This window comes from Lepisosteus oculatus, chromosome 2 (assembly GCF_040954835.1).
Source record: "Lepisosteus oculatus isolate fLepOcu1 chromosome 2, fLepOcu1.hap2, whole genome shotgun sequence".
In the NCBI taxonomy this organism is placed as follows: domain Eukaryota; kingdom Metazoa; phylum Chordata; class Actinopteri; order Semionotiformes; family Lepisosteidae; genus Lepisosteus; species Lepisosteus oculatus.
This window is the reverse complement of record NC_090697.1, coordinates 46,135,490-46,423,847: the sequence shown is the minus strand read 5'-3', so window position 1 is coordinate 46,423,847 and position 288,358 is coordinate 46,135,490. Positions and strand designations below refer to the sequence as shown.

General features: G+C 37.7%; 9 protein-coding genes and 2 long non-coding RNA genes across 19 annotated transcripts; 7 read left to right on the top strand and 4 right to left on the bottom strand.

Annotated features, from left to right (window-relative positions):
- The first annotated feature begins 486 nt into the window (after positions 1-486).
- On the top strand, positions 487-8,521 carry LOC102694724 (cysteine-rich venom protein ophanin-like). Its single transcript, XM_069185945.1, has 7 exons — positions 487-502; positions 1,037-1,137; positions 3,420-3,510; positions 5,180-5,322; positions 6,166-6,260; positions 7,675-7,757; positions 8,287-8,521. The coding sequence occupies exons 1-7, from the start codon at positions 487-489 to the stop codon at positions 8,412-8,414; spliced, it is 657 nt and encodes a 218-aa protein (XP_069042046.1). The 3' UTR covers positions 8,415-8,521.
- A 2,840-nt stretch (positions 8,522-11,361) lies between these two features.
- LOC138221101 (uncharacterized) lies at positions 11,362-13,366 on the top strand. The gene is made up of 3 exons (XR_011181609.1): positions 11,362-12,262; positions 12,963-13,035; positions 13,297-13,366. It is a non-coding gene; the product is annotated as an uncharacterized lncRNA (long non-coding RNA).
- A 1,814-nt stretch (positions 13,367-15,180) lies between these two features.
- Positions 15,181-18,880, top strand: LOC138221085 (cysteine-rich venom protein-like). The gene is made up of 6 exons (XM_069178685.1): positions 15,181-15,278; positions 15,767-15,857; positions 16,880-17,016; positions 17,713-17,807; positions 18,078-18,166; positions 18,632-18,880. Exons 1-6 carry the CDS (start codon positions 15,267-15,269, stop codon positions 18,760-18,762), a joined length of 555 nt encoding a protein of 184 aa, XP_069034786.1. The 5' UTR covers positions 15,181-15,266; the 3' UTR covers positions 18,763-18,880.
- Positions 18,881-22,583: 3,703 nt separating this feature from the next.
- Positions 22,584-32,927, top strand: LOC102694919 (serotriflin-like). Its single transcript, XM_069185932.1, has 8 exons — positions 22,584-22,649; positions 23,873-23,933; positions 25,386-25,486; positions 26,330-26,420; positions 26,891-27,042; positions 28,649-28,743; positions 31,259-31,347; positions 31,545-32,927. Exons 1-8 carry the CDS (start codon positions 22,584-22,586, stop codon positions 31,670-31,672), a joined length of 783 nt encoding a protein of 260 aa, XP_069042033.1. The 3' UTR covers positions 31,673-32,927.
- Positions 32,928-64,798: 31,871 nt separating this feature from the next.
- rhag (Rh associated glycoprotein) lies at positions 64,799-88,605 on the top strand. The gene is made up of 10 exons (XM_006625911.3): positions 64,799-65,019; positions 73,936-74,119; positions 74,523-74,673; positions 75,835-75,982; positions 77,455-77,621; positions 79,549-79,686; positions 81,702-81,820; positions 83,513-83,586; positions 84,128-84,201; positions 86,341-88,605. Exons 1-10 carry the CDS (start codon positions 64,839-64,841, stop codon positions 86,413-86,415), a joined length of 1,311 nt encoding a protein of 436 aa, XP_006625974.1. The 5' UTR covers positions 64,799-64,838; the 3' UTR covers positions 86,416-88,605.
- Positions 88,606-93,560: 4,955 nt separating this feature from the next.
- On the top strand, positions 93,561-107,832 carry LOC107077371 (pinin). Its single transcript, XM_069178684.1, has 7 exons — positions 93,561-93,715; positions 94,525-94,596; positions 95,595-95,747; positions 103,013-103,068; positions 103,378-103,470; positions 103,597-103,689; positions 105,267-107,832. Exons 2-7 carry the CDS (start codon positions 94,527-94,529, stop codon positions 105,315-105,317), a joined length of 516 nt encoding a protein of 171 aa, XP_069034785.1. The 5' UTR covers positions 93,561-93,715; positions 94,525-94,526; the 3' UTR covers positions 105,318-107,832.
- Positions 107,833-109,001: 1,169 nt separating this feature from the next.
- Positions 109,002-120,401, bottom strand: rd3 (retinal degeneration 3, GUCY2D regulator). 2 transcript variants are annotated; one of them, XM_006625912.3, is made up of 3 exons: positions 120,152-120,401; positions 115,204-115,516; positions 109,002-111,096 (listed from the first exon to the last, which is right to left on the bottom strand). In XM_006625912.3, exons 2-3 carry the CDS (start codon positions 115,491-115,493, stop codon positions 110,799-110,801), a joined length of 588 nt encoding a protein of 195 aa, XP_006625975.1. In that variant the 5' UTR covers positions 115,494-115,516; positions 120,152-120,401; the 3' UTR covers positions 109,002-110,798. The 2 variants fall into 2 exon arrangements, with proteins under 2 accessions (XP_006625975.1, XP_015204247.1); XM_015348761.2 differs by lacking the exon at positions 120,152-120,401 and adding an exon at positions 117,936-118,084.
- A 32,105-nt stretch (positions 120,402-152,506) lies between these two features.
- On the bottom strand, positions 152,507-167,440 carry slc30a1a (solute carrier family 30 member 1a). Its single transcript, XM_015348076.2, has 2 exons — positions 166,229-167,440; positions 152,507-159,394 (listed from the first exon to the last, which is right to left on the bottom strand). The coding sequence occupies exons 1-2, from the start codon at positions 166,821-166,823 to the stop codon at positions 158,466-158,468; spliced, it is 1,524 nt and encodes a 507-aa protein (XP_015203562.1). The 5' UTR covers positions 166,824-167,440; the 3' UTR covers positions 152,507-158,465.
- A 3,623-nt stretch (positions 167,441-171,063) lies between these two features.
- Positions 171,064-182,418, bottom strand: nek2 (NIMA-related kinase 2). The gene is made up of 9 exons (XM_015348095.2): positions 182,075-182,418; positions 181,578-181,795; positions 179,609-179,849; positions 178,392-178,474; positions 177,375-177,501; positions 176,816-177,035; positions 176,493-176,547; positions 175,733-175,800; positions 171,064-173,787 (listed from the first exon to the last, which is right to left on the bottom strand). Exons 1-9 carry the CDS (start codon positions 182,168-182,170, stop codon positions 173,582-173,584), a joined length of 1,314 nt encoding a protein of 437 aa, XP_015203581.1. The 5' UTR covers positions 182,171-182,418; the 3' UTR covers positions 171,064-173,581.
- Positions 181,704-189,685, top strand: LOC138221014 (uncharacterized). 2 transcript variants are annotated; one of them, XR_011181607.1, is made up of 4 exons: positions 181,704-182,063; positions 184,819-184,913; positions 185,601-185,681; positions 188,586-189,685. It is a non-coding gene; the product is annotated as an uncharacterized lncRNA (long non-coding RNA). The 2 variants fall into 2 exon arrangements; XR_011181608.1 differs by having other exon boundaries at positions 185,569-185,681.
- An 18,356-nt stretch (positions 189,686-208,041) lies between these two features.
- lpgat1 (lysophosphatidylglycerol acyltransferase 1) lies at positions 208,042-287,532 on the bottom strand. 7 transcript variants are annotated; one of them, XM_015347616.2, is made up of 9 exons: positions 287,064-287,531; positions 286,420-286,634; positions 285,666-285,931; positions 260,228-260,346; positions 257,327-257,422; positions 256,037-256,310; positions 242,710-242,833; positions 218,352-218,458; positions 208,042-215,771 (listed from the first exon to the last, which is right to left on the bottom strand). In XM_015347616.2, the coding sequence occupies exons 3-9, from the start codon at positions 285,901-285,903 to the stop codon at positions 215,620-215,622; spliced, it is 1,110 nt and encodes a 369-aa protein (XP_015203102.1). In that variant the 5' UTR covers positions 285,904-285,931; positions 286,420-286,634; positions 287,064-287,531; the 3' UTR covers positions 208,042-215,619. The 7 variants fall into 7 exon arrangements, with proteins under 7 accessions (XP_015203102.1, XP_015203111.1, XP_015203126.1 ...); XM_015347625.2 differs by having other exon boundaries at positions 287,242-287,531; XM_015347640.2 differs by lacking the exon at positions 286,420-286,634 and having other exon boundaries at positions 287,242-287,532.
- Positions 287,533-288,358: the final 826 nt, after the last annotated feature.

Here is a 288,358-nt window from a genome sequence, read left to right as displayed (position 1 = left end):
CTAACCATATCCTTACTCATATCTATCTGTATCTTAGTAACTGAAGATGACTATTTTACCTTTATTTTGGGGGTCTCAACACCCTTAAGACTTATGGTAAACTTGTTGTTTCCTTATCTACATCTTTGTTGGTTAAGGCAATAATTCAACCAATTTTTAAATTACAACTATAGTCTGTCTTAATAAGGTATATCTTATCTTAAGGCATAATAAGGTATAATTAGCTTATAATTATATAATGTCAAGATTCTAGTTTAACAGCTCTTTCGCTCATCTCTCCTCAAAATGCAGGGGTTTCCAACAGCGTCAGCTGTACAATCAGGATATTGTTCTCATCAACTTAATTCAAACTACATCTCTACTCCTTTAATTAGGGTTGAACTGGACCTGAAAGAACAAAAGTTGTGTTTTGTCTATATATATATATTTTATGTACGGTACCTTATACTGTACATTAACAGTATTAACAAAAGGTAAGTGGACAGAATGGATGATAGAATTGGTAGAGAGTAAATAGCAATGACTTTCATAGTAATCAGTCTTTGTTCTTTTGAGAGTGTGGAATAAAAATAAAAATTATTGACAAACTATTAATCTGAGCAAGGCTGATAGTAAAATAGAATTTACAATGTATTGCTTTTGTATGAGGTCTGATCTGTTTGAAGTTTCTCAAACGTACAGTATGGGGGGGGGGGTATTTCATTGAGAGTACTCTGTTATAGCATCAATGTGGAGTAGTTGTTAGACTTCATATTCTTTTTGAGTGAAATGTTGTATTTGATCCCTTTATTCTGCAGTGTCCATTATAATGGTGTAAAGAGATACAATACTGTACATAATAATCTTGTGTACAGATGAAAAACATTTTTTAATTACTGTTCATGTTTTTCTTTTCTCTCTCCCTCTGCTTATCTCTACATTGGAATCAAAGTCACGTAAGTTCCTAGTATTCTTTGAAAAGTAATTCCCCCGTAAATTAATATAATTTGATCATTTTATCTGCCCAAAACAAACAAGAACTGTATTGTTTTTACAGAAATTTCAACGAGCAATGGAATAGTTCAGCAAGAGATTGTTAAAAAGCACAATGACCCGAGGAGAAATGTGTCTCCAACTGCTAGCAACATGCTGAAGATGGTACAGTGTTTTTTAACCTTTGGTTTATCAATCAAAAGTCTTCTTTTTATAAAAATGTTCATCGTGTACAAGGATTTTTTAAACATCTTTATATTTTAACTGTCTTTTTCTAATTGTAATCAGTGTGCTACAGTATGTTCTGTATTCTTACAGTATATTGCTTGGTAATTTAGAAAGAAACTTTCTGTTTATCTAAGTATTGACCTTTTGAATGAATGTGAGTAATTACTGTAAGTAAAACTGCTAATTTGGACCACAGGATTATTATATGGTTTTTAGGTTATAGCAATTACATACACTGTTTGGGAGTGGGCTGGCCAAGGTTACTGCACAACAGCATTCCCTGTAGCTGGGCAAGTTTCTTGTGATTTTGACATTGTCCACAGAAGCTGTTAACAAACGTTGTCCAGGCAATGTTAACCATGCTGAACATACTATAGGCCTCACAGCATGAATAGAGAAGTTCCAATGGCCAGCAGTTGGGAAAGTCAGAATGATCCTCATCCGGCCGTGAGGCCTGTAAACATAAAGCTGAGATTATTAAGAAATGGCACCTCTGTATGATATTCTAAAGTATATTTCCTATGTATTATATTCTATGCTGAGCATGCACCAAATCTTGAAGAGCAAAGACATCAGCCTCACAACCAAATGCAAAACGGTCCTTGCTATTGTGTTCCCCATATCAATGTCTGAGTGTGAAAGCTGGACCCTGAAAAAAGCTGACCGAAAGAGGATGGATGCTTTCGAGCTATGGTGCTATGGTATCCGTAACAGAAGACTGTTACGGATACCATGGACAGCAAGGGTCACCAATAAAGAGGTTCTGGAGCGCATCAAGCCAGAAATTTCGCTTGAGGGAAAGATCACCACACTCTGGCTCACTTATTTTGGTCACGTGATGCGATCGGATTCATTGGAGAAAGCAATGATGCTTGGAATGGTCAGTGGAACAAGAAGACAAGGCCGCCCAAGAACACGGTGGCTCGACGCCATCAAAACGGACACTGGCTTAGGCATAGAACAGCTGAAAGAGAAAGTCCAAGACAGGAAAGCGTGGTGAGAGATGGCCTATAGAATCGCTGAGAGTCGGATCGGACTGACCGGATAACATCATCATCATTATATTCTATATTTAAAATATTTATCAGGTTATTCAAGTGGTTACACTTGTGGAATCGTGGAGGGCTCTGCTGTGTTTTGAAAGAAACATGGAAAAAAGGTAGAGTGTTTCAAGAAAATAAAAACAAGTGCTGTGGGTCCTTTTGAAGCCTTGGATATATTGGGCAATACTGCCCTAAATAGAAAATGTACAGACATTTCCTATCTCTATGTTCAGGTGTTCTTTTGAACATTTTCCTTTGCATTCAGGGAATTTCATAGAAGCAGCCTCTTACTTCTTAGATAGCAACACTGTTGTATTTTCTAGTTTATTTGGGTGAATGCTAGAAGAACAACGCATCGAAATATTTCCTGAAGGCGTGGCATGGCTTGCCACTTTACCGGGTCCTGAATGCCAAAAGGAATGAACTTTTCCAAGAGGTGGAAAACATGCTGGAGCTTGATGTCACTGAAGAAAGTAACAGAACCTGGTTGAACTCTTTTGTCCTTAATCCAGAGCTCTGTAGATCAGTTCAGTAATGACTTCAATGTCAATGAAACTTCAGCACAGTGAAGTTTCCAGTTTTCACACCTGGGCACAAGGTGTTGTGCCCAGGACAGTCAACCTCCTCAAAAGATTTGACTTTTCAGGTTATTTAGGATTGGCCATCCTGAAAACTAGGACCAAGGTATATGCACCCCTGGAACTCATTGGCTGTTACTGTCCCTTTTATCCCCATTTCTCAGAGAGAGACAGATCCCTGTGAAGCATCTACAGATATAGTGATACTGTACATCTATAGCTTTTGTAGAATTCAAACAAGCCCTGTATAAAGACTGGTCTTTCCCAAAATCCACTTTAAGGACTGGTTCCTTCTCAGACGGATGCTTCCGGATAGGACTGTGGACACTGACATTCCTGACCTCAGCCCCCCAAAGACCTCCTTCTTTTCTACAGTCTAGGCTCAGCCATGACTGGTACTTCTTTCCCTGGCTTTTAGAATACTAGAACCAAAATAATGCGTGGAAATTGTTAAGCAGAATTGAAAGGAAGATGGATTTTTTAAACATTGTTTGTAAAGGTGAATGAGAAATAACCCACAGAGGATAATAGGGAGAGAGTATTATAATCTTTAAGAAACTCAATGAACTCAGGTAATAACTTCATTTCTTACTTGAAGGGATGGAACACAGAGGCTGCTGCAAATGCCCAGAGATGGGCCCAGACTTGCTCCATGAACCACAGTCCTGACAGCAGCAGACAGATTAAAAGTAAGATCAGTACTTTCCTGATTTTAGAGTTGGTTTTCAGTTTCTTCAGGGAACTTTTTATTATTCTCTCGTGTCCTTTGCCTCACACTCAGTTACTTTTTTTAAAAAGCTGTCCTTCTTAAAGTTCAGTAGTATGGTCAAATTCTAATAACAGCAGAACTAACAAATATAAAGAGGTGTTGTACCTAATGCTTTGGTGTTAACTGGCCTGGCTGAGGAAATGTTTGATGGCACTGGTCAAATTTCACACATTCCCCTCATTTACTGTATGAGGAATGAGCTTGTGAGCTGCTGCAAGGGTGAGGCTGAGGAGGAGGGAGGTGTTAAGTGTGCTCGAAATGAGGCTCACAGTTTCGGGCAGCTAGTTTGATTGGAAATTGATTTCCTCCCAGATTCCAGTTAAATAACACCATGTGGCACACTGAAAAAAATAAAGTAATGGGTAGAAAAGGCAGGTGCTGCATTATACAGTATTTTAGATGCTGACTGAAAATTTCAATAGAAATCAACAATAATCCCTGGCTCACAAACATTATTCCTCAAATAGCATTTAGTAGTAATTAGAACAGAATTTCTTAAAAAAACAGTAAACATTGATCTTATTTCAAATTACATTATTTGAAATAACAGTTACAGTATATTAATTCATATACAAATTACCACACTGTACGGAAAATGTTGAGGAATTCCAATGGAGGAATTCCAGTAAGTAAGTGTGTATTTATGCTCTGTGTCCCTGATATTTACTGCTAGTCCTGGTGTAGCTATGTTTATAGCTATGTTTTTCATTTCACCCTGGATTGAATTGGTTTTGTTAATTGCTTTATATAATTGCTTACACTTATATAGCGCTAATATATTGTATATATAGGTAATGGTGACTTTAGATAGGGATTATTAGGAGGCCATGATTGGTCAGGGCCAATGGGAAGTTTGGCCAGGACACCAGGGATTTTGGGATTTTTGATGACCACAGAGAGTCAGGACCTTGGTTTTATGTCTCATCCAAAGGAGGGCACCTTTTTTCTTTAAATTATAGTGTCCCCGTCACTATATCAGGACATTAGGACCCACATAGACTGCAGATTGAGTGCCCCCTGCTGGCCCCACTAACACTTATTCCAGCAGCAACCTTAGTTTTTTCCTAGGAGGTCTCCCATCCAAGTACTGGCTAGGCTCACACCTGCTTAGCTTCAGTGGGTTACCAGTTGGGAGTTGCAGGGTGATACTGTATGGCTGCTGGCTCTAATATACAGTATATACTGTATATGTTCAGGTGGGTAGCTGCGTCAGCATGCGTAGGCTGCAAAGGAACAAGTATTAGGTTTATTCCATGCTGAAAAAAAGAAGAAAGAGAACACAACGGTTTCGACCGTGGAGCCTTCTTCAGGTGTCGAGCCTTCTGACACCTGACACCTGAAGAAGGCTCCACGGCCGAAACGTTGTGTTCTCTTTCTTCTTTTTTTCAGCATGTAATAAACCTATTATTTGTTCCTTTGCATATACTGTATATATTATATATTGACTGTTTCAAGGTGTCTACTCATAAATGATTATTATGAATGTCGATATGAAATGCAGCTCTGCAGGATCAGGTGTGGATGTCACAGATCTGTGTATCTAGAATTTAAAAACAACTTTATGAACATGTTATGTTACATGTGAACAGCTAGTGAATGTGGGGAGAATCTGTACATGTCTACCGACCCCAGTACCTGGAACGAAGTAATTCAGTCGTGGTACAATGAAGTCAGCAACTATAAATATGGAGTGGGATCAGTGAACGGTGGTGTTATTGACCATTATACTCAGGTGAGTTCAACAACCACATTTTAAAAATGAGCAGAATATCACTGTATAGTATATCACGGATCAAATGCTTCATATATAGCGTAGAAACTCTACAGCATATGCATATACTGTATGCAAGGAGAATAAAAACATCAGAACACAGAAATCTTGTTTGCTTTTCAAATAATGTTTTTTTTAAAACATAATCAACCAATATATACTGTAACTCTAAATGAGATTTATCATAAAAGGTAAATTGGTATGAAAATAATAAATACTATGCTTTATTTAGATACAATCTGTGTTTTGGGAGAAAATACTGGTATAATTTTACGAATTATAATAATTATGCTAATATGCATGGAAACTAATATTTTTATACTGAATTTCAATTTCAAAATAAATATTCCTATATATTCTGTGGTATCTTTCCATGTGATGATTTTGCTTTATTCAATGTTTTAATAACTTTAATATCTCTTCTGTAATTGAGGTTAATGCCTAGCTGGTTGGCACTGAATCCTAATAAATGTTTTAATACATTTTATTTTATTTTTTTCCCAGATACAGAATTTAGGCATTAAAATAACTGATCAAAATTGACTGATGCTAAAATACTGTACTATCAATAGCATCTCACGCACACTGTAGTTCAGACATTGGTTTGAACTTTCTAACCTGCTGCGTAAACACTGTGGTTCAATACACATTATGGAAGCTGAGAAACATTTGTTCCTGTAATTGGGACTGACTACAAAAATGTCACTTTAATTGAGCATTGAGTGCCGAGGTCCCTCAATACCAGTTGCAAAAACCTGTGAGAGTATAAATTGTAACTTTTTTCTTGTTTTACTTTTGTTTCAGGTTGTGTGGTACAGGTCAAATAACATTGGCTGTGCAGTTGCCTTCTGTCCCAATTCCTCCTACAAATATTTCTACGTCTGTCACTACTGTCCTCTGTAAGTCACTTCTTGTTCAGTTTCCACTGTTTTTTATTTTAAGGAGGTTACTACTTTTTGTTTGGTGGCATGGTGGTGCAGCTGTGCCTTGGGGCCCTGGGTCTAAATCTTGATACAGATGAGATTTTCATGACTTTTGGATGTTTTCCCATGTTCGTGGGAAGAACATACTGTACAACCTCCCATGCACCAGTTTCCTTGCACAATTAACATGCTGCTAGTTTAATTGGTTTCTGGTAAAATAAGCCCTAAGTGTGAGTGTATGCATGTCTATGTTTGTTTCTGTGTGTCTGCCTTGTGATGGACTGGCGGCCTGTTCAATGTGTTCCCTTGCTTGCTGTAATAGGCTCCGGCTTGCCCTGCAACTGCAAATTGGAAGCAAGTTAGAATTCTTTCAATAAGAAAATGGGTGGATAGCTGTTACAGTTTGTTCGTCTCCAGAAACAAATGGACTCATGATGTCAAATATGTTTAGCTGAACTTTTGATTTCATTACATTTTTTTGCAATTCTTTTTTTCCCCTCTTTTTTATTTGAACTCTGAACTCACTTTTAAACTACTTTGTGACTAGCAGCTAGTTCAATCTTTGGTTACTTTGCTTACCCGTGATGTAAGAGCTATACATATACAGATAAATATGAAAATAAAATATTTTTAGAACCACAGCCCCATCTTGGCCCCAGTGATTGTTCAAGTGTTTGTAAGAATCTTTGTGTTTGGAGTAGCGTTTCATTTTTTTATGTCAATATATTATTACAGGTACCTTTTAATTAAACATGCTGTCTGCCTCACTCACTAACAGTATTGTCCCTGCCAATCAACAGACAGAACACAATGCTTATGAGAAACAGAACAAAAGACATTTTGCATGTAGTAAACCTAATGCACAAAGGAGATGAGAATTAAAATGGATTTAGTCCTCTCAGCATGTTCCTTTAAGAATACTGAATTGTAGATCTCAAATATATATTGTTGTAATGTACCTGATATGGAAAGTGTAAAAAGTTATGGATGAATGATATTTAGACATTGGTCCATATCAAATTTGTGTCATATCACTGCTGTCATTAAAAAGTATGGCTATAAATGACACAATAATGCTTAATTGACAAAAAAGATGTAATATAGTCACACAATTTTTAAGTAATTCACCACAGATATAAGAGACAACACTGTTTCAAAATACCCAAAATATAATGGCTCATAATGAATTCTGACTGTCACAGGAATAATGCTTGAATATCTCAGAAACTTCCTCTGAATAGCGTTCATTTAAGAGACAGTGTTGTTCAGAGGATGATCAGTCCCAAATTTTAGTTTGAACATATTTTGTGTTATTCAGAAAGCTTTTTTTTTTCAAATAAAATGCTATTGTATATACACCGTTTGTTTTCTGTTGTGATGTGTATTGCAGTGGAAACTATCAGTATGAGTACCCTTACAAGGCTGGGCCTTCCTGTGGTGACTGCCCGAACGCATGTGATGACAGACTGTGCAGTAAGTGTCTAGTGTTCAATTAGAACTATCTCTCATTGCAATTCCTGTCTGCACTCCAAAAATCTAAAGGTTGAGCATATGATTTTACTCTTGAGTTTACAGAGATGGAAATCAGGTTTTTCAACATCACATAATTATTCAAATACTTTTAATCAGACACACACAGTAGATTGCATTCTCAATGTATGGATCGGATGAGCATGGAAAATATGTGATGGTCATTTTGTATGTATTGTGTTATAGTTTGCAAAACTGAGAAGAAGCAGGTAACAGAAAAACACAATGAGATGACAAAGCCCTTCCTGCTCAATATAAATTAAAAACATGGGCTTAAGAAAAGAAAAAAAAAGGCTTGAAATACTGGATATATGGATGAATAAATTGAGATAACAAAGATAGGACATTTAGAGTAAAACAAATGATGTTTCTGTTCATTAGCTCTCTAAAATCAGTGCTGGGGTCTGTTACTTTTACCTGACTCTCGCCTCTTGACTTCACCAACGTGTTTTCTCACCGGTTTTCTGTCTAGCTAACCCCTGCCCATACATCAACCAGTACACCAACTGCCCTTCACTGAGACAGGAGTATGGATGCAGCAATGCCCAGGTTCAGTCCTGGTGCCTTGCCTCTTGCAACTGCACAAACAAAATAATCTGATCTCCGTCCCGGAATGTTAACGCCAAGCTGCTTTTTTGAGCCATGCTAATTCGTCAAAAGCAGTACAATCGAGTACACTTGTCATTAAAATTAAAATAATAATAAAACATTGTCTTGTCTTATTTAATGCAATGTACAGTACAATCACTTCTTGTCAACAATTTCACATACGGGGGGGGGAGTACATGACTTGTTCTTGTGAAAATGAACTTCATCGTTCATCCATCCATCCATTTTCTAACTATTTCTCCAAATTCCAAAGGGAGCCAGGGCCCAATCCATCAAACAACAGGTACAAGGTAGAATTCACCCTGGATGGGACGCCACTCCATCTCATTGGCACACACAGACAGAAACATGCACATACAGTACTCACTCATATCAAGACCAGTTTTCCCAGAAGCCAATTAACCTACAGTATCAATATGTCTTTGAGTTGTTGGAAGAAACCAGAGCACCGAGAGGAAACCCACACAAACTCCACAAAGATAGCACCCCGGCGTTGTGTAATTTAACCCAGGGCCCCACTACTGCAAGGCAGTGATGGTGACCACTGTGCCACTGTGTCACCATGCCACCCCTCATAAATTCCCTTGAAAGAAATTTGTGAAATACAGAGCAGCCATCTGTTGCTAACTGCAGTGCCATACAGTATATACAGTACCTGTACAATATTTTTTTAATAAACTTCCACAGTGGCCAGGACATTTCTCACATTTTTTTACACTAAGACTTTCCTGTTTAATGTAGAATATCTTAAATGTCATGGTTAGAATGCAGTACAGTTCCTTTGCAGTAATGAAATTACACATTGAAAAGCTTTTTTCTATTACTGCCACATCCCTTAGCAACCTATTCTATATTTTATAACAAATAAAAAGGATAAAAAGATTTCTTATTTACAGTATTTTCTGGATCTTTACCCCCCTTTTTTGGCTGAACACATTTGTGGGTCTCCAAAAACAACCCCATTTCTCTTTTAAGATGTACTGTATTTCACAAAACCAATGAGAACTGACTGTTACATTTTTAGTATATTGGTCTCACATTGTTGTATTTTGTCTAATCCAGTTATCCATTTTCTGCGCTAGACATGAATGATGCCTATTGGAAGGAGCTGGTCAGAGTTACCTAAATTACCTTAGGCGGTGAATCTTCTTTGAAAACTGACCTGATCTCAGAGTGTTAATCCCCACTGAAAAGCTGAAGTCTTATGGGAGTTGCCTGCAATGGTGGGTCTTAGAAAGGATGCACTATGTTACTGTATCTTCCGTAAGCCACACAATGAGATCAACCCTCAAAAAACTATACAGCTGCATTAAATGCAGTTTGTACTATGTTGCAAAGAAAATGAATTGCAGGTAATGGTGAAGTAAATTACTAAAACTTTCAGTCAAACCCTTTGATGCTAAAATTGTGGTTTTGCTTAAATACATCAAAGAAAGAATGAATCAGCAAGAGCATATTTTAAAGTTTTACAACCTCTACAACAGGAAATATAAAACGTCTTACTGTATGTTTGAAGAATTTAACAACAACAACAACAACATCATCTCATATCCTCCCCAGGCAGCAACCAAAAGTACACCGACTGTACTCTCCACATTTTGTCAGAATGTTTCAGGGTGAACACAGTGAGAAATTGTAATAGTTCTGGTTTCTTCCTTCTCAGGTTAATTAGATTTAGTCAGTCTTTGATGTTCAAGGCTCATGGAATATCCTCTATATTGTGTATTACCTACTTGTGTCGGCTGTATGAAACTGTTAGCTGTCTTTGATAAGATATGTAAAAAACACAAGCCTTTTTTCTTCTAAAACCTGGTTAGCCTTCATGTACTGTACGTTGTCTTACTGTGAATGTTGCCTGATATAATGAATCTTTTTATATCTTGTACAAATATGCCTTGAAGTTACACCTTCACAGTGCATCATTCTGACAGCTATAGTTTCTTGTTGGCAATGAACAGTTCAAACACTACCTGAAATAAAGACACATTAAACCAGAATTTGTTTTACCTTTATTTGTATGTTGTAACGCACAACCCCCAAGTGAAAAACAAATTCTCAAACATTCTGGAAAGTCATTACAAATGAAAAAGAAAAAATGAAAAAGGGTAAAAAAATGGCTTGGATAAGGGTAAGTCTCTTTCACATCTGTGCCTTTATTTTCCATTGACTTGTCTGTGTTGTATTGAACGTTTATCAACCGTTATTAATCACAGAAATTGGGTATTCCTTCATGTGAATTTGTTTCCCAAAATATTAAACATACCAGTGCATACAGTACCTCTATGGTTCTCTTTCCTGGTCCTGAATGTCCTCGATCTTTTTAGAGATACATTAATTCATTAGTTTCAATTTTCTATTTTAATAATTTGCTTTCATAAAAAGCTGTGTAATAAAAGAAACTGACTAAAAATCTTTGCTAATTAGTGGGTTTCAGCACTGCCCTCATTCAGGTGTTTTAGATGAAATATACCTAATTGGACTTAAGACCAGAAGGAAAAACTGATTCACTCTGGAGTGTTTGACAAAATATCATTCTCACTTCTGTCTGTCCCTCATATTAGGTTGTGTTTGGTCAGATATAAAAGAACAAATTCTTAATCAGAGAGTTAAAGCAAGAGAGACTACATAAAGTTTTATTAAGGTTGCTGGAAGTAATTGACTTTTTTAAACAAAAATCTAAACCATCAAGCAGATCAGTTACTGGCCCCGATTAACACTGGTGAGAACAGCAGATACAGGGCTACTCCAATACAAGGACTGAGAACCATAAAAATATTGGGGCGTTTTGAGTATGTAACAATGTGATGAACTAAAATGTCATGACAGGAATCCAATGAATAAAAGCAATAAGCATTTCATATACAAACATCTGCTGCAAAATTAATACAGGCTAAGTTATTGCGTTTCACTTCTTAACATGCACTTTCTGCGTAATGTTTATCACAAGTGTTTTATTCCTTATTTATTTGGTTCTTTTAAACTCACTTTAGGCCTAGTCAGCCTTTGTTGAACACATAGTTATCACAGAGTTACAGGATACTGTAAATCATTTTACATGGAACTAAAATGTTATAGTTCATCTAGAGTAGTACTATTTATTCTCCATTCTCTATGTATTTGTAGTATGACGGTTATTCAGAACTGCTGTCATGAATAAATAGGGAAATACAAGTGAAAAGGGGAATTTAGAAGACTGTAAAGTTCAAAATGATTTGTCAATTCTTGTCTAGTCAACTGTAATTTTCCAAGCTGCGCAGGTGTCCTGGGGGTTGAATCCAAGGCAAACTGTCAGACCAGACGCTACAGGTCCCGGACTCGCCTGGTACAGCAACTAATGCAGAGCCCGGAACAGAATGCGAGTCTGGCTTAAGTAGGGAGGCAGGAACAGGGAGCAGGTCCACAAAATCAACATGGAAGTGAAAGAGCCGGAGCGCCCTTAAGGGGGAGGGACTACAATCGTGACAGCTTTGTCTTATTTAAGTCTAAATGGTTTCAATTGTATGACTACAGAATGCATTAGTGTAAAGGCCAGTACACCCCTAAATGCATTACATTTGCTGGATTTACATAGGTCACAATAGTTGACTATTATACCTAAAGTAGCCACAAAGTGGTAAATTTGAAGTATTAAAGCCATTAACTGCCACTCCTATACAAGTTGTGGCCACTGAAGAGGGGAAGACACCCACATGTATTGACTGAAAACAGCTTAGGTATCTATTGTCTCATGAAATTTAATGGGAGTTTTATATTTTGTGGTTTTAGAAAACTACAATAAATACTAGTTCTCTGTGTGACATTCAGCAATCCAGTTGCTGTCTCTTCCTTATTGATTTCAGGTAAGTGGGATCCTTGGCTCTCACAAAGAAATTATTTTGTGATTTTGAATCTGCATATAATTTGAAAACAAAAAGGAAAATTGACACAGATTAAGCTGGCTATATGATAGTGTAGCTTTTGTGGAAGAATGACCTGATTTACAAGAGATCGAATTGAATTACATTAACATTTTATCTTCTTTTTTGTTGCTTAAAGAAGGATCTAGACACCAACATAATTAAGAATCTTTATTTTTATAGTACTTTAAGATTGTGGATACAAATCTGTTCCAATGAATGCTGTGTGATTTAAAAAGCAAATACTCCTTACTGTACCAAAGTTAGTTTGTAAAAACAATGACCTACGGTATATCTTAAAAAAGACAATTAAATCCCCACAGGTAGCAAAAAGAGATTTAAGTCTCTGAGCATTTTTAACATACTGTACAATGGAGATCTCAATATATATCATTCAAGGTAAAATGGGTTGTTCTGCTTTACCAGCGTTTCTTAGTGTATAAGATGTTTTCTGATGTATCAAACTTTCTTTTCTTTTCAACATAAATGTCACATTTTATTACAGCCAATTAATACATTTTGTTCCACCTCTTTGATTACCTGGCTTGGGGCCTTCAAAACAGTAAACTGAATTATGATGTCTATGTTACTTTACGATTCAGGATCACACTGAATGTATACAGTATATGTGTGTTTCTTTCAGTGTCTTCGCAGTGATGTCTGCCCTTAGGCTGATTTTGTGTGTTAGTGCAGTTTTACATCTGTGCACTGCTATGGTAAGTAAAAATCGCAATCAATAAGCCAAATAACTACTGTATACTGGCACTTACTGTACTGTATGTACTCAGTATAATTTTTTTCCTGTGATTAGATAATATGTTGTGAAAAAAGTGTGAAAACCTAAAAAAGTATATTTAAAGCTTTAGCATTACCATTGTATGACACTATTTTTTAAGAATAATAATATTGTATCACAAATTCTTTATTAAGAAAAAATATTGAATGTAATTTATTTCTGTTTTCTCCTTATAACAAAGAAACTATCAGGTAAGCCTTTTCACTTACTTCTTCAATGTCTAACGCAATGTGTATTATTCATTGGATCTAAGCCCTGCCTATTTAAGTCATATTTTCATTATTTCCAGTTTAAAAAAAAATAATTAGAATAATACAATCTGTATCGGAAACTGTATCTGTCATTTATGTATATGTGACACATATGTATAATGGTCTTCTATAATTTCTGGTATTTTTTCCTGTTGAGACATGATATAAATCAACCAAATCTACAGTACTATGAAATCCTGCAGTTAATGTGGCATAGTTACTTTAAGACTCCTTTAATCTTTTATTTCAATATTTCTTTCTTAAACATTAAATACTAAAAATGTGAGGACAAAGATTTCATCATTGATTATATTATTATCTTGCATATTTATACTTTGATATTACTTCATCAATAAAATTAATAAACAACATTTCTTCAGTGCATTGACACTGCAAAATGTGTACCTTTCCATTAACGTTATGCATATAATTTTCCTAATTAATTGGTTGTTATTGAAAGAATCCAAGGCATCAGAGTCTAATAATAATCAATTAAGTCAAATACTTGCATGGTTCTTGAATTCCCACCACCTGGAATTTAAGAATGAATCTTTTATCAAAACATCATGGCTGACATGGTGGTACAGTGGTTAGCATTGCAGCCTCACATTCGTGGGGCCCTGGGTTCAATTCCTGGGGTACCATCTATGTTGAACTTGTACAGTATGTTCTCCCTTGTGCTCACATGGGCTTTCTCCAGGTTAATTAGCTTTCAGGAAAACTGCCCCTGGTGTGAGTGTGTATTGTCTGGATGAAGAACATCATCCAGGAGGCTTTCTGAGCATCTTAACATACAATATTATATAGAACATAGTAAGGTGGTAGTGGGTTCAGGTGGGTCACAGCTGTCATACCCTAGAGCACGTTCATTCACTCAGACAGCTCCAATGAAATGCTGAGCTGTACTGTATAAATATGTACCGATGTAAGTTGCTTTGGCCCAATGAACTAATAATATGCTGTGTTTCTGTCCATTACAACTGTGTTTATACTTCTTCATAAAACTCGTAACACCCATAGTTAATCAAGACCTACCTTTCTTAAGCTACAGTATGCTTATTATCCTCTAGGGACATATTCGTTTTAAAAAAAAACTGGTTTAGTTTTTAATTATTGTTTCTATAACCTTGCATGTAATTGAAATAACATGTGTGTGTTTGTGTGACTATTTGGTTTAGTATCGCAAACCTTTTTTTATTAATTTGCTAACTGTATATTAGACATTTTCCAGTTTTCAGCTAAAGGCCTATAAATAATGCCTATCGTTTCTAAATGCAATTAGTTGAATTCTATCAAGGCCTGGAGATTTTGTTAATTTTGGGTGCTTCCAGTATATCTAACACTTCTGCCTCTTCTGAGTTAACACAATTTAACATAACTTTGTCTTTACACAGACACAGCCTGATACATGTTGTCGATTTTTTCTTTGGGAACTGATTTAAAACATAAGGCATTTGCTTTTTGATAGTGAAAAATTTTCAATTTTTATCTCTAAAATATTTTAATTCAGCATTATAACACTAAAAGAGCATCTTGTCTTATTTATTTTATCCTCCATTGTAATATTATCTCTTGCATGTCTAATGTTCTTAGTTACCTGTGCATGTAGTTCATTATATTCCTTGAACTAGATCATTTCCTTTTTATGAAAGCCACTGCCTTCAACCTTTAGATGTGCTTACTCTTGGACTGAAAATGTTGTGTGTTTCTAGCAGAATGTTTCTAAACTTTTTCCATCCATTCTGATTCCATATCTCTGCTATGTCATTCTGATAATAAGCGTTTCTTAAACCTATTACTATTATTTCCAGAAATATATACTCATAAGAGTGATATCCAGAAAGCTATTGTGGACAAACACAATGCATTGAGGAGATCAGTGAGCCCATCTGCTAGCAACATGCTTGAAATGGTAAGATGCCCTTTTGGTAAGATCTTGCATAATCTGCTCATTATAAAAAAGTTAAAATACTTCAATGCTATAAAACAAATATGCTATCCAATTTATGCGTAAATGCTTAAACATTTGTTAAGGTCCATATCATCTTCTGGTACTGTATGTATTCAATCAGATTCCTCAGACATACAAAGTCCACTTCATTGAAGAATGATATGATGGCAAAATAGCTCTTGATAATTTACTGCCTTTGAATTCTCAAGAATTCTCAATCTTTCAGGTATGCCTCTCTACACAATGCCATTTTTGCTTGATTACCCTCATGAAGTCAATAAAGTGGTAGGGGCTTAGTACAGAGAGTACTAAGGGACATTTTCTAGTGAAAATGCTGATTCAAACTAGTCTAACAGTCCCGTTTAGTGCAGTTTTATTTATTTTTTCTTTAGATCTGTTCTCATATATAATACGTTATCGTCTTCTGTTGTTTGATATGTTGTACCAAGTCTTGGAGCTCTGCCGCTGCTGTCAATGCTAAGGCGTGGGCAAAGGAATGTGCCATGGAGCACAGCCCTCCTGCTCAGAGGACAGTAAATGGTAAGCACCATTTTTTCAATGCGCATCATCCAAAGAAAAACCACGGAAATGGAAAACCTCTACCTTTCTTATTAATGGCATTACAACACGCCTTGTACAAGCATATTCATTAAGCACGTGTTCTGAATATTTGCTAATAAGGTGCAAATGTATACTTTTGCCCTGGTCTCACTCACTCTGCCTTAATTTAGAGAATAAGTGTTCAGTAGATTATTTCACAAATTGTTGTGCCCTCTCACAGACTAATAAAAAGAACAAAATATTTACCCTCAAATATGAACTATCAGGGAAGTGGCGTGAAATAAATACTGTATGATTAGCAGTTTGCAAAATATAAGTTGGATTCAGATTATGACTTTGATATGTTTAATTTTACATGAATTAGACATATTAGGAAACAAACTGTAAACAAATACTGCAGTTTAACAGCTTCAGTTACATGGTATACAACAGGTAAATCATGTTTATTAACAATTCTCTATATATGATGAGACTCCAGACTCCAGTCCCAAAATGTTATCTTGGAGATGCCCAGTGGTCACCTAAAGTCACCTGCTTCCAATGACTGAGAAAACTCTACTACTCTGTGGAATGCTATTAATCAATTACGCTAGTATGCTTAATAAAAGTCCCGAGAGCTAGATTTCCCTTCCAAATTACTTCTATTTATTTCTATATCACCTAATTAACCTACAACTGATCACAATTATATTGCTCCAGGTATTTGGAAAGGCTACCTGCATGTACAGTATGAATCCTACTGCAATGAGGTTCTCTTCAACCAAGGTCGGAGATACAGTACCTAGTCTAGGGGAAATATTTTCTGCATGCACGAGATCTCCCCATTGAAACAGCATTCATTATTCTAGACAAATCTCATGTCAATTTAGTTATTAGAGATGAGTACAGTTAGGTTGGGTTTTGTTGCCAACTTATTTAGTGTGCTGAAGAGGATGGAGAGCACGGTACAGTCTATACTAACAGTGCTTCTGCAGCTTCCAGATGATTTAACTCCCTTTCAGGAACCATTTGTGGTGAGAACCTTTACATGTCTACTGCCGTGAGTGTCTGGGAGAAGGGCATTCAGGACTGGTACAATGAAGTTCAGAACTTTACATACAATGTGGGACAGAGTGGAGTTGTTGGTCACTACACGCAGGTAAAATACAGACATTTCTCTGTTCAGCTTTTTTTTATTTTAAACTCCTAACAAATCCATAGCCTTGACAGTGAAATATCCATTCATCACAAAAACAAAACTGCTTTCAAATGAATGTGAACATTGCAGGATTGCAGTGTGTTCTGGGAAAGTGTAGAGTAGTGATCAATGCTCAGCTCGATCTCAAGTGTAAACTCCCTGCTCTGGACACTGCTGCACCTTTAGGCAAAGACTTCATTCTTATACCTCCTGTTCCAAAAGGCATGTGTATTTGGCTTGAGTTACCGTGTGATGGACTAGTAACCCATCTGTCACACACAGAAGACAGACTGAGCTTTATTTTACTAGGCAAACCCCTTTCAAATCCTCTTTTTTTATTTCTGAATACAAACTGAAACCCGTTTAAACAACGATAGCAACAGCAACCTACCTAGAATTTGAACATGCAATCTCCTGGCCCACAGTCTCAGTGACTACTTAGTGCCCTAGAAAAATTCTACTTCAGATTGATCTAATCTAGCCTTCCTCCTCACTTTATCCACTGTAGTAGATGAATTAAACAAACTTACTGAAACTTACAGTACTTAATTATCTCAGACTACCTTGAACTCTTCACAGGCTTCAATATTTACCATCACTCACAATCCTTATTCTGCATTCATTGTTTCTCTCCTCCTTCTTTCCTTTGGCTGCCAGGTTGTGTGGTACAGATCAAACAAGATCGGCTGTGCAGCTGCTTATTGTCCAAAAAGCCCATATAAATATTTTTACGTTTGTCACTACTGTCCTGCGTAAGTAACTATTATGATATCAATTAATGGGCTATTCATTCTTTAGACAGTAAATACAAAGAATAACCTGAAAAAATAAGTACAGTACATGTACTGTAAGGCAACTGTTAAAATTTTTGCAAGGTGGTTGAAATGTCAATGTTCACCATGTATACTATACATACTGTATACTATACATGTACTATCATTTAAAACTGTATGTACACTGCTTGTCCTATTAGAGTCTAATTTTCTATCATTTTATTTATATTGTGCATATATCTTATACAGAGGAAACTACGTGCAATCCTTACTGACTCCCTATAAAGCTGGACCTCCATGTGGTGATTGTCCAAATGATTGTGAAGATGGGCTGTGCAGTGAGTATAATCTAATAATTTAATACAATTTAACCTGTAGAAATATCATATGCATCATATGCATGAAAATGCATCAAATCAGGAAATTTGACATCCAAATAAAACATTTCTGAACATACTGTAGCACCCAAGGTTTCTTTTTGTTTGCATGCTCTCCCTGTGTCCAAATAGCTTGTGTTGATCCAGTTTCCTGCCACCTTGAGAGAATTGATTGAATAAATGGTGAACAAATTGGCAATGTGTGTGATTTGCCCTCTTTCTGCCCTGTGCTTCCAGGGCAGGCTCCAGGTTACCATGACCCTTGCCAGGAATAAGCAGCTTTCTGATAATGGATAGATGAATAGAACTTTATTCATGTCCTGTATTACTGTATAACTCTGAAATACTTTCCAGATCTTTAAGTTGAATTCTCTGTCAATGCATGTACTTCTCTGAATGTCTTCTCTTCAATTGTTTTTCTTTCAGCAAACCCATGCGAACAATTTGACAAAGCTGGCAATTGCAAAGTATTAATGCAGCTTAAGAATGCATGTGAGAACCCATTGATTTCATCTTGGTGTGCCGCCTCATGTCAATGTGGAAAGAAAATCTACTGAGTCTTACCAAGGACCACTTTTCATCCTTAATAGCAAAAAACGATAACCTTATCTGTACTTACACTGAGAAAACAAAAGTGCTGTGATATGCATTTCAAATAAAAATTTGCATGTTGAATCCTGAATCAAGTATAGTTTGTGCTACAAACTAAAGAAAGATAAAACTGTTGTAGAAGTAGGGAAATTAAATGAACCTATACAGATTTTAAATTGTTCAAAACATACTGTATACAGTAAGAAATTCTTTTCTATTGGATCCTCTCTTTAAAACCATTCGTCTTCAGACATAAGGGGTTTCAATAACTCAGTTTAAGTTATTATTAATTTATTTGGCAGATGCTTCTATTCTGAAGTGATTTGTTCCAATTCACACAACTGGGTATTTTACTGAAGCAATCTGACTGCAGTACCATGCTCAAGGGTATAACACGTATGCCCCATTTAGGATTTGAACTCACATACTGTACTTCCTCTTATCGATTTCCAACTACCAACTGAATCTGCCATGACTGTAACCCATGAATTACAACATCTCATGTTGTATGTATTTCTGTTCTGACCTGTAAAAGTATTGGTTCAGCTTCAAAGGGGAAGGTAGAATATAATGAATATCCACTAATGACATAAAATGTATAAAGTACCTACATTATACAGTATGTAATGTAATTTGATGCTGCAATAAGTACAGTATAAAGCCTTTCAGTATTAGTGACAAGCTAAACTTAAATAACCAAAATATTAACAAGGATATGCAAAGGATGCCAAGGATATGTGTTATCAAGTATCTGGGTAAACTGGCCAGTATATGGCCAGTTGAAGGCATCCTGTATCCTGGAACACATTTGTGTAAGAGAACTGGTGCATAACCTTGAACAAACAAGTTTTAGCTCAACAATCGCATTTGGTGGAAAAGTTTTACTTGACAGGACACAGGAACAGAAAGTACACAGGGAAGAAATTATTACATCATTGTGTATATACTGTAATTGAGCTCTGATTCCAAACATGCAAATAAGGAACGGTTCAGACAAGTCATTAACTATTCTCACACAAAGCACTATACAGTATGTACAACACGCTTACTGTACATGTTGTCAGTACTGTATATGTAAGATTGCATCACCATGGGAGTGTTGATAATCCTCAATGCTCAGTTAATGGCATTTTCTAAGTTTCCTTAATTCGCCTCTACTTCAGCATACATTGTTTAAATTTGCCTGACAAGAAATGTTTCAGTACATGGAAACTTACTGAGAGTTTGCAAATGATCAGGCAAACAATGGTCACATTAATGGTAAAGTGCAGCCAAGAATACATACAGTACCTGTAGTTACATTTCTGTCACATATACTGTATCTTTAACTGTTAAATTTGTCCACTTAAGCCAATAAATGGCTACTTTTGCAGAGCTGAATTGAAGACCAGGACACACTGACCCACTATGACTTAGGTTAGACAGTCCTGTCCTACTGGGTGTAGATTCTAGTTCAAACCTGTTGGCTGTTTCAGAGCTTTAACATGGAAAGTAAAAGTACTGAAGACAGAGAATAGAAAACAATTTATTACACAAAGAGTTGTGGGTTTCTGGAACAGGAAAACCAGTTAGATAGATAAGACCTAGAATGTGGGCTATTTTTAACAAACAGCTGAATGAAATTTTTGATTCACTTAAAGGGTAACTGCAATGCTGTTTTTGTATTTCAAAGAATCACCTTTGATGAGTGTGTTTCAAATGACAATGAAAGTAAGATGTACACAGTAACATGTAAAACCTCCAATTTACATCACAGAATAGGCAAAACTTCCAGATACACTGCCCCTTATTCTGTGATTCAGAACGAGGCAACAAAAGGTGAAGCAACCTTATTACATTCTAAACAAGCAGGCTTGTGAATACAACTCTTAATCCAATAGAAATATTGCTCTCAACTTCGAGATGGTTTTGACAAAAAATACTTCTTGCTTGTTAACGCTACATACAGATCACCTTGGAACATTTCTGCTGAAATGTCTGCTGCAAAACCTATACTTATTTGCCCACACAATGCATTACATTCGACATTACAGTGACTAGTGAGCAGGAAGGACCACATCTTGTTGTGATTCATGCGAATTCTATCTCTGGCCTGTGACAAGACCAGTTGTTTGAAACAACGATGGGGACCACAGTATACAGTAATTTCACTAATTTACTATTTTGTGGTTAATTCAAAATCTTTCTATACCATCAACAAATTGATTTTGTTGATTTAATAACGAGTCCAAGAAACTGGAAATGCAGTTCCCCATTTAACTGCTAAACAACCAATCCAAGCAGGATGTGGCAAATGGCCTCCTTTATTATGTTCTTATACTGTATGTTAAATGTTAATATCTGTTTCTTACTCTAGGTATTATCAACTTGATTAAAGAACTGTAAGATTTGAATTTCCACATGAAGAATGCTTTTTTAAGACTCATGAGTACCGATCGTTAGCAAATAGAAATTGATATAAGTTTTGAAAGCAAGTCACTCACATTGAATTTTCTATTAAAGCAACTGTCTTGCATTAAGAGAACTATTGTATATGGTTGGTTTACAATTGTAAGCAAACAAGCAAAATGTGTTCATGTGCTTAAATAGGGTTTTTAGGTTCATTACTTTTTTAAGTTTTATTCAAAAGTTTCAAAAACTGTGTTACAGCACTTGGTACTGTACTGTAAATACCTGCAAATGTCAACACCCCACAATCTTAACCCATCAAGCTACACACAATTTACATAAACATCCCGTACTCTCCATTGACTGTCTAATGTGTCCATCTACAGGGAAGCTGCTGCATGTGTTCTTTTTTAATGGGTATTTTACTATAAATGGAAGAATCATTTGTCAAGCTGTCAGACTCTACAGTATTTAAAGCTGCTGCTTACATTATAAGTGTTTTATTAGCCATCTGAGGTAAGTAGCTATTACTATCTTATATTGCAGGGATAGATCACAACTTACAGTACGTTATATATATGGTACTGTACATTATTTTGATTGATCACTTTTATACTGTATATGTGGTATATAATTAAACTTCCAATGAGGATAAAGTATCTCTTCCATTTAAAAATATTTTATTTTTAAAATGTGTTCCATGTAAATGTTATAATTATAAAAATATATAAAATCCACACCTGAAGAAGGCTCCACGGCCGAAACGTTGTGTTCTCTTTCTTCTTTTTTTCAGCATGGAATAAACCTATTACTTGTTCCTTTGCAGCCTACGCATGCTGACGCAGCTACCCACATAAAAATATATATATAACTGACAGTAAGAATCTTAACCTTTTGGCACTCATTTAATCTTTTTAGATTGATGTGGAACAGAAGAAAGTTTCTCAGAAAACAAACCAAATTGTTCTCAATGTAGAACAATTAAAAAGTAAATATTAATCTGATCATTTTTTAAATGATACACCTTTTTGCTTTTTTATTTTAATCTCTACTTTGCAAAAAATGCTTGTATTATTAATCGATAAAAAACATGGTAAAATAGTGTATTATTACAGTATGTTTTCAATATACTGTAATTCATTCAATTTTTGTTGCTGTTTTCCAGTAGTCTTCTATATTTTTAACAACTGGATTACAGTAAGTACCACATTCTGTAGTGTATTAACTACAGAAAGCTCACATTTGTGAAAGTGAGAAGAAAACTGCTTTAAACAAAATGCAATGCTAATAAATTTGAATATGAAAATATTTAAGAATACACACACCACACAGATGTAAATTGAAGTTACTCATTTATAATGCTGGTACTGTTTGTTCAATTTTTACTTTTTTGGTGACAATGTCTGTTATCATCGTGGCTGTGTGCTTGAATTCTCTATTGCATACTTCCAACTCAGAGTCTCTGGTAAGTAGGTCTGGAGTAGTTTCCAATAAAAATAAATGGAGTGTATTCTGTACTGTATATCCACTGGACATGTAAATCATACATACTGGAAGCAAACTGAACATGTATTTCTTTCCATTACAACAATTCTGAAAATATATTATTCTTTTCATGTATTGGTTAAAGTTGAAATAATATTTTTGTCTTTTTTCATACTGTACTTCGATCTTCAAATAATGCAATTACAGGCAGGTAAGTGTACCATGATTATTATTGCATACTATTATGATTACATTGATGTACTTACATTTACAAAAATAATAATGCTCCCATTTTAGTTAAACCATTTATATGTATATTTCACAACAGTGAAAGGTGATGATTGCCTATGTTAACTTCCCTGAGTTAATACATAGTAGAAGTACCTTTGAAAACATTTAGAGCTGTGAATCTTTTTGAACGAGTCTCTACTAAATTTGCACACTGACCATAGGGATGGTGTTGACCGTCAGATTCTCTCTGTTGGGTTTGTGCCAGACATTTAGACCTAAAAGCTTTGTCTGGCATAAACCCAACACAGCACATTACACTGCAGTATCACTTAAATGCTTTGCTACTGTTTTAGTTAGTAATGACTTCCTTTCTGTCATCCTGCCATTACAGACAAGCTTTGTGAGATGACCAAGATATTGCTAACTGATTTTTTCTCAAAGTGGCATTTCTAACTACAGTAGATTACTCTTTACCAGGCTGCTCAGTTTTGATGGACAGCCTGATATACTGTAGCTAGTTTCTCTCTTGTTAGATACACATTCCATTTATGAATCATCTGCTCAGAAGGATTTGTGGTGCTATTGAAATTTTCTCTTCTCCTTATCTTTATCCCTAAATTGGATAGCTTTGAAAGCTCCTGGATCTTATTGGTTCAATATTTCTATGAAATATTGACAGAGGGACTTTTCAGAGACAGGTATATTTATTCAGAAACTATATAAAACTCTGATATTGCACACAGACATTTGCTATTCATTTGTGAAAGTATGGGCACTGCACTTGATAATTTACAGTCTGTAGTATACAGTATTACTGAATGTATTGTAATATAAAGCGTATATTATATTCTGAATACATTTTGTAATATATGACCAAGGGGGTTAAATATTTATTAAATAAATGGAGCTCTTGAACAGATGTTCAGGTGGAGGTTAAATTCTAATTTCGTTGCAACTGCATATCTCTTGTAGGAGCCCTACCTCCACCCCAACATCACCACTGCATCAATTTTCCCTGGCTCATACCTCATAAGTGAGGGGGATGTGATCTCTAACAAGCACTGTCATTTCTTCAGTCAGGCGAACATAGTAATGTCAAAGTACTAAGCACAATGTATCTTTATAATTGTCAGTTTGTTTTCTAATTATTAGAATTTGACTGAACAACTGAAACATATTTTTGTTTTGGATTTTCCATTTTTTTTGCTGTCATTAAAACTCTTTTGCCTAGAAAAGTGTGAGCGTTCAAGTTTTGATTAACATGAAACATTAAAATGTAGACTAGAAAAGATATCTTGTAACTGACTGGGCAGCACACAAGCTACTGAACTGCTGTACAGGACTCATATTGATGAATGACTGACCAAATGCAAAATGCTGAAGAGCAACAAATGCATTCCATTCCAGATTCATACAGTACATATGTTCTTAACTGCCTAGAAAATGTTTTTGGTAAAAGTTCCTTATCAGAGTTTGATAGACATAGAGTTAATGACTGTCACTAGAACATTCTATTGGGTCTTTGCTTTTTTGAGAGAAATAGAAATGTGAACTGAGTTTCAATTCCAATAAAAGAGGCAGTTTGTGATGGACAATTTACAAGTTTAAAGGCGTCTTGGTACCACACATCTAAGCATCCAAAAGCAATCAAATTAAGTAGGGCTGAGAATTCACCAGTCTTGGCCATGTCTATTATAGCTTCAGAACTGTAGAGACATACAGTAAATGAAAATTTGGAGAGCTTTATTAACTGGCTTAGGGTTACAGAGCACAATTTTTTGTCCTTGATCACCTCAGTATAAATCTGATGCTCCTTTTTTATAATCTTACTGCAATTAAACTGCTAGGACATTGATATTTTAGTAGTGAACAAAACCTCTATTTTGTCAAAGGCATTCTGCTCTAAAGCCGGTGAAGGTGATAAGTGAATTGTTCCATTCTGAACACTTGAATGTCACCACTCCTCAATGTCATCTCATGGATTGGAACGGAAAATTCCACTGCTTTGAACTGAAAGTCAACCAATAATAATTCTAAATAATTATTGTATGACAATTGTGCTACCACGTGGTTAGTACAAGAGAATGTACTATTTCATACAAAATAATTTCCTATCTCATTATTATGAGATAATGTACCCGTTATTACAAAATATCACTTTTTTTATAGGAGCAACAAACTTCCATATGACACAAATGAATGCAGAGGAAAGTAACAGGAGTGTGCTTGGTGAAGAAGTATCCAGTGCAGGATTAGAAACCAAATTATGGTCTAGTACTTTAACAAGGCCATACATCATGTGTGTCTAAGCTTAACAGCACTTACTTTAGAAGCTGTAGATAAAAAATGCATTGGATATGTAAAGTGATAACAAGGTCAACTTAATACTATAAAGCATCACCATCACTTTATAGAAGTGTGAAAAGATGTGAGCACAAGATCCTTTAAAACATTAAACTCCAAACTGCAAATTATGTGTTTCCAGATATCTCAACTCATAACAAAAATGTTCAGGAGTTTATTGTTAATGAACACAATACACTGAGAAGAAATGTGTCTCCACCTGCCGGCAACATGTTAAAAATGGTAAGCTACATTTTCCCAGACAGAAACATTTGATTTTATTAAATTACATCTGTAATGTACACCTTAGATAAGCAGTACACATTATTTAACTTATGCCTGACTAAAGAAAATATGTGGCAAAGAAATGTGTTAATTTATTTTTAATGTACTGTATTTTAGGCATAATGATCATAGCTTTCAGGTATTGTACTTAATTATTTTATTTTAATGTTAGAACTACCAAATAGCTTTGTTTATTGTTTTATTCCTGATCTGGAATTTCCAGACTTTAAGTGATTCTGTTAAGTCAGGGAGAATGAGGACCTGAGTGTGTCTTTGACTGACACTGACCTGTCAGTGCTCTGCAATGCTTTAAAGGAGGGTTAGCACCCAGTCGGAAGCAGAGATTCAAATTTAAAATCTTGGACAAGCAGGCAAACTTATCGTCTTGGTAATCAGCTCTGTTTATTGTAAAGGGAACTCAGAAGACAGTAGAATACTACACACTAAGTATGTATACAGTATGTACATACTGTACACCTGCAAGGAAGGAGTAAAATATGATGGCATGTCCAGAATGACCAAATACAAAGAATGACTGTTTTACGTGCAATAGATATTGTATGGGTGTCTCTTTATATTTAATTCTGGAAGCTTTTTTAATACAGCAAAGTAAGAAGACTTACTGTTACATTTTCAGCATAGTTTTCATGAGATAAGTTCCCTTCTTAGTGTGACTTCAGTGACTAGTGTGATCCATCTAATAATTTTAATACGTACTGTACATGTAAGTAAGACCCAAAACACAGGGGATTAGTAGACATTTCTAGCTGCATGCATGTTAATGTATTTTTCTTATCTTAGGAGTGGAATCAAGAAGCTGCTGAGAATTCTGAAAGATGGGCTCAGTTATGCACTGAAAACCATTCTTCCATTGGCCAAAGACAAATAAATTGTGCGCATTGCATAGGATTTTCACATGGACTTATATAGTCCAAGGAATGTTATCATCACTTATTGGACGTTTGCTACTGAGAGTGATTTTGCACTCTCACAACACCTGTGTCTATTATTATATTATAAATAATCTGAATTTAGGTTAGTGTAACATTACTGTTTGTCACAGATTCAGTAGAAAATTGTGTTATCTATAACTTTTGCCAGATTATTAATTAGAGCTATCCCTTCCGAAACACACAGTGATCCAAACCTTCTTCAGATTGGAAAAATGCAAGCCAAATAGAATCCAGAAAGTTGCTTGTTAGTTGTTTCCTACACACAGACATGTTTGAAAACAACATCCCATTTTTTTTTTAAATTAATGCATAAAAAAACTTTTGTTTTTTGATAGTCAAATACAAGGTGGTGGTGACATTTCCCTTCTTAATGTTCATTTTATTTCTTTTTACTAATTGATTTATTAAGCAAACACAGAGAGTCCATGTGGTGAGAACACGGTTGTGTCCCTAAATCCTATATCTTGGGAGGAAGTCATTCAGATGTGGAATGATGAAGTCCACAATTTCAAGTATGGAGTCGGGAGCAAAGATGATAGCTTCACTGGACATTACACCCAGGTAGGAATGATAGACTTTTGTTTGCTTTAATGCCAATTAACACAAACTACAATACAAATATGTAAAATAAGAAAGTGCAAATTCCAAGCACACACGTTTCCTCTGTAAAGGGGCAGTTTGGACTTCAGATTCAGTCTATTGTCCAGGCCCCTTTCATCCAATTAATGGGTGCTTTATCTTTCAAACCCAGAATACTTAAACCTTTGTCTTCCACTGATGAAGTACTCTGTCATTGAGATACCTCATAAAATGGTAGTGCACTCAGCAATACTAAGCAGCATCTCAGAAAGATACTCTGCCCAGTGGCACAGTTCCCTGCTAATAATCCCACTCGGTGGTGCAGCCACCCTGTTTGCATCTACCCTGATAGCTGTAATTGCCTCCCACTCCAGTCTGTTCCCGATCTCCATCTTCCTGCTGCAGTCACCTCCTGTCTCCATCATCCTTTGGCATTCTCCACAAGTCTCTGTGCACTCAACTGCTTCGGCTATCTTGGCTTCTGCCTCTGACTCTTTCCAAGCCTTCAGTGGGTTACTGCTCTTGGATTCTCTTGAAAGACACACAAAGCCAGAAACCCAATGACAATTATCTAAAGCATATACAACAAACATCCGCACGCTATTGTACAATACAAAGGGAGAGCAGACTCGGAGCAAAATCCTTCAATTTTAGAAATGACCAGACGCTGAATAACATTCAGTTTCTGACTTGGTACAGCAGCTATGCAGTACTTCTGACAGACCAGCTACATTTTAACATGAATGGAAAAAATATTTGGTGAGTTACAGCTTTGTCTTAAAATCCAAATTAGGAGAGTACTGATGTTAAAGACTTCAATTGCAAAACAGAAGCCTGCTGTTCTACTGTATTCTCTTCTCTGTGATAGATAATGCTAACTGCTTGTCATATTTTGATCAATCCACTGGTCTGTTGGTTGGTTGATTGATTGGTTCATTGGTTGGTGATATTCCAGATTCTGCATGATTCTGTAATCACTCATCCACTTTGAATTTTTTCTTTTTTTCATGGGCATTCAGACTTCGACTATCTATTGACTTTGACTGACTCCTTACCACCATTCCTCTCCTGATTAATTCTATGGTTGCAACAGCCATACTGTATGTTTCAGTTGGTGGTGTCCATACGGCATGCAGTATATAGGAGATAATATGGAAATTACATTTTATCTGCATGGTAAAGGACCATCTAGTAAGTCTGGAAGCACTTTCTTGTACAGGACATAAGCAGGTAAACTGTTTCTGTAAACTTCAGAATTGGTTCTGTTGCCATCATTAATTACATAATGACAAGTAAGCCGCTTCCAGAGATAACCATGTATGTCCAGCCCATGACACTACCTGCACCGTGCTTTAAAATATGTCTCTTTGAGGAGGACAGTTTTGTTACAATACTTTTTTTTACTACAATATTTTATATTCAGATGAGACCAAGATAAACCTTCACTAAAGTGATGGGAAGCTTAAAGATTAAAAGCTTAAAGATATGCCAACATAGGCTTTTCACACTGTTCATATACAGTATACAGTACAGTATATAGAAAATAATATGGAAAACTTACATTTTGCTTTTTCCCTCTTCCTATTAGATTGTGTGGTACAGGTCCAACAAGATCGGCTGTGCAGTTGCTCATTGTTCTGAAGCCAAATATGCATATTTTTATGTTTGCCATTACTGCCCTCCGTAAGTACTCTATTGTTTCAGTCTCATTCCTGGGTAAAACAGAATATCAAGTGTTTATTTATATCACAAATACCAAAATCAACTCCTTTTCTATTAAAAATATTGGATGTATTTCTATTGTATGTCCATTAATCTGAGGAAAGATATGTCATCTTAAAATAACAAAATGTAATTAATGTCAATGCACCATTAGTATTATAATTTACATTGACAAAGTTTAAAATTATACATACTATATAGTTCTTGAGTGTATAATACAGTATACAGTATTGAATGGTGGATCATTAGAAAGACAATTATTGCTAACAAGGACAAAGACGTTCAGGATCCAGATTTTGAATTAAAAATAGATATTGTGTAAACGGCCAAAAAATGACCTATTCATATAGAAAACATTATACAGTATTGATAAGTTATTTATTATGCAAATGTGTATTAGAAGATAAGAAGATCACAAAATCAGAATGAAAATCTGGAGACACTTGGGGGTGGTTTATATGTACAAATAGAATATTCTGTCTACTTGTATGATCCTTTAAACAGCATATACTGTACAATAGTATTGCCTTGGAAAAAACAGGTCTTTTAATTCTTCATTCTTCAAGGATAAGATTTCCCTAAAAATTAGTAAATAGCAACCAAAGCAAGATGGACAAAAATGGCTTCTTCTCCTGTTCTTATGTTCTTTTGTTATGTTGGTAAAGAAATACAGTGGCAAAGAGTGTTGGGTGGTAGAAATGTGCATTGTTAATTTTTCCTTAAGACTGGGTTAAAACAGAAGTGTTACCACCTTCTAGCCAGATCTTACAAGTTAAGCCAACCTGTGCTTGGTCAGTCCTGGGATGAGAGAGAAAGGAAAGGAAATCCAGATTTGTTGGTGTAGGTTCTGTCGGTAGGCCAGTGGGTGGCCCTGCTCCTTCCAGACTTTCCAAACCAATGCCACAGTCCTGTCACAGGGGGGCACTGTCCTTACATTGTCCTGTCTCCGTGGTCATGGAAAATTCCATGACACCTCTCGTAAGCATTGGAGAGTTAATGTCTGTGTCCTGGCCAAACAGCACTATCAGGGTTTCCCTCTATTGAAAGTCACCCAGCGTTATATACCTCAGTACAGTAGGTGTATTACGATAAAAGGCGTAATACATAAATACAATGAATTCTAATATATCTAGTCACATAACATCACTTTTGTTAACCACTTAAACAATACAGGTTTGTGGGGGTGCCAGAGCCTATCCTGGGAAGCACTGGGCACAAGTCAGAATACACCTTGTACAGGATTTCAGTCCATTACAGGGCACACACAACACTCATGCCGGGCACAATGTTACAGCAGCCAACTAACCTACCAGCATGTCTTTGGACTACATGAGGAAACCAGAGCACCTGGAGGAAACCCATGTGAACCGGGGGTGAGCATACACACTCCACACAGATAGCACCCCAGGAATTGAAAGCAGAGCCCCAGCGCTGTAAGGTGCTAAAAATAACCATTGCTAACAATGGTGCCACCCTATCATCCTATCTGGTTGTTATTAATTATAACTATAGTTGATATCTATTGTGTGTGCAGGTTCCTGAAATTGCACTCGTTTGCACTTGTACAGTACATCCTTTCAGTCTACCCGAGGAACACTTTAGCTTCTTGTTAAATTTGCACGGTAAATGTCAGACATTGAAAATTATCTTCTTTTTTTGTTTTATCCATCCGGCTCTTTTAAAAAGGATGGGACGGTTTATGCAAAAGATAAATCTGGGACATCATTTTCCAAGTGTTCCCCTGCACCACACTGCCTAGAGATTCATATTCCATACGTCTGTGAAGTCAGCTGCCAGTTCAAAGCTGCCACCTGTAGTAACCAGTTCGTTATTGAGGTAAGAGGTGTGCTGGCAGCTGGCAAGTTGTACTGTGACACCTAAACGCACAAGACTAGACCCACACAGAGGACTGGTAGACATTCCAGCTACGTACAATAACAGAGAAACACATTAGAAATGGAACTACAATGGTTGGACATCATGTACAGGGTGTGTCCTGCCTTATGCCTTGCTTGCCAGATTAAGTTCTGGCTCCCCAACCCCCCCCACAACCCTGTACTGCAGAAAGGGGTTAGAAAATGAATGGATTGAAATAGAAATGATGTATGTCACATACACATTTCCTTCAAAAACAGCAGAATCTGAATGTACAATTCAGATTACACAGTACGTGTGTATGTTAATGTTGGAGAAAAAAAAAGACGCAGAAGATGCAGCTTAAAGCATTTGTAAATACTTTCATTTATATGACAATTCTATTACATTCATATTAGAATATAGTGCAATGACCCCTATTTGTTTTTCCTGAAAGGCACCTGTGAAAATTTAAAAGCCATATATTGAGAACACAAAAGGGAAAATATGTATAAATACTGTATGTCTGCAGTTTATGCAGACAGGGAACATTAAAACATATTTAAAAAGTGTTACATTTACAAACAGGCATCCATTCATGGAGTTTTGACTTTCCACACAGCGGGAACTATCAAGACTCTTTGTTTGCTCCCTACAAATCTGGTCCACCATGCAAAGACTGTCCCCATTCCTGTGAAGAGAAGTTATGCAGTAAGTTAAAACCATCTTTTTTATTGTTCTTCTTTGATTGTTTTAAGTTACAAAAAAGCTTAATTTATCATAAAATGCAACTGTTATTATACAGAAGATGTTCAGCACAACATTAATAATAGTGACCCTTGAGAAAAGAAAAAAAAGACTTTAAATTCAATACCTTAAACATGTTTTTTTTTTCTGTTGTCTTGAAGCAAATGCTTGTCCTTACGTTGATAAATACAGAAACTGTGCGCCATTGAAAGAAGAAGTGGGCTGTTCCAATGAAGAGATTTTTCAAGGGTGTCCTGCATCATGCAAATGCTCAAATCAAATTATGTAGAACCATCATCTGCAATACCTTAAATATATTGTGTGTATTTAGTCTTTTCATAAATAGTTTACCAGCTATGATTTTGTGATGCATTTCTCTCTACATTGGCTTCATTTGTTCAGATACAAGAATTTTAGTTCTTTCCCAGCTTCAGCAATTTGATGTCTGTCTTGAAACAAAGACTTGAACACACACACAAAACCTTGATGTGTCTATGCATTACTATTAATGGCTTAAAAGATGTATATTTTGACCACAAACCGTTCAAGAGATTGTGAAGATAATTTCTCATGTGTGTTTTCTTTCTGTATGTCTGTGGCTAAACAGAATGTTATTTTTGTTCTGACAAACTAATCACCTGAGGACAAGTGTGATTTACATTAGATGTGCTGGAATATCCCTTTCACTTACATGCATAATATTATTATTTAGTTGCACAACATAAATATCTACTGTACCTGTATTGCGTTTCAGTTTACTTTTCTCCACAAGATGGAGCTCATGTTTACGTACCACGTATGGCAAACAGTTTGTTCACTTTTCGCAAATTGCAAGAAAATACAGTCACTTTAAAAAGCTCATGGTTATGTGTCATTAAAATGCTTTTACATTTTTTCTCATTAACTGACACCCCCTAGTTGATTGAACATCATGTCATGTGTTATTGTTGATTAGGTAAGTATTCACCTCCCTGAGCCACTACTTGGTGAAAGTTGCTGGTTATTTGCCACTACTAAGCCACTGTCACATTAAGGACTCTCAATTTGTAAAACAATTACACCTAAGTCTGAAACAAGCCACCCAGTCATGATGTCAAATGAGCTGCTGGATGAGATCCTCAGAACAATAAGACACTGTCTGGTTAATGAGCTCATTTACATTAGATGTGTCGAAGAAGAGGTGCCTGTCTTGCCTCTCTTGCCTCTCTGGTAACTTCAGTAACATTTTAAAAGGATGTCGCTAGAATACAATGGTCATTTTCTAAATTGCTGTTTAAAGGAATTTAAGGCTGCACTTACAACATTAACATGTGTCAAATATTTCTTCTATGCTTGAAGGAGAATAGCAAGTGGGGTCTTCCTGCATGAGTGGTGTGTAAGATACCTAGGGGCACCAGCACTGTTAACAGAAGATAAAACGTATTATGGAAAATAAACTCTCTTATCAGTTCCAACAATTTACAGTACTGCGCCAGTTATGAAAAACATTTTCAGAGTGAGGTGTAAAACAAGACCACTAATTCTGAGCCCGCCAGGAAAGTCATGCTCGCTCTAAAATAATAAGCTTTTGAAAAAATCAATATAGTGTTAAAAATTACACTTAACCCTGCATTGTAATCCTAATTTTGATTGACAGGCTTAAAGAATGTACAGGATGTAAGCAATAAGAATACCTCCCTGGATGTAATAAATAAAAACTGAGGTTATGTTGGTTTTAAGCCATAAACTATGTTATTTGAAACATGATTGGCAGTTAAAGTATATAAGTTATGGAAATGTAAGTTATAGAATTTTGTACAGAATAACACATTGGGGCCTATTTTAATGTTTCCGGATATGATGCTTATTTAGCTACTTTAGTGTTTTATTAAAATAGTAAATAATATGTACTGTATACAGGCAAGAACAGACGCTTAAAGTTATATCCATTTCAAAGCTAAAATTACAATATGTGTTATTTTAGCTGCTGTAAATAGCTGAAGAGCAAAGGAAGAAACTTTAGCAGTAAATCTTTGTGCAGGACTAGAATTTAGCGTTCAAGAAAGTTTATTCAATTATTATTTTAGTTTCTCTTGCTTTGGAAATAAACCTAGGAACTGGTCAACTCCTCTCAGTCAGCTCCTGAGGAATGTCTGAGATAGGGCTCTGATAACACGGGCAGCCTAGCATTCCACCAACCAAACCAGCCCGTCATAAATTGGGTCCATCCTAACACGGCCAGTGATACAATGCCAGATAGACGCCTCTCAGTCTGCAGTTCCAGGAGGAATGCACATCTGGATGGTCACTAGTCATAAATCCACTGACAGGGCCATTGTTACCAATGAGAACCATGCCACAAAGTTTCACACTACATCTGATGACTTCACCACAAATCACCACCGCCAGTGCCGATGTGACCTAAAATTTGTTGGACAACTTTTGCATCATTCTCTTAGGTCCAGGTAACTTGACAGCAACTTAATCTTGTGCAGGCACTGCTGTCCACCTTAGTCCTCTGTACCACAAAAGAGCTGAGCCTAAAGAAACTGTTGCCAATCAAAATTCTGCTCATAAAGTCCTAACAAAGTAAGCTAAACCACAGATAAGCTCCGAGTCCCAGCTGTCATTTTGCACTCAGCAAAATAATACAAAGGATATTTGTCAGCATGGGGGCTGCATAGGAACACAGTGGTTAATATTGCTGCACTGCAGTGCTTTGGCCCTGATCGTGGACCTTGAGTACTATCTGTATTATATGTTCTCTCTGTGTTCACATGGGTTTCCTCCTGCAGTGTAAAGACATACTGGTAGGTTAATTGTCCCTGTTATGAGCGTGTGATTGTTTGAGTCTGCCTGTCCATTGATGGATTGGCATTCCACCCAAGGTGTATCCTATTTTGTGACTGCAGCTTGCCAGGATAGACTCTGGCTAACCTGTGACCCTGAATTGGATGAAAATGTTAGAAAATGGATGGTGGATAGATTTGTCAACATAAATGATAGTTAATGTAATGCTGTGCCCCCAGAACTCCTACCCCAGTGATGAACTGACAGGACTGTGCCTTACCCTTTCACTTTTACCCCCATGCACACTCATTTTCTCCATCCTCCTATAAAAAGCAAAAGGAACCTTTTTCTCTCTACCATTCTCACTGACAAGCAAGCACCTGCTAATTATTAGGGGCAATAAACTTCTGTGAGCCTGCAACTTTGGTCTCTCCTTCTACATTTGCTGACATGCTTGCAGGATAAGAAGGGAAGTGTGTGTCAAGTGGGATCCTTATCACATTTGACCTGTAAAACACAGCAGGGAAGGTGGGGAAAAGATGGACGAACCCTACTCTGGCAGGTCTGTGGCAGGACAATAGATTATAGAGCAAGACTGCTCACAGGGAAGAATGCCTTCAAGAGACAGGTTCATGCAATGAACCCACAACACAATGTGAACTGGGCTGAGACTTGGGCCCACTCTGCAGCACAGTCAGAAAGGACTGAAACAGCCAATTCCGCTGTTTAAGTCTTTAGACACAGAGAATTCAACTGATTTGCTGATCTTTTCACATCCAAACATTGCTGTGAGTGGGAGGGAGCTAAGCACAGCACAGCTCACACAACAAAGTTCCCACCAGGGCCCATTGAGTCTACCGAGAAGTGGGGCCAAAGCCAAAGACCTCAAGTAATGGGCACAAGAGGATGACGCTGCTCACATCCAGGCATTACACCAGGATGGACGGTGGGAAGACTTTAAAGCCATATTCAAGATGGCCACAAATCTTAATGGATGGTTGGAGAAGGCCATATACTGTAGCTTGCAACAACTGTCAAAAGGGAGGCACGGGTAGTGCTTCCAGATCTCTCCACCTCTCTGTGAAGTACAGTATATTACTCTGCAGTGTTAGCAGCCTTTTATCACAGTTGTGGGTGTGTGGAATGTAGGAGAAGCTTAATCTGTTCTTTAGCATCCAAGGAAGAAACTCTGGGATTAAAGCAGACCTGCACTACCTTGTGAGCACAGCTTTCCCCTAGTTTCTTAAGGATTCCCACAGAGAGCTGACCATCCACCATTTCAATTATAGCATAACCCCTGATCGTCTGAGACATCAGGTTCACTAAGTATATTTAGGCTTGGAAGCAGCACTCCAGAAGGAGGAAGTGGACATGGAACCCCCCCAGCAAACTCATGGAGTGATTATCCTCTCTGGGCACCAGAAAGTAGCTGGGAGTTGAGGGATAACATTGGGATAACAGTGACCTTCCAGATACAGTATTCCCCAGCAAATGACAGACTGACTATACAGTGTATAACATCCAAACAGTTCCTAGTCACTGACCATGGAGCCTGTGGGTTGTGGATGGCTGGGCACACTGTGAGAAACTAGAATCTGCCCCACAGTTGTGAGTTGACAGATCACTTTTCTCAAGTCTACATTCCCATAGAAAGAAAGTCAGGAAGCAGACTTGAAGCTCTAGGGGGCCTGACGGTAGGTGTTGGCTGGGAAGCACCCTATTTGAGTCCCAATTTAAAGTCCAGTCCTCTCTTTATGCACACTGACCCAGGTCTGCTACTCATCCAAGGGTGCTGAAGACACCCTGGATTAATCCTACCTCTGGAGAGGTGCTGTGGCAGGTGGTGTTCTTTGAGCTTTAAAATCTAATAATCTCTTAAATCATCATGGGCCCCCTGGATTGGAACATTTCAGAATTACCAGGACTCTCTGCTGGCTCCTCCAGGCTTTCTACTGGGGGTGTAGTAGATATTTGACGGAATATTGAAGGCTACCACCTCTGAAGTAACACCTGTACAGAAGCAACACATTATAGCATCTGACCTCTTCTCTCATTCTTCCCAACTGATAGCAGATAGGAAGCTTCAGCACAAGTCCATCTGATTCTCTCACTGCTGAAATTAGTTAACATCTCCCAGCCAAGTGTGTTGATTCAGTACTCTTTTGTTAAATGAGAATGAAACTATTACTGAGAAGAAGTATGCATTTGTTAATGTGTTAATTCAGTAATTGACTTTTTACCTGCTCGCTTTCAGTACTTATATTTTGAGAGTGTTCTTAAAAGGGTGGCTAAAACTGGCTATAGAATTATAATTAGTTAACTCTTGTAATCACTGAATGATTCAAAAGTCATTGTGTATTTCATGACATATTATTTGTATTTACTCTTATATTGCCTTAATTGCATTAAAATGTACGAATTGTATTGTTAAATCTGTCATGGATTCTGCAATCTATTTGTATGTTGCTAATTGTTCTGATTAACTAAGTACTCTGTGAATTTATCCCATTTCCTATACAATTTCAAATTGTTTAAGTAAGTTCAAACCATGAAATCATTACTTAAAAAACAATAAAGAAACTTCTAAATAACTACAGGCCTGTCTATGTGCAATAGAAGTGGTTTATTGATTTCAGAGTAAATTCAACTCTCTCTGTAAGGTCGAATAAGAAAGATCCACCAATGAAGAGCAAAAAGCTTTCAAAACAAATCAGGGATGAAATTGTATAGATCAGGAGTGAGGTAAAATAACCTTTAATTTCTCTTTGAGTATTGTCAAGTTAATCAGCAATATGGAGTGCAACCAGACTGCCTAGATCCAAACAGCAGCAAGGCAAGGTGGAAGAAGGTGAGAGATGTCACCACAAGGCCAAAGAGTTCAGTGGCTGAGATGGGAGGAAAGCTCATGGGTCAATGATATCCCATCATTCCACAAAGTGGGCTTATATTGCACTTAACAAAATGCCTGAAATGCCGTATGGGTTTTGCACCAAAGCGCCTACAGCAGGTGATACTGCAAACATGTGGAAAAGGTTTTATTGTCAGACAAGAGGAAACAGGAACATTTTTGTCTAAGTTACATTTGACAAAAACCCAACATAGTACGTCACTCAATCCACACACACACACACGCAAGCACGCACGCACGCGCACACGCACACACACACACCTTACTGTGGATGGTGGAAGCAGCATTATGTTATAGTTGTGCTTCTCATCCACAACGGACACACACAGAGCAAATTACATGGTGTATTTCGATTTTCAGATTACTTTTGATAAAGTTTCTTACAAAAGATTAAATTGAATTATAGTCCATGCATCAGCAAGCTCTCAAACATTTTAACAGTCAATCTGGATTGTAAATTGAGCATCAATGCATACATTGCAGATGTTTATTTGATAGTGCATTTCATTTTCATTTAAGAGTGTGTCTTGAATAAGTAAATAAATAATAATATAAGAATAATTTATATTGTATAATGTACTGTAGCAGTTTAATTTCTTTAACTAGCCTCTTGATATGCAAACCAATATTCCTCTTGTTGAAAGAGGACAGAAACTGAACAAATATGTTCAGTAATTGCACAATGCGTGAACTGATTTGTTATACTATTTATGAAAAAAAGAGAAGACCCTCCAAAAAAAAGAAAAAGTATTGAAAAAGAAATCTCATTTTCATCTGAATGCAATATCTTCAAACCTTGTGGACAAGGAGATTACTTTTTTTAAATTTGATAATGGCACCAAACACAGCCCCAAAAAAACTCATAATAGCAAATATACAGTATATATAATGTCTATACTTGAATCTCCAGGTTCTCAGCCTTAATCCTGAATTTGAAAGCAAAATATAGAAGAGAAAATCCCCTCTCTTCTGGTTTATGTTCAAGCTGAGCTTTTGATCACTGGCTAAACAATCAAGCAGATCAGGTGGCAGCACTGACTAACAGTTTGATTGGTAGAAAAGCACAAGGGTCTCCCAGGACCAAGGTTGAGAACCTTTGTTTTACCACAGTCTGCTGTGGACAGAGCACATCCACTGATTTTCACACAGTTTGTTGGCCAGTGGTTGGGATTCCATTGATGGGCTCCTGGATGACCTGAGGGATTTTAACCACTTTTTTAGGACAGGTATCACAGGCACACATGGCTGCAGTGCCAGTATTGTGCATGTTAAACAGGTTCACCACTTGCTCTTTCCTGGATGTACTAGTGGTATCTGCCTTCTGTTCCATAACCATCCTCCCCCCCCTCTCCTTGTCTTCATTAAGGCCTGTTTTTTTAGTCTAGGCCTTCCTGTGTGATAGACCATCCTGGTGCCATGTCTGTGCTGTTCTTTATTTTGTTAAGCAGCTGGCCTTTTGTTTCCAGAAATTCTTTGCTGTGTCATGCAGGACTGTCAAGGCATTTAAGAAAATAATATGGGCACCTGGAGTCTTCAGGTGTGCTCTGAGAACTTCAGCTGCCATCTTTATTGCTTTTGTTTCTTCTTTGTAGTAAAAAAGGAAAAACTTACTTGGCTTTAGCGAGGCACCGGGGTATTTTCATGTCACTTCCAAGTGGCCATCTACAACATGACACATCACTCCCGGCTTTATCTGCCTGTCCAAAAAAGACTGCACTAGCACTATATATTGTCTGTGAGATGACAGAATCTATACTGAAGGGATCAAAACAGATAACAAAATAACACTAATGCTGTTAAGACAATTTGTTTTCCCTTTTCTTTGATGCAATTTTGAATGCATTTAAACTGATGGTTCTTTCTAGAGAACAAATCCAGTAATTTACTCTGACATCTATGTAGTAGCTAAGGAAGCTTTCTGATCTTATTCTATCTGTGAAATGGTAAAAAAGGAACAGATATACAAAGTATAAAAATGTTTAACTTTGTGAAATAACTAAAACATCCTCAGGCATTTTGCGAAATAATTTCAAGTGTAGTTGTATCTCGACGTACAGGCTTGAAGAACTGAAACGTTAAAGTAATGAGGGAGTAACTTTCTTCTAATCTGAAGGCAGTGGGTATGCAAGCTTCCACATATTGTCTTTTGAAGCATCCTGAGTTGCGACCTGTGGGAGAGGCAATGCAGTCTTTTCACTGCCTCATACACAGGCTTTGCAAAGCAAAACACTCTGCCTTGCTCCCTCATCTAGTAACGTGGTGTGGAGTTCATTCAGGGATGCATGACAAATTGTTTTGGTCTTTAGAAAATTACCATAAATAGAAAGTGGAATAAGTGAAAAACTGAAACATATCTCGCATTTAGTGATTTATTAATAACAGCAACTAAAATTTTGCCACGGGTCCATTACTATCACTATCACCTTCTAGGATGAATCCTCAATATACCTATTGGAGGTGCAGCACAAAGAGTAATGTTATGAGACAAAAGTGCTTTAAACGAAATGTATGTTAATAGTGTAACGAACAGTTCTTTCCGGACCCTATGCGGACGACACAATCCGACGAAGTGGGGGAACACTGGGGAAACGTCATGCAGGAAAACGGGGCTGAAGACAGGGGGGCGTGTCCAAGGTGCGCTGGTGCACGGGGGAGGTGTGGCCGAGGCGAACAATCCCAAAGAGTAATCTATAGAGTATCCAAAACACGAAGGTAAGTCCAAAACCAGGAGATCCATCAGAACTCGGAATTAAAACCACGAAGACCGGGTCGGAACCGGCGGACAGGGACAAGGAACAGGGGTTAAAACCTTAACGGGACCAGGCGCTTCCTGGTCCCGGACTCGCACGATATGGAAATCAGAGCAGAGCCCGGAAGAGCGTCAGCGCCTGGCTTTTAAGGTGGGCAGGGAATAGGGAGCAGGTGCATGGAATAAAGTCTTGAGTGATAGGGCTGGAGCACCCTTAAGGAGGGGGAACTAATATCGTGACAAATAGACTGTTTACATGTGCTTTTGTACCTAAGCGCTAAGCATGGGAAGTATTATTCACCTTGTTTGGAAAAAAGTATGAAAGTTTTTTTTTCATAACTGTACAAAAGCATTTTCACTCATTTTCCAGTTTTGCCAATTATGTGCTGTTGCCTCCAATGGCTCCAACATGTCATCACAGTGTTTGCTCCATGCAGGACATTAGGAATACCAAGATACATACTGTACAGTACCATGTCAAATCTAGCTAAGCAATAATACCTGTAATACACCACAGTATATTTCCATGATCTAAATCAGTAAAGAATGGAGAATGCATATTAAAACCATAACAAACTGTGGTACAAGCATGGCAAAAGTGCTGTGCAAACTTAATGTACAAAAGCTGTGGTAAATTCCCCAAGGTAAACGTGTCATGTGACACCAGCCTTTGGCAGAACCTACAGTCAAGTCATTTTCCCACCACATACAGTAGATCTGCAAGCAATTACTCTGTGTTGTACTGATCAAAAGCAAAAATGCATATGTTTCACTTAAAAAAGAATGTCATGTATACAGTAGGTCAGATTGCCTAGTGATTAGGCATATAAGTTTTTTTGGTTATTGTTTTTCATATCCTAAACCTTGATTCCCATATAAGGGTGCAGTGCTCAGACTACGCTTTTTAACACAGAATTGACTTCTACGTGGTCGCACATTGTTGTATCTCCCCCATTTTAATAAATGTATTTAGCTATGATAAAGTTAAAGATAATTTAATACATTTAGAATATTTCTGTTAAATATGCCAACATGAAATGCTTTATATACCCACAAATACTTTTTAAATATTTGTAGGTAAATAAAGCATTGCATCACACAGATTGGTAACTGTATTTATATGCTTTGTACATTTTTCCTTTCAAATGTCCTTTCTCTCTACTGCAGTAGACATTGACAAGAACGTTCTTTATGTAAGCAAAGTTTGCACATCACAAAATGGAGTTTATAACGAACGTTCGGGAGGGATGACAACAACCAAGCTCAATCGTAAAAGGCTGTCAGTAATTAGCAATCGCTCCTGTCATCCTTCCTCCATCAAACACTATACGGTAAATACCAACGAGATTTCCTACTCTCCTTTGCGTATGACTTTTGCATCCCACTTCCACCCCAACTCCACCTCTGCAGCTGCCCCTTGGTTACCCTGCGTGGAGGTCCTGGCCTCCTTGCCGTATGGCCAGAAGGTCGGCCCTCAGCCAAGCGGGTTAAGCCAATATCCGCTCCATAATAGCTCAGCACGCTTTGATCTTGGGTGTTTTTGTTCCTAGTGAAATCTATTTTTTTGTCAGAATAATTATGAGTGGGCATGCTCTAGGATTTATGTTGTAAAGTGAGAGCCAATAATACTTCAGTAGCCAATATGTTTTGTTGTTCTGTCCATTTTCAATTTTAGATTTTAGTTTTTTTTAGATTGTTTAGACTGGATGGATGAAACTGTGTATTATGCAAAGATGAAGAGAAATGTCAATGCGTTTGTGCTCTGCTGAACTTAATAAAAATAAAATATTATTTCCGAGATTTAGTGGCAGATTGATGCCACTTCTTCTTTTTAAGCTGTTTTTCAGTTCACCATAATGGCCCTTTCTAGCTGCTTCAGTGATGTTTGACTTTTCTACCTTATCTCCTGAGAAGACTGGCAGTCCAAATTCCTTGTTATATGCCATCTCTTCCTTTTGATAAGTGCTCAGAGAGAAAATATCTGTATAACTCAAGATTATTTTTAACAGTAAATTTAGAATTGTGCACACCCATTTTCATTAAATACTTTAAGTCTTTTAGGACCTCCTTTAAATCCTAGATGATGTGACAGCAGCCAAAGTGTGCCAGTATGCTTACCACACAAAAGCTATCTCCACCAGTGGGTAGCAGAATGAAGTCAATTCATAGATAAGGATTATTAGAAGGCCATGATTGATAAAGGCCAAGAGGATATTTTGTTCTGGGGTTAAAACCCCTACTCTTTTTGAAAAACACGGTGGATTTTTTAATGACCACGGAGAGTCAGAACCTCAGTTTTACATCTATACTACATATAAGATACAAACTATAAGAAATAACTATTATACTAATACTAAAGTACTATACTAGAGTATACTATTTGCATACTGTAGGCTACAATATTTATGGTAAGCTGTGAATGTTCAATTTATCAAAAGAATTAGGAGGACAATTAAATTTATAGCATGTACTTAATCCGTGAATATGGCCAGTAATATGCTTAGAACAACTTTCAGAAACGTGGTTCTGCATGCTGTCAGGAAGAACATCAGAGCACAGATACTCCCTTTTCTGTCATCTGGTTACAATTACTAGATTTTCTATACATTCTTCGAATACCTGATCTTAACTTAAGATGCACTGTAAATCAGCTCAAGAAGTATATCATTTAAAGCAAAGAAGGCCAGGCTTGTTTAAGGTCACTTGTTGTTTTCTAGGAATTATAGTTTGTTGAAAGATAATATTTAACTAAAATGAATTCAATGAATACATGTTTCAGGCTATTTCTATTTTGAAAAATAAAGTGAGCAGAACTTATTCATAAGTGTTTTTGGTCCAAAGGTAAGCATAACATCTTCATATCTTGATACCAAAGTTACTTTGATGATATACAGTAGTCTTCTCTTTGTCCGCCTTTTAAGTTTGAGGAGGTTTTGCTCATTTTTGCTTGAAAAAAGTACTCATAACTCTGTTATGCACTTCACAAATTGACTGGTTTACAGGAGTGTGTTCAGATTGGTTACAGAACCTGATGAAGATACATTTTAGACACATTCCAAAAGGCATGGGGGCAGTAGATCATTTCAAAGTACACACAACAAGAAGCATGCATGTTTAAAAGTCCTGGGAACATCACACCACATCAATCATTTTGTTTGTTTCCAATACTACAGTATAATGCTACAGTAAATGGTACCTAACATTAAATTATACACACCAATCTGACAACCCTGAAATTTGCAATGAGAAACCATGGAGTATTTGCAAAACCTTTAAATGAGGAAAATCTTTTAAGCAGAGAAACAAACTTTAAAGGGCATCATTTATTTTTGATTAGGAAACACAACATATTTTATTTAAATGTTGTGATTAAGAATTAAGTATATTGTTATATATTATCTGATAAATAAAAAGGATACAAGAAAAATGACAAAAAAAATAATTAGGGACTTTCTTTTGACTTGGTTGCTTATTAACTGCATGGTCCTAAAGTCTCATCCCATTGCTTCCTGAAGGAGTTTGGATATCATCCACCTGGATGGCAGACTCCTTCTTCCTTTCCAGCTGTGACCCTATGTCCTTGTTTTGCTGCTGAAACCGAAGTAGCTCTGGGTCGACCCTATCATACCCCTTGGGATTTTATAAACTTGGATCAAATCCTCTCTATCTCCTTTGTTCTTGAAAATTTAGTTCTATTAACCTATGGGTATGTGACAATCTCCTCAGATTAAAGCCTTTAAAGCCCATGATATATACTGTATATATGTTTATGGTAAGGTAACCAAAACTGAACATGTATTCTAAATGAGATATTATTAGTGCATTGTAAAGCTTTAGCACAACTTTCCTTTTTATCTCATGAATCTGTTGCTTTTTTATTGTTTCCCCTTGAAACACCTAATGAGGTGCTGAAGTGGTTGCATAAAACCTACCATTGGCAATTTCCAACAGATTAAACAAGGAACACACCCTGCTATTATGTCTATTATGTACTGTAGGTGAACTCTGGGCATGAGCAACTGTGCAATAAATAACCTAAATTTCTCTTTTCTCTTTTGAGTTCCAAAACATTGTTGACATACAAAAATGTGGGATCTTTTATAATGAGAGGAACAGACGGAGAAGGAGACAAAATGCAAAGCAATAAATTTTCATTTCACAAGTGTAGCCTGCCTCACATAGACAAAAATGCCTCTCAGGCACTGGTATGCTATTAACAACTGACAGAAACAAATTTACTGGGACGGATTCCACAAGACCAGAATAATAAACTCACAGTCAGCAAACTGTCAGATGCCTCATAAAACTCACTGCAAAGGCAGAAACATGGAGAGAAAACTTCAGAGGGGATAACAAATCTATCCTTTTTCTAACTGTTTTATCCAATACAGAGTCACAGGGACTCAGAGCCTATCCAACAAGAAATGAATGAAAGGCACGGTACATCCTGGGTGGGATGCCATAAAATCACAAGACTCTCACATACCAGAACCACTCTTCCCAGAGGCCAATAGTCCGATGTCTTTGGACTGTAGAAGGAAACCAGAGAACCCAGCAAACACAGAGAGAACATACAAACTCCACAAACACATTAGGAATTGAACCCAGGGCCCCAGCACTGTGAGGCAGCAATTTTAACCACAATGCCATCATGCTGCCCCATGGAGGAATAATTTTCCATTTAAGTGCAGTTCAGTGGAGCTCAGTTCAACAGATGCTCTTTGCCTTACGTTTCTGGCCTCCAGAAAAGAGACCTACAGTAAATACAGTTCCACTTATTTTTAAGGAGACCATCTCACCTTGAGAGTCTATTTAACCCTTTCAAAAACTAGTGCGGAAAAAACAAACTGTCACCAAAAATATATATATTATTTGGAACATCAGTTTATAAGCAACCCCTACAACAATATATAAATAATCAGGGCAGATGCGGGTGTAGGCTTCTCCTCAATAAATTATACAGACATAAGGTTACGAGCAGTGGTTCACCGGTGGATCTGCACCTGCTTAAAAGTCCTTTTAGAAGGTTGCCCATTTAAATCCCTCACCAGGCAAAGGAATCCTACTCCATTGGGCCCCTGAGCAATGTGTGTTGGGGTATGTGAAAAGGCAAATTCCGAATGCAAGAAATTGTATATGGCCAATAAAATGATCCTATCAAATCTTATCTTATAAGTTCATACAAACATCATTCACCTTGTGAGTTCTTCGACAAGGCAAACAGTGAAAGAGCTGCTATCAAATGATTTGACTCCAACACAACTTTGCTCCATTTATTTCACTCTTGAAGCAGAGCCAATTTTTACACCCAGAACTATGTTTTGATGAAAAACATTTTTACTTCACGCATAAGCATCTTCATATTTTCAGAAAGTTAAGAGCAAAATCTACACTTGAGCAAAGAGCCATAAAAATTCCGCTGTGAGCTGTTTCATTGGACATTTCTTGCATTCACTGCATAATAGAGATGGATGTTGTTTCCATTATGACAGAGCTCTGGCGTTGGTCTTCACAGAAACGCTGTGTTTGATTAAAGACACATGCAGTAAGGTACCAAGACAAGTCAGTTAGATGATGTTAGATGATGTGTGGTCACTTTCAGGTCATGGGATACAGGTTCCTGTTTCAGCGTGACAAAAATATGAAGCACATGGCCAAATCCGGCCAATTTCTAAAGAGGGAGATTGGGTAGCAATTCACCAGAGGTGAATGGAGAGATTCAGGACCTTGCAGTTTTCACATTTTGTTCCATGACACTTTTGAAGTAGCAATGAATAATTGAAACTGTATATACAGTAAACAACCTACTCCACACATTCAAAGCAAAAAACAAAGGGAAATAAACAGTATGAAAGAAAAATGGAAATGTCATGGCTGTATAAGTATCCTTACTCTTTTCTGTGGCAAATCTAATATATTTCCATAACAAGTCATATAATTAGATGGATGGTCTCTGCAGTAATAGTGGTTTACATCTTTCCATTTTACACACACACTTACACCAAGGACAATTTTCCCAGAAGTCAATTAACTGAACAGTATGTCTCTGGACTGTGGGAAAACTGGAGCACTCAGAGGAAACTCACACAAGCACAGAGAGAACACACAAACTCCATACAGATAGCACCCCAGGTCCAAAATTGAACACAGGGCCCCAGTGCTATGAGGAAGGGATGCTTTCAAAAACATTCCCTATATTATAAAATATAAATAATTTGCAATCTAGTCTCTCTCTGCTTGTCTCTGTTTAAAGGTAAATTCTTCTGTCATTCAAATGAATATAGACCATGTAAAAAAATATATTGTAATGCTCACTGTGCATATCTTTCTCCAAAAGAAATGTCTGAAATGAAATTAAATTATATCTTGGTTTGGGATCAGTCAGAGTTAAGAATGTCACAATGGTTTGTCTTGAAGTACTTTAGTTAATGTGATATTCATTTGTCTTTTAATGCATGTTTACTTTTTGAATTTATAAATCTAAAATTTGAAGGGAAAACTAAATCATATTGATTCATTGAGCTAAGCATTGGAGAGATATAAAGAAAAAGAAAGAAGAAGAATTTAAAGATTCAATTTAGTAATATAGTCCTCTTTCATGGACTGCAGCTATTTAACCTAAAAGAGAGAGCAGTACATACTATATATCATGAATCATGCACATTTTGGCAGAAGAGGCAGAACAAAGCTATTTCTTTTAATTGTCATGGTGGTGATTTAAATTGTAAAGAGACAAGATGACAGATCTACTATAGTAATATATTTTTGACTATCTGTAACTACATAGATTTCACTATGGTCTACTGCCAACCTGGAATTGCTGATAGGGTAATGGTCTCAGGTTATGTACATGTCATGTTTGGTGCTATAAAATAAATGTAACATTCCTGTGTTTTGTTTCATTTTGCTTTTATTGCTGTTACCTCTAGATATACAAAATCCAGATGACAGCCTGAACTTTCATAATTTGGAATGCTTAGAGTGGGTCTGATCGCGAATGTTGCAGGCTGCAGAAGAGGAGGCAAGTTTGCAATGTTAATATTATGGGTGCATCTGACAACCAGGGAGCCTTTAAAGTGATCTCTAATTGCTTCATCTAATAAGGGATCCTTTTAAATTACACTTAATTGAAGCTTTCACTCCACCCTTTTCCTCGTGTGGCTCCGTTCCGCATTTAATCTGGACTTTTATCAACACATCTTAATAAAAACTAAAATGATTGGGCTGAAACCCAGAGCTTCCCATGAAAATAAGAGAGGAAGAAAAATAAAAACAACATCCTGTCTTGGAAACAAGCATAGTGATTTTTTTTCTTCAAAAGGAAGTAAAGAGTTCAATCATACGTGTGCAGTGCTGGCCTGAAGAAAACAGCTTGTCACGCAACACAAGTGTCTCCTGGCCCATTTACAATAGGCTTTCTGCAATTAACACAGACTAAAAATCTGGATTTTCTATAGAGTATATTTAACATTCTCCTGAAGACTTGTGTTCCATTAGTGATTGAGACGTCTTTCTGTATTCTTTCTTAATTTTTAATTAAATCACGTTAATCACGTATTACATTTAATTACAGGGCTAGGGAAAAAAGTAAAGTTGTGTAGACACCAAGGATATAAGAAATGTGATTCAACTGGAGGGCACTGAAAAGCATTACAAATTATGACAAAGCATTTTTAAAAACAAATTTATTGTGCTGTTTAAAATGAACCAGTGCTGGAAAATCACAGTTCAGTTCAGTAGGTTAGTGCTGGCAACTGTTCAGACTGTTTTGGGTGAATGTGGAATGTAAAAATAATCTTTAATTCACATTTTGTCAGCTTATAATGCTGAGAAAACATATTTTTACTTTACTGCGAAGATCTTCTAGGGTTAATACACGTAAACCAGTATAATCCTGTTACAAGCATACTCTCTGATAGTGATTTTCTTGAAGTTATTTTGTTACTTCCCTTCTTTAATTTTTGATGTGCATTCATTTACAGAAATGCATTATTAGCGGGTCATGTAAGTCAATTACTATAGTACAAATCTTGAGGAAAACTCAAACAATGTCAGACCACATAACACAGAACAGGGATAATTTAAAAACATAATCATCATGAAGCAACAACTTGCCTTCCAAATAACTTACAGTACTTCCAGTATAATGAAAATAGGTACAATTATAGGTTTGTTCCACATTAAAGAAGTGAATTTAACCAGGAACATATTTGCATAGAATGTACCTTTCTTATTTAAAAATGTTTATTTATAAGTGATAAGGTACAGTAGATTCAAATTAAATAATTGTCTTGCTAGTACTCACTGTGATGATTTAAGTAAAATCTTATTTAATTTTTTTCAGTCTCAAATGACCAGCAAATTGGGTTATGATATTCTGTACAGGACAATGCCATTCCTAGTGTTCTGCATGTGTGATAGATAGTTCTTTAATTTCTTTATTTTTAATAGTCATTGGTACATGAGCTTATGTTTTTATCTGTCTGCTAGCTACTAGAATCATCATGTGCGAAGAAAACAGATGAAAGATTTAATATTATGTGGGGAATCTAATCCTTTGGAGTGAAAAACAGACCTGAAACAGCAGATCTCTGATTAAAAACTGGAATGGACTCACACAATGCCTTTAAAATAGCCTGGAAATAAACCCATCTGTCCCTTATACAGTATCTTAGCTTATTTGAGCTTGGAGAATCTTAAAATGCACTTTAAATTTCAGAAGAAATTTGTTGTAGGGAGTCGGTGAACACAACTTCAGTCTTGTTGGAGTTTAACTTGAGAAAGTTCAGGTGCATTCATATACAGTATTAATATTATATTACTATTGTGCTCTTTATTGTAGAGCACAGACTGAAGCAGTAGTATCTGCTTTGGTTTGTACTTAATCCAAAGTATCATCGGCACAGCAAGAAAACAAAACCATGATGGAAACGTGTACTGATAATATTTATTTATAAATTAGATAGATGTAAATGCAACAATATATTACATACACACTTTTGCAAATTCTATATTCATGTTTGGTCCTTTGTTACAGTGTCTCCAAGTTGTATAAAAGCTGAACTAATTTAATTTATTGAACTGCCATAATTATTTTTTTTTAATTAAATTTCACGGTCTTAAAAAAAGCTAGTATAGAAATACATTTTTGCAGCACAAACTGAGTATCCACATGGTAGTGAGAAGGTATAGTACTGTAAAAAAGTGCATACCCCTGATGCCAGTCCATTGTAGGATGGACAAAAAGACACAAGCACAGTTATGCACAGTACCCGCTTGTCTTTTGACTGTGGGAGGAATCCTGAGCACCCAGAAGAAACTCATTCAAACACAGGGAGAACATATAAACTCCACAAAGATAGTACCATAGGAATTGAACCGAGGGCCCCTGTGTTACTACAAGGCAGCAATGCTAACCATTGCACCATCCTGACCATTCATCATTGTTTCCAATTCCAAACACATGAAGAACCTGATTGCCCTCCTGCTTAGACTTTCCTCTTGGTTTGCTTATCAGGCTTATCCAAGTTCTTCCTTGTGCTTTAGCCACAGGAAATTAGGGGTGTGGTGATAGAGGCTGTAGACACCGTCAGGATGGCGAAACAGGTCTTTTCAACATACCGTGCACTAGGGTGTTCTCTGCATTCTTGCTGCCAGTGAAGAGACATTGAAAACATGGGATGTAATCATCATTATGTCAGCTTTTTTTTAAATTTTGGCTGCTTTTTGAAGACAGCTTACTAGCCTGTTCTGTAATCTAAGTTTTTGATCTGCCTGATTGCAACAGTCATGCAAATGATTTTTATAACTTGAGAATACAGAAAGGGGGACCTTTAGGAAAATACACAATCCATTGTCATTCTGTCTAGCAGTTCCCTGATATTAGTACTCTTCTCATTGCTTTTAGCCTCTTAACAACAACAACTTTAATAATAACAGTAAATTATCACCTTGGAGCCATATATCGTGCAAAAATACTGTACCTTCAGATGTTGGAATAAGTAATGAACATCTCTGGCAAGCTTTAGGAAGCAAGGTGGACTCACAAATCTGGCCCCTATTGAACTTTTGTTTTTTGAGCCACATGTTAAACACATCACCAACATGTGTTTCTTTCATTTTAGGAACATATAGATAAGAGTTCTGCCTAGGTCCTAGTCTGATGAACCCCTGTTTTGAATTTCCTGCATTTTCTTCCAGTTTAATTTTGCATAGTCTTCTAGATATTTTTCTTCTGTTTTAAGGCCATAAAGGGAACCTTTCCCCCTTCCTGACCTTTTAATGAAATATACTCCCACCCAAATACTCCAGTCCTCTGATGCTGGACTTTGTGTTCTCCTTCAACAAAAGCGCCGTGAGGTAGGTATCTTTCCCTACTATTAGCTCTTCCCAATGAGTTCAGGAGTTTGCTTTTCAAATACTACTTTACAACTTTCTCCTTTCTTCTGTAACATTTTTTGGATGTCTGCATTCAGACGCTTCAATCTGTGTTCTCGATTGTGGAGAATGTGTAACATAAGCGTCTGTCTCACCCAAGGGGGCTAGGGAACTGAAAAAGAAAAAGAAAAACAAAGCAATGTGTACCTAATGTAAAAGCACAGATTCAAAGCAGAAAAACTGCCTCCCCCACTATGTGTATGGCAACCTTGATTCACATGGTGTTTCCAGGTTAAGTTGCAGCAGCAGCTGCGAGCTAAGTGTGGTTTGAGTGATGAATGGGTGCGTGAGAGATATTTTTCAGGAGAGGTCAAGAAATATCCCGTTTCAGCAGGGCTATCAAAGGGTCATGGAAAACTGGGAGGGCCCCATTTTTGGGAGTAGACAGTTCAAACATCTTTCCTAGTCTTTCATGCTCCTTAATTACTTTCATCATTATTATCATCCTCACAATACTATTAGTATTGCAGCAGTGTTATTATGAAGATGGCGATCACGAGAATGTATTTGATTATTTTTTACTACATTAAGGAAATTAGGTTAATGTTTTAGCATGCTAAGATGCTCCCAAGATAAAAGTTCTAACTCTAAGTAAAGTACATTCAAATAACTTAAAAAATAAGCAATCAACATTTTTGACATCTATTCCTTAGCCTGCCTGGACTGAAACCTACAGCTGTTACTCAGTTCAGCTCTTCTGCTCACAGTCTCACAGGCAATTGGTGAGTCACATGGATCACTTTTGGTACGACAGGGAAAGTTAAGCTCACCCAATACAAATTGCTCAACCACGCAGGTCCAATTACACACCATTAAATAAATACCATATCCCAGAACTCAGATCACCATTTCTGGATTACAGCATGACAAGTCATTATAAGGGACACACACACATGAGCTAAAGACTGATTAACCTAGTCAGAACTGGAGCAACCAAAAACAAACATACCAGGACCCAACAAGAACATGCAATCTCCACACAGAAGGTACCCCAGCCTGGAAGTGAACACAGGACCCAAGAGCTGTAAAGTAACTCATTAACTGTTACATCACCATAATGTCTGTGTGTGTGTGTGTGTGTGTGTGTGTGTGTGTGTGTGAGAGTGTGTTTCAGGTATAACACAAAGCAAAATGTTTTTGTAGCCAAAATCAGGAAATCATAATTACTACAAATAATATAAATACACATAAACAAAATAAGCCCAGTACAGATACTGCACACAATATAAATCTAATAAAAACAGAACAGATATCACCATATACACAAAATATATTTTGGAGTTTCAGTATTTTCAAACACAGGTATTCATTTTAAAATGGATTGAACACTTAATTTATGACACATGAACATTTTTAGTTGTCAATTAATTGTTCAAAGAAAATAACTAGAGAGACACTTATAATAATATTGTGAAATACTAAAGAGTCAAATAGAAATGTGTAAAAGTCACACAAATACAATGGTAAATGTTAAAGATGAATAACAATGGTAAGTAATGGTAATGATTATTAATTTATTTAAATCAATATAAAATATTAAAGAGATCAATGTGACTTGTGTATTCTGAATGTGTTACTCTACAACATTAAACTTTATGTTGCTGGAATGCATAATGAAAATTAACCTGCATTGTTTTCATTTTTCCTTCATGGAAATCCCAACGAGAAAGGTTTAGTCTCCTGGTATCCCATTTCAGCTGGTCAAGACCAGTACTTTCCAGTTCCACATTTGTCCATTTAAAAAGCCACAAGGGACCAGTTCATTGCTGCATCATTTTTAAAGAGCTTCAGTTAATCATAACACTACCAGAAAAATGTAACTGTTGTTCAGTTTAAACCACTTCTTCCCAATAAAAAAACAGTTCTGATTATGAGAAATTAATTGACCTTTTCTATTAGAACAAACTAGACTTTCTAGTAAGGTTAAATTGTAGTGGGAAGCCATAAGCACATTATTGAGTAATACAAATAATTCAGTGTTTTAAGAATTAAAAGAAAAATTGCATGGAAAATGTGCTGTCTTTCTTCTGGGTATGCAGATAGCAAGTTACTATTCTATTATGTCAATGCCTGGTGCAATAATCTGATAATGCTTACAAATATTAATTTGAAAAATGTATAAACCAGCCCTTTTCTACAAAAAGCAGACATTGTACTTGCATTAGGCAAAGTAATTAAATGTGGATGTTTTAGAGCTTAATTTACAGTACTTACAGTTCACAGACCCTGTTTAGAATGCATTTGTACTCTGTGTTAATGAAAACAATGCTTTTCATACAGTACCATGACTGAAATTGTTTCCCTTAATTTAGCTTTTTTTTTTCAAACACGGAGTTGGGAAGGAAAGTTCAGGAGGAGATTAAACCCTTATCCCGTTCACTTCTGTCACAGGGTGAAAAACTGAGTCCTGGACAACGTGAGCCACATTGATCTCGTTCGGAAAGAATGGCTGGTGTCTTCACAAAGGTGGTGCATTTTTCTTCCTCTGTTCTTAAACTTCCCATCGATCAAAGGTCCTTGTGCAGACGCTCGCTAATTACTTCACAGTTCAGAAGTGACATGTACTGTAGGATTTGAGACAGGAGTAACTGCCCTTGGACTGAGAGGGGGTCTATAGAACAGGGTGCAAGTACACACAGCCAGTTAACCAATGAGCCCAGAGCAGTTAGCTTTGCCCAAACCAAGAAATCACAAGGACCTTTCCACCTCCACAATAATGGATCCTGAGCCCTGGGTAGATTAGAGCTTCATAGCTTCAGTCAGAGGGGGGAATGACACACAAAGACACAAATTGCAGCGTTGGAACCTGGAGAGGATTCAAAGACTAGGGACTCTACAGAGAGCCGAGAAGGAAGGCCCCTGCATCATCTTCCTTCCCCTCTCTACCCAAAACTGGACTCAGTGCTGTGTGAGATGGGTGTCAGTCATAGAGATACAGTAAGTGTGTTGTTGTGGGGATACGTTTGAGCACATTAATAGACTAATTAAAAGGAATATTGTAGGCTAACTATAATAGATAGGAAGATAGGAAATAAGAAACATTAACACATTAGAATTTGTTCTTAACTAGGTCTCACATGGTGTATACACTTATACAAGTACAGTATAAATAAACTCTTTAAGGGAAGTAGAAACCCCTCTGGGAATCTACAGTAACTCAATTACAAGTGGATTACGACTACTAGGCTAACAAAGGACCTCATATGTTGTATGTCATACTGACCGAACTCTGGCTGGGGGTTTTCATTTTCATCCACTTCCTGTCGTCTTTCTTATTGCACATTCCATCCTTCCTTTTCTAACCACTTTACCAAATTCAGAGTTGCAGGGGAGCTGGAGCCTGAACTGGCAAGCTACTGTATAAGAGCAAGGCATGGTACACCCTGGACAGAGTGCCAGCCCATTGCAGGGCAAACAGACACTCATAATAGGGCCGATTTTACCAAAACGTCAGTTAACCTACTGTAGCAGTACATGTTTGGAAAACAAATGCTCTAAATCATTAGGAGAAAAAAGTATTTGTTTACAGAGATGTCTGTATAACCCCATATTCTGTGCTGTTTAAAAATATAGTAATAATAACCATACATTACAGAACAGAAAAGTTTAAAGGAAAATGTAAACATTACAAAAATGTGAATGGTACAGTATATCATGAATCTATCAAAATTTCCTTCGTAGTACTGTATACAGTATAATGAGGAAAAATAGTCTTATTCCTTACGTACAGTAGATTCATATGATACAGATCAGTTTTTTTTTTCTGTAACAAAGGTACTGTATCAATTAAAAGTCAATCATAACACAAATGAGGAAATTAGTGTAAAACACATACAGTATACTGTAGCGCACTTGGTGAACTCAGTGGTTTTGCTACTAAACCTTGTTTGTGTTATATTTAACAAAGTATTGGATGAGTGTATTTAGTTATTGTTCTTGATAAAAAATAAGCACTCAGGATTAACATTAAGCTAATTATAAAACATATCTAAATCAACTAAGTGGCTAAATTAAATAGCAAATGAAAATGAGAATTGCAAGCAACAGAATAATCACACTGTATAGAATGTGGTTCTTAGTAATACCTGTAATACCAGTAATATCTGACTATTTTTCTAGAAGATAAATATTACATACATAAAGCATTCTTGTATTTACTTTTGGAAATATAAAGTTCACTCATTTTTCTGACATACTGTACAAAATGTAGTAAGCTACCACATTAAGTACTGCAGTCAGTTTAAAATCATGTGCTCAGCCTATTTTCTGAGATATTCTGTACATCATATGTAAAGTATGTTCCATACTTTTACTTAAAGAATGTCTATGATAAGAGAACAAAATGCATTATGATTATTTGTTTATTTTTATACCCTTTGTTTACGGTGGGTTGTGACAGAAATGCAGATAATGCAGTTAATGGTTTTCCTGGAATTCTGGGGTCTTTTTGGGGTCAGATGGCTAATGAAGATTAACAGAGATTCAAACGTGCTCCCTTTTAAGGAATAATGTTCATAGAATTATCCTCATTTACCTAATTTTTTCCATCTGCATTTTTTCCATGCAATGATATATCACAGTGCTGATGATTTAAAATTGCATTTTGTGTTACAAAAATTAGAGATGTGTGTTTCTTAGTTACATCAGATAGGAAGTCTTGAATGTTTAGAAAGATAATAGGCAAAAAGGTTAAGGAGAAAAGTACTAATCCATATCCCAGCAAAATATATGTATGCTGTACTTTCCAATTATGTACAGAGTGGTACAGATATTTGAGAGAAGAGCTTGATTTCAGTGTACAGCATCAGTGCCTGTTACTAAAGCTTAACACATGAAAAGGCTTTTTAAAATGACTTTGACTGGATAAAGAATTCTTATACTCTGATACATTGCCAATAGAAAGTCTACAAACCCTTTCAAAAGTGTGTTCTAATTACCTAAAACCAAGATATATCAAACCAGAATTTATTTTACCTCCATTTACACATTATAACACCCAGCCTCCAAGTGAAAAACAAAAAGGTTTGAAAAACAAACCTTATCACAGGTGGAGGTTATTTAGCTTGTTGTTTGGAAGGCAAATGGTTTCACCAGAACTAATTTACAATTGCAAAATTATAGAGGGCTGTGTACATCTATCCAATCCATTACTCTAGATTGTCATTTGTAATTGCTTTGCAAAATGCTTGAGCAATTGTTTTTACTTGGAGGTTATAAATGCATCTACACAAGGATTAAATTAGAGTTGTAATAACCATTATGTATCTGAAAGTTCCAGTTTGGAGTGAGATATTCTGGTGGGGTTAGAGTGAAGAATAGCGATAGATTTAGAGATAAGCTTTGATTTGATTTAAAATATGAGTTAGTGATTGGGATTGATGTACAGTTAAGAATTTGGTTGGGGTTAAAGTTAGTGATAAGGCTTAGGGCTGGAGAGAAAACTAGAATAGGTTCACTGTTAAAATTATTTGTGGCAATACCTGTATGTTGAGGTTGTCAATGTCAATGGAAGTTAAAGCACAAAAATGTTCCTATAAACTATATTCATGGTTGATTCCATTCATCCAATAGGCTAATTGAAAGAATAGATCTGAGGTCCTTTTTTAGGTTCTTTTTTTTTCCATTTAATTGCCTGTTGGGGATTCAAGGGATATCCTTTCTCATTAATCTACAATGGACAGAACTGTAAATTGTAGGAAATGAGATACCTGACCTTTCATAACATACAAATACAAAACCAGGAGGAACAGCTGTATTGAGAACCTGAACAAACCCTCAGTAATGCTCACTTAAAAAAATATACTGTATAAATACGTATTCTGAATAAAAGGACTTCTCTTCAAAATAAAAAGTATGCTTGTGTAAGATTTGTGTTGTTATTATTACAATAATAAGAAAACTACATATGAAACATGTCCAGTAGATGCAACTTACAGTGCCTACTAAAAAGACAAACTTATTAGCATACTGTAACTAAAAGAAACTAAGTCCTGATATTTAATAGTTTTTCTGATCAATTGTACTCTATAATTTGTCACTTCAATGTTTGTTAAACAGTTGTGAATTTAATACAGAGGGTGGTAATACACATCTTTTTTAGATACTTTCAATGCCGAGTGATACAGACAGCATCAGAAATGTGCCCTGATATTTCACACAATCATTCATAGACAATATTTCTGTTAATATATGTTTAACAGTTCAAAGTTCTATAGCCATACTAAGGAAAAAAATGCAATGCAGCCTTATTGCAGTGTAAAGAATCAGGTTTGTGAATACATCTCTTTTAATCCAATATTGCTCTTGATTTTAAGAGGTTTTGCTGATAAATAATACTTATTTGTTAAATCTGCATGCAGATCCCATTGGAACATTTCTGTGGTGAAATGCTAACTACACCACCTGTACTTATTCTCTGTGCATCACATTACATTAGTCATTACAGTGACTAGTGAGCAGGAAGAGCAGCTTCGATTCGTGGGAACTCGAATGTGAGTTTGTGATAACATGGCGATTTAAAGTATTTTCACAAAGTTCATTATTTTGTGCTTAATTCAAAATTTGTAACATTTTTCTATAATGTCAATGAGTTCATTTTATTACTGAGATTTAATAACCAGTCTGAGAAATTGGGACTGCAGTTTCCCTGTAATATCTGTAAGATGCTCCATTAGTATTAGATAATTTTGGTATAACCGGCATGGAAGTTCTGCAGGGACTAGCTGGGGTCTGATGGTCTTTCCTCACTCAGAAAAAATGGGATGTCAATAACAAACCTTTAACTAGATACAGTAGCTTTGGTACCTATGTGCTAGTACATCTCACTTATTGATTTTTGCACAAGCACACTTCTTCTTGAGTCCTGCCACTCTCTAATGACTCACTGCACAAAATAAAATCCATACTAGATTCTCCATTTTAATCATGTTAGATTCAAAACACATTTGATTATAATCCAAAATATTTAACAATGTCCAATGGGTGTGTTTTTCAATCCTGTATATTAATAACTTGATTTGAGAATAAAAAAATTATGAGCTTGTTTCCTGTCCAATTGTTTCGATATTCTCAAGACAACTTTTGAACCCTACTCTGACTGAATACAGGGGTCATTTTCCCCCAGTTCAAAATGATAAATACACAAAGAAGTGAAGCAATTTTCTGTCTTTATAACCCATCTCCAAAGCCTCAGCTTCTGAGTTGAGTTATTTTTATCTTACAGTAGCTTTAAACTAATGAACTGTTTCCATAAAACATTTTACCAATATTTAGTTGGTTTTAGATTAGGGAAAGAGGATACTGGCACATTTTCTTTAACACTTCAAGACATGATTAAATTTGGAAATGATACAAAATCATGTGGCAAAGAATCATTAATAGTCACAAATAAAAAATCATGGACTTGGCAGATAGTTGGTAAATCTCATTTAAATTTGATTACAGCAAAGTGATCCACACCAGTGGAAACATATACCATACAGTACACACAGGTGATTCTGACCTCGAAGAAGCTGTACATGAAAGGAATCAGGCTATTTATATAGATTTCTCTATGTCCTTTTCAAGAAAAAGAAAGCAGAATAGTTATATGCAAACCTTACTCTAATACACCTGTAAGATCTCATTTAGAATATTGTTTTAGTTTTTGTTCACCATACCACAAAAAAGAAATAACGGGTCCAGAAAGGATAATTTTGGTCTCAGACGTTTGTTGAATACAGTCCACAATCTCTCAACTCCAGTACTCCTGCGTCTGCTATTTTTGTTTCACATGGGCCCATAATCACAAGTTGTCAATAACGGATCTGCAGTACTTGCATGTTTCTTTGCACACAGGTATTGGTTTGAAAAACTACTCTAATAATCTGGTTCTCAGTCCTGATCCTGGATAATCCTTTATCATCTGGTTATATTCCAGTCAAGTTCTTAATCGTAGGCTAGTTCAATTTAAATTTTTATTTGAAGCCCTTTTTTAAAAATTCCCCTCAGCCCTGAAAATGCTGAATTAGATTTGTATTTGTTTTGTGTGTAATTCTAATTACTGTAATTGTGCTTCAGTTTCCTCCCACTGTCCAAAAGCATCCTGGCAGGTTAATTGGCTTCTGGGAAAATAGACCCTACCTGTGAGTGTATTGTATGAATCATATCTGTGTTTGTGTCTGTGTGTCCCTAATATACAGTACTGTAGGCTTCAGTCCCTTCAAGGGTGTATCCTGCCTTTTACATGTTGCTTACTGAAATAGGCTCTGGCTCTCCCACAACCCTGAATTGGAAGACACACTTAGAAAATGGATGGATGGATAAATCCTGTGCTATTTTATGACTGCCCCATTCAGGTTCTAGTTGATATACTGTATAACCAAATCAACTCAAATAGAAGAAACAGTGGAAGTGAGTCACTCCCGTCTGTGTCTGTTGATCATATATTAAGATGTGCTTCATCAAAAGTAAGGCAGTTGAGGAGAGACACAGTTCCATGTGCTGAAGTTGCTGGAAATGATGCACTTGAACTTGGGTGTTTTTAAAACTAAGAACGGAGTGCAGAAAAAGAAAATCTAAACCAGTAAATGAATCAGTTACAGACACCAATTAGCAATGGTGATTAAGGGTGATCCTTTTGGAGCAAAAAAATGCTGTGGGTAGCTCGATTAGTCTTCTAAAGCAGGTGATTGAGACCCAACATCTGAAACAGCATTTTAGCCTTCAAAAAACAACATTTTTCACCAGACTCTCATTTTGCCTGACTTTTTACCTTTTAATGGGCAGGTTTTGCCATTACTACAGTTGCAGAGCCCCAGAGATAAAAAGTGCATACTGAGTCCACCTGGCTTCACTGGGAACTTGGTCAAGCCAAATGATTAATCCAACCGTGTTTCTGTTTCTTGCACATGGGAGACCTGAGATCAACCATACCACAATCAAAACCATACCATAATCAATTTCTGGATTAAAACCAGGGGATTCCCAGACGTCACAGCTTACAGACAAGTTGAGGCATCCCCATAGGAGACGAGTACTAGGGTAGCTGAGAAAGCAGAATCTTGCAATCCATTCATCCATTTTCTAACTGCTTTATTTGTTACAGGGTCACAGGGGAGCCAAAGACTATCCTGGAAAACAATGAGTGCAAGACAGGGTACATCCTGGATGGGATGCCAGTCCATCACAGGGACATTCACAGACAGAAATATGCACACACTCACACCAGGGTCAATTTTCCCGATAGCAACCTGTTGCCGATAGGAACCTGTAAATTTAACCCAGGCCCCTGTCAGCACTATGAGAAGCAATGCTGAGTAATACAATTTAATTACAGGTAGTTAGTTACCTTGCAGATCATTGAGAACAAATTCACATTTACAAAGAAGACCTGGATTTTCAACTGCATGAGAACAGTTTCATCCAAAATCTGATCCCACAACTTCCTGGCCCAGAGGCCATTTCTTCACGCAGTTGCCTAATAAAGTTTGAGATATCTGAAATAATAAACATTATAACCCCACCATAAACAACACTATTAGTAATGTGAGTAAGATAATCTATAATTAATCAAAAGATTAGAATAAACCAAGTATTATAGTAATGTTCATTGTGCTTTGTCTTTGACTTTAGTACCTATGTGGCATCATCACATGGCTTTGTTACATCATTGAATGTAATGTCATTTTTTTATGTTGTAGAGAGAAACTCTAAATTACAAGACAATATACTGACTTCAGACTCTTTCCCGACCTATATCATCTGCTTTTTCCATTACCACCATATTTGCTTTGATTCAGCTGGGATCCTTTGCAACCGACATGTGGAAGTTAATCATTTGTCTTCTTTAAAAAAATAAACTTATTAATAGCTGAAGTTCCATTCACATCCCTATGTTTGTTTAAAGAAGCTCTCTGCTCTGTGGTGTTTTAATATGAGATCATCTATGGCAGTAATACAACACCTTTAGAACCCTTCTATTAATTAGAATTTGGTAATATTGGATTCCAGCTCAATTCATACTGTATGTTACAAGAAGCTTTGAAATGACATCAGTGACGTAGAGTCCCCTCCAAAATATCGGGTCAGCAAAGTTTAAGCTTTTTTTGCTTTACAGCCAAATGCTGGTTTGTGTAATCTTTCGAATAACATGATATGTTATTCTAATAATATGTTTTATAATATATGTTTTATTTTTACTTAAGTCCAAGTATACAGTATTTTCGGTAATAATAGAACAAAAGTATACTTTGTATCCACCCCAGTGACTTCAATTGACTGTACAGTAACTATAAGGACATATTCACTTTAAATTTCAAAGTGTAAATGTCAGCATTTGCTCTGGAGCAAATTTTAAACTGGCTTTTCTCTTCTCAGTGCAGATGAGAGGACTGCATCTTGTGGTTTGATTTTCCAGAGGGGTTCAGTGACAGGATCCAGCTTATCATCAATCCACAGGCACAAGACAGGATATACCATGGATGGTATACCAGTCCATCACGGGGCACATAATGACACAAACCCACTCATACTCACACCGGGGCCACATTTCCAAGAAGCCAATCAATCTATCAGTATATGTATATGGACTTTGGTAGAAAAGAGAAGAAACCTACACAAATACAGGGAGAATATACAATCCTCACCAACAGCACCCTGGGAATTGCACCAAGAGCCCCAATGCTGCAATGCTAACCACTGCACCACCATGGCACCCTAAGAAATTGCCTAATTTCATGAATGTTTTATAATGACATACTGTTGGAAATGAGATGCTGGCATAACGAAGTGTCCCCGACCACTACATTTATACATACGCATAGCAAATATAAATATCAGAGACAGTAATTTTGAATGCTGTTTTACATATAAATTGGTTTGAACAGCTACAGTATTCATTCAGGACCCACTCTAAGAAAATGTACACATGATCTTCTATTGTATACTGTATGTACTGTATGTTCAGCTTATATTCCCCACAGAAAGGTGGAAAACAGAACAACACTCCAAATCAGTCTTTTTGAAGGACAGTTTAGTGAGCTATGAAGGTTTGTCATGTTTTTTTTTTAACTTTTTTAGCAGACAGCTCTTCTAGAACCTGATGCAAGAAATCAAAGTGCGATTCAGTGTACTTTTGAAAAAAACTTATTTCAAAAGGCCATTCTGAGATCTGAAATGTTGTTTCATATCCAGCATCAGCTCTGAAGCACAGGTTTCTTGTTTGTAATTTTTCTTATGTGTTTATGTTTCAAACTCCCACAAACCTTTGTACAAAACACTAGTTGTAAATGCACACCCTTTTCCTGCTACTTGCTGTAGCACAAATGCCAAAGCTTAGCTTATTAAGTGAAATCAGTGTTAGATCTTGTACATAACATCTTTACAGCAACATCTGTGGAAAACAAAAGTAATAGAATTATATACAAGTTTTTCTAAAAATGGGTGCAACTGAAATTCACCTGGGATTAAAGTTCACTTTTCTCAGTTTGATTGCCTTACTCTGAAAGTTTGGAACAATGAATATTGTTCTCCTGTATTTAAACAGCTGTCAACTGGGCCTTGAGAAATGTAAACAGGGTGAAAAGTGCTGATGATCGAAAGGAGTCCAAATAATTAACTCAAGTTAAACGAAATCACTGATAGATCATTAAAGCCTATGAATTAAAACATACTGTATGTATGTGTTAGTCAGCAGTCACTGGAGCATTCTTAGTGAGGTAATTAAGATAGCTTCTATAAGGATGGAGAGGGGTTCAAAACAGTTTTATGGACCTAGGTGTGAGCAGAAATACAGAATGAAAGGAGGACGAAAAGACACAGAGCAGGGAGGGATCATTTTCTTTAACCATTATCCGCAGAAGCTGTGCCATGAGTTTCCCCTTTACAATCAGACTTGAAAATAAATTCTGTCCAGGTACTCTAAAATCTGAAACTGTACCAACCTCTGAGTTCTATTATGGAAGAGAGCTTGCTGTCTTATTTATTTGGAAATTTGTTTTTCCTTTATTGTGGAATGAACAGACTAAAAACGTCTCTTTTTAGTGATGCATTGTTAGAAAAGGGAAATTGGTTCCCCTTCATTTGTGAGCATCAATTTAATCTTGGGTAGGATTTGTTTGGTTTGTTAGGATACAGGTTCTCTTTATGGTTTATTAAAGTGTATTGCTGTATTCAGAGTCTTTGTGGAAGGCAGGGCTCTGAAACCTTGTGTTTAATCTTTTGTTAATAGTTCTTTGCGCCTGAATATTACTCTATTTTCAAGCAGTGCAAGACAATAAAAGACACAAGTGCCATGTAACACATGGTTAACCATGCTTCATGGTATTTTACTCAAGAAAAGGTTAATTCTAAATTAGATACTACAGTAGATGCATTATGCTGATGCTGAGTGTTAGATGTTTTATTTGAGTATTTGGCTTTAGTTTACACAGCTACATCTTGTGTTGAGCATCTGTAGATACTTATATATTTTAGGCCTCACCTTCTACAAATATCACATTTTGATTAATTACGAGTAATACAGTATATTACAATTATATACTATAATATATAATATATACGAGTAATATATGTTTTTCAAATGAACTGTTTTTGCTAAAAAGTGTAAAAATCAAACTGAAAACTGTTATGTGTGCAGGAGGTTGGATGTCACCAAAGAAGATACACTATAAGTAGTGAAATTTACAGATTGCATAAGTGTTCAGTCCCTTAAGTGAATAGTTACTGGAAGTACCTTTTCTGGACAGGTGTTTTGCAGTGGAATGATTCAATTTGTGCCCATTCTTACAGTTTGTTGGGGATTATTAATAGACTGCACTGTCTACAAGTCTCACTGTGATTTTTCTGCTGGAATCAAGTCACTGAAGGACTTGGCCACTGAAAGATATTACCTTTCTTCTCATCAAAGCACAATGGCTTTGGCCTTGTGCTTTGGAACACTGAAACATTGGCTTACTAAATTGTAATTTCTCAATTTAGTTTTGCATTTTTGGGGAACGAGTGCAGGTCTTCCTCTGGTGCTGAGAAGCATACCCATACCATGATGCTGCCACCACCACCAGGCTTTACATTTGGAATGGGTCTGCCTGTGTGATGTACTGTTTTGGGATTGTGCTAGATGTACTGTAACTCTTTGCATTTAGAGCAAAACATTTTTGTTTCATCTGACCATTGAATATTCTGCCACGTGTCTGCAGTATATCTGATAAGACAATTAAAATGTGTCTTTTTCAGTATGGTCTTCCTTCTTCCACACCCCCATACTGGTCAGGTTTTTGTAAGGACTGGAATACTTTTTTTCTTCTCTTCTTACTGTTTGACCTCACCATTCTTAAGAGATAAGTAACCTCCTGTTTGGTGCCGCTCTTTCACTTCATCCCTAACTTCTTTGAAAACTACTTTGTCTTTGGGATTAATTTGTCACATCACCATGTGAGCTGTGGCTTGAAATCCAATATCTGAGGGTGCTTGCAGAGACTAATTTACCTAAAAATCCATTTAAATCACTTTAATTACACATAGACAGAGACTTTTACGCTAATTTTGTGACCTTTGAAATTGTTCTTTTACACCTGAACTGATTTACATGTAGGCTTTCTACAGCATAAGGGTTGAATACTAATGCAATTAAGAAACCTTTTATTTAAACATTTAATTTATTTACACAGTTACAACATATTGTTTTTAGTTTTATCACATTAAAGAAGGGTTCTGTATGATAAAGAATTTCTTGATTTTGATCACATTGTTTCTGTTGCTAAAGTTTTAAGGGCTTCAACCTCAGAAAAAGACAAAAAAATAAATGGCAAAAATCAACAGTTTGTATAGACTTGTATAGATGAGAGTCACAGCCACCATTAGGAAAGAATGAAGAACAAAGTCTGGAAGAGTACATAACTATGTTATTGAAATAAAGTATCTTGTTTTTTCTGGATCTGGCACCTGATGTAACTTTCCAGTTATTTCCCCTGGTCATTCCTTCAGTGTTTAACATAACATACAGCAGTCTTCATTGTCATTTTGATTGTAATATTCAAACTTTTTAGAATTCCAGATACTTTAGTCATCATAATTTTCTCCACTGGAAAATGTAGGAAACGTTTGAGATCAGGAATTGTACTGGTCTCTCTTTTTTAATTCTTTCTCTAACAACAATGCCTTTTTGCAATGTTATTAATACAGAATACCATACTTTGAGGAGCTACAGTATGTACTGTATATGAACGAGCTCTATAATCTCCACAGATCAAGGAATTGAAATTACAGGTATATGTTTAATGAAGAAAGAGGAAATGCTTTCATTTGCAGCTATTTAGTATTTTGTAAAAAACAAAACAAAATAATGTATAAATAAATCCTTGAAATGTAAAAGCTTTATTTCAACATGATATTCATATTTCAAGTACAGAGTGTTCATTTGTTTAAGTAAAATAAAATGTAATTTTCAATAAACTCAATAAATGATGTTGTAGTCCCAGCCCCTCAGAGTGGGTGTGCACTGTGAGCCTAATGTTTTCTGCCTTGTCATTGGTTTTCAGTGAATCTGCAGGCAATTTAAAAACAGGCATCAGTCCCTTTCTCTTATCACATTCATACATACCAAGGAGCTCCACCATGCCTTCGTTGTACTCTACCAACATGAGGCTAAAGTTTCCAGTCTTGGCCATATCTTTGGAGATTCTTACAATTATTTTATTTGGAGTATTTGTGACCTATGATAAAATTGATGCTCATCATGGCCCACAAAATAGCAGTCATTCAAATGAAGAACCCGACTTCAGTGCTTTGTACCCTGGTGAGTACTTTTGTGACCTGTTGCTTCAGAAGTTTCTAAGGTTCGCTGCATACTGCACAATATGTAATTATACAGTGTTTTCAGTTATCATTATATACTTATTATTTGAAATGTCACATCAATGTATATACTGTACTGTACCTTTATGATTTGCCATTCAGTTCTAAAAAATGTTTATGTGTCCTTTACTATTTAATTTAATTCCTGATTTGAAAAATATTTGCCATTATTTTATCAATTTCATTATTTTTATCTGCCATTATTTGCCAATGTTTTCCATTTATGATGGAAATTACACCAATAAAATGAATATTTTAATTGTATGTTCTATTTACGTTTTACAGTATATGAGATGTTATTTCTTCAATTACTTTTAAAGAAGACAATTGTTTTCAGCTTTGATTTTATAATAATCTATTTTTTGTGATTGTATTACTTTATACTTTATCTGTTTATGGTGAGACTCAAAATGTGCTGCACATTTTTACAAAATGAGACATTGAATGGCTCAGAATTTCCTTTTCTGATGTGTTTTAGGTTTATGTGAACAGTCACTTTAAACAGTAGTGCCAATTTAATAATTTCACAGGAATTTCTCAAAATGTTGCTGCCTGTTTTTACCTCAGTTTAATTATTCAAATCTAATGCATGTAACCAAATGAGCCTTACTTGTGCAATTACCACACAGAGCATTGCTTCATATTTGGCATGGTAAACATGATACATATTGCATAGATAAATCTATTTTATTCAATTATTAAATTTACTGTATTTCTGTTTAATGTACTGCAAAAGTTTAAAGTGTTTTCAGTCACAAACAAATTATTCTGTTTTGTGTTGTGGCAGATATATTGATTTTATTGTAATGATATTAGAATAAAATAAGTTATGTTTTCCCAATAAAATAACTTCAGTTTAATATTTATTTGAGAAACAGTTTTTGCAGTGAGTCAGTAAAAATGCTAGCATGTAAAAATACATATCAGATGGGTGGGGTCCGCATGAACAGCAAAGATTACTAGAAGCGTTTAAGTCTCTATGTGCAGCTGAGCATGTCTGCAAACAGTTTAGGACAGCCCTTTTACTAACATGCAAGAAAAGAGTACAGTACCTCATGTTTCAGTTCACTCGGTGCTGTGTCGCCAGGTATAAAAATATGTGCCATAAGAACATTTGTCCAAATAAATAAAAATAATAGTATACAGTACATTACTTTCAACTTGTTCTTCAATTCAGGGTCATGGTGAATGGGTGACTATCCCAGAAAGAAGAAGGTACAAGGCATAATGCACTCTGGATTGGAAGCCAGTCCATGGCATGGCACACACTGACGAACACACAGACACACTCACACCAGGGACAATTTTACAGAAGCAAATTAACTTACCAGTATGTCATTGGATTGTGGGAGGAAACCAGAGCACCTCAAGGAAACTCACACGAACACAGAGTGAACATATAGGCACACAGTTAGCACCTCAGAATGGAAGGATAAAGTTGTTGTTGTTTTATTGCTTAATATTTGATTCAGGAATATAGGAATCATATTTTTTTGGTGTTGAGGGAATACTTTCAGATTAGACTGAGCACCAAGATCCCACACACAAGTATTTAATTTTTGTAAGGAGATTATGTAGTGTAAGTGACTCCCAAAATTGTATTCTGTATTCTCAGCTTTATTCTCAGCTTTTAAATCGTGATGACCTGCTAACAACAAGGTCATACTAACTGTATAACCAGGCATAGTGACAGATTGCAATTGGCGTAATACATAGTTTTTCAATAGGTAAAGATTTCAATGCATTTCAATTGTACTTAAGTAGTTATATACTCAGAGCATGGCTAAGTCTCTGGTCCTGTGTTACTGAATCTGAGATCTGAAGCTAATTCTCTGTGTATGTTCTAAAACTTGATGAGACATTTCATTTCTGATACAATTATCTAAAATACTCCCTTCCTCAAAGAAGTCATACTAATTTGATTGAAATATTGCTTGTATCATTTATATCAAGAGCAACATGGATCTACAAAAGGTCATCTTTAGTAACACCAGATATTGAACATCTATGTACAGCTCAAAAGTCCAGTGGATTGATATGGCAAAAATAGTACCACTATTAAAAAAGTGATGTCCCTGTAGGACAAATGCTTTGAATGGATTTTGTTTCTTTTGAAGTTAATGGGACCCAGCTATGTAAATAATCTCTAGTGCCCCATTAGGAAATTAGCCAGCAAACAATCCTTTCAGCAATCAAGAAAAACAATGGCTCAGGCACGAAATGCATTTCAATCACATCAACTACAATTTAAAGTCACTTAGAGGTGTATTTGTGATACATATGAGCATGTATTGGAACATACGCTGACAAGTCATCACCTTTAGAAATGTGTAATCTCATTTGTAATTGATAAAAAAATCTAACAGAAAGTCAGATTTTTAAACTCAGCTTCTGCTGTCATATCTTGCTGTACAGTTTCATTTCCCTGCTTATTCCCAACCTCTGTTTTTTTGGATTCATCTTAAAGGACACGTAGCAGCTTGTTGCGTTTCATGGATTGGTTAGTTCATTAAAAGAGTTTATAACAGAAGTTCAGGAGGAAAGTCAGATCCTAATCTTTCCTACTTCTGTTCCCCTACATCCTGTATATATGTATATCTTACCTTCTAGGCTGCCCTTAGCACATTTCTCTTGCATCCCTCCTGCCACTCCAAGCACACCCCTGCAGCAGCTCCCTGGCTCATTCCTCACACACATGAGGAGAAGTTCGATCAGCCTCACCCTTACAGTCAGGCTGCAATTCTGCCAGCTAGGCGAATTATTCCAAATAAGCTCTAATACATCCTTCCCTCTGTCACATTCATAGGATGTAACTGCTGCTGTAAAATCACACTCAGCTTTAAGTTCTGAAACCCTGAGACAGACAGAGTCAATGTGTGAAGCCATTCTGTAGCACTGTAGACCAGGCAGGAATAGGGTGAACCTCATGCACAGAAGCTCTCTCAAGACTCAACAGCAAGGCATTCATATGATTAGGACGTGGAACCAAAGACAACCCAGATTGATTTATCTTTTATTCCTCTTTGAAACTCTTTATTCACTTATCAGAATGGGCAATACACTTGTCTCACAGATATTCACCCCTGATCCCTCATTCCTGAGGAATAACTATCACTCTTTGTTCCAAAACACTTTCCTGCATGATGCCATTTTGACTTGGAAACAAGCCCTCTCTAGTGAGTAAGATGGCTCTTGCACCTGTGATTCTCTTCAATTTAGCATATTTCTTAATTGATCTACGACTTCTCTGTGTTTATAAACAGATAATAAACATATATTATAACAAGTATAAACATACTCAACAGGGATCCTCTATGACCAGGGATGGACCCCTGTTTTATACAGTAAGAATCCAGATATTTAAAAAATGCTTTTGTGTGTGGTAGCACATAAAGTATGGATTCAATTTTTAGTTTGAATTATTTATTTTTTACTTAGCTTTATGCAAAAACTATATGGTAAAGCACATAATGAAGAAGCCTTTTGAACGGTTCAGATGTCAGAGTACATGTGCGCTTTTCATCTTTGGATCTCCTTCATTCAGCCCCTCCAGAGCAACCAACAAACCTGATACTGTATATCTGAGCTTGCATTCTAATGATGGAGTTGATAATGTCTACATCTGTTACATTCCAGAGGCCTGTGAAAAAAAGAAAATCACAGCTCCCATGATTGCACACGCAATTTTCTCCGTGCCTCACTTACTACCACCAGACTGTAAAAAACAGTACAGAATAGCATGCAAATTTTCTTGCATTTGCCATTTGCTTATGTTGTCTTGCCAGATGTGAATGTGCAATTCCCTTGTCCACTTATTTAAGAGACTCTAAAAAACAAAGTCTTAGCCTTCATTTAGGAAGTCGATGCATTGCACCTGCTCTGCTCTCTGCACTCCCTTCTAAAAAGATTGGTTTTCCCTGTGGCTCTGAGATGTACATTACATTTCCCATTTGAGAGCATTTTTATAACCTTATAATAATGCAAGCATTCAATGAGAACAAAAAGAAAAGTATGACCTAAACACAGAACTACCTTCTATTCCTCTTACCTTTTGTTAACCAAATTAACAAAGACCAAATTATAAATGATAGTGCATTGAAAACCAAGTACAGGAGGATTCTATAGCTTAAAGATTGTGGGAGTATGGAACACGCTTACCAGCAATATTGTTGAAGCTGATACCCTGGATTTTTTTTAAAGAAATGTCTGGATTAGACCCTTGGATCAACTAACTACCAAATGGGCTAGACAAATTTGCCTCCTGTCATTGTCTTTTGTTACCATTGTTAAAAACTAATACAGGTTATGTTAATTAAAATATAGTAATTGTCATTGTTTGCCTCAAGAAGCAAGTACATTTTTAATGGTTTTATAAGAAGTTTGTGTTTCTGCACCTCATTTACTGGTTAAGCTGTTGTCTTTCCACTATCCCAGATTTGCCTATACTGTCCAGCTGTTATCATCTTAACAGCTTTCTTTGGCAGTACTTAAGGTATTTCCAGAAACAGGAAAGGTCAGGACAGTAATTAGGCAACAATCCAGTGAACTACACACTTCCTGTCCTGAATGCTGTACTGCAACCCTTAAGGACAGATGCAGCCCACTGAGTGAGTGTGACAATTAATTCAGTCCAGTTTTTTTTAGAAGACTCTCAATTATTATTTTACACAATTTCCCTGAGATTCTCAGGAAATGCTCATTCGTTACTAGAAAAAATATATCTAGAATGATTTCAAACCCGTTCTTGGGCATTAGCATTAAAACTACAGTTTCTTTCAGTATTGTTCAAAGGAAATAATACTCTATAATTCAATACAAAATGCAATAATGCAGTTACAGTATTTGTTTTGGATATCTGTGACTGTGTCAACTGAATTTATGAACAGTGATTACATTTGTAACATAACATTCACAAACATATTTTAAAGGATTATTCACTTTAAATATATGCTGTATACATTCATGAAACAAAATAGCTGCAGCAGCTGTGAGACCTATAACAAGAACACAAAAGTTGTTTCATTAAAACATATGAAAGTCTACAAACAAAAGGAGGCTATATATTTGACCCACAACTTGGAGGGTTTTGTGGAAATGTAGGCATTAGCAATTAATCATCTTCTCTTATATACCAATTTCCATCCATCCATTTTGTAACTGCTTCATCCAAACCAAGGATCATGGAGGAGCCGGAGTCTATCCTGGCAAGCAACGTACTAAAGGTGGGGTACACCCTGGATGGGATGCAAGTCCCTTTCAGGTTAGATACACAGACACATGCTAACACCAGGGCCAATTTTTCCATGAGCTAATGAACCTACCAGTATGTCTTTGTACTGGTAAATCAAGGAAAATGGAAATGACCACATGGGGAGAAGATACAATCTCCACACAGACAGCACCCCAGGTCTAGAACTGAACCAAGGGTCCCAACACTGTGAGACAGCAACACTAACCACTCCGCCACCATGCTGCCGCATACACTGATTTGTTCCATCTAGTACAAACTTTAACACGACTTAACACCACAGACTGCATACACACTATCCTGGGGCAGGTAAAGACAGCACATTGCCATTCATTCCATGTGAGCTCTCCAGGCTTATTTTAAACTTAATTTCCAACATATCGAATAGCAGTTGTAACACTTTACCATTATGTTTAAAGTTCAGTTTTAACTTATCTACCGCTCTTTGTATTATTTTTTTAATTAATGAAAGGGGAGAAAATATCACAAGAAATAATAGATCTGTAAACCATAATATCATGTCTCTTACTGTAAGACCTGAGTACCTGTCAGTTTTTCTTCTCTTATTCCCAGCCATGTCTGCAATATAAATTAAAACTTCTAGGAGCTTAAAGTGAACATTGAAGACTTTATACCTATTAACTTTACCCTCAACTCGGAACCCATCCCCATCCCCAACACTAATCCTGTAATCAATCAGATCATACAGTAAATTAAATTAAAAATACAGAGCATGGAGCAGCAGTTCTGTGGTAACAATAGAACCATGTGGATTACTTATTTGTAAAGCATTGAAAAGAAAGGTGCATAAATATTTTGACTATCTCCAGCTCTGTGAAGTACTGTATAAGAACAAATTAATTTATCTAAGAGCACCTACAATATCAGAAGTATCTGATAATTAAATGTTTAGTTTGTAATAAAGGAAGTGTGGCTCATTACACATGATTTCAAGTTTTGCGTTGACTGCTGTGCTTCTCCATGTACAATTACAGTATAAAGGTCATCTTCATTTTCTTAAGATGGAAACCTGAACTATAGTTACTTTATACCAAAAATGCTAAAGCATACCACTGCATTTAGAAATATGTTGTTTCACATTTCCTTTGAAAATCTGAAATTCAATCAGGTGACTCTCTTGAATGGTTCTATTGTAATAAGTGATTGTATGTGTAGCTTAATGATACTGTGCAGCAGGATGGCTTGGCAGTTAGCACTTCTACCTCACAGCTGTTACAATTGGGTTTGAATCTGGAATAGGGTACCTTCTGTGTGGTCCTTGTATGTTCACATTGGTTTCACAGGGAGGTTTCTCTGTCTTTGCCAGCTTCCTCCTACCTTACGATAAATGTTGGCTAGGTGGTTTGATTTCTTTATATTGCCCATGCATGTTTGTCCTTCAATGGACTAGCATCTATCCAGGGTATAGTCCTGCCGTGTGTCCTATACATCCAGGATAGTCTCCAAGATGGCAGGAATAAGTATGTTTCAGTTAATGGCTGAATAAAGATACTATATATTATGATGGAATTATGGTTCTATTATTCAGTCTGCCTTAATATTAATACATTTGAATTAAAGAAGTACTGTATAATGATCAGGTTGCAGTTTTGATTTTTAGACTTGTGAAGTGAAATAAATAAAATCTGAAACACATTCCTCCGAACATTAAGATCTCCTGTATAAAACAGTCAAGCATAAAAAGTTCCTCTTTAAAAATCATGATGGAGAGAGTAGTTTGTTTTGAGAGTTATTTATAAAGGTAATTCAAATCATGTGTGGAAGAAAAGAGTCAGAGGACACAAACAAGTTACAGTAGGTAGTGATACTGAAAGGTTTATTTCATTTACATTCTAAGCACATCTTAATCAAATTAATCTTAATTAGATTATGAATAGTTTCAATAAAAGGTACTTCTTAAAAGTCAAACTAACTTAGACTGGCCCAGTCTTCAGAATTTAGAGAGATAGCTAGTCTTATAGGTCTTGGGACTTAATAAAAAGTGCCATTCAATTCTGATTGTTTGGTGTAAAATGTATTGCAAAACTCATTGGTTTTCAACAATCCCCATAGACAGTTCTACACAAATTTTTGAAAGAGTCTTTTATGTTACTGTACTTCTCGCTTTTGCATTAAATAAAAAAATATTGTATTTTTTTATTTCTATCTTACAGTTGTGAAGAAAACAATTTACATAAGGTGGAGATAAGGAGATTAGGAAATGAATCCCCCAATAGTTAAGCATCAATGATTCAAGTCTGTACTACTAAATTATTTAACTTTAATTAATCAAGATTCCCCAACTGCAGCTCTCCCCAACTGCATAGGTCTCAATGAGGCAGTATATAGCAACCACCCCTGGTATTTTCAGCTGGCCTGTGAGGCTGCACTGTTACACTCCTCCTTCAATCAGTTCTAACTCTGCTGTGAGCACTGTGAGACGTGTGAAACACGGTGTGACACGACTGGGACACTACTCATTTTGTTTAAGGGTGGCAAGAGTCCTCATCCCCCTGTGCAGGTACCACAGCTGTAGCTACAAAACAGAACTAATACACAGCTGGCGATTGCAAATAATCAGAAAGAAAAATAATCAGAGACGCTAGATGAAATACACAATATATGCAAATATATATCTCTACTGCATCGTTAGAGAAACCCACAATAAGAGGACGTCCATACTACACGTGCAATGAATATCGGCTTAACCCACCAGACAATGGGTGCAAATCAGGATACACCCTTGACAGGATGCCAGTCACCAAGGGCATATAATGGACATAAATAATTTAAGGAAATATGGCGCCCACTTTTAATCGACATGAATCTGTAATTATAAGGTTGTTTACATATTCATTTCCTCTGTGGATAACAGTAATTTACTTAGTAATTGATTTGTATTTTGATTACATGTGTGTATTTGAAAATATTATAAACTGATTTTCCCTGTTTACATAATTTTCTTTGTTTTTTTAAATCACCACTCTTCTTGCAGGGCGGATGGGCCTTGTAGGTGGAATTCATTTGTTTTGTGGTTGTTCTCGTCACTTAAAAAATGGATTGAATCTCATTCTTTTTTTGATATGGACACACGTAACAGAATTTTACACAAAGGGCTGGGGAGTATGGAACACGCTGCCAGTCCAGTTGTTGGATTTGTTAGTCCTTTCAGATAACTGCTGAATGAGGTCTTTGGTAATTGGTACAGTAGCTAACTGATCCAGGTTTGATAGGCCAAATTATGTTCTCTTGTTTCTAATATCTGATGTAATCACTGGGCAGGTCAATGGGTTTTTCATCAGTATGACTTGATTAAAATGTTTGTTACACTCATGTGGCTGTTTTCAGTTGCACTTAAATGTTTTATGACTAGCCTGGCCATTTATTTAGTGTTACTTAGCATGAAGGCATCAGATCTGTTCCTCCCCCTTTGTGCAGCGCCTAAGGATCTGAAGCCTTCACTAGGTACCAGATACAAACCGACAGCCAGAAGTCTCTGCTTCCTGGTTTTTAACTGTTTCTAATGGAAGACTGAAGGTCCTCCACCTCCACCAGCTTTCTTTTTCCTATCCTCTTGTGACATACAAGTCAAGTCTCATTTCCCCGCAGTGTTCCAAGACGTGCACGTGATGATCTTCATTGGTTTCGGATTCCTGATGACATTCTTGAAGAGATACAGCTTCAGCAGTGTCGGCCTCAACATGCTCCTGGCTGCCTTTGGTCTTCAATGGGGCATGCTGATGCAAGGACTTTGGCATATGCACCATGGCAAAATCCAAGTCAACATTTATAGGTAATTACTGTGGCACACACTTCTTGCTCGCCCGCAGATGGTAATCATACATCCAAGCAAAGCTGTTTTCTACACCACTGTGTACCATTGCCCATAGGCAATCCTCCAAAAAATCAACCACAAAATTGTAAAACAGTATGGTTTAACCCAGCTATATGTCACTGATTAACCCAGTTATACATTGATTGCTGCTTACAGTTTAGACAATAGTTTTATGCTTGCCCTCTATTAATAACAGACCATTACCAAATACACACCATTTTCTTCATCAAACTTGACAACTTGTGACAGCTTTGAAAAGTATTTATTTGGGAATTTATGTTTCTAGTGGCAAAAGACTAGAGTTATCTGATATTAAAAATGAGATAGTAGTAGTGAACTCAACTCTTCTTTTTGCTCACAGTATGATCAATGCGGATTTCAGCACAGCAACTGTTCTCATTTCATTTGGAGCTGTCTTGGGAAAAACAAGTCCCGTCCAGCTCCTGATAATGACAATTTTGGAAATCACCATATTTGCAATGAATGAACATCTTGTTGTTGAAATACTACAGGTTAGTATTTTTAATTAGTGTTTGAAAATACGTTCTTTTCTTTTTATCCTTTCTACAGGATGTTACTTGCTGAATTGCAAACACAAATCAAGGTCCATTCTTGAAGAAAATGCTATATTTAGTAATTTCTCTTTATACCTGGAGTACTGCACTGTATCTGAAGCATCTGTATAGTCTATGAAATGTTAATTAAAAAATTAGATAATAATAAAAAAAGAAGATAATTTATTATTTTCTGAAAATTAGCAGTGCATTTGTTTTCTTGGAATGTTTTTTTCTTTGGCTCTAGTTACACAGTAAAATGTACGGCTTTGTGAAAACATTTCTGTCACAAATGGTGACCCATAAATGCAGGGAGTGCTTTTAAAAGTTAACTTTGTAGTCCATTATGCCACCTACAGTAGTAATTTTAAAGATGCTAGGACCCTTTTTCCTCTGCAACAAGTTCTTTATATCTCCCAGAGTCACCAGTGCATCCGCAGACCAGACAAGACAATTATCCTACATACAGTATTTACACATTATATTAACATAACATAATAAATGACTACACATTTATCAGTCTACACATCTTGCACGACCCATGTTTTCTATAACTGCCTACATGACACACAGAACACATCTTATCCACAAGGGGTACACACTCACAAACCAGCACAAGAACCCCATGGACCCCAGTTATCAAAATCAGTGTCTCAAAGGAAAAGTCCAGCACCATTATTCTTAGAAACCAGTTCTGGTGGGTGACCCGGTGTGCCTTCTTCCACAGTACCAAAGGAAGGGTTGGAACTCTGTGTAGGTGGATCTTAAGGTATCCACTTAATATCAGCCATCCTGAACAATGTGGTCCCTTATTGTGGTCCAGCTTCCAAGAGCCAATTCTAAAGTTTGGTCTAATAGTGACAGAGAAAAGGCACGATTTGAATAGCAAAATGTATTGGCTACAGAAATGGAAAACAGCAATCCGCCTGTTGGAACTCCTTGATATTTATACACAGATAGGTGAAAGTGGATGAAATTAGGGTCCAACATCCAGAATATTTGTTTTAAAATCCATTTGACAAACCACTCTTTGATAAGGATTCAAGCTTTTCTAGTTTTTTTTGTAAATGCTGTTAAGAACAGATTGAAGTAATTATTGTTGTTGTCATCCCCAACCAGGCAAGTGATGTTGGTGCTTCAATGGTAATCCATGCTTTTGGAGCTTACTTTGGGTTGGCTGTAGCCCGCATGCTCTACAGACCTGGTCTCAGCAATGGCCATGAAAATGATGGTTCTGTGTACCACTCTGACCTCTTCGCCATGATTGGTAAGATGAAAATTAAAATGAGTTAGTGAATAGAACATGGTTACAATAAAAAAAATATTATGTTTACAATCTTTCAATTAAATGTGCAAACACTAAATTCAGCATTGTATAGTTTTGTAATAAATTGTAATTTAAATCTAACTTTAGCACGCATACAACTGTTTGTACAGTAGCCTATCAAATTTCTTTTCTCTGCACAATTCATTCAGCTAAACAAGGACATTTGTTGAAATGTAGTGCTATGTAATTTTTATGTTGTGTTGGAGAGACACAGAAGAACAACTACTTGCAAATGCAATGTATAATTGCATTAAAAATAAGCACTGCTTCATGCTGTCTTTTTTATTCAGTGAATTTTGAAAAGAACAGCCTTTTAAAAATGAATACAATTAGACCTCATCTTGCTCATACAGATCAGCTTCTTTGAGTTGATCAATTGCTTTGTCCAGGAATCAACACCAAAAGGGTTCTGATCCTGATCTTCACATTCACAATGCAATAAAAGTGCAAAAGCAGTATCTAAATCACATGAAATTACCCTGAAGACTGAAGTTCACCTCACAGTTACAGATTTTTTTTATTTAGCTATTCACTTAGGGGAAAATGTAAAGTAAAAAAACAATTCTGGTATTATAAAGCAATGTTAAACCGAAGGAAATAAACAGAAAATAATTTCTAAATTAGAAACCTTTAAGAAAACATATATTCCTTTGTTTTCCAGTCTACTGAAAGGCACTTTTGGCATTTAATGCCATCTGTTGGACAGAAAGTGTAACTGTTCTACTCTATAGGTGAAGTTCGTTGTTTCCTACAGTATAATCACTTCAATTATGATTATTATAATTATTATTATAGTATTATATACACCTATTAGTTGTAGATACAGCAGTAAGAGCAGAAACTTGAATAACAAGAGTAAATATAATCTTAATTTAATACTTTTAAAATGCATAGCATTGATGTGAAAAGTAATGGTATTTTCTACCCAGTAGTTCTTGTCTTTACTAAACTCCAACATTTTTTTTTCTTAGCTAAATTTATTGTAAAGAGAAATGAAATTTGACTGGCTATTAAAGCATCTAAACAATATTACAAAACTACAATGCATGCTGCATTTCATGTTTGCACGTTTACAGTAACAGAATTATTACAAATGTAATTATCTTTCTTAATCTTCAACATATATTATACACAAAATATTTCCTGGACAAAACAGAGCACACAACTGTAAACTAGGCGGAAATACATTTAGATCTGAGCACAGAAGGCACTTCTTTACTCAAAGGGGTGTGGGAGAATTGAACAAGCTAGCCAACCTTGGTATTGAAACTGATAGACCGGCTTCCTTCCAGAAACAACTGGATGAGATCAGATTCATTAGCTACTAACTTCCAAACAGATTAAATGGCTTGGATGGCTTCTTCTCCTTTGTAATTGTTCTTATTTAACCACATGTAATAATACCATTTCAGGGACAATTTTCCTGTGGATGTTCTGGCCAAGTTTTAATTCTGCCATCGCCGAGTCCCCTCAAGAGCAATACACAGCTGTCGTCAACACGTACCTGTCCCTGGCAGCTTGTGTGCTCTCCGCATATGCCATCTCAAGCCTGGTGGAAAAAAAAGGAAAACTGGACATGGTGAGGACATCAGCAATACATGTCTGTTAGTTGTAGCTAAATGTAGTGTGCTCACCAGGAATGACAACAACCCAGAATTAAGTGTATTGAAAAGTGTTTACTGAGTGTTGAGTAACAGAGAGACCAGAAAGAGTTGGCTCAACCCGCCTGGTTGAGGGTCAGTGCCCTGACCACAGGACAATCCTCCTGTAGGATGAGGAGTGACCAAGGAGAGCCAGCAAAGGTGGAGATGGGCTGCAGGAAGAAAGACGAATGCCAAGAAGACAGAGGGCCTGTCCTCTTTGGGGGTTTGGGGGAGTGACGTCGGGGAGGAAGCGTTACAAGCTAGAGTAGCAGAGGCGAAGGAGAACTTGGATGCTCTCACCCCTCCCAAACTTTCATTAAAAACTCAATTTTGTCAATACAGGTGTGCTTTATTATCACTATTACAACCTCACACACAATTGTGGTTACATTATTGATAAATTGGTTTCTTTTAATTCATTTTAATTCATTTAATTCCTGTCCTATTACTCTGCCCTTTTGGAGCTTAACATAATAAATGACTCTTAGAGCTCTGGTGTGGTGGAGGCAGTTTTTAAATTACTGCAGATTGCTTGAATTGGGGTTTACAGGAATGTATGTAAAGGAATTGTTCAGTGCGAGGGTTCACTTGTTTGTGGTTTTCATCTAATTGAAACTTTTATTGTTGAAGAAACATGATCGATTATGTAATGGCAGAGTTGTGAAGCTGATTCTTTGCACATAGACAGTGTGAGATAGAACATAACATTTCCATAAAGATGCTTTTAAAACTACTGAAGACATCCCATTGTGTAAAAATACAAATATGTTTGGGTTATCTGAATAATTTATCATTTCAGCCCATATCTAACATGCTTTTACTTGTGAATATATTAGAACATGCTGTTGCTGGGCAACAAAATGGTTATCTCATAGTGAATAAACTTTTCAAACCCTTTCAGTTTGGCTTTAGTCAGGACTTAAACAGCTCTTGTTAAGGTTCTTAATGATCTCCTCATGACTGCTAATTTGGGTGCTCTACCATCTTAACTCACCTACAGTAGATCTCAGTGCTGCATTCAATACTTTAAAACATGACATTCAACTTAATGAGTTGAGTTTGTACAATATGCCATCTCTAGGTACTCCACTTACTGTAGATGAATTACATATTACAGTATTACAATACAATTACAATTACAGTACCTCGCTCAGCACTGCTATTTTAATTTTCTTGGTGGCCTTTTGGTGTTCCACAATAGTAGACTCTGCTTTTTGGCATGTTCCCCCTTTGTCAAAAAGTAAAATGACATTGTCTAAACTATTGTTTCTATGTAGACATTTACAGAAGATATACAGCATGCCCACACTAAACCTGACAATAAGGCATTTATTTCAACACTCTTATTGAGGTCATGTTATTTCCTTCCTCCTATCAGCTACATAAAAAGAATGCTGCAACAATAACAGCTGATAGCACAGTGCATGAGTTTTGATCCAAAATGAAGTATTTAGGGGTGACATATCTACAGTCTTTGGGTAACAGGACCTTTTGTTGTGGTGCTTCATAGCTCTGGAAAATAATCCCAAAAGAAGTCAATGACTCATCCACATGGATATTTTTAAGTCTATCCTAAAAAGTTACTTTTTTCTGGAAGGCTTTTTTTGTGGTTGTTTTACTGTGTCTTCTGTGTTTACTTTTTTTGGTGTTGTACTGAGTGTGAGATGACTTCTTTATGACTGCATCATAAAATACTGTATAACATTATTATCATTCTTATTATGACTATATCTGCCCCATTGTAGGAAAGGTTTGGCATTGCTGAACTGGCATGTCGCAACTGTTTTTTTTCTTGAATTCAACAAAGTAAACACCTGAAAACTAACCAGTGCTTCTCGTCCTGTCCTGTCCGTTTTTTTACAGGTGCACATCCAGAATGCTACACTAGCAGGTGGGGTTGCAGTCGGCACTTGTGCAGATATGGCCATTGGGCCTTACGGTGCCATGCTGATAGGGCTTACGGCTGGAATCATCTCCACTGTGGGATTCAAGTTTCTGACAGTACGTATTTATATTGTTAAACCTAAGCATGACCTGGTTTAAGGAAATCATGCTTATTGGTGTTTCTTTTCTTTTCTTAAATGTTTTTTGAGGCCTAAGGCACTGCGGCACTGCGGCACTGCCATTATGTTACTGCTTGCTGCAAGTGCCAGCTGGCTTAATCCATTATAGCCTGCTCCGCCAGTAAGCAGGGCTGCATTGTTATTTCCCTCAACACAACAACATTTCTTCACTTATATACTGGGCATTACAGCCATTCTGGTCATTTATGGATAGTGACATGAACCAGGCTCAGACTGGCCATTTCTGAATATGTAGAGCTTGACTTGTGCTCAAAGCAAGCATGGTAAAGCGACTCACTGGCCTGTCTGCAACCTTTCATAGGAGCTAGGAAGCATGTGAGGCAATGGCCCAGGGCAGCAGTGCTCAGTCCTGGTCCTGGAGTCCCCCTGTGTCTGCTGGTTTTTGGTGCTGGTAATTGCCAGTGCTAATTTATTTCAATCTTCTTTTTGAAGGTCGTAAAAAATCTGAAAGAAATTTGACATTGGTATGAATGTTGCGTTAATTTGCGAGTTTCGGGACTGCCCTTATTGAGGTGTGTTGGTTGAAATATAACCAGTTGGACTTAATCAAAAGGAAAAACACTGACTCACTGTGGGAGTGTGTGATACAGTGTCATTCCCGCCTGTGTGTGTTTATGACCTTTTCATCACAGACTGTATGAAGATCTGTTTATTCAGAAATAAGGGAGCAAATTCATAATAAGCACACTGAGGAGAGACAGCAGTTCTGTGTTCTGTGTGCTGAAGATGTTGGAAATAATGCACTTTAACTAGAGTGTTTGAGAAACCAAAAACCAAATACAGAAAAAAAGTCTATACCAACAAGTAGGTCAATTACAGGTACCAATTACCACTAGTAATTAAAAGCTCAGATGGAACAAAAAACCAGCACACATAGGATATTGCAAGACCATTGAACGTTTTTACTGTTTCAGAATTTAAAGTAAAGCAATGTGATGAATTGAAGCTTGGTGGCAGGTCTCCACTGAATAAAAGCAAAACTGATCTTGTAATTCTTAAATGAAAGAAGAAACGAAGTTATGATTTAAGACAGGCTATTTGTTTCTTAATTTAATCAATATTTTCCCCATCCTATTCAGTCAACATGAACCACACAGCTGAACACAGCACGCAGACACACCCCATGGTTATTTGCAAAGCCGCCATGACATAATATACAGTTTTGCAGAGCAGATTTTCTGCTTTCGTATCTACAGTATGTTGTGGGTTTTCCCTATTCCCAACAACACCCAAAGACATACTGGTCAGGTTTGATTGGCTTCTCAAACTAGAGCCTTCCTGTATCCCTGGAATGGACTGGCATCCCCTCCAAGAGGGGTGACAAGCTCTCTCAGCCCCACCGTGCACCCTGTGTTTCTGGAATTGGCCCCGGCTTGTTGTAACCCACAGCTGGAAAAGTGTCTTTCACTGATGGATGGATTCAAAGTTCATTAGATTGGATGCAAGGAGTCACAGTGCAGTCCAGTGAAGGTCTGAGATGAGTTTAACTGTAATGAAAACGACCACTTCCAGAAAACACTGAAGGAGATACACACGAGGTGTATTTCCCACCGTGTCCCGAATTGCAATGGTTTTTATAGTTTGAGACCAGCCATGTTGTTTCCATGAATGGGGGATTTAAGAGTCTGCATTCTACTCCAGTGGCTATTCTTGATGATGTTGTCTGCCATTCGGCTTTTTCTGTGGTGTCACATACAGTACAACAGCAAGTGTTTGTTCAGAATTCTCCCAAGCCAGTTCAGGAAACCAGGTCAATGACCCCAGCCCAGAGCCAGATATCTATAAGATGAACCAAAATTTTCATCACTTACAGTATATAAGTTATCTGTGGGTCTTAGCTTTTGAAATTTCTTATTGTATGTCTCATCATAAATAAAAATTCAGTATATGATTAAATGGTTTTCTGAAAAAGGTATCATTCTTATTTTTTAGCCTGTCTTTTCATCAAAACTGGGTATCCAAGACACCTGTGGTGTTCATAACCTCCATGGTATGCCTGGAATCCTAGGAGGAATTGCTGGTATCATAGCTGTGGCACTGGGAGCAAAAAGGTGAGATTCTTTATTTTAATGTATAGTTCATTCTCAAGTGTACAGATGCTGAGGTTCAATTCACAGGTCATGAAGACTAGGAGTAAAACTTCTCTTTTTAATGGAGTTTGTATCAGAAATTTGGGAGGGAAGATGACAAAGGTATCCAACTCGGCTGTCAGTGGTTAGCAATCCCTCCTGATGCCATTCCCTCTCCTAAAACACCCTTCTCTACCTCACATACATCTTTTAGTATCCCACCCTCACCCCATCTCCAGCTCTGCAGTTGCCCCTTGGACACTCCTCACTCCACATGGCTCTCCCAGCCTCCTCGTCCTCTGGCCTGGAGGTTAGACCACAGCCAACCAGGTTAAACCAAATTTATTGTGACTAAACCACACAATAAAGCTTTCTGTATGCATAATCCTTGGGTGTTGTTATTCTTAGTATTCACAGTAATATTACGGTACACATGGCATGTTGAATTAAATGGGTTAGATAGCTTGTGAACTGTTGAGATGGAGTATTTTCAGAGAATACACATCTAAAGTGGTATGACATCACAAACTAATGTCTAGTTCTGCCACAGTTGTTGAAGTCTTAGAAAAAACCAATGCCAGAAAATGTACAAGTGGGACCTTCAGTTTAAGAACATAAGATAGTTACAAGGAGGCCATTGAGCCTGTCATACTCATTTAACTTGTTAGTAGAATATTTATTTTTCATCCAGCCTTTTCTTGAATGGTGTGTCACCTGGTTCCATACAGCCATCACTTTTTGTGTAAAGAGGCAACTCAGTTTCTTTTTTTTATTTGCTTCTGAGCACAAAATTATCTAAATATTGCTCATTTCTATGTATAATATAAGAATGATATGTACTGTATTATAAGAATTGCAACACTTCTTACTATTTATTTATTTAAAAAAGAAGAAATTGGGACTAAGCATAGCTTGCCATGACTGTCCATGAAATGTAAATTGTAATACAGAACCTTTTTCAAGGCTGTTCATCCAAAGAGTGCATCTTCTAACACACTTTCCAAACTTCCCAGGGTTAGTGGGGCAAGCTGCAGTGCTGTTCTGATGAATCTGTGTGAAAGAGTAATACACGCTTGTCAGCTCTGGTCAACAGTGCACTGCCTTGCTCCCTGATACATTCAACCTGAGCCTAGATAGTCTATCCTGTAGTCCTCCTTCAGTCGGATCCTATTCTCCGATGAAACAAGAATCAAATTTCTTCCTGCTTTCCTGGCATAATGTTGACTTTCAGGTTAATTCTGTCCGTAAGCAAACGCACACCCCAGCAAACCTTGAGAATCAAATTCCTAAAGCTCATGTTAGAGCTGCAAGTGAAGAGGGTGTCGATGCAGTGCCAGCACCACCACAAAAAGTATTGAAATGGTGGCTTCTTTGCCCTTCCTCTTCTAGGTAGGTGGAGCTGAAACAGTAAGCCCTAAATTAGAGTTAGAAATGATCGAAAGTTAGAAATGAAATGAGAATAAACCTGTTGCTAAATGATTAGGGTGTAGTTATTTTATAGAGCTACAGGAAGACAATTATTTTCATTCATCGTAACATTCTACAGGTATCTTAGATACTTTTTGGACATTCAAGACTTTCTCCAGCACACACAGGATATTGCAAGACCATTGAACGTTTTTACTGTTTTTGGATATTGCATTCTAATTTTTTTTCCAATTTCTTGTCTCTCAGTGGAAATGTTGTCATGCAAGTGGCAGCCTTGGCATCATCTGTGGGCATCGCCATTGTGGGAGGAGCTGTGACAGGTTTGTCTGACATCTATTCCATACTGCATCACCAGCACCAGTGAAACCATATAGAACTGCACACAGGGGCTGCCACAGGCCTAGATCCTTTATCCATTTGGTTGCATTACTGTGTAGCATTGTTCTGAGATTAACTGTACAGGACACTGGGTTAATGTGCTGGGTTTAAAGTATGAAGTGGGCACAATCTCTCACTCCTCAACATGAGCGGTTGACAAAATTAAATTTACAACCCCAACTTATGAAAGAAGGCTTATGGAGGAGGGCGTGGGGTGGGTCTGAACACTTGAGCTGTATTACCCCAAATACTGTAAGTGTTCAGTAACAGCCCCATAATAAAACCAGAAAAAAATATTTGTAAGACAAATACAGTAGAAATTTGAAATGTTAATCGAAAACAAACATGCATAATAATTATATGCCATGGTTGCACAAGATAATTCTATATCCAAAAATGGGTTCCAACAGCACTGAATTGAGAGAATGGCTATAACAATTATATATTAGCACCATATTAAATCATTTCCTTACATGTTGACAGGTCTTATTATGAAGCTGCCCTTTTTAGGACAACCGCCAGATCAAAACTGCTTTGATGATGCTGTTTATTGGGAGGTATGTAATATAAAAAATTGCCAACCTGATAACCATTTTAATTGGAAGCATAGAGCAAAAGCACAATAAATTCAGTACAGTTATTTGTGTCTGTTGAAGCCCTGAGTAGAACAGAATTTCCATCCAAACAGCAATAGCACATAAGACAGGTACTGGATACAGGCTTTTTGTTTTCCAGAGGATTTTTGCCTCTGTCAGATCAGCACTGTGCTTATGATTGATGGGCCAAGGTTTAATCCAGGCTTTAGGCTGTGTAAAGTGATATTTTAAAGTATGTCAAAATCAATTAGACATAATGTTGCTAAGAAAGTAGCAGCATCTGAGTCAGTATCTTAACGGCAAATCAAGTTAAAGACTATGTTTTATTTCACAGTAACGTGTGTAATCTGGTGTGTTATATTCCCAGAAACAAGGGTTCATGACTTATTTCCCTCATTGATTTAAAGTGAATTAAATGTGAATCTTAACATCTTTGTTTTTCTAATAATTTGAAAATTGTTTTTACTTCTTCAGGTTTGCAGAGTGACTTGTCATAAAAAGAATTAGATTAAACAAATAATGCACTTTTATTATATAGCTAATTTACCACTAATGTGGTTGTTGATATAATTACCAAATCAGAACTCAAAATATGAATTATTTCTTGTAATTCCAAGGCACGGTGACTGACCTTTTAATTATTTTAATATATGACAAATGAGACAAAAACTTATATATACAGTAAATAAACTAGTAATAATATTTAATAAAGAAATCTGGATAAAAAATGATAGGTAATTAGAAATACAAATTAAACATTTATCATTTCTTAAACCAGAAGATTTGTTTTTAAAATTGTAGACATCACAAACATCTCTAAAATGGAATCCATTATTTGGTAATATACAGTCGTATTTTAAAAACTACTTCAATACATGGCATATATTAAAGATGCACTATAATATTCTTGAGTATGGATGTACTGTATATGCACATCAAGACCAAATGCCAGTAATCTAGTGAATCTGGCTGTGTCCAGGTCAATCTAGTTTTGACAAGACATTTCCACTTTTACTAAGGTTAAAGCCAGAATGAAGATTACAGTAAAACTGCATGAGGGTGAGAGCTGATTAACTTGAGGATTTATCCAGAAGTTCTAGGTGAAAATAAATGTACTGTACCATAACAATAGGTTTATCACTTCACATCTTCAGGGGGTGGACAAAATAATGGGAGCACTGAGTAATAGATGAATATTATTAACTAAAAGGCCTTGGGCTGCCCTTTATCTTCATGACAGCTGGACAGCTGCACACCTTCTTGGAATACTATTATACAAGTTTTGAACTCTTTCAATACAGTGGGATATTGGACCATTCTTCACGAAGGAGAGCCTCCAGTTCTTTGAGAGATGAATGAGGTGGAAGTCTTCTCCACATTCTGCATTTGAGAACTTTCCATAAAGGCTCAGTGATGTTTAGATCTAACTCACCTTCAAATTGGATACGAACTATTTCACCTCTTTCAAAATCTGTTAGGTCCCTCATGTTGCTGTAGAAACCCACATCGATTGTAAGACATCTTTCATGGTGGAAACATGAATATGAATTTGAAACACATGTGTTCAATCCTTCTCACTTGTAATTTAGTTACTTCAAAATACGAGTCCTTTAACTAGTTTCATTAAGTTTTTCTATTATTTTATCCACCCCCTGCATGTATGTGTGTGTAAAGGTGTATACGTACAGCAAATAAATAGTAACTGCCCCCCTAATCTATCACCCGAACTGTCGCCTCTTCGATGTCTGTGCATGCCTCATGTTTTCCTGTAACTATGATCTGCCCCTGTTGGGATTCATTCATGGTAGCTCGCAGTTTCTGAGCGCACACACACAGCGTCAGGGCCAGAGACATGGGCCAATTCTGCCATGCCAAAGGACTGAATCCGCCACCATTGTAGAATTCTACACCGTGTAGGTTTCAAGGTTGGTGGTTTCACTTCTGTGACATGTTCACTGCACTGAGCCCTGTACTCTGCAGGTCAACACCGCCAGCCTCTTTGGGCCCACACTGGCACTGAGACTGCTCAGTCTCTCCTGTCATTAAAGCCTGCAATATCCAACAGCAGTGGGGGTGATTGTGAAGGTCTCTCTTGCACAGGTACCTGAAGAAGAGGAAGAGCATGAGGAGAACATGACTCACGGCGACCACTCCAAGAACAAGGCAGAGCCCTGAAGACCAGCTACATCGAGACTACCTTCAGCAACCTTCGAATAATACACAGATTAGGAGATACTTGTGCCATCTCACTTAGGTGTCCGATTTGAAAATTTCATTCATGAATTATGGTTCAGCATTGCTTTTTATATTATTTTGGCTTTTAGCTACAGGAGTGTTTTCCTTGGGTCTACACACATACATATATCTAAAATGAAAGGTATGTTTTATGCTAAATATAAGAAATAAAAAGTTAATTTTAGGACATCATTCAAAAAAAAATCCTAAAACCTCTACTAAAATGTAATGATATATTATACATATATACTGATGGAAAAAAGAAATGCAACACCTCCTCTTCCACACTCTGGCCCTCCCATCTGCTTGGAACAAGCTGAAGAGTGACTCATCTTTAAAGAGGACCTGGTGCCACTGCTGACGAGTCCATCCCAGCCTCTGTCTGGACCAAGCCAGTCAGGTGTGACGTCTAGGAGGTGTGAGCAGAGGGCCTCTGACAGGTCGCCTTGCTCTAAGGCCAGAGACATGGAGCCTCACTGTCGTGTCACTGATGCGGGCCTTGTGTCTGCCGGAGGTTTCAGCAGCAGTACAGGTGGCAGATCTGAAATGATCTCTCAGATGGACCAGTCTGATGTGTCGCTCCTGCTCTGGTGTGGTCACTCAAGGGTGACCGGATCTTGGCCGTTCATCTGTGCTGCCGGTCTGCTAAAACCTTCTCTGCAGTCAGGACACTTACAGTACTCCAGAGTGTCTGGCAACTCTGGCACATGACATGCCTGACTGCAGAATGCCAATGGCCCTCTCCCTTGCTTCTGGTGACATTCGAGGCATTATGGAATGTGTGGCCTTTTTTTTGCAGTGACCTAAACTTTGAATTAAGGCCTTTTTAAAGGTGACCTGATCAGGCATTGTTCCGCCTGGACCTTGCTGGGTAAAAGTGCACCTAACGAGCTTTTGTGTGATTGGGAAGTTGCAATGCCTCACTGCACAAGCTGTATTGCTGGTCAGAGGGCTTTAAACAAATTGAAAACTTTTTGTGAAAGTACATAAGCTATAACTATGGTATTCTCATTCCAGAAAATGTTGTGTTTCTTTTTTTCATCAGTATATATAGCCTTTACCCTGGCCTGGAAATAGGACTTAAAATGAATTTAATATTACACACACTCTCACCTCACAGACAGGTATATGTGACAGCTCTATCTGAGCCAAATATGAACTCAGGCTTCTTAAGTGTAAAATTATTCAGCATTTTACATTCAGTACATGGCTTTTCAAAGATATTATAAAATGAGCACAACAGCTGAAAAGTGTGTTTTTTAGTTAATTTTGTTTATGATGTATTTACATCTTGAAATAAATGTATCAAATGCCTTTTTGAACAATATGTTTTCCATACATATTCAATAAATACAGAGACAAGACATAAATAAATGTTCAAGTTAAGAATGAAACCACAAAATGAATGAAGGCTTTTGTGCTAGGAAGTATTCCACTTAGAATATCTGTAGATAATCTTTTCAGTCCAGCATATCTAATACTTTTGTAGTATTACAGTAAAATTTGCATTAAAATGAATTTTATAAAGGAAGTTAACATTTTACAGGATATATTCTCAGTGGGTTCATATCTTGTGACTGCACAGGCCATGGAAGAGTTTGCCATCTATTCACTCTTATGTCTAGTCTCTCTGTACTTCTCTTTTGCTTTCTCTCTAGATAAATGGATATTTAATCTTTCTATATCTTTGTGTTTTGCTCTTGCAATTCCCTGTCAGTTTATAGAGCGACTTGCTACAGAGAACTATTTCCTCTTTCTTTTAATATAGCAACATTGACAAGGTAAACAAGAATTAGCCATATTTTCTTTTTACAAAGAGTTTTGCCATTTTTAGTACAAATGTATTTCCTGTTAGAAGAAGTGAAGTAGAATTTTTATAATTGGAGAAACTATTAAAATAACAAGTAGAGTGAAAGAAGAGTAATACTAGAATAAATACATATATTTCAAAATAAACTAAGCTATATAAGATTTTGCTAAGGTAATAATACAGTAGTTTTCCAAAGATACTTGTCATGATGTTTTATGCAGTATCTAGTGAACCATGGTGCAGAATGTGTTATAGTGTAATTTCATAATCATATATATATCAATTTAGCAGAAAATCTGTAAAATAAACTGAATAAGGTGTATTTTCATGAAAATATTTATAGGCCAAAATGTGATCTTTTTTACTTACGTTGCCAGCTATAACAATGCTTTTTAATCATATTTTAATAAATATATACAGGTGTTTTGTATGGTGCGATTGAAATTATTGATGTTGATGATAAACAAAATTACTTATCTATAAATGCACAAAAAGAGAAATTATGCCATATGCTTTTAACTTTCTTTAAGACACTAACATTCATCCAGAACTGCCAGTTCTGATCCTGAAATGCACAGAAATACTGTAAAGTGTCTTCGGATTTCCTAGCATCTCATCTAGGACAGTGTGAGTAGCTTGGTCAGTAAAAGGCTTTCTCCTCAAGTGCAGGTTGGACAGTCACTCCAATATATTTCATATATTTCAGTCATATTTCTAGCTTGGGCCTGGGGCATTTCATTGTCTGACTGCCTCTGGGCTTCTCCAGACTAGTGAGCCTTTAGCTTGTGGATATCTATGAGCCTGCAGCTCATTCAGCAGGAGCTACATCAGCCCTGCTGTTTTATGCCTGAGATCCTTCATTGGCATGGGGGATTTGAAAAGATAACAGGGTAGTTATGGATGGATGCATGTGTTTTCTCTTCATGCCTTCTTTGTTATGGCTTCCAAGTTCTTCAGTTGTTTTTGTCATTCAAGGTCTCCCTTAGATGTAGTTTAGATGCAGTTTATAACTTCTTTGACAAAAAAATTAACAACATTAGACTTCAAACACAATCAAACAGGCCGCAAAGGAGTCTAGTACAAAAACAATGTGTGCACCTTTTCAATGCTTTTCAATTAGTTAATGAACATGAGCTAAAGAAATGAATTATTAAGAAAAAATCAACCACCTGTCCGCTAGATCGAAAACCCACTCAACTACTGTAGTTAAATAATCCCTTGAAGTACTGGCAGGACCTATTATTAGCATGATGAAAACATGCTTTGCATCATGCGTTGTTCCTGACCAATTTAAGCTAGCCGTTGTTAGACCGCTGCTAAAGAAACCAAATTTGGATTCACCAGTTATTAACAACTACAGATCCATCTCAAATGTTCCATTTTTATCTAACATTCTTGAGAGAATAGTTGTGGCCCAACTTCAGTCTTATCTGGATTCAAATAATATACTTGACAAATTCCAATCTGGTTTCTGCCCAGGCCACAGCACTTTAACTATAATAACAGGAGTGGTAAATTATATTGAATGCAACAGTGCGTTTCTAGATCTTAGTGCTGCCTTTGACACAGTTGACCACTGTATTTTGTTACACAGGCTTGAGTCTGAGGTTGGCCTATGTGGAACTGTCCTTAAGTGGTTTACCTCCTATTTAACTAACCATTTTCACTATGTTCAAATATCTAATATTTGTACTGCTTTGTCACTGTCACCGGTCAAATTTGGGGTACAACCAGGATCAGTGCTCAGACCAGTATTGTTCTCTCTCTACATGCTGCTAGGTAGGATAATATGAAAACATAATATTCACTTTCATTCATATGCTGATGACACTCAAATATATATTTTGTTTACACCAAACAACAACTCTTCTATTATCACTTTAGTTAATTGCATTAATTAAATAAAGTCTTGGATGTGTGAAAACTGATAAAAATGAGGTTCTGTTGTTTGGAGGCAACAGTGCAGATTGGACTGCTATACCCCCAGCACTCAACTCTGAGGGTTTAAAATTTTGCCTCAAAGATTCGGCATGTAACTTAGGAGTCATCTGAGACACAATGTTCTCATTTAACTCTCATGTTCATGCAGTATCAAAAGGGTGCTTCCTACAGTTAAACATTGCAAAACTAAGGTATTTTCTCTCCACTCAAGACACAGAGAAACTAATACATGCTTTTTATACAGCAGATTAGATTACTGTAATGCCCTACTATCAGGGAATACCTATCACACTTTCAACACCTTACAGTGAATTCAAAACGCAGCAGCTACAATTGTTACCAGTAGTAAAAACTACAGCCACATAACACCCATACTTAGCTCTCACCATTGGCTTCCTGTTAGGTACAGGGCAGACTTCGAAATTCTTTTACTGTATAAGGCTTTCAGAGGTCAGGCACCTGTCTATTTAATGGAGCTGATTAATGTATACAATCCAAGTCACCCACTTAGATCAAAGAACACAGGTATTCTTCTTAGTCCACATATTAATAAAAAAACAGCTGACGGTAAAGCCTTTAGCTACAGGGCCTCTAGTTTATGGAACAGTCTGCCAGCCTACGTACAGGATGCAGAGTCAATCTCAGGATTTAAATCCAGACTGAAAACCTATTACTTCAGCCTAGCCTACTCACGCCTTACATCATAGCTCGTTGCAACTTTGGTTGCTGGTGCTGCTGTACATGCCATTGTGTGTCTCAGTGTTGGCCTTCCAGGTCTGTTGTGACCAAACTATCCTATTCTCCTCCCTACATGTCCGGGTGGTGCCCAAGCTGGACGCCATCTTAGTTGGATGCTTTGTCACTGCCATGGATCCAAGATGGACATCGCGAATATAGCTATCGTTTAGGAGGATGTGGTGGTCTTCAGAGATCTGGATGGAGTATTGGCACACAGAAGAACATGATGAAAGACTTAAGACTCCACATTTAGTACTTTTTTTAGAATTGTTTAATGTTAGCAAGGAGTTTTTTTTCTCCTTACAGGGGAGTTTTTGGTTCCTCTCCTCTGTTGTCTTCTGGCTTTTTCTCTTTCTGTATTTGTAATGCCATGGAATATTGTCACACAGCTTTGTTAAGTGCCTTGGGGCAACCTTGTTGTGAAAGGCACTATATAAAAATAAATTGAATTGAATTGAAAACCCACATACTGCTGGTGGGCCGTCCTTGGTTTCTCTCACTGATACCAGTGCTGACCCCATCGGCCATGATAGCTTCCACTACACTATGATCTTCTGATCTAAGCAAGACATGCTCTATATTTGCGTTTCTCAGCTTTGTTGATGCCAGGGACTGGCTGATTGACTTTCTAAACTGCAGTGGACTGCATGGTCACAGTAAAAAGCCAAGGCCACTTTCATCTCCTTTTTATTGTCAAATTTTATTCTATAACCTTTCAGCACATGACCTACGTGCAAATGTGAGATGTGATATTGCAGAGAATACACACTATGGCTCCATAAAAATCTGAATAAACTTTCCCGGTTTAGTGTGGATACTAGCAAGAAGGCCAATGGCCTGTGTGGATCTCATTCAGAATTGAGATACTTATCACAAGTACTGTTCATCACAGTTTTGCATAATTCTAGACAACCCAGCATACTGTTACACATTACATGTGGAACAAAATAAATCCCATAAGGTCAATATGCCACACGTGCATCCTTCACAGATAGGGTGCTGCTGAATCTGCTGATGCTGATTCTGATTCTGATCAGGTCAGAAGCCAACTTGCACCTGACCCATGTCCTGTGACCAGTCACTATAAGGCCATAGAAAGAATGCAGCCACCACCTTTACCCAGTATCTTACAGTCCACCATCCTGTTTCAAGCTAAAATCAACACAAATTATCTGGAGAGACAGGAGACTAGCTTTGGTATATATTGATATGGTATATGATTTACATATAGACAAACAGTTGGCATTTGTATTCAGCTGAGAAATAAATGTAATCTCTCTCACTCACAATGTTTTCTACAAATTACACACTATTTAAAAGGAAAATGTCTAGAATTCAAATCTGTTCAGTGAATGTCAGATGTATACTAATTTGATTCCATTTAAAGTCATGTAGACTTTATTGCTCAAAGAATAAGTTGAATGGAATATATCTGTCAGTTTCCCTATTATGTAATAGATGTAAAATGGCAGAGGGCTCCTTAACAGATTTCTATTGTCTCTGTCTTGAGTTCCATTTTTTTAGTCAAATATATTTCATTGGTTTTCTCAGGTTCAAAGGAAAGTCATTACTCCTGAACCAATATTTGCTCTTTTTGAAATCTTTTTAGAAGCTATTACAAGATTCACATTTGAAGAACAGTTGGCCCTGATGATTGGAATCGTAATAGTTAAGAGAATGATGAATTCTCAAAGACTTGAAATCCTCCATCTCTCCTTGCTTACAGAAATGTGAGTGTGAAATGATAACAATTACTCATATGGATAGGATATGTTTTTTGATTTTTATGTCACCTGAAACATTTCTGAGGGTGTAGGGTCCGATTTTACATAAAGGAGACTAACAATACTGGGCTGTTATTTATTTCTTTTCTATGCTTATCAAAGTATAACTTAATAATAATTCCTTAAATTTATATAATGATTTTCTGGACACACCACTCAAAGTGCTTTACAGGTAATGGGGACTCCCCTCCACCACCACCAATGTGCAGCATCCACCTGGATTGACGTTGATAGTGGTCTCATGCTTGATGAAACTCATACTGTATGTCTGGCATCTATTTGATTATTAATTCATCTGTTAATATATCGTTATATATTTCATTTTCTTTTTTTGTATGTTCTTGATTTTTTATAATTTCTTTAGTAATACTTTTGAGTAATAAAAACTGAAAGGATAAATTAAAAAAAAACATTGATCAGTTCCTGTTCCTGTTCCAGTTTCCACTTAAGTAAGGAAGCCCCAAAATGATATAGCTGGATTCCATTTGGGATGAGTGATTTGGAGTAGGTCTCAGTAGTTTATCAGTAATCGATGAGGAAGCACTTTGCATTCCTTTTCTTGGAATCAGAGTTGTGAACACAGCCAAGCATTTTCAGTGGTCTCATTTGTAAGTAATAACTTACAAATGAATACTAAATGAGTACTCTGTACTAACATATTTAATTTAGTCTAAATAACAATCTAAATATAGTGACGTGGAAAATATTGCCACATTTGACTGTCCAACTTGAGATAGATTACAGATTTCCACCTTAACACAACAGTGTTAAGTCTTCCTTAAAAGCGAAATGCATTATGGGACGTACAAATAGCAATGTTCCGTGGTGTTTGCGGATGTGTAGATGTGTAGTTATGGTTTATTGATATATGCATGCAAAATCACGATGTAATAACATCAGGATTAACTATGGGTGCAAAAATAAATAACTGGGTTAATTAATTTACCTCTGTAGTGATTAAATACAGGTAAGTAGCGATAGGAAAACGATGTTATAGGGAACGGTGCAGATTAGCATGGTAAAGAAATAAGAAATAAATTTTACTCAGTTACTTTGTGAGCATAGAACATAGTGAGTCTAAACACATAAGCAAAGTATTTACCCGTACAAAGAAAAAATATTAAGTTATAGTTTTCCTCCCGGTGAGGAAGATAGTTTCTTCTCATTAGTTACAGTATGTTGGTCCTCTTTATTGTACTTGGCACGTGTTACTATTTTTGTTTAATTGGATGCTGGATATTCATTGATGCTGATTTCCTAAGAGTACTTTTATTATATCTGTACGTTACTTTTTTAATCAAAATGTATACACAACGATTATTTGTGCATTAAGTTTATATAAGAATAACCGGTGACCGCAGGAATTCTGAATTAAGAATATCTTGCATTGGAACTGTTGAAGATTTTAATGTTAATCACGATACTGTTTAAAATAAGAAAAACTAACTTAAATGCATAAAAAAACAAAGACCTCGAGGTTATTTTAAAGCGAGGATATTTTATGTCTTCCCCTTATGTCTTAATTAAAACTTGATAGAGACCAATAAGGAATCGCATTATTAATAATAGACTTTTATAGCGTTAAATCTAAGTAACCCTCTGTTCCATGTCCAGATGCTACAGTAATTGGAAATCTCTAGGCCCTAGTATCCTATGAAAGTAAGAGAGGAGATAAAATCAAGTGAAAGACATTTCACAAGATTGCCTTACATAAGGCATAGTTTTCATTATGTTCCCCTGCAACTGAAGCAGTTGTTGCTCTTTCCTTTCTGACAGACATGGATTCCAGAGAAAAGAGGAAGAGGGACTGTGAACCTGAGGTAGAGGAGACGGGAGTAAGAGGCAGAGGTCAGTCATGGGTCTTTCTGTTTTGTTTCAACCAGCGTGTGTATACAATTTCAGTGTGTTGTCACAGTCTGTACAACAACTCAGTAGACCAGGATATGACTTACATTCAACCGATAAAATCAGGACAAAGACATGAAATGAAGAGTTGAGGTGAGGGATTTTAAAATCTGAAAGTGTGAAGCAAACTAAATTAAAGGATTTTGTTATTTAACTTGCTTCATCAGTACACATTAATTTCAGAAAAGCACACAGCACTTACTGTACACCTGAGGCTGTCCTTGTTTCACTTGATGTTGGTAATGTAATGACAATGGCCATACATCATAATGCTATGGCATTACAATTTAAAGGTCATCTTCATAAGAAAATATTTTTTACAAAAAATATATTTTTTTAAAGCTGTGATAATGTGTCATTTTTCTTAAGCAGGCATCTGAAAAGCAACTGCTTCTTTTGTTGTGCCAAGGCAGCAGACATGGTTGGACACCAAGATCAAGTCATTCTAACTTCTGAGGGGACCTTTTACACGCGTATTGTGGGCTTCTTGAAACGTAGTAAACGAAACTCGTAGGATACACTGTCTAGACCAGCATTGTTCAATCCTGGTCCCTCAGGACCAGTGTGTCTGCAGGTTGTAAGGCAGCAGCACCAGATGAGAGAAGCTGTTTAGTTGTCCAGCTAAGCCAGTAACTGGCTGGTTTAGCCCATTAACAGCTGAGATGGAATAAAACACACCACCCCTGATATAGAATACTTGGGGGAATCAAACAAGAAACAGCTTTTAGCTTATTTGTTGAATAGATACTCTTAAAAACCAGGAGTATGCTATCATGTTAAAAAGTCATGCATCAGTGCTGTTAAACACACTGAACGCTCTCAATGACGCAGAGCACTCCAAACAGCTTTCACAGGCTTAGAAGGTTACACAAGCTCATTGATGGCCTCCATGGTTTTGATTCACAATAAGCAGGGTTTCTTCTCTGTTTTGACTTGAACAGGAAAGGAAAGGAAGAAAAACAAGCGCAGCCGCAGCAGATCATCCTCAAGCTCTTCGTCGTCGCCTTCATCCTCCTCCTCCTCCTCCTCCTCCTCCTCCATGTCCTCTTCGTCTTCGCGCAGCAGGAGCAGCTCGGGCAGCTCAAGCAGCAGCGGTAAGTGCAGATTCCTGCTCTGCCTTGCAGTCTGGATGCTAACAGGACTCTCCTGTCCGTTGAGCTCCTGTGCAAACTTTTCCCTACTTTGTCTGCCACTATATGGGGTGAATATTAGATTACCAATTGTGTTCAAGAGAAAAACACTCACTTTATTTTTCTTTTTGGAATATTTTAATCAAATGGCATGTTCATACCTTTTTAGAATCAATTTCAACAAATTCCTCTGTAAATTGTTGTATAGCACTTAAAACAACACAACTCCCTTTAAATTAAGGATTATTCTAGTTGTTTTGGGCAGTTTTCTTTTTCTATGCAAAATGGCTTCACATTTCTCAAATTTCAACTAAACATAATTGAAATGCCAACATCTGATGGCCTGAATGTGAAAAATATGCAAAATACTTGCAATACTAAAACATTGTATATTTCACTATTCAGAAATGCTTTAATCCAAAAATCTTTTTTTAGAGAGTAGAAGGTATCATTTACAGTGCCTCGCAAAAGTATTCAGACCCTTGACCAATTCTCTCATTTTACTGAATTACAAGTTCTACATTGAAATTTTGTTCTCTGTGATATTTTTATTTAAAAACACTGAAACTTAAAATTAATCATTTTAATGTGACATTGTTTTATGTTAGAAAACATTCTTAAGAAAAATAAATAACTGAAATATGCTGTTTGCATAAGTATTCAATCCCCACATTTTAATATTTTGTAGAGCCACCTTTTGCAGCAATAACAGCTTTAAGTCTTTTGGGGTACATATCTACCAGCTTTGCACACTGTTCAGGAGTGATTTTGGCCCATTCTCCCATTCTTCATCCATGCAGGTTGTTCAGGTTAGTCGGATTACGCTTGTACGCCGCAATTTTCAAGTAGTGCCACAGATTCTCAATTAGATTGAAATTGGGGCTTTGACTGGGCCATTGTAGGATATTCACCTTTTTGTTCTTGAGCCACTCCAATGTTACTTTGGCTTTGTGTTTAGGATCATTGTCCTGCTGAAAGATGAACTTTCTCCCAAGCTTCAGTTTTTTAGCAGACTGAAACAGGTTCTCTTGCAGTGTTTCCCTGTATTTTGCACCATCCATTCTTCCTTCTATTTTAGCAAGATGCCCAGTCTCTGCTGATGAAAGAACTGAGAAGGGCTAGGAAAGAATTAAGAGCTGGCATAAAATCTGCCAAGAAACAGTACAAATCCCAGATAGAACACCACTCCAACACCAACACTAACCCAAGACACATGTGGCAAGACATAAATACAATCACAAGCTACAAGAGCAAAACAAGCCCTGTAAGCGCTACTGACCCCTCTCTTCCAAACAAGCTTAACACCTTCTACGCACGCTTCGAAACTCAAAACCCTGAACCAACCACCTGGACCACTGACTCCCCTACCATCCCGCCCCCCACGCTATCCAAGCTAGATGTGTGGAAATCACTAAGTAGAGTGAACACACATAAAGCTGCTGGACCTGATGGTATCCCTGGCCTGGTACTCAGAACATGTGCCTGGCAGATAGCTGATGTCTGTACCGACATCTTCAACATGTCCTTGGCCCAGGCCACTGTACCTAGCTGCTTCAAGACGACCACCATCGTGCCAGTACCGAAAAAATCAGCCCCCACATGCCTAAACGACTACCGCCCTATTGCACTCACCCCCATCATAATGAAGTGCTTTGAAAAACTACTTATTCCGCACATTAAAGCCAGCATTCCAAAAACACTGGATCCTCTCCAGTTTGCCTATCGCACAAACTGCTCCACAGAGGATGCAATCTCTATAGCTTTACACACCACACTAACCCACCTGGATAAAAGGAACACCTATACAAGAATGCTGTTCATTGACTTTAGCTCAGCATTTAACACCATCATACCCATAAAACTTTCTACGAAACTCAGGGCTCTAGGTTTATATACAACCCTCTGCAGCTGGATACTAGACTTCCTCACCAGCAGACCCCAGACTGTCAGGATTGGCAACCTCACCTCCAACTCACTCACCCTTAACACCGGTGCCCCTCAAGGCTGTGTGCTCAGCCCACTGCTTTACTCCCTGTTCACCCACGACTGTACTGCTAAGTTCAGCACAAACACCATCATCAAGTATGCTGATGATTCCACAGTCGTGGGCCTGATCACTGACAATGATGAGACTGCCTACAGGGAGGAGATAAAACAACTCGCAGACTGGTGCCGAACCAACAACCTATGTCTCAACATCAGCAAAACATAAGAGTTGATTGTTGACTTCAGAAGACAAGGAAAAGTTCACTCCCCCATCGACATAGAAGGGTCCGCAGTGGAGATGGTGAATAACTTCAAATTCCTAGGTGTTCACATCTCTAAGGACCTTACATGGATACTGAACACCTCCAGTCTCATCAAGAAGGCACAACAGCGGCTGTACTTCCTGAGAAGGCTGAAGAAAATACACCTACATCCACTGATCCTCACCAACGTCTACAGATGTACGGTGGAGAGCATACTGACCAGCTGCATCACAGTCTGGTACGGCAACTGCACAGCATCCGACCGAAAGGCACTACAGCGGGTGGTCAAAACTGCCCAACACATCATCGGCAGTGCCTTACCATCCATCCAGGAAATATACAACACCAGGAGTCTGAAAAAAGTCACCAAAATTATGTCTGACCCCACTCACCCCAGTTATAACTTGTTTGTTCCCCTACCATCTGGCAGAAGGTTCCGGTCACTCCAGTCGCACACAGATAGACTCCAAAATAGCTTCTTCCCCAGCGCTGTCAAGTTGGTGACGCCCCCACTCCCTCCCACCATATTATGATATCTCCTAACGTCTTCCTGTACCCACAACGACTGTACTCCTACACCACCACACACACATGTAAGCCGAAATTGTACTGTCCCCTCGATAGCCCAGTAAAACTGTAACAGGCATAATAGTATTTAATATTTATTAATTAACCATACTATTTTTAACCATACTATTTTTGCACTGTTTCAATAATTACCTTGCACTGTTTTTGTCCTGTTATATTTTCTCTGTTTGCGGAAGTTTGCAGTTTTGATTACTCGATTACATGTTATTTATGTTATGTTACTTATGTTACTGTTATTGCTATTGTGTAACTGTCTATTGTCTTATCTTCTGTCCTATTTATATACTGCACCTGAGTGACTAATGAGAAACACTTTTCATTATACTATGCACCTGTGTAAGTTTAATGACAATAAAGTTTAATTGAAAAGCAGCCCCACAGCTTGATGCTACCACTACCATACTTCACTGTAGGTATGGTGTTTTTTGAGGTGTGGATAGTGTTAGATTTGCGACCCACATAGAGCTTTTTAGACAAAATTCAAAGCAATATCTTGGTCTCATCTGACCAAAGACTCTTTTCCCACATCACAACTGGATCACTATCATGCTTTTTGACAAACTCCAGACGTGATTTCATATGGTTCTTTTTGAGTAATCGCTTCTTTGTTGCCAACCTCCCATACAAGCCAGTGTTATGCAGAGCTCTTGATATGCCTGACTGGTGCATCTTTACTCCGCTCTCAGCTACTGAACTCTGTAGTTCCTTCAAAGTGATCGTTGGCCTCTCTGAGGCCATAATCACAGAGATATCACAAAATTATCTCAGAGAACTAAATTTCAATGTAGGATTTGTAATTCAGTAAAATGAAAGAATGGGTCAAGGGTCCGAATACTTTTGCAAGGCACTGTACTGTATATGCAGCAATATATGACTTCTATAATAGGTGATTCTCTTGTCGTGGCCATTTTTTTTAATTACTACAAATGCAGCTGTATAAACGCAGAATGTCTTTTTATTTTTTCCGGCTAGACAGAAACATCTAGAGTTGTTCCTCCTGCTACTATTTGTGTTAAAGACAAGATGCAACGAAAAAAGAAGAAACTCTTGGCCGATGGGATGCCTGTGGCATGATGCACACACAGTCTGTGGCCAGTGCAATTTGTAATCACTCATCTGAAAGAAGTCTCAGGCCGCCCAGGCAGATGTAGCTCCCAGAGCTGTGAGATTGGAGGAGTGAAGGCAAACTGTAGATCATTTAATCTCCAAACTGGTCTGTCTCCACATTCTATGCATTTGTGCTGTAACTATAATTTTAAAATAAACTTTTCCATATTGTTACACCGAGGCTGGAAGCAGCTCTTGTCCTGGATTTGCCACTGACAACCAGCACATTTGCACAAGGTCTCGTTTAAGGTCTGAACCTGTGCAAATGCAGTCGGAATGCGCTTCCAGACCGCCAACATTTTTTCAGTCAGGTGGCCAATAATTCAATCATCTGGAGCACGCTGAGGCTTTCTATCTGCTCACCTCAACTGCTCCAGCGTTGAGTGAGCTACATTGTCAGCAACTCGTCAGGAACGTTTTCCCTGCTGCTTTCCTTTTAGCTTGTGGGTTTTTTTCTTTTCAAGCTCTTTTACAAGGAGTTCTGGAAGAGCGGGCATTTTTCTGTTCACCTTAATTCTTTCCCCCCCAGTATATCAGATCCACTCGTTTGGTCATCTAAACAGCATCCTCACGCCAGGTCCGTCTGCTGCCTCCAGTGAGACAGTTCTTCTCAGCTGGAAGATTTACCCTTAAGGTGGACCATTTTTGTTTAACAAAGCAGTTTCCAACTCACCCTGCCCACTATTTTTTAATCTGCTTATTTCCATCATTGTCATAACCCTATCATACCCTGTCATTCACCTCAATTAACCCTAGCTCTGAGACTCTAGAGCTCAGCTTTGCTATTTGCCACAGTTCTGATTTTCAGGGACCACAGCGTAACACATATAAAATGCCTGTTTTAATAATACTCGGTGGTAATAATATCAGTAATGCCATTACTGATACTCCAATGAGGTCCTTATAGGTTGCTCATATATCAAGAAATAATTATTTATATATAATATAATTAGAAATTACATTATATAATATCTAACAGTAAATATATTTTCTATATATAAACAATGAAATAATCACCTCTATTAGTGCTGCTTCCCACAGTACTCATTTCTCAGGAACACATAAGTGAAGATAGGCATTGTTGCATAAGAATATGCTACAAGGTTGCACTTCAGAAAAATTATCTGTGCTTTTCATTCAATGGTAAATTGTTTCTATAAAAACTTACTTTATTCTGCAACCTCACTGCACCTGCACATCCAAGTGTGCTCTAACGGTATCAACAGTACCAGTCTTAATGAATTTCACAAAAAGTAGTTGCATTTTTCAAAAAACACTTCTAAGTGTTTTAGAACCTGTATGATTTAAGTTCATTATTGCTCTTAGAAAAACTATGGTTTGCTTTGTTTTATAGCCATTGGGTTAAAGTCATGTGACAAACTGGAATCTATCATCTTGAGAAGACTAAGATAAATACTGATGCATAATTGTGTCTTCTAGTTTTTTACTTGATGTGTGCAGAAAGTTAATAACTTACACAGAGCAGTGCAAAGTATAAAATCAGTGCATAAAGTTCAGAGATGTCATTTCAGACCAGAACATAGCAATTTCTACAATTTGTGGAAGACACTACCCCACTTGTGTTGTTGTGAAACCAGGGGTATAGCTGGTTTTAACAACAAAAAATTGCCATGGTTTCATCAAATGCTTACCACACCAGAAACAAAATGTGCATTTCATCGATGTGTAGGTAGGTGAGTATGGTGGATGCAGGGAAGCATGTTGTCCTCAAGGATAACTTGGTGTAAGTTACAGTATTATTCAGAATGGTTCAGTGTTTATGACAGTGAGAAGATATTTATGCACATCAAGGCTAAATTCAGTGACATTTCAGAGAATCAGATGAGTGGTATTCGGTCAGACAGCAGAAGGAAAAAATGCGGTGTCCATTGTAGTTGTACATCTGAGAATTTTGTCAATTCAAGTTCTGTTTCAACACAGAGATTTAAGGATTACTTGCACTGTAATGGGCTCTTTGCCAGGCTACCATTTGATCCACAACCAGAGTTTTAGAAAATATATCTGTAATGAGGTTCTTTCAGGACAGCTTGTGCTCTTCCTTTCACTGAGACAGTACAGTGTGCAATGCATATTGCTCCATACCCACTTAAGGAGAATACCTGGGCAGAACTATTTCTGAACTCGTCTCTGGTAGAGACACTTATGCAGTGTTGGATGGATTCATGATATCAGTGATTAACCAATTAGTCCACTGTTACTAGCAGCTAATAGTCATGATTTTTTGTGGGTTTTATTTGCTATTCTAATTTAAACAAATGTTTTTATTCAGGCTAAGAATTACTTTAGAAATGAAGAAATTCCAGAGGAAATTCATTCAGTATTAACAATGCAACTGTTTGTGACAACATTATTGTTTACATTACATGTAGTCATTTGGTTGATGCTTTTATGCAAAGCAACTTACTGTCACATCCGGTCAAGATGCAAAGGCTTTATAGAACAGGAAGACATATAACTGGATGCATATATAGTAACTGCCCCATAGCAGTCTTACTTGTTGTAGCACGTAATCAGTTTTTGCTTGTCAGTCATAACACAGTAAGGGAATGGGGCTTATTTCCCATAAAATACAGTTGTGTACTTGAACAATTTGGATAAATATCATGACAAAGAGCAGAAACTAAAAATCTCTCTTTAAAAATGAAACTAGATATTTTGAAAACTGATGAAACACAGCATTTTGTAAGGGGTCATGTCACAATCCCACATTGTTTGGATAGCAAAAAGACAAATTAAGACACTTTCATGGAAAGATGAATGCCAAAGCAGGTTGTTCAAGGAAACAGAAGTACTGTACTGTGCTAAAGATAATGAATTAGTGGCTTCAAGTAAAGTTAAGGAATCATTTTAAAATTCTTATGCTGATGTTCAAGGTCCTAACATGGCTTGGAGCTTCTATATTAGCCAGTGTGTTATTATTTACTTGCCAACAGGTTCCCACTGTTTGTCAGTGTAGTTGACAGGGCTTTCTGTTACTACTGTACTCCTCAAAGTTCAGAATAAATCAGAGACTCAGCCACATTGGGTACTTTCAAGAGTAGTCTAAAAACGTACTGTTTCAGAAAGACTTTTTTTGTGATAGTCTTTTTGTGTATGTACTTCGTTTTTCAGATTTTTAATTTTCTTGAATTGGACTTTATATAATGTCTTTATGCGTTATGAGGTGATTGTTTCTAAAGGTGTTCAATGATAGAAAAAGAAATTACCCGTTTTGTTGCAAAACACTTCTTCATAATACAAAGTGGTCTTTTGTTGTATTTATAGAATCCCGTGACAAGTCTAAAGCAAAGAAAAGAAGAAAGGAAAAGCAGCATAAAAAGGTATAACTTGATCCTTTAGCAGTCTTCAGGGAAGGAAACTGCTGCTCTTGATCAGAAATATTGAGTGAACCCTATCAGATAGGATTCATATCAATGTTTCCGATCTAGAGAGAGTCAGTACAGCTTTTTATTAGACGACAAAACCTAGGTCTTGTCAGTCTAGGCTTTTTTATTTTGAAAGAACCATAAAATAACCATAAGATGTATCCTTTGTCTTGTTTCTTAAATGTAAGAGTAATGCTGCTCTCAGTCTTTCTTACACATGTGAAAATGTTAATCAATGTCATGTCTGGTCTATCATATAAACAGAAAGGTAAGAAAGAAAAGAAGCATAAAAAGAAGAGGGACAAGAAAGTCAAGCGCGAGAAAGAGAGTTCTGGAGGACCTGTTCAGATCTCAAAGGTACCAGTTATTTCTTCTTAACCAGGAACTTCACTTATCTAAAATTACTTGTTTTTAATCTGTAGTTTCAGCATGGAAGAGCTGGATTTTTGTGCACGCAAATTTGTCTCCTTTTGAATTTTACAGTTTTTGAAGGATAAGAAGAAGAGTGATAAGTACAGCATGATTTCAGGAAAGAAGATCAAAATGAAAGTGAAAAAGACGAAGAAAGACAAGCAGGTGAATTTTGGTCAAGTTTAGTATGTTCATTAAACTGGGATTTGATTTTAGAGAGATTAATGCATTTTGTTAGGGTTTTCATTGCATAAACAATGAGGAAAGGTGTCTTAATCTTTAGTCATAGGTTTTTACAAAGTAGTAGGCATGTGGTAAAGTTGCACCCTAATTTGCCACTAGGTGTCACTGGGGTGTTGTGAAATTTCTAAATATACTGGTAGCTTCCAAAATAAAGGAAACACTTGAGTAAATGAGGGAAACAAAGTATATTGAAAGAAGGTGCTTTAACACAGTTGTGGTTCCTGCATTAATTAAGCAGTTAACATCCCATCAACCTTAGGGTCATGTATTAAAATGCTGGGAAGGCTCAGTTGCCAGTGATTTGGGCTATCATGGCTAGAAGAAGAGATCTCAGTGACTTTGAGATTGGGGTGATTGTTGGAGCACATTTGGTAAGAGGTTCAATGCTCATGTTGCTGATATTACGCAAGGAACAGTGGTTAAAGTGATGTTGGCGTAGAAGTCTAAGGGAGAGACATCATCAGCTAGGGGCAACCATGGACAAAAGTATATATTCCTTGACTGATTTCCATGCATTGGTTTGAGATGCATGGCAAAACAGACAAGAAACTCTGAATCAGTTGACTGCAAATGTCAATCTCAGGAGTGGGCAGGCTGTTTTATCAAGCCCAATCCATCCAAAACTTCACAGAGACGGAAACTATGGTGGGATTGAAGTGCATAAACCCCTTATTACACCTAAAAGTTCTCTTTTGCAAATAAAGTCATGCAAAGAGCACAGGCTGTGGTTTACTGATCAGTGGAAAAAAGTTATATTGTCAGATGAGTCATCATTTACCCTGTTCTCAACAAATGAACAAGTATATGTGGGCAGCTCGCCTAAAGAAACCTACAAGCTCAAGGGTTTGTTCCCCACCATGAAGTGTTCTGTGTTCTTTTATGGTGTGGGATGCATTTTCTTGGCATGGTTTAGGTCCATTCAACCCCTTAGTGGCCAAAGTAAATGCCAATAAATACAAAGCCATTTGATCACGTTCATTCTGTGGTGAAGCAGTTCCATGCTGATGGGAGTGTAATCTTGATGACAGTGCCCCCATCCACAGGGCACAAGCTGTCACTAAGTAGTTTGATGAGCATGAAAACAATGTAATCCATTTCCCATGACCATCCCAGTCATCAGAACTCAACCCAGTTGAACGCTTACGGGAGATGGAGTGCCACCTGAGACAGCATTTACCATACCATCATCAAAACACCAAATGATGGAATTTCTCATGGAAGAATGCGGTCTAATCCCAACAATAGAGTTGTCGAGTCTATGCCAAGGTGCACCGAAGCTGATCTGGAGGCTTGTAGTGGCCTAACACCCTATTAAGACGCTTTATATTGGTATTTCCTTTATTTTGCCATTTACCTGTATGTGGAAACACACATATTTGTTCAGCTTTAACAACATGATAATGTAGTTGGTTCAAGACACCCATAGTACATATTGTAAAAAATGCCTCCTGTTCTCTAAACTTAGTTGACTTATCGTGCTCTGATTATCTTTCTTCCAGAGAGACAAAAATCGTGCAGAGCTGCTGGAATTTCTGAACTCTGCATTCTGACATGTGGGAAACTTTGAAAGTATTCCGGGACTTTTTTTTCCTCCCATACATTTTCCATAAACCATTTCAGGCATCCCATCATGAAGAGCCACAAAACAACTCAGGGATCTTCAGAATAAGCATGCATACCTGAACTGCTTCTTTTGTTCTTTATTTTTCCTTGCTCCTTGCCAATATATTTTGATAACCTCAAGGAATGTTGGATCAATAACCATTTTCACAACATAATTATCCTGAGAAGTCTTTATTATTGTACCATACATTTTGTCCCACATTTTTTTTTATTGTGACTGGCACATCTGAATCTGAAGTGTAGCACCTGTACTTTAATACAGAGAATTGAAGGCAAATTGTGCTTAAATTCTGCAATGGGCATCACTGCCCTATATTGTATAGTACATTCATCCTTAATTAGCCTTTACCGAATTCCAGTTGCATTCTGAAAAATTGGCAGTACTCAGAAATGTTTAGTACAGTTTCATCTTTCATTTCAAATATGAAATTTATGTTTAAGCATTTTAGCACAGTACTCATACATCCTTCATAAAGCTTTGCTCTGGGGAAAGGCAGGTGCTAAATTAAGAAGGTGGTACAATATTTGTTATTTTTACAGTACTTAGAATAGAACTAAGAAGGTTTTCCCTTTTTGTAGATTTTAAGTTATAATTGCATTACAAATTTGAGTAACCTGTTCAGACAAATACTAATATAATAATTTGCTGTCTATTGGAAGAAGAATTATGTCTTTGTAATCATTTGTTATGTTATATGTTTTTCAAATGTAGACCTGTTATGTCTGGAACATTTAAAAACAATTAAGTTTCAATAAAATTGTACAGTTGATTGAGGCCCCTACTAATGAAGATAGTTGCAAACTTCTGGTTGTGCCCCAAGATCCCTTTTATCTCCTGATACAAAGCTTCAGCAGTTTCTCACTGGCACACTGTATCGAAATTGTGCTGTGGTCAAATCGGCATTGTCTGTATGTCCAGAGTTGCATACTATTTTAATTTTCAAAGCAGTAATTTACTTTATGGTTTTAAAATTGATTTGTTAGTGTGAATTACCTCAACCATATTTTTTTAAAGATTGTCTTCCAGGATTCCCCTTCATAAACACATTTGTATATGTATCTCTCAACTCTTGCTCTGATCAGCACGTTTCTCTGTTAACTGGCTTCTGCTTGCCCCTCTGGATGATAGTAAATACTCTATTTTCTAATCCAAATCTCTTTGATGTCTCAGTAAAACTTTTTTAAAAGCTTTTCAGAATTTGTGATGTGCCCTCAATCTTGACTCAAATGATAAGCAGAAGAAAATCAATTCAAATAATTGAGAATTCTCCTGGGAAATTGTAGAAAAAATATGGCTATAGTCATAGCTATTTTGACTTTTAAGTTTGGTGACACCTCTCTGTTTTTTTAGTCTGATATGTTGAGAGCACACCTGTGAAAAGCATGGATGTAATGGCTTATATTTGTAGATTCTAATGATACAATTGTAAATTAACAGTATTATTTTGAAGAGTTTAGATTAAAATTCAGATGAAGACTAAGACTATGCTTATTGTTCAACATTATTGTAATTCAGTCTCACAACATTTTCAAATAGGGGGTTCCTGACTTTACAAAGTCTTAAGCAAAGAATAATGCAGCATACTGTATACAGTAACATGATTTTGTACCTTCTCCACTTTACCCAAGTAGTAGCTATAGAAAGCTAAGCTAATATTACCACTATCCCAATTTATTGGAGTTTAAACACAAATCCAAGTTTTATACATTACATTTTGAAATTATTTTTCATAAAAGACTTTCAAAAGCAACATTTCTGTTCTTGAAAAAAAATATGATTGAAGATTTAGATTTTTATATCTGAAAATCAGTGCTATGGGCTTTTCCATATCTCTCACTGAAATTAATTAAATACTTCTTTTTTTAAAAAAAGAATCAACTTGTATTCTCTGGATCTTGAACTAAAGTGCTGGTTTTGTCATAAAGGTTTGTGGAAAAATTAGTTTATTCATATAAACGTTAGGCAAAAAATAAACAATTTGTCTTAAATAACACTTGCATATTTTACAATGATGATGCCTTTATTTATGTTTAAATGAAGTCTTTTTTTTCAATATCTGCTACTTTTTATTTACGCCATCTTGGTAGGAATAATGTACAGATTGATCCCCATAGATGTTCCTTTAAACCTGAATCTGTGTATATCTGACATTCATGGGATAGACTAAGTTCAGCTTTGTTTTAAGTCCACATAAGTCCAATGTACCCTGTTTTAATGTCTCTCAGATTCTAGACTACTCTCACATAATTTCTTAATTAAGAAACTGTGGGGCTTTCATTGCCATGTTAATGTTCTGTGACGACTGCACTACTCCACTGTGTGTATACAGAGCCTTGCCATAGAGAAATAAGTCACCTTGTGGGTGCACTGAAGAAGTGGAAGTTTTCTTCTTAGGTCTGTAGTTATATATTGTTTTTCAATAAAAAAGTGTGACTAACAAATTCATGTCTGGTTTTGTTTTGTGTAGGGCATGGTAATGTCAGAAATCTGATTTTTGACTCATAATATTTACTATAATATGTGGTTTCTGATCATTAAATATCCACTGTTTAGAAGGGTAGTAATTTTAGATGGATATATTATTGAGCCTTACAGAGTCTATGAAAAAATGGCAATCACTTTTGTTGGTACAACTTATTAATGCATCTTGATCTGGACCATCAAAAAGATTAAATGGATGGCATGTATATTCCATTATGCTAAAAAAATGCAATTAATATAATTACACTGCTTTGAAGGAGATAGTTACTCAATCTACATTATCCATGTGCTATTCTATATTCTAGTCATGCATACACTGAGAATTCTGACATTCTAAGATTGCTATTACAGTACAAGTACTAATAACAGTGTTTTGATCCCAAAGCTTGAACAATGGAAAGGCCTTCATCATTCCCTAAGTAGTAAGATGAAAAGAAAGCAGTAAGGGAACTCTAATATGACCCCCCCCCCCCCAACTCCATCTTCCAGATATGGAATAAATGTCTGAATTCAGTTTCATTCCGTTTTGGATTTTGTTAAGTATGTGAGTTGTTCAACATCCCTCTTATTATTATAAGAACACTGTTTATTTCAGCTTAGGGTACAACACCCCCAGCCCCTTTCCTAAGAAGTGTAGGTCACAAGGCAGGATTACAGTCTATCATAGAGCAAACACACGCAAGCACATTTGGACAATTTATAGGCAACACTTAACCTAGGCAGCATGTCTTTTTAAGATGAAAGGAAGTCGAACCATTCAGAGGACACCATCAAGGAAAAGCATAGGAAAAGCATAATTAAACTCAAGATACACATGCCACTGTCTTGCACATGCAGATCTAATTTAAGGGCAAACTCGCATTAACACCGTGCTAAATTTTACATCCTCAGTATTCCTTTAAGAGGCACTTTTAACTATGCTTTTATCCCTTATTATATGCCTTGTAGGAAAAAAAATCCATCTGATTTTCTCACTAATATATATGTACATATATTTTGAGTATTAGTTCTCAGCTATTGCTGTAATTCATGAACTCATCGTCACCAATTTGGTTTTCTCAAGCTGCACCTGCATTTCTATTGACTGCTCCAGCAAAGCAGAAATTTTATCCACTTCACCGTGGATAAACCACTTCACCACTTCTGAACCGTTCTGAACTGCTTTGTTCTATTAAAGGAGTGGGAGTAGTTTTTTTTTGTTGTTGTGACGTCCCCGCTTTTGCAAACACGTGGAAGTTCTTGGGGAATGGGAGGGAGAGCCAGTCTCACTCAACTGTTAGAAATCTGAATCATTACTGACTTTTGCTATTGTATATATCTCACACAAAGATCTCTTTCTGCATTTTTTGCCTTGATCCCTTATATACTGTACCTCATCCCCACCTTTGCAGCTACCCTTTGGTTAACTCTGTCTGAACAGGGTTCGAGCCTCTTCCTCCTCCTGTGACCAGGAAGCTGCCCCTTACTCAAGCAGGGTAAGCCAAGCCTTGCCAGTTAGTTACGCAAGCTAAGTTGCTTGCCAGTTCAGCAAGCCATTCACAAAGCATTTGATTGGGTGTCATTATTCTTCATGCAATATAAAAAAAGACTGAAAGATAACCAAAATAGGAAAATAACTACTAATACATAACTAGTATCTGATACCTGTGCAACTCAATATTCATCTGCATTTCACCTAATGACATACATTATTTATGCTTTTATTGAATCAATATGAATAGGAGCTTATGGTCTATCTCTATCAGTTGAACTCGTAACAAAATATGCACCAAAAATCTGTGCTTCTGTTATATCAATATTAATTTAATTTTTTTTAGTTTGGGTTTATTTGTTCCAACATTCGTTTGTCACTCGTATGTGCAGTTTGTGCGTTAGGACTTGTTCCTGTTGTTGCCAGTTAAAAAGGATCCAACTCTCCTCACATTACTGTTACAAATATCACATCTGTTTTGACAGGGTGTTGTTCATCACTACGTTGAGTAGGAGCTGGGGAAACCTAGCCCCATTGTTGTAAAAATGTACAGAAGAATTTGAGCTTATCTCAGCAAGCAACAGGCGTAAGACAGGATACATAATGTTAAACCCTGTATGGGATGTCAGTCCATCAAAAAGCAGGCAGATACAAACACAGACAAGTACACACACCAGGGCCAATTTTCCCAGAATCCAAGAACAAACCTAGAAAATAAAACCTTGTCATGACATTAAAAAGAGTTATTTATCCCTGTAAAAGACTGAGTAACCTTTTCCTGTCTAAAATCTTTGCTGCATTTGTTCATGTTCCATGCAGCAAGATTTAAAAACAGGTTATGAATTATTTTGTAATTATTGCTAAATCATTTTATTGATTTTCTGTTACTTTCATCCTTTGGCATGATATTCATTTTTGGGAATATTTTGTTTTCTATGTAATGGAAAAGAGTTAACTTTGAAACTCTTCTTTCAATTAGAGGAAAAAGCTTTTTTTTCCTGCAAGAATTTTGGAAGCATGCTGATTTTTGTAACCTCTTTAGGTTTACAAAATTCAGGTCTTTTTATTTTGCACAAAATCTATTTTTTGATTACACTTGGAAATGTTTTAGGTGGTAGCCAAAAATGATAAAGAAATAATCTTTAAGAGGCCTGGTTTAGTCTTATCAGTAGAATCCCTCCTGTCAATTACAAAGATAGTGGTTTAACACAGTCTTTATTTTTGTTTTAACAGTGTTGTTAGATAGAATTGTATTAATTTGAGAGATTATGTACCAAAATCTCTCAATTTTTTTTTTTTTGACAAAAAACTGAATGTTTAACTGAACATAAAATGGGGAGATAAAAGGTGAAAATATGTCTAGGACAATACACTGTATGGACATTGTTTTACTGCAGTAGAGACTTAAGAGACCAACATTAATTAAGAGCACAAGCTCCCAGTTCCTTCAGCCTTTCAAACCCCCTTTTTGTGTCTGAACTCTGGCATGCTCCACACTCGTCTGCTGTGCTCCATACCCCTTTCCACATCCTCAGAGACAGTCTTGATGTCGCTGCCGAAGGGGTATATCCTGACACGGGATTTGAAGGTCATCAGCGACAGGCTCATCGCCCGCTTGTTGTTCCACTGCCTGGAAAGCTTCTTGGCTTCCTCCTCGTCTTTCATCTTGTCCAGGGCCTCCAGGAGAACAGAGCGAAAGAGCTGAGACACCTCATGGACCTCGGGTTCATACTCTGTTACAAGCTGCCTGAACCTGGGAGAGATCAAGGATACAATGATCGTTGTGGAAGTCACAAACTATGGAAGTCTTTGTCTATGGAGCAAAGACTGACTATGGGAAACACTCATCTCTGTAAAGTTGGCTCAGCCTAAAGAGTGGATCCTCTTTAACAGGGCACAACCCAGAAAACACCTGGACTATTAATTATTCTCCTCTCACTCATGGGCCCATTTCTGCTGCAATAGTGTACAGTCTTTCTCAGTATGGCAGCTTCTTTGAAGAGCATTCCCACTATTCCCAAAACATGCATCTTCTGTGTGGTACCTACACACCCGATGAAAGTAGTACAAAACTATAATTTCATTGCTAGAGACAACCAGAACATAACACCAAATCAGTTCAGAATTCTATCGACACTTTTGTGTATGCTATCCTGAATTGATTTTTTTTTCTTTTAGACTGAAAGCCAAGCTATACAACAACCTACAGTACATGTGTAATTCTGCCCCTGCTGAAATTACTCCTGTGGCTCACGATAAGCACTATCGAACAACACCACAGGCCCCAGCTTCAAAGTCTAATCCCCTTGTGGTAAAAACACTGCCCACCTTCACAGGCTAGCAGTAAAGCTGTTTACTTCAAGATCACATTATAACTCGCTTCCTTGCACTAAACATGAAGAACAAGGCTAACACAAAGCAGCTTGGGACACCCACAAATACTTTTAATACAGTTTAAGACTCTTGTTAATTTTGAATTCTCTATATACTTGTGTACTGCAAATAAAAAGCTCTTTAAGAGCTGTAATATAAGTGTTTTTACATAAGCAATTGGAATCCACTGTGTGGTTTCAAGCATCTGCTCATCAGATTTTCCTGTTTCCCAGAATTGCCAATAAAGCTGGCTTTGGCAGTTCATTATAAGAGAAAAGGCTTTGCCACCCAAAGCTACTTATTTTCAAAGAGAACCCAATACGTCTGTTAGACTCTTTAAATAGATGACACCTGCTGCTTATACTGTAGCTTTCTTCCATTACTAGCCTGGTTCCTTATCTGTTTTTCTTTGCTAGAGTATCAGACCACTCATTTAAAAGACAAGCTATATCCCTTTCCACTTAAGTTATTTATGTTTCCTGCAGATTTCAATTGAGTATTTTGAAGATGAACAGACATTCATTCATACATTTCTTTTAGTTGCTGTTAAACTATTTGAACCATTTCACCATAGTAAAACCAGGAATGCAAGGCTGGTCATACAAGGCATTATATTCACACTGTTACAAGGGTCAGGTTAAAACAGGTGGCTTTTCTTTGAAGAAAAAAAAATAATAATAATTGCTTACACTTATATAGCACTTTTCTGGACACTCCACTCAAAGCGCATTACAGGTAATGGGGACTCCCCTCCACCACCACCAATGTGCAGCATCCACCTGGATGATGCGACGGCAGCCATAGTGCGCCAGAACGCTCACCACACATCAGCTATCAGTGGGGGAGGAGAGCAGAGTAATAAAACCAATTCATAGATAGGGATTATTAGGAGGCCATGATTGGTAAGGGCCAATGAGAAATTTGGCCAGGACGCCAGGGTTACACCCCTACTCTTTTCGAGAAACGCCCTGGGATTTTTAATGACCACAGAGAGTCAGGACCTCGGTTTTACGTCTCATCCGAAGGACGGCGCCTGTTCACAGTATAGTGTCCCCATCACTATACTGGGGCATTAGGACCCACATGGACCACAGGGTGAGCGCCCCCTGTTGGCCCCACTAACACCTCTTCCAGCAGCAAATGTTTTTCCCAGGAGGTCCCAGGTACTGACCAGGCTCACACCTGCTTAGCTTCAGTGGGCTGCCAGTTGTGAGTTGCAGGGTGATTTGGCTGCTGGCAAAATACTATTGTGTTCTATCACGGTTTTTCAAAATACACTGTGGTTACAGAGGTTTAACTCACATCAATTAAACTGAATGTGGATTTCTACCTTGTTCCACCCTTGTTACATTATACTTATATTTATTTTATTGTGCATACATATGAGAGGGCATGCACAGATATTAACATGTTCCATAAATGAGAAATGATCTAAGAAAACATTTACACACTAGCTATTTTACTCATATATTTCTTTATTCAATTTTATATATTTAATTGTGATATGTATAAATGATATGCATCACTATCTTGTGAAGATTATTACTTAAAAACATGTTTTTATTTTTGCACTCTGCAGTGAATGGCAATGGACTGCTGTAGGAGGTCATTTCCCATGCCGAAGAGAGGCATTAGGAGAGATAGCTTTGAGCTAGAGAAGTTCAGAGAATCTCTTTCACAGCTTCGGTCAAGATCACAAGTGCACGGATAAGATATCCAAGTCACAGGAGCAGCTGTTGTGCAGCAGGCTGTCCAAACCCTGACCAACAGAACTTACCCAAACTGTCCCTGTCGCTGCCAAAAACCCAGTCAGTCAATAAATAATGTCAATGTCAACACATAGAAGAAGCAAGTAGCAAAAATTAAAAATCAAAGAATTTTCTTCCAGATGTTTGCACAGTGGTGCAGTGGTTAGTATTGCTGCCTTGCAGTGCCGAGACCCTGGGTTCAACACCTGGGGTGAAATGTGTGTGTGGTTTGTACAGTGTATGCTCTCCCTTTGTTCGTGTGGGTTTCCTCCTGCGTGCTCCAGTTTCCTCCTACAATCCAAAGACATGCTGGTACTGTAGGTTAACTGGCTACTATATAAACTTGCCCTGATGCAAGTTTGTGCATATTTGTGTCTGGATGTACAGTATCACATCTTGTGCCCTTTGCTTGCTGGTATAGGCTCTGGCTCCCCTGTGACCATGAAGTGGATAGAAAATGGATTTCTTAAAATATTTTACACACAAGACCAAAATATTACAACAGACTGATGAGGATTGTTGTCCTTCAGGATCTCTAATCTTGGTGAAAAGCAATGAACACTGGAGAGTTCAACTCAAGCTAGTTCTGAAGTGGTCTTGATTGAGTTCAATGGGCAATCAGCAGAAGTAAATAATGATTATTTTCATCTTGTGTTAATACCAAAGATGATTGGGGCACATCGGCTTGACAATGCTAGATCTTTTCTTCATTAAAGAATGTACATAAATAATTTGCTAGAAAAATTTCTCTGATGTCTCATTTAGCAGTACGTGACAAGTAGCAGCAGAAATGTATTCCAACATTGCCTACAACATTTTGTGTTTTAATCAACAATGGAATCTATCTTTCTCCTTGAGAAAAACTAAATGTTTTTCTACTGCTCAGTGACAAAAAATATTCTGGTTAGGTCAGCCTGAAATCACTATTGCTCCAACAATTGGTTTACCAAATACTAAGTACTAAGGAAAACTTAATTTGGACTTACTGATTCTTTACTTACCAACTTATTTATTTTTATCCATATGTATTGTATGTTTTCTGCTGCTGCAAAATCTGCTCTTGGCTAGGTTTTCATTGTGAATTCTCAACTAAGTGACAATTCATTGTGGATTGGTCACTTAGTTGCTTGGGAGTGACTTCTTAATTCAAATGACCTCTAAGAAAACACTCACACAATTTAATGTTGATTTTCCATATCCATATCCATAATGTTGATTTTTGAAAGTCTTTTTCAATTGTTCTGGTCCATGTCAGGTTTGGATTCTGCCATTTACTGTAGCTACATTTTTAAAAGTCAGACATCTGTCTATTTTTGACCGCTTTATCCAATACAGGTTCATGAGGGAAGAAGGCAGGATACTTCCCGTAAAGGACGTCTGTTTATCATAGAACAGACAGGCACTAACTCAGTCACAACAGGGCCAGTTTTCCCAGAAGCAATCTAACCTACCAATATGTGTCTGGACTGTGGGAGGAAGCCGGAGCTCCTGGAAGAAACTCACAAAAACAAACTCCATATACACATCGCACCCCAGGTCCAAAATTGAACTCAGGGCTCCAATGCTGCAAGACAGCAATGCTAACCTCTGTGCCACTATGCCACCCAAAAAATACATTTTATTTCCTAAAAGCATCCATACATGTCCCACATCCAGAACTAATGACAAAGACTAATGCTCAGAGTTAAGTTCTTCGCCAAAGCATCAGGTAGTGAAGGAGCATTAGAGCAGTGGCTCACCTGAGGATTACAGCCCCACAGAAGGAGGGATGTATCTTGGAACAGACGTCCTCCAGCTCCAGCCTCTCTCCAGGCGTGATGTCGTAGCTGTTCTTGGGGCTGCTGACCAGCCAGCTGTAGTCCACGCCGGTTTTGATGCGGCGATACTCGTTGTCTCGTTCCCGCTGCAACCTCTCTGCTTCTTTCAGCTGCCAGCGCAGCTCCAGCATCAGGGTGTCGGTCACCATGTCAGCGGGGCTTCTCTGAGCCTGCCGGAGGTACGGCTCATTCCATCGAAACCACGACGCCATGGACCCTGCTCGCACCTATGGAACTACGTTATCAGGAGACAGAGAGAACCATATTTCACTGCAAAGCTCTGCTTGTAGTAGAACTCCGAATTAGAAAGAGAATCTACTTGCCTTGTCTTTCCAATATGTTCTAAAATGTACATTGTAGTTATTCAAATAGCGCTTAATGCTTACATTTTTTCAGATAGTTGAATCATCTACATCAGAGAACAGTGCCAAATCTTTTTCATTAGGCAAAAACAATTAATTGAACAAATAATGATTATCAACTTATTGTTTTTCTCTACAGTGTCTGACTGGTGAACAGTCAAGATCTATAGCGCTGCAATAATGAGAAGGAAATGAAAATGTGGAAACTTGGTTTCCTGAGGGAAATGTTCTGATTGTGTTGACCTCTTAAGACAGATCACCTTTCACTAAAGGTTCTAAGGCACTTTCTTCTGCCTCCTTGTGTTGTTTTAGGTATTGCAAAGTTTTCTTTATATGTTTTGGGGCCAAAATACAGCAAGGCTTTTAACTTTAATATTGTGGCAAATACAATATATATTTCTGGTTTTGCACATCAAAGGAAAACCTAGAGATGTTAAAGAATACATTAAATACAACAGAAATCACATCTAAAACCAGTGATGTCTTGCTTTGATGTGGGCCTTCTAAAACTTCCATTAAAATCAAAACAACCACAGATACCAAATACTGAATATGTACAGTATCCAAGCATCTGGCCTTTTAACTTCTTTAAAATTAATAGATTGTCAACCAAAAGTAATTGAGTAAATAACTGAAATAGACACCAAAGCATAGTGCTCTTTTCACATATTAAAAGAGGCAATTAGCTTCTTAATGCACTTTGCATCTGCATTACAGGGATAGGGTGCTTCACTGATTTTATGAAAACAAACTGTAAGATATGACAATGAAAGTCAATGAACACCCTTTTTTGAAACAATGATATTGGAAGTTATTGAAAATTAGTATATACAATATTTGTGTTACAAATAAAATCTTTATTTGGTATAAATATATAGTATAATATAACAGTATTTCTATGTTTTTGTAAGCAGAACTAATTGACTGCTGCCAATATCCAAATGACATACTCTACATACCCATTTAAATAAGGACATTTTACTGAAACAATTCACATGGAGCTAAAGTGTACAAGAGTAATGTCCCCTGTATAGGATTTAAACTGTGCACAAACAAGCCCAGAGACTTAACTACAACTTCACACTGCTGCCACATTGCGTGTCTAGGAATCACATAGAATAGTGTTGATAGCTGCCTTGTCTTAGTTGTCTCGGTTAATGTAATATCACCATTAGGAGTTCCTGCTTATATTAGGGTCAATCCCACCACTACTGTGATTTTAAACTGGTATCAGTTTAAAATTTAGAATAAAACCTATAAAACGAAATTAGTGGATCCAACTAACCAAAGGAACACTTTAAAAAAAAGAGATGATTTGATAATATTTCTTATCCTCCTTTATTTGAAAGTTCTGACCCCACATGCTATTTTGGTCTGTGTTAAATTAAGTGCATTTTATTTTATATGATGGGTTTATATAATATAATATGATGCAAGTTGCATACTTCCAAAAAGCCCAGACATGACACTGGAGTCCAGAGGAGTCCGCTCTGTCATAAGAGAGGACTCCAGTCTCTGTAATAGACACCAATCTAGTATCTCCAGGTGCCTGCTTCCCCATTTCCACCACTGCCTATTGTACTGAGGCTAATCTGAACTGCCACAGAGGCAGACACTGAAGACTGAGCAGTGTGCCCTAGGAGAGATGAGAAAGACATTGACTCATGCCATCTTTTAAAACCTTGACTAACCCTCAACTAACCCTTTTTGTTCATTTTCTTTGACTTTTTAATTCTGCGTAATTGCCAGACAGGAATGCCCTTTCGCATTTGATAACTGGGTCAGATTATGGTCACAACAGCATTGTCGTGCTGATTTACAGAACCTTTTCCTGATAAAGAAAAAAAAACAATAAAGAGAGTCATGCATTTATTTATTGCTTAATAGATTGTGCTGAACAATTATTTGAATATTTATTTTGTCTGATTTTAAAAGCAATGGAATAAACAGCACAGAGACATAAATTAGGATCATCAATACTCACACGGAAGCAGCTGAGTTTGTTGATCAGGAGACCTCTGTAAAGAAAATCTGATTTTCTCTCATTTACCCCCCCCTTTTCCTTCCACAAAGGGCTAAGGACATTTGGGGCAAACCACCCAACCGATTTGGTTGATGCAGATTCATGGGGAACCTTCAGGAACTAACTGGGTGAGGATGATTAGACCAATAAGACTTACCAGCAACATAATTCAAAACACTTTGTCTATTAATTGTTCATTTTGTTTCAAAATGTTCAAGAGAGCTTTAGCTTAATAAACATAAATTCATAAAAGATCTAAACAAACTTACTTTTTTTTACTGCTGAGTAGTCTGTCCAAAACTAATCTTCCATTTCTCCAGCTGTAAGCACTTGTTTGTCTCATTATTCTATATTAATCCAAAAGGTGATTTTCCATAATTACTTAAATGCTTACATCTGTGGAGTATTGTTACAAGAAAACTCAGATTAACACAAAACTAAAACAAATCTGCTGATTGTTTACCAAATACTCAGATACTTTACTTTCATACTGAAAATGGGGCGTTTTAATTGTATATACAGTATGTATGTTCAGCCAAATTTAATTGAAGCTTGTAACTGCATCATTCCTTTTCTTGATAACAATGAGTAAATTTGTGTTCACCAGAGGATCATAGTGCGTTCTATCTTTTAAAGATATTACTTATAAAAACTGCAAAAGTAATGAGTAATTAAGGCAGCATTCATTGTAAATATGAATCAACCAGTGTGATCAACTTTCACTGGTTATCACAACATGTTCAGAAATCATACTGTATGAAGAAACATAGGAATTATGTTGTTGTTCCAGTAACCAAAAATATTTTTCTCTAAACACTGACTGACAAATTTCAGAAGAAAAATACAAAAAAAGCAATAATAAAGAAGAAAAGATAATTACGCCAACTTATGTACTGCTAAAATTAAATCAAAATAAACAAAAACTAATCCTTGTAATATTAAAGAAAAAACAAATCAGAAAAGATGTTGAAATAACATGTAACATTTTTATACACATAAATTATAACTGTTTGCACTTTATTTACATTCACAGATTGTGGTTTTAAAACCACTGAACTCCTATTGTATATCCCTTTTCATGAAATAGTTGTAAAGGTATTCCTAAGATAAAATACTATTCATCATGTTACTTTAACTTTAATAATAAGAATAACTAAAGTCAGACAATAAACGGTTTTACCAATACAATTCAGGATTTTAGGATTTCCATTGGTTTAAAGTATTCTACAGATTACTTCTGATTTGCTTCTGATTTAGTCCTTAACGTTTATTTGCATATGTATCTCAGAGTAAAGAAATACTCTATACCCATATTGTTCTCAGGTCAAAATGAATCTTGCATGGGTCTGACTTTGATGCTTTTGTTACTTCTGTGACTTAACAGTCAAGGAGAGTTCTCTGAGAATGAATCATGTGCATATACTGTATATTTTGTGTAATCTTCTGTCTTTGCCCTTTTGTACCTCCTTCGTAAGGTCTCAGCTGTTATTACTGTAATAACTCAAACTGTTATTCCCCAGTTTAAAACCTAGGCAACACATTGCATCAATTAGCCATGTGAGACTTTGACTGTTTAATGATGCATTAAAGGGCTGGCTTCATTGCATGGTGGCATGAGAATTAGCTCCTTAAGAGCTCCTTAAGCACAGATCTCGAGGTTGATTCTAGACTGGAATATCTGTCTGTGTGAAGTTTGCATGGTCTCCTGGAGTTAACATGGGTTTTCTCCAGGTGATTTGACTACCATTTCCCACAGATACTCTGGTAACGTTTGACTGGCTTTTCTGAACTATCCCTTTCCCCATTGCCCTGTGGAGCTATTAGTATAGGCTTTGTTTTGCCAGGACCCTCACCAGGTGAAATAGCTTCTGAGAATGAATGGGCAGATGGGCTGTGCATTACACACTGATAGATTTTGTCTCCAATGAAACATATTTCATAAATGACAACGTGATGGATTCAGTTTTCTATAATAAAGCCTTCTCACTTGAAAAGCGTTTAGTGTTCTTTTTATCTGTACTATGTATTGTATTTCATTTTATGTTTTTGCAACATTGATTATTGGATTTTCTCATTAACAGAGATGTTAATTGTTTTTATGATGAAGCATGCTTTTTATAAAACATATACTCTTCTTCATTTATGTCTGCCTTCTTAATCTTATGCTCCAATTAAATATTCTCACTCCTTCAAATGGATTGAAGAACATCTGATTTCACAGAACATATTTTACTGCACTTTACTATAATTTTTAACTTTTTTGCCAATATGTCAGCATGACTTTTCCCATGCATTTTAGCATTGTATATTTATAGCATTTCTTCACTTTTGCAGTTGATGCGTTACATTTTTGAACCTGCAAACTACCACGAGAGCTATAAGACTTCCATTTATCATAAAGAATACCTTATTCCCTTGCTAACTATAGATTTTCTTCAAGCTTGAGCAAATACTCTTCCACTATTTCTTAAACAACTTAACTTACCTGGGTTGTTATTCCTTTAGTCCAGATTAAACCTCTTCGCACTGCAGAATCAGAATTTCTGCGAACAGGAACAAAAATAGGGCAAAGAGGGACTTTGAATAAGCAGCACAGATAGGATGTTTGCTGAAGTATCGTGTCTGTAGTTTCTTTTCCAGCCCGTGGTCTCCTGGCACTTTCTGTCAGCCTTGAACAAATGGAAGCTCTGTCTTGCCTCTACTTGTTGCTTCAGTTTTGATGTACTGTCAGGGGACCTGACTGGATCACAGGCTGATGAAGCCCTCACTCCTTGATTATGATTTGCAGTTGCCATAGCAATCATTCTAAGCCTATTTGGCCACAATAAGCTCTATCAGCACAGGGAGAGAGAGACAGAAAGAGAAGGAGGGGAAGGAGAGAACATGTGTGTGTGTGCACATGTTGATGATATTTGAGTTTAGGTCAACTGGTGTCAAAGGAATTGCAGTCTGTTACATGATTGCCTGTTCTTCATAAACCTTCACGAGCTTCCTTGCTTCAGAACTCATATTTGTGTGATTTGTGTTGAGGAAAATCCAAATACCATTTTAAAACCTTTCATAAAGAATGTGTAAAAACAGGAATAAAAATTCCACTTAGGGTTGAAAGCATGAGGACACCAAAGAAATCAATACAATCTTTTTAAGAATTTTCCCTGGTAGAAGTCCCAGTAGCATCAACACTTCAATGTGCAATTTTGAAAACGTTGCTTGAAGTAGTGTGTGTGTGTACTGTGGGTGTTTGTATTGATCATAAAGTATGTCTATTGGAGTTCTTCATCGATTATAGAATGTTTTCTTTCTGTTCAGACTTCGTTATTTTCTTTGTAATGCATAAGAGCATTTCTGACCTGTTGCATAATGACATTAATGTAACTAAACAAACTCAATCTTCACATAATGGTTTATTTTAGCAAGATATTTGCTTTCCTGTTTGTTCTTATGTATTTTCTGCCGTAGTTCTTCTTGACTAAGAAGAACATATCTAATTAATACTTAAATAAAACCTCTATAATACTCAAAATGTGATTCTAAACACCAGTATTTTCATGTAATGAGGATGTTTAGCCATTTGCTGTAAGACTGAACTGGACAAGAGGTCAAGACTGATCCTCTTTGATTAAACAGAACAGATGCCTGTACTAATCTCCAGCTTTAACACTGAGCACTGGGTCTGAGGTCACAACAAACACACTGTCCGACATCTATACCATTTAAGTGGAATTTGTCAGTATTGCTCATGAGGAGTACTCTTCCTTTGGCACAAAATACCATTCTGAATAATCTTGTTCTTTAGACTCTCTCTGGAGATTTTAGTTCAGCTTCAATACAACAAGGCAAATGGAGCAGAAGGTCAACTTTAACATAAGGAGCTTTTGTTAGAATATTTACCAGTACATAAAATTGAATTAAATATCAAAAATGCTTTTTGTACGATTACTCTTTATAAGTCAGTACTGAACTTTACATGGCAAATAATTAGGTAAATGTTAGGTCAACAAGTCCTTTTTCCTTTCCTTTTCTATTTCTGAAAGTGCCTTTAAAACTGAGAACAAGAAGTACCTATTTACACAAAAGGCTATAGGAGTATGGAACAAGCCATATAGACATGGTGGTGAAGCTGATACCCTTACTTCTTTTAAGAAATTGGTGGATGAGTTACGTGGAACAAAAAGCTTCTATTTACTAAAGGGCTTAGATAGGCCAAATAGCCTTCTATTGTTTGTATAATAATTATGGTTATGTTCTTTTATTTTACCTCTCTGAAGTGAAATCCAGGTGTTTAAAATATAAAATCCACTTATCCTTACTGAATACATTTGGTAAGAATTCAGCATTTTATTCCTGTCCATTTAATAGTGTCTATGGGCAAAATCCAAATGTGAGGAGAGGTTATAACTGAACAAAGGTAAGGACTGAATAAAGGAGAGTGGAATACATCTGTTATATTTGCTGCCAGCATCTCAGTAAAAGTAAAATAAACTGAAAGGCCAGAGGAGTTTTCAGTATGTAATTCAAAATTTAATAATAAGTAATTGTAGAAAACACAAACTATGGCCTATTTTAAAAGAGTAGTGCTATAATTCTTCTTCGGCACAAATAAAAGGCAACTGCTTCAATAACAGGCAGAACAGTGGCCCAGTGGGTAGCATTGCTGCCTCAGCACTGGGGCCCTGTGGTGGGTTTCTTCTAGGCGCTCTGGTTTCCTCTCACAGTCCAAAGACATACTGGTAGGTAAATTGGCTTTAGTGAATTGTTCCAGGTATGAGAGTGTGCTTGTCTGTACCTGTGTAAGCCCTGCGATTAACCTACCAGAGTGTCTTTGGACTGTGGAAGGAAACCAGAGCACCCAGAAGAAACCCACAAGAACAAAGGGAGAAAAAAACACACTCCACACAGGTAAAATCAAAGGTCCAGAACTGAACTCAGGGTCCCAGTGCTGCAAGACAACAATGTCCCACCCCTACTGTTAGTGTAAATATCAGAATGATACTGATTTATGGAGTTTATTTAACTAAAGTTCAGGAGGGATGACAACAACCACGCTCAATCATTCCCAGTCGTCAGCAATCACTCGCTTCGTCCTTCCTACACCGAATGCTATAAATACCAATGCGATTTCCTACTCTCTCTCACGTGCGACTTTTGCATCCCACCTCCACCCCAACTCCACCTCTGCAGCTGCCCCTTGGTTACTTTGCGGGGGGGTCCTGGCTTCCTCGTCCTATGGCCAGGTCGGCCCTCAGCCAAGCGGGCTAAGCCAAATATTCACTCTACAATAGTTCGCCACACTTTGATTTTGGGGCGTTGTCATTCCTTGTGAATTACATTACAGATCAGATATAAAAATACTGACTTTTGAAATATAAATTGTGTATTTTATGTAGCATAATAATAATAATGAAATAAAACAACACACAACACCAGTGTACAATAGACCAGTGCTTTCCAGGTTCCTTTTTGGCAACCTTTTCAACTTTCAATATTTATATTTTCCTAGTTTTAACACATTTTTTTCCAATCCATTGCAAGATCTCATCTGTAACATTAATAGCTGATATTCAAAAGACAGTAATTTTATAAACAAATAAACAGCTTGTCTCATCTATTATTTAAAATAGTTTTGTAGCAGAAAATGTCACTACTTCACTTCACACCAGGCTTAATTCAATGAAACAGTCCTATTTTCAGAAAGGTTTTGGTATTGGCACATAACCAATAGCACCTGTAAACTTGGTAAATCTCTGTGATATATTCATGTAGCTAGTACCAGTGTGAAAATGTGTAGTTTATTAAAAGATAGAGCTCTTTCAAGCATGGATTTGTAAAGTATAGAATACTGCATTTGCTTTTTTTATCAAGGTACATATATTTCACTTTCTTGTATGCTATGTATTATAACTAAAAATACATTTGACAGTCTATTATCTACTCAGTCTTTTTTTAAGTTACAGTAACATACTGTAAATGACTCAGACACATTTGAAGAACCTCTTGTGTGTGATTTTCATTATCAAGAAGAACAAAACCATAATGATCAAGTGGGAAGCAGCTGTTTAAGACCCGAGTCAATAATTACTATGTTAATTCATTGAAAGCATAGAAGTAACGTACTGTAGCACATAATATAGGACTTTTTCTAAACCTTAATATTTCACATGAACAACTATGTGATAGTTATTGTCACATCACACATATTATACATACAGTATACGTTATAAAGCATATTCAAATAATTCAGGTGGGTAACTGCGTCAGCATGCATAGGCTGCAAAGGAACAAGTAATAGGTTTATTCCATGCTGTAAAAAGAAGAAAAAAAACACAATGTTTCGATCATGGAGCCTTCTCTACGGCCGTGGTGCCTGCTCACACCTTAAGAAGGCTCCACAGCCAAAACGTTGTGTTTTCTTTCTTCTCTTTTCAGCATGGAATAAACCTATTACTTGTTCTATATTCAAATAATAGCCTTTTGGTACTTGCTTTTAATGTGAAGAAGCCTAGGGAGACAAAAGGTTGTCTATGATCAAGAACATCTAGCAAAAACTCGTGTCAGCACAGGGAGAGTAGGCAAACTCCACACAGAGGGTGATCCAGGCCAAAATCAAAGCCGGGACCCAAGGATTGTGATGCAGCAATGCTAACTGCCATGCTGCTCTGCCTGCCTATAAGTTTTTTTAGATTAACTTGGCATGATACATTATAAGTCTATTTTTACCTTCTGTGGGGGAGTATTTGAAAATTGTTGAATAAGTATAAGCATTATTCTTGCAAACTCCTTACATATACATTTGCACAAATATTTAAAACCTTTGCACAATTTTCACATTGTGTTCCTTCAAAGCTTGCTGTTGTGACACTTTGAAGTAGCAGTTGATATCTGTTATAAGCAACATGCGCCCCACACATTCTAAGAAAAAACAAGAAAGGAAAAAGAAAGAAGTAAATAGATAAATTATATGAAAGGAAAATGAATTATGATCACATAAGTATTCAAACCCTTTCTCATGGAAAACCTAAATTAATTTAGGTGCACAAAATTACCTGCATTGAGTAGTCTCAGTCTGCATGCAGTGATATTGGTTCTAATGATTTCAGAATAAAGTCTCTGTAGGGTCACACAGTCAGAAGGTGAATTTAAAGCAAAGATTCAACCATGAAGACCAAAGACTTTTCAAAGGAATGAAGTTGTACAAAAACACAAATCAAAAGGGATATGAAAATATTTCAGACTTTTATTTTTTCTTTGACCTTTTATTATTTCATTAAGAAGTGTAAACTCACACACTGCTTAGATCATCCCACCAAACTGAACACCTGGGCAAGGACTAAACAGGTTAGAGATGCCCCCATGAGGCCAGCAGCAGCTTTGCAAATTACAGTGCTCAGTGGCTGAAAGCAGAGATGTCCATTGGAGAACAATATCCTGGTCAACCTACAAAGGGGGCTTGTCCATCCATCTTCTAACCACTTTATCCAATACAGGATTGCAGGGAGTCAGAGCCTATTCCAGTCAGCAACATGCACTAGGCAGTATACACCCTGGACAGAACCCCAGTCCACTGCAGAGCAGAATCACAGACAGACGTTCATGCCTGGGGCCTTTTTTTCCCAGGAGCCAATTAACTGACAGTATCAGTACTGTCGTCTTTAGACTGTGGGAGGAAACTGGAGCATCGAAAGGAAACCCACAGCACAAGTGGGCTTGTATGCCACTGAAACAAAAATCTCAGTTCCCGTAAGGGGTTTGCAATAAAGCACCAAAGTGACATTGCAAACATGTGGCAAAAGGTTAAGTGTTCAAACAACATAGAAGTGGAGCTTTTTGGTCTAAATTCAAAGTGTTACATCTGACACCAACCCAACATAGTGTGTCACTGAGTCAACACAATTTCTGTTGCCAAGCATTAAGTTATAGTTCTGCAGCTCATCAGGAGGTACTAGGAAACCTCTCAAGACTGATGGGAACATACAGTACTGTACATAGAGCAAAGTATTTGTAAATTATAGAGGAAAATCTGCTACAGGCTTAAAACTGGCAAAAAATCACTTTAAGCGGGACAGTGATCAAAGGCACAATGCCAAAGCTACACAGCAGTGGTTTAAGAAGAAGAAAGTGAATGTCCTTGAGTGGCTCAGTCAAAGTACTGGCTTAAATGTAAAAAGAACTGAAGTGACTTTCAATGTGCTTCATCATTTACTGTGATCAATTCTGTTTGCCTTCAGACCTTCCTTTTTCAAGTTTGCCTTAAAGAAAATGCGAAGTGAAAAACACACAGAATTTGAAGTCATGGTTCAGATTAACCAGGGAAGGAAACAACATCTAACTGCCAAAGCACATCAACATTTCATGTTGACAGTTAGTGCTACTAGTGCTACTCCCTGAAGCAATAGCATGAATACAGTTACTGTCTGTGTCCTTCTTGTAGGCACAATGATCAGTTTTCTTCAGGCTCCGTAAGAAGTGCTTATGTTTGACACTAAGGCTACCAACAAATCACAAAAGAACAGCTCTCAGTCATCAGTTTTATTTAAACTCATTGACATACTGTAAAACAAGGCGGTATGGTGGTGCAGTGGTTAACAATACTACCTTGCAGCGCTGGGGCCCTGGCTTCAATTCTGGACCAGAGGTGTCATCTCTGTTCATGTAGGTTTTCTCCCAGTGCTCCAGTTTCCTCCAACAGTCCAAAGACACACTCATAGGTTAATTGCAGTCTGGGAAAACTGGTCCTAGTGTGAGTGAGTGTGTGTGCACTGTGATGGACTGGTGTCCCCAGTGTACCCTGCATTGTGCTTTTTGCTTGTCAGGATGGGCTCCGGGTTCCTTGCAACCCTGGATTGGATAAAGCAGTTAGAAAAGAATGGATATATTACAACACATTTATTATATTATATTATATTATATTATATTATATTATATTATATTATATTATATTATATTATATTATATTATATTATATTATATTATATTATATTATATTATATTATATTATATTACAACATAAGCATACAGGAATTAGAAAATGATGCAGCTAAATGTGTTGTATAAAGATGCACATAGGTATACTTTTACTACATAATATAGTATATAGGCATGTATACTGTATGTGTGTAAATTATATGTTAATACGAGAGTTGTATTATTAATTAGTAAAACCACTACATGTTTTGCTGAATTCCAAGAGCTTTAGTTTGTTCTGTGTTGAATGTAAGAATTACACTTTAGTGTAAGAGCAGGATGTAGCAATGATGGGATTGAAAACACCATTGAACATATTTCTTGTTTAATGTTTGTGATTTTGATTCTATTGCGGATCTTTCCACTAGCATTGCTCATGTTGAAGGAGGAGTGTTAAAGAGAACTTCATTTTTTTTATTTTACAGTAGCTTTAAGGAGATTACATATTGAAAGATGATTTCATGCCTTCCCATAGATTGCTGAAAACAAATCCCAGCGTTCTTTGAGCACATCCATCCATGTCTTCCTTAAATAGCAAGTGAGGATATTAAATAGCACTGTGAGAGGACATGAAACCTTTCTAAGGATAGCTGCAATTGATTGAGAGACAATGTGCTAGGCCTTAAAAAAGGGTATTTTATAATCTTATATTTCAAGCATTTATAATGGAAAAATGTTGTCAAATACATCCTAATGGAAAGTTCTTAATAGTAAAATGTGTTTGTCCATACAAAAACACATAACCCCTTTTGCTTTTAAATTATTATTTTCCTAGCACAGCAATATGTGTAATGCATAATCACATAGCATGGTGCAACCTCACACACACCGGAGAGAAGAAAATAAAGATTAAAAATAGATTTATTTTTATATAGTCCTATCAACTGCCGCACTCCCAATGCAACACAATGTTTTATATCTTCTACCAGCTGTCCATAGCTTCAGAGATGATTCATACACATGAATAACAGCAGTACTCCTACGAATATTATTGTATATTTCTCATTTATGTTTACTTATCGTTTCAGCTCTAACAGCCAGGCTTCTGAAGTGGCTTATTGGAGTCACCTTAGTAAAGACCAGATTTAAATACTGTATAACTGCCATCCACATGCCAGATGCAAATGATCAAACTCAGAACAAAATGATGGGATAACATTGGATAGACGTAGACACAAGAATACAGCAACCAAAACCTTGTGAAGAGATCGTTTTAAAATGCCATCTTCAGTCATACCAGTGATGAGTCATGGAGTACCACTCAACACCAATCTCTAATTGTGAAGGGTATATGTGTGACTTATTAACTGTTTATTTTAAAAAAAATCCTGCAACAGCTATACAGTTCATCTTAAAGAACTTGTAAAAGCATATTGTTGTATATCTAAGATGCATGTAAATATTTTCGCAGTTTCTTAAAAAAGGTGCTTTTCAAATTGAATACATTAGGTGAGCTTTCAGATATTATATGATATTTCCCTGGAAAAGATCTAATTTAGAAATAGTCCCTATTTCTAAAAAAAAACAAATATCGTGAAGAAGATATGACATTTGAATTGATGTCTGCGTTCCTGTCTGGTGATAAATAATATGTTTTTCTTTGATTGTGATGACTTAAATGTGAATAATTTCAAAATATTTTGCCCTGAAGGCTTCGAATACTTTGACTTGACCAGAAGGCCGAAAGATGAAGTGTCTATAAGAAAGTTGTGGTTCTTATTAATTGTCTTTAGTAATTGAACACCTTTTGCAAGAGCAGTCACCATACAGATGGTAAATGCCTTTGATCTATTCTCACTTAGACTCAGTGCAGCTGCTTCATAATGAAATATGACTCATTACAGCATAAACCACATGCTGCTCACTGGTAGCAGTTCTTTACTTCTCTTTCATATTTCTGCACAAAAAAGGCAGAAAATAATGCTTTGGAGAAGGACTGAGGTGGAAATATGATTTGGAAGCCATACATTGAAAAATAACAATAATAGAAAAATGGTTATAAACACAAACGCAGAAACACAAAGAAAGGTTTTCTGCGCCAAGAGATACTGCTGAAACAAATGACTAATAAATTATATTCAGGAAACATTGCTTTTATCATTTTGTGAGAATAATCCCACGGCTTTAGAGACAAATAGTATTATATCAATTAAAAATAAAAATTAATCACTATCAATAAAATGCAATTACAGTATTTCATTCATTGAGAAAGGTAAAGTAAGACCAACAGAGTATGAGATATCACTGAACAGATAGGCATCTTTTTACAATTCTTCAAAAATACAACAGTAAAAGACCTTTTCTGGAAAACAAAAGTACCCCCTACACAGAAAGACAGTTTAAAGCAAATACTGAAAAAAGAAATGTGACATCAAATTAAAATTATGCTATGAACTTGCATCAATAAAGAGTTCAAAGGAAATGGAAAAACACCCAGTGATTAGCACACGTGTTCTACTTTAGAGTTTTTGTTGATCCTTTGCAAGTCATTCTATAGTGACCAAAAAGTACAGTACAAGGTTTTTACATGTAAAGCTGGATAAAATTTACTAAGAGCATGTTTATGAAAAATAGAGTAACAAAGTCATGAGAGGGTTATCATTTCCTTGGAAAATATTGTTTAAAGTAAACTCAAACCATGAGTTTATTATTATTATTATTATTATTATTATTATTATTATTATTATTATTCAAGAAGATTTGTCTCAATAGAGAGAAATAATGTCACCCTGACACAGCAGCAGAATACAGACTAAACCACATGCACTTCATGTTTTATCTGTTCCAGGACTAATTATCTGACATTCTTTGTCAAGTGCTTTGGAGAGAGAATTTAAAAATGCCACAGAACGAAACTGGATATCCTTGGAGCAAAAAAACACTCTATTTCCCAATGACATTTCTAAATCAAACAGTGTTCCTCTACTGCTGGCATCATGAGTAGCTTCATGAGCTCTATATCTACTGTACATGTATACCTGCAGGTACTCTCACATCAGGGGGTCAGCCAGACTTTGTGCAGATAATGAGATGATCCATGCCCTGTAACAACTGCTCCACAGTCTTAAAAGGAATAACCATATTTAAAAGACTCAATACATAAAGTCAACTTAACCTTAAGTCGGAGCTCTGATGCTAACAGGAAGAGCCCAAAAACTGATCTTGGATTAGAGCTTTATTAATAACACATAGGTAACAAGGCCTCATCTTCGTGATGCTGTGAAAGGTTAACACAACGGTATTCATTTTAGGGGCTTCTTTTCCATTTTCATGCTATTTTGCTTGGTTACTCCCTGCATGTCATTGTATGGGCTACATAGTTGCCCAGCAGCTCTGTGGTTTCAATTCTTGGAAACTCTCCACATGGGGTTTGTATGTTTCCCCTTTGTTCACATGGGTTTCCTCTGGGTGCTCTGGTTTCCTCCCAGAATCCAAAGATATACTGGTAGCTTAATTTGCACCCTGGTTCTGGGTTTTGAATGGGAGATTTTTTTTCTGGATTGTATAAGAAACAGAATACAGAATATAAAAAAGCTGATGAAAAGCCACTCTTTCTAATTTGATATATAGAAAGTTTTTGATCTAGTCATTTCATAAAAGAAGCTAGGGGTTCAGCTTCAACAATATTAGTGGGTAACTTGTTCTATACCCCCCACAACGTTTTGCATAAAAGAAGTGTGTTCTGTTCTCAGTTTGAAACACAGTTCTACATAGCTTCCTTCTGTGTTTTCTCATGTGTGAAAAAGGAGACAGTCAGACTGTTTGACTGGATCTGATAGGATGCTTCATTTTCAACTACAAGAGACTCTCCAGACACATATAATAACCAAACTTCAATCTCTGAGTGCACAGCCTGACCTTAGTAAGTTAGTGATTTTTATAATCAAATTAAGAATCTATTAGGCTTCCTTCCCATGTTCCATTTTGAAGAACTTTGCCTAATGAAGTGGCAATACTAGTAGACTAGTAAGGAACAAGTAATAGGTTTATTCCATGCTGAAAAAAAGAAGAAAGAGAACACAACGTTTCGGCCGTGGAGCCTTCTTCAGGTGTCACCTGAAGAAGGCTCAGGTGTCACCCCACCTGAAGAAGGCTCCACGGCCGAAACGTTGTGTTCTCTTTCTTCTTTTTTTCAGCATGGAATAAACCTATTACTTGTTCCTTTTCAGCCTACGCATGCTGACGCAGCTACCCACCTGAACTAGTAGACTAGTATTTTTTTTCTCTCAAATAGGAGACCACTTTTCCCAAAGCCCTGAAAAGGATGGTTGATAAATGAGACTAGATCACATTCTGAGAAACAGAACATCACTCATAACAAAAACAAAAGTACATGAAAGAAAACATTTTTTATGACATTATCAGTGCATTGTATGTATTCAGCGAAATGTTAATTTTACATATCTCAATACATTACAAGATACAATATTTCCTTGTGAAGGCAGAGAGATGCTTTATGATTTTGGAGCTGACAGCTGCTGCATTTTAATTTTTCTAGCTAACCTTGTGTGGTATATAATTCTTATGTGGTAATAAAAGCTTAATATGAAGTCAGAAGTGATCACCACATAAAGACAAGTAGAAAACTCTCTGGGATTCAGGTTTGTTGTGAATTAGATGTATTTTTTAACAATGTCCAGATGGGTGTTTATACAAACATACACAATGTGCTACTGCTAATGGCCTCCAATGACTAATCCCTACATCTGTCTTATCTTTCCAGGCAGTTTTGCATCTGCAACAGTACACAGTGTTAAAAATACAGTGTTCTAGATTTGCACTAATTCATGTTAATATCTGTCAAGCACACTTTCACACCAGGGCCACTTTTCACAGAAGCCAATTAACCTTCAGTACCAATACGTCACTGGACTCTGAGAGAAACCCACACAAACATAGGGAGAACATACAAACTCCATACAGATAACGCACAAGAGTTTATGTTGATTTTCCATATCAGATATTTAAAAGTGTTTTTTAATTGTTCTGATCTATGTTAGACATGATTTTGTAAAATTTTGGATTTTGCCATGTAGCTGCGTTTTTAAAAATCGAACGTTCATCCATCCATTTTCTAACTGCTTTACCCAATGCAGGATAGTGGGGGAGCTGAAGCCAGCAAGCAACAGGCACAAGCCAACATACTCCCACATGGGCTCCAGCATGGACTTCTACACTCTATTGCAGGGCACACACAGACACAAACAAGTTCATACTCCCAACCGGGCCAGTCTTCTCAGAATTCAATTAACCTACCAGCATGTCTCTGGACTGTGGGAGAAAAGTCACACAATCTCAAGGAGAGCACACATTCCACACAGACAGCACCCCAAGTCCAGAACTGAACCCAGAACCCCAGAAATACTTACTGCTGTGTCACCATGCCACTTAACTTATATCTGTAACCATTTATACAGCTGGACAGTTTAAAAAAATAAAATAGCTTAAGTAGGTAAAACTATATACTGTACATCATCCAGGATATTAACACAAACCACTACAAATGTCAAGGCTACACCCCTAACCATGACCTAATATGATCTGATAGAAACCACAATATTTGTAGGTTTTGTATTATTTGAGGATCCCATGTATCTACTCACTGTTTTTTATGTATTTTTTGCATTTGATCATAATACTGCTTCTTCTAAATAACATTTAGAGTAACTGTGCATATCGAATGATCTGAAGCAGCGGCTATTCTGTCTCTACCTTACATAGTTCCCTTTTCAGTTAATTGTTAATAGCTTATTGCATTTGTGACTGGTGATAGACAAATGATTTATCAGTTTTCATGGTAGGCATATCAAGCCAACCAAGTGTAAACAATCAGCAAATAAAAGCACTATACCTCTCTGCCTTTGTCCTTTTCCAGCTGAAGGGAAAACAAAGAGTATTAATTAGCAGTCTTCTCTCTCTCTGATGTTTCTAATATGTCAGATCCATATTGAATGCAAAAAGCTTGTCTTTATTTTAACCTGCAAAATTCCAGTCTCATTTCATTCACCACTGTCTAATGTCTCCTTTACGAAAAAAACAGCACAAAGTGTGATTTTGCACAGGTGCAAACCTCTTTTGCTCCAATGTTTTATGCAGCAATCTCTGATTTTTCCCTGTATTTTTTTATTTCAGACATTTTGAGAAATTAGGTCCAACCCGTTTCTGGTATGGAGTGATTGAAACAGGCTATTCCCAAACTTATCTGATGGCGCAATTCATACTGCTGGTTATTGAATTGAATAAAACCATATAGTTCTTTGCAGACAATTTTATCTTAGTGATCTGTGTGTCAAAAACTGATGGTGGATGAGTCACTTCCAATTACAGTGTGGCTTGACATCACATAAGAAGGATGAAGTGTAAGGAGCTGTATCTCGTATCAGAGGGTTTCAACTGCAACTATCTGGTATCAAGACACCGGACCACAAAACATCCACATCTTCTCATCCAACAAGTGTTTCCTGATAGTGAATGTTGTTTCACGTGTATAGAAGTACACTACCTTTGTAAATCATAAGAGCAGTAATACACTGTGAAACAAGTATTACTACCAGCTACTAGGACAGCTACAGTAAATATCACCACATATGACATTTACAATACATTATAATATTTAATACTAAAAGGAAATATGAATTCTCTATAACTGCTATTAATAGCAACAGTTTAACTGAACTTTCTGCAGTTACTTGCATATGGAAAAGACATGGAAGTTGACATTTCCTATTCCATACATTGGATTTAATACATACTGTATATTGCAAAATACTAAAAAATAATAAATGAGTGGTTAAATATTTAATTTATATACAGTTAATATATAATAGCAAAAATAAAAGACAGAGGTCATTGCACTACTAGGAAGAACTTTATGCTTTAAGTATAGTCTGCCGTAATCCAACTGCAACAAGGTGCCTGCAGTCTGCTTGCTATAGCTTACAGAACCACAACAAAGAGTGTGTCATGAATACATCAGTGTGCTAATACATGAGCAGTTATGTAAAGCAGTTTCAATTGGACTGGATTTTGCAGCTATCAACTACATCTAGTTGGCTACCTTTCAGAAAGCTACATAATTCATTAAAGCACAAGAATCACCTACCCTTCATGTGCTAGAGGGACGTTCATGACTTGTGTACTATGGTCCCACAATTCACTAGAAACCTTAATTGTGCTTGTGACTGCTGATACAGTCGCTATTCCCTGCCTGGTCAATCGCACCACCTTCTGAAAAATACAACTTACACAAAAATCATATGGCAGGTAGTACGTGCAAAGATATAGAATGACATACTTCATCTGGTTTTCGTGCCTTAGGTTTTGATTGAGAAAATCTCACAGACCTCTGATTTCTTACTTAGCCAGAACATTCCTTCATTTTGCTTCCTTCAAACATCTCTACCATGACAGCAAGTCAAACGAACCAGTAAAAACTGCACCAGGTTTGCAAATGCTATGACTTTATCAAATCCTAATTAGTGTGACACAGCAACAGAGTTTATTAGGAAAACGTCTTGAAAATTTAGATAGTGTATCTTACCTGGCACAGGACAAGGAAACAGGACCATAAGAACTGAGAGGCTACCAGAAAACTGTGTTTAAAAACTTAATTCTGTAGTTTGGTCAAATCCTAATTAATGTTTTGATGCAACAACATTTATCAGGATAATATACTGAACACACCATTCATCTGGCTGAGGTAATGGGAACCTGACTTTAAAGACGGGATTGCCAGAACCCCCTAAGAGATTAAAAAAAACAGAACTCTAATGAAGAGTTCTTCAAGACAAAGCGTTCGGCACAGCTTTGGGTTGATAGGTTTGGTCCAGATATAGACACAGACAGCCTGTAAGTAGGCTTCAGAGGACCTCTGACCTCGGGTTTTATAGCAGAAATTGGAATTTCACAAGGGGCTGCAGTAGATGCTACATCGACCTTTCAGGAGCGGCCTGAAAGAAGGAAAGGAAGGAGTGGCCAGAACACCCAGAAGAAACCCAGGCAAACTCAGGGAGAACATGCAAACTCCACACAGATAGCACCCCAGGAAATGAGCCCAGGGCCTCAGTGTTGCGGGGCAGCAATACTAATCACTGGTGCCACCCCAGACTAAGCTATTAGGATGCAAAATATCATGTAAGTCTATCTTGGAATTAATTAAAATATTTCCTTGGCACACTGTTAAATAAACAGGACATGTTTATGATCTTTATATGGATTTTTTTTTGCTCTTGAGGATCACTTGATTCTGTCTGTGCGGCAGCTGTTTTTAGCCACAAACTGCATTCTCTCATCCCTTCCTCCAAAGACATATATGTGCATTAGCTAATGTAATGTACAGTGGGCATGTGCAAGGTAGAATGCTACAATGTTTAGCTAGCAGAATCAACGCAAAGGTGATCTTTGCTGCATGTTATTTGCAGAGATAGAGGGCAGTATAAAAAACTGTCAAAAATGTTTGCTCCACTAGGGGTAGATCTTTCATCACTTTACTAAACTCAAGCCAAATCACCCACAATCAACAGCTATTTGAAACTATTATTTATTATTTTTACAGTTAATCTCAATGTGCTTCACATAAAAGGAACTTTACAATAACTAGGAAGGAAAAAGATAGGAAATGAGTTCATAGTACTGGAAGTTTGGCTTGTTGGTAGAGAAAGGTTTTAAGGTCTCAGTTGAAACAGCTTGTCTTGAGTAGAACAGGGAAGCTATTTCACAGGCAAAGAGCACAGACAGACAAGGCACAGTCACCCACAGTATGTACTTTGGTAGTTTGAGGACATGAAGCAGATTTACTGATCATAAAGACCGAGATGAAGTTTGAAAAAGAAGAAGGTCAGTGAGGTAGATGGGATCTTTGATTTTTAGAGCCTTAAAAACCAGGAGCAATACTTTAAAATCCACTCACTGGTAGACAGGCAGCAAATGGAGCTTTGCAAGAATAGGGCTGATATGGTATGACTTCTTTAATATTATTCCTTTTTGGACCGCCTTCCAATGAAAAACGATTAAAAGTTTGCTAGCAAATTAGCAACAATAGTTATCATTGATAATGTATTTTGCAGTACCTTTGTTTGTTTCCTTGCTTGATGTTGTGCAAATTTTTTTAACGTTAGTAAACGAGAAAGATGAAACCGACTTCAATTTTAATGTTGAAGAACTGTGTTTACCTGTCTGAAGTATAATTGCAATCAGGAAATCAGTATATCAAGATTAAAATTCCTTTACAAGACAATACAGGGTTAGTCAAAATGCTGTCAACAACTTTGACAGTTTATGTCAAATTAATTACATGGGTTACTGTGCCAAAATCCTTCGCCATCTATGAAGGAAAAAACAAAACTTTAATAAAATAATAGGCATTGATAGTTCTCAACAACATTTTGACTAACCCTGCATACAGTAGGTGTTGTTCTGTCTTCCAGATCCCGTTATTCGTACAATACTTTGAACGCATTTTACCCTTTTTACCTTTATAATAAACATCTATAACAAACTTCTTACCTAATAAGAGACTCATCAATTTACTAAACTAAAATAAATTGCATTGTTACCACAAGAGACCTCTAGGAAAAATATTTTTTAAATGCATTTAGGTGGAGATGCTCTACTCAATCTACATGGTTTTACAACAGCGGCAATATATCTTGAACATTACTTATTTTATTTTTTCCATTCTAATGTTGCTTTGCTTCTGACTGAAACAGGTGGTGAGTAAAGAGGTCTTACTCCATTTGTTTCACTCAATTGTTTGTATTTACAAGCTAAACTGTCTTTCAAGCCTAGTTTCAAATCTTCCTCATTTGATTTAATTTAAAGGAATAATTAATTGGTTAACTGGTCAACTGAAGAATGCCTGACTATCTGTGTCAGAATGGATTCTAAAACGGAATCTATTACTGTAACATTAATTAATTGTCAGTAGCACCGCTTGATCTCTAATTTAAATTTAATTTAATTAATTAAATTTCATTTAGATCTTAATTTTAATTCTCTTTAATTTGAGAATTCAAATGAGAATATTTTTCTTTCAATTGTTTTTCAGTGCTTGACATTTAATTTCTGGGATGTGTGTATTAATTTAAAACTGTATGTATCTTCTTTGTCTCTTAGCTTGTGCTATTCTTGCGTCTGCTTTCCTATTCCGCTAACAGAGTTCATGGCAATATCCCAACTCTATATTTCACAAGTACAGATCAGAACACTCTGAACAGAGGATTATTCAGAGGATGAATTGTTTCTCTTGATTAAAATAAGACAACAAACAGTGCCTCATAAAGCAGATGAGTCTTCACACACAGTCACAAGTTTTGTCGAGGTTACAATTTGCTCTTCTGTTTAGATCATGCAAAGCTGTGGACTGCAAGTGCAGATTCCTTGGGTTTATTGTTCTGCTGTCTCTGCAGAATGGCACGCACACAGTGACATCAGTTCACATTGACCATGCTCGTTGAGCATATCACATACTAAACCTATTTTGCCTCTTAAAAAGAAATCAAAATGTCAGCTAATTTCATTTTAAGAAGGGAAAAAAGACTTATCAGTGAATCTCACACTATTTAAAGAGATGATCAGCATCTTAGTTGCAGAGGTTATCCACCAGACATGGATCATAAGCTCTTTACTCCCCTATTTCACAAGAGTTAACTTTTAGTTATGGGCAACTGTGACAATCAGACAGTACTGAACTCAACACTGAATTTACTTCAGCCATTTCTTGTGGTTCTGTATTTGTTATATAAAATGAATAACTACACACTTTGATAAGTCTCTTCACATGATTTGCAGAGGATTTCCTTTGAAAAGAGCCGAGCTGCAGTCATGCCTTTTTTTTATTTCTCACGTATGTTTATATTCTCAATGCTGTATGTCTTCCTCTCCTTTCACTCTGCTGCTGTTAAACACCAAGGTCCATGGGCCAAGCTGATTCTAACAGTACACAGCACTTTTCTAATTACTTTCTCTGATAATTACATCTCCACAAGGGAAAGAAATTAAGCCAAATTAAACACAATAATGCATGACATAAAGTCATGAAACAGAAACCAGACCTATATAGCATAAGAGTAGGTTTAAGATGTAGAAGCCTGCTACTCTGATACTACTGTATATGGATCCCTTATCCTTGTACTGAAATTCACTTGCAGTATTGTCATAAGCATTATGCAAGTAAAATCATAAAAGTAAAGCTCCTTATGATGAACTGTGGTAGACCTTCCATTTAAAGGCTTTAATGAAAAGTATTCTTGGAGCTGTAAATTAATTCTTGAATTAAAATAATTAAAAATCAAAACAATAGAAAAAGTCTGTGACTTCAGAAAAGGAAAGTTAATACACAGCATGCGAATGCAGAGTAAAGCTATACATTTGCTGACGTTTTCTTTTTCTTTGTTCTTTGTCCTGTTTAGACAGGGGGAGATTCAGACCAGACGGACTGTGATCACAGTTCATGGTCTACAACAGTCATGATTGCTCCTCAGCTTATTGACATCTCGTTGCTGTGATAAGGCAATATTGGAACAAGAGCTCATGTTCCCGTTTCATTTAGTGGCAGACAGTTTTGAAATTAGCACTTTTGCACATGTGAAATTCATTACATTAATGATAAATATTTTGCTTTTGTTTTTAACTTGTCTCATAAAAGCACCACTAATATTCTTATCAATTAATATATATAATAAAAGCACCACTAATATCCTAAACAACCTTTTCATTTACTACCTTTGCTCTTGGGGAAAACAATTTTCTCTAATAGGTTCATTTAATTAGTGATTGGTTAGCTGTATCTGTTAAAACTGACAATCCCATTGCTCAAAATCGTTTGGGAATGACACCTTTTTCAACGCTTATGTAACTAAAAACTGGAGATTCTCGTTGATTTCATTATGGCAAGTATCGGGCAGGAAGATGTCAATAAAAGCAACAAACTGGCTTCAGTTCTCAGGACCACATTTTTACCACAAGAGACCAGTTAAAGACCCCTGGAAATTGTTTTATTAGAAGCTGTTTAAACTAAAGTGGCATTATTTAATTTCATAACGTTATTTTCAAAATCTGTTCATCTCAAAAATCAAATGTTTTACTAAGCCACATTATGTGAAAAAAAATTAAAAACCTTAATGCTTTTTTTCCTTGTTTTCAGATATCTTGGTGATTGCTACACTTCAAGAAAGTGGTGAAATACAAAAACTTTATCAGAGCTGATAAACAGACACTAAAACTCATAGTGAGTCCTGGGAACAAAACATACTGTACACCTGGCAATGAGCTGTAAACAACATTCAGGACTGTACATAAAATAAACTTCATTACACTAATAGTTGTTTTTTAAACAATTTATTCAGAATATTGTGTATGTTAATTCTTATTGGATTCGCTCCATAAATACCTAATGTTTGAAATTATTGAGTTTTATGGGTCACATGATATTCTATTCTGTGTTGCAACCGGCATGAGTCAAACACACAGCACCCTGAATGTTATCTGATTCAAATACCCTGCTTGGAAACGCATCAGATAAGACGATTCCTCTAGAAATAGCGAATCAGCATTATGAGCAAATAAAGTAGAAAATATGTTGCCTTAAAAAGAAAATCTATTTACAAATGTTCAATCTTTTCACAGCACATGAAGCTCTAAGCAGTATTCTACAGATATTATACAAGAGGGAGGAAGTCACAGGGTTTGGCAATTGTCACTTCTCAGTGAGTTTAGTTTTGAGGATCGCCCTTTGTGTTTTCATGTCTGTGAGCAGGCAGTTAAGTGCTTAATTGGCAGAAATGTAATGCTTCTTGGCACCAATGTTAAGTCAAAGGCACCAATGTTATGTCAGGTACAAACAAAGGTGACATTAGTTAAGACTCTTATGTGTGAACATCAAGTAAGTCTGTTTGAAGATTTGTACTGCTGGTAACATGCATGTTTGTCCTCACCAACTTCCAAGTGCCTCAGTGTGGATTCTATAGGGTTCACGCATGGACTCTTGTAATCACCATTGATTGAAAGAGGGCATTTTTTGTGGCTTTCATGCTGTGTGAATCAAATGGATTAATGTTTTAACCTCATAGGCATCACCTAATGTTAAAATGTTCTAGATAATATGTATATAAAGAACAGCAATATACAGCTAAAATCACAAAATGCACAGTGTTATTCATCTATTATGCAAAGGTGAGCACAGTAGAAAGGATCACAATAACATGATCAACATCTTCAGCTACCATGAGGTGGCCAATTAGCTGCCCTTCAGACTCTTAAGCTGACCACAATGGGTCCAATTACTGTACTATGAGAACACTGTAAAGGTTTCTGTAATAAATGCTCTGTGTTAGGTTCACAATGTCAAGGAGAAACTCTTTACTACCCACATTGATAAAAATGTCTTAAGCCCCATATCATGAACAGATAGCTTTTCGTTTTAAAAATTAACCAGTTGCAACCAACTTCCAATCTGAAATATCTGAGCCCCACATTAGTACTGCGTTTTAGGATACATAACATTCTGATATGTCAAATACTTATGTCTTTGATCTCCCTGCATGTTGTTTTTGTTCCTTTGAACACCACATCTGGTTTGCTCCTTTATATTTGTTTATTGCTGCATATTATTCATAATTCCCGTTAATATTATGCCTGTTTTGCTTTTGATGTTTACGAGTTTCTGTTCCTTATCCTTCCCATCATTGCTTGACATCACCCTTCATACAGCATTTCCCCTCATCCTCTCATATGTTCATCCTCACTCCTTCCTGGGATCTCTCTGTGCACACAAGATTGATTATTGAGTTTGGAAATGGTTAATGTTTCGCCTGTTTTTTCATCTCCTCTGATAAAAAGTATTTTCCTCATGTTGCCTTTTACTTTGGCTCATACTGTCTTGAAAATAAATTCCTCCCACTTCATGAAGCTCCTTCTCTCACTTCCTCCTCCTTCTCTCACCTGCATTAAGATGGCAGATTTGATGTAAATAAGGTTCAATAAGCCCTGGGTTCCATTCCTCAGGTGTTATCTGCATGGAGTTTGTAAGTTCTCCCTGTATTTGCATGGGTTAGGGACAATATCCTTGAGAACTGCAGAAAATGGTCAATACGACAACTTATTCTAATTACTCCATTCTCACTCTCACACTCCAAATGTCCATCAACAATTTCAAAAGAGCAGGCCTTTCTTCTCTCCTTCTGCTTTCGTTTAAGAAAAAGGAATTTCAAGAAAGTTATTTAAAAACTCTAGTGCTTATGCCTGGTCACATCAGTGTAAATTGTAGTAAATCCTCCCTAACCACTTTTCCCAAACAATTAGTAAAAACACTGTCCTTCTACGTGTTCACTGTTCGGTATTCCAGTGACTGTTTAAATCATTATAAGTTAAAAATTTCACATCCATGGAGTCACAGGTTCTCTCAATTTAGATCTGCTTTTCTACCAGCACAGGATCTTGTTAAAAAAAATCTTCGGACATCACTGGACAACAGAAAGACCTGGCCTGTCTCCCTGGGCTCTTGTCCTCTTTCCTGCTTTCTTCCCCCACCCCCCCTTATAGGTTTAAAAAAGGTTAGGCTGTGTCTGTCTCACCTGGGTGAGGTGTCTGTCTCACCTCAGTATTAATTAATATACCTTGGGTGCAACTAGAATGTCCAAATTACCTTTCTTGAATAACTAAAATGTCTTACTGATACCTAAACCGATCTTATTGGAGGGTAATTAAATCCACCAATTAAACACTATTTTTTTTTCTTTTTAGTAGCTACTGTCACAAGATTAATTGGCTTCTGAAAAACTCAGCAATGGTGTTTGTATGTGTCTGTTTCTATTTGTGTCCTGCAATGGACTGGCGTCCCATCCAGGGTGTATCCTGCCTTGCACCCGTTATTTGGCTCCAGTTACCCCGTGACCCTGTATTGACCCTGCATCTAAACCACAGTTGTCCTTGGACAGGAAGACCCTTAAAGGCCAAAGACATCAGTGTAGAGCAGGGGTGCACAACTCCGTTTCAGCAGTGCTACAGTGTTGTCAGATTTTTATTCTGTGTGAAGTCTTGACAACATTATTCATCCAATTATTGGTTTGAGTCTGAAACATTTTCCTGAGTTCTCACATGCTGGAGATATTCAAGAGACCTATAAGACTACCTGTATTGTAATCTTATGCAGTTGCGTCCCAATGAGGGATGTGGACCAAGTTCTGTTTAATCTTCATCAACAGGATGAGACAGCTGAAAGGCCCATAATATTTCTAGAAGCTTTTTGCACAGGATGTTCAAAGGCATCAAGAGTCACTGACATGTTGCTTTTGTCCTGTGTTATTCATGTTTTGACACTACATTTGTGACACTCAAATTGGCAGCTTGGAATTGTGGAGCTTATTTCAAAATCTTAATAATTAAGACTCGCTGCAAAAAAGGAAAGCTTGGTTAAAAATGAATAGACTCCAAGATACTTCCACAAAAGTTTGCACAAAAAGGAACTGGAAAGCATTCTGAACATGAACCTGTCCTCTCCTAGATTTGACATGTCTCAAAACCTGCTTTGTTATGTTTTTTATTGATATCTCTCATCAGTATACTTAAACAGGCATACTGTATATTGAAGTCCCTGCCCTTTGATTTACAATTCTTTTAGAGCAAAAAATGATTTGACATGCAGCCATAAGTCAGGGCTATAAACTCCTTCTGTGTAGGAAGGTTTTCTAGGCTTTTATCACAAAGTCTGGACTACGTCCATCCCTGTGAAGCATGCTCACACCCTATCACAAGTATGGTGTAATCAGAGTCCACAGTCTTGTGTACTGTTCCACCAGTCCCATTCACACCCATCTGATAAAATGTGACTGAAAACAAAATACAGAGGTGGCTGTATTTATAAAAAAAGGCAGATTTCCACAATTTAAAGGCAAACATATGTCATGCATCTGTAATCAGGATATCTGTATGTAACTTTTTATCTCTTGACTTTATATGCAGTTTGTAAGATCTGTAACAGCACAGTTCTTACTACTAGGTAACACTGGAGATGTTGTTGATTCTGTTTCAACAAATAGCCTGGTAGCCTGACCAGATGATGAAACAGGAGACAGTGCTCTTGATTTTGTTTAATAGACTAACCTGTTCATACCAAAAGGGACAGGAAAGGGAAGAAGTAATGTCATTCTAAAAAGGCCACTGTGAACTAGTGTACTAATGAATTGTGTTCAAACATACTCTGATATGAGCTAACCTGCGTACATTTTGTGCAACAACTCAAACCTATGCCATATTTGTCAGTTATTCTGCATACCTGCTATACTGATACTTCATATTAAGCTAAAATAATTAAAACATGATATTATTACAATGTGTTTTTGCAGACAACCTGTGTAACACACTTTCTGGTGTTCTTTTTAAGAATGATCCAGAAAGGCAAACACATGAGTTTTAGTTTGTCATATTATTGTCTACTACAAATGTATGTTCTAAACTTTCCAAAACATCCAATTTTCACTTCTTTTCATTTAGTTCCCTGCCAACAGTAAATCTGTCTTCTATCGAGAGTATCTTAACTATTACATATTTTTATTAAGTTTAGGTTTTAATCATCTACTGTACACACAAGATATCTGCTGTTTGTGAGTGAATGGTTGCTTTGGTGATCCAAACAAACAATTACTGTTTTCTCTCTACTGGACAGTTAAGCTCCAGGCTCTGTTGTACTCTGGATTAGTCACTAAACAGTTGAAACATTATTTAATTCCTATCTAATCGAACATGTTTCCTAGCAGGGATATTTATAACATGATTGTTTATCATTTTTTCCAGTCTCATTCAGGTCATTTTGTGTGAGACGAAATACAGACAGATAAACAGCAGGTATTTCAAGTCTCATGTGTGCATTATTACATGGAAAACTAAAGTCTTTGCATCAATTCACATGAGAAACAGGAATAATACATATTGTGGAAAAAAGTAACCTAGATTAAACAGGTCACAGACAATTACTACTGAATTTTCTATGCTGACAAGTTGGTCAATTAATAATTTCATGAAAGTCAATTTCACAATATTAACTAAATCATACACAGAAGAGGCAGACAGATGTTTTCCTGCTTGTCTTAAACACATGCATTCCCTCAAAGCAGGTGCTGTATCAACAAAAGGGGTTCATATTTCCAATGTCTTCAAGCGAGGTCAAAGGTTAAAAAAATAACAAAATGCCATAAATTAATATAAATCTCAAATCTGGTTTCACATCAATTAGTTAAAACTCTGATTAGAGACATCAGCATCATCCCTGTTAGTATTCCGATGTGAAGCTACCTCTTTTCTGTACTGGTCATCACTTTCAAGTAAAACTGTCAGCTGTCCAACTCTGCTGCTCAGCTTCACATTCTCCAGTGTTGACTTTCTCCTTCTGTAGGCTGAGAGAGGTGCCCTGTAAAATCCTGCCAATGTCAAGCATGTAGCCCAAAAAACAATGAAACTGTGCACAGTGCAGTTTTCTCACAAATCCCTTAGTAGAGGAAATCTGGGCCTGAGTGGCTGGTAACAGCAGTGTTTCATTTCTCTCTGCTGACCACCTGATATTGTGAAACCAGCTTGACAAAAGAAATTCCCTTTTCTTCACAGTGATTCGTCAGTGTCTCTATGTTTTGGCAGAGCTTTTCAAATAAAAAACTCAGCTAATTAAAAATGCAGCAATTGCATCTCTTGCAATAAGGAACCATACGATCAGCTGATTCTGAGCAATTTTCCGCCACCTGCCTATTGCACAAAATACACACCAAAGAATCTCCAATACTGTGCAATTTCAGCAAAACCTTCATATCTTTCAGAATCACAGTTGCGGAAGCTTTCTGCAGCAGAGAAATAATCCTTTGTTCCATCTGCAAGTATTGGGCATGCATTAGATACACCATATCACTGTATTAAACAGACACAGTATAAGCAAATGCATTATGTTAATTTGTCATCAACAGTGTTGATCAGCACAGGGAGTCTACAGTTAAAGTCACAGGGTGGTAGCATGTGTGGTCGCTATTGAAAGCAATGGATTTATCTATGGAGCAATACTGTATATCTGTGACAAATGCTTTGTACAGTACATGGTTGCAGATGATGTCTTGTGGGATTCTGCCATATTCCTCTCATTGAGCCTGGAAAATCAAGTGTCTGTTCACTAGTCTCTGAGTCCTAAACGCCATGTCATCCCAGCTCATCCTACAACTGCTCAATGGGATTCACGTGTGGTTAGCTCGACGTTGGCATTGGCCCCTGCTGACTCAGAGCAATGTGATTTCTTTATAATGCCTGCAAGGAATCAAGCGAAAGCAATTTTGGGATATGCGAAAGAAAATGCAATTGAAGGCTTAGCACTTAGCATTTCAATATGAAAGAAAAATCTATTTCCAATTAAACTATTTTAATATTTCATAGTGCACTTGAATGGAGACTTCCATCTCAAAGCACATGGAAACATTTATTCTTCTTCAGTCCCTGGAACATAATATTGTGGTATACCACAGATGAACCCAGACTGAACCTTTCACATAAGCAGCACTGATGGCAAGCGCAGAAGGTGAAATGTGGAGGGAAACTGTATTGTCAAGGGAAATGACTCAAGTGCTTGTCAGTCCATTGATATTAAATAACTGCAAATATGGGAGGACAATTCAGGAAATGAACCATTTCATATGCAGCTATGTTTATACAGCAACATATCTAAGAAATAACTACAGTTTTACAAGCATTAAAATGGCATAAATTTTAGCTGTCTTTCTACAGACATTTTTCCGACATTCACAAAAGGCAGAAGGAATTTTATTTTTACTAATAAAACACCAAACATCAGTTCTCAGTCAATGAGACTGTTTTGGACATTTAATAAGTAGAATCCCTTACATTCACTTAGTACTTTACATACAGGAAGGGACCCATTTCATCTACCACTGAAGAGCAGCATCCACCCGCTGGGAGACAGTCTGCAGCTATTGTATACCAGACATAAGACATAAGAAATTGTTTCACCAATTGAATTTTAGTTTAAAATGTAGGTAGACCAGACTGAGCAAGCCAGAATGCATTTTTAGACAGGACACCAAAAACTATCCATCCTTCCTTCAATTCAGTGTTGCAGGGGAGACAACTGATAACTTAATACAGTATCTTTATGAAACCCTCACCTAAGACCTCACCATGGCAAAATGTGTTATTAAACCTGACATAAGGGAACAAGACGAATAGCATTTCATTGCCATTTGGACTTTAGTATTAATTTTTTCGATTGCATTCTTAGTATTTCTTTTTAGTACCTGGCATCTTTTTTGTTTGTATGGTACCAATTGTCCCTGGTGACCGCACCTGAGAAGCTTTGGGAATGTTAGTTAGTTTATATCCCCCCAGCTGTCAGTGTCTGGGCTCATGTTCCAGATAAGCTGTAGGATGGATGAAACCTGCAGCACACTCAGTGAGGGCCTCCTGAATTACCTGAATGCAAACTGAGGATGCAAACTGTTGAAAGCTCATCGTCCAAACCATAAGAAATAAAAACCTCACCACAGCTGTTGTATGAAAGAAAAAAAAAATTGAATACTAATTTTGAATACTGCCTGGTGATTTAGTTTATAGTCAGAGAAAACTGTGTTATTTGCACAGTAAACAGTTAACATGTTGGCTATGCGAAGAGAAGGAAGTGAACCCACTAAATCAGGTCTGCAAAATCATTCACAATACCATTGTTAGTATATATTTTAGCTGGAGGGTATACTGTAGATGAATATAATGAAAAATTAATACTCAGGTAAATACAGTAGGGATGCTTGGTTCTCTTGTTCATACATATAGTTCAACCATCAATGTTGTTGCAATTAATAACTTCCAGTTTCTTTCTGTGGATTGATAACAGCCTAATAAAGCCTTAATAAAATCCAGCAGCAGGAATATGCAGGAAATATTCATTCAATATTCCCTCACCAATGGGGTCACGGGGGGGTTGAAGCGTATCCTAGCAAGCAACAGACACAGGTGGGGGTACCTCTGGACAGGATACCAGTCCATCACAGGGCACACAAAGACAAAAACCCACACCAGGGCCAATTTTCCCAGAAGCCCATTTACTCACTAATATGTCTTTGGACTGTGGGAGGAAACCGGAGCACCGGGCAGAAACCCATGAGAACACAAGGAGAACATGTGATCTGTGGGGAGAACAAACTCCACACAGATAATATCCCGGGTCTGGAAATAAACCCAGGGCCCCAGAGCTTCGAGGCAGCAATGCTAACCACTGTGCCACACTCCTCCGCTACCCATGTGCTCTAAATACTTTACATGCTTTAGTTGTCTTTGGCTGTGTGTATATATAGTACTGTACATTTTAATGCTTCTCTTTTAACTCAGCAAGTTACAAATACATATCTCCTGTACTGATTGTATTTCTTCATTTAGTGTAGCTATTTCAAGGATATTAGATCTCCACTGCCAGTCAACCTAAAGAATGTTCGTTAACAGCAGCAGGTTATAGTCAATAAATTAATCGTTCTAAGCTTATACTGGTTTCTTTCATAAAGCATTGTAACATTGGAACCAGCTGAAAGCTAAACACTTAGCATTGGAGCTCAGAAGCAGGCTTAAAAAAAGGAAGAATAAGATGTTGAAATAGGTATATGTTTTATTTATTAAAAAATAGGTTTTATTTATTTTAGAATGTGAAACAGAACACAATTGAGTGAATATTTTTTTATGAAGTGCACAGGACTATTTGGATTGTTTCAAAACTTAAAACATCTTCCTTCAGCCTTTACGTATGGACCTAATAATGTAAATCAACCGTTTTCTCTCAGGTCTTTCAAAATGAACTGTAGTAGCTTATTCTCCTTTAAAAACATACCATACAAGAGATAAACCTTTATACAGCACCAAGATATACAGTACAGGAATTATACAGATTGTTATAAAATAATTACATTTCCGAGAATTTGGGGAATAACTTATTGTTCACTCTCCGTCTTCTCTCTCTTTCTTTGAAACGGTGACTCATCCCCACTTGTTTCATTTATTTGTCTATGGAATGCAAGGTCAGATGCGTCCTGTTGTTTATCAACATGAACACAAGAACAAACATTCTTCAGGCTGTGATCAGTTCAAAAGACAGCAGCATTAACCAAGGAGAGCTTGGATGGCCTTCCTGCATCTAGGGCTCAGGGACCAAGCTTGTCCAGGCTCTGTTAGAGAATGGGAGAGATGTGCAAGCATAGCAGATTTCTAGTATGTCCACCAGTACCACAGAGCCTGTGACCTTCACAGTGGACCTCCTGTTGTTTAATAATGTTAACCAGCATAATGAATTTCCTGTTATACCTGTTCAATATGTCTGTGCTTCAAGTTTAAATCAAGGATACTATATTATAATGGTGTAACATAAGACCTTATTTAGAAAACACTGCACTGTTTTCAACTGCATGTTGAAAAAAAAAGATTCCTTCTCAAGAACCAATCACAAGAAGAGTTATCAGGTTAAAGGCACATCCCACCATTACAGGTTAAAAGAATCTAACCTTTCAGGTAAGTTTTGTTTTGAAATTTTAAGGTTTAAGGATTTTTTGGCCAAAAAGACCTCACTCAAGTATTCAGAATCTTCAAAGGAAAACCAGAGGTAACGTGAGAAATGAAAGTCACAGGTTCGTTATCAAACATCTCACTCAAACATCTCCCTAACATCTGTGTGGCTTCCAACTGACTTTTTTTTCAGTCTTTCCCAACATCAGCTGATGAGCTGTCTTGGATTAACAAGCTGCTGTATCACACATACAGGCTGGCAGACCAAGATGAACATTTTATTTCCCAAAACTTACTTACTATAAACTTGTATCGTGAAACTCCAGAGTCCAGAGAAAGAGTTCTGGACAGGCAAGGTTGAATTTGGAGTGTTTTAATCTGCTGGTAGATGCTTTGAGCACTCAGGAAGACCGCATGACTGTGAGCCATGAAGCAGCTTTTTTAGCTAGGCACCCCAGCCTGGAATTAAACTCAGGACCCAAGAGCTGTGAGCCAGCAATAGAGCTACATCACCTTGTTAAATAAAATCTCAGACAACAAACTCTGATTTGTGCATCACCTGGAAGGGCACAGTATATCATTATTAAGAACACAGGAAAGGTGGCAAATGAGAGAAAGCCAAGCTGTCCATCTAGTATTTTTTTGTAAGTTCTTTGATCCAAAGTACTCATCTATCCGTTTCTTGAAGGATACCAGGGTACTGATTTCAACAAGAAGGCAGGGTTGCTTGTTGCATACTCCCACAGCCCTCTGGGTAAAGAACGGCCTACTGTTCTCAGTTTTAAATACATTTTATTCAATTGCCAGATTCATGCTCTTAGAGTTTTGTCATTATCATTATACATTGGTATAACAACATATACAGTAGCTATCTTATACAATTGTCTTTGGGAAGGATGATTTGCTGCACAGGTTTGAAAGTTATAAAGGTGAAAATCTTGCTGTATCTATTGTCATAGCCTTGGCGCTTAATCATCTCACCAACCTCATGAATAGTTTTATACTGTGAATTACAGCTAGAAACACAGAAAAAAATTAACTGGAGGAAAAAGTTTTTTCAGGAAGAAATGTATCCTGAAATTTTAAGAGCTTTATTCTGTATTCTATATTCTGTTTAGAAAAAGCTCCCAGTCTATGAGAATTAAGCAACATTTCCAACACTTTCCTATTAATATATAATTCAAAAATTTGCATTTGTACTTTCACAATAGACTCCAGGTCTACAGTCCATAAATATCAGAGCAGTAGCTGTTGGGGTACCTGTGCTCTAGGTTTGTTTGGTGGATATAACATCCACAAACACCTGTTTAAAACTGGTCTGTGTCAGAGAGTTACATATACACTAAAAGGAGGCCAGACCCTGACTACGGGTTCTCATTCTGATTATTCCCAAGCACTTCAAGTGTGCAGAGTGCACATGTAAAAGCAAATAAAAACATTCAGTTTATTTTCTTAAACACTGTAGACTATAAGGTGGGTTGTTACTTTGGCGAACAATGTTCTGTCTGCATTTGCCAAAGGATTAGAAGAAAGAGAATCGTTTTCAAGATTACTAATAATGTGTCAACGCATGCTTTGAAAACACACCACCACATGCTCCATGCAATGTAAATGTGCAATTAAGGTCACACATTCAAGCACTACATTTGTCAGCTGGGACTGTTGCCACAATAGTTTCTAGTCAAGGCTTGATTAATTATGGGGATGAGAGAGAGCCTGCCAGGCTCAAACCTGCTCTTAAATCTTCAGAACTGGCTATCTACAGGGTCTTGAGACTATATGTTGTAAACAAATTATATTGTTAGTTTTGTATAGTGTGTGCAAGGATCATCTCATAAACAGAATTCATGTTTTCAACAATGTTTTTTGAGGGTTAATTAAGCATCCTAATTACTATGACTGACGTGATTCTCTGCTAATAGGTCTGTTGTTTTAACACAATTTATTTTCTTGAACACTGTAGACTAGAAGATGGATTTTGACAACGGGAAACAACTTGCCAACATTTGCCAAGGGATTAGAGAGAGACTAATTTTCAAGATCACTAATGATGTGTCTAAATGTGTGCTTTGAAAACACACAACCACATGCCCCATGTAATGTGAATGTGTTCCTGAGGGTAGGTACCCCATAATGCTGACATCCCCTCAGATAGGGACACTTTCGTTTGCACATCAATTTCCTCTGGGAAAAGTGCAAGTTGACCTCAGTGATTTTCCATCACTTTACTTGCCAGAGCAACCCCACTATGATCATGGTACTTTGCCTGACACTGGTTGATAACAGTCATTAATGGAACTTGAAACAAGCAAGGAGAGAATAATGGAACCATGCAAAAATATGCAGCCCTTAGTTTATGGAACTAGTAAAGGTTTATTCCATGCTTTGAGCAAGGTTGAAAAAGGCTCCACAGCCGAAACATTGTGCATCTTTTCTTCTCAGAATTGAATAAACATTTACTTGTTCCTTTGCAGCCTACACATGCAACACACTACCTACTTGAACCTCCTTGTTTACGGATGTTTCCTGATTAACACTCTGACACATCTTCCACTTTCATGAATGGCACTAACAATTATGAGAAGATGAAAAACCATCTCTTCACCATCTAACGAGAACTGGCCAGCAGCCATATCACCCTGCAACTCACAACTGGCAACCCACTGAAGCAAAGCAGGTGTGAGCCTGGGCAGTACCTGGGTGGGAGACCTCCTGGGAAAAACTAAGGTTGCTGCTGGAAGAGGTGTTAGTGGGACCAGCAGGGGGTGCTCACCCCACGCGGCCCATGTGGGTCCTAATGCCCCAGTATAGTGATGGGGATACTATACTGTTAACAGGCGCCGTCCTTCGGATGAGACATAAAACTGAGGTCCTGACTCTCTGGTCACTAAAAACCCAAGGGCATTTCTCGAAAAGAGTAGGGGTGTAACCCCAGTGTCCTGGCCAAATTTCCCATTGGCCCTTACCAATCATGGCCTCCTAATAATTTCCATCTATGAACTGGCTTCATTACTCTGCTCTCCTCCCCAGTGATCGCTGATGTGTGGTGAGCGTTCTGGCGCACTATGGCTGCCGTCGCATCATCCAGGTGGATGCTGCACATTGGTGGTGGTGGAGGGGAGTCCCCATTACCTGTAAAGCGCTTTGAGTGGAGTGTCCAGAAAAGCGCTATATAAGTGTAAGCAATTATTAATTTTAATTATTATTGTTGTAGTTGCTTGTGTTACATTAAGTAAAAGAAGCAAGCAGCTTTAAGGATAATTTAAGAGCATGGCAGAAGACACAGGTCAATGCAAACAAAACAATTCAGACACTGGTATATGTAAAAAGGACAAAAGATTCTTTTTTGTTTCCTCAGAGAAAATTTTATAACAACACCACATTAATGAAACATTCTAAAAGAGGTAGACACAGATTTGGAACACACTGTGTAGACGTAGAAACTGCAAGAGAAAACAGTTACTTACATACAGTAAAAAGCAAGTTCAAACAAAACCTGGAGAAAAATGTATTTATAGACCAAACAATTAACTGGCATTTCCTATACTGGTAAAAACAGTCTTTACTTCTTCACTGGTCCATACATTACAGGAGAAGGTGAGACTGTAAGGTTACCACATGTTCATTACAATTTAAACAAATTTAAGGATTTTATGTATCAGACCAATTTACTATTGATATTTACCACAATATAACTTCAGAATACGATGTTAAGAATTTAAATAACTTTTAACTTAAATATCAACTGCAGGCACAGGTTTCATTGAAAACTGACACAAACTATACTTTACCTTATTCAAGATGTTGTAAGAGTATATAATGTTTGTACATCTAGCCAAACTGAAAAGTGACAGACATTTCCTTCACTTATCCAAAAGGCCAGCTTAGGGATTTATGTGGTAAAATATAAATAAAACCCAGGTAAATTCAGCATGGACAGGTGTTTAGATGTCAGATTGCTCTTTAGGGGAATTTTTCGTTTGCTCTTCTCATTATTGTATATAGTAGTGAAATAAGTTTGAAAGAAGGGTCTCGGTCAACTTGCTATAGTCTGGTGTAGTGACAAGGTTGAAAAAACCACTGACAGAGCCTCAAAGTGATCTATGGGTGACAAGACAAAATTCCTGAAGACTAAGATCTGTTTGATTTTTATGGAAAAAAGGGTGCATAAAACTGCACCAAGACCCCGTGTTAAAAAACAGGAATGTCACGAACAGTATAAAAGCAAAATGGTATAAACCTATAGTACCAAATATAAAAACACTAACATCACAGTCACAGCACCCAATAACAGATCACACTGTGCATTATGATCCACCATGGGAAGAATATGCAAAAAAAAAAAGGTTTTGAAATGTGCATGAAACCGGTCTTAACCTTTATGGACCTTAACATTTAAAGAAAGAATATTTGTACACTTGCATTTGACATTTCATTTAGACAATACAATTCTTAAGATTTGGTCCAGGTAGATTAAAAAAAAAAAGATATGGCTATTACAGGATAATGTTAGGACTTTGTCTTAAACTTTCATAAAGCATTCAGCAGTTTTGCTACTATCAGTAAAGCAATATTATGTCTTCTGTCGTATACAGATGGTGAGATTTGTATAGGCTCTGCTTTTAAATCGCAGTCACACAGTACATAAGCACATAAAATACAGTTTGCCCTCAAGCTGGGAAGAGCTTCTAAAAAAAATCACTGGTGAGCTCTGGCTGACAAAAATAGCTCAAGAACTACAGAGGGCTCCAGCCCTAATGCAGTGTACAACTGAGAATAGTTAATTGTAATCCTTTGTATCTAACCTGCACTCACTATTACCAGTATATTACCAGAGCTCACAATTGACAGTTAATCAATAACTTGCCTTTAGATCAGAACCTGCTAAACAATTTTAATTCTCTACAATTTATTGAAATATATGCACGCACACACACACACACTATATGCTCAAGACAAAGACAAAGGTGAAATACATATTTAAACTGACCTCACTATTAAAAGCTGGACAATTGTGGATCAACAGGGCACCTTAAATGAAAACCAAGCCAAATAAAATTCAAATTCGGTTACACAGACAAATACATACGGTCAAGAGTGCAGACTTTCAGGCCTCCTTAGAAAGCGAAGGGATTTGCGAAGCTCAGTGCAATACCAGTCTAACATTAACCACTCAGAGAGTTCTGCTCCTAATGACAGCCAATAAAAATCAGCTACTGCTTATATTTACAGTATGTAATGATACAAAACAATACACAGCTTCCAAGAAGCCACTGTGTTTCAAAGGCATACAGTTCATGGAGTTTAAAAAAGTAGCAAGATGGAGCCCAAACCTACTGGAATACAGGACTCTAGCAGGGCCAAAAAGCCTGGTCTGTTATTTTTCTTTAGTTGTTAAAACAGGTCATTGTCACAGACTGAGGATTTCGAACTATAAAAACACATCCCTTGATTAACACAAGGAATAAAATGTTCGCTGCAGAAGGGACTTTAATTACAGATATACAGTATATAATGCTGTAGTTCAATACATGGTCTTCTGACACACTTCAGAAAGTTGGGAAAGACTCAGATTGGTACTGCTGGCAAGAAATCTAAATTGCCATATTTATGATCTTTTCTGACATCAGATAAACCATTTTAATTTATTATGAAAAAGCTCTGTGGTTTATATGTATAAGCTTGTAAACCCAATGTATACTTTAGACTCTGGCACTTCTCATAATTTTCCAACCCAAAATAAGATAGATTTGAGCACACAGACATCCAATGACAGATTATTTCACTTAGGAAAAATGCACAACAGTAGAATTACATATAAATTGATGAAACAATTATGTTGATTTGATGCCACACACTAGGATTGCTTCCAAGTGTTTCAGACAAGTGAAAAACCAACCCCCTCCAGTCAAAAACCCTGCACATGTGGAAAAGAGCAAGAGGTGCGAGACCAGTGCAAACAAATGGATCCATTTCCCTGCATGTCTCATATTAATGGAAGATTCAAGTGAGCTTTCCAATTCTAAGAATGCTGAAGCTGAAGGAATCATGGGAATAAGTGAATTGACTGATATCTGCCTACCAATTTTCTTATTTTCAGTTTTGTATGCTTTACTTGGTTTATAGCAAATTTGTATTATGCACTTTAGGTACAGGACCGTGTCCTGTTTTAATTTAATATGAAACAGGCTGTTATTTCATGCTTCATTGGCTGCACTTACATTTAAGCCTGGAACTCTCTTCTTGACAGCTTCAAGCAACATACTCTCCCTTTATGTACTATGTTTCATACTGGAACTTCCAAATTTCCCTTCCTACCCTTGTTAAAATCTTATATATATATAAAATCAAGGTTTCTTAAAAACTGTTATACTATGCACATTGATTTGGGACTAGTGCAGGATTAGAAAAAAAAAACTCTATTCACTATATTCATACTAAAATGCATATTCATTAATGGAAAGTTTTATTTTTAATCATGAGAGAAACAAACAAGCAGAAACATCGCCTGAAAAAATTAATCACATTGGGCTCTAGGTTCTCCTCCAGAGGTGAAGGTGAAAAAATTATAATACAACGTTCTGACAAACTGAAAGGCCTGATCTCAGTTTTTTTAATATAAAATTACACAGTTAAAACAAACAGGTACAGAATTCTGAGAAAGGTATATACTGTAAATAGGAACAGCAATACTAAAAGGGATCTTCAAAAATGTTACACTAATAAAAAAAAATACATCTATATAAGATTTAATGGAATAAATCACTTAACCTCAATGCCCACACCTTCGCAGAAGCTTCAATTTTATATTACCCATGGATTGCTAACAGCGAGCCTTGGATACTACCTGTACTGTTCCTTGGAAAAGAGTAGCTTTCAATCATTAAAAATGCATTCTAATAAACTGTTTTTTATTTAGGGATATGGACTTAAAAAGTGTTCCCTATTACACATTCTACACAGCTGTCAAGCTAACAGGGTAATAACCTTTAAAAAAAGCATTTTTTCCAATGAAGATCCAATATGAGTAGGTGACTATTTCAATTGCAAATACACCCACAATCTGAAAGATGAAGGAGTCAAAAGTGCTTAAACCAGGAAATTTCAACTAACATTTTTTCCTGCAGGTTCTTTAACCTTAGAAGGTTATCTATTTTCTGGTCAGTCTTTTTTTTTCCCTTTTACACATGTATGATAGTAGAACTACATGCATTCTCTGCGCAACAAGTTCACAGAAGGCTTAAAAAAGCATACCTGCATAACAGACCATACAAACTGTAAAGATTTTTTCCCAGCCTTGCATGTAAACCGTTGTAATAAGGGACTCGCAAGAACAGGAGACCAGGAAACAAACGGTGCTTTTAACTGCCCGTTTTATTTTAACATTGGAAAAACTATCCGCAACCTGCAAACGGCACTCTCCTGTTTACTGGAACAAAGCAACAGTTCCGTCATCTCTGCCAGCACAGTGGGGACCATCATTAGGATCGGATTACTCCTTCCAAAAGGGCGATGAGCACTTTGGCATAGGATGCTGTAGGTGGCCATGCTTCTAAGAGCAAAGTCAGTCTCTTCTAAGCTGGCATGAGAAATGAAGATGGGAATGCATCAGTACTGCAGGATCAATGAACGTGCTACAGCCCCAGGGGGCTTGTCTGTAGTTCATTCCACCATGCAGAGGGAGGTGGGACGAGGGCAAATTAGGCAGCTGACCATCTGGAGAATCTGCTTTGTTCACTGAAAGAGGTCTGGATGTGGGATTTGGATGGGGGTGGTTGGAAGGCACATTTTAAGTTTTAGGGGAAACATGTTAAGTATTCAGGAGGGGGTTGGGGGGATGGGGGAGGGTAAACAGCCTGAACAAAACTGCTCCCGAAGCAAATTGAAGCCTACGTCCTCCTGCATTTTAAAGTCAAATGTGCGCCTGCGAGGAACAAATTATTCTTGTGAGACCTAATGAAACAGACTGTACTGAGGACAGAGGCAGCTGCCCTAATGGAAATTCAGACTGGTGTTTAAAGTGCTGCTGTTTAATCCTGCTCCTAACCCCTGAAAAACCTGCTGTTTGAAAATACAAATCCACCCCTCCCCCGTAGCCAGTTTTTCCATCTCTGTTAATAATGAGGGCGAACTGCAAAACTGTCAAACAGTGCTGCTGAGGAATGCTTTGTAGTGCCACTTGCATACGTACGGTCAGCATGGGGAAACCTCTGTAGGGGTCTGGATCGATCACAAGTACCAGCTCTCTCCAGGATTAAATTCAATGGAAATTGTCAAACCTGGGTTTCCAGTGGTTAACGGCTGCAACCAACCGCAATGATTTACCCCGAAAGCAATCAGCAAGGATGCCAGAGAAGTCATAAAACCTGAAATATTCTCTGGCTCCTTCCAAAGCTGTGTGTGGAAAGACCTGCAAAAGACAGCTTTTCTTGTTTCCCTCCCTGTTCTGGGCTGTTGCTCAATAGAAAAACTGAAAGTATTGGACTGGAGGCTTTGTCATTTATTGAGGGCTGCAAGACTGTCAAGAGTTAGGGGAGTTCACGCTAAGCCCAGACCTGTGAGGAGACGCCTAGAGTGGCTCCCAGCTGATAAAACCCGTCAAGGGAAGAGCAGGGCATTAGATCTCAAGCACTGCGCACAATGACCAGCAGCCCCACCCCACCCCCAGCAGAAGCACCAGCAGCTGGCTCTTGTATATTGCATAGTACACATGCTCAAATCAGGTCAGAGATGCCCACTGACAACTGTAACACAATGGATAGTTCTTAAAAGATGGCAAGGGCGTGGCTATATCAGACACCACCTACAGTAGATTTCCTAATACAGCCTTCCAAGATCAGAACACAAACCTTGAGGCACTCTCTTCTTTAGGGATTATTCTGCAGGGCAACCAGAAAAACTTGCCCTCTTGATTAAATGTCTATCTTGTTAGGACTCTCAGAGAAGAAAGGAGAGAAAAATAAAATCCATGTTAAGAGTTTAATCTAGACTTAAACAGGAGAAAATCCAATGAACAATATGACTACGGTTCTGCTTGCCGTCTTCTGAAGAACAATACAGCCTTTTCCCAAAACGAAGAGGCTTGCACAGCAAACCTTTTTTGGTTTCGGTAATGCCACGTAGGAATACAAATGTATTTTTGGACACACAAATCAAATAAAAATTATTTTGCAAATGCAGCAGTTCTATCTTACTGCATGTAATATTTAGCCAATTGTTCAAACAAGGCCAATGATCATGCATTTATGCGACAAACATATGCCTTCTAGTAACCTAGATGCAAATGAATTTCAAATGCTTTTAAATTTGGCCACACAGATAATGGAGTTCAGCCCATAAAATCCTAGATACCCAGTCATTGGTCTTAAGAGGCTTAGGAGTCTCCCAACGTGCATTATGGAACAGTATATGGCTTTAATTGCATAATTAATTGGAACACCTGCTTTGTAGCTTGGCTTTAAAATATTAAAAGGCAGGACTAATTGTGCCTTTTATTGGTCTTATTTCTACTTAGATTTTTATGTCAACATTAAACAAACTTTCCTGGAATTCATTTTTTAATAAAATGCATCGGCATGTTTCCAAATATTGCAAGCCTGCTCAAAATCAACATTGCAGCTTGAAAAACATATTTTGCTGTTGCACATCTTCAGACATTGTATGTTCTGATATAAAGTCTGCTCCGCTTGTGGATAAAAAGGAAACCAAAAAAAAACTATATAATCTTGAATATATATTAACGGTCGATTACTGAAAGATTCCAAATCTAATAACTTATTTAAATACATAAATTATTATATATTTGTATAAAATAACTTTCAATAACCGGGCTAGAATGTCTGACAGATACTGAGCAAACTCTTCCAAAAGCCTTTAATACCTTTTAAGGAAAATGTACACACAAAAAAAAAGTATGGCAGGGCAGATTTCAGTTTAGCTACTCATCACAAAGTCTTCTTGAACTGTAACCATCCGCTGGTGTGCTTTGTTTTCCATGTTTTCCGCCGTCTTCCTGCTCCAGTGAAGGAAATAAGTGTCCCGATATCCGGTTTCGAGAAGCTTAGGCACAGGCATACCATCCAACACCTTATCACAAAGCAGTGATAATGACACGCATGCAAGAGTTTCTAATTGTGCGTCTCTGAGATGTGACCTAACATGGATTATCACACTGCAGCAAACACAGCTCGTAGGAAGGAGGGACGAGGGGCGCCTTATTTTCCAGGCACCCATCTACCTGAAATCAAACCCTTGCGCCCCTTCACCCCCGACATTCTCCCGACCTTAATTACGCGTCACCTCCTAGGGCTAGGGCCCTACAGAGACGATTCCACCTCTCTCTGGATGACAACCTCTGGATCTGACCCAGGCACCACCTGGACGCCGGAGTCCGGTGGGGCCTGTTCTCGAGACGAGTGCTCGGGGGACTCGCTGATGATCTCCAGGCGGGAGCTAGGCTGGCTGGGGGCCTTATCCCCGGCCTTCTTCTCCGCGCCCGCCCCAGCCTTGTCGCCCGTGCCGCAGCACAACTTAGGGGCGCACTGGGTCCGGCAGGACAGCTCGCACAGGGAGATGCGGGACTCCGAGTTGACGGTGACAAACTCAGGTTGGATGGTGGTGGCGTGGATGCCCTCGTTGTGGAAGAAGTCCTTGATGCGCTTGGCCACATCCATGTAAGACGTGGGGTCGTGGCACTTGATGTGCGCCGTGGCAATGATGCGGCTGCCCGCCAGCTGCCAGATGTGCAGCTCGTGGACGGCCAGCACGCCTTCCAGGTCCCGCAGCTTCTCGTTGAGCCGGTGCATGTCGATCTGCTTGGGCACGGTCTGCAGGAGGATGAGCGCCGACTCCTTCAGCAGGGGGTAGGTGGTGTAGAGGAGGATGCACACCATGATGACGCAGAGCGTGGGGTCCAGGTACAGCACCCAGCAGGGCCCGGCGGAGAGGACGCTCTGGGTGCCGTTGCTGAGCAGGCTCACCAGCGTGTGGTTGACGTGCTCGTGGTCAGTGCAGTGGCTGTCCGTGCAGGGGTTAATGCAGGGCTCCCCAGCCTGGCAGGGCTGCCACACAAACGTGAAGATGATGGCATTGATGACGACGATGACGGAGCCCAGGGCGTCACCCAGCACGTGGAGGAAGACCCCACGCATGTTGAGCTGTGAACCAGACTCTGCCCCGTGCTCCTGCTCCTCAAAGGCAGCGCTCCCGTTCATCTGGACCTCAAGCGCGCTCTCGGGAAGCAGGTCTGTGGGACATAAAGACAGGTGAGTTACACGCGTCTTGTAACGTGTGTATATACGAGTGATATTAATGGCTAAAAGAACGAGGATTTAAGAATAATGTACAGATAGTCCGCTTTACTTGCTATCCCGTAGCCCAGTCTAAAAAATGATTTGAAATTATCATACTCAGTCATCGAGGGCTTCATTCAGAAAGACTAAAACCCCAGGGGTATTACAAGGGTTGATAAAAGAGGACTGAAAGAAAGAAGGAGCATACGATGCCACAGTTCTAATAACATGTCTTACTGGAGGCTTAAACTACTGATTGTACAGCTGGATATGGTTAAAATCCCATGATTACAGCTCAGTTAAAGTTTGCATATCACTACAGTGCAAAACCATGTCACTCTGTGCAAGCTGCATCTTGAGAGGTGCCTTACTGCCTCATTACTGCAGTACAATTTAGCACCGGGTAATGGTCTGGCAAAGCCTGTCAGCTTAGTGCTTTTCTCAATACAAATCTGGTTACCCACAATCACCATGTTTCAGCAGGAGATACAGAGCCCACGAACTTAAGCAAGCACAGCCTGCAAGAGTCTCTTTGCCTTTATACAGTGGTTCTTTCCTTTACCCCTAAGCAACACAATGCATATTGCAGCACCATCCAATGCATGCAAGATAATAAACTGTAAGATACCCTCCAGAGCACAAAACTACAACTTGCTACAGTTATTTGCTTTCCCTGTCCCTTGGTCACATTCGGTACCTAATTACAGCACTTATGGCCTGTGCATTTAACACAAAACCAGTACTGTCACTCTCAATGAGGGTTTCTAATCTATTATTTACACTGAAATAAAGGAGAGAAAACTACTGCTAAATCCATGATGCCATATGTATCAAGACATTATTTTTAAAAACTTTTTACAGTATTGTGCCCTAATGACAGGAAAATAGGATGTATACTCCATAAATGGTGGACAGCTTATAATTTCAAATACTCAAACATATGCAGATAATTATGTTTTAGGTCACTTTGAAAGAGTATGAAGACTTTCTGGTCTCCACATTTTCCATTTAGCTTTAATGTTAGCAAATTTGGTATTTAATATATCCGAGTCTTACTATGCTTCTAGAACTTCTACTTTTTAAATTACTTCCATTAATAGCAGGCCTGTCAGCTTTCTAAATGGTTCAATTGTTTTCATTAAATGGTACCACTCTACACGTATTAACGGAAACCTATTCCCTCCCTCTCAATGTAGTTCTCTTCATGAGCAGGTATGCAACACCAGTCAGTTCTTCTGTTTTGGGCACAAGTACATACTCCCAGCTGTCCTCTGGATACCTTCCCAACTTCTGCTTTAACTGAAGCTTGAGACTTTCTGAAAATGACCCAATCGATGTTACCTAATGATTTCACCGAAAATAATTAAAAAACTGACCACAATTATGAGGCACCTCTAAAAGTTAATTGTCCTTTCAACAGACCTGAAGTTGCTTCAGATTCAATGAATATTGAAGTCTATAGACATCTGGCTAATGATGCTCCAACTAGGATTTTATTTTAAAGAAAGATGCTTTATTTGAGCTTATAGAGAGCAATTTGGAGTATCCTGTGAATGGACAAGGAATTTTGAAAATTACATTATTCACACTCCTTGCTTACCATACAAAATCTATCACAAGACCATTACACTGCAAGCATAACAAATGGACAGGATAATTTTCATAGATGTTACTTTTAAAGCCTAGCAGAATTAACAACACACTTTCAATACCTAGAAAATACAGTGTCAAAGGAGAACTATCCACCCAGCCCATAACACAGTTAAGATTTGGTAATATAAGAAACTAAGAAATGTTTGCTCATCTGGATACTCCTAGCTTATTGATCCAAAGATCACATATAACCACATATCAGAACATCTCAGGGAGTAAGCTTCAGCAAAATGGTTGGGCAGTTTATACCAAACACCAGCACCCTTTGTGAAAGGGTGGCTCCACTTGTCACTCCTACTAGAACTCCCTCTTAAATGCATTAGTTCTTCTTCATAGTGGAAATACTGTTGATATCAAGTCTACGCCATGAAAGATGTGCTACTAAGCATGTGATTAAGACAAAACTAGCTAATGATGAGAAAATAATAGAAAGTACAACAGAACCCAAACTTTCCATGACAGTAAGTGAATTCTAAATGAAGACAAGGTGCTCCTTGAATAAACTGAATTACATTAACACACGTTTATCTAGGAAAAGCATCTCAGTGCATGCTGCAGGTACCATCTGTATTTCCTCCAACTTCTGCAATAAGATTATTAAAAAAGATAGTTCCACAGCTGACATCTGGCCTGACAAACAAGGCGATTATTACACATAATGTAGCCAGATTACAGGGTGAAATTTTTAAAAGGACTGACCTTAGCTGTTTAGGAATACTGAGGACTATGCAACCTTCACAACCTCAATTACACAAATATTTTATTAGATTTAAATCACATCACAAGTTAGTTGTACACATTAAAAGACACATAAGAACTCTAAAATTCTTTACAAGACTTGGGATGGTAGTATTTGCTCTTTAAGCAGCAACCCATCTGGTAATGTACCAGTTATTGCCATGGCCAGCAGCCATATCACCCTGCAACTCACAACTGGCAACCCAGTGAGCCTGGTCAGTAACTGGATGGGAGACCTCCCGGGAAAAACTAAGGTTGCTGCTTTAAGAGGTGTTAGTGGGGCCAGCAGGGGGCGCTCACCCTACGGTCCACGTGGCTCCTAATGCCCCAGGATAGTGTAGGGGGTAACCCTGGCGCGAAATTTCTTATTTGCCCTTACCAATCATGGCCTCCTAATAATTCCCCTCTATGAATTGGCTACATTACTCTGCTCTCCTCCCCACTGATGTGGTGAGCATTCTGGCGCACTATGGCTGCCGTCGCATCATCCAGGTGGATGCTGCACATTGGTGGTGGTGGAGGGGAGTCCCCATTACCTGTAAAGCGCTTTGAGTGGAGTGTCCAGAAAAGCGCTATATAATTATAAGCAATTATTAATTATTATTATTAGTTATAGTTTCAAACAAAATACTTGTTGGTTAGTCTCGTATATATTGTTATTTGAAATTTCATTAGGTTAGTAGAGCATGGATCATTCCATTTGCAAATTACGGTTATTAAAAAAGAGCTAAAAGTCAATTTATCACTAAAAGATTCTCTTCTCAAACCACAGCCTAGCTGATGCAACAAGTACCTTAAGATATTGTAATATTCAGTATATCAACTGTTCATAAAACTAACGCATAACATTCATATTTGGGGTGAAAAAGCTACTTTTCCTGGTGCAAGTCACGGCAAGCTGAAGTCTGTCCTGCATGTACAGACCACACAGCAGGACGACAGCATTGTCTTTGCTGCAGGGACAACGAGAAATTAGCAACTTGAAACAACCAATCAAAGCTAGCCAGCATGTCTCTTAGAGGTGGAAGGAAAGGGAGAAAACCCAAGAGAAGGCAGTGAGAACATGCAAGCTCCCCGCAGACAAGACCCTGTGGCCAGGAGGCAGCAACACCTCTAGACTCGATTCCGCGAGCATCACCAGGCCAAGACCAAGCATCAATAACCAACCCACCAATTTGAAAATTACTGGCATTACAATGATTTCAGACAGAGCTATGATTCTTGTTAAAAAATGTCAACCTGGAGGAATAATAGATTTTAGATAACGTTGTTAAGTACCCGTATTATGTCCTAATGACTGCAAGTTTTCCTCCCCCCCATTAAATCCCTTTACAGTAATAAACAATGCTATTAGAGCACAAAAAAGTATTGACAGAGCTGCTGATTTCATAATCTCTGGGACGAGATGCCTTGATATCGACACTACAGCACACAAACGTCAAACAAGCAAACGGGAAGGAAAGTTTACCAGAACTCATCCAGACCTCTTTGTGAAATAATACAGCATACTTATAACAATCACAGCCCTTTGCATGTAAATACCGTAGCTCTTTTCACACTGCAAAAGGATCTCAAAGCACTTTACTACACACAGGAGTGGGATCGCCACTAAAGTGCAGCACACAGCAGCCTCAGTTGCTATAACACTAGCAACATCACTTCACAGTGGTTCAGGTACAGAACTGACTAAGTGCTTTATAGGGCTGGATCGTACAAGCCCAGAGCGGATCGTAGACAGAAGACACCAACTCTTTGAAAAGAATCACAGGGTCTTTAGCAAAGCAAGGTCTGGACTAGATTGTCATTAATGTCTTATCTGCAGGACAGCGCAAACATGGAAATTCTGTCCCAGAGGAAAGAGCAACACAACTACCACTTGTGTTGCAGTACAGTACTGAACAGGTCCAGCCTTGGTCAGCTTGCGAAATCTAACAGAGTTAGGCTACAGGGTGATATTGTTACTCCAATAGTGTGCAACTGAACGGTATTTGGCTGAGGTATTGAAAACTTGTTTTAAACCACAGGTTAAAGTGAAAACATTCCATTTCCTGCATTTCAGCCTGGTGCCAGGAGGAAGAAGAAAAATCTGAATCTCTGGTCATAGGAAAAGGGACAGCAGAAATTTTCAGAATCATCTGCAAGCTCCAGCTGCACTCTCTTGAGACATTTCTCACAGATAACAGCTCGTTTCTGTCACATGCATTCTGTAAACTGAAAATCTGAAGGTCAAGACCAAAAAGCCAGAATAATACCGAACATAAAAAGCAGAAAGCAGTTCAGTACTTTGGGAAACAACTGTTCTTTAACCTGTTACATCAAGTTATTTTTGACACATGACGAACCATTAAAAAATAGTTATAATGGGTGATCTGCTCTTCAGGCATCTATGACAGCATTAGAAACCTGCAGGGTATAGCCTTGTTGACACTCTTTTCCATTGAATAAATATACATTAATTTCTTATTAGTCCAGTATGGAGAATGTGATTCCCAAAGGGCACCAGAGTGAAAGTGAAAAATTTATCTTTTTTGTTCTTCTGAAATCAGCGCCTTCCAGTGACAGCTATACAAAATCACATTGTCTTGCTAGTATAAAGATAAAAAGCAATTTAAAGGTAATAAGGCTAATTCAAAAAGCCAACTCTTATTTTCTTAACATAGCTATAGCAGGCTCAAGAGCAGAAACATTGCGTTTCTTGGTTCTACTTCGCAATGAGGAATTAACTTTTGCTTGTGTCTTTAACCAAGTAGACGTGTTCATTTTTTTTCTATTTGTTCTTCATATTTGACATAGGAAGCTGTTGTACTTGTTCATGTATTGGCATATTTTCTTATTTATGCTAGTGATTTCTAAACTAAGAATTTTCCATTCTAAAGGAGTAAACAGTTTCTTTGTCATGTACAACCCTGAAGCAATTAAAAATGGGGAATCTCAAAGTTTGGGATAAAAGTTATGATGCCTATTTCCGAAGCTAAATCTCATTTCCTGTTTAAATGTAATGGTAAAGGTCACTTTAGCAACTCTGCCTTTCAGGCCTGGGGTGGGTAAACAATAACTAAAAAAAAATAATTGTTTTTAGGACCCATTGTATTCCTTAAAAAGGAAATAAACCATTTTTGTAGACTTAATCCTGTTGTTGCACTGTTTATGGTTTTATTATTATTTAAAACTGTATTTATTCGCTTTATGCTGATCCCCGTTTGTAAGCTCATGTTTGTATGGTAGGTTTTCAAGTATAGAAGCAGTAGCCATGCTATAACTGACCTGTCACATGATAAGCACATGATTGCCAGCTATAAGGCAAAGATGCAGGTCAGAAAAAAAAAAGCTTCAGTCAGCAGGCTAAAAAGGCAACTCACACTCATTCACAGGGGTCCAGGACACCATAAAACAACCTGATGAACACCTAATACGCTTGAAAGGAACAGTGGAACCAACCCTGAGAATCAGGCACAAATGCCAACATCCTGTCCTCAAGAAGAAAGTTTCACTTTTACAGAATAAGATGTGGAGTAACAGATGTACTTCTCACACCATGTGACAGTCAGTCACCACTACCACTGTGCAATAAGGCTGTGACCACATCATTCCATGTTGGGGAACACAATCAGAGGTTCAATAGTCCACATTTTCATATTTCTCAGACACTGCACAGTTAGAGGCGAAGGGTCCAGTTTTTTCACCGTTCTCTGAAAATAAACTGTTTAAACATGAGATGCTGTCCAGCTCATGACTTTTCATTTAATGGGAAAGGCAGAAAAAAGAATACAGGACCTGCCTGTCTTGATGTGAGCTGTGAATTGGAGTGCTGGCAGCTTATGAAGAATCTGCACATGTGTGAGACTCAAAGGAGGACCTGACTAAGTCCACTAAGGACGTACTGGTTGACAAATCACGAGATACCCACCCTGCTACCTGGGGACAAGCACTGGCCCATATATAGCATTGTGTTCCCTTTTTGCTGTTCCACATGAGAAAAGACAGCAGCAGAACGTATTGTATTAAACTGATTTACCAACTCGTAAAAGAATGGCTCCTATACATCTGCCAGTGCTGAGACACTATACATTTTAATTGCAGGCCCATACCAATGGTAATTTTGTGGTTCACATTGCGGTTACGGTAGAAGGTGAAGCGTTGCCCAAACTCATTGTGTATTAAACCAACAGCCCTGACGAAAGCGGGATTTTAAACATTTGTTTCCTTACTGTATGCAGCTTCGATGCCAAAGTCTGACAGTTGTCTTCAATTTGTCAGATATTGTTTTAAAAATCTTACTTTCAATTAAAAGTAGACCAAGTCAGCAACCAAGTTTACGAGCAATGACAACACAAAGGCAGAAGCGAATCGAAAGAGGAGAATAAATCGTAACAGCTTGGAAGAAATTAAAAACATACCGTGCTTGTCTGGCCTGTCTGTGTTGACTCCGTTAGGGCTGCCGCAGTTTCCTACCAGATTATTAGTCTCTTCCCCAGACGATCCGCTCCCGGATGGTCTGTCGGATTTGCACATTTTGTTCCTTTTGTTTTTCTTACTCCCGTGCGAGTGTCCTCCGTGGGAGTGGCCGTGCCCGCCGCCCCCTGCGTGTCCGTGGAACATGCAGAGCCCCAGCAGGTTCACCAGGAGCCCCGCTGCCCCGACCCCGATCACCACCAGCGGGCTCTCGATCTCACGCGGCTCGGTGAACCGCTCGATGGCTTCCAGTATGATGGTGAAGCACAGCGCGGTCAGAAACACGGCGTTCACCAGGGCGCCCATCACCTCCGCCCGGATCCACCCGAAGGTGTTCTTGCTGGTCGCCTGCGTTTTTTCCGCAAAGCGAACGGCCACCAAAGCCACGACCAGGGCGATGACATCCGACAGCATGTGGAAGGAGTCCGAGAGCATCGCCAGGGACGAGGTTATCCGGCTGACCACCACCTCCACGATGAAGAAGCCGAAAGTCAGGGACAGCATGCAGAGCAGCCGTGCCCGGTTGGGTTCACAAGCCATTTTCCCTTCTGAGAAGTCTCCTCCAGCTAAATGTTTCAGTGATGAATTACTATGTGGTTATAAAAATACTATTTCGTTGTTTCACAAAAACCGAAATCACGCTAACATCTTCACGGAAAGCTACTTGTACGAATCACTGGAAAAAAGGGGCTGGTATTTTGAAATCACGGGATTCGCGCAAATGCCACCGGTAACACACGGAGAGTGGCAGTATGACTATAAAGAGGAGAAAATATTTCTCCCGTCAGAAATCAGGTCTATATCGTTATTACCGTGTTCCTGGAGATCTGTACATCAGAAGGCATTCAACATATTCAGGGATGGCAAATGAAGCTCCAAAGGAGAGAAAAAAGCACAGGCTTGTCATTCAAAGACGTCTTGTAAATCCTCCTTTTAAAAACATATATAATGGAAAGCTATGTTTAAGGGTTGTTAACGGAGTACTTCTTTAAAAAGATCTGGTGCTCAAACAAAGAACCAAACAAAAGCGAAAAGAATTACCCGGTGAGTACAAAACACAGCTCGGCACGACGATAGCTCTCTGGTGGTTTGCAGACGGTTTGAAACTTTGCACCCGAAACCGGCAAAGTTTTCACACGGAACAAGGGGAGCCAGGCGGCCACGCCCCGCCTCTCCGCCATTGGCGGAGGAAGCGCAGTGTGGCGGCGGAGGCTCTCCGCTTGGGCACAGGGGCTGTCAGTTTGGAGATCATGTGCCCCGCCGGGCCTTGTATAGTCGCCGGCGGGGGGCAGTTGACCGACGCCAGGCCTATAGCAACTAGGCCGGCTCCGCTCTCCCTGCACTGCGGCGGGGGATTGGAGACCTCGGCCTTCAGTCGTGTTGTAACCCGAGCGGACTGCACTGGAGATCCGCCTCTGAGTCAAATCGTGACGCTTTCTTCACACCGCACCTGGTTTGTAACCGCACGACACTATAAGTACTGATTCAAGACAAGTCATGCTGATATTGCAGAAAAATAAAAAATCAGAAAATAACCATAATAATACCCAAAGGGGTGTAGAAGATGCCTCCTTTCATTGTTGAAATTGCATACAACAAAAGCTTAGTTAAGGAGTCCTGCACCTTGGATAGTCCCTTTTAATAGAAGAAAACGGAGAAATATTTTCGTGTGCAAAACACTTGCATAAAACCCGACGACCTTTTCACTTTTGAATTATAAAGTTTCAGCTGCAGTCAATCCAATTAAGTGTGCACGTTAAGATCATATCTAGTAGGGTCAGTTTAGGTAGATGAATATGAAATAATCTAAGCCTTAACTATTAAAAAGACATGAAGATTGACGTTTCCAACAAAATCTGATGCTTAATATTTGATCTCCCCGTGCTTGTGGAAATGAACGTGGACAAGGAGTTTCTTTTTCCTAACAGACCGGTCCGCTTTCTCGACGCAGTATGAAAACTACATAAAACACTAGAACATCACGTTAATATTACACTTAACCAGTACATAATGTTGTCCCAACTGCAACGATTTAAACGTTCTGACAAGTGTGAACAGATGGTAAGGAATTTGGGGAGAGATATTAATTATCATTTGTAATCATGTGGACGTGTGGATTATTATGCTATTTCATACAAGGCATTTTTGGAACATCTAAGCAACTAAGATAACATTACATTTAAGCACAGCCTATGAAAAATAAGGTATTCTTTACTTCTAAAGAAACAGCTATTGGGAATGGAGCAGGTGTGTAGAATAAACCACAAAATCATGTGTAATAACCAATAAGATTATATGCAGGTTATGAATTGCCCTCACTTAGCCTAAACGGCTTAGCTGTTAAAGCCCTCCTGTATGCTTGTCATTTGTCATACGCAAAAACTATAATTTAACTGGATCTGTTTAACTTTCAAGCGTATATTCCCCTAGGAAATCCACAACGATCCCTTCAATTTTCATAATCACAGTGTCCATGAAAGTAGTTCTTGTCTCACAAACAGAAATGATCTGTTGTTTGTCTGCCCACTTCTGAAGAGCAGGTAAACTGATCCATATCATGTAGATAGTATGGGGTTCTGGTAATTAGCAGGCCTTAAAATTTGTGAAAGGATGATAGATTCATCATTTGTTCTAAAAATTTTACAAAGCTTCAGAATAACCACAGCTTAGAAATGGTAACATTGTGATTACTGCTTCTTCATTGCACTGCTTATGAAGCAAAATAAGTAGTAGCTTTTTGTAAAACTACCCTTTGAAAGCTTCAAAAGCTGTTTTTAAAATATATATTCATATATTATATAATGCTCTAACATTTAGACATTCAGAGTCTGAGTACTATTTGTCTTCTGTCAGGCCCAGAAAGTAAGCTTAGTACAAAATAAAAATCAATTGCACTGTTGAAGTCTGAAGGTTGTTACATAGTTGAATATAAATAAGTCCTACAACATTATTTGCTACAAACTATTTTCAAAGGAAAAGTGAATGCAACAGCAGGTATGTTTCACAACAGCTTGAGTGGATCACTACAGTTCTGCTTTTATCAGTCAAGGGAGAGCAAATGAAATTATGTGCTGTTGCACACAAAAAACATGTCCTGATAGAATTAAAAAATGAAATCCTTACTTTGAGTCTTGCTTGACTGTATAATAGGCTGCTAAAAATCTTAAATATAAATTGCTTCCTAATGCCAAATACACTGCTACCCCAAATCAGATATCAGAAAAAAACCCATCTTGTTCAACCTAATGCACCTCATGAAAGTAGAAAAAGTTTAGTACCAAGCTTCCTTTGGAAGAGCAGTTTGAGTCTGTTGAGATGGGGTACAGAGGATTTGCAAGCTAATCCCTTTGTAGAGCCTAAAGTCTTTTGGTCATAACAGGGGTGAGCAAGAGGAAGGTTATCAAAACCACCACAGAGGCTGGGTGAGGGTGTCTGATGTTGAAAGACCTAAAACACCCAGTGACCCCAGATCACACTCCTCTGATGGGGTGTCCAGGTACATCAGAGGATGTATTTTCAAGCCTTTGTGTACTGGCCAGGTGTACTTCAACATTTCTTTAAATCCGTCTTTTTTTTTTCCTTTGGTGGGCACAACTGGGATAAATAAAGGGGGACTGAAATTTTGCCATCATAATTTTCATTAATGGGTGCTCGAAAAGCTTTCATGTCCAGAAACACACAGGAATACAAAACAATCTACATTTCTTAATACCTTTACTGAACTGCTACTTTATCATGAAAATGTAGATACACACAGTATTTTCTGCTAAAAATAAAAAAAGACTATAATGTTTCAGTACAGTATATATAAACCTATAAATAAATCCAATTTAAAATGTACTTTTAAAATAAAAGATGTGTTTCAAGATGCAAAGTTGCACTAGCCTACTTAATTCCTATTAAAAAACCTTGTTGATCAACATGAAAAACAATAGAAACATAAGTTCCTAAGTACATAACTTAGGAGGCACAAAGTAGGGCATTTTGTGTGCTCCTTAAGGACTGGAAATCCAGCCTAGTGTGATAGACAGCCAGTAACATGCCATTCACAAACAGACAGCCTAGCATTCAACACTGGTGAGACACACTGACTATATACCAGCTGCGAGAATGAATCATAGGCATTCAAATACTTAGTAATTAAACTGCTATTTACAGACCAAGAACTGTATCAAATGCTTTGACAAACCTCTTCGCTTCTTTCCTTTTCAGTATTCTATACCTCATAAGTCTCACATTGTCGTATGTTGCAATTGTTTTCTGTACACATGTAACTTGCTGTTATTTATGCATCTTGTAGGATAGATTTATCAGATTTTGTTAGTTGTGTTCAGACACAAACAGCTGTTAGGCTTTGATAAATACAGTACTTTGTGTTAAGTGTAATACTTTGTTCCAAAGTTACATGTGAAGATGTACAGCTAATACGGACGAGCAGAGCACATTAGCCTCCACTCTTGTGACTAAAATTCTGTTTTTCTACCACTTAGGTACATTACCGTGCATCGTGCTTTAGCTCTGTCCCATTTCAAGAAACAAGCACTTATGACAAAATTATTGCTGCAAGCCTCTCCACTATGTAGAACACTTATGGGCAAGTCACAAGTAAAAAGACCTTAAACCTGACTGAATACATTTTCTTTCATTCCCATCAGCAAAGCAGTGAATTTTTTTTCTCCACATTTCTCTCTTCTAGAGCATTTTAAATGCACAGAAAATACCCCACACTAGTGAATGCAGTCATCTTGAAGAAATAGGCCATTCATCACTATAGCAGTACTTGTATTTACAATATCTTTATTACAAACATAGGGAAACACCTTATTTCTCTAGAATATGAAGAGGGTAAGTAACTTGTGTAAAATATTAAAAGTTCATACATATCTTTAATTCTCCTCGAGAGTGAAACAGCCTGTTTCATGAGCTGCATTCACAGCACCATCTGATCTTCAGTCTTCAAAACGAAGGAAGTTTGATTGCCCTTAGCAATTTAACCGCAGATAAATGCACATTTCTTTTAAAATCCACCTCCCCTAGATGTATCTGAAGCCTTACAAGTGCCACACATTCTTAAACAAGAATATAGCATTTTCTACTTTCAGAGCACCTGAACAGCCTCTACCCAGTGGCCTGTACCTACTTCCTATAATCTCTCCGACACATTTCTTTCCTAAATATCCAGGGAAACAAATGAAGCTGCACTTCATTTTTATTGTCAGAGTATCTTTAACTCTGACTCTACAGTTCAAACCATAAGAAAGAATTTCAGACAGATAATTCCTCCAGATATTGCATGGGTATTTGGAGACCCCTTGTGGGACCCAGCTGTTAAGTCAAGTGGCATAACACAACATTTTAGAAACATTTATTTAAAACTCAAGTGTTTTTTAAAAATGACGGCAAAATGTATACATATACCCTCCTTTGTGCAAAATTAAAACTAATGTATTACTTTGAAATACTTCAGTACAGACTAGGCTCCATCCAACATTTTCACAGTTCCAGATAACCTGAGAATTGACTTCATCCACATCTTAGTAATATACAGTCACTCACGTACAAAAGCAAGAAACTACAGTGAAAAATCCATTGATTCCCCCCTGAGAATGCAGCTGCCAGACATGGATATGTGGTAAAATAAGAGTAACAAAAGTCTACCAACATGTATGAAAGGAGAGAACAATTACAGACATTTCAAATAACTACTCTGTCATACTATTTTGTTTAATGCACCCCAATGTCAAAAAAATTAAATTAGGTGTAGATTTAAAAACTAAGACATCATTTTTGGAAAGTATGTTATGGAAAAGAAGACCTGTTTTACAACAATCCCTCCAGACAAGGGGTGCAGAAATGCTTTACCTTTGCCTTTCACTGAGTCTCAAAACTATGTAATAAAAACAAGATTAGATTAACAAAAGGTATTGTAATGCAATACATCTTAACTCTTTGATTATTTTAAAAGTACTTGAATCGATTATTGCCTTCAAATGTCAGATTTGTACAGCATGGTTATACAGATGTATAAAAGTTTAAACCACTCCATCAGATGTTTCTAAAAACCTTTAGAGTTTAGTGATGTTCTAGGAATATTAGCCAAGAAGAACAAAAGCAAAAAAAAAGTGACAAAATACCCTTTGAACAGGTGGCAAAATCGTGCTTCTCCCAGAGTTGCCTAGGCAACATCCTAGAGGTTTCCCTCCAATCCAAACATTCTACAGTTTCATTATGTGCAGTCACCCACATTATCACATGTACATTTGAGGAAATAGATTTGTGGATTAAAAGTCATGTAAATCATGTCAAATCACATTAAAAAAAACTAAAATAATGTTAGACATGATACTAGGAGTGAAGCTTTTTAAAAAACAGCTTTGTTCTTCCCAAGCTAAAGAATCCGATGCTGAAAAAAGAAGAAAGAAAACAACCTTCGGCAGTGGAGCCTTCTTCAGGTGTGAGCAACTTGCTCACACCTGAAGAAGGCTCCACGGCCGAAACATGTTTTCTTTCTTCTTTTTTTCCCCAGCATGGAATAAACCTATTACTTTTTTCTTTGCAGCCTACGCAGCTACTTACCTGAACTACTAAAGAATCTGATTGCGTTTACATAAGGCATTTGGATTCGCAGTTTCAAACTTGTGATACTTTATAGGAATTTACAATGTTTAGGGAGAATATTAAATTTGTAAATTCTAAACAAGTTCATAGTGTAAACCAAGAATCCCCAGTCATAGTCCCAGAGGGCCAACGGGTCTGTGAGCTTGCCTCTTTAAGGCAACAGTACCCAAAGAAGCTGTCCAATGAAGCCAAAAATAAGCTGAATGAGGTGGTCAAAACCTGTAGATACTAATTTTCAGGACCAGGACTGGGGACCTGGTGTTATAGTCCCCTCCCCATTAGAAATTCTATCCTGCTGCTATCAAACTGCATTGCCAGTTCATGTTTAGTCATTCCACTGTAGGAACAATATGGTCATACACATTAACCCCAGACCACACAGAACATACACGTCATTTCAAGCTATAAGCTTGCTTGTAGCACAATCTTGCCATACTGGACCTTGTATTTTCAACACGAGCCATCATACTTAGACATTTTTAACCATTCTAAATTATAAAGGGAAAGAAAAATTAAAACGGTCCTTATTAATAAAGACTTTTACTAACCTGTTCAGCTTTTTATCAATATTCGATCTAGGTTTGAGGGATACAATCAACCTAATTTAAAAATACATAAAAGACAAATAAATTAAACCTGTACATTCACCTTTCGGCCTCCTTGCAAAACAAATCCTAGATTTAACGGATACCAAGGATCTGCCTGCTTTTTAAATGGTAATTTCTCTCCATTTCACAGAGGGCTTCAGCACGGAGATTAGCTGCCTGCAACCGTTTTTTCAGTTCCTGGTTTTTGGTTTTTATGGGTTTCTCTGGATTCTGGTTTTCTTTGTCGCCAGCAAAATGAACCTTCTTTCGCCCAGGGGAAAAGTTCTCTTCACAGCTACCTGCAATAATAAAAATAAAAAGTTACTATTCTGTCAATACTCTGGTATAGTATTGTATTGAAGTGGAGTGGCTGAAAGTTTTGTTGCGTGTTATACACTATCACATACAATATCAGTTATACACTATTTTGCTGGCTTCATCTATATGTCGCAAGTCAAATACAGCATCTTAATATTAAAAAAAGGTTGAAAACATAGTATTCAGCCTTTACTCATTTGTCAGCCATAATTTTATGAAGTATCATACATTCATACAAGCATATTCTTATTAGCCTTCTGTTGGAAAGTGAATCTTTAACAATGATTAATATAGATTTTCAATGAGATTTTATAAATTCAAAACAGACAATTGTTATTCTTCACCCAATTTTTTTTGATAGAGCCAATTAAGTTTTATTCTTTTTTTTAAAAAGGAACCCTGTCACTACACAGACCTGCCCATTTTCAAGCTATTCATATCGAATATGATCACAGACAACAGAACAGGAGGTTCAGACCTGCCAACAAAACTTATCAGTAACACATGAAAGGACCCGGCCTCAAACACATGCTCACAGAGCTTAGCCTGAATTTGGAGAAACATTTTCTGGTTCAATGCAAGTATTTTTTTAAAATCACTCAATATTTTCAGTTTATTACTATTGCTCTATGTACCATGTAAAGGTTACTTTTTTTTTTGCAATTTAAACAAGAACCTCATTCCCAAGAAAAAAGTTCCCATAAGAGACATGCAAGAGATTGCAGACAGTGGCGATCTTTCTTTCAGTATTCGGTGTCTGATTTTAACCCATCTGCAAAGCAGTTCCACAACAATACTATACAAACAGCTGCTACAAGCTCACAGTGCAGGACTCTCTTCATAATTGATTTCAGTGAAGCCTATTTCACACACAGCAGTAACAGAAGGATATTTGGTTCCAAGACCAGGAGCTTTTTTTTTTAAACTCCAGATTGACAGATGAATCTTCTTGTTAAAAAAAAAGGAAATTAGAGAGGAGCCAAAGTGCTCTGCTTCAGTTCAGACAATAATAGCAGATTCTTTTTTTAGGACACATCTTCTCAGATGTTTAGAGATATTATAGGTATTGGAGTGTGTACTTCACATTTTGGCTTTATAGAATGTTGCCACAGGAATTTAAGTTCTTGACAAGTGCAGAAAATAAGGACCTCCAAATAAGCTTGCCTATTTCTCAACTTTAAAAAGGCAAAACCTTGAAATAAAATTCAGAAAAAGACATTCATAATGGTGCAATTCACTTGCAATCAAAGTTTGCAAACCATTGTATACAGTACCAGCTATCTTGCCAGCCTTTTTACTTTGCCTTTGTGAAAAGAACACATCACAGCACCAGTGCAAATCCTTTCTTTCCAGAACAACTGTTAGTTTACTAGTAACAAGTTACCATAAGTTGCATTATACCTATCACAGCTCACATTTTGTAAAATTGGTAGAACCTTCTACTTCCTTCATGCAAAGAATTATACTGCATGAGACAAGAATCCAGTAATAAGATCTATAGGGTTAATTTAATCTTTCATTGCACTTGGGAGCTGCTACACTTTGCTGCGTGATTAAGCAAAAAAAAAAAGCAAACTTTGATATAGCTCAATACTAGCTCTGCTATTTTTAGCTTATGGAATGCTTGGAATGTTTGCTTGCTGAACAATTGATAGAGACTTACGTTTTTAACAAACGGTATGCTTTTAGATCATAAATGTCTATCTATCCACCAGCAACACAGTTCAGAAAGTCACACTCCCAATGATAAAACAGTCACTAAAATGTAAAAACAAATGTCTATTCTTTATTTACAGTATAATTTAAAATGGGCATATTGCTCTAACACACTTACAATACAAGTTCAAGCAGTAAAATTAAAGGGGTGTGTACATTAATATTTCTCTATATGTAAGGGATCCAAACACAATCTTTTGCCCCTCATACCTAGCACATTGGAAAAGGGTGTCTTTGGCTGCTTTACTGGGTTGTAGTTCTTCATCAAGTTCTCAGCCCTGTTAAGAAAACAAACAGGAAAAATGAGATATGTATAACCATTTGTGCATGAGATCTTCCAGTTAAGGAAAATCAGTCGGACCTCTTCCTTACAGACACTAGCAGTATTTCACTGCAACAAGGCCCAAGCCAAATTCAAATTTAAATTCAATAATCCTAAATTGTAAATTACAGCCATAATGTGCTGGCTTTATCTTAATTCACCTTTTAAGGGATCATGACAAAATTAACCGTAACATCACAAGACAGGTCTGTGAGTTTTTGATATGTGGATCAAAACTAATTTGAACTAGGCCTAAATGCTAGGTTAAACTAGGTTAAAACATAAATCTGATCTTCTTCCAATTGATATTTTGCTGCAGCACCATAAAAAGTTGAATTGGCTTCTAGCGAAATGTTAATATAAACCTGTATAAGCTAAAGACCTACATTCTGGAATATAAGAGTGACATTCACGCCAACAAAAATTAAGCAAGACGGCTACACAAATCAAACAGCAATAGGCCAAGAGGACAATCGGTCACCAGGCTACTGCAGTTATGCCATAGGTTCACAGTCACCTGACTACGAACTCTTCTACTGCTTGTCATCCTTGATATAAAGAGCATAGGGCTGTACTTGGTTACAATCATCTACAAATTCAAAGAAAGCATACTGCTCAAAAATAAAAAGCAGCAAAATGTTGACCTACCTTGCCAGTTTTTCATCCGCAAGCCTCTCCCGAATACACAGCTCTCGTTCCCTTTCTGAAAATTAAAAACATTGGGATGTTTTACAGACTTTGTTGAAAACATTCATTTTAATGCCAACATGGATATCTTACAAGAACAAAAGCATTATTGCACTCCTAAGATAAACTCTAGTCTAATGAGAAGGGATGCTTGAGAAAAGCAGATCAAGGCCTCTTTCCAGGAAATATATGCAGCGTGAATTACATGTTCCCAAGCCTGAAACACGACTGCCCCGGCAACAGGTGCAAGGAACGAGACAGAAGCAAGACCGACATGGCCTTACGCTCCAGCATCTCCTCCCGCGTCTTCAAGGCCCGCTCTCGCTCGTGCAGCTGCTGCTCTTTCAGCCTCAGCTCGGCCACCGAGGGGTCTGTGGGCTGCGGACTCTCGGGCTCCGCAGACCTCCTCCGGTTCTTCTCGCTGTTCTTCCTCAGCTCCTCTGCCACGAGGTCCTCAATCACAGGGTTCTGAAGGATCGACTCGACCGACGGCCGGAGATAATCCTAAATACACCAACAAGGCGAGCAAAGCCGACGGTCCGTCACCCAAAAGAAAAAAAGTTAGAGCATATAATAGAATAAAATAAAACTTTTATGCCATCTGTCAAATCTCAATTTAACCCCTGGATTCTTGCGTAGGGAAAAACACTAAAGACATGCAGGCAACAAACCTTCAATCTCACGTTCACGTTACAAGAAAAACACTTTACTTTAAAAGCTGACCTTCCTGGATTTACACTTTAGCTAACTACTGCTCTGTTGCAACACCCCTAAAGTTAAAGCACAAGGCATTGCATGCAGATTACGGCCTGTATGTTTTTTTTAGGACTTCAAAGTACTGACCTTTAAATTCAGCATTCTGGACAGAAGTGTATTCAGCTCCTCTGAATACCGATAAGGAATCCGTCTGAACTTTCCCTCGCGGATTTTCTCTGCCAGTTCTTTTTGATTATAAGCCGTGAATGGAGGCCTAGAGAAAAAAAAATATATATGTTGACAGTGCTACATACCAGACATGGGGTCAATTATGGTGAAAGTTTTAAATTAGTTTAACTCTAGCACACCTTAGCAACTTAAATTAGTGAAATTTACATAACTCCATTACAACTCAATCATGCTTCGCATACTCTTTGAAGAGCCTAAATCTTTAAAAGAGGCTATTTGTAACCTAATAATTTATTGTACGCAAATCTAACCACATATAGCAAAATAGAACCAAGTAACTTGAAGCAGCAATATTTACAAGTGTTACTGGAGCTTGGAACTTGCACTTAGTAATGAGTGCAGGATCCTTGGTATCTTTAAACTATCACAGAGCCAAGGTTACAAGAAGGATGAACACACATCTTGATGTCATTAAATCATCTTTTAAATTTGTTTTTACTTCTTATTGCTCTTGTTTATGCTATAAAGAGTTAAAAAAAAAACTGAATTAGTAGGCTATTCTTTTTACTAGTTATTGCCCAGCAATATGAAATTATTTTGTGTCATTTTCCATTGAAGCTCCTCTGCAAACAGCACAAACCGACTCCCAATCCATTAGTCTGCGCATTAAAAGCAGCATCCGCACTGCTTTTTTTGTCAGAGATATAACACATCGTTCCAGGAGTGTTTCTCCCTACATTTTCCACTGCTTGGTTTACATTTGCAGTAGATAAACTGCAAATGGTGACCTAAAGCTAAGGAACACCATAACAGACAAACCTTCTAGAGGTTTGAGAAATGTGTTAGCTGGGGAATCCTGCCCCAGCAACAATTTGGTCAAGAACTGGGTGTAAAACAGAAAGGCAATCTTATGTGGCTTTTAGTTTGTTCTTCATTAAACTAAACAGAGTAGATCACATGTTTCTAGATACTTACGATAACGCACAGAGTTCATACAGTAAGCAGCCCAGAGACCAGATATCTGATTTCTCGTTGTAGGACATTCTATTAACTTGCTCCTGGAAATGACAAATGAGAATTAAGAGGAATGTACATAAAAGATGAAAAATCAAAATAAATATACAAATGAAATAGAATTGGGGGGGAGTGGGTTTTGGCATGACCAGTACTACCTACTACACTATAAAAATCTCTCATTTGTGAACTTACTGGTATAGTGAAGTGACTGGTACTTAAGTATTTTGATGATTATAGTAAGCATTTCATAACCATTAACCACTTCCTTACTTTTTGGCCACAAAACAAGCAAGTACAAGTGGAATTTTTATTTTTTCTAAAAGGTTTAACCAGTCTGTCATTTTTCTTACTGTAAAACGACAAATATCCCTGTAAAAGCAAGTCAGGTCTTTGCTAGACCCCAATTTAAAAACACTTTCATTGCACTATTCAAGAATATTATCATTAGTAACCATCATTATGTTTAATACAGTTGTATTATTACATGTCACATACTGTACATCTCTTGTTCAGATTAATACAGTTGGATGTCTCCTTCGACAGCTGGTGTAAAGGAATCAGAAGTTATAAAACGTGGACAGAATGCAGGAATGAAAAATGCAAACTCAAAAGATTCTGGTATAAAGTAGTGATAAGAATCACCAACACATTCTGCTTTAGGGATTGATGAGTAAAAACTCATCAGCTGTGCTGTTAAATGAAAAGCTTCTCATCTGATTTTCTAATGTGCAATATTGTGTTTTTAAGCACAATCAGCTTAAAGCCAAGTTTAAAGGGACGGCATATGACAAAACATTGGAAACTCGGCAGTACCCCATTGCCAGCGTTGCAGGTGTCCACTTATGAGCATCTTATGAAATAAAATTTCAAAATTCATATGGATACCTTAAAAATAGACATTAAAACAATAAAGCATATCATAATTTATAAGTAATACATATAGTGTGATCTGCCGTTATTAAAGAAAACACAGAAATAAACGATCTTAGTTTTAAGAAAAATATGCTGTATTCTGATATTTCTTTTTAGCCATGAACATCACCAGGAAAAGCTGACAAACCCATACACCGATTTAAAAAAAAAAAATTATTTCAGAGTGGATCCATCTAATATTTAATTCTTACATCCCTGATAATTAACCAGCGGGCCGATTAGAAGAGAAGATTTTAACTTACTGGAGACATGTAATAGGGAGTTCCCACGAAGGTTTTGGCAAAGCTGGTATCATGATTTAATATTCTGGCCAAACCAAAATCTCCCAGCTTGACATTCTGCTTAGCATCAAGGAAGATGTTGGCTGGCTTGAGGTCCCGGTGTAGCACCGTGTGGCCCCCATCACTTCTTCTGTGGCACTCTTTCAGCGCCAGAGCCAGCTGGGTGAGCACCCGCAAGATGAACTCCTCATCCAGGTATCGCCTGCGAGGGAAGGAACATGGAGCACTCAGTTTTATTCGATGGAAAACCCTCTCATGCAATGCTGGTCTTCAAAGTATAAGGGCTACCTATAGCTGGCTAAGAGTGGAAAAGATCTAGCCAGCAGCCATATACACCACAGCTTTTATGAAAACAGATCCATTATTACACCCATGTCCAGCAATAGAAGAAAAGCATCATAAAGGACATTTAGGTCGGGTCTTCAAACAGCTTTCAGAGCCAGCACCACCAGCTTCAAAGTGATGGCAAATCTGTTTTACCTACTTAATAATGATTAGAAAACGGTTACATCCAAAATGCTTTATTAATGAATTGTGTAGAATATTTTATAGAGTACTAATAAACTCATGCACAACGGTAATACTCAGGATTCAAATTAGATAGCTCAAAGAACAGAACAAGAGCAGTCTGAATTACAGCCACACATCTATTCAAAACCAGAACAAAAGCCAGGAAAGCATGAACAGACTGGGAAAAACACCTGGCAGATTCAAGGCACATGGCAAAGCGGCTCCTGAACCAGTCCAGAGAAGAGCAATTTGATGCAGTCCCGGTTTAAGGTTATATCCTTCATTGACAGGCTAAACGAGGTGAACCTTTTCTGGTCTTGAACAAAGATGACTAATCAGGGGGGTCAAGAATTCAAAATCCTCAAAGGCACTGAGAAAATCAACACAGCAGAGTCCTTCAGAAACACAAACCAGAGGACAAGTGGAAACTTGTTGTTGAAACTATTTAAAGCCAAGAACAAAAGGGTGTGGGAGTGTGCAACAAGCTCCACAGCCACATTTTTGAAGTCGATTCCCTGGTTTCTTTCAAGAAGCGGCCGGATCAATTACCGACCAGCTCCTAAACGGGCTAAGTGGTCAAAAAGACAAAAGTAAGATAGGGGGTCAAGTGAACAAGAGATCACAACTGGAAACGTCCTGCATTTCATTCCAAGAACAAAAGCTACTCTACATAGAAGGCTGTGGGAGTATGGAACAGGCTATCCCACCAAGTTGTTAAAATACACTCTAGCTTCAGTCATGAAATAACTGGATGAGATCCTCAGAGCAATCAATAACTAGCTACCAAGTGGGCTTGATGGGCCAAATGGCCTACTCCATCTTAGGAACAAATGGCATTAAAGGTGTCGAGAAATCAAATGCTTGTTTATCTACACTACCATGCCATGAATATAAAAGCAAACTAACCTGAAAGAAAATAAGTGAGATGTTTAGAGGCTAGTTTGGCAAAGTCTCAGGCATATGTTTTATTCAGTAATGGTGTAGCTCCAGAGACCTCTTAGTTGTTTAAGCCTGGACCAATTAAAGGGGCCGTACAGTAATTATGCAGTTCCCTACCCCAAGGAAATAATGGGAAGGCTATGTATGATGTATGACCAGGGCATTAGACCCGTTTGGCATTGTTAGCGTTTGCTTTTTGTTTGCATGACTTATTTCTCCCTTGCATTGTGATCCAGCCATGAGTGAATATAACCGTCACTGACGTTTGCCTTCTTCCTAGCATTGCTGGACTCTGCAAAAAAAAAATCTTAATATCTTAACTTGTGGCTAAAGAGACGGACTGCTTTTAATTTCATTTACTTCCGAATACTCCCCAGTAATTCGAGTCTAGAAGTCGGAGTATTACTTAAACACCGGTAACTGGCAGGCACCCAAGAAAAGAGAATCAAGGGAGGTACACTCATACAGTGTACGTACGCACCTTTCTTTAATACACCTGGTGATGAGACTGGACAGATCCCCCCCCTCACAGTACTCCATGACGATATACAGCGTGGTGTTGCTCCTGTCGATGATGCGGTCGTAGTACCGAACGATATTGGGGTGCTTGAGCTCACGGAGGAGATTCACTTCGGACACCAGCATCTGCTTTTCGGCTTCAGTCATGGTGCCATAGTCCAGCTCCTTCCACACAAGTACCTGGGAGCGCAGCAGATAAAAGTACTACAAATACTGACGATACATGTTTTAACTGCACGGTAACGTCATCTTAAAATGAAAGCGCTTCTCTATGCACAATGATTGCATCACACACAACATCATAAAAGCGTGACGAGGAACAAAAATGCATATTGTTAATGTATTTTAAAAAGACGTTCCAAGATAGCGTTCGTATTTTGCATTATCCTTCATTTCAAAAGAACGAGTATGAAGTCGGTCATGTAATGCAACCAAACAACACAGTGAAGTAATGTATACCTTTCCATCTGTCTTTCGTCTTATTTTCTGACATTTTCCATAAGATCCAGATCCAATTGTGTATAAAACTTCATAATCTTCTACGCGAGACGGCATCTTTAAACGAACTTAAAACAGAAAGTAAATGTTAAATCCAGATTTTTGCAAGGACAATCTCTTCAAACAGCGGAAATCCCCCTTTCAAAGAAATACTGATAGGTGACTGCCAAATATTTGTTTTAGCAGCCTTCTTTGACAACTTTCTTTAAAAAAAAAAGAACATTCACATTTATCCTTTCGTTATTGACAAACAAAATAACGCGATCACCTAGGAGAGTAGGAAGTTCAAGCTTTAAAATTGGCGTGGTTTCGTTTCTCAGATGTGATTGGCTTTCCGCACGGAGGAGCGAAAATCTTATTGGTCAGAAAATCAATACAAACCCACACTGCACCAGGCGTTGCTATGCAACAGAAGCCCGCGAGAGAACAGCGGGTATTTAAAGGGATCTTTAAAGTAAAAGATTTTAGTTTATGCCGAACATAATACAGTACTTCAACATTTCTGGTCTTTGTATTAACTATTGTTTATGTTACGCTTCTCTGCCTTTTGGCTAAAATTAAGTGTAGCGTTTCTTTATTCTGGAAAAGGTCAATGAAAAGATAAGCTACGATTAATCGGTTCACAAATTTAAAAGAACTTCAGGAGACTATTGTCCTAGTTGTAGTTTGAGCTGCTCATTATGCAACTATCTTGAAATAATACTGAGTATATTAGCATTACGTCTGTGATTGAAATATTTTAGAATCCTGAAATTATTTATAGTCATTTTAAATTAATGGTTTGTATTTTGGTACGTGAAGTTATATGATTTGTTATTTGTTTATGCAGCGCTAGTAAACTGAATTATTATTCATTATAATATTACACATGTTGCGAGTGAAAAGCATTAGTGCAATCATGCTTATATGGGAGTGTGCAAACAAAGTTAATCAAAAATTTAAAAGGCTTCAACTATCTGGGTGGAAGCCTGTTCCAGACACTCGCAACTCTTTGTGTAAATGTGCTTTACTGTCTATCCGAAGTTCACTTTTACTTTCCAAATTGCAAACTTGTGTATTTGTGTCATTGATGAGTGAGAAATAGTTCCCCAGGCTGCCTCTTTTTAACAAAAAATAATAAATATAAAAAAACAGTTTTATTCCATGCTGAAAATCTATTTATACTACTTGAGGATTTAAAATACTCTTCTAAAATCTTCTTTTAATCCCTTTTATTCTATAGCGATGAGAACATTTGTTCTGTAGCTTTTTTGTGATCTCCTTCAACCTGTCTGTATACGACAGACATTTCAGGCCAAGAATCAATCTTATTGTCGTGATGTCCTTATTGTGATATGGTTGCCAAAACTGGAAACAATGTTCTAAACAAGATCTTACTAGTGTGCTGTAAAATCTGAAGCACGACTTTCCATGATTTAAACGTGCCATATTCCTAAGCATTCTGTTTCCTTTTTTATTGCTTCCCCACATTGTCAAGATGAAGACATGAAGGATATTAAACCCAGACATCTTTCTTGCATAGGTGCCTGTAGCTTAGAATCACCCATGTGATATATACCGTAGAATATGTTCCTTACTTCCTGTATAGATCACTTTACAAATATCAACATTAATCAAATGGTTGTGTGCAAGTTTCTTTTTAATTCCCTTGGTTCTGTTTCTGTGTCTGCTATTCCCCACTATTTTGTATAATTTTAAAATTTCACTTAGAAATGATTTAGGTGATGACATCACAATGTCAATCATTGATACAGTTCTGGCTAAGCAGTCTAGCACAGCAGGCCACAGCTTTCAGAAGTTATGTTCTTTGCAATGATGTCCTCTTTCCTGTTTGTTAACCCATTCTCAATCTGAGTATACAATACCTTTAATCCCTACAGCATCTTCATTTGTGAATTAACCTTTTAAAGCTGTTTTGAATACAAATATTTATGAATGTTATTTAAATATGTGGGTGTCTATGAACAGATTAGTAAATGTTTTATTTTTTTAAATTGTGAAGTATATTAATGGCAATATTCATCAATTTCCAACATCACCTTTTCACTGGCATGTTAGTACAGGTATTTGCACATAACCCCTCACCATAAATCTTTTTTTCATGATGGAAATAGATGTTTTATTGTAATACTGTATTTGTATTAATAGAATAATTTCCTCAACAATTATTTTGACACCTACTGTAACAAAGTCATATTGCATTCCCTAGCTGTGGTGGATAATTATAATCTAGTGTATTAATAGACTCATATTAGAGATTGTTTTGCATAATCTGTTTGGGAGTAATTTGCATGAACAATGGACTGGAATTCTAAGATAGTTCTGAACTGAAAAAGAAATAATTTCCCTCTCTTAATTTTATCTCAAGAATGCACATCATCATTGTTTACTCTGAAGTAAGAATCTTAGATATACTAAGAAGAAAATAAAGAACATACTTACCAAACACACTACATAGAGGCTAGATGAGCCAAACCAAACCTTTTATGTTCTAAAATGGAGACACTTTTGTATTATCAACATTTCAGCAAAAAATGTGTTTTCATTTTTAATTTCAAGTAAATAAAAAAATGTTTTTTTTTGCTTTCTTTGCTTTGCTGTGATTTTCTTGCATATCATTCCTTATAAATTAATGACCAAGGCTTCATCAAAATTGGTCCAATGAAAATACATTGCTGTTGTTAACTGTAGCCACTTTTAATCAGTTTCAGGAAACAAATGGTAAAAATCACTGTTAATGCAAGACAGCTAGGAGGGGCGTCTTATACACCAAACAGGCTGATTGGTTCATCCTTCAGAGGTGAGTCCTCTTATTCACATACAGTAGTTATAGGTGTGTCTAACAACACTCAAAATGAATGTGATGGTGCCTCATTTTCCCTTCTAGGCATAGGCTACATGTCTGCAGATCTGCACATGAAAGCCCTGAATACCCATATGAATGAAAGAAACCCCCCAAACAAGAGGCTGCCTTCATACCTGTGTTAAAAAAGATGTGTGTAGTGCAGCACAATCTCAAATATCTTTGCAGACTGTAGATAAAAGTTTTCTTTTTTTATATGCCACACCTCTGCCTCTCCCAATCTTTGAAAACTCAGTTTTGATTGTAAAACCAGGAAAACGCATTGCTAACATTGTTATCACAACTTTAGCTGGGGCATTAACAGTAATAGTAAATAACATAAAGGATCAACTGGGAATTGTGAATGTGAATTGTGTAGGATTGACAATTACAGTAAGGGAGTTCATTTTGAAGCCCAGACTCCTTTTTACTTTTTTTTTAACATGGGGTGTAAGGTGCACTAAAACGGGACAGACTTAACCTTGCAGTCTCCCAGCTCAGTCAGATCTTTTCGAGTTAAACACCTTTTCTTTGCAAATAATCAAAGCAACTGTGGGTGACGTGAAGAAGGCTCCAGAGCAAAAATGTTGTGTTTCTTTTCTTCTCTTTTCAGCCTGGAATAAACCTTTACTTGTTCCTTTGCAGCCTACGCATGCTGATGCAGCTATCTACTTGAACTATGGTTTTTGCCCATGGCTGCTTAAACAGGAATTCAAAAAGTGGAAAGTGAGTGAGATGATCTCAGAGTTCCACTGTAAATGTATATATCCATCCACTCACAATGAGCTCTTCATCGAATACAGAAGTCATTCCCAAACCTGAGCCTTGAGAAAGTGCTGTTTGTTATTCTAGCAGAGTTCTTAATTACAAGCTGATGGTTTTCAGCTGGATTTTCGGGCAGTATTTTTAAAACTTCTCTCAGATCCTTAAAAGGTGATTGGGACTTTTAATTATCACCCTTATACCAGTTTCTGTGATTCAGGGGTTTTTGGAACTTAAAGAAGCAAGCAGATCAATTAATGTTGTCAGTTAGTACTGGCAATTTAAGAGGTTGCCTCGACTAAAGTCAGCAAAGGTAATGGTCCCACATGGCCACCGCAAAACAGAGCTGTGTGGATCTCGAGCCAAACCCAGCAGCACAAGGCATAAAACACCACAGGCCACAGATAGTCTATGGCATGACGCACAGACTGGTCAGTCTAGACATGCCAATTAACCTTGACAGGTTGATGTCTAGGTTAATTCTTTGGATAGTGAGAGAAAATAAGAGCCTTTGGTCAAAAAATAAATGTAGTCAGGAATAAACCATACAAACACTACACAGAAGCCACCCAGGCCAGACTCAAACCTGAGATCCAACCATGTCTATATAGTACTGCTATAGCACCATGCTGCTAAAAAATGATTTGTACTGTTTAGTGGGTATTAAATCTCATTATACGTTCATTGGTGTAAGTTGTTTCTAAAACATATGCTTGAAAAAAAAACTTTCTGTCTTCATTGTTTAGTAATTCACTCACATGCTTCAAGACACGAAATCTGTGTTGTACTTGGACACCTCTGAAGCAGAAGTTCCAATTTTTTATGAAACCAAGAAATACCAAAAAATAATGACAAAAGGCCACACAGTTGTTTATTTGCTGTCACACAATACAATATTATGTCAACTTGACCCTTTTATTTGACTTCATTTTCATGATTTTTCTTTCTTTCTGTAACCACAAGGTGGCAGAACAAACATATTATGAAAATTGACTATACAGCAATGCTGGAGATCTCCATTCTTCGAGACTTGAAATCTTGCACTATTTTTTAATTTTTTTTAATGTTTGGTAAATATTTCTCTATGTGACAGTTGGCTTGCTGACTTGACATCAAATGAAGATTCCCTATGGATCTGCTCAGCTAATGGTGTCTATGACGTTGCCTCACCGTTAATGGATGGCTTGAAATCAGCTACATAGAAAAACACCTTTAGCAATATAGGTGATAAGGCTATATCACACTTTAATTGATTGTACTTAACTCATGCCCATGTAATCCTTAGTTTTAATTACCTCTTTTAAAAGGAAACGTACAAATATAAAAAAATTATAGTGAATTAAATGACAAAAATTGGAAGTCCTACAAAATGATACGTAAAATATTTATATTGTGTAACTACAAATGACTGCCAAATTAGGAGAAAAATACCCCCTATTGTTAATACCATTGTTTCATTATTAACCCACTCATCACTTGTCAACAATGATAACGTAGTCAGACAAGCAATGCAGAGGTTTCAAAAGATGCTTTAGTTTGTGGACACAATGCGATAAATGGGGTTCTACACACATTGGAAAGTATTCAGGCCTCTGAAGAACTCAATTATCTGAACATGTCCTGTTTGCAACATTAGTGCTTATTGCTTTTTAACAATTTATGCTCATTGTTCTCACTTGTTGTGCGATCCACTCCAAGAAGATGATGCATTTATCCATAATACTCCTCATTAGTACAATATAAATAGATGTATTAAAAAAAATATTTATATTATTTATCACCAATTTAATTCACAACTAGGTTCAGGTTCATACAATAGATGGTGCCCAAGTGATAATGCATTACACATGTATAGAGAATAATTTTACAGGAATACATATCACATGGTACACTGGTAATTGTTCACCGGTATACTGTATGTTTCTGATTTACATGTATTTTTAGCAGTCTTCACTGTGAGAAAAAGACTGGCCCTGCATTTTAAAACTGTCTAGATACCTAGGTGCTTCGACAAGAGGAAAGTGCATGCCATACACATGACGTGTCACAAAAGTCCTTACCAGGTTGACAATTTTTTATCAATATGAAAAACCCTGCTAATGTGGCCCATAGCGCAGTTGTAAAACATATCAGCTCTAATATATTAGTTACAGAACCCTCAGGTATTACATATGCAGGTATCTGTAAATCTAATCTCCAGCTTAAGTATGTATGTTACTGCTCGCAACAATCTTTGCATGATTTGTAGTGTGTTGCAGTCAAGAGAGAAATGATAAACTTTGTGTGTACTGGTGTAAGAAAATCAAGCATGAGGAGAGACACAATGTAATTGTTTGTATCTGAGAAAGGCATCAAAGGCTGTGGAGGCAGGGTTGTTATTGTACTGTGGTCTGCCACATCTGCTTCTTAAATACTTGGGCTACAGAAAATGTGTCAGCAGTTTAATAGTTTAAGTCAATACGGAGGTTCTCTCAGACACTTAAAGGCATAGCACATAGTCATAACATTGTCGGTACAAGAACGGCTAATATGACACTGCATACGTTGAGAATTAATTGTAAAGTTAGTTTTCAGAGTAGAGTTCAGGTGTAAACACTTAAATATACTCAAATGATACTGGGTAGGTTATAGCAGTTGCCAGTGATGACCATATAAGCAAAACTACGATTGTTGTGTGGCCCAAATTTGATTTCTTGGTCTAATCCATTATTACAGGAAAAACCAGTCCTAGGAAATCATGTACTCGATATACTGCAGTATACAGTACTGTCATAAGGTGTCAGCTATTGTTTGCCTGGGAGACCATAGCTACTTCCAGTTACTCCCATGATAACTTTGTTCTCCCTAAAACCATGTTCTCTTCAGTAGGTGTGTGAAAGTAAAAGGAGACAATTGCAAGCCACACCCCAGGGCTCTGCTGGAGAGCTAAAGGCAACCGCAATAGCAGCACTGGCGCTGATGGCTGCAGCAGTTGGAAAGAGACGATGAGCCACATAAAGCAGCTTTAATCACAGCAGAGACGCTGACAGCCACAAGATTACCAAAAGGAGAAAGTGTTGCAGTGTCTAGTTTTTGTTATACTCAGTGTTGACATTATGCCAGCCTGTATCAAACACAAATGGTACAAAGCATTACCTCAGCAGGTCTGAAGAGGTTAATCACTGTAGCACCATTGTTTGTTTCATCATTAGCCCCCAGAACTTTGTCACTTGAGTGCGGTAACATCATATGTAAAAGCAGCTGGACGTCTGTGAGCATGGAGCACAGTGATTCAACTTCGGTGTGCAAAGGGTATGTCACTGACACAATTCTTCCCCAACTTGTGGAGGTGTAAAGACCAATTTTCGTGTCCAAAAACAGGTGTCGAAGAAGGGACATTCTAGATGAGCACTGATCTGGGCATTCAGCACCTCTTAAACAGATGAGACTGTTTTCTGCATTGAAGGCATGATTTGGGAATACAGATGTGTCGAGATAACCATCACCACCAGCATACTCCCCATTTTCCCTAGGTACTTTAGTCAATATCATCATTGAGCAGTCTGGGTACAAGTAACTGCACCCAACAGGTTCTGAAGCAGCACACCTATGTTCTAATTTCCATCTAAACAGAGCTTGCCCTGTAGCATTTATCGTTCTATCAATGTCAGAGACAAAAAGTGGGTACATTGTGGGTAATGTATTCCATATTTCTACATTTCTTCATGTAAAGAACACTAAAATGTAAAAAATTAAAAACGAGAGGAGGCCATTTTGCTCATCTAGCCAATTTTGCTTTTAGTAGTTAATTAAGCCGTAGATTTCATCCGGCTGCATCTTGAAAGAATCCACAGTTTAGGCTTCAACAGCATGGCTGGGCCACATGTTCCTCGCTCCCACAACTCTATATTTTTATTTTCAGGCCTTAATAAATTGTCTTTTAGCTTCCGTGTTTGATGCCACAACATTGATGTACTAAGGGCTCAGGAAAAAAGAAGACACATTGCCTGCTGAGTGAAAGAGTGATGGTTGAAAGCTTACATTACATTTGAAAATGAAACAATATGTAGTAAAATGTAATAATTACTCATATTTCAGTGTATGTCTTTATATAGAAGGTTTTTTTTTGGTGGGGAAAACTTTAATCCTGGATTTCTACGTACAAGAGCATGACTGAAACATGTGCGTGTTGCTGAATGATTCCAGTTTGCAGTCACCCTGACATAAGTCATTCAAAATGAAATACTGTAGGTTAACAGAGGCAAAAAGGACACCCAAAGTGCTGCCTGACACTTACACTGACCAGTATACAATGTGTCATGGAAAGGTAACTACATTTTATAGGTCACTTTAGAATTCAGTCTTGAATAGACTGGCAGACTAGCCTGCCGCACATTGTTTCACAAAATAAGTTTATTGGTTTAATGTTCTTGTTTTCAAAAACCTATAGACTTGGAATGAATTTAAATTCCTAAAAAAGTAGGAAGTCCTTCCATTCTCACCAGTTTATAAATTGCAAGAACTATAAGTGTATCTTTATATCATAATTAAAAGTTCTTGTGCTTCCCCCAAAACTGTCCTCCTGACAGTACAGAGGAGAATTCTACCTCTGTTGTGCCCGAATATTATAAAAGTTCTCCTTACAACCAAAGAGGTAAGTGGAGCATGCTGACCAAAAAAACTGAAAATCAGATATTTTTTCTTTTCAGAATACCATTTACCTGCAGTCTTCTATATAAATTAGCATACATAGGGCAATTCTCAAAGCACAATGTAAATATGTGAGATCATTCAAGTTCATTGTCAGACAGATTCATCAGAGGACAAGGATACATTAAGAAAAGAACATTTCCATCATCAGTCAGCGTCCACCTACTGTTAGGAATGTTCTATTGATTAATCGTATACATATTTAGTAAATATGTATCCCATTTAGGGAAAATTATTTTTTTTTCTCTGTAAACATCTGGGTATCTCTTTTGAAACATTTTAAATCCATTAAGACTAAACTGCTATGCCTTAGTATGGAATTTATTCTAGAAATTAATTAATCAAGTGATGATAGAAATTTGAAACTAATGTTTTGGGTGGTGAAAATCCAGTGCACCCTAGTGGCCCAAGGGCACTGGTAACTCGACCATTTTAATACATTTAGAGATCTCACTTGGTCTGACTGAGTGCATTAATGATGACAAATCTGCTGCTAGCTAAGTGAATTCCTGTGTGTTCAGCTGCTTTGATTTTCATAATACGATGTGACATTATCCTTTAATGCTTACAACAGCTTCTAAAAGTGGAACATGTCACATACGTCACAGGATTACATCACTAAACGTTACTTCTCAATGTCAGTAAACGTGGGAAAAAGCTTTGAGTGTTGCCCAAAATAATATTGAGTATAACTAAGTCATTTAGTCGACAGGAAAGGACCAGGGGACACAAGTAGAAACTGTGAACAGGAAGCACATCTTTATGCAAAGGGTTGTGAGAGCATGGAACTCCCAGTCATGTTGTTGAAGCCGATACCCTGTTTTTTTTTTCTTCAAGAAATGTCTGGTAGGGATTCTTAGATTAATTAAGTAAAGATGGGGTTAATGGACTCCTTCCAATAACATAAGTAGAGGACAACAATCACAGACTTTCTCAATCTATCTGATGCCTAAAAAATTAGAGCATTCTGAATTTGGCCTCAATTGTCCATTTAGACACAACATGATTTCTTTCTTTGAATCTAATACAATGCAAAAGACAAGGAGGTGAAGTAGCCTACTTAGAGTGACACACAGAGCCCTTGCTTGTAGAGCATATTCTGTGTATTGTGTGTAGATGTGTATTGTACCTGGAAACGTCCAGTAATGAGCACATTCATGTAACCAGTGGACTGCTCACTTCACATTTTGTGACACCCTGAGATAAGAGAAATTTGGATTTGAAAATTTACAAACAATAAATAAACTTAATTTTAGACATGGGTCTTTTATTTTTATCTGTAAGAATTGAGGGTAATCTTTTCATGGAATTTAATTACTTGCCTAAAAGTCAATTTCCTGGTAAATTCATGTCTAATTTCATGTCTAATTAATTGCAACTAACATTGCAGCTGTTAGTAGTTCACATAAGAGAGTATGCATGCCTTTGTAAACAATTCTCAAAGAAGACTACTATTAATTAGCATTATAAAAATATACTGTAATAATGTTTAATTGTCATCTTGATACTGTATCTGCTTAAAGCATAACATGCAGCTTAAATGACTGTTTCTGCCTGATTATGATGATGAAAATGACCACTGACCGCTATAAATCACTGACACAGTGAACTGGAACATCAGTGAGAGTTGGACATTGTTAGCATTCTTCTCCATGGAAGGGCAGTGACATTTTCCAGACAGAATGATTCCGTTTATGGGGAAAGAGGTCCTTTTTCATTAACAGTTCAGATGGGTAGCTGCGTCAGCATGCGTAGGCTGCAAAGGAACAAGTTATAGGTTTATTCCATGCTGAAAAAAAGAAGAAAAAGTAGCGGGAGAACAAAGGTTGGGAGGGAGGAGGAGTGAGAGGCGGGAGCAGGGGACAGAAAGAGAGGCCAATCAAGAGGTGTGAAGTCAGAATGGGTGCAGAGAGGTGTGAAATGAAACTTCCAATGAATGGAGAAAATTTAAAAGAACAGTAGTCTGTCGTTAAGGGAAGGGAGAATGTGTGATCCTAGCTGCAGAATAATTTTAGTTTCGGTGGTCTTCCTGATGTATGAGTTCGGAAAACCGTCTTTGAGAACACAGACGGAGAGATTAGAGTGGTCGTGGCCGTCAGAGGTGAAATGAGAAACAATGGGCTTGGAGAGATCTTTAATCTTCACAGCCCTGACGTGTTCTCTGAAGCAGTCTCCGAGTTCCTGTTTCTCCAATGTAGATGGCTGGGCATTTACTGTAAGAGATACAGTAAATAAGGTTGCTGGAGGTACAAGATGGTGTCTGGGTGATCCGGAATTGTCCTGAGGGGCCTTGAATGAGTGTGGTGGTGGCTGTGTACTTGCAGGTGATACAGCGAGCTCTGTTGCAAGGGAAAGTGCCTGGTGTGGATGGTTGTTGAGGGCAGTCAAGGGAGCTGTGAACAAGGAGGTTATGCAGATTAGGTGCTCGGCGATATGAGATGATAGAGTGATCAGAAAAGAGGGCCCCAATGGAGGGATCATCCTGTAGGATAGAAAAGTTGTGGTTAATGGTCCTGGGGATAGGAAGTGTGTTAGGGTGGTAAGGAAGCACCAAAGGAATGCGGTTGTTACGGCGGGAGTTCCTGATCGGGTTGATGGTCCGGGGGGTGTTTTTGGCTCGGGCAAGGGCCCTGTCAATCACACTGCTGGGGTATCCTCTGTTGATGAAAAATGAGTACATTTCGAGGGCTTGGTTCTCGAAGTCGATGTCGTCGCTGCATAATCGTCGTAACCTAAGGAACTGTGAAAAAGGAAGAGAGTTTTAGTGTGGTAGGGGTGAAATGAGCTGTACAGGAGGTAGCTGTGTGAATCCGTGGGTTTGTAATAAACTGAAGTGGACAGTCGGGGGTAGTTGATAGACAAGTGGATGTCTAGAAACGGAAGAGTGGTGGAAGATATGTTTATTGTATATTTGAGGGACGGGTGGAAGTTGGTGAAATGGTGCAGGAAGAACTCAAGCTGATCGTTGGACCATGTGGCGGCACCGATGCAGTCATCAGTATATCGTTTGTAGAGGTCAGGGACATAGCCAGTGAAGGAAGCGAAGAAGCGTTCTTCTACCCAGCCGATAAAAATGTTGGCATAGCTGGGTCACATTCTGGTGCCCATGGCAACTCCACTGACCTGTTGGTAAAAAAGATTATTGAAAGAGAATGCGTCTCATAGACGCCATGAAAAAACAAAGAAATTTTACTGTTAGCAAGATCACCTTGAACTAAAAATGTTCTCTATCAGTCATTTTATAGTTGCAATTCTGAATTTTAAAATGCTGTAGTTATATAAAGTGAAAAAAACAAGGTACTGTAAATAGCATTATTGTTACCTTCCAAATAAGCACAGATTTTATTTTAAACAAGCATTGATTCTATTTAACTGCAGGGTTGTAAAAAGGTAAGAAGAAGATGAAATAACCTTGTGAGGAATGCTTAGAGATACATACAATATTGTATTCAAATGGATGGGGCATGTTTTACGGCCATCAGCCATATCACCCTGCAACTCACAACTGGCAACCCACTGAAACTAAGCAGGTGTGAGCCTGGTCAGTACCTGGATGGGAGACCTCCTGAGAAAAACTAAGGGTGCTGCTGGAAGAGGTGTTAGTGGGGCCAGTAGGGGGCACTCACCCTGCGGTTTATGTGGGTCCTAATGCCCCAATATAGTGACGGGGACACTATACTCTTAAAAAGCACTGTTCTTCAGATGAGACGTAAAACTGAGATCCCGACTCTCTGTGGTCATTAAAAATCCTAGGACTTTTCTCAAAATAAGTAGTGGTGTAACCAAATTTCCCATTGGCGCTTACCAATCATGGCCTCCTAATAATCCCCATCTATGAATTGGCTTCATTACTCTGCTCTCCTCCCCACTGATAGCTGATGTGTGGTGAGTGTTTTGGCACACTGTGGCTGCCGTAGCATCATCCAGGTGGATGCAGCACAGTGGTGGTGGTGGAGGGGAGTCCCCATTACCTGTAAAGAGCTTTGAGTGGAGTGTCCAGAAAAGTGCTATATAAGTGTAAGGAAATAGTATTATAATTATTTAGTTTTGCTCTAGAACAGAGGCAAAACCAAGGTAGCCCCAACCACACAGGTTTTTGTAATGAGGGTGAAGCTTATCTTCTATGTAGGCCTATAGGCCTTCTACAGTATGTTTAAATTCATCCATCAAGTTTTCAAGCACTTTTTCTAATACAGAGCTGCAGGGGAGCCAGAGCCCAGCAAGCAATGGGTGCAAGAAATGACACAATTAGGACAGGACACCAGACCACTGCAGGGCACAAACAGACATGCACATGCTCATCCCAGGGCCAATTAACCTACAGTACCAGCATGTCTTTGGACTGTGGGAGGAAACCAGGCACCCAAAGGAAACCCACTCGAACATAGGGAGAAACTCAACACATATAGCACCCCAGGTCCCCAGTGCTGCAAGACAGCAAAGCTAACTATTTTGCCACACTGAGCTGAAATCATCAATGTTTAAATATCCACATACACACGTGCAAGCAGACCTCACAGACACCTAAATTAATTTTAAACAAAACATACTTAACACAGCTTTATACCTCTGCTCTGGTACATAACACTTCTCTAAATCAGAAGTGATGTAAATAACCAAGGTACTATAAAAACCAAGATATTGGTACTGTCATACTGGTACCACACTTATTGTTTACATTGTTATTGTTATTGTATTTACTGTCTATTGTCTTGTCTGCTGTTCTGTATATAATGCACCTGATAGCCAAATGAGAAACACTTTTCATTATATTATGCACCTGTTATTTATTTTATATTTTATTTTATTTATCTTAAGATTAGAACAACAACCAAAGACGTAATTTATAGAACCTGATAAAAAAGCTCTTTCTCTCTATATCTGATGCTTAAAAATGGATACATGCTATTATTGAATGAAGATTAGACTACTTTAAGCCATTACCTATAGATGTATCCACCAAGAGTCTAAACAGGCTTCAGAATATCGAGAATTCTGTGGCTCCTGCGCCACAGAAAGTAACTCCTGTTCTGTGTAAATAGCACTATACAGCAGTGAAATTTAGAGTTGATCTGCATGCATATAGGTCACACAGCAGTCTAGCTTCAGGTTACTTTAAGTCTAACACTTCATCTGGAATCTGCCTATTCAGTCGTGTTTATTTCTACCTAAGACAATGTACTTTTGATTGTGCAGTCTAAAAGCCCTCTGGCCTTTACCAATCGTGAAGTCCTAATAATTCCCCTCTATGAATTGGCTTCATTACTCTGTTCTCCTCCCCACTGATAGCTGGTGTGTGGTGAGCGTACTGGTGCACTATGGGTGCTGTCACATCATCCAGGTGGGGGCTACACATTGGTGGTGGTAGAGAGGAGTCCCCATACCTGTAAAGAACCTTGAGTGGAGTGTGAAGAAAAGTGCTACAAAAGTGTAAGCAATTATTATTATAGACACTGTGTGACTGTGGGCACATTTAAAATGGACTTACAGACTTCCAACCATCCATTTTCTTACTGCTTCCTTCAACTGAGGGTCATGGGGGAACCAGAGCCTATCCACAAGCACCGGGCTCAAAGCAAGATATGTCCTGGATGGGATACCAGTCCATCACAGGGCAGCCAGACAAACACACACATGGGCCAGTTTTCTCAGAAGCCAATTTACCTACCTGGATGTTTTTGGATCCAGAAACCTGCGCACCTGGATGAAACCCACTTGAGAACTAGGAGAACATAAAAAATCCACAGAGATAGCACTCCAAGGACTGGAATTGAACCCAAGACCCCAGCACATCACGATTGTTATCGTGACTGCTGTTCCACCCCACTTCATACTGTACCTTGTGCTTTTTAATTCAAAATTCTGTTTTACTCTGCTTGACTATGTTCCTTAATCAATCTAAGTTTTTCTTCTGTTTTCTGTTTCATGCATGCACTATTGTACAGCTCTTTGAAGTTTTTGGAATTGTACATCTACACAGAATGAATTATTTTTATTTGCCTCCCTGTTTGCTTAGACTCCACAAGGGGTCAGCATAGCACAAGTCTCTTCATCCCTCTCGTCAGAAAAAGTCTCTTCATCATTTCATAGTGTGTTCTGACAGAGTGCATTGTTTTTCAATGAACTGATACAGCACAAACTGCTCCAAATCAAGCTTGTCATCATTGAAGAACGATAGCATGACAAACTTACGTAATTAAATTGCTGTCAGCTGCTTTCCTGCTGCCAGTGTGTGCTGTGAACATACCAGAGTAAATTCTGCCCTGTTCTGAGGATGAGATGGACAGTTACAAAAAGGGCATATCTTGCAAAGGCTGCTATCATGATGACAAGTTGCGTCACCTGATTCTCAGCAATGTGCTAAAAGGAAATTGGCAACGGCGTCCACTGGCAGCCTTATGGTTACTGTATTCGTGGCTTGAGTCGCAATGACCTTTACAAGGCAGACTGAATAAGCTTGGGGGAGGTTTGGATGTGGAAAAAAAAATCTAACAAAATGTAAAAAAAATACACAGAGCTACAGGGCTTTGATTTTCAGCAAAGCAGAAACAGCAGGAGGTGCGTCTAACTCAGTAAGTCTCATCTTCAGGCCTCAGGAGCGATAACACTTGGCCTTATTCTGCCTGCCTCTGGGAAGGCCAACTGTGAATAACAAGACATCAAGATTGGATGCATGAACGAGAGCCTGAAAACTCACTGTGAGAAAAGGCAGGCTGAGGAGTCAGAGATAAATGTAGCATTTTAAGATAACTGTAATATTACTTTTCACAGGAAGGATGCTTATTTAGAGTCCTTGGCCTTCATTTTTCAATGGAGAACAATGAGGTTGCAAGGGTTATGAGTGTTACAGTATGGTACATGTTTGAAAGCAAATTTCCATTGAAAAATTGTGAGGCCAAAGAGATCATGAATGGCACAGTATATCACACAGGAGAAAAGGAATGAGACACCATTCTATCAGTTTAGATCACTTTTGTTGATTCCCCTAAGAAAAAGACAATTCTGCCCTCCCCTCCGTATTGCAAAAAAGACAAGATTATGATGTCTGTCACAAGGCCACACTCTTAGATTACAGGTTATATGATATATCACAATAGGATCACTGCATTTCAAATGTGACAGCCCACATCGTATCTCAAAATAAACACAGTATGAACTTGAAATACATTCTAACCTGATACAGTGGGTTATTAATAAAACTATGAGTCCAATTTAATGTTGATTATTTTCTTGTTGTTTATTTTTCTTTATTTTTCTGCATGACTTTGTGACGAAACACACACCAAGAGAACTTGAAAAGTTCTGTGTTAATATGGTTGAAAACCAAAGAAAAAGTTAACTTTATTTGATAAAAGGAGTGATTCAGGCAAACATGCATGGCTCTTCAGCTGACATTTCATTCAGGTTCACGTTTTCTCAGATAAAAGTGCTTAGCTGATGAAATAATGAGGCTTTCCACAGTTGCAATTAGAGCAGTAAAATGTACTGACATCCTGTCAGCCTCAGCTGTTTCAAGGAAGAAAAAAGGCAACAGCACCTCAGGGAAGTGTGTTTCTCCAAACTATATTAATTGATTAAAATCAAAATGAAACCAAAGTTTTAATTTGATATTTATTCTTTCCATAAGAAAGACATGCCATTTCTGATATTTTATGTGTCGGTAAAAAGTTTTCTTTTAGCAGAATAACTCTTTTTACAGTTTTGTTTTAATCAAAGGCTGGATCTGACTGCCTTGTGAAAGACTGAAGCAGCTATGTGCTCTCATTCCTATTTTACGGGTTCAGTTCTGTGTTCTTGACCAGAACAAGTGCCTTGATAATGGACAGGAATGTTTGACTTGACTGCAGTCAGCAATATCATGAGAATGTCATAGAGTTATTTCAATTGTATTTGTATATATATTTACAGTTGTAAATAAAGTGGTGTTTTTCATGACTAAATGCTAACTGAAACATTTGTATGGAATCATGATGAATTGTAACACATATTGACACATTGTGACAATGTTAGGGCTCAAGTCCTTTTTCTCCTGAGGGATGAATGTACAGTAATGGCAACATATGCATGGAAAATTAGGAATCGGGGGGAAAAAAAGGATTTTATCAAGTATTAACCACTTAGATTAACTACTGTCCTCCTGAATTCTGAATGGTGTTATCACACTTTCTAGGTCATACATTGTTACACATTGTGTCTCACACAAAACATCTAGAATAAACCAAACTTAAACTTTACCTACTGTTTTTCTTCATACTGTGGCTGCACTTAGTTTTAAGAAAATCCATTCTCTACTAAAATTAAGTGCTTGTCCCAGTGAGTGCTCTGACACACACAGGGGAAACAATTTATCCTGACACAAACTGTGTATGGAGAAGTGTTTTTTAAATACATGCTGGATTGTTTCCATTGGGCCCGAATCAATTCAACCCTTTCCCACCACAATATTCCTAAAAAACACAAGCATGTCTCCAGTAAGTGTGGTGCAGCTCTGGGAGGTTTATACATTATTTAATTTTCACCTCAATTATGTGATGGAAAAAGACAAGGGGAGAAAATAGGACAGCTCCAATGTGATTGCCAATACTGTAGCAGAACAGATATCTTGTTTTGAAACTTTCACCAAGGTGGGGAAGCAGGAAAGAAATCGGTAGCTCTGACACACACTGGGGAATCAGTTTATCCTGACACAAACTGTGTATGGACAAAGACTTTTAAAATTAAGACGAGGAGGCAATTCTTTACACAAAGGGTTGTGGAGGATGTAACAAATCACCCAGCCATATTGATGAAGCCAATACACTGGCTTCTTTCAAGAAACAGCTGGATACAATCCTCAGGTCAATTAGCTAATTTCATATTGGGCTGGTTGAGCAGAATGGCCTCCTCTCTTTTCTAACCATACTTGTGTTCCAGCTTGTCTGAGAACATGAATGATGTCAGTAAAGACCCAGTATACTGTACTTACCTGGCCTCTACAGTGGGAATTTGTCTCTGTCAGGTTGGAGATGGATGTCCTTTCATGTTTACAAGTAGCACAATGGCTCCTCTCTGTACCAGTGGCACATCAGTGTGACAGCAAATTGAAGTTGAATTGATGTAGCACAAAGTTGTTTTATATTTCTTATATGTCTTTATAACATTAGCACCATTTCTACTTGACCTCCTCATTTCCACTCGTTCATGAGAGATATTCCCTTTTTCTTTAAGGAAGCAATTTGCTCAGTCAATTAGAAGCACATTTGAGCATGTAAGCAGAAAACAACTCAGAATCATTAAAACACAATACAGTCTGATTAGGGCAGAGGGCTTTTACTAGAACTGACTCAACAACAGCTCATGCTCATGGCCTGAAGAGATTTATGCTTCATTTTAAAGGAACCTCATATAATAAAATTAGACAAAGGAACAGAAAGTGGAGGATAAGGGTGAGTTATTATACAAAATCCAGTTTATACTTCATATAATGTCAGCATTGCTGGTATTGGCTTTGCATCTCTGCAACCCTGAATTAAATGGATGCATAATGCTAGCACAAACTGTAATTACAAATTAATTGAGCTTACAAACATACAGTACAACAAATTAACATATTTTCCAAATACTGCACATACATAATTTCAACAAAGGTAAAGGCTACATCCAACACTACATATTCACAGCTCTTTTATATGTGCACAATGAATGCAACAGGAATCACCTGACCAATAAGAAACATCTGGCAGCCAATTGTCCCAATACTTATGCTCAATTAAAATGGGGAGTTGGAACACAAAAAATGGTATTATGCTAAAATGATAAAGCATATATGTGCAGAAAATAGCTAGAAATAAAAGGTGACATTTTGTACTTTTGATCATATTAATTTTTTCCTGTGTAATCCTAATTACTTGAGCACACACCAAAAATAGCTGTAATTTTGACTTAGTTGCAACACTGGATGGCACTGAAGTTAACATCTGTTTTTAAATCAGAAGAAAAATCACAGCTCCAGAGTCCTGGGTTTGGATTTCAGTTCCGGTTGTCTGTGTTTTCATAGCAATACCAGGGGATTACTGCTTTACTGAAAATGAATGGACAGAATAATTAAATCAGTTTTACATTTTCTGTAGGCTCAAAAACATTGAACTAACAAAAAGAATCCTTGATTTCACTGTTGCAGAGAATAAGTTCTCAGGGGGTTATACTGTGTGTGTTATATAAAGTAGGGTAGGGCTTTCAGTGTATGAACAACCCAAGCTTAATTCTAAAAAAGTAAAAGGAATAACAGAGTCAATGCTGAATGCTCCACAGCTGAAATATATATTTTTTCTGTTATTCTTGAGCTTTTGGGGTGGAATTAACCTCTCCTTGGACAGACACATTTTAAAATGAAAGTGCTTTTGCAGTCAAAATGCAACAAAAATCAAAACACAGCTCCCTGACTGTATAAAGGGGCACTCCAGAGATCAGAGATAATGCAAAAAAGCATGGAGATGGATATCCTTCAGAAGGACTTGCAGAATGATGTCTATCTGTGGGATTTCATCCTGGGAAAACACATGATACTGGGCATATTAAGTACTGATGATGCAGAACACATGAGCATCTGAACTATGCCAAATATTGAAAATATACATACAGTAACAACATTATATTACATGAGCTTGAAGGATGAATAGACTCAGTATTTACACATTTACTATATGTCATCATATATATATATTATAATACATATAATATTATGTCATAATTACGTCATTATTAGATGGGTTGTAATACTATACAGTATATAAAATACAAAACCTTTAGTGCAATATGCTAAACATCCATCCATTTTCTAACCACTTCATCCAGTTTAGGTCAGTGGAGCAGATAGAGCAATCAACAGATTGGTGACAGCAGACAGGAGACACCCTTGACAGGATGTTAGTACATCACAGTCACGTCACACAAACATAGACATCCACATACTCACATCAGGACCAAATAATTAACTGGGCAGTATGACTTTGGGCAGTGGGAGGAAACCGGAGTACCTAGAGGAAACCTACACAAACTCGGGGGGAACATACAAACATATTCTGGGCATTTACCAAATACTGCAATGGGTTTTCAACAGAAATATGGCAGAAAACAACTTTATCATAACATGAAAAAAATTGTCAGTAATGAAAAAAAACCCGTACTCCTTTAGAAACATTTGTTCATTTGTTGAGTTGCTCATTTGTGTTCCATTGATGCAAGAAAATGCTGATACACTTTGTTGTGTATTTGCAAACCTCTGCACTAAAGCTTATTCCTCTATTTTTATTTTTTTACCCTAATAAATAAACCATATTAATCTATTTTCAGTGTGTTACCCTAATAAACCATTTCCCTCTACTTTCAGTATTTTGCCTTAATAAAGATGGAAGTCGAATGATTTAAGTCCTTCCTAGAGTTCCAGTAAAAGCTCTTCAGACAAAGAGCTTTCCTCCCGGCGGCTGTCAGGGTGTATAACGCTGCCCTAGGCTAGGACTTTTAGCCCTTCATTTGCTCCTCTATGGACAGCATGTTTACTCCATTGTACTTTTTGGACAATCAGTCTGTATAAACCTATGTACATTTTGCACAGATTTTATTGTTTTTACAGTGACTATGATCAGCACATTTTGCACACACCTATGTATTTATTTATTTTTATTTATCTTATTTGTCAGAATAGTTTTGTTTTAGAACTATTCTGATGTCTGTGTTGCTTGTCTTGGGCTGGACTGCTGTAACACATCAATTTCCCTACGGGATTAATAAAGTATTATCTATCTATCTAGACTGGATGGGTCTATGTCATATCCTTGGACTCAGAACAGGTATCATAACTATAACAAGAAGTATTTTTGCGCATTCCCTTTCATAAATAAATGTAACAACAAAAATAACACAAGGGGAAAGCATACCAACCCCAACAAGGGCGGCCAATTAATTCAGTTCGAGATATGGTGATACACACACTCTCATTTGCTGTTCTGCCATTCATCTGATCGCCTGCAGGTATCTGCTATTTATGTGTGGCATCCAGGTCACATTGCCCTTCACAAGCACAGCTGGGATTTTTCATGTTCGCTGACTCAAGAGAACCCATGAGGGCAACGCAATACATCAACCACTACGCACAGAACAAGGAGGGCACCGTCCTGAGAGGTAAAATTTATTGATGTTTTTCCTGGATCAGCAAATAACAGAGTATGGTTACACCTGTTTTCACAGCTGTTTTAAATTCCACGTTTTGCCTTGCTTTTCTTTCCATTTCAGCAGCCAGAGAATCCTAAAAACAATGCATTGCTTTTGCTGGGTGGTAAATTTAAAAGCAAAAGAATATTAAAAATAGGATCAGTTGGATGCACACTATATGCTCCAAAATATATATTGTTTTGTTTAAAGGCAGTCAATGGACCATAAAGGTTTTCATCAGGATGAACATGAAGACATCCATGGGATAGGAACCTTCTTGACTTTTGGAAGTGGGGGTTCTTTTCTTCTGTTTGAAATTTGCACAGAATGAACAGAAAACAATTTCCTGAGACTGACATTGCACACAAAGGGAGCCTGTGGGAATGACGCTGTGGCACTTCATTAGGAACAAGCCGAAACGGAAAACTTGCAAATAGAAATTTGGGTGGCAAACAGTCTCTGTTTTTTTACATCTTCGAATTTTAACATCTTCTTTTTGTACATAACAAAAAGCTCTGAAAATGTTTAACATGCTATCTGCAAAACTAAATACTAAAGCTTATTCCTCTATTTTCAGTATTTAGGTCTTTAAAGTCTTTAAAAAGTGTAATTTGCTATTAAATTTGTATGTGAAAAATTAAGCAGGCCCACAGAAAGAAAAGCTCACTTGCTTTGGACAGTGAAGTAGACAAAGCATACCTTCAATTGTAACATTAATACTGGTTTTGTGATTCAAAATCTACAGTTAGCTCATATGAAACTTTTTGTAACACTCTGAGGTTGTTATTAACTTCAGGAGAAAAGTAGCCCTTTCTTTAAAGTGATTCTAAAACTAGGTCTCAGGAAGAAAGAAAAAAAATGAGTTTGTGATCAGGTGTGGTGTTAGCAGGCACCACTAAAGACTACTGCTGGCATTGGGAATGCATGTCTAAAATTACCTGACTATCCTCTAAGAACAAGTACCTGGCTTCTATCAGCTAGTACTGGGAAGTGGGCCAAAAGCTGAACAGTTTATAATGTGAAATAATAGCCTCCAGGAATCATCCGGAACCCTTCATGTCAATTAGTACCTTCATTTTCTATAACAGGCCTGCTTTAAGAGCCTATCTCTAAGGAAAGACTGACATAAGAATAAGACTTACATATTTCCCCCAAGCCTGCCTTTTTCAGACTGCGCCAGAAACAAAAACTGATTTCTCACCTATAGAGATGGGAAGAAATGTCCCAGTTCTACCCAACACTACACAATAGCTTTACTTAACATTTCCTTGGGAAACGCTAATAATTGGTATCTTACTTAAGTTAAAATAGTTCAATGTAGTTAGAATTTGTGTATTATGTTTCATTTAATGGATTATGACAAGACACTTAATTGTGGTTTTCCAAGATACGGCTTTGCTGGCAGTATTTAATCTGCAAATGAAGGCTTGCTGTGGCATAATCCCATCTTGCAGATGACTTTCCCCATGGCACTCTGAAGCAGAATCTATTAGCTGCTAAAGCACAAGCCTGCCTGGAGGTTTGAATCCACTGTGCACCACTGTAACCCTTTAACTGTTACAGTTACTCAGAACTCAGGATGGAAACACGCAGCACTGAAAAACTTTAAGATGTGAATTCACCCCACGTTAAGTTCACTATTCCTTTGAAAATAGTGATCCTAACCCTATGTACAGTTGTATGCAAAAGTTTAGGAAAATTCCTTAAGCAAGAATAGAAGAAGTCTCAGCGACAAAGAAACGTTTGGAAGCTGTGATTTCTGCCAAAAGAGGTGTTACTAAGTACTCACTGACAGGGTGCCCAAATTTTTGCACATGCCACATTCACTGTTTTATTTTTCAGCAAATAAATAGTAATTGTGCATTAAAATGTGCAGAAATATGTTGTATTTAAGTTTGTACCCTGCAGAGGTCGTGTTAACTTCTTTTCACTGAGAGATTCAGTGAAACATGCAATTTGACCAGGGGTGCCCAAATATTTTTAATACAGCTGTATACACATGATCACATTTCCCACTAGACTGCACGGGCAGTGTAATTTTGTTTTTATACATCGATCCTTTTTGCCTGTAAGACTCAATTTACCAGCAATGATTCATGTTTCTACTCAGGGAAGAGAACGAGACACACAGACATCCTTATTGAGCCATTTCTGGTGTGACACATTGGAAGCTACAGGGCGAGTCCGAGCCAACCGGAAAAACAGTGTTCCAATCCCTGCCATCACTGCAGGCCGGCAGGAAGTCACAGGAGTTGCTGGATGCCAGAAAGAAGAGAGCGCTGGTCGACTACTTCCAAGTCCTAGCTCAGTTAGGAATTACTGAGACGTGTGCTTCCATTTTGGAAAAGCAGTTATAATTCCTTCCAGTTCATTTAGCTGCCTACAGTAGCTTTTGGCTCTTCACATGTAGGAGACTTAATTCACAACATAAGTGTGGCACCACCTGAGTGACTTACAGAAACCATTCTGCACAAGCAGCCCCACCACACAGTAGTTTAGGTAGAGAAATATGATATTGCTTCACATACATTAAGATGAAAACAGTGTCACAGACCAGATATAAATGCTCTCTACTTGTAAAATATTGCACGCTGAAAAAATATTCCTTAGTGTCCGTGTAATTCCATTCAGTGATTTTACAACCACTATTTACTGTATCAGTCAGCATGTTAAGAGTTAAAGCAGGCCGGCACGATGCTGAACTGCTGCCATACTTGAATGTAAACAACAGAAACCTTTCACAAAATCATCTTTATGGTCTTAATGTTAGGAACACATCCATTTTGGTTCAATTTCCAGCTTAAGGACAATATCAAAGAAATATATATGAAGAGTTCATCTGTGTGCACTTGTTGTACATAGATTCTTGAACAGAGGCCAGGGTTTCGGCCTGTGCGCATTGATTTCCTGACAGGTGCTCTTGTACTGTTATATTGAGATTACGGACTCCCAAGTTCCAAGTAGGTCACTGGCAGTTAGTCTTCATGTTTATACAGTGTGTACTTCTCAAAATATTGTCCTGCTTTTACAGATACTTAGTCTACCAGATCGTATAAGGTCCTAGCTGTCCTAATATCGTACAGGATATGTGGGTGAATATTTTGGTACTTGATTACATACCTGTGTATGGTTGTCTGACAGTCTATGCCTTCCAAACTGTACAAATGTGGCAAATACATAAATGCAGCCACTGGCATAAACTAATAATAGCTATATAGTCATTATATGATTGTTTTGAAAAGGTCAGAAGTTTACAATGCCCAATTTCTGCTAAGATATAGCAATTTGTAATATAAATGGATAAATCTCAGTTTTTTAATAGGATGCTGTAAGCTTTCTCAGCGCTATGTGCGTATGCAGAAGTTCAATATCTGATATTGATGGTCCAAAGGAACCTGGGAAAAAATTGATCCTAGAGCAAAGACATCAACATCCTTGTAATTTAAATTACATTTTAAAGTAAGTTTGGAAAAGGTCTTAACCTTGTGCTTATTATCCCTTCAGAGGTTTCTATCGGCTTAGAGAAAGAGGAAGCCAAATCCTTTGGGTGCTTTAGGTACATGTAAACACCAATGTTTGTAGAAGAAGATAAGGTGGGGGAGCACCGCTGGTCAGGAATATGAAAGGCAGGTCCTTGCCTGACCAGCTTTACACAGTCGGCTACACCCTTTTACCAACGGCCCTCTGTGCTGAATACATTAAAATTATAAGGGCAAACAATTTTCAGTAAGGACTGCAAATGAATCTGCGTTTAAAATCACTAACAGGCACCAGCTGAGTGGCTAAACTGGAAAAGGCAACCATCCAATTGGGAGGCTGAGCTCTGTGATCGCAGGTTCAAGCCTGGGTCATGTCACTAGCCAACTGTGACTATATTTACACAGGTTGTGGCACACCAGTGTTTGTGGCCACCAGGGGTGGGTTGGGATTAATTGGCCAGGACTCTCTTTGATTCCAAGGACACAGTGACCCCTGTCGCCTCTCGGCAGCACGTCCCCTCCAACTGACACCAAACCGCTGGCAAGGGACTGTGGTGTCTGTGTCAAAAAACAATTGTCTCCAAGGTATGGGGGCTGGAGAAATCTACTTCATTCTCCCCTGTGTGCAGTCACAGGGTTTGCAGCTGTGAGCCAAACACACATTGGGGCGGGGCGGATGTGCAAAGAAGCTGGAACTCTAAATTAATAAGTGATAAGAAAAAATAAAATACCATAATGCTATGTATGTAGAACTCTGTGCAGCAGTAAGGGACATCAGCTATCTGTCCAGTTCCTTGTAGTGGTATTTTCCATATGGAAGAAAATGTAGCAGCACTGTCATCTCATCAACTCTCTGCCTAGAAATTTAAATTTTCTTCAAAGTGGCCAAACCACTAGTCTAGTTCAGGGTTGTTCTGATTAAAAGACGTTTTTTTCCCCTTTGATCATTGGTAGAAAAGCTTGTGCCTGTTTTAACTCAACAAATGTCTTATTTCCCTCCATTTCCGTTCACGTTATTCTAAGTCTATAGTTAGTCTAAAGTCTATGGAAAATGCCTCCCTTTTCGACTCATAAAAAGTCTTTCTTCCATCCATCTAACCGCTTTAACCAGTACAGGGTTGTGGGGGAGCCAGAAGCTATCCCAGCAAGCAGTGAGCCCAAGGCAAAATACACCCTGAACAGGGCGCCAGTCCATTGCAGGGTACACACAGTCACATACTCACAACAGGGCCAATCTTCAAGAAGCCAATTGATCTACAAGCACGTCTTTGGACTGTCGGAAGAAGCCTCACATTTATCACGAATCACATCACAATAGGATTTTTACAAGAGAAACACTAATGATAGGAGTGGAGTGTAAAACATTAGCGCATGTCTTTTTAATATGTTTTGTTATTGTTATTTAAATCATTTGAGGAGAAAAAAAAGGTTTTATAATGTAGGAACTAAATTGCATTAATCTATAATTACCTGCAATGAAGTCAGTGCTTTTAAGGCGATCCTAGTAATGAGGAAACTCATGGGAGATGAGTCCACAATGAGCAATTAGATGTAATGAACTTTTTCACCAGTCCAATTACCAGCAAGACAACTGAAGTTGCCTTGCTTTCAAAATCAGGAAGAATTCCTGTAATCACAATGCTGAAGGAACAGTTCCCAAAACTTCTGTGACAGCACAGTTTTAATGAAGGTCAGATTTTGGGTAAAATAAATTACTGTGACTACTGTACATCTTGAGGTGTATTTTTTTTATTTCAGTTTTGCAGGAAACAGGAACCACTAAATAAAGATGGATGCAATGAAAGTTAGCAACAATTTAAACCAAAAAATTAGCAAAAGTTATTGAGATTATGCTTTTAGGTTCCTAAATGTTGTATGTACACTGCTTGTGAAAAGTATCGTCACCACACAAATTATCAATTTAACGTGCTTAAATAATTTGGCTTAAATAAAGGACTTCCAGCACATTTTTGTAGAAAGGCGCAATTTATTTAGAGTATCAACATAAGGATTTAACATAAAATAAATGTCAGTTTACATATTTTTAATCATGTTCCTAGATATTTCATTGAAGAATCCCCTTTCCAATTGCATTTGAGTTTTATGACAGTTAAAACGCTTTAAAAGTTTTAAGACTGCCATGAAACACTTTTGATTGGGTATCCCAAGATTTTATTTCCAACATTTGTCAATTGCTGTCACAAGACTAAACTGTAATGATTATTTGAAATATATACACACAGTATTTTAATCACATAAAACAATTTAGTAAAAAAAAAAACACAACAATATAGCATTTATGGCTTAAATTCTTCTATAAGAGACTGCAGCGCACTCACTGTTCCTTTATTCACTTTCAGAAACTGACCGAAAAATTATCCTTGTGTCTGTGAGAGGGATTGTGTTATACCCAGCCAGCTTAAATAGTCTTCAATGCCTTTCTCCCTAGACTTTCTTGGGCAGGAAAACAACAAGCAGAAGAGTTTTGAAAGTTAAGGAAAACCTGTATTGGATTTAATCGACCAGACCAGAAATATGAAGCTCTAGTGCCCATAATTTTCTCTGACATTTACAGAGACTAATTTACCTACAGAACTGTTATGCAAGGTAATGAAAAAGATCACAATGTGGATGAACACGATGCTCAATTTGAATGCTAACGAACATAGCAACACCATTCAAAATTTAAGTCACTCTGTCTGCTACCGATATAAAAAAAAACTGCCTCCACAAAATGAGAAAATGAGAATACCTTAAACAATTAGAGATGGCCAGTGCAGTACTGGAGATGTGTTTTTCAAACTCCCCCCTTATCACTTGATGGTCTGTGTAGCTTTACAGCTGGAGCTGCTGGGTAATTCTCTGCGCAGGCTTCATTCGCCTCTCGGTGGAGGAACAAGCCCCTTGCATAGACATTCAAGACAATTTACATACCTTCTTAACCCTGCTTCATTTTCAAATATAGTGGTACAATATTGTGGGGCTCTTATACCAAACTGTGCTTCTACTACTAAAAAAAAAATCTTGAAGTGGTTGATTCCATTCTCAACAGTAAAATAAAAGAAGAAATACATATTTTCATGTTTTGGAGCTTGACTGAAATGGTTGCATTTTTTAACTTGTCAACATGGAATTAACTTTCACTTTTTCCTCTGTAGCTTGCACACGAACAGTATATAGTTCCCCACTTTATCCTAGAAAAAGAACACTTGAGTCACAAAGGGACAGCTGCAATACCAGCTCAAGACAAGACAAGACAAATCCTGATCAAATACTTACTGTATATCTGTCCAGTTCCTGAGCGTTTTCTGGTACGGTCAATATGCGTTGCAATAGATTAGCAAAACGGAGTTAAGGTGCAATCTGATGCTGTCCATTCTTGCAGCTAGTCTACAAATTAGTACTCAGAAAATGGGAAAGGACAGCTTTCCTATCCGAAAGTTGAATTGAATGGCTTATAAAAAAACAGATAACAGTACAGGGAGATCTTAAGAACTTTGGATTATCCAGTACTATTACCTCCATTTTCAAAAAAAAAAAATGGACAAGATGAGACACTATCTAACCAAATTCACCACTGAAACAAAGTCATTTCATTTTCATTTCCTTATTTTAAGGTATGGGGCCCATTTTCATCATCTCCTTCACAAAGACAGCCATTCCTGACCTAAAGGCCCATATTCATTCGGTACAATTTATTGGCCCATTCATGCAGTGCAGTGTTTTCTTTCAGTCATCTTCTTTCGATGACTTTTTATCACTGATATCTTCAAGGGTTTGAATATTTTAATGCAAAAACAGTACTTAAATAAAAAATGGACCATTTTCAGAATCACAGGGCAAAAGATTTCTGATTCTGACAGAGTTCTGATGACTTTTTAAAAGCCAACTCCAGACAACGGACCAATACCTTTGATTAATGGCCAAAGCTTAGAGATATTCTTTAATGTTCCAAAACTGCTTTGCTCACAGTGCCTTGCAAAAGTACTCCTTGCATTTTGTAGCTATCAGAGCAGACGTGACAATTAAATGGATGGATGGATAAGAATTAAACCCCTTTGCATCGGCAACTCGTGAATCAGTTCAGGAGCAAAAAATCAGTTTGAAAGGTCACAAAATTAGTGTAATGGTTTGTGTGTGGAATCAAAGGCATTTAAGTTGCTTTCTGTAAACACATCTGTCTCTTTGAGCACCCTGGAATAATCAATTTTAAGCCACAACTCAGTGATACAAAAAACTAACTACGAAGACCATGAGGGTTTCAAAAAAAGACGTTGGAGGGTAAAGTAGCAGAGAGGTGCAGGTCACTGATAGTCAGTAAGAAATGAAATGTGTATCATACCACTTAGACACCACCCGGGTCAGGATATTTTTTCAAACTGAGCAGCCAGGCAACTGGGAGATGGTCTATGGCTGTCCATGGGGGCCACAATAAGGCCAAGAATTACTGAAAGATTTGAAAGTCTGGTCTCTGAGATGGAACAGCCACTCATATAATACTGTTTTTCTGATTCCAATGCAAAGCGGGCCTATTTGGGTGAGTGGCAAAGGATGAAGCAATTGCTGCCAAAAGGTTTGCGACAAAGCATGCAAATGATACTACTAACATGGGACAGAAGGCTTTGTTGTCAGAGGTGACGAAAGTTCTTGGTCTAAATGTAAAGCATGCCTGGTGCCATCTCAACATCCAATCAGCCCCATATCAAATGTGGAGCATGGTGGTGGCAGCATCATATGAAGGGAATGCTTAATTCGAGGTTGCAAAGTACAGGCGAATTTTAGAGCGAAAACTTGTCCATGAATCTAAAACTGGGCTCACAGTTCAGCAGGACAGCCACCAGAAGCACAAGGCCAAAGTCACACTGGAGCAGTATGACAATAGGAAAGTAACAGCCCTTGAGTGGTCTGTCAAGAGTACTGTTCAACAGAATTTTCAGAAAAGACTTGAGTATTAAATGCCCCTCAACAATCCTCAAAAAAACTTCTCAGAACTGCAGCAAGGTTACCAGGAATAATAGACAGAATTCCCCCATGTCAATGTGCAAAGCTCATAGAGACCTATTCAAAAAGAAACTCACAGCACTAATTGTCAACAAACACTGATTTAGGGGCTTATGCAATCAATACTATTTGCATATTGTCTTTGCAGGCTTTACTGATGTGTAACAGTGTGACGCTGAAACAGTGTTCTGTTTGATTTGTTTAATTATTAATAAAAAAGCTCATTTGTAATTCATCAAAACAAGTGTTTGGGGATGAAAACTTATGCAAGGCACCGTACAAGTTCTCACTTACTGAACATTTTTGACAAGTCAGTGTAAATCAGGTTCATGTCCACTATCTCTTAACTCAGCATTGTCCCTGTAATGTGAATGTGCAGTTAGGTCTTTTGGTTGTTTTGCAGAATTACAGGAAAAGGAAAAAGTAAAAGGTTTAGTAAAAAAAAATGGCAATGAAGAAAAAGCCACATAAGATGACAAATTTAAGACAGGCACTCCAAAAAAAAAAGAGGATGACTACAGAAAACACAAGACAGGTAACAAATTAATTCACAATTGGAAAAACTGAGAATTAAAATGATTTGTTCATTTCTTCCAATGTGTGAAAGCCATTAATATCCTAAATATTACTTCAAGACAAGAAAGACACTTTAAAACTTGAAAACAGTATAACATTGGCTTGTAGGCCTGTTTGGATATATCCACCCTTTAGCAATCATTCTCTCAACACAAACAAAACAGTACTTGAATGCCATCCTGGAGCATATGAATAGGGATAGAGACCGCAGGAAACACATAACAATGCAATAAAATGTACAAATCACAAACTAACCCTGCTAGCAAATAGTTATTACAAACACTGGGAATATTGTTTTATTTTAAACCTCCTCCATCACCTACTCACTATTATAAAAGCTGTCTCTTTGTAACACATGCAAACACACACTTTCTATTGCTTTTTTTCACCAATACTCAACTGGAACTACTGAAGCAGCATTAGTGGATCTCTGCTTTAGAACATCAGAGATGACTGTGTACCTCACAGTTGGTATAACTATTGGATAGCTGCCATATACAATTACAGCCTTTTATGTTTTGCTGAAACTATCTTTCTGTGTACATACTGTACTGTACATGCACAAGTCACAACAGTGGTGTGAATTAATTGTATTTCCGAACACCATTATGTAAACCAGTTAGGGAAGAAAGCAGTTTCATCTGAACCAGGAGTCCCTTCTCTTACATTTCTGTCTCATGCAGTCTAGGGAGAGCTGTCACGTACCAGAAGCAGCAGCAAAAGAACAGCCCTGACGCTTTTTAAAAATGTAGCCAGTGTTCAGTCTGTAAGGTATGACATGAATCTGTACAATTAACTGTATACTGTCGACTGTCATTTCAAACACAAGGTCATCGGAAAAAAAAGTAGAGTGAACATTTATCAAAACGCACAACGAAGAAGAAACACAAGGGTATTTTAGTAAAGGGGAGCAGATAATGAAAACTGAGAAGTTTTGAAATTAGGCTTGTGAGTGAAGGAAAGCTTAAACTTCTCACCGACTCTACATTGCAGATAGCATGGAAAAATGAAACTCCCAAATCATAGGCTTTGAAATGTGGTTTTATCCAGAACCCCTCCCCAGTTAATTATTCATCCACTTTCTAACTACTATTTCCAATTCAGGGTCACAGGGAAGCCAGAGCCTATCTTTGCAAATAACAGAGGGTATACCCTGGGTAAGACATACTGTATGTAAATGTATCCCCAATTAATTATTCCAAAAGGTTTTTCACCCAAAATACAAGGATTATAAATCTAAACAAACAGCAACATACAAATATTGGGGGCATTTCAAGGCATGACAACCAGCAATGTAAACTGCACTTACTGTTTAGTATTGTAGAGAAAATGTACTAATAAAAAATTCTAAGTAAACCACTGCATCTCAGCAAAGACTAAGACGTATCTAACACACCTTGGGATCAAGTTTGAGAGTCATCTAAGAGCCCATGATTTATTATGGTATCATGTAAACATATAATTGAGTGGGTACAACTAAGTAATGTTTACAGGTTTTACAGTAAGGCAATCTAAAAAAAGTAAAGAAAAAATAACTCCTCTTCTTCAATCACATTTTTATTTTCAACTTCTGTGTTGTTGTGCCACACTGCATATTTTGGAATTCATCTTTGGAAGAATTACAAAGATGCATTGAATCCATCTGAAAACCAAATATTCCAAGAACAGCACAAAGCCTGCAAGACATCTCCTCTGCTCTGGCATTTACAAATAGATGATGCTAGCCAGTGTGAAAATGATACATTAGAACAGTCTTTGTTCTTCTTTATGGTATTTGAAATGCATTGCTTCAGACAGATTCACTGTTTATGGAAAAAAAGCTTCCCGAGTATGAATACAAACAGGGCAAGTAAAAAAAAACACGAAGAGGGAACACAGATGTTATTTAAGGTGACTATAATACCTTTATATTTGTGTTGCTCAAAAAAAATGCATTAAGTCAAGTGCTTTTTTGTAATCCTATGTAAACCCTGTAAGTGAAAGTATATCTCTTCTCATCTTCTCTACAAGGGAGTGAACTACAGTATAAGGCTCTTACAGAAAGTTCGCTGGGGCTGCTGTATGTCAATGAGCTTTGCTACCAACAGTCTATCCTCGTTACTGATAACTAGCAAGAGGAGGTCAGAGGTAAAAAATGACTGCCTGCTCTGTTAAACTTGTTTTAGTGCCTACGGTATTTCTAGAACCTCTATCGTACTGAAGGAAGCATCTGTTCTGTTTAGTGCTCTACACTACGTATACAGTAGTTGTGTAAATCACTCAAGTGGGGGACCAGCATCCTCTCCCACTTGTGAATTCAATGCACTGAAATGACCAAGAACATCAGTCAGACAGCCCACTCCGCCACTCGCTGAGCTGTCCTTCTGGACATGTGCCCACTGGCTGTAAAGCAGGGCTTGGAGAAGCGTCGTCATGATCGGACTGGATTAAACGGTTAAGGGATTTCTGGAAACTCAACTCCCATAATTCAGTTCAGCTGCAGGGCCGAACGGTTAAACACGCATTCATTTCATGATATTGAAAACTGAAACCTCACAGATACAGAAAAAAAACAATGCTGTAAATTTTCTACTCAGCCTTTTAGACATTGGACTGAACATATGATCACTCAAAGACAATATTTCAAATAAAAAAAGTCTTAAAACACCTAATTGTGCATTTTTTACTATACTTTCACATGAGAGAAACTTAGCTGTGAACATGTTTAAAAAAAGGAAAAAAGGGAATCACACACACGTCAGATGGTTATGCTGTTTACGCACAGTAATAAGACCTATAGATCTGTCCATCTGCAGTTGAATTCACAAAAAAAGGTTTCTTAATGAACAGGGTTCAACACATTTTGGTACTTCTTTCATTAAAAATAGTTTAACTTTTTCTTTTTGTCCACCTACTCAGAATATGGCTTAAATATCAGAAATCCGAGATAAACAGTGGCTCTAGGTGATGTATGAAGACTTCAGCACTGCGAGAGCATCAGTGGAATGGGTGCTTGGAGGCTGGGGTGATCTTTCCCAGTTGCTGTGAACTCCACTTGACGCAATTGCATTTTTCAGTCAGATAGCCGGGCTCGTTTTTGCTGGCATTGGGCTGGGATAAAAAAAAAGCTTCAGCCCTCTCTATGTCATTATTTTTGTAAAGGTGTAGGCCCAGCCCAACCAGAAGTGACTGGCGTAGCAGACTTTACATTTTCCATTCCCACACCCACCCACGTCCACCTCTCTCCAGGACCTCTTCAGCAGAATCGGACATACAGAAATTAACTCATGTTTCTCTCACCAGGATGACAGGTGTAAACAAGAACACCAAAGACTTCCAAAGATGATCTGTTGGTTAAGATATGATTGAACAGTAGTAATTGTGATAATATTAAGTAATGTTGTGAAACTGCTGACCAGGACGCTGAAGGCTATTTCCACGGCTTGGAGCAGTTTGAATCCGAAGTGCAACAAAGGAAACGAACAGGTGAGAAATCTCCTGCTCCCGCCCTTCTCCAGAATTCCACCAGACAGGGCAGTAGTAGCCCTTCCCCAGCTTATAAAGCCTCAGGACTGGACAGCTTCTCTGTAAGCGTGGCTCACAACATATTGAAGAAAAGCCTCGTGCAACCACGAGAAGGGAAAGCAAAACATTTTTTTTTCCTAGAACCGCGACAGCCTCCTCTGTTTCCCAGTGGGCAACACTCTGGTCAAAATTCAACCTCCTTCCACTGGAGGTTTCTGCTGTGGACATCAAAACGAGGAATTAAGAAGAATCCAGATCGTTTTTCAGTTTACGTCCTGAGCCTTTTTAAAATTTAAACAAAGGTGTCTGTATGAGTGCGTATGGGGGAAAATCCTTTTAATATTCTATATTTTCCTTGTTTTATACTCTCATCTTAGCAAATCTACATTCACACACAAATAGTATGATGCTTGGGCCATATGTCCAGGTGACTAAAAGGTCCATTATTTTCTTATTAAATTTGATTAAAACACACAGCAGTAAAAATACTGAAGGATGTTGTACCACATGTAGGCAGAGACAAAAGCAAATGATTGTATAGTAAAAAGCCACACAGGGTCAAGAGTCATCTCCTTGGAAACTGCTTGCTTTTGGCCTTTTGGTGGTGGGAATGCCCCTGGAAAGAGAAAAAAAAAACATAGAATCACTAATATTGAAGGTAATAGTTCCCCAATCAGTAAAAATATGTAAAAGGAGCAAAATCATCTGGGCACACACTCCTCCTGCTTCAAAACAATTAGTTATTAACACTTTTCAGTTTAAGCATACACAACCTATCACCAGGACAGGACATGAAATTGTTCCCGATTAACAAAAAAAATCCTAATATTTTACCTGGAAAGATGAGTGTGGCTCTTTATATTTGTTGTTATGACAAATGTGGTGACAAATAATAAGACAAATGGAAACAGCCCATGCACATTAATGTTATTTGGCAGCAAGTGTCACATTCTTGTTCAAATTAATTCAAGAGATAGTAGATTTTGCTGGGTTATCTTTTATTTCCCTAATGACAATAAGAAGATATTTAACTTGTATCTCTGAGATTCACGTCACTTCCACAAAACTCATGAAATCAGAAGCAATATACTACAATAATATGTTCAGGTGGGTAGCTGCGTCAGCATGTGTAGGCTGAAAAGGAACAAGTAATAGGTTTAATCCATGCTGAAAAGAGAAGAAAGAAAACACAACGTTTCAGCCGTGGAGACTTCTTCAGAAGGCTCCATGGCCGAAACTTTGTTTTCTTTCTTCTCTTTTCAGCATGGAATAAACCTATTACTTGTTCCTTTACTACAATAATATGCCCAATGCAAACACAATACAATACAGACACTGTATTTGAATACCATACAAATGTTATTTATTCAAATAACACACAAAGTATGTCAGACATCTTTTCACCATGTTTAGCACGACAGTAATTTGGTCAGCAGAACATTTCTAATCACTAAATGAGCATTTAATTCATAAATGTAGGTTAAAAATGAAATAATTGCCCCTAATTACTTAAACTGTTTTGGCAATTGTTTATCCTAAGCCTTAGACTTTGTATTCCTGGAATTGCATCTCCTTTTGACAAATTATTCAAGTTAGTCTAGTTCTGTAATTGCTCTCTGCCTGGAAAAGGATTCTTGATGTTTTTGTAATGAAGAGAGTTCAGTAACCTTTTTTTATAAGGGCTTTGTTTATAAGAAAGATCAAAACCCCTATCAAACTTCTTCAAGGGATGCTTTGCAGCTTAGGACATTGCCCCTCTTAAATAATTTGAACTGCATAGACGGATTAAAGTGCAGCTTCGAGGCCTGGAAATGATTATGGGATCAGTGTCATGTAGGCTGCATTGTCCTTCTTATGACCTCAGCAACGTGCTCCAAAGCCAATACTTGTTTATGTACGCCCCTCATTTTTATATAATAATAACAGTAGTAATAATAATAACAACAACAACATATTTACAAAAGTTAAATCATATTTAAATAATTTAATGAGTAAGAAGCGTATCAGTTTTGGAAGTGACAACCTGTCTGTCAGTTGTCTTATCAGGAGAACAATCGTGAGCAAGTACAGACACCAGCAATATTTAAGTGTTCTGTTAGGAACACAAAAAAAATACTTATTAAAAATCGCCATAACCTACTTGTTTTGTTCTAAAAGCAGATTTCCCATATGTGACATATATCTGACATTCAGAAGTGCCTATCTAATACATTATTAAACATTCTTGTATGTATGAATAAGCACTTTGTATCTTATGAAGCTTGAACATATTCTTAGAATTTTAATAACTGATCTTCTGATTGAATGATTTGCATATTTTATTACTTCATTGAATATGCAAGCCTCTAAATATTAAACAGATTCAAATGGATGATCTTCTGTATAAAAAATGATTCCTAATCAACACTGCTCAGGAAGCTAGAAGGCTCCACAGCCGAAACGTTGTGTTCTCTCTCTTCTTTTCTTCAGCATGGAGTAAACCTATTACTTGTTCCATAGTATTCATTTGTCTAGGAAAATAGAATTCATTTATTTTACAGCTTTTATGGTAGTATCTATGTCCAATGAATAGCTACCTCCAACACCCTTTAAAGATAATTTAACGTTACCTGTTTTTTCTCAGCCACAGTCAACATGACCCAAATCATACAGTACGGCTCAACCTTGAAATCTCCAGTGCATCTCTAAGAGAAGTCTATGTGGTTTGGCATGAGAAAAGAATTCTGGTCTTCCATTACCAACGCTAACATGCACGTTGCCGATGCTTAAAACTGGTAACAGCACTCTTTTGACATATTAAACAGCGATGCAAGGAGCATTTGACTACATTTGTATTCTATACAAAAGCATTGTTTTTTATGGACTTACTTACGACTTACTTTGTAATAATTGCTGTGACCTAATGATTAATTAAGACTAGAAAAACAGCAACACAAATCCATCAGATCTGGGCTCTGTAAGTTAGTGAGAAATTTCCTCCTTGTGTCGTTTATACAGTTAGCACCACTTTTAGCAGAACTGCCAAAACCCATTTGTGCTGTGCAGAGCAGTTGAATCTGACAAGAGAGAAGCTGCAGGCCAGCCGGCAGCTGCTCTATCCCAGCCTCCCCCAGCAGATGTCACTTAGCAACCGGCCTGGACAGGAGAGAGGCTGACAATGAGAACATTCATAATGGAAACAAGAGGAATTACAGACCTGTTTCATAGAAATGGGCCAGAAGCTCCTCCTTTTCAACAAACCGCTGGTAGAGCCACTCAGTAAGTGGCTCTGTCTCTACGGGAACTTCTTTAATTGGGTAGACCCTGTGTGTCAGAAATAAGAATTCAGTTATGAAGGACAATCCTAATTAACCAAATGATACTTGGGAACTGCGTACTTTAAGAAAGAGGCTGCCATGAGAAAAATCCTTTAATTAAGAAGTGTTTCGTGTGATTTCACATTTGGGGATGGGGGAAAGTGACTGAAAAAAGGTGTTAAGATCTATATTTGTTTTCAAAAGCTTCAGTTTTTAAATAAAAAGAACAGAAACTGACTGGGAAAAGGTATAAAAAATGCAACCCCCCCCCATCAAAAGAAACTGGCCAGTTCAGTCTCTTCTGTGCTGCTGCTGCAACACACATACACGTAACTGTCCTCTTTCTCTTTCCAAATCCTTCTACTGTCTCATTGTCCTAAAATCAGCAGCTGCTGACATATCAGAGGAAGCAAGACAGGAATAAGCATTGGCACTGGAAAATTCCAATCTTCAGAAAAACTGGCCTGTATATTGTTTATTTAAATGCAACACACAGTGGTGATCGAGCTATAGTCTGGAAGGGCTGACCCGGAGGAAGTCACAAGGGTAACTTCTGTGGCCTAAATTATATTCTTAAACTGGCTATCGACAAAGACTTGGGCCATGAGGAAAAATCAATTTTATGAGCAGATCAGAGACGTATGCAATGAAATGGATAAGGGCTAAGATATATGACCTTACACAACTTGGAACGATGACTGAAGACACATATCTCTTCTGGGACCAGGAGGTAATTATAAGGGAAGAGCGGGTTTGAGGGTGAATAACTTTCTACTGAAAAGGCACAGCGAATATGGTGAACAAGTATACCAGAAGGTGCCATTCTGGCCATTAAGCACAGGAATTTTAGGAAGTAATGAGATAACTACATTGAACAGTACATAGCTCTTTTGAGATTCCATCAGGACTCGGCAAGCATGCCTGGAGAGAGTGATCTGTCTGGCTACAGCATCTCAGACATTTGCCCTCCAGAGCGCCAACAGCTTTCTCTGCCAAAATATAAATGAGCACAGGTGTGTCCAGTTGGCCTTTCCCATATCTGGACTTTTATATGTACAACATCCAGTAAAAGATCAGATGTGTATGTATAAGAAATTAATATTTAACAGAGTAAATCCCAATTGGAAAGATGCTAAATGCTAATAATCGTCATTTAAATTAGTCTATGCTTAACATATGATTGACTAAATGCAAAAACAGACTAAAACAGACAGCTTCTGCTATGAATAACTTTGTGCAGTTTAGCTGCTTGTGCCAGAAGGTGTCCCTATTAGGCTGCATAGTTTAGGTTGTTAAAGGCAAAGATGTACAGTGCTGTCACAGTGAAACAGTAGCATTACAGGCATCACCTTTGAAGGAACCTATGCCTGTTATGAGTTAACAATTAAGCCTTCAAAAACTGTTTTACTGTTTTGAGCATTTCCAGCTGACCTAGGTTTCTTCAAGGTCTCTTGAGATGTAATTCATGTCTCTTATGCTTAGTAAGCAACATGAAAGTGAACAGGGGTCTTAGTTAATTAGGATCTTGGTTAACTGCCTGAGGCTGACCTAACTGCTTAACCTTCTGACCTTGATTACACCTTATAAGGTAACAATCTGTTATTGACCAATCATAAAAATGTATGTTTTGTAAGGAAATCTTGCTCATCTTCAAAAATAAAAGCCTGTCGCTATCCTTAGAAAATTGTGAGGTTAACCTGTAAACTTTGTCCTCCTTTCTTCACTGAAATAAAAAATCTCCACCTTGATTTACCAGAGTCATGGTTTACTGAGAAAAAGGTCTAAAACCATTGAACTGGGTTTACTAAAAAATGGACATACTGTGAGTTACTGTACATGTAGGAGAAATACTACATACTACGTAAAAGAATTCTAGTTCCTTCTACTGCAAATGAACAAAAAGAGGCTTTAGACTATAACTAAGAAATGCAACACTATCAGAGAAACCAGATCAATAAGATGTATAATCACAATGAGAAAGTAAAATGTGTCTTAAGATAGCACAGTGCCTAATAAGGTTTTTTAAGTAAAACGTGCACAACAAAAAATCATTTGAAGTTTTACTAGAACAAAAATATTTTGAATTTGGACATCAACAAATGAATATGAGCCAACAAAAGGTTTCTGCACCCTATAATACATGTTCAAATACCTTTGTTCTGCCTCACCAGGTCAACTTTATAAGCAAAGGGTCCACCAAGAATCTGTAGTTTTCCTTTTGTTTCCAAAATGGAATTAAACTCCTTGAATAAGCAGATATGTGTCCCTAAATCGAAGAATGCCTAACATATCAACAGTAATAGTTTCTCTTCTGCAACTGTGTAAGTTGAGATCTCTTTAACATCTAGTGCCTTGCTAGAGACCTTTCCATGGGTACTGAATTATCACAAGAGCCTGTCCCCTGATAATTTATTTCCTCCAGAGTTTAGAACCCTAAGACAAAAAACCTATGGATAAATCAAATGAGATGACGATTACAATTCCTTACACTTCTTTCTTCTTGGAAAGAAAATGTTTTACCATTTAGCATCTTCTTTCAGATTCTGTTCAGCATGACTGGACAGCGGTGAGTTCATCTGGCAGATCTTAGGACACTAAAAAGAGCATTACGGAGATTCCAAAATGATTAATAGTGTAATTCAAATCTACGACTAGCACTCAGGAATCCCATTTACTTTAACTGTTTGGTGTATATACTTTTGTTAAATTATTACAATTCCTTGAAACAAAAGTCTCTTCATGTTCATGCTAGACAGGATTTACTTTTAATCTCTATTAAAATGAAATGCCTGGATATTCACAAAATAACTAAATTGTACGTGATTTAGAATGTCTCCATCCATTGCATCAACTTCGCAGAGTTGTGCTGGTAGGGTAAAGAGGTGATAAAGCACAGTCACCCTATTATGCTCGTGTAAACAGAGTGTTCGCATTGTTTCTGAAAAGCAAACACTAAAAGAAGACCTGATACATGTATAAACAACAGGAAACTACACATAACCAAGACCTGGAGGCACACCTGTAACTAAATGGTTGTAGGCATACGATACCCAACTGTATTTATGAAGTCGATACCCTGGGTCTTTCAAGAAACAGCTTGATGAAATCCTTGGATCAGTTAGCTACTGACCAATTAGGATAAAAGGGCTAAGTGATCAGTCACTGCTTGTAACTTATCTTGTTAACTAAAAACTTCCATTCTAAGTAGACACTTTGTAGTCAGAAAACGAAACTTGAGGTCAAATCATTTGTAACTTATCCAGCAGTTTCATGAAAAACACCCGGGTAACAGCTTCAACAACATGGCTGGGAAGCTTGTTCCAAACTCCCACAATTCTTTGGTTGACACTTTTATCCAATATGACTTATATCAGCACTCATTTATGCATCTGTGAAATTTACTGACAAACTTGGGTGAAGTACTGTACCTTGTTCAAGGGTATAAGAGCAGCATCTCACCTGGGAATTGAACCCACAACATTCTAGTTATGAGCCCAGAATGCAAATCATTGCTCCAAAATGTAAATAGCAACTATTTCTGGGGCATTCTCTCATGCCTCTAGAAAACTTGCAGGTCACCGGATTTTCTAAGTACCACTCATCATTAAACAAAGGCCTGGAATAAAGATACAGCGCCCTCCAGGACTAGGTGTGTACAGTATATCAGTGAAATATCTAGTACTCAACACTTTTGCAAAATTGTGGTTCTGTAACTATTAGAAAGGAAAATAATACTAAAGGGGTACGAAGCAGACACAGTAAATAAATGTCCTTGTTATGCTAAATGGCTTATTGTAGTATAAAGTGCAAGGTTATCAATATCCCATTCAGGTAAGAAGATTAACTTCAGGAGGCATTATTAAGAGCCAGAGATCACAAAGTCTGAGCTAGATGAGGACAGTACACATGATACTGTATATCCATTCCCCTTAGGCAACACTTGTTCTGCATTTCTCTTAGACGTTCAAGCTATGGTGTCTTTCTACTTAACAGACCACCCCAGATGAACAAGTGGTATCATTGAGGAAACACTGAAGCCCTAAGAGGATGTTGCTGATGAGGTCCAGGGAGATTTTATGGATATAAATACCAAGTTCTAATTAAGTCCATAAACTTTCTGTTCTTGTGGTCTAACCCCACTAGTTAACCAACAAGCCAAATATAGAAAGTTCTGGATAAAATACAGATGAGGCCAAAGTCTTATTGAAAAAGAAAAAACATGGTTAAGTTACAAAAATAATACTTAACCCTGCCATGTATTAGCTAATACTTAACAGTGCCTGCCAAAACAGACAGGTTAACTTCAATCACAGGGAAGCCGGGTATAAAACGTGCTATAATTGGTCACAGATTTAGTGTTGGCTTAAGAACTACAACTCCCATAAAGCCCAATGGGGGACTCCCAGACAGTGTCTTCATCACAGTGTCTAAGCTGCCAGGCTGCAGTGATGTCTAGCAGGTCCCCCTAAGGACTGGCAGCTTAGAAAAAACCATGGGAGGGATTCCAGAACACACATCTGGAGTCCTGCAAGCTGGTAGCAAGGATCCAACAACCCGCCTGCATTAGGCACTATTCCCTGGATAACCTGGTTACAGCTGTAACCTGGTTACACCCACATCTAATATTTTGGAGCAAAACAAAAAAACAAACAAATATAAATGCCTGTAACAAATCAATTCACACAATTGCCATCATTATTTTGAACAGAACATGCTCAAAAATTTATTTGTAAGCAGACAGTATAGAGATGATGGTCCTTTTGTTTTAATCAACGCTCATTTATAGGTTAGCTGAGGACAACAACCTGTGGAGACAAGAAAAATGCTCATTAAATAATTTATCAAGCAATTCTAAATGAGATGGAAACAGGATCCTTTTTAGTTAACAAAAGCTGTTTAAGAAGATGCCTTATAACCTCAAAGTCTCTTGCTAAGCTCTCGTAATTGGTTGCTTTTGTGAAGCTTGGCCGGATGTCTTCAGCTGAAAGAGGTGCATGGTGATAACACCCAGCTGTGATCAGGATGGACAAAGGAAAAGAGCACTTTGGGATGACCTGCCTTCAGCTGCCATTTCTCAAGACATAAGGAGAATCAATGTTTTAATCCAGCACTGCACTGCAGACATACTGAAGAACATTTTCTTCTATGCATCTTAGAACTGGAAAGAATTCAAACTTGTGTGTTAAATATTTTGTCTTAAATATACAGATTTTAAGGCATTTTCCTTAAAGTGATACTCATTAGTTTTTAATAACAAACTGTCCAGTAGGATACAAGAGATAAAATTATAAAGTTATATATAAAATTCAAAGGGCTTTTAGCCAACATCCAACTACAGTAAGTACCTACTGTACGTGTCAAACCATCCAAACCTAGAAACTGGACAACAATAAAATTGAAATCTCAAATTGTTCAAGTTAGTTCAGTTCAAAATCAAAATAAGTCAGATCATTCAATTCCTTAAAACAATGCATGCACTTACACAATGAATGCATGGTTAATAATAAAAATTGCATCATTCTAATTTAGTCAATGCACCTGAAATCAAAGGATTTGTAATATTAATTCCAAAATGTTTTAATAAAACAAGACTGAACGTTTATTATTACTAACCAAACCAAATATTTATTACAGTAAAATCTGCTTGTGACATGGATGAAGAAATTATTCCTATATAAAGTTGTATATAGCTTTCTGAAGCTAAATTTGAGATTAATCCCAAACAAAGAATGTATACACAGGAAGACTCATAAAATTACGAGAGTCACTCTTTGATTGATTCTTAAAGCAAGGGTGAGCAATGGAGAAATCCTTCCTCTTAACCAGCGATTTAGTCCAAAGACATTTGAAGGGGGGAATTCCCAAAATCATTTTTTCGCAGGATGCCAGTGTAGTGCAGAGCCCAATTTAAAAACACATTAAATATTTCTGGAATCACGTCCATAACATGGTTGTTAAGTGCTCCTTCTGGGTTATTTTGTCTGTGCATTGTATCCTCGTGCATTGTGGTTCAATGTCAAACAGAAGAAGTTTCGTTTTGTGACTTCTCAACCAAGCAAGCAGTACTCAGGGCAGAAGGTCTTGACAGCATCATTAATTCCAAATCCACCACTGATTTCATAGGTATTTAGTCTAGAACTTAAAAATCTGCTGACAAACATCAAGGACCATAGGTCTGTTGTTTCAGTCCCAGCCCTGGGTGGTTAATACAGAGCAGCAAACAGAAACATACACCCTATCCACTGCACAGGGAAAAGAAAAATAACCTTTGAATCAGCCAAAGGAAATGGGCTTTTCTTATTTTTGCCATTCTTCAAAATTTCTCAAACATACCAACATTGCTTTCAGCATATTCCTTCTCCAATGAATGAAGGGCTGAAAAAAATAAACTCAAGGACAGGCCACCCCCTACATAACAGACAGGTGCAGTGATTAGAGCAGCACCATTGAAGATAAATGCCCTATTAAAAAAAGCATGCCAATATGATGAAGTCAGTTCCTTTATTGGTTATCTCAACTGTGACTCCATTAACACATAGTTATCGTCTCACTGCCTCCAGACAAAAGCCTTTTCCCATTTACCCGTCAAGGCCACCTCTTAGCAACCAATGCTTCCGGTCGAATCCTCACGAGATTTCTACATCTCATCTGCCCATCTTAGTGTCTGAGTGCTCCCATCAGTCTGTTGTTCACAGAGCAGTGTGCTCTTACCTGCTAGCTCCCACTACAGCGAGCAGGCTAGCTCACCACCAGACACGTCTCATTTCAGGCACAGCAATCAATCATTGTTTTCTGCTTTCTAATTCACCCCTTGGTGTGATCACTTCTCACTCTTCTCAGTCTGCAACTTAACCACGTATATGAGATCCAATGACGACCATGTAAACCGAAATCAAGTTTCTTTTTGTGTGAAACATTGCCAGGCAGATGACCTAAAGGCTGTTCCTTCAAAATTAAGTGTTTGTCAACTAAGCAGAAAAAAAACTAATATTCGGATGCATTCCACCTGTGGTTTAAAATCTTTCTTAATGGTAGAACCTAAGAGATATCGTCTAATAGAGAGATGAACAGTTTGATTTTTGCTTTGGTATTTGGCTGACAATGGTCTGCTTTTCATTACTTTTTTTCTGTTGCTGGACCTCTGGAAGAAAGGTCTTTGAACTACAAGGCCTTTCACACTGTTCCAGGAGTTGACAGTGACAAACAGGAATACCTCTGAAAATCTGAAAGCAAAAAAATGCTTTTCATCAAGTGGACCACACCACAACAAAAGACCAAAAGGGAAACTCTTTTAGAGCCCCTTACATAACAGTTGCCCCAAGTTTTTATATCAACAATGGTAGTGCTCTGAGTAAAGACAAACACCATGATTGGAAGAGGAAATATTATCTGTGACTGTTATTTCTTGCTTGCAAAGAGGCCCACAGACTACATAATGACATGTTTGAGTTAACAAGCACATTTTATTCCAAAGTGGGCATAACAGGCATAAATACTTGAAAGCACAAATAATTCCTCTGTCATTCAACACCCACAACATTTGGTATTTTTATAAGCCACATATCTACAATCTACATGATGTTGACTATCACCAAGAATAGCGGGCAATATAAGCATTATTTAAAATTTCCTTGGCTGTTAATATGGTGAAGACATACAGTCAGACTCGCTCTGCACTAATAGTAATGAAAACAGGATAGCCAGGGCACAGATGCCCAGGCTACTCGTTCTGTGATAGTTTAGATTGAATAATCTTCCCTTCAAACATTCAGCAGTGTAATACTTAAATCCCTACCTCCAAAATCAGTACAACAACAACAATAATAATAGCGATAACAATAATAAAAAGAAGAAAAAGTGGTAGTAATATAGTAGTCTAACCTTTCAGATAGAACTTTAAGTTTGTCATGAAAAACTGAAACAGAACTCCATTAACCCATCCCACCACTTTGGGATTATATATAATTTTGTGAGGCAAGCCCTCAAACAGAATTCCTTATCTCTCATAATTTCAAAACATCAGACTTCATTCCTGTTAGAACTTCATTAACTAATTGCAGAAGTCTCAACATTCGCAGAAGGATGTAACTACAAGAACTGGGGCCTGTTTCCCACAGTGCAACACATCTCCATCGATTCCTCCAAGGAGTAAGCACATGTTGCAATGGACATTGACTTTTATTTTAATAAATCACTCGGTAAGCCCCCAGAACACACAGAACAGTGTTCATACAAAGCTTCTGAAAACCTTCAAATATGTTTAGGTTTCTGATGGGCACAATACAACCTGTGGGACCCACCATCAAGCCATAAGAGGTAGCCTAGTTTCTCAAATTTGGAAAATTGAGAGTGTTTCTTTTACAGGCATTTTCTTTTACCCTCACAATGTTGGAGAAAGCTACTTTTAAAAAGCCATACATTAGATTTACAAGTTACTTGTGTAAGGAATACCTTTTTTAAATTACTACAGAGTTGGGGGAAATTTTGAAACCATTGACGTTTAAAAAAAATTTCCACCCAGTGGCAAATCATAAAAAGTAATCTCTTATACAAGTAACTGTAGTGGTTTCTAATGTTTACTCCATTAACAGAAATTTTCCCACAGATATGCATAACTGTACAAAGCACATAAAACTAAGGAATTCTAGCACTTCAATGGTCTTCATCCTTGTGAAAACCTCATATGAGTTCACTTGCTAATTGCATTCTCGTTCTGACTTAAGGTTGGAGAGACTCTTCATTTAAAAATACAAGTGATAACTGTACACGTCTTTCTCATATTAAAGATGCCTCGAACCATGGAATTCAGTCACATTAACAGTCACATCCTTGGAAATAAGAGGTGAATGTATTACAGCTTTATTATTAGGTTTAGTCATTTTAAATTGCTAAGTGCTTTAATATGGAGAGCTGGGTCAAATACGCAAATTAACATATCCCCTTAGAATAAAAGGCCAGCATTTCACAAGGGTTTCAGTTGCACTATAAAATATATTAACAAAAAGACTGCAAGTCTGTTTATAATTCATGATTATATGACAGATAATTTTAAATACAAGATGGTTTATTCACATCCTAAATATCTAAAAACTACTGAAAACTGTTGTTCCATCTCCAAGGATCATAAAGTCCTTCTTCAAATGTTCTACAGGCTCTGTAGATTTTTCCCACATGTAGAAATCCAATCTAATGTTTTTTATTCTAGTGTCACAGTCATCTCATGCTTAGTTTAAAGTCATTACACTGTTAGTGTTTTATAACCATGCTACAAATGTTAAAATGTACATTTAGCATACCAAGCTAACCTCCTTTGAATAACAGTCTCATATGACTATTCAGTTTATCACTAACAAGCATGGACAGTTTCAAGTGCCTCAAGCACCAACAGAAATATTCCAGGATAGGGACAGACATTGAAATGCATTAACAGTTGTTTAAAGAAAATGTACTCCTTTCTGGTGTAATCAAGCTCTGGAGCAAAACCATACAGGCACAAAGGAGTTTCCATAGTAACCCACTTGGCAGAGTAGGGAATGTAAACTTGAAACCCTCCCATACAGCTCGCCAACAGATGAGAACTAATTTCTGCCACTTACACTGTAGATTTCACTGGGATTATATTGCAATTTGTGAACAGAAAAATGACGGGGGGGGGGGGGGGGGGATGTTAAATACTGGTTTGTCCACTACTGCAGAAGAGGCTGATCATGCCTGGACCACATCCCCCAGAATGCAATGGGGAATGCCTTGCCACCCTCTGCAGCCTGACCAACTGATGGAAAATGGGCTTAAAGGAATTTCCTAGACTGACAAGGAAAAATAACCTTTTTTATCCTGAACAGAGAAGACTGCAAGGGGATCTGATTCTTGTTTGCAAAATCCCCAAGGGCCTATGCAGCTTCAATTCACTTGTTCAGAATGGAATAGAAAAGTGCATTTAGAACTGAGACCAAGAGGTGTTTTTTATTCCCCAAAGGCTTAGGGGAGTCTTGAAACAAGCTGCTCAGACATCAGCGATTCCCAAATTGGGAAACTCCCGAAAAAGAAAAAAAAAGATTTTTAATATCAAATCCAAACAAAACCATTTAATACAGCCCTATCTCTGTATATGTGGTCACTGGAATACCCTGCCATTCTGCGCATTATTTTGCGAACAGCAATCGATAAGGGCTAAGATGAGGGGGAAAAAATCCCATTTCGGATCTTACTCATCACTGCAGTAAGTATTAAATGTCTTAAATGTCAACGCTGGAAAAGGATGTTATTTAAAGGGCAAAGGCAATGACCTGTGAGAACAGGCCAATAAGAATTTCTTATTGGAGTGGTGTGCCCCATTAAAACAACAGCAAACCAGCTCTGCAACAAATCTTATAAACTCAAGTCTTTTTCTTAAAATGTAAAAGATATATCCTGGAAAAGAGGTCAGGACAACTCGGTATGGGCCTTAATTGAGTTGGACTACAACTGAGTCGTAACATATGTAAACTATAAATTAAAAGGATATGACACTATTTTGTTCACCATTAAACATTTATAGATCTGCAGTGTGAGCTCAAGTTTTATCAATTCGATTACATTTTAATTAAAAAATATAGGTCTCTCCTTTTTCTCAAAATCATGATTTCTTAAGCAATGAGTCACTGCCTATGAATGCTTTACTTGATTGTAAACCTAAAATGAGGTCTAGCCAAAACCAGACACTGGTGCATTGTTTTTTCACTGGAGTGAAATTAATCTACCCACATGGAAGAGGCCAGTGAGCTTGTTTGAGCGGCTCCCTTTTCTTATACTGTTGCAGAGATTCAGCTTATCCTTTCTCTGCCAGTTCAGAGACTGGAGTCTTTTTTTTTCCCTTTTTTTTTTTTACAGTGGGTTCTCGCCTCTCCCACAAGACTCGTCTGGCCCCAAATCAACTGTTAAAGGACACAAAGCCAGCCGACTGCCTGCTATGGCTTTCCAAGTTCAAAGCTGTTTCATCTCCCCCGGTCTCCATGGTAACTAATTAAATAGCCCCTTCACACTTTTTGTTGATGTGCTCATTCTAATCAGCGACACAACACTTGAAAACATTCACGATAAGTCCTGCAGAAGCAGGCCTTCTAGAGCTGTGTACCAGAGCTACTTATTTTCTATCTTCTCCACATAAACAATATAGTAGACAGGCGAGAAAACAGACAATTTTAAATATGAAGGATATATAAAACACACTACTGTATCATTCAAGAAAAATCACTAGCACTCTATTTCACAAATCACATGTTTTTATACCTGAAAGGCCTTTTTATTATTTAGCCTTCGATATTGCCTTGGACTGCGAAAAATGTTTGCCCAGAGGAACTCAGTGTCTACCGCAGTATAAACGTCGAATGCAGCTCTCAAAGACAAAACTACACATTTACTGGCATCCAGGAAGTCAGGAGTTCCTGGTTGATGATACCTTGACAAGTTCGGTAGTTTCAACCTGACGTCAGCAGAATTAAGGAAACCGTCATTAGCTTGGGAAACCAGGAGGCTGGAGTACACTACCAAACAGGCTACATGGGTCAAGCAGCCTTTAAGTTCCTATTTTTTTATGATTAATGTCACAGCACGGACTGCAAACAGAAATAGCTCGACTCTATGGATTCAAACTGTGCCTTAGGGCAGCAGTATGAAGGAGCAGTCAGGACTCTTGGTTCATAACTGCAAGGTTGTAGGTTCAAGCCCAAGGGAACACCCTCTGTTCGATACTTGAGCATGATTATTTACTCGGATTGTGACTGTAAAACATCCCTCTGTATATATGGGTACAAATGTAATTTCCCCTGCAAAAAAATAGATTAATATCAATAACAACAAAAGTGTGTGTACTGGAGAAACCCTTGGGATTCTGATGTTTTGGGCAAGCACTGACTCGGATAACTACTACTTATTAATAATGTAACATCTATGACGTACCAGTTGATAGAACTGAATCTCAAAAGTAATACACAGTAGATCCTATATTTTCCTGGCTTTTGAGGCAAAGGGAACCTTTCACAGGTGAGCACAGGCTTCTTAAGAGGTAAGATTATTCATATCTACAAGCACATGCAAGTTCAAATACGGTTTTACCCACTACATTCACTGCCATGTAAAACAACATGAGCTCTACAGTGCATTACAACTGGGAATGAGAATGAAGTTCACAAATGAAGTAGAGTTTGTATAAAGGCTGAAACAAAGCAATCTAACACAATGATCTAAAAATATTCAGACAATCCAAAGTCATATCATCAAGTTATCAAAACTGTTCAACAAAAAGAGAAAGCTATACATTTTTCTAGTGTTTTTTTCAGTTTTTAAAGACACTTCACAAAAACCACAAACATTTCAAAACAGACTCCCTCAGACGAACTAAAAAAACATACAATAAAAAGTATCATTGTTTACTACAAAATGCAACTGTTCTAATGACTTTCACAGATTGGCCTTCTGGACTAAATAGCGCCTTAGACAATTCATACTGTGCCGCAAAATGAAATAACTTTTAAAATGACCACAAAAGTTAGAATATTATCCATTTCTTGTGGACATACTGCATAAATCTTGTACTGTATCGATCAGAGATATGTGAACCTGCCGGCCTTTTATTTTAACATCCTATTTCAACTAAAATGAGCACTCAGATTCATTTTTCCCTACAATGATACTCATCCCTGTGCAGGTGGAGTTAAAAAGTCACATTTCATTGTATGATATTTTATTTAAAAAGCGGATCTGACATTTCAGGAGAAGATTCCTGTTGGATCAGCCTTTTTTAAAAATAAAATGCAAAGGAATGATCTTTATCTAGATGACAATGGCATCTTTGTTGTTGTTTTATTTTTTTGCGCTGAACTATTACTCGGGCTATAGTTAATTTTGAGGCCTGTTAGTCAAGTAATACTTTCTCCCCCCCCCCCTCCCGAGACCTTTACAAAACCCATGGAGGAGAAACAAGCTTGTTTTCTTTTTTCGGGAGAATAACAACTGCCATCACAAGAATAAGTCAAGGGCAATCCATTAAGTAAAATAACAGGAACTCTTAAGTCAAAAACACATTACCACAGTGGGTTTGATTAGGGAGAAACCCTGCAACATAATCATTAACTTCATCAGGCTAACCATTCATGGTAATGCCATGTGTTTGTTTAAAAATGGTAGTGGCCCAACCCTGCATGCTGCTGTCATCTGTTGGATAAGTGTGGCATGCCATTCGTCAGGAGCAGGCAGGGGCCTGCCCACCTGCCTCACGGGGCTGACCTGGCACCCTGAGATTCACATCTATTTGGTGACTTGAGCACCTTTCCAGCAGACAATTCGCAAGTGGCAGCAGAGTGCAGTGAGAAAAATTGATTTACACCACTGCCTCATTATTAATGCTAAATAATAAATACCTAGGTCCCTGTAGATATAAAACCATTACCGTACATTGAAATGCCATGTCCTCATCAGCTTGATGATTTGATTTAAATGTAAAAATTGAAACAAGGTCTCTTAGCTGAGCAGACCTGAAAAAAAAACAGAAGTAACAAGATGCAGGCTGTACAAGTTTTTTTAAGGATGGATGGGCTGTGTGCTGTTAACATAAAATGGCAGCTGAACAGCTGGAATTAAACACTAAAGCAATCCGTGTCAAACAACAACCCTTGCCATCATAATACTGGGACAAAATGACCCTCTATAAATGGTAAACGCCAAGTTACATTAGATTTGTGGAACACAGCTCCCTGGGATAGTAGCAGCTCTAGGAAGATACTGCTGGCAGCAACAGTTCCCTCAGGTCTCTGAGCTGAGCAACACATGGGTCCTGTTTGTTCACTTTATTTATCGTTGAAATCAATAAGAAGTTTGTTTACCATTTCAAATGCCAGGCACAAGGGTAGCAAAAAATATGTATCTGAGTAACTTGAGTAGCAGGATAATAATATTGACAGCCACACATATCTTGGTAAACAATGGAACAGCTTCAAGGTAGTTCAGTTAACTTTGTGTCACTCGTCACTGTGACCGTTACATACTGTAAATAAGTAACGCAAAAATTGCCTGTTGCTAATCATTTCAAACTACTTTAAATGAAATAAGGTAGATGGCAGTACAGATAAAAGCTTTCTCTGTTAGTGATGTTCACCAGGACTATGTGAGAGGGTTCTGGAAAGTGTTTTCTCTGTCTTCGACAGATGATCACAATATGTAACAGATGATTAAATTAAATACACATAATTTTCCCAAAGGGTAATAGGTCTCAGAGCAAGGGAGATGAAGGGAGATTTCTCCCGATGCAGGCGTTGTTTCAGGCATGGTTTTCACCCTTAGTACAGAAGTGGATGTCTCAGCGAGACTAATAGCTACAGAAGTAATATCACCCTCTTCTGAAATCTAGACAGTGTAAAACCCTGCCATGGCTTAGCAACTTTGAGTTAAAAATCAAAACAGAAATGCAGAGGAACACTCAATACATCCAAACCCCCTTCAGCAAGTCACTCACTGCTAATGAACAAGATGGCTGTTTCATCCCTTTCCATGAACCCACTTAACCTAAGGAGCTGGTGATGCTGGAGGACAAAGTCCATTGCAAGCATAGACAAACCAGCAGGATGTTATCAGACACGGATGATGCCTTTATCAACCAGTAGCATTAATAATTAACCATAAATGGTTAACAGAATATTATAATTCCCAAATGAGGTCCACAAGCACCAGGATGGTCTGAAAATGTCAGGGAGTACAAGCCCTGTTTATCTAAAAGGAAGTGGGCTGGCCATGGTGGCACAGTGGAATGTGAAAACTATTGCTTGATAACTCTAATCTGTGCAGGTGTAAATCTGGGGACTTGTTAAATAAAATACTGCATGCAGAATACTTCAAAAGGGAGAGATAAAACTCCCATGATGACGATAGAAGCTGCTGACCTTAAATCTTCATAAACCTTTGCACTTCATTATTCTAAGGTTTGTGGAAGTATGGAGCAAACTACTTAGCCATGCTGTTAACCTAATACTCTGGCTCCTTTTTTTAATTAAGCAGTAAGGCAAATGGTAATAATCCAGGTAACCACAGTTTGTAAACTATGACGGATCCACATTGCTAAATTGTGCAAACAAGTCAAGGTAAATAAAAGACTCATGAAAGCAGATCTCCTGGTCCAATTCCAATTTTACCCTTTTTAATCCATAAACAATAATTCATTGTTTTCTGAACACTTTGTGAAAAATGTGCAACATAATAGCTACATTGCCTTCTGCTTGATTTCATATTCATTATTCTTGCAATACTAGAGGGCAACATTTTCCCTGGAGCAAAAAATCTTTGAAAAGGCACTATCGATACTGTACATGCTAACTAAAATGGAACGATGTACAGTGGAAATTCATACATTTAGGTATGAATGTAGGGATACAGCTGCTGTCCCTTTTTGTTGTTGAGAAAACTGTTATATTCAGGCTGTTCCTGGCCGTTTTCACTTCACAGTGAGTGAAGGACAGCAGATGTGATTGAAAGAGACAAGACCAAGTGCTCATTCCACTTTGAGGAATTGTGTCATCTTTAAGTAAATGATGAGAGCTCATCAAACATGCGTATACTAGAATACAATATATATATATATCTCAGGTATATATTAAATTATAAAGGATTCAAACGACTCTTTACAGAAGTTGTCTTAGTAACAGTAGAGTAACTTGATCGGATCTTTGACCAATATGACCTGCCCTAATATAGTCGTACATTTACTACATCATGCCTGAAACATACATTGTAAAGTCCATACTTAATCACCAGTGAATTACTAAACATACAGAATTTTGCTTTATAGCAATCAACTTTCAATTAATCTGAGTCAAGACTTTGGGCTTTTTTCATATGTGTTATGATATAAGAAATAATTAATGAAAATTATTTTACCTTAAAACTGAAGGCAAACGTTTAGCCTGTTTAATTTTAGGGAGAAAGTGGTAAATGACACCATAATGGAGCTCACTGTAATGCTTACAGTTTATTTCCCCTTGCACCCTTGAAAGTGATGGTGATACACTTCCAATGCAGGTGGCATAAGAGAAAATAAAATGACCTAGCAAGCAAAAACACTATAAATCACTTTCACCCTTGTTCAGTTGATGTCATCAGTTAATATGACCTCAAAATGCACACATGTACAGTACGTAAAAAATGTACTGTGGATATCACAAACATTAACATCTTTCACCAGGTGCCTGGGACAATTATATCTAATTCTGAAATTGAAGGGCAAAATTAGACAGTGAAAGGTAATTGTCTTGTGGGGAACAAGCTTTTGACTGAATAGTGTCCATCAGTGCTTTCTATTTCTTTTCCCTCTTGGCATCTCTTGGCATCTTACTCTTGCAATTTCAAAGGACTTATACAGCCACCTGGAAAACTCCAAACACTACAAGTGAGGAATTAAGTAAAGGTGCACAGCATTCCTGAGATGAATACAATATTCATTCACATACCCTGCTTGATTTCGACAAAATGCACAAAAGGTACAGTTCATTTTTGTATAGCTACGTTTGATGAACAACTTGGGAAAAGAAAGCGGCACCCAGTGTTCACATGGCACTGTAACTTAGCCTTTTTCACATGATCTGTTCTTTGAAATATGGAATCAAAAAGACCCAACACATAAACAAAGGTACTGTATACACAGGATGATGCACTAGTGAAGCAAGCAATATTTTCTATTAAGTTGCCAACACAAGATGGTACTGGGTTTTTCCAAGAGTATAGAGTGCAGATTAGCCTAGTTCATCTGTTCAAGAGGTGCATAACCCACCTCATGTCTTCCCTTCTTTCCACCAGTCACCTTTTATTGATCACTTACTGGTTAGGCAAACACTGTTACCCAGGATGACTTACAACACACATAAGGTTTATGTTAACCTTATGGAAAACATACAAATGTCAAAGTAAAACAAAGTTAAAAAAAGCTGGAAGTTTAATAAAAGCTAACAGAATAAAAAGCAGTAAAACATCTGGTATTCCTTACAGTGAATACAAGCAATTGTTGAATTACCAGGTGGAGAATTAAAAACCAAAGTGCAGTGCAACACAAGGATTACTGAATATGCTCCACAAGCATGACTGCCTTCTATCCTTTGACAATGTTCATTTCAGACTTCAGAGGCAGCTACTACACCCTGTTGGGGACATGGGTATGATAATAATGTCTTTACACATAAATGATTAAAGGCAAAATGCTTTAGCAGAGAGCAGCTTAAATCTTTGATGTGTTAAAGTTTCAAAACCAATCTTACAATCTGCCCATCTTGTAAGAGCCTGACAGAAGACCTAGTTACTACACAGCAGCTAGAAGGACTGCTTAGAAAGCTTAAAATAGTGAGCTCCGATGCACAGAATTGTCAGTGACACACAACTGCCATTATATATATCAGAAACAGTATACATTTTAGTTTGTCTACTACCGAAATGGTACAATTAAAATGAATTCCAAATTGTGATAAAAATCTAAGAAGTCTAAAAAAGTTCAAAATTAAGATACCTTTATATTTACTGTAAATTAAAACAAGCTAACAAGAAAACTACAAAAAATATTTACTTAAGTGCATGAATCAAAGTTAATAATTAAGAGTTTTACATTTACCAGATATTACATTACTAAGTCAAAATGTATACTGCACATTCTTCATGAGAGCAAGAAGGAGTGGAGGCGATGGTGTTTATCCACAATGGTGGTTATATCACAGGCACGTTTACTGCACAGTTTTTTATAGATAAGCAACTTCATGCTGTAGAGGGAGACAAAAGAAGCCTCCCCCTAAGATCTCTCAATAGAATAGTGCGGCACGTTACCACTCACCATATTTATTCCTTAAATATGTTCATAACAATCCAGGAAGCCAGCCGGAAAATAAAATGGTGACATCTTGTCCTGAGCACCTTAGCTAAACAAATATTTTAAGTAGTGTTTTCAAACACGGCTCACAAACTGTATGTTTCAGTTCATGACCACGATTTTGTTGGAAAATACAGTTCTGTGTTCATACAGTAACTCACAAAACTCCAGTTTACTCCACTGTTGTCACCCTGGCATGCTTCTTGATTCATGATTTTTGCACATTTTAAAATGTACTAAAAATGAGGGGGAAAAAAGCAACTTAAAGCATCAGCTCCATAGAGCCTCAGTCTTCGATCTGTTCAATTAGACTTCCTAAATTCCCTCTCACTTCAACAGGTGAAGGAATTCCTTACTTCTCCACCTGTTCTGCAGCATGCTGGTAAAGAATGGCTGCAAGGCAGGAATTTTAGAGACAGTGATCCAAATCGCAAGGCTGAAACTACACTAGAGTGACTTAAGAATAAGTCACTCTATTGTGACTTAACCATTCAGTGGCCAGACCCGCCTCGAATCCTTATGAGAACGGAATACATCTGCCTAGACGGATGTGCAAAAACTGCACCAGTCTGGTGTTAAAAGTTGATAGAGACTTACTCAAAAAGAAAAAGCTGCCAAAGGTGCTTCAAGCAAACACGGAGTTTGCAGGTCTGAATACTTTTGCAATCAACATTAATTTTTTCTGTCCGGTTTTTGTAACTTTTACTGTATCATATCGTACCCTGGAAGTATTCAGTTTGGTTATTCCAGTTTTGTAAAAAAAATACTGAAAAAAGTGAAAAGAATATTTTCCTATGGAACTGCTTTATGTACTTCCCATTAAAACATTTACTGGAGAGATCTCGGAGGGGTCGGGCAATTGCTCAAATGTGCGCTTCTTTAAGCAGGTCAATAGATAAGGTTAATGAAAAAAATACACAGACATTCTTTCAGGAACCCATTTAATTGTTCCTGTTTTCAGGGAGCATTTGTTGGAAAAAGGTGAGCCACTTCTGCTCTCTTGCTGTAATCAATTTAATGGATTTGGCCCATCTAGCCCATCCATATTGGGCACTGAAACCAAGTATTCTAGGCTGTCATCAGCCAGGGCATCGGCTTTGTAGGTTGTTCCATTCTCTCACACCCCTGTGTGTCAAGCAGTCCCTCCTGTTCTTAGTTTTAAAGAGTTCAAAGCGATGCCGACCTATATTTTTAATATAATTCTTAACATATGATTAAAGCTGTTCTTCATATCTTTTTTTGTGTTGTGAGACCCCCTTGTGATTGTATTGGAGATGCTACAGGACTTTCTTTATCAGATAACATACAAAAGGAACACGGGACTTATGATCTTGACCATCATACCAAGCTACCCTCAAAAGCTATTTTACAGGTCGCTACAGCATTCTTGTTTTTGAGAGAGTTCTAAAAATATCATGTGGTCCTGTTAAAAGAGATGGACGGAACGTAGGGTTATTAAGTAATCTAAATTAAAACTGGAATTTCACAAGCAAGATCAATGGATGGAGCAGATGGTCTGTATCTCACATACTGTACACAGCAGCAAGCTGAATTCTGTAAGTTACACACATCATATCATATGCTAGCTGCATTACATTACGTATTAATGAATACTGGATTACCCTCATTTCCTGGAAGAACACTCCTGCCAGTGACAAGCCTCAAATGCAAGCAGCACTAGAACACCAGATCGCACTCTTCTTCAAAGACACTTAACACAAACACAGTGCCCTTACATAATTACAACTGGGCTCCTCACTAAACCTTATCAGGATCAACTGTCAAAGTAAACCACGCACTCAGCCATTATTTAATTGAACTCATTTCTAAATAAGGAACAGTCTTTTTAAATAAAGTCAGCAGCTCGGCTTTCATGTGTTCTGTTTAATTTCAGTATCTGGTTTACTCAAGACATTATCTTTATTTATCTATTCATCTTTGTAACAAAGGCAAAGTTTTTACCACAGTCAATACACACAGCATCTTAATAGAGAAGAACAGGGCACCTCATCCAAGGATGCTTGCTGTTAAATATTTATAAAATTGGTTGAAATATGCTTCTTTAGGGGTGGGATGGTGGCACAGTGGTTAGCATTGCTCTCTTGCAATACTAGGGCTCTGGGTTATTTGTGCCCGTTGCTTGCTGGGAAAGGCTTTCCAAATTGGATGAAGCAGTTAGAAAATGGGAGGATGTTTCTTCAGTGTGGCCCACTGTCTTGCTTGCATTATTGATTCCATTCATGAACTGGTCTCCTTTATCTCTTGAGTTGCCTCATAGGGAAAATGGCTTTGTGGAAGAGCATTGAAACTGGTTTTGACACAAATCATTCTTTATCTGCTTTTTTTCAGATTCCAACAAACTCCTCTGAACACTTTGCTACAGTTTAAATTACTTTACAGGACCTATTTGTGCATGTTTTTATTTCCAAAGAACACCTACGTCTCTATGTAAGCCTGCTGAATTACATCAGCATTACTAATATGCAGGTTTTTCTTGTTTGCATTCATCTCACATTTTGCTCTAGTACTTTATCCAGGTTCTGAAAGCCTGTTTTATTTAGTTTGTAAGCTTAAAAATGAGTCTGTTCAAGTATACCTTGGAAGATTTCTTCCAAAGTAGTGGTATATGACTCATCATCTGTACTGTGCTCACTCTTGTCTGGACAAGGAGGTGTTGGAGACCAGAAGTATTGTGACAGAAAGAGTCTTGGCTACTTCACAACTCCAAATGAAACTACTAAGAGTAGTTTGAATATTTCAAAATAGCCAAACTGTTTTTAAGAGAAATACAGACTGCATAAGTAACCTTGGAAATCAAAAAGCTGAGACAATATTCATCTTATTTTTATCCCTCTGTTTTTTTTGGGGGGGGGTCTGTTTGTAAGGTAGCCTTGAGATAGCAAATAGGTCTTTAATAAGCAGGGTTTAACTTTTTAGATATAGCAGTTAAGACTTGATTACTCGGGTTAGGTTGTGACTTAATTCTGGTGGTTAAAATGCCACATTCTGTAGCAAATGCTCTGTCAGAAATGTCCCCACAGTAACTCAGCTGAAATTTATACACTTGGCATATGGAGGTGAACAGTTTTGAAAAGAATTTTAAAAAGACGCTAAATTGGTTTATTTCACCTCAACACAAAATAAAGTTCTGCAGAAAGTAAAATGTTACATAAACTATGCCACACAATTATAACTTTAGTGCTGTATACTGTGCTTTAGAGCCAAGGGTAGCCCAGATCTTAATCTACAGAAATGATTTTTTTTGCACCTCAATACCTGTCTGAACTATTATCGCCCAACTCCCCACCTCGCAACCTCCGCTCTTCAAATTCTGCCCTCCTTACTGTCCCCCAAGCCCATCTACATTGTATGGGTGACAGAGCCTTCTCCTGCTATGCCCCCAAGCTCTGGAAGTCTTTGCCCAAGGATATCAGAGAGTCACCTTCTCTAAACTCCTTCAAATCCAGACTCAAAACCCTCTTCTTCAAAAAAGCCTTTACTTAACTGGTTCCATTCTTCACCCCTCTGCTCTTCTTAGTAGCATCTTCCACGGTCTCCTCTATTGTTATTGTTGTATTGTTGTAATTGTAATTGTGTCTTATCTTGTGTATTCTTCTTATTTATTGTTGTATTCTTCTTATTTATTGTTATTGTCATCCTGTAAAGCGCTTTGAGAAGCCACCTTTAAAGGCGCTTTATAAAATAAAGTTTATTATTTGTGGTTTTTAAAATTTATTGGTGAAAATGCTAGTGAATGGTGAATATTATGAAGAAATATTCTTTCAACACCGTTGATCCAAATTACATGATATTCAAATGGCTGTATAGAAAATACCATAGACAGTATATGTCCTGAGGCTTTTAGTGTGTTGACAACAGTGTGATAATGTAGCTGCAAGGTCTGTCACACAAGGTACTTATTTTAACTCAGGAAAATGTTACTTCATGTTTGTTCACTTCTACAGAAAAGTGGAAGCAACTTTCTTCTGCTTTAGGTTTATACGTGTTCTTTGCATTTTTTTGTTCTTATGATCAGAGCTTTTATTTGTGAAACATCTCAGAAAACAAATAAAAACCATCATCTCTGGGTAATTAGAAACTGGGTAGCTTACCCAGACATATCAAAACATACAGTATGTCATAATTGTGCATTGGGTAACTATAACAAACAAAATGCTTCCGTTTCCAGCTTGTGCAAGAAAAAGGAAACAGTTCTATATGCTTTGGAGTAAATTGATATGTGTTTGAACAAACATAGCAATGAGTAGTCAGAAGAATGTTTTTTTTTCTTGCTAGCTAGCAGATTGCATTTTTATAACGTATTAATATATCAAATATAATTAAATAGAAGCATTACATCCCTTTGCTCTAGCCTGCTCATCATAAGCAATGAGACCGAGGAAGCCTTGGAATGAATCAGGCCCTTGAGAGTTGCGCTCAAGAAGAAAATTTAGAGGTGTGACATAACGGACGCAGATCTCTCGAAGCTTAATTACAATCTTAATGAGTCTTTAGCCTTAATTCTTTAAAGGCAAGGGAAAAAATAGGGTCCGGAAAGACTCCACTATGATGATTCTCTACATGTCAGAAGGTGAATTGGACCCTAAATTTAATAAGGTTCCCTTAATAAGATCAGTAATCCCGGTAAAACAATAAAAAAACAACATATTGTACTGTACTGTTTTCAGTACGTAAACATATTGAAAACTGCTATTCAACAACATATGGAATGCTGTAGTAGGTAGTAACATAATATAGGCCACCATCAATCTACAATGCTACATGTCTGAGAGTTCAGACTTGGTGCAAATTACACCAAACAGAAGGAATAAACACTAGGTTTTCTTAAAACAAATGCCTGACATATGAGACAGCCAGACAAACCATTTATAATGCAAGGACAACCATCTAGGTGAGCTTAACGATAACTCCCAGATGAAGAAAAATGTAATTTACTTGTGACATATACTAGTAACCACACTGTACATTAGCAGGAGAATATGCAAAACCAATCTATAAAAGGTGTTTCTGGAGACTTGCACATGTTAACAAAATCCTTTGTACGTGTTAAAAAACAGAAATAGCACTTCACAGCTATTTCTGTTTATAACCAAGCTTGATGGAAATCAGAAATGTCATATCAACAGTTGGCTGTTACTGCTGATAAGCCTGCTTAATATCAACAATTTCGAACAATCACAAAACTGTACTTGGCTACTACTGTACACTACGATTACACTGCTTCATAACTATACAGTACACAACAAAAAAGTTGCAATACAGGTTTTTTTTACTTTAAAGGCTTCCAAAGCAAAAGAAAAGGCAAAGCAGCTTCACAACATCTCTGAAATGCATGAAGTCGAAAACTAGCCTGCACAAAAGAAGCCGAGTAGCAAATCAGGAGTATCCTGAAAGAAAGATCTGCATTATTCTGATGAAGGCAATGGTCAAACGCATTGGCACAGCCATGAAATAAAATGCTTATGCTTTAACACTCCCTGAGTGCTGTTGAGCTTCTTTTGTGAATGTAATTAGAAAGCTTAGCTCTTGTCAAGGCACAATTACTTGTCATCTTCCAATAACACAAAAATGTTTTCAAGGATTCTGAATTACTGAGCCAAATGTTCATTAATGCTTTATTAAAAGATGACACAGTGATGCTGCAGGTGTGTGGCTTGGAATCTTCAGAAAGTTATTCATAAAACCAGTGGGATGTGAAATTACAAGCAGCCTGACAACAAATGTCACTTGGAATCTCAAGATATGCGTCTACATCAAGTGGGTTCAAATTCCTACAGGCTTCTTCATGCAACACCGCTTGGTTTCTCTGCTGTCATCACAGGCATGGGCAGTTTTTACAGTGGGGACGGAATATTAGCTATTCCTTCCGAGTCTGCTTTCAGGAGGTTCAGGGGATATTACGAGAATAAATGGAATTTAAATTAAGTTGATTTTCAGATAGTCACTCAGAGTATAAAACAATACAATCCATAAAATCTCACAGTGTTGAAAGAACCCCGAAACAAACATTGACATATTCCATATTTGCAAAAACAAAAAACATTAAGATGAAATACATATGCTTAGGAGTCAGACTGGATAGAGAACATCAAACTAGAAAGTACTCAATAGCAAGTGTGCTAATTTGTCCAACAGCAGACATCACGGGATACATCATACAGAATATACACACAGCATTTTGCTATTTTCTGGGATGTGTATATATATATAGCATTCGAGCTATTTTCTGAGCTATTCATCTCAGAATAATAAAAAACATGAAACACATATATACACTGGAACTGCTAAAGGTCTTTTTCCTTTTTTTTTTCTGCCACCCCTAAACAGTGAAGAAGACTGCACGCAATCTTGCCGATCTGCCTTACCTGTAATGCACATGTGTAACTACTGGCGGTCTGTAACCAAGAATCCATGTCTGGATATCTATTGGCTTGGCTTTGGGGTAGGCGATGGTGATGTCAATAACCCACTGCAAGCCTCTGGGTTTGCCTATGTGAAATGAAAAAGAACACAAGGCAAATATGAACACATTTGGTCACTGTGAAACTGAAACTGTGCATAAAGATGAGAATGAGGGAATTTCAGGAGATTTAGTATTTAGTCTTGTGCCTCCTGTTACTTTAGACATGGATTCTAACCACTGCTGGAAAAAAGGGACTCAAGCCTTTGGCACTATACCTCATAAAACCTTCAACAGGACTTCCTGATTTGATCTGCCTATTACACACCACAAGAGGGAGAAGTCTGCAACCAAATTCTCTATTGCAGGGTGTGATCTTATCTGTTGAACTGGATTATTCAGGTAGCAAAAATGTTTCCAAAGTTACACAGTGGATATGACACATTAAAGTTATACAGATTTATTATGCTTCAAGAGACTAGGGAAAGGAGGTTACAGAGGTCTCAGTACCAAGACCAATGCTGACAAGACCCACCCTTCATTTTAGTTTCACAAATCTGACAGGACCATTATAAACCCTGTGCAAACCAGCATGATTAATCTTAAAGCAATACACTATTGGACAGATGCCAAAGTATTGTCAGACCTTAGCATTAATACCATGGTAACCACTAGAAAAGGCCTGACAAATGCTAAATAAAATATAGAATCTGATTTGTGTATAAAAAGAAGACTTTTGACAGATATACAGTACAAAACTAAGAGATGTTATGCATAAATAAGAATTTCTATACTATATTATTCTGTAGTATGCACAGAAGCACACAACCAAAGATAAAAACAAAAACCGTTCTGAAACCAATGAAACATGACTTCTAGTTCCTCTGGTCCATGTTGTGGATTCTGCTTGGTATCCTATGAGTGTTGCTCTGTGTTGCTACATGTGTGGCTCAGTGTTTTTGCATGGGCTGCAACATGTTGCTGCTACTTTGATTCATCATAAAGTAACACAAAGACCATTTAATCCCTGTCCTGTCTTACAATCGGTTTCTGTTAAGAGTTTATCAGTTATACTATTATCTTGTCACATTAGATCAACTGTGCTTGGACTTTTGTTGTGCAGATCTGCTGAAGGACAGAAACAGCCTTACAGTGACAGTTTCAGGGATAGCATCAGAACATAAAGGCAAATCAATTCTATGTTAACACCTATTTCACCAACAATTTTATTTAGACTGCAGACATAACAAATGGAGCTGGCAGGAGACTTCCTAGGAAAGAAAACATATTGGGCTTTAGGTAAAAAAAGTCTCATCCCAATGTGAAGTAAGCCATCTTTCAGGCTTTTGTATTCTATACAAAGAAACATCCAAGAGGCATTTTAGTTATTTCTTGCTAATGTTAGAAATGTTTTTGCTACAGTGGAAATCTTGCTAAACAAATCGCTATTGCAAATGATATCTTTTGATAACCTGATAACATGGGCTTTCACTCTGCTGTAAGGGTTTTCAGTCACCAAAACAAATGGAAATCTAGCTCTGTTGTTGGGCATTATGCCAGGTAATAACAGCATGAATTGCATGTCAGATTGCATTGTTTATTTATGTCATTTTTCCTACAACACCATCTTGAAGAAACAGTATTGCTTTGCCAGACAGTTCCCATCATCTTGCCAGGAGACCTACTAAATAAAGGCCCTCATTAGCTGAACTGTGATGGATTCGAAAGAAAACCAATTAATTTTGTGATCTCTTAATTTTAGAGATGCCTTTACACTCAGCCATTTTATCTAGTGCTCATCTGTCCTCCTTGCAAATTAGATTTCCAATACATCTGCAGTGGAATTCATGGGACATAAAGGGAAATAAATATATGTACTGTAGAGCACAATATGGAATACATTTTTGTAGGTCTTTATCCTAAAATGGACTTCCCCTTACTACCCTTTTTCTTGTTTAATCTTCAAAGTACGTTCAGGGGATATTTAAGTCTGTATTTATAATGTACGGGTCTTGCTAAAGTTTCCTTTTGAAGAAGCAACTTAACATCGGCAATTATACACAGAGGACATGGTAAAGTTGCAGAAGACTAACGTTCCTCAAAAGATTAATTCATCGTTTGGATAAAGGAGTGGTTAATGGCTAGAAAACTGAGAATACAGATAGGGGGTGAATACTCAAAATGGGGATGTTGCATTTATTAGAGCACAAAAGGTATCTGTATTGACAATTCCACAATTTAAATCAATGACCTAAAATCTCATATGGTTAGCATTCTAAGTTTGTAGATTAAACCAAGATAGGGGGATTGTCAAACATTGAAAAAGCTACAAAAGAAATTTCAAGAAAAGTTAAAAAAACTCAAAAACTGGGCAAATATCTAGTGCAATCATATTTAAAATAGAAAAATGCAGAGTATTGCATGCAGGCAGCAAAACAAACTATAGATATGAAAAGAAAACAATTAGCTTGAAGATATTACCAATGAAAACAGCTCAGGAAGTTATGTTCACATAATTTTCTAATTAAGACAAAGTGCAGAAACAATACAAAAAGCAGCCAATGTAAGGATATATACTTTAATTTATCTATACAGTATTAGAATACTGTGTTCAATTTTGGTCACCTAATACAAAAGGAAAAGGCCACAAGGAGACCTGATCAATGTATTTAAAATTCTCAAAAGCACTGGCTAACTCAACACTGTTTCTTTCCGAATTTTTTTTTTATCAGACTACTCAAAGAACAAAGTACCGTTTTAGATCAGTCCTGAAACTTTAGCACAAGACTTTGGGACTGGCTATCTTCTAGCACTTCTTATTGATAACAACTGTTGTATAAATAAAAAAAGAAAAAAAACTGCAACGCCAAGGTCAACCTTTCATCAAATCTTGTTTGAAGCTCGATAAGACCCAACTAAAATTTAAATTAATTGAATGAACATATTCTAAAATCATATTCCAGTTCACTGATCATTGTATTTCACATCACCGATGGGTCATCACTGACTACTCTCTGCAACATACTTTTCACACACAAATACACAAATCTGTTCAGTCCCAGCTTTTATACTCAGCCAGTGACTTAACACTCTTCTGCTACATTCTGTGTACTCTGTGCTTATACTTTTTATAATTTCATCCTATAAGCAATGTACATTTCCTAATAAACTTGTTTTTGTATCTACAATTAATCTCATCCATCTTCAGCATCTGTGTTATCTGTGTGACCTGTAAAATAAGTGAATATGTGAACAGAAACATGAATATACGAAACTTCAGAGTGAGAAAGATTTACATTTTAGGCTCTCTTTTCTTGCAATCATGTTGACAGAAATCAAATATTATCATGATGTCACATCAAAATAAAGATATCAAGGCAGATGTCTACCCCCGAAAAGTGCGTCATTAAAAACATTTAAAGATAAAAGGATCTTAAAGAACAAGCACCTGCATTATGTGATTCATGACACAAAATGGCTTTTTCTGTCACTTAATTTTTAGCCTGTAGATGCCAAGAGTCAATTTTATCCTCAAAACTGCTTCTCTCTGCTCTCTCTGGTGGATTAGATTTTTTTTCAGGACAATTTTTATTTTGTATTTCAACAAACTGTACAGATTGCATTCGGAGAATTTTAAGTTCACTTAAAAATTGTTTGGGTTTATCTATGATAAGCGCATGAATTATAACTTATTTTATCAGACAGAAAAAAATTACTTTGTGAATGCTATACCCTAAATCTCAATTACAAATTTAAACCTATACCAGTGAAAGTTTTTCCACAGATAGGTTTTTTTAAAATGTGTACACCATAAAAAGCTTAAAATTAATAAAATTTTCAAAAGTAATGTCATTTCAGGCAGGCAATGATCCCCATTTTAACCTAGGATCAAGTTTCATTTTCACAAGTCATGAATTGTGAAGTGCTTTTCTCCCTTCAGTGTCTGGGAATATAAACAGTTACTATGCTCTCCTCTTGTATGCACTGGACTTCATGGAATATTGATAGGTTTATATTACATAAATTAAATCACTTTACTTGCCAGGATCCCCAGATAATTTCAACTTATATGGGTATTTTCCAAACATTTCCTTCCTGAAAAGAGCAATTACCTCAGAGCATGTGATCTCTAGGCACATTTGTATACTGAATGCTTTTTAATATACCATGCTTATGGCCAATAGAAAGAGTTGGTCTGGTGTGTTTTAATAAACCGTGCCAAATTAGAATATTTATATATGCTTTTAGACATGCTGGAGAACACTAAAACCAGCACAGCATGTGTTTTTTTACTGAACCTTTACTTGGTCTTGCATTCATACCTGCAAAAACAATTCTTGACAAATTATACTGAGAGGAATTCAAAACATCAAATGCTGGTTCAAAAACTTGTTTGTTGCTTTTTAATGCCATTTTGCATATTTGATCAAAATCTGATAGACACAGGGGGTAACATGCATGGTTAAATGTTTTTGTCCTCTGTGACAAACGTAAACAAACATTAAAATACATCCCAGAAGATAAAGTTACAATAACTGGCTCTGTATCATGGAGGATCTTGAAAAACTGCAGGTTTAAACCATGAGGCTCATTCTTTCTGTGCTTAGAAGCTGTCGTTTCATAAACTGCGAGGGGATAAGGGAGTTTATACCCATTAATTTTCAATGCAGATTTGGGATTAAGAGGGATGGCTTAAGGGCAAGGCAAAAGGTCAAAACAGTTTCATACCTGCTGAGCTCTATTATAACCATGTTTGTGCCTATTCCATGAAAGCAGATGCTTTGTCCTGAAATGATCATGAACACTGTGCAGAAACCATGTGTTTGTACCCTGTATTAGAAATGAAGTGAGACTGGGCTCACTCTAACGACTACTGCAACTCATAAAAACACACTTCCAGATTTCAGACACTAAACACTTTCCTTCTCTGAGCTGCCTCTTATCTGTGAGCTCAGTGCTGCGTCTCCACATATACTAAACCACAGCATTTAGCCATTAAATTTGGTTTATTATTCAGTGCCTTACACTCTGGCGGTCAAGACCTCAGTGTTTTTCTGCTCTATGCATGTGTCAGGAAAAGCAGGCAATGAGTGCAGCTGTTAGAGATGGCCAATACCACTTTGGTTCAATTAGCATCAGTTACACAAATTCAGTTGCTCGGCGCACCACAGTACGGTGCCTTTCAACTCCTGCAGGACACAGTGTTTACACCCAGACACCAGTTGATATTACATCAGCCTTGTTACCTAGGAATTTGCATCCGAGATGATCTCAACACTGCCCTACACAGCGGTTTCTTAATATTTGCAGTGCATTACTTCTCCATTAAGCACAGCTCACGGAAGAGCCTTTGTATGCTAGCTAATGGAGGAAGGTCATATGCGGGGCCTTCCCCCCCCCCTGAAAAAAGAAAGCGAAGGATGAGAATGCATCTCATACTCGATTTTCAACTTCAGAGTCGCAATCGCAATTTGGAATTTTATTAGTCTGATTTTTGTTATTTTATTAACTTGCCATCTCCAAGTTTCAATTTCCTCTTGCACTGGAAACAAAATGTGTATTTTGCAGATGCACAAAAATGAAAAACAATAATGCCCTCATAGTACACTTACACAGTTCATTAGAGCACATTAAGAACAGTATCGCATGATACAGCTTTGTTATTTTCCTCAGTTGCTACAGCCATGTTAAAGCCAGATTCTCTTGGCACACAGTGAAAGCATTAAACAGTCCCAATGCGCTTAATGCAAGGTAACAGAGGTGCTTATAATGTTAAAAAAACACAAATGTATATAAGGGTGGTGGAACCACACCTTTGCAAAGCTTATATAAAGAGAACTGTGGTGTGTAACAGACATTTTAATATTTGTAGGTGCATTTGCTGCCCCGATTACAGATGGATTAAAACAAACGTCATTAAATTGAAATGACAGAGTGTGATGGCAGATCCAGGCAGACATGCCCCTCAGCTGACACTGAAAGTGTACTCGTGAAGCACAGCAAGTGTCCTCTGCCACCCACTCTGAGGCCACAAAGGCACACTGAGGGAAGACAGCCAAAGACGACATACTGATTGAAGCGGTTTTATCTGTGATGTCCAGCAGCTTTGGAACCCTCTTCCTGAAAAGCATGTAAATTCATACCCTCTACCAACTGTATCCTGTAATGTTGCACTCTCTGGTGCCAATGTGCTCCGTTCTAAAAAAAATCTGGCATTTTCAAACCGCTAGGGCAAGTTAAAAACTGGAATGTCTAGATAACGACACTGAGTAACTAAATGTCTGTTTAAAAAAAACTAGCAAGAAAACAATTTCAGCTTTGAGTCACTGGCTCCTAAGCTACATGGATAGTGATACTGCTGTGACTCCTGAGAACATTAACACTAAGGGTACTTTACCTTTAAATTGAAGCAACTTGGAACATTTTCCATTGTGTTTATGGCAGAACAGGGTTCATTTGCATTTGAGGACGGATGCGTTCATAAGATAAAGAGCTTTAGAGAAGAGACACACCACAATCCCGCTGCTCATTCCAACTGTATTTGCCTGCTGGTTAGAGTGAAAAGGCAGCACAGCAAAACATCAATAGGGAGCCTCAGTCAGGAAAGATTTTCTAATAATAGAAACCAGCAATTAAACTAATTCCAGCCAAATGGTGAAGTGGGCACACATGCACTGAACTGGAGAGGTGATGGTTGAAGGGCCAAGCTACTAATGACTTAATCACATAGTGAACCACTTTAGAGTATGAAAGATGCACAAAACAATTCCGATGTTGCACGATAGTAAAAGGGAAAAAAAATGTTTGCTTGCTATCGTTCCCTGACATGTCAGATTCAAAACCAAGTAGGTGTATGAACTGGCAACAAAGCCTGATGAATACAATCTTACTATGCAGAACACTACCAGCCTTTCTAATGCACAAAATCAGGACATTGCCGGGTATACATCTCTATATAACTGGTCATAGCTCACTTTTTTTTTACCATTGCCCTTTCTATTGCAAATTAAACATTTCAATCATGTTCTCACCGTATACATAACGCATATTCATATAAGCTTGTTCATCATTATCAGGAGGTCCCAATTCCAGGACTCAAAAAAACATCACATGTATTAAGGGTGACAATCAATAGTTGTGATACAACACAACTTATTTTATCCAACATGTATAAAACCTCATGTTACCCAGCTCTTCGCCAACAAATGGCTTAATATCATAATATACCGTAACACACACACATAATGCACAACAACCTTTCAAGGATAACCCACACCTTAACCTTAAGCAAGAGATGGACATGTTACTTTATAATGATTTCCTGAACAAGGTAAAAGCTGGCTCTTGCACAACTTGCAAATCTCTACAAACAAAAGTGAGACACTGGAAATGCCAAAATGCCAAAATTCGAATGCCAAATACCAAAACCTCACTACAAACCCGTCTTCCTAGTGTGACACATAAGGGCGTTTGGGTACCATTGCAAGTGAAGTGTTATATAGGCAGGGTCTCAGGAAAACACAGACATTTGCAGCTGTAAAGTATAAAACAGTGCAGTTTATTTATAGAATATTAAAACACAATACAAACCTATACTCTTAGCTAGTGCTGGGCGATAATTCAATAACGATAATTATCGCAATATAAATTTCCGCGATATAATTTTAACAAAAGTTCGATAAATGTTTGATATATTTGTTTATGCTTTTCGCATGACATGCGCATGCGCAAAAAATACTGCACGAGTGTGAGTGCATGTTGCAGACTGGGCAGCTAATGTGGTGTTGTTTACCCACAAGGTGGTGGCTGACAGGATTGTAGTTAAAGTGGAGAAATGAGCGACACTGATGCAAATGTAGTGCTGCCAACGACCAGCTCGAAGGACAATGACATAGTTGACAGAAAAGGTCATTCAACTTTGGTAATTTGGAGATATTTTGGCTTTTTACAATCAAACATAAAACAGAGCACTTTAAACTTTGCAGTCTGTCTGAGCCATCTTCTATGTGTGTTTTATCACACTGTAGTATTTAATTTTTCTATTAAGATATTTATTTTGTAAATTTTACTCATGCATATTTTGACATAAAAAATACTTGAATACTCTCTACCTCAGATTTGTTTAATGTTTCTGCTGTTCGGCAAGTGTTTGTTGTGTTCTTAAAATAAAGAGTTGTTTAATTTACCAATTAACTATCTTCTTTCTTTAACTTTCACTCAGGGAGAAAAAATCTGCCTTTAAACTTGAAAGAAATAATGATTTGACATTTATCGTGATAATTATCGATATCGACTGATATGAACATTTTTACCGTGATAATGTTTTTGGCCATATCTCCCAGCCCTACTCTTAGCAACTGATTTCTTAAGTCCATTACTATAAACACTGGGCAGCTAAGATGTTTACACCATAATGTATTTCTCCCTGAAACCAAAGTTTCTCGCAAAACTCTTTGAAAACTAAGTTCCACAGTCCCACGGTTCTTTCCAAGCCTACTACCCTCTGACATTATGGAAAAATAGTGCACTGACAGGATAAAGCTGACTGGGCACAGTTGATTCAACAGGTAATCTGTTGAATGCCAAGCCTGTGAAGAAAATAAAACAAAAGAAGAAACCAGTATATTCCACTACCCAACAGAACAATGGCTCTGTGCAGCTTTTAAGTGGAAAGCTGGGATAAGTCAGAAGAATGTGACTTGACGTCTGGAATGTTAGAACCAAGACTTCACAGTCCATCAAAGACAGACCTCATTCTATCATTGAGTTTACGAGTCATGACACTTCACCGAGAGTAAAAGGGAAGCACATCTCTGATGGTCTGACTAGGAGTATCTAGTCACCATAGAACTCCATTTTCAGTGGTTGAAGACAACCTGACGCAGAGCTACACTACATAAAATCCTGAGACCTTACTTCCTGTTCTTCATATGGTCTCATATTTACACGACCACATTCCAGCTGGACAACACAAGTCCTCGTGCTACTTATGTAACAACAGCTTTCCTTGGTGGGATGTGCTGGAATGAGGTGTGGCATCTTAGGCTCAGCATCCAGGAAAAACGCACATGTTTTTCCAAGCTCTACAAGAGGAAAGGCATATACTGTACTCCCACATGCAACCTGATCCAAAGCAGGTGTCGCAGATTGTACTGCTTCCAGTGAAGGTCATACAAACTACTAGCTTATAACTTTCATAATAGACACTCTGGGTTGACATGTTTATCAGTATATTTAATTCACCTCTGGCACATCTAACGAAATGTCCATGTACCTGCAAAAAAGTTGAGTGACAAGTTTCTTTGGATGCTCAAAGTTCAAGTTACACAAAATGGAAATGGCATTTGTCTTCTTTGTTCACAAAGAAACTAGAAAAGGTTAAACTTTAAAAGCTTCCCTAAGTTATGATTTAATGCAAAGAAGACTGCAGATAGATGGCAGTGAAGCAGCAATTCTTATTTAATTAACTACAGAAATAAAAGTTGCAAAGGATTTAAAAAAGGGCTCTTGGTGGCTTTGGCAAGAAGGCAGGAGAAACAGGCTTTTTGATGAGCAACACTTCCTGGGACAGTTCATGTCTACAGACTGTCTGGAAGATGATCTTAAGCTGCAGGTCACAGTTAATTATCCAAAAGCTGACCACACAATGAAGAACCTGCAGGGTGTGGAAACTTACTCCACCTGGTGACATCACAACCAACCACCAAATGTAAGTTTGTGGGTTAAAAAGTACTGCACAACTTTCTGAGCTTGCTCTCACTCAAAGACTGGAAACTTGGCAAACAGACAATAAATCCTCATAAACTTAAAACTTTTGTCAGAAAAGACTGGTTAACAGAGAGCACATATGTAAAACAGAATTCTGCCCAAGGTCTTCCACATACACTTATATTATGAAAGTATCAGCTATGCCTGGAGACAAACAGAGTTTCTCCCCACCTGTCTGACTTGCCTGAACCACATTCTGACTTTGGGCATGAACATTTACAATTTGGTTTAGCTCAGCACTGACAATGAAGTCCCTCCTGGAGAACTGTCTGCCAACAATGTGCCAACAGAACTCTCTCCCTCACCATCAGCAGCCTTCTCTCTTTCTGCAGGGGAGTTCCAAGAATCCATTGTTGTTGGATGAGTATAAATTAGTATTCAATGTTATCGATCTCAAGCACTATCTTATCCTAAACACATTTTGATACCAGTGAATTCGCATTAGTAAAAGTATTGACTCATCTCTGAGTTTCTGAATGTTGAATACCTATTCATGAGTAAGAAATTGTAACCAATTAGAATTGTTTAATCCTTATATTTTTGTATCGCTTTCTAATCCTGATATATTTTTGAATTGTGGTAACTCTCAAGTAAACAAGCCACCATTTTATAGTCCAGGCAGATTGTTTCAAGTATTATTATTAGTATTCTTGTTGTTTTTGTTGGTTTAATATGCATGTTTGTTCATATCAATAAAACTAATTATTGTATATTTTGAAACTGCGTGCATACTGCCTATTATTCTGTCGATTGATTCTGATTAGCCAATAAAAAGCTCATACAATTTACTGTTCCAATTACTAAGTTGTGCCAGTAAAGTCATACAACACCACAGCAGCCTTTGGTCCACAGTTCATACATTTTCTAACCATATCCATCCAGGGTACGTGATCAGGGGAGACAGGGGAGACAAAGCCTATCCCAGCAAGCAATGGGTGAAAAGGGTGATACATCCTGGACAGGATGGCAGTCAATCCCAGGGCAGACAGTCACAAACACAACCACACTTACACCAGGGCCAGCATTTTCCCAGAAACCAATTAACCTACAGGTTTGTTTTTGGACCAAGAGAGGAAACCAAAATACTTGGTAAAAACCCACATGAACATAGAGAGAACATACATGCAAACTCCATGCAGATAGCACCCCAGGTGCAGAACAGAACCCAGGGTAATTCTAACCACTGTGTCTTCCTTTTGTCCAGTCGTGTTCACAGACTATGTAACTACTGTATAATTGACTGTAGCACATTGTGGTTACTATCAGGTTCAGAGAGCACATTGTAGAGCACTATCTTTAAGGGTTTCCTGGTCCAGACCACATGGACTAAAGTTTTAATCTAGACAGATCACTGCTTATGTACATTACACCCAAATTACATGCCTGGTCTTCTCAAACAGCTCTGCCAAACCTAATTTTGTTTCATCACTGCTTTAAAAAAAGGCCTCCGATTACTGTTTTGGTGGCCTTCTAAGCTGAGTGCTTAGAAACGTCCATATTTCTTGAATCTGTGACCACAGAGGTCTTAAACATTAAGACATAAAGCAATTAGTTCATGCTAACAATTTAATGAGGAACGTTTATAATATGTTTATCACTGTTTAAAAAAGGTTCGCTTATTTGCTTTTACCTGACTTCCACCTGACTGGCAGAGACTCTTATCAGCTCACCATGATATTGAGCTCCTAGTATTCTATTATGGTACTACTGACAAATACAGAAATGGACATGAATTAATTTGATACTAATCAATAAATGAAGGCTGCTTTTTGAACACAGCAGTGGCTTGAAGTATTGAGTGCCTTAGTATCATCTTCTCTTTCTACAAGTAGCTGCCAAGAAGCAGAGCGGAGATAGTGACTGAAGCAAGCCCTCACATAACTGGCAAGACAAAGTAAATCCTAGGGTCAATGCAGAGCTCACTTTCATTCAAGAAAAAATGGAAATTTCACTATGCCCAAGAAACAATACTGACTAGCATTGATCCAAAATGCTTGTGAAGATCCACATTTTCCACACCATGTTATTTATCTGCTTCTGACGGGGCAGCAGAAAGCCATTTTGCAAACTAAGACTAAGCAAAACCTACAGAAAGAGAAAGCTGAGGCTATAGAAAATGACCAGAATCCAAAAGAAAGATGCGAGACATAATAATTACTAATAAACAGAAATTTAAAGCATTTTTACAAACTGCAAAAGGGTTAGGGTAATGGTTAGTTTTCTTATCTTTACTGTCATGTCAAGCTGATTGAATGCAAATGTGGATTAACAAATGTAAGTATTCAAGTCGGGATAAAAAAATCAACAATGAAGTGATTTAACACAAAATCATTTAGTCCTTTTCTCCAAGCAGTGCAGTATGCTGGTTACTTCCAATCCTCCACCACACAGTGGTAGTTTTTTATGCTTGTTATTCCAGATGATTACGCCTAAGGAAGGTTTTGTTGTGCAGAATATGGAAATGCAAGATAAACTCCAAGTTCAATTCAACAAAGTCAGTACAAGATCTTAAGCTTTAGACAAGATTCTAACTTTAAAAAAAGAGAGCATTTCACTTGCGTGCATTATGAAGTCAGATAAAATGGCACAATACGCCAAGGCTCAGTGAGCTTTGCTCTCAAAGGAGGTTTAATAAGGGTCTGCTTTCAGGCTGAGAATCCCATAGCAATATTTTAGTTTGATTGGTCATTAGTAGATATATACTAGGGGAGTCACTGAGTCTTAAGAAGGATGATAGGACATTACTGCTAGAGATAACCGCAAGCGTTTTTAATGCTGCTGGTGGAAGCATGCTACCCATCAGAATACAGATCCCTAGTGAACCATAAGCGTTTAAGGCAACGTTTAGGACATGTCTGGAACACTGCAAAATCTTGAATGGCAAGCTTTGGTATTCAAACATAGTTAAATTTTACAGCCTTTATCATTTATCCTTTGGTCTTCAAGGGACTACATTGCTGTTAAAGAATTATCAGTCAGGATTTGTGTGTTTGGGTATATTTGCATCAATTGATTAGCAGCATTAATTTAATTTTTGTTTCGCTGCATAAACTGGTTCTGCTTACTGTTTTGCAGTGATTCCAAGTCAAATAAGTAACAAGTCCACTTGCTGCTCACCTAATGACTTTCTTATAAGGTGAGAATGTGACTACTATGATGAAGATGCCCCACTCGCCAGACCTGAGCCCCATTCGATGGATGAGGTGGGACAACATGGCACCAGCGAAGGGACACATGCTTCTCATGGGAATAATTCTCATGAGAATAATGGGACAGAGTTCACAGGATACCTCATGTTGACGGCAAATATTTGTCAACAAAAATTCCTTTATGTCATGTCCATTTGAGAAAATGTCCATGTACCTGCAACCAAAAGGTTTTAATCGCCTGATAACTTCCTAATTTTGTTGTCGTTATAAGTGATGTTTCTTGTGAGGCCCAGTATATTTTTACATAGAGGCAAACCATTCTTTAACAATCATCTGTATCGACAAAAGTGTTCAAAAAGGGGTTTTTGCAGGAACCTGTTCTGCTGGCGTCTCCCGCCCCCAGGCTGCCATTCTCTTGCTGCGGCCCCAGGGTCTTCAGGATGACCTGGGTGGCTCCCAGTCTGGGCAGGGTGACATGCACCAGGGAGGGCAGGTTGTTCTTCTTGGCAAAAGACTGGCTGGTTTCTCTCCGTTTCCGCAGAAAGCCCCCTTCCGGAAAGAGAACAATCCACTTGCGGTCCCGGCTGTGGTAGTACTTGTCTAAATGATCCTTGAGGAAGCTCAGCTGCTTATCCCGGTGTGCTTTACCCTGCAGGCAAAGGCACAGTCTGTGAGACCAGCTCCCTACCGGGTACCACTCCTTTATCGGTGTCGAACAAAAGGTGCTCTGGCTACGGTTATGAACACTCGATTTTTGGCTACAGCAGCAAATGTAACAAATAAATGAGGATTCTTCAGCAAAAGGCTTTTCACAAACAGACGCAAACTTTGGAAAAAAGCTTTACACCATCCTTGTAACAGGGACTTTTTTAAAAATAAAATAATGTAGTAGATGGTAATAGGTAGTAAAAGTTCTGTAATTTCCATCATGTTACTTGATAAAACAAAAGCTTGGTGATATACTGAGGAGAGACAGTGGCAGAGGGTGTTGGGACTAGGACTGAGAAAGACAGAAAAACAGAGAACAAAAATGAAAGAGTGTGGACGAAAGGAAAGCAGACAAGAGATGCAACAGCTTATAGTGGCAGAGAAATACACCAGGCATGTGAAGCATGTCAAGTCGGCTCATAAGGAATGTGAGAGAGCAGGGTGCTGTTACACTCCCACTGCTTAGCAACAGCAGGAGCTGTGCCAGTGCCTTTCCTGAGAGGCGTGTGAGACCCCCCCACCAGAGACAGCGTACACACCCACAGTGGACTTTACATAAGTTCCCACTGGCAACACAAAGAGGGAAGGTCCACAACATTGCATTTGAGGCCAGCCTTGAAATCCTCAGGACATTTCTGTAAGGATACTATTGCTGTTGCTTAATTTTTTTCCACAAATCGTAAATGGCTTGCACAGAACATCGTTCCTATCCAGGGCAAATTTTAAGAAAAGGCTGGCATAACCATCCGGTTCTCGAGGCCTGGAATCTATCACTTAGTCTTGTAAGTAAGTCCTGAGAGATGCGCTCAGTCTCCACACAGGTTCACATGTAAAATGGCAGATTCCCACTTTGAAATTTCAGGTCTGGTCCACCTGCAGTTCTACTCTCTTACACCTGCTGGCCACACGATTAAGGGATTTTGCCCAAGCACAGCACCAAGAAAGCCGATACCTTACCTGTCTTATAAAGAAATCGCCATGGATTAAAGACACAAGGCCAAAATTTGTGTATTTGAATATATGGTCCATTAACCACATCATCTTTCGGACCACCTAAAAGAGAGAACAAGGGATTAGCGACGCCCCCACCACCACCACAAAGGTAGTCTTCCATTGCCACCATCTGTGGCAGGAAAGGTTTTCAGATGAGTGGTTGTTTAGTTTTTACTGGGAGCATTTGCAAATTTCGTTCAACTTTAAATTCCTGAAAACACATGCCAGTCTGATTAAAAGGCATTTAAAGCCCCGGTAAGATGTGTTCAGCGATGAAAAAAAAAAAACACAAACACACATCTCTTTTCAAATGAAATGGGCAAGGGGAAGAGTTTCCTTCAATGGAGGCTTGTTACTTCGTAGAGGAATAAGAAGATAATTCAGGCACATGAAGGGAGAAAAGGCTTTTTTGTTCCTGTACACTAGGATACAACTCCTATAAAATCCATATTCCAATGAAAGCTGCTTACTAGTTGCAATTAGTAATCCCTGGTGGATGAGATGAATGCTTCTTCAATTCAGTCATCAAAGTGCATTATCTTTGTTTCATTTTGTAATGGTGATGCGGAATCAGGACCCCAGTGCTTAATCAGCTGATAATTACATTGGTTGTGTGCAGTTTGTGCCTTGTTTCTTCACCATATAGAGTCTTGAGCCCCTAAAGAATGTCATTTCAGCAGCGAGGCAAATTCAGTTGCCGTATCAGCGATAGAAGGTTCCAGCCTTTGGGCATACTTGGAAGTTGCGCAGGTACATTTCAATTAGCAAATGATAAAGATATAAAAACATGACGTCTTATGCAAATAATTAGTTAAATTTAGTAACCGGGATCAGAGGTGCAACAGAACGGAGTCTGAAACGCTCAAGTACTGTTGGCTGCTGGTGCCCGCTCTTCACAGAGAGCGTTAATACTGTAAGAGGAGCAGGAGTGAGTAGGGACCCAAGCTGGGATATCTGGCTGCAATGTGGTACTTTCTGTTTGTCTGCAGACGTTAAAGAAACAAAGCCCTACTTATCAAGAGACAGACACATACCAGAGAATTTGCTTCAGTATTGCTCGATTTAAAGTTTGTTAACTTAAAGTATCACTTAGAGTGGAAGGAGTGCTGCATTTTTAAAAGACATCTTTTAATCTGGACAGCAGTTTCATATCTTGACATCTTTGCAGATTATCCCTGTAGCTGCATACCATCTTGTATTTTCACCAGCTATACATTTTCACGGCACAGTAGCAGAGGTTTTGGTTCATAAATATAAACACACAACAAAAAAATCATAGTAGTTCAGGTGGGTAGCTGCGTCAGCATGCGTAGGCTGCAAAGGAACAAGTAATAGGTTTATTCCATGCTGAAAAAAAGAAGAAAGAACACATTTCAGCAGTGGAGCCTTCTTCTCTTTCTTTTTTTTCAGCATGGAATAAACCTGTTACTTGTTTACAAAAAAATCATATATTTGTGTTCTTCACAGAGGAATCATCAACCCGTACAATATCTGTGTTGCTCTATCCTTTTAGACGATGAAACTGGGCATTTTACAAAAAAATCTTCTCCTGGAGTCTGTAAATTGTGCTTAATGGAAGTCATTTATTTAAAGAAGTCAAAAGAAAACAGAAAGGATAAAAAATTGCCATTTACAGGAATACATAGTTTTTTTTCCCCTATGTTAGATTATAGTAGAGGTTATAGTAGACGTTTCTTCTTGTTACAAAGTCTCACTGCTAATTATGGTTTATACTGCCACTACTGAAACATTATATTAAATATGACACAATTGCACATTGTTGTGATACTTTCTTGTTTGTTGTTTAGTTGACACATTGTAAATTTCACCCACATAAGAAGTACATCTAGAGCAGAAATACTGTAGTGTTGTAGTACTGAACTTGTCATACTCATGTTCAGATATAAATATAGAGAAGAAAAAATAGATCCTAGTAATAAAAAGGTAAGTGTTTATGCTCTGCGTTAGCAAATATACTGTACAGGGGATTCTGGCTTATTTACAGTAGAAGGATATGCACTTCAATTCCCTGCCTGCAGTTAATTACATTAAGTGAACTATTGATTGCAAACGAATGGCCGTCTTCAATTTTAAATGGGTTCAATTCCAGTTTGTGAGCCAATTCCAGGCTCTGTCTTTCGGAGACTAGAAGAAACGACTTTTCCTGCACTTCTGCATAAGCACCACAGGTGCAGGAAAAAAAGTCTAGTTCCTGGGGCTCACTGTCATTGAAGACATTGACTCACTCTCTAAGCTATAACACTAATTCAATGAAGCTTTACAGCTAAGGTCTGAATTTCTGTGGTTCGTAAAAGTTCTTAAATAAATCAGATCAACCAGTTTACAATCAAAATCTAGTTCTGAAACCATTCCCAAAACATTTTATGTGACCCCTAAGTTGCAGACTTAAAGTACTGGAACCAGACATCATATTTAATCTATTTAATAACTGCAATGATGATAATTTTTAAACAGTCATTGTGCATAATCTGGAAGTAGAAAGAGGAATAATTAAATAAGTGGTGGTTGCAATTAAGTGCAAACAAATGGGAACTTACTCTAAATGACTTGTACACACCCTAAATGCTTAAAGAACGTATTCAAGAAAAGAAACACCCTTTAAAAGTCTGTAACAAATGTAAGTAGCACTTAAGGGCACTGCTGAATACGGACACAAACACACTGCTGTAAATGGATTAAAACTGTTTGCTTTATCTTGCAGGTAAGCACATACTTTTTTATAGAGTAAAAATGCAAGAATTGTGGCTACAGCACAGATGCACCTGTGAGTGATTCTGTTACTCTGACAGAGCCCAAAGCCAAGGAAGAGGCAGGGAGAAGCATGAATACCGACTTAAAACCTACCGTTCCCTTGTCCTGTAGGCACATCATTAGGGTGCACACATCACCCGTTGCTTGATGGTTGACAATTACCATGGCTTCTTCTTCTGAAATAGGCTTCACGTCATCTCCCCACTCCGTTACTGGAAAAAGGAATAACCAAGGTCAAACAAACCCATTCCTGTTTCTGTATGCCACAGTTACAATTGGATTGTCTGTACAGTTCTTTTGGGACTCACCAAAACAAAAAATACCTACACACTCTACTGTATTGTCCGCACTTTTATAACTGCAAAACAAGACACATTATACTGTTTAATGTTTCCAGACTTTTCTTCCTGGCCTTGCATTAGAAACAAATGAATCCCAAACACTTGCTGTATCATACTCCTGTTTTCCTAATAACAAACACAGACCACATTTTGAAACTGACTGTATCAGTCTTGCTAAGGAGCTTTTATAATCGATCCAGGCTTCAGTTTTATTTGTAAAACAGTGAGTGGACACTGAACCAGGGAAATCTGGCTACAGTGTGCTGCTGTGTGTCCACATATCTAAAAGAAACAAAGCCCTTCTTATCAAGAGACAGACACCAGTACATTCAGGGAATTCATTTCAGTATTGCCCGGTGTGAGGTTTAACTTAAATCTTTGTAGCAGTAGACGAAGTGCTGCAGGTTTTAAAAGACAGTTTTTTATTCTGGGACAGCAGTTTCTTATTTTGACCTCGGTTTCTTCCTGAAGCTGCGCACTGTTGTATTTTTTAAAACACCACAATTAATTAGGTATTTTCACCAGCTAGACAGTTTCACAGCATGGCAGAGTTTACGGTTTGTAGTAAATATAAAAATCAGCATAAAACAATATCAACATTGTTAGAAAGACTATCTGCAGGTAAAAGGTGTTCTACTTTATGTTTTATACTGTATGTTAAAATATAACAATACATTTTACAAAGTTGTTGGCCTAAAAAGACAACACTAGTATTTACAAATTAAAGACAAAACTCCCAATGTAGTAGCAATTCAAACAGTCCTTGGACTTCATTAAACCGACACTGCAATTTAAGCATCAAAAGTGAAGATTCCTAAAACATCTGTTGAATCCAAAAAAACATCAACTCATGCAATAAGATCAGATTAAAATGAAAGTGTTACTTGTACAAGAGACCAAGTGACTAGAGATAATTAAGAAAGTGGAACACTGAAGAAGGATGTCAAGTGAGCAATTTTCCCATTTTTACACATTAACCTAATGTATTGCAAGTGAAAGCACAAGGCACAGAGCTCAAATTCACCGACTTACATGTTCTATTGATACAAGTGGAGGAGAAGCCTGATAACATCCCTCCTAAAGATGCAAAGTAAACTTCTTTCAATTTTGGCCTTAACTGCACAATACCAGAAAACACAGAATAAACTCCATCCCAGTAAGGACATTCACAACCACTGTAAAGAGAAAGGCTATTTACGAAATAACATGATAAGGGTAGCTGGGTCTTTGCAGTGTGTGTCACGATCTCAAAGCATTCACACCAGAACTTCAAAAAGGGTGTAGCTCACACCTTGTTAGGTACACTCAGGATGAAGCTTGGGACTGTCCCATCCTGTCTTGGTTGCCGACAGCCCAGGTAGTAATTTTCAGGACTGCTGCCTGATATCAGGCACACATTTGTGGTCTACAGTAAGTGTTGTTTCTGTGTTCATCAAACGTGGCACGACACTCTACACAGATTCATACATCCTGTACTCCTAGACCATATGAGCAACTTAACTCAGTCGCAAATAACCATTACCTAGAGAGAAGACAGTGGCTGGAGCTCCTCTGCCTTTGTCCACCCTTTTCATTGGCAGATAATGTCACCGGACATCTTGCTGGGCCTGCGCCCATCAAGCCCTTGTAGTACAGCTGCTCAGCCAACAAAAATATCACCCCTTCTGAAGGGACACAGATTCTTCTGATAAGAATGACGACTAAACAAAGCCTTGCAAATGTTTCTTTACCACGACATACATCTGAGTTTCACATCTGATCAAAACAGATTTGTACCGTTGTAAAATCCGAAGAGACGCAAAATTCCCCTCACAAGTTTTCGTCCATTTATTCTCATGTTGATTTGCCATTTCAACGGTTCTTTGGATAGGCTTGTCCAATTAATTTTCTTTTTTGGGGGGTTAGTACCCAAGATCTTTACCAAACTGCCAAACCAGCAGTCGTAATATAAGAACATAAAAGTCACAAATGCAAGGAAGCCATTTGGTCTATCAGGGCTGTATGGCAGGTAATAGTTTGTTAATCCAAGGATCTTTCAAGAAGTGCCTGGATGAGAAGCTGTTGTATCAGTTACAATAACTGATTGGTTAGGTAGCTTGTTCTCTACTCCCACAACCCTTTAATTTGATAGCAAATTTAATACACATGCAGCGTTCAAATAAGTTTACAGAAACACATATCTGGCCACAGTTTGTACAACCTAAAGCCTGACATAAAACCCAAAAAGAAATCCCTCCATGCTTTCCCTATTTGTGCAAAAAATCCAAAATTACCAAAAATTAAAGCAATTGCTGAAATAAAAAAAGTAATTGTACTGCTTAAGAGTAAATTGATCTCTACATGCTCCATCCTAAAGCATATACAGGAAACCATACTGCTTTGGATAATATTAACCCAAACAGAAGTCCAAAATGGCAAACACAACTTGTCCGAACGTTGCACAGTAGCAGTGTACACAAGACAAGAGAGAAAGGATAGTGTACAAAGGTGCAAGAATGTTGAAGAAATTATTGAAGATCATAGAGCCCGTATAAAGCGTAGACCACACTACTTTGGGCAGTAAGCATATGACCACACATAGTCAAATGTTTGGTGTTCAACAGATATTTGCTCGTATTGATCTTCTGTGGATCAAGAGTTCCTGTTGGAGAAGGGTTCACTTTATATATAGGAATACCTCTTTGCGTGTTAACAAACACTGGTGGCACCAAGGCCTGGTGTGCAATAAGTTAATAAATTCCTCTGGTTACAGATGCAAATAGTCTGCAGAAACAGCAGTACAAGTAAAAACGTACTACACTACCAATGGCCTCCTAAGCTTCTCTCTGTGTAATCCCCAACAGCTGTCTTATATCTTTATAGAAAGTTCTGAATTTGTAACAATACACAATGTTGCATAAACAGTGTTCTACGTTCACATTATTTAATTAACGACTGTCAAAATGGGAGGACACAGTGGAGCAGTGGTTCTGCTTTACAGAGCTGGGACCTGAGGTGCTATCTGTATAGAGTATGTCTGTTCTCCCCTGTGTTCCCACAGGTTTTAACCCCCAAAGTAAAAAAACGTACTGGGTTAAGTGGCTTCTGGGAAAAGTGGCCCTGATGTGAGTATGTGTGTGTTTGTGGCAGGGTGCACCCTGCAATAGACTGGCGTCCTGTCCAGGTTGTATCCCCTCCTTGCGTCTGTTGCTTGCTGGAATAGACCCCAGATCCCCCACAACCCAGTATTGGATAAACCGGTGGGCAAACAGAAACATTTTGACAGATCCATCCATCTTAGGCTGCCGATGATGGTTACTTTCCGAGAAAGTATTTAACAAATTGGGGGAACATTTTTTTAGTTTTGAGCCTGCTACCTAAACTCTTTTTATTATCAGCACCAGTTTCACAGAGCCCACTACGAGTTTTACAAACAGCACTGACAAACATAAGGCTGGGCAGCCATCTTTCAATAGGGAGTAGCCTGTTAGTTAAAGCCTGCATTCCTTGCTCCTTCCCAAATACCACAGTACCAACCACTGTTAAAACACTTAAAAGGTCCCATTGCTTATGTTTATATTGGTTTTGAGGCAGTGTTTCCGATTGGCCACCTGAAAATCAATGAAATGGTAAGTCTATAAAATGCAGTATAAGGTTATATTTGATTTTTAGACAAAAGCTATTAACCTATTAATTATAATGTATGCGAGCTGCATTATATATTCACCCATTCACCAAATTATTGTTCCTATAATTTCCAGTGTTAACTTCCATACTTTTTAAGCCGCTGGAATTTAAACAGGACATACCACAAACACCAGCTCAGTAAAGTAAAATAAAGTCAATCAGTTTACGTTGGGACTAAATGGTTTTTATAGTCTAACAATTAAATAACAACCACATATTTTAGCTTATAACATCCCTTTAAATTTACCCTTATCTGACTGTATTTCTAAGTTAAAAAATGTGATACCTGCTAAACGAGGCAATCTTCTTTACATGTAACTAAACATTTTGTATTTTGTCTCCTTATCTATGCCCTCAGGCACCATTCACAGAAGGTGCTGATCACTAATCTCAGAGCCTGTTTAACTTGTACTGCAGTTCATCACTTAATGTTGGTTTATGGTTGAAAATTTAGCCAGCTGATGCAGGAGACAATATTCATTGGAAAAGAATGGATGTGTATGAAGTCATAATTATAATAAATAATGATAAACAATACTCCCTTTACCACGAGCATCTAGTTTTTAAGTGGAATCTTGAAGGAAAGGCTGCTAATTGATTTTTCATGTTGTCTTATTTTTTATCAAAGATGTATAATCATAGTGTATATTTAGGCAAACAACTTTAAGCAAATTCTAAGCAACAAATGACTGAGATTGTGAAGTAACTATAAATATAACTATAAAAACCCTAGTTCAGAACAATCTGAAATGCAAATGTTTCACAAGTAGATGTCAATGTAAACCACTGACTGGTGACCGGTTGCTTTAATTTAAAATTATGACGATTTAATACGCAAATCAGTCACCCTGAAAAACGAAGGGGCACTGGTGTTATATCAGTGATTATGGGTTTGCATCCACAATATTCAGATTGCTAATCAGGAGTCATGAAGATGTTGACTGCGATATAATGGCAAGTGGTCCCCTGACATCTGTCATGTGCTTGGAAACGCAGGTTGTCTAGTAATCTTGGCACTGCAGGTATGGCCAGTATTCTGTTGCTTGCTGGTGTATATTGCAGTATATTTTTTAAATCTACCAGCAGCTTGAGTATGACGGCGCTAGCAATCTTTTACCTGTAATTTATCTCCTGTTCAATGTAATTTAATAGAATCACACCACAATGAAGTTTCTTTTACTTCCTTCCTCTAATTTCATCTTTATTATGCATCTGGTTGGCAGCGGTGCCGATTTCTCACTGCTATTAAGGCTGCCAGGCTTCCAGCTTTGTTTGTGCACTGGATTCTATTTGGTCACGGTGACGCAGGTTGGACCTGCTGGTTAAGTATTCTTCTTTATCAGGCACAATCAGGCTTGCTTCAGGTGTAAAGCTTTTCAATACGTCACAAGACCAGGGGGCAATATTGTGAGTGGCACGATGGGGCAGTAGATAGCACTGCAGAATTAAAGCAATGGCTCACTGGGATTGACTCCGGACCTAGAGTGCTATCTGCGTTGAGTTTGTATGTTCTCCCTGAGCTTGTCTGGGTTTCCTCTGGGTGCTCCAGTTTACTCCCACAGTCCAAGGACATACCGGTAGGTTGATTGGCTTCTGGGAAAACTGCCCCTGGTGCAAGTGCGTGCGTGTTTGTGTCTGTGTGTGCCCTGTGATGGACTGGCGTCCCATCCAGGGTGTACCTTGCCTTGCGTTGACTGCTTGCCAGGTTAAACTCCCGCAACCCTGAATTGAAAGAGGTGGACAGAAAACGGCCAGATGGATGGGACAGTATTGCTGGTTTGAGATCTTTTTCATACATACTGAAATCAAAGCATTTTGCTTAACTCAGTTTTTCAGTGTTGGTTAAAAAAGTCTTTATCAGGTTACCAGCACATTGGAATTCATTGTAAGGCGTGGAGCTAAAAGTTTTGTTATTCATTGCAACATTCATGCATAAAACAAATAAATGTAATACATTAAAAATAATCACAAATTTAAATGGGTGAATGTTAATTTTCTTGATAATCAAGACCCTTACCTAATGCAGAAAATGTACCATTAACTGGAACTAGATTTATTACTACTGTACATCCTTCATTATCGCACTAGTGTTTTTCAATGTAGTGTAACTTGAAACTAAGAACTCCAAATAAGGCTCACAAATCTACAGGGTGTTGACATTGTGCCTTTATATACACAAAGGTGTACTGTAATAGTGCAATTCCTCATTCTTCTAGTTCGTACTATTTCATTTTGTTTTTAGCGTTACAAAATGCTTGCATAACACTTCCAGCTGTTCTGTGCTGGTCTTACTGTCATTGTAATAATTTACTTTGTTGCACTTGTATGTTATCATTGATTGAACTGAGACTTTACATAAACTATGTTTATATGGTAAATAACCATAGATAAGATCACCAGATAAGCAAAATAATCATAATACATCCTCTAAGGAACCTTCTCTGAACAAGTGTACTGTATGTTCACAGTACTGTACTATACTGCAAAGTCTTGACCACAGTAATTTTACTGCAATTAACTACTCGTAAATATTAACAGCTCTGAAACTAAAGGTTGTGGATTCTCACAAAGTAACCATCAAAGCTAATTATAAACATACAAATATGGCTCAAAAGTACGAAAAAATATGTTTAAATAAGTGCAGAATAACTTTTGAACTGGGCTAGCAAAATGAATGTAACATATGCTTAGATTTATTATTTAAAAGCACTGCCTCTGACACGTTTGCATTAATGTTCAGTTGACAGCAGTCCCTTCCTCTGAATACAACGATGCACTGGTGAAGTCATGCCAGTGAAGAAAATTAAATCAAGCTGCTGCAGTATAGGATAATATCCCCAAATTTTCACACTCGGATAAACTTGGTTTAATGCATTTGAATTTTTTCCAACATGCTGAGAGTTCCTTTCAAATATCTCCATGGTAAGACTTACAATCATGAATTGGTTTGTATGCATATATTCTTATAAAAAGTTCTGCACCAAAAACAGCTGATAATAGGGTCAGAAATCAATATATAAAAAAACAGCAAAAAAAAATATGAAGACTGAGCCTCAGGTAAGAGTAATCTCTAGCCTAAATCACATTTAAACTCATGCTCAGTCACTGAAGTGTTGGGCAACATGAAAAAGAAAAAAATGGAAACACTGTTGTAAATCCTCTTCCTTGTCTTAAGCCTCAAGAATTACATAACTTTCACTAAAATCTGCCAGTTGCAACACAAAAAAAGTGCAAGACACATGACAAAGGTCAAGACTTGAGCAAGACAAGTACTGCAAAAGGCCTCCAGGATGAAATGTTAATGTATGTGCAATGCCACATTGTAAAGAAAAGTCCTATTATTCATCAGAATAGGTTTCTTGAATTTCTACGGAACATAAACCAAAATGCTTCAACAGTATAATCAAATAGACTCTTTGATCAAAAAGCTGCACAGACGCACAATCCAGAAGGGAATTTTTACCATATACGACAAGAACTCTACACTTACTATACCTCTTAACCAGTTAAATGTTAAAAGCATTTCATCTGCCACATCAAATGTCACTCTCCTATTTTTCCATTTTCAATTCCTTAATTTGTGAAACTAAACACTTATTTTTGCAAAGACAAAATGTTTAAACAAATCTAGGAAGTTATGACGTCTTTAAAAACTCAACAGAAATAGCTTATCCAAATCAAAGAGCTGTAGAACCACAGAAATATATTAAACCAAAATTAGTAGAAATTAAAAATAATCAAGATATTCACATTAACACACTTTTAAAGTAGCGTCAGTACAATTTTTGTACTTGATTAAATGCTAATGCTAAATGTTACTGACCTGCAAAACAATTGCATCCTTGAACTGCATTTTCATATAAAGAAGTACTGAAATTAACTTCTGTAAACATATTAACAGAGAAGCTGATTCTCCCAGTAGCATGTATTGATCATTAAGCACTGAAGGAGAGACTTTGTACACTGGAATGCCTGTACAATGAATCAACAGTTCTTTTTGCTGAATCACAAGTTTTGACTGGAAGAGAGAATCTCTAATAATAGTTTGGAGTATTTGTTCTTAAAAATAGGTTTTTCACCGCTAGTTGAAGTAAATAGGTTACTGTGTAAAGAGAGTTTACTGTTACTTTTGCAGACATACATAACATTAGCACAATATGAATGGTGGCACAAACCTTTCATGTACCTTTGCAGGTTGCATAAATTAGATCAGTTTTCTTGGTCTGCAGACATTCACCCATTCCAGTCACAGAAACTGCACTGGTTGTCATAAGATGAGGGTTTTGTCAGGGGCAAAGGGAAATGAAGTCCTTATGTAAACTGAGATTCAAGTCTGAAAAATCAGACAAGTAACAGAAGAACCATGATGCCATGTCTTTACATCTGTGCTTTAAATGTGAAGCCAAACCCTCTAATTGTGGCAGTAAGTCAGCTTCTATTTTTAGTTTAGTGCTTTCAAAGAAAACATTCCAAAACAAAGTTTGACAACATGCGCATTGACTGTAGGTAAGAGCATCGTTATATGGATTGGGGGCTACAACTTATCCCAGGAAAGCTAAATGTGACAAGTTAAACATTCATACAGAAACTGAAAGACTAACATCAGTCCTGCAAATTGGAAAATGTGCAAAAAGGGCCAAGGAGGGAATTGATTTTTTTTAATATAAGGAAAGCAATTAAAACTCCTTACACTTTAAAAAAAAAAGTACTCAGGTCCCCATGCCATGACACTATAGCAGCCAAGGAAATGTAGAAATTGACCTACTATTGCATATCTGCCAGCTAAATACTGCTGGCCTTGCGAGCCCAACACAATTTCAAACCTCAAAGCTTTGGCAAGCACACAAAGTCCCATTTACATCACTACTACATATTATCTCACATTAACAGACGAGGCCTGCTAAGCAGTATGGGCAGTTACCCATGTCAGCTAGAGTTGCAGGAACAAGAAAAACCTTATAACTCCCTCAGCCAGTTCAATGTCTGCGACAGCAAACTGCTTTATAAATCAGGCCACCTTCTAATATTTTATTTCTAAAGGGGGGAAATTACATAGTATTAACTATAAAAGAAGAATAAAATATGTCTACTTTCAGCGTATTCTCCTAATCGGATTTCAACTTTCTTACAACTTTTTCCCTTATTAGAACGCCTTGGCAGCAATTTTAAAGTTAAGATGTTTGAATACAGCAAATACAGAGCTACTGAAATAATTTCCCAAAGCTACAATGCCAGGTTTTCCCCTGTAAAGTTCTCATTCAATAATATATAAAGCATTGACTACTACAGGAAAAGGAACAGAAAAATATGGTAAAATGTTAAGTCAGAATTTAATATTTATTTGCAGCTTTAATAAAAACAAATTAGCAAACAGAATTTACTGTACCAGATGCATTGTGAGGCTGGAACCACACACAAAAAATCCCATGTCTAGGAAGCTGCCGCATGGTTTGAGATAAGCTTATTTTTTAGATCCCTAAAGAATAGCAAAACTGCTACTAATCAGCATTAACTCCCGCTCAATTAAGTCTGAGGGACAACATGCAAGTGAATCACACACCTGCCACACCAGGGCTGCTATTCACTGGAAGGCTTAAACATTTCCAGCCCCCTTTTCTTTTGTTCCAGAAGAAGCTGCGAGTGTTGATGCTACAATGCTCCTGTACAGTTCACTAGTTGTTTTTTGGTAACCCCAACCATCCACAATCAGACTGCCACTTATTCCCAGAAAAGGGCTGTGGCAATGTGGCTCTTATCCTTGGAATGACTGAGATGCCAATACCCAATTCTCAAAGACAATGAGCCCATGGATAATCTCATGGACCTCTTCAGGATCTACAGCAACGAAGACAGAACATTTTGTACACCACGTTAATAAACCAACCAAGGATAATAAACTAAATCAACCAAGAACAAATTGTCCATTACAATAAATGCCTGAAGAGAATGCATTGAAACTGCAGGGCATTTATTGGAGCAACCTTATCGAAGAAACTTGCTCCAGGGGATAAGGGTACAGTCAGAGGGTCTCACTTCTGATTTGATCCCATGGAAACTCTGCTCCAGAGTCCGCAGCTCAAACACACACCACACTGCCGGAAGCCGATATCCCGGCCTCTTTCAAGAAAGGGCTGGATCAGATCCTCGGATTCATTAGCTACTACCTCCCAGAAGAGCTAGATTAACTGAATGGCTTCCTCTCATTTATAGTCTCAATAATGTTCTTAAGAGAGTATGCATCTCATTTTATTTTCTTTCAATAAAGACTTATCTGGAGCTGGAGATAGAGATGTGATCCTTAAGTTTCTCGGTTTCAGGTTCAGCTTGAAGATTGTAATGACGAGACATCTCTCCTGGGCAAAATTTGATCACGCCGATAACAACATTCAAGGACTGAAGTCCAACACTTACTGCAGTGCCAGCTTCTTATCACAGCTCCACAGAGAAGTAAGAAGTCTTGTATGCATAAAGCACTTGCTGTGCTTTGGGGTTTCTGCTCTTTTAGCTCACTTTTGCTTATTGCAGCATTTGTACCCAGCCCCCTGCTTCAGACACACTGTGCAGTTTCAGTAATCATGTGACACCTCCCAGGCTACAAGCAGGCCTAGAAACACATGATATTAATTCTGGCTGCAATAAAGAACTGTCCAGAGGAACAGAACTTCAAAAAACATATCAGCTGGTCCTGCTGCACCCTTCATGTCTTTTTCTGTGCAGTTATTAAGGCCCTTACTAGAATATTATTTTCCACTTCAATTCCTTTGGATGGGTTTGCATTAAGAACATATTCTTACAGAACCAAACACAACAGCAAGCACAGCCATAACATTTAACAAGTATCTCTAGACCACAACTACCTTCAGTAAACATTTTACAAAGTAATTCTGGTGAGACCCTAAGCTAAGCCACCGAAAAAGAACAAAAAAGTTTTCAATCACCAACAGGGGCAGTAAATGGGAGTGCTGCTGTAAGGGTGCTGACCAGTTCATGTGTGGCTCTGTTGCATGACTAGTCTTAAAAAACACTTCTAAACATTGTCAGCTGTAGCTATAGGCTGGAAATGTATCAAGACATTGTGAACCATTAATATCTGAGAAAGAACCATGAGTGATAGACTGTCATATTTGCCACTGGGAAACAGCAGGAGTTATCAAAGGGCAGAATTCATTGAAAAATGTATTCTCACCACTAGTCTGGTAAATGAGCTGAAGACTCCAGAGTACATGAAGTGCCTCAGTACTTGCAATGCTACAAGGGGCTAACTCAAAATCAGCAAAGTACCATGTAGCAAATGTCAAACTAGATATATATATCAAACTATATAGGCCATACTGCAAAGCAACTACACCATGCTGTAAACTAAATTACTAATTGTATACCATTCATCAAGCTACTTTTTGTCCTTGTTGTGAAACAGACACACAATCTCATATGGAAGAGATAAAATATGCATCACAAACTACATATACATCCATCCAATCATTTTTTAACTGCTTCTTCCAGTTCCTTGGAAGCCAGAGCCTATCCCAGGAAGCAAAGGGCACAAGGCACGGTACGCCCTGGATGGGACGCCAGTCTGTCACAGAGCACACACATCTACATTCATACACTCACACCAGGGCCCATTTTACCAGGAGTCAATTACCCTACTAGCAGTAGTAGAACCCAACTAGCATGTCTTTGGGTTGCAGGAGGAAACCAGAGCACCCAGATGAAATCCACGCAATCAAGGTAGGAACTGTGCAGACAGCTTCGATTCCAGACCATCACCACAGGTCTGGAGTTGAACCCAGGGTACCAACACTATGAAGCAGTAGTGCCAACAACTACACCACCATGCCGCCTTACTACAAATATAGAAATTTACTATAATAAAGCAAACAAGAAATATCACACACAACTCATAAGATACCAAGTATCTACTGACGTTACCACCGTGTAGTATCTTTGAAGAAGCCTGGGCCTGGTAAGTACCAGGATGATGGATCTCTATAGCTGAACATGCACTCTGTCTGATGTGATTGTGTTCCACATTCCCAGTGTTTTTACTTCCGCATTAAGTGGAATGTAAAAACACAAATGAGCTATATAATTCAGGTGGGTAGCTGCGTCAGCAAGCGTAGGCTGCAAAGGAACAAGTAATAGGTTTATTCCATGCTGAAGAAAAGAAGAAAGAGAACACAACGTTTCGGCCGTGGAGCCTTTTTCACGGCCGAAACGTTGTGTTCTCTTTCTTCTTTTTTCAGCATGGAATAAACCTATTACTTGTTCCTGAGCTATATAATGCATTGTTGATTCCCAATAGCGTATCCCAACAATCCCCCAGAAAATGACAGTGTGCTAGGAAGAGTGCCCAGAGAGGTGGTGTATTGGTGCTTGAGGAAGAAAAGAGTACCAGAAAGCATGGTGAAGTTAGTACAAGCAACCTATAGAGATGCAACTACGAAGATGATAACACAACAGGGAGAGACAAAAGAGTTTGAAATCACAGTTGGAGTACACCAAGGATCAGCACTAAGTCCTTTCCTTTTGATAAACATTATTGACACACTGACAGAGGAGGTAAGAACAGAAGCGCCTTGGGAACTCATCTTTGCTGATGATGTGGCACTGATGGCAGACTCAGAAGTAGAACTACAGGAGAAAGTGTTCAAATGGCAGAGGAGTCTGGAAAAGGGTGGACTGAAAATGAATGCAGGAAAATCTGAAATAATGGTAATGGAGAGAAGAGGAGATACTATGACCAATGTAGAGGAGACAAATGGAGGAAAACTGAAACAAGTTGATGACTTTAAATACCTTGGATCAAAACTGGTAAAGGGAGGAGAAACACTGGAGGCAGTAAAACAAAGAGTGAAAGCTGGATGGAACAAGTGGAGAGAAATAACTGGAATAATCTGTGACAGGAAAATTCCCAGAAAGTTAAAGTGCAAAATGTACAAGACTGTGATTAGACCTGTACTACTATATGGAGCTGAATGCTTGGCAGTTGGAAAGAGGGAAGAGAACTTGATGAGAAGAACTGAAATGAGGATGTTGAGATGGATTCTGCAGATTTCAATGAAGGATAAGATCAGAAATGAAGAAATCCGTAGACGATGTAGGGTGGTGGATGTGGTTGAGAAGATGCGAGAGGCGAGGTTACGGTGGTATGGACATATCATGAGGAGGGACGTTGAGGAAGTAACAAAGAGGGTAATGGAATTTGAGGTGGAAGGTAACAGAGGAAGAGGCAGGTCTAGAAAGAGATGGATAGATTGTGTGAGAAAAGATATGGAGGTATGTGAAGTGAGTGAGGAAGATGTGCTCGACAGAGACAAATGGAGAAGAGCAACCAAAGCAGCTGACCCCAGGACAGTCTGGGACTAAGGCTGTGAAAAAGAAGAAGAAGAAGCTAGGAAGAGTGCTAACAGTGTCCCCATGCTGTCATTCAGACCCCTGTGGCTGAGAGTCTTGACCTGCCGATAAGCTCACATACCACATAAATAACGATAAGGTGTCAAACTACGTTACAGATCACATTTAAAGGTTCATTTAAAAAGCATTCAAACATTGAAAATGTTAAGTTTACTGTAGGGGTGAACCAGTACAGAGTGGCTGTAAACTACATTACTCCGACTGTCCAACTACTAATATCTTTATATGCCTATTTATTATTTTACCATCTGTGTATAAGATGAATCTGTTTTAACGGTCCAAACCTCTGCACAATCACCCACAGCTGTGGCAGTGTGCCATGGTTGGTACTAGTGCCATTTTCTTATTTTACTACTTTTGGACCAAATTAATATACCTCATGTTGTCAAAAAGAATAACAGCAGCATTCAATTCCAATGCATTTGCTATCGTGTCTCGACAATGCCCCATGTACTGCTGGGCGATTTTCAAGGTGATTACAATAACGACTCCCGTTTGTTTATGAAAGATTTAACGGCAGTGCAACCAAAAGCTTTGGTTTCTGTCTGGTGGGTTAATTTGCATAGGCACTTATGTGAACTGAGAGAGGGGGATGGAAAAAGTAAATTTTACTGAGCCAACAAACTGTAGACATCAAGCTAAACTGTCACGGTGCTGTGAATTAACATCTGGGGCAAATAACTACCCTTATTTTCCAGGAATTGAACCCCAATAATGGCAGTAAAGGAGGCATCTTTTCTTAGTGCCGATCCCCTGTTCTGTGCATTAATAAGCTTTATGACACAGTTTATATCACAAAAAGTACAGAGTGATGGGGAATCATGTCACTTAATGACTTTGCAGTTTACAAATGCCTGAAGAAAATGGCCATACCTTTCTTGTATTTTTATTTTTAAAAGTGGAAAAAAAATTAAACATATCAAACACACAACACCCTGAGAATTTGCATTGATAAGAAAGAGAATACACAACTGCAGCAGACTGTTTTCTTGACAATTTATGAACCAGGGAGAAAGTTAAGACAAAAAAAAGCTTTCCTATCACATTTAAAATGTGTTACCACAAACATTTATTAGGTAACGGTCATGAAAACTGCCTTAATTATTTATTTTGGCCACCCTGTGTGACTCATGTTTCTTAAGCAGTAAGAAGCAACAACATCCTAATGGGCGAGAAGCAGGCAACAGCAATATACTGTATGATTCATCATATGAAAAATGGTAAACCAGGAATTAATCATTAGCAAATTATTTGTTAGGAGCTATTTAGAGTATAATAATCATAATCTTTTGGTTCCCTACTACATGCTTATTTTGAGAGTGCAATTTCACTGCTTTCTAAAAAGACGACACAGGGAGCTACAGTAAGTGCTATAATGGCCCAGGATACGCTTAAAGTGACAACTTCAGATTGTAAATTTGGCTGCAGCACAAAAATCAGTCCTTTTTGCCATCAGATCTCTACTCATTCCCATGACACTTTTAATTTGGCAACTTGAACAAATGCGATCATCTTCAGCGTACACAGAAATACCCAAGGCAAGTCACTCAATATTATCCAAATCACTACATACACAAATTTACACAATCTACAATATAAGACTAACTTTAAATGAAGTGTTTCCTCCTTAATTGTGTACTACTATTAAAGAAGTTTGGCTAATTATTCAAATAATGAATCTTTCTTTACACTTCTTGAACATCTACCCTAATTCATCAGGTGACCCCAGAAGTACCTGTCCTTCATGAATAATGCATGATTCTTATTTACACGGCTCATTCAAAAACAAACTGGCCCACAATGCTCTCCCCCAGGTGTCCTTCTGAAGAAAGGAAAATGAAAATCATGGAATTCTGGGCAGCTGCCCTATCTGCTATGAGGTGAATGCATAATAATCGCAGTCTATATTCAGCCAGGCACCAAACTGTCATGCAACCGTGTCAGTGCCTTTGTAACACAAGGGCGGGAGACTGTGGACAGAGAACCGGATGACATTTCAGAACACTCTAACCTCACAGAGAACAAAGTAAATAAAACAGATACAGCAAATGCAGCAAAGAGCAAAATATTTTGTTTGCTTTGAAAAGCAGTTTACAAATGCTACCACAACCCTAATCTAACTCAGCTCATGCATCTCATGAGCTCATGCTGATAGCTGAGCTATCAGCATGAGCTATCAGCTCTAGCTTAATAAGAACTGGCTAAAAAAAAAGACAATCAGAGACCGGAAAGTCACCCCTGCCCTGCCCCATCCCAGTATCAGAGACAGAAAGCTTACATCACAGAAGGACAGTAGATCTCAAGTCTCTCCAGTCAGCTCCTATTAGGACTAGGGGATTCGACCCCTTCTTCCTTCTCTCTTAAACGTTCACCCCATTGAGGAGTTCCAAGCCCAGCCTTCACTTCACGGTTATGCCTGTCTTTGCTATGCTGTTTCTCAAACCAACCACACTGAGGTATTAATCTGTATACCACCCCTCTGAGACGAACCTCCCTTTTTAAGGCTCTGTTAACTACAGTTCACCCTTCCCATTTAGCTTGGAAACATTAAACTACCGTCCCGTTGTTTCAAACATTGAGATGAAGCAAGATTCTAGGATTATCCAGGTATTTAACTGAGGATCTCCAAAATCTTTGCCTCTTCTTGTCTTACAGTCCTTAAGTCTTATATACCACTGTAGAACATTAAATAAAGCTTTCACACCTCTCACTTTCCCTCTACTAATAACAGAAATGGGCAAATGTGTTTTTTCTGTAGTTGGCAATATCGTTTATATTGCGAATGTGATGGTTAAAACTGTACTGTATGGGATATTTTAATGTGAACAAAATAAAAAGTTATATACATGAGAGAGACTGAAGAGAAGACAAATTTAAAGACAAGAAAAAAGAGACCGCTTTCTACAACTGTTTTGTTTTGGTAATGGTTTGGTAACAAGGGTGAACTCTTAACTAGCCAAAACAGGAAAGAAATGGTTGCCATGGTTTTCAGACTTTAAAACTGGATTCTTTTGTGGTCTTCTAAAATCTACAGAGGGGCTGGTAAAGTTCAAAGCAAGTATGGAATTTGCAACAGAGACTAAGAGTACGTTTCTTGAAAATTAGGAGAAATATTAAAATATATAAAGTACTACTTTAAAATGAAAAAATAATGAGGAATGTATGGGCTTATCTAAAGAGCCATGGTGTAAATCCTTATTCTCCTCAGACCCATCCGTGTGCTGATTCGTCATCTGCACAATTCTCGATGTAGAAGGGGCATCCCGAGTAGCTGAAGCAGTTAAAGGTGCTCGGCTGAACACAGGCCGAGTTCTAGGATCAGGAGTCCAAGCCTGTGTCATGTCACAAGCCAAACATGCCCAGCATTCCCCAAGCAACTGCACACAAAAAGGCCAAGGTTAGGGTAAGATTAGACACTCCAGGCACAGTTGGCTCAAAGCAACAGCGACCCCTGTGGCCCCAGGGGAGTGTGTTGCCAGTGAGGTATTAAAAGCTCACGGGCCCGAAAGGGGATGGGTCTGCAAACGTCTCCTCATCCTCTCCCGTGTGCGGTTGTGGGTTCACAGCTGAAAGCCGAGGTGTGAAAAACACATACCTAGCTATTTTAAAATTAGGTTACAATATAATTAGAGTTATTATAAAGTTAACCATCAATTCCTAAGTAAAACAAAAATGTTGATGCGTTTGCCTCCACACATTTATAGTTTTCAAGGGCTTGAGTTATAATAATAATAATAATAATAATAATAATTGCTACACTTATATAGCGCTTTTCTGGACACTCCACTCAAAGCACTTTATAGGTAATGGGGACTCCCCTCCACCACCAACCATTGTGCAGCATCCACCTGGATGATGCGACGGCAGCCATAGTGTGCCAAAACGCTCACCACACATCAGTTATTAGTGGGGAGGAGAGCAGAGTAATGAAGTGGTTTTACATCTCATCCGAAGGATGGCGCCTGTTTTTACAGTATAGTGTCCCCGTCACTATACTGGGGCATTAGGACCCACATGGACCGCAGGGTGAGTACCCCCTGCTGGCCCCACTAACACCTCTTCCAGCAGCAACCTTAGTTTTTCCCAGGAGGTCTCCCATCCAGGAACTGACCAGGCTCACACCTGCTTAGCTTCAGTGGGCTGCCAGTTGTGAGTTGCAAGGTGATATGGCTGCTGGCAAGCCATTCTACAAGTGAGTTCTACAGCTTGATGTAATTTTCAATTAGCAAATCATTTAAACTTAATAAGTCATTTAATTTTCTTATCCAAATAATTGGTTTAATGAAGTAATTAATGTCTAATATGGAATGAAAACGAGGATCGGGGCTGCCCCGGAAAGCAAGATGTGACAAATACTGTTGTGTGTCATTAAAATCGCTGTAAAATAATTCATATCCATATAGATCTGAACTTGCTGAAATGTTTAAGAACAAAATGAAGTGGATTTAAAAGATGGAAAAAGCATAATTACACCAGTTTCTTTGATACATTGTCAGATGCGGATAACTTTAGACATGCTATCCAACAATTAGATGAGAGGAGCGCAAACGTTTCTGCAAACCCATCTGTGATACAACATTGCATGTGAGTCACACTAACGGTGAGTATTTTCAGGCATTTATTATCATTAGGAAGACTTAGTGCTGTTTGTTAAAGTCTAGTTAGTTGCTAAGGCAACTACACCAAAGAATGTAGCTAAATCCATGAGCTTTCAAACATGGTCATTTAGCTCCCTGTAATGTTTAATCAAGATAAACCTTTGGACAAGGCAACATCATAAACAGTGGAAGAAGTTGATAAGAGACCCTCCTTGGAAAATCATCATCTTTTCCACTGAAATCCTTACTCCCATAATCTTTCACCTACCACAGACAAATTACAAATTATCTGACTTGTATTCTCCAAATAGAAATAAAAAGCAAGATAGTGAAACCGTACACATGAATCAGAAAATTGTTATGTTAACGGTATTACAACTTTTGCGGAACTTGAGGTTCCCTTTTCTGTGTGCTATACATGCACAGCAGACCAGCTCATTACCCAGCTGGTTTCATTAGATCATTTTCTGTATTGATCATACAGCAAGACCTGCAGCAAATCCTTAATGGTCAACCAGTCATTAATCCCGTGCTTTCCTCTACCATTTGGAGTTGAGGAAAAGACGATTTTCTTCAACTCCAAAGGAAAAAAAGTAATGAAATGCCTATTTCAACATTTCACAGGGTCAAAAACACACCTTTTCATCTCAGACTAAAAAGGACATACGAAGAAAGAAAACTACATGAAAACATATGACAGACTACACAAAAGAGCCTATATACAGTATACTGTATATTTTGAACATTCTTAAAAACCTAAGTACACTGTTAACAAAATGGAAAACTACACTACAAGGGCTAAGGAATGAAAGAACGAACAATCAATAGGAATTGATATAATAATAGGTGTGTTGTATCTTTCAGTTTATCCGATCAAATCACAGACAGCTCTTCTAAGAACAAGTCCACCCAGGCAGAGGGAACAGGCCTTTAAATAAATTATACAGCTATTAGAGGAACAAAGCCTGAATAAACCTCATTTTCCATCCCCATTCCACCCATTGTTCTCCTGGATCATTCACGCACACAGGGTCTGCTTCATCAACAAGAGAGACATGCCATGTAAAGCCAGGAGCCACATTCACCCTGCAGCTCACAACCAGTAACCCACTGAAGCTCAGCAGGTGTGCGCCTGGTCAGTACCTGGAAGGGAGACCTCCTGAGAAAGAGAAGGTTTCTGCTGGAAGAGGTGTTAGTGGGGCCATTAGGGGGTGCTCACCCTGCAGTCTGTGTGGGTCCTAATGCCCCAGTATAGTGATGTTACACTATACTATAAATGGGTGCCATCCTATGGATGTGACGTCAAACCAAGGTCCTGACTCTCTGTGGTCATTATAAATGACCACATTATACTTCTTAAAAAGTGTAGGCATGTTACCCTGGTGTCCTGGCAACATTTCCCATGGGAATGGCCTCCTAATAATCCCCATCTATGAACTGGCTTCATTACTCTGTTCTCCTCCCCACTGATAGCTGGTGTGTGGTGAGCGTTCTGGCACACTATGGTTGCTGCTGTATGATCAATACAGAAAATGATCTAATGAAACCAGGTGGATGCTACAAACTGATGGTGGTGGAGGTGAGTTCCCACTGCCTGTAACGCATTTGAGTGGAGTGTCCAGAAAAGCGCTATAAAAGTATAAAGAATTATTATTACGTAGCACCTCTTTTTATGAAAAGGGATTTCAATCCCAGAATGGAGGAAGAGGGTGAAGAATCTGACAGGCAAGTCAGCACAATCACTGCATTTTATAAAACTAAAGAGCATCAGTGTCGTTCAGTGCACATCAACATACTTTCAAGGTTAATGAGTAAATGTCTCAAGATCAGTCACTGAGGGCACGTCATTTGGAACCTAGGAACAATGACTTATATTTTGCAATGGCTCTCTGATTGCTTTTCATCACTTTGAATGACGTCTCCTGTATCTTAGTAACCTTGGCTGATCTCTTTTCTTTTAAGAAGCAGGTTTTTGTTCTACTACAATGAGATTCACTGGCCTCCAGTTCTGCTGGTAAGTTTAACTGACCTGTTAGAAATGCTGACTCATAGCTCCAGTCTTTACAAACCCACATAAAACTTGAGGGCTTCTGCTTGTTTAAGGCTTCAAGCATAAAGATCGCAGTATCTGCAGTTAAATAAGTCTGATATCTGCTTTGACATTGTATGATAAAACATGCTATTAATCAGGAGTTTTTTATGCAAATCCCCCCCCCCCCCATTACCTATTACAGTTGCAAATGATAAATGAAAAATGATACTGACTAGCATTGCTACATATACATATAATGCACTAAATGGCACCCAAATTAATAAAATGTAATCCTTCAAACAATGAACACCTATACACAGACCACAAGAATGAAAATTAGTCTATACTACTAACTGCTTGACAAAGTTTAACAGGGGCTAAATGCTAAATTCCCTTCACTTTTCTGCATTAACTATATTCTCAACATAATGTGCATTGAGATTTGCAGGGCAATAGTCATTAGAATATTTTTTTTTCTAATTTAGAATAACCAATTACTTTTTTTTTAATGAAACTGCCCAATTTGTTTTGAAAGTCTCCACATACAACTACGATCACGTTTAAAAAAAGCAATGAACTAACCTGTCAGCTAAATAAAAAACAAATAAAACAAAAATATTTGTCTATTGTGTATAACAATTAGGCAAAGAGATGCATCAATATCCTTGGATTCTGTGTTTTTTGATGGCATACAGCATTACACAATTACACAAAAATACACAATTTAAATGAAACGCTGGGGTGGTCTGAACTTTAAACTGGTGAAGCAGCCATATTTATTACACTGTTATTTCAAAACTGCCAATACTGATTTATAAAGAGAATCAATTTACTCTCCCTCTAGGAGACCTATGCTCCCACTTAGGAACCAAAATTAACTGGGGATGCCTTAAACTGTACAATTCAAAGTTAATTTTCAAGGACAGTCACTACTGTTGCATCAAAACACTGCTACAGTAATGTTAAAAAAATTAAATTGATAAAACCCTTAAGTTCACATGTGGTCTAGAAACAGAGATTTTGTGGAATGAAACTTGTATTCAGAAACTGTGAATACTTTTACTATGAAGCATTAACTGGTCTTTGTGTTTACTTACAATTGTGTGAATTTAAACCCACCTTTTTAAAGATTGTCTTTTCCAACTAGAAAAACTAAAACTGCTAAATTTAAAAAGGAGAGCTCCTCTACACATCACAGTTGCTCATCACTTTGCCTCATCAATCCCTCAAATAAATGTTTATAGCCGACACCGAAACTATCCCTTACTAAACATTACTAATAATATACATGCATTTTTTCACATGTATTTTTGCTGGTCAGAATATAAAGAAACAATCGCTCTGGTAAGGCAAAATATAGTAAGATTTTATTTACTTATAACAAATCTTTCTAGAAAAGAATCCTATCAGAAGGCAATGAATATGTTTTTCTACATTAGGATCTACTGAAGAGGCCAGACGTGCTTCATGCATCTTAAAGAGAGGTGTTATAAAAATCACAAAAAAGGCAGAGCAATAACCATATAGTACGTTATGCTCTAATCCCACCATACCAACACAATGATATCCTGCATGAGAAAAAAACACAAGTTGGTGGAGGAATGACACCTAACTGTCGCTCCACATATATTGCTTCCCATAGCTGTGTGAGGGTAAGATCTTCACCAGGCAAGACGCAAACAAGACCTACAGCATTTTATATTGCTGTTCATTTTGATGTGTTTCAATGAAAAAAAGTCAATTTACACTGAAACATAGGGGTAAAAAATAAATAAGGGAACATCAACAAAAAAGGAAAATGGATTAAACAGCCTTTTGTTGATTTTTTTTTTAGTTTCTAGCTATGTTGCCTAAGGCCACGAAAACCGTCATCAAGTCATGGCTCTTAATGTTGACATATATGCGCACAAAATTTACTAGTGGGTTTCTAGTATATCTCATGCAATATTAGAAATTTATTTCTTTCTGACAAATCTTTCTGATTAGAAAAAAGACAGATACTGCATGCAGGGTATGCAGAAACATATCTCATACGGGGCACAGGAAGTTGTCATCTTTAGGCACATTTACTATGAATATGTCAGAAAAATCCTCTCTCAACTTCGAGAATTGTGTTGCGTTAAATGCCACTTCAGTCAGGCCACAAAGGATGTCTGAAGCAATAACAGCAAACAAAATGTAATTACAGCCGACACAATATCAAAATTATTTTTAAAAAACAGGCATGTAAACACAAATGCATTTCAAATGGAACCTGTTAAGTCAGAAAGAGCGTAACAGACGAACCTCTGGTAATCGTGTCTGCTAAAAATGTGTTAAAAAGCATAAAATAAGATCCTGTCCATTATTATTCAGACCAAATAAGAAAAGCATTTTAGAATTGTCCATGCTGTAAGAAAAAACTGACCTTCAGGTACAAGGCACGATAGATAACTTATTGTAAGTAAAACTGAACATATTCCATGAGCGTTTTGAAAATGCAAAAAAAAAGCCTCCAACACATTGTACATGTTAAGAAAGGGCAGAAAAAGTTTTAAAGAAATCTTGCAAATCCCAGAGTACGTACTGGTAGTCAACGGTTGGAGAAAAGTGCAATGAATAGCAAAGAATCTGAAAGTGGGAACACACGCTTGTCAGCAAAAATGCTGCATGTAGATAAAAATAAAAGGAGGACACGGTGTGACGCATGGGCGCATTTGTTAACGAAATGTGTTGGCTTTTAATTTTCTACGGTCAGCAATCAGGTATATGGCACATACTGTAGCTATAAGTCAAGCCAGACACATCAAACTACCTCTATATTAATATAAAATCAGTTCCCATTAAATGTATTAATTTGATAAATTGGTTACCGACTCCTTCTACAATGTCTGTAGCATTACCCATCTCCGCAATATGAAACTGTATGGGATTATCCAGTCCCCGCACGTGCAGGTCACCAGCTAGCATTTGAACAGCAAGTTCCACATTCCACGATGCGCTCTGAGCACGTGTCGTTATAACCGCCATTCAACATTCACACCGTGAGCCAAACAAGCAGTCAAAAATCACAAACCACCCCGATTTAGGTATATGAAATTCCTCTTTGCAGGCTGTACCTGATATAAAATATAATAAGGAGCACAGCCGCCAAACTATTAACTTGAGCAGTTTTTTGTTCTGTCCCGTTAAACGAACAAAGGGGAGTAAGCATTTTCATCACGACGTGTTTTCAGCGCTTAGACTTTACTATTAAAAACATAAAGCTGACAATAACACTTATTTCCTTTACACTCTACATAAGTCTTTTGCAGTTTGCCCTAGTACAAAAAGATAAAGGAACATAATTCCGGTGAAAATAAAACACAGAATGCTGGACTTCGGTAAACCACGTTTTCATCCAGGCATTTAATAATCAGAACGGTAATGTACTATATCGTAACAAATCTTTCTGATAAAATGTGTATTATGAATTGATAGAAAACTACATACAATATACATTTATTTTAAACGTAAAGCCCATTTGGATTTTCACGTATACTGTATATGCCTCTCCGTTTAACTTTTAAACACTTTAAAAAATTGGAAAACAGTTCTGACTACATGGGACGTTCCGAGTACGTTCGCATGGATGACTTGTTCATTTTTGTTGAAAAAGCTGTATCAAACGAGAGGAAGATTGGCTAGCAGATGCAATGCGCTCTTATGTCCTTAACACAAAGTCGGTCATTAAAGAACTTCAACAGGATATATTTCTTTCAGCACTGAGTCTTTGATGGTACATCGGGTTTTCAGAATAAGCCATTTACTTCTGCTACTTTGAGATGACTTTGAGACGTGTTCCCAGACTTTGATCATTTTAATCCAGATGTATGAATTATTTTATCCAAACTCAGAAATACTACTGTATATTTCATATTTAAATACTGCAGTTGTTGAGCATTCACTGAATACATGATTCATATGGTATGGAATCATTGCAGTAGTATTGTCCCTAAAACAATAGACATGTCATGTGAAATTTCATTTATAGACATTTTAGTCCACTGTAACCAAAACAGACAAACATTAAAAAAGTTAAGACTCATTTGCTGAAGTCTTCTGAAATTGTGAATCAGTCCCTGGAGATGCAGGGATAAGTCTACAGAAGTCCGATATCACAGACTGCAAAAAAATGTTTCACAGTTTATATAGTTCTTGAAAACGGCATTCTCCATGCTTTTGCTCACACAAGCTCCCAAAGAAGAGCACTTAGCGCTAAAAAATCATATTTTTTTACGATATTTCCAAATACAGAAAAGCACCATCTAAAAAATAATTCCTTACTGTTTTCCTCCCCCCAGTTAGCTTTCTCGAATTTCAGGAAGAAACTCTTAGAGAAAGTGAATTATAGGCAGATGCACTTTCTCTGGGACGATTCAAATCAGAACGTATCAAAATGAAAAGTAAAAGAAAATGTGGGACACAGAATTTGTTGTAATTTGTTTTTATCCTCCATGTAGCATTAGAAAGCCTCTTAAGCCCTGATTCCATGTCACAGCAACATCTCAGAAGCACCTGGTTAGACAGAGCACAAATCTGTTCCCTTCCTGGATGGCACACAGCCCAGCACTGGATCCAAAGGAAAGGAACAATTTCAAATGACCAACTAATCCTGGACATCACATCTTAGAAGGTGGGAAGAAACCAAAGCATCCAGAAAAGTTTTTCCAACCAACCACTGGAGGGACATGCAAACTTCACACAGAAGGATCCACAGGCCAGACAAGCCCAGGACCAGACAGCAGATTTGATATGAGGTGATAAATGTTCAGTAAAACTAAATCAGCGTGGAAGCGTGAAAGTGAAACAAGCACAGGAAGTTATAGAAACACTGGCAGGCCTAGACAAAAGTGTCAATGTAAGCATATGAGGATACAGTACACTGAACAAAATATAAAAATCAAGGAGGGATCTCTGAAAAGTACCAGAACATTTGTACTTGACCCAAATTCTTAGAACACTCACATGCAGGAGACAGGTAAAAAACTAAAACAAGGCACAGCAACATATAGGTGGGCTACTCTATTAATACTAAGGTCATGATTGCACAGTGTCTGTATTTGAGACAATAAAGGAGATAATTTACAGTCTTATGTAATTACCTGGACAGCAATGTGATCCCACGTTTGTGAGCGGAAGCTGGCAGGTAATTCTGAGACAGGAGTGAAATACGGGTTTGAGGACCTTAAGGTACTGCCTTACCCTCAGAGTGAGACAATACAAAATTGTGATTTCAGACATGGAATGACATGGAATTCAGAAATAACAGGTTGAGAAATGTAACTGCAAGGCAAGTAAAGATTAAATCTAATAATGACAAACACTCTAATTTGTAAGCCAAATAGCAAGTAGCAATACTCAAAAAACATTCCACTATACATCTGATTCAAAAGATAGTCAACAATTCCAAAAAGCAGTCACTGTATCAGCCACAGTGATGCAGAGCGTCCTCTTACCTGTGTATCCTGCCACCCAGCCCCAAGACGACACCATTGCTAAAAGCCATTTAAACATGACTCCTTCAATAGTCCAAAAAGTGTGACTGTCCATCAACCTCAAGGGTTGCAGTGCTATTAAGTATAAAACATAGGAAGGAATGGCAACGAGATTATTGATGATCATGAAGGCGAACCGGATGATAGCCTTTAGCAGAATCCAGCCCAGCCTGCGGGCTTCTTCAAAGGTTAGGGCCATTCTCTTCCCCTCCCAGCTGTAGTTCTGCCTGTAGTGCGAATAAAACCAAATTAATATGACCAGCAGCCGTAGGGCAGTACAAATTCCACGAGCGCATTCAATGAGCAAACAAGACGTGTCATTAAAACTGGGGCGAGTTTTAAGTCTGCGTTTAGGATAAAACGGAGACCGCCGCACTTCTCTACAGAGCTTCAGAGCCTAGCTGAGTTTGCACAAAGATTCCCAAGAAAGTATTTATTTAATCACATATTAACGAAAAAGCTTCCATTTCCATTTAAATAACTGATTTGCAAATAAGCATAACAACTGTAGTAGTTTCCATTTTTAATGTACCATTATGATCTCACAAACTGGTGGTCTTGCAAATGCTACTGGAAGTTAGAAGTTGCCTGAGCAGTAGAAACAGAAACCCAGTTACACCCTGAATGCAACATTAAGGAATTTAGCATGTCACCCTCGTGGACAAATACCAGACGTTCACGGCTACGCGAATGTTTCATGTTACACCTAATTTACCTCACGATGCAGCCTTTGCAACAGGCGCCTTCAGGATCATGAGCTGCGGAAGGCCGAGGGGTACGATCGCGTCTCTTTCTAGGCTTGCATTAGCGGCTGCGGGGAGGTCACGGGCACAGCCGTCTCTCCGGCTTCGGAGCTAAGACGCAGCGGAGACCGCGCTCAGTCTAGTCATGGTGCTGCTAACAGGGAAGTGACGAGACTGAAACGGGTTTCTGTAAAATAAACAGCAATATATCTAACAATAAACGTCCATGGGTTACACAACGTGAGTAACCTCATTAACTTGGATTCGAGTCAATTGTGCCCACTGCTCTTCGTTGTATTTATAACTGATTCACAGTATCAATCGATCTGATTAAAAAGATCTTAAATCGCAGGCGTGTTTTGTTGGTAGGTCTCTTACACACCTCGTACAGTCATATCGTGGTACGATCCTATTAAAATAACGTTAGAGAGTGGATTAATCTTTTTCACGATTTCCCTCGTATGTCTTTTCTGAAGCCTCTCCGCACGGAGCAGAGTTCCCTTTCTCAATGAATGTAACGAAGGGCTCGTTTGCCTTGTGCATACAAAGTGCCCCGACCCTGTGGATCAAATCTCTCACGGTGCAAGGAGCTATTAACATTTTAAATCCTACTCACACTCTTCAGACCCAGTGCAAACGCCAGCTGATCTAAAAAAGATGGATGTCTAAAGCCAGTCACATGTAGTTTCTTTCATATCCAGGGTGTTATTCGTCAAGCCAGGAAGACACCTTGCCGTTATGCCGCCCGACCACATCCCGAGTATTTAAATGGAATTCTTTAAATGCGTGCTGACCAGTTTAGATATGGATTCTTCAACACTTGAGCACCAGATGATGAGCATTTACAACACCCGCTTTTTTTCAGAGTTAGGAGAGTCCTTCACGTCTGCTTTCAGCTGTGCTTGGAAAATGTCCTGAGGTATTCATGTATCTGCTGCGCGACCATGTAAACGCACTTTTTATTACAATAAAGATCCCGTTAAAGTGCAGTACCCTCTTGTAATTTGCTCAGTTTTATTTGCAATACTCTCTCCTGCAGCCGCCCCGAGGAGAATCTCTTTATGACGTCACCTCTGACAGAGAACGTCGCTGTGCGCACGCAGCAAGGGCAGAGAATACGATGCATGCAAGACCGAAAGGAGGTTCAGAGAAGAGCCCAAGGATTTATTATAACCTGCAGTCTCTTCAGAAACGTTTTGGCTCCCTCTCTGGCTCAATTGGTGCCATGCCTCTCTTTAAGTCCCCCCTTTTCAAGGTCACCAACAACATAACAGTTGGTGAAGTGAATGGAGATTTAAAAAAACGGGACGGAATGAGGACGTGAGGGCAGTGATGTTAACAGAACAGTACTGCTTTTTCACTTTAACCACCACTGAGTACGACAACTTGAATTTTATTGAACAATTATGAAGATGCCTTGTACCACCGAGCCGGGCATAGTATTTTAAAAGCATAATCATGAAATGTTACTATTTGTCTGTTGTAAAAGGCTTCTGATACTGTTCTGCCTTAGCTGAACTGCACTTTCTGGGCAGTTACATGGTAGTTTCAGTCTCTAAATACCCACACACACACTATTACAGTGTCCAGAAAGTACTCCCACCCACCCAACACTTGAACAATTGCAAATATTGTTGTGTTATAACCAGAGTTTTTAATACAGTGAAATGTTTTTGCTTTGGCTGGGCCACTCAAGGACATTCACCTTCTTCATCTGAAGACACTGCAGTTTAGCATTGGCTTTATGCTTGGGGTCATTTCCTGGTTGAGATCTTTGCCACAGGTTTAAGGTCATTTGCTGACTGAAGCAGGTTTGTCTCAAAGATTTGCCTGTAACTGGCTTCATTTACTGTACCCTCTATCCTCACAAGTGCCCCAATCCCAACCACTGAAATGCCTCTCCATATTATG

Excerpts from the sequence above, each read along its gene's own strand:
- LOC138221085 (XM_069178685.1), top strand. Across the intron at positions 17,017-17,712 it reads TTGTTGGTCACTACACGCAG|GTTGTGTGGTACAGATCAAA; the intron begins GTAAAATACAGA and ends TTTGGCTGCCAG. Across the intron at positions 18,167-18,631 it reads TTGTGAAGATGGGCTGTGCA|CAAACCCATGCGAACAATTT; the intron begins GTGAGTATAATC and ends TTTTTCTTTCAG.
- LOC107077371 (XM_069178684.1), top strand. The coding sequence starts at position 94,527 with ATGGATTCCAGAGAAAAGAGGAAGAGGGACTGTGAACCTGAGGTAGAG. Across the intron at positions 94,597-95,594 it reads GACGGGAGTAAGAGGCAGAG|GAAAGGAAAGGAAGAAAAAC; the intron begins GTCAGTCATGGG and ends TGACTTGAACAG. Across the intron at positions 103,690-105,266 it reads AGACGAAGAAAGACAAGCAG|AGAGACAAAAATCGTGCAGA; the intron begins GTGAATTTTGGT and ends TCTTTCTTCCAG.
- LOC102694919 (XM_069185932.1), top strand. The coding sequence starts at position 22,584 with ATGTCTGTTATCATCGTGGCTGTGTGCTTGAATTCTCTATTGCATACT. Across the intron at positions 27,043-28,648 it reads TCACTGGACATTACACCCAG|ATTGTGTGGTACAGGTCCAA; the intron begins GTAGGAATGATA and ends TCTTCCTATTAG. Across the intron at positions 31,348-31,544 it reads CTGTGAAGAGAAGTTATGCA|CAAATGCTTGTCCTTACGTT; the intron begins GTAAGTTAAAAC and ends GTTGTCTTGAAG.
- lpgat1 (XM_015347640.2), bottom strand. The coding sequence starts at position 285,903 with ATGGCCCTAACCTTTGAAGAAGCCCGCAGGCTGGGCTGGATTCTGCTA. Across the intron at positions 242,834-256,036 it reads GGGAGACGCCAGCAGAACAG|GCAAACCCAGAGGCTTGCAG; the intron begins GTTCCTGCAAAA and ends CATTTCACATAG. Across the intron at positions 215,772-218,351 it reads GGCCCATTTCTATGAAACAG|GGGCATTCCCACCACCAAAA; the intron begins GTCTGTAATTCC and ends TTCTCTTTCCAG.
- slc30a1a (XM_015348076.2), bottom strand. The coding sequence starts at position 166,823 with ATGGCTTGTGAACCCAACCGGGCACGGCTGCTCTGCATGCTGTCCCTG. Across the intron at positions 159,395-166,228 it reads AGACAGGCCAGACAAGCACG|ACCTGCTTCCCGAGAGCGCG; the intron begins GTATGTTTTTAA and ends TATGTCCCACAG.
- rd3 (XM_006625912.3), bottom strand. The coding sequence starts at position 115,493 with ATGGCGTCGTGGTTTCGATGGAATGAGCCGTACCTCCGGCAGGCTCAG. Across the intron at positions 111,097-115,203 it reads TGTGGGGCTGTAATCCTCAG|GTTCAGGCAGCTTGTAACAG; the intron begins GTGAGCCACTGC and ends GATCTCTCCCAG.
- rhag (XM_006625911.3), top strand. The coding sequence starts at position 64,839 with ATGCCTTCGTTGTACTCTACCAACATGAGGCTAAAGTTTCCAGTCTTG. Across the intron at positions 77,622-79,548 it reads AAAAAGGAAAACTGGACATG|GTGCACATCCAGAATGCTAC; the intron begins GTGAGGACATCA and ends GTTTTTTTACAG. Across the intron at positions 83,587-84,127 it reads TGTGGGAGGAGCTGTGACAG|GTCTTATTATGAAGCTGCCC; the intron begins GTTTGTCTGACA and ends ACATGTTGACAG.
- nek2 (XM_015348095.2), bottom strand. The coding sequence starts at position 182,170 with ATGCCGTCTCGCGTAGAAGATTATGAAGTTTTATACACAATTGGATCT. Across the intron at positions 181,796-182,074 it reads GACGAAAGACAGATGGAAAG|GTACTTGTGTGGAAGGAGCT; the intron begins GTATACATTACT and ends CTGCGCTCCCAG. Across the intron at positions 176,548-176,815 it reads GCGGGAGGAGATGCTGGAGC|AAAGGGAACGAGAGCTGTGT; the intron begins GTAAGGCCATGT and ends TTTAATTTTCAG.
- LOC102694724 (XM_069185945.1), top strand. Across the intron at positions 1,138-3,419 it reads CTAGCAACATGCTGAAGATG|GGATGGAACACAGAGGCTGC; the intron begins GTACAGTGTTTT and ends TCTTACTTGAAG. Across the intron at positions 3,511-5,179 it reads CAGCAGCAGACAGATTAAAA|CTAGTGAATGTGGGGAGAAT; the intron begins GTAAGATCAGTA and ends ACATGTGAACAG.